Genomic DNA, 221481 nt, shown 5'->3' with positions numbered 1-221481 from the left:
AGCATTTGCTATTTACATCGTCATTAACGGTGTCAGCCAGGCAAAATTGGGAGTGACAATCTATGTCACCTAAATACAATTCAAATGAGAAGACACAAAATCCAAGTCTCATTCGAATACCCAAGATTCAAATCTGTGCATGGAGTCTTCCATTTTGGGATGCACCAAAAAGCATTTTTTATTATTTTTATGATTTACTTACTGTAACACAGTAATCCTGCTCAAAAGAAAGAAAAAAAAAGAGAAAAGAAAAGATATTTACAAGATGATCAAGGCCTTATTTGAGAAAAATAAATACACAATATTTCCATTTTATATTATGAAGAAATTACATTAAATAAATTCTAATATATTAACACAATAGCAATAGTGAAATGACATTAATACTAAAAAGAGCAGCACAATTAACAAATAAGACATACTCCCTTTAATGATGACATCACATTTCATTACTTTACATTGCCACAAACATTATCCATGATATCTGAAGTATGATTTCATCCTACTTTACACAGAGAAGCTTTCACAATGGCCTAAGATCACAGCTTAGACTCCAAATAGCTGTTGTGCAGTCAGCAATAAATTATTCATATATTAGTCCCTATTATTTTTTATAAATAAAATCAAGATAAATATGTAAAGGGGTCCAGAAGTTTGAGATCACTACAGTGAAAATGCATTAGCGTTATTTTCATATTATTAGCAGAACGTTTTAAGTTTTAGAATATTTTAAATGGATAGTTCACTGCTAAACACAAAAGAATATACTTTGAAGAATATGGTGAACCAAACAGTTAATGGTCCCTGTTGACCTCTATTATAGCCTATGGGGAAAATACTATGGAAGTCAATGGGATCCCATCAACTGTTTGGGTACTGACAATCCTCAAAATATCTTCTTTTGTGTTCATCATATAAGAAATGTATACAGGTTTGGAACAACTTAAAGGGTGAATTTATGGCAGAATTTTTATTTTGCTTTACAGCTGCATGAACACAACAAGTTTATGTAAAAGCTGATGATCATGTTCTCCAGCACAATTTGAGATTATCCAAAGAGACAAGATGCTCTTTGAATCCAGAAGTGGATCTTCCATCAGTTAAGCCCCTTTCACACAGCGATTCCGGCAAATACACAGATAATGCGACCCGGCATTTGTTCCCGGGCTGCTAGATTTGGTCCATTCACACTGCCAGCGAAATACCGTAATATGTGCGCTTTCACACACAACCCGTAACGGTCCCGGGTCGAGTTGACACGTGACATCCTGATGTGACGTATAATGGCGAGCGATCTCAGCCTCAGCGCGGATACTAAGGAGCTCTGTGGTCTCGACTTGTGTCAAGTTTGTGCACATTTCTGCTTGTTTAATTTTAGTTTCTTTTGTATACGAACACTCTGCGTTTAAAACACTGACTAGCTTTTCTGGCACTGCAGGGTTGTATTATTAAAAATACAAGCTCTAGGAGTCGCATAACTACGTACACGTTGCGGCATTAGTTTCGGCTTTTGTTCACACAGCGCTCGTCCCGGGTCGAATACCGCAATGTTACTAGGTACCCGACCCGGGTTCAATTCGGTAATCAATGCCGGGACGTGGTTGCTTTCACACAGAAGGCGACCCGGCAATGTTCCGGGAATATTGCGGGTCCGACGTGCAGTGTGAAAGGGGCTTTAGAGTTACAGGAGACTCACTTAACATTTCAATATAATTGTTATCAATATCAATGAAATCTTGAAAAATGAAAGCTGCGGTCTTTTTTTCTTCCCAATAAACCCTAAAGCTTAAAATAATTCATTGGTTTGAGTAGAGTACACTTAAACTAATAAGTTCATTCAAATCGACTTTTATGAGTATTTAGCATTTTCGTTTTCTTTTGAGTTCACAAAACCAACTAATTTAAGTAATCTGAATTGAACTTGTTTCTTTGAATTTAGACTGACTTCAATTTAACTGAAACTGAGATTTCTATTTCCCAGCTTGCTTTGCCATGACATCGAAATGGAGAGGAAATGCTCAAATTAAGTGTAATATAAATGTTTTTGTGCAAAATGAATGGTGTTAAATGTAAATAGTGCTTCACTCTTTCCCACCAAACACTGAATTTTCAATTATTTGTGAGAAAACATTTCCCTGCCAAACACAGAATTGTTCACTGTATTACGCTAGGGGGTGCTATAATGCATTTTCTGAATGAGTACAGACTCTCCAGATCAAAATACAGACAAAAAAGACGCAAAAAAAACAACAACTAAAAAACAAGTGGTCGTATGTAAGCAGATGCCTATGTAAAATAACGTGATCATCAACATTAATGTTACTAAATTAAATGTCGACCCAGAACGAGAGTATAGGACTGTGCAAGCATTAGGGGTGTTGATGGACTCAATCTACTCCATCTGTGTTTGATTATAGCCCCTAATCCCATCTGGATAGTCTTTGTGATAGCTTTTTGTTCAATATTTTTTTTTTTTTTATAAAACTTAAAATAAAATAAATGCATTAAGCTAGAATATTTTTTTAAGTCTGTTCTTTCTTTTGATATATTGCATGATCAGATATTCATACAACAAAATATTCTATTGGCTATTACATTTTTGTGAAAATGATCAAAAAACCCTGGCGGTGACTGACAACTTAAGAATACAACACTGGTGGGGAAAGAGTTCATGTTTAATATTTTGTTGTGCTAATTTAGAAGTGTGTCTGTTATGTTCGGTTGTTTGGGGGTTACAATCTTGGTGATGAGTGGAGCATGAGCTTAGTTTGAGAACAGATTTATGTTAAATATTCTATATTGATGTACACATTCAGCTATTTTTATGCAATGTTAGTGCTATCAAAGCATTGTGTCACCAATTAGCAAGTTAGCATTTACTGAATTAGCTAGTAAAAGCTAGCTAAAAGTATTTAAGTTGAGATTACATACCTACGTTAAATTTATGAATTATCTCCTTAAATGTTTAAAGTTATGAGTAAGTAAAATGTACGAGTACAAAATAAAAATCTGCCAGTTCTGCTTACTTAATTTTTCGAGTTTTGCCAACATATTCAGGTTTACAGTGTATCGTCACTTATATCCAACTAGCTTCTCGAATGAAAGAAAAAATGTAGAGCGGGACTTGATTTTGTGAATGATTACAAAAAGGCACATGAATTAAAAAAAATGTGCACAGATAAATCATTTATAATAAACATAGCAATAATACAAAAAGAATTGCTTATTGCTCATTTCCATGTGATTTCCAATGTGTCCTCAGACTTTTGAACCCTACTGTAAGTACATAGTATAGTGCAGAAGATAAATGAATGGTAGTTGTGTGAGAGCACAGGTAGAGAACAAACTAACCAACGTGAGTGGCACTAGAATTACAGTGGCGTGTCTTCAGGGCAGTGTCTCAGCCGCGAACGAACACTGGATCAACCCCCAAAAATATGTACACTTCTCTTTACTGTACTCATTGGCTATGTCTATGTTGAGTTATTTATGTCTAGAAATCCTCAAATGACAACCCACTGATGTATTGATGCACCCCAAATTTTTTTAGACTCCTTGAATAAACTTATTTTAGACACCAAACTCATCACCAAGCTTATTTAAAAAAAGAATGAAAAATAAATGTGATCAATTTCATCATCATTATTCTCTTTTGAGGACTATATAAAGCAAGTCTTATAAAAAGAAAACGGATATATCATTGTGTATTTAACTCTTCGTATTACAACCTCTCCATTGTCCTTTGCGCTAAAATACTACCATGCTTCAAAATAATGTTTTTTTCTTCATTTACATGTGATGCCATCCATCTAACCTCTGCCTATAAATATTGGTGGCATTTTATAGTTGCAGCCAGTGAAAATATATTAACAGAGCAAGAGCAAATGAACGCATGATCAGTCCGATGGCATATATTAGAATATACCCAGGACTATGTTTTTTTTCTTTGCAAAAATCAACATAAAAAGGAAACATGAGATTTTAACGTCCGATATTAACCCAAAAGCACGATAATGATAATACATAGTGCATAGTTTTATAAAGCACAGCAAACCGTGCCAGCACTGTATACAGATTTCATGTTTTTGGACGCATCTATCTGCGGTGAAAAAAAGATCATTCACTGCAGAAATATCAATATGATAAACGTACTTGCCGACGTTCTGCAGTTGAGTCGACAGACACACAGTTGATATGTCACAGGTCTGGTGCTTGTGTCTCCGTTTCTTTGATGCTAGCTACAGTAGGAGGAGGAAGGGGCAGAATAAAGATTTCCAAAATAAAAAAGAAGAGCATAAGCCACATGAAAAGCTTGAAAGTCTGCCCCGTCGCCCTAAAGGCACACTAAAGTCTGTGTGGGGCATGGGGACACCTCAAACAAAGGTTTCCGAACACCGGCTGGCTCCCCATCCCTATTTCAGAAGGATCATGCACTCCAGTGCGTTGTATGTGAATACTCTTTAATTCTCTTTGTATATATATATATATTTTTATGCGTGTAGTGGCACCCTCCGACCTGTTGGGGGCACCGTGCCACTTTCGGAGTGCTATGCCAGAGAGTAGATGGCATTAACGGGTGACGTGGCTTCTGAGCTTTCGTTTCCTTCAGTCTCCTCTTTGTCCTTTTTAACTGTGTACTGGCCAATGAAGGAGCCGTCCTCATTGAACTGGCCATCTCCTCCTTCACCATAGTCCACGAGACTGTCGTCGCTCTCTTTTACGTTCCCGTCCAGGGATGTTTGGCTGCCCTGCAATGGCTTGTTGTCTTCGTCGCTGCTGTAGGTAGAAAAAAAAAAGAGTTAAAACATAATAATGGGTGAAGGTTCGGCTGGTTTATAGGCCGGTTAGCCCCTGCGGGTACTACACCATTCGGCTGCAAAAGCATGTTTCTCTATAGACAACCATTTAAAAGTAGGCTTGTATTATGAATAAATAAAAACAAGCATCTCACAAATCCTTTCACTGTATTAGAATAAAAAAAATTCTATTACAATTTTAATACAATATTTTTGTTTTACTGTCCCGTTTGATCAATTTAATGTGTCCTTGACTCCTTGATGAATAAAAGTACATTTTTTACTGACCCCAAACGTTTATCAGTACTGTATTTCTCTCTTCTCAACACTCTAAAAAAATGCTGGGTTGTTTCAACCTATATTTTGATCAAATATGGAAAATCCTAGCCGGTGGGTAAATTTTTTTAAAATAAAAAACCCAACGGTTGGGTTTGTCCATATTTTACCAAAATTTGGGTTGAAACAACAGAATTCTTTTGAGTGCATATACACTATATTGCCAAAAGTATTGGGACAATCCTCCAAATCATTGAATTCAGCGCATACTGAAGTGTACAATGCGCAGAACTTTCTGCAGAGTCAATAGCTACAGACCCCAAACTTCATGTGGCCTTCAGATTAGCTCAAGAACGGTGTGTAGAGAGCTTCATGGAATGGGTGTCCAATGCCGTGCAGCTGCATTCAAGCATTACATCACCAAGTGCAATGAAAAGCATCTGATGCAGTGGTGTAAAGCACGCCACCACTGGACACTAGAGCAGAGGAGATGTGTTCTCTGGAGTGACGAATCACGCTTCTCTGTCTGGTAATCCGATGGATGAGTCTGGGTTTGGCAGTTGCCAGGAGAACGGTACTTGCCTGACTGCATTGTGGCAAGTGTAAAGTTTGGTGGAGGGGGATTATGGTATGGAGTTGTTTTTCAGGGGTTGGGCTTGGCCCCTTAGTTCCAGTAAAAATAACTCTTAATGATTCAGCATACCAAGATCTCAAAAATGTGCTTCAAGAAGAATGGTTAAAAATTCCCATAAACACACTCCTGAACTTTGTGGAAAGCCTTCCCATAAGAGTTGAAGCTGTTACCAGCTCCATATTAAACCTTGCGGATTAAGAATGGGATGTCTTTAAAATTCATGTTCATGTAAGGCAGGCATCCCAAAACTTTTGGCTATATTGTGTATATTATATATTTACATAAAATTCGTCCCATCATTGGCATTTACTGTGCAGTTGATTGACTCAAAAATGACAGCAGAACTGAGCAAAATAAAAATCATTGCTGTAAACACTGTAAATAATTGGGGGCTGTGAACAAGAAGTCATTGAAATTCCCTCAAGGTATTTGATGCTTTTGGCCATCTGAATAAAGAAGAAATGCAGCAAAGAATATTAAAACATTAAAATCCTATTTCCCAAATATGTGGCAACTAAATCTGACTCATTCACTTGTATGTTTGACAGCATAGCTTTTTCTTCAATGTAAAAACAGTGCTCACTTTTGAGAAACATCAAGGAGAGAAGAAAACTCTTAAGGTGAAAGAACAACAAATGTATTGCTTAAAAGCTAAAGCAAATGTATTGCTGAACTCTTAGCTCTCTGTATGATGTCATGGCTATAAATGATTTATTGCACTACATTATCACAGGTAGATCTTTTATCCCCTGCCCTGTGAGTGCCAAACACATGCAACTCTAATATATTAAAACAGACCTCTGCTAGGGGGTAATAGTGTCATGCATTAGGAGCTGGGACCTACATCAACCCAGAAGCACGAGGAAAACAGAAAACAACAAAGAAACACCTATCAGATCTTAAGAACCGTTATCTTAGCACTGAGGTCCAGCTTTCATTTCATGTAATATCCATGGACCTTGATGTAAACTGTTTTACAGATGGGCTGTTAAATCGAAATATTGTAAATAAACCGCTTTGTCCCCACACAAAACATGGTTTACAACCAGGCTCCATGATATTATTCATTTCCATGGGTCATAAAAATGCTTTTACCAACAGCATATATCCTCTCTATAAAAAAGAAACATTGATGTTTCATTTAAAAAAACAGTAATAAAATGAAATTATCAGATTACCAGATAACACAGTGTACATGCAGCATGACAACTGGAAAATAATCATTTAGTTATTTATCTTTAGATTTTAATAAGGCATTCAGGAAAACCTGCTACTCCAAGAGTGGGCAAAGAACCTTTTACATTGTACATCACTTTTGACAAAATATGTGAAAACTGTAATGACATTAGTACTGTCAAATCGATTAATCGTGACTAATCACATCTAATATAAAAGGTTATTATAATACATGTGTGTGTACTATGTATAATTATTATGTTTGTGTGTGTGAAAGAGAGAGATAAAGAGAGAGAGAGAGAGAGAGAGAGAGAGAGAGAGAGAGAGAGAGAGAGAGAGAGAGAGAGAGAGAGAGACTTTTATTTTGTATGTGATTAATCGATTTGACAGCAGTAGACATTATACAAAATTTGTCATGAATCAGGGCTTTTTTAATATTCCTGATTTTGAGTATGGATGGATGATTAAACAAATAAATAGGACTGCTAGTCAGTTAATTACATGACATGCAGATTAATCAAATTAATAACATTATTATACGCAAATATAAACTATATTTTGGCAGTAAATGCACATTTTCTGTTTTAGCTTCCATTTTAATTGCACTAAATTAACACATTAAGTTAACAGCCTTATAAATAACGTCAATAAATTCACTATTAGTGTTGGAACATTGCTATATTGCTAGGAAATCAAAATTGAAATCATGAATTATGAATCATGTTAGAATGACAGGAAAATCATGGAAGAATATGAGTAACTGTAGTAAAAAAAATGTTTGCGTCTAATGCTTTCAATCATTTATCAACACTAAAGGAGAAGGACGTGTTAATCGATTAAAATAAAAACACAAGGCAAAAAAATGCTTTAGTTCATGACCAAAGTCCAAAGGCAATGTGAAATTAGTGCAGCTCTTTCCATACCTTTCCCTTTCAAGAGACCTTCATTGGACCAACAGGATGGAAAACACCCAAGAATAAAAAATGATTAAGGGAGAAAAAGTGAGAAAAAATAATGAATAAAACAAAACATTTGTGTCATCAAAGAGGCACAAAAATAAGAGGAAAAGGAAACTGATGCAGTGAACATCATAATTATAAACAGCCCTCAGCAAATAATCTGTTGTTAGCTTTTTGTTTATTTCCTAGATGTGGCATCCCATTGAATGCAGATTACTGACAAAACCCAAAGGCTCTGATCTCCAGCAGACTCATCTCAGATTGGAGGAAATGCATTATAAATTCTGAAAGCCAAAGGGTCTCGTAGACTCAATGAACTGAAAAACCATACATTCTGCTTGCCTTGCATGCAAATTTACATTCAACCAAGTTTCCCCTGAACGAAGCAGAATCATTATCATGTTTCATGCATGTTTTGTGCATCTGACCACGGTCGCCCTGTCACTGAATGTTGTGTATTGTGCTTTCCATTTAACAGCATTTCAAGGGTGTTAAACAGTGGAGGAAGAACCTTGGTTCCCTTCTGACAAATGAATTTAACCGTGACATCATAGTACTGGCTTTTAAAATATTAACTGTACAATAAAAACCAATGAATCGTAATAACATTTTTTTTTTATAATAAAGAGACAAAATTATTTTAAGAGGGAATAAAATTCTTCCGTACTTGACCTTTTATTTTAGGCCCGATTTTAGTACATATTCCAATTCACTCTCGGAGATGAACTGCTTTTTATGAACCATTTAAATAAGTTGTAAGTGGTGCAAGGTGACGTTTACAGGATTATACCGTGTCCTAACCAGGTGAAAAAGGACAAGGCAAAAATGCTGCAAGATATGGAAGCTAGTTTCCAGTGCAGAAAAAAAGAAGTAATTGTAATAACTTTTTATTTCACGATTATGACTTTTTTTCCGTGCAATTGCGAGTTTATATTTCAGAATTCCGACATTCTTTCTCAAAATGACAAGTTTGTGAAGCAAGACTTTATAAACTCAAGTTTATCTGGCAATCCTGACTTTTGTCTCAGAATTGCAGTGGCGTCAGTTCACCAAAAGCCAAGCTATGGCAAACTTTGATGTCATCCAGTCTTACTCCCTTAAAGAGATATCCCTTAGAGGTATAGTCCCTATACTTTACACATTTTCCAGCACTTGAAAGATCAAAAGTCTGAAGTTTCAGTATATGTAGGAAAACTATCACTTGATCAAAAAAAAAAAAATGTAATTAAAAAACATTTTAAAATCTAAATCTTAAATTACCACTATAGCCAACTGAATAAAGACCAGAATCACTATAATAACAACAAAAAAAATTGTACTGAAGTATGCAAGAAAAAGTCAAAAAGTCTCATGAAAACAAAAACTTTTCTTCAAATTGTGAATTAAATTAGACAAGTAAAGTAAAGAGCGCATCGTAAAAAAATATTTAGAAAAAAAAGTTACCTGGTTGCCTTAAAATTCATAGAAATTCAAAATTTGAGTCAATACAATTAACTTTTTTTGAGATTTGACAACCTTTATTAGAATATTATTAAAAGATTTTGTAAGCATATTGGGTAATTGTGTGTTTTATTTCTGATGACGCAGTGAAACATGCCAAATAGTGCTATTTTCATTAATTTATCACATTTTTTATGTGGTTCAGATACAATACTATTTTGAGTATCTATTTATTAAAAAAATTTCCTTCATTGTATCAACTCAAATTTTTAATTTCAATAAACTCAAAATTTTAAGGCAACCAGGTCAATTACTTTTTTAAGTTAAACCAGCAATATTTTTTACAATGCTGAAGCTGTCAATTCAGTGAGTTAAAACTCTCGTTTAAATCAATCAATCTGTCAAAACTGCACGATGAATCTTTTATTTACATTGTGCTTTCGCTTTGCTTAATATAAATGAGAGGATTTGTGCATGTGCAGAACTTAGTAAACTTGCTCTAAATATAAACCCATTCAGCGCTTTGTGAGCCGAGTTAGTTGCGAGTTTATATATAACAAGTCGGATTGTATAACTCACAGTTGCAAGTTTATATCTCAAAATCCTGAGAAATAAAGTCAGGATTGCGAGATATAAACTTGAGTTAATAAATATTAAAGTCTAGTTTTATAAACTCGTAATACTGAGAATATTAGAATATTATATCTTGCAATTCAGACTTTTTTCTTAGAGTTTTGAGATACTCTCAGTTGTGAGTTATGAAGTCAGAATTGTGGGATAAAAAGTCTCAATTGCGGAAACAAGCTTCCATAGCAAGATGCCACACAATCACAGCCAATTCATACATATTTTATATTGAATATACACATTTAAAAACATCCTGCCACTTGCCACACTTAGTTGAAAAACTAAGCTGCTAGCAGCAGGATTTTAGCACTAGTTGCATCGTGTTTGGATAGGACACGGTGTGTTGACTTTCATAAAATTGCTGGATTACGTCCAAAATTGAGGGACCAAGGAGTTTAACACCTTTGAAGAGCTCATACACTGATCAGACAGCAGCTTTAGTCCCTGTTCTGCCATCCACATGTAGGCTAACCAATGACATGCTCAGGCTGAGATGATGTGCTGAAACCAAATACCTGTTCTCGTTCCTTAACAACCCAGCCGCCAATTTGAAAGAGGAGGGGGAAGAAAAGGGTTCGTCATTCACACGTTAGATGGAGAGAGAAGTTAGTACTAGAGCCGCTGCGTAAGGCTTAGCATTACTAAGCTAATCAAGTTACTGAAGATCGCTGGTCTCTGATCTCCTTAAAAAGAATTAGCTTTGAGAAAAGACAAACCATTTAATATACGTAACTAGCTGTTAATCATAAAACTGCTGAGACACATGAGTGGTTTTATTAAAAATGATATAGTCCAAACTGGAGCATGTTTTTCGATTAGTGGTTTAGAGGATTACACTGAATCAAACTAACCCATGGTACACTTCTACAGATATGTCTGTATCCAGCTTTGGTGCAGTGTTGGAGCAGCTATGTTTAGCCTGCTGAGCTAATCAAGCTTCATTTTTTGAAAAGGAGCAAACAAAAGTTAAAAAATCACTAACCAAAACAGCTAATTACAATGTTAAAGCTATTTCTATTGTTATCCAAATGAAAAATGTTAAGTTTGAAGTGTTGATGGAGTACTTTCCCAACACTGCACAAGTAGCATGACAAGAATTAGCTTATCGAGCTGGAGATATTGGTTCAGACATATAATGTGTTGCCTGGAGCCCTCTCTGACACTTCCATTTACTCTCTGTACACAGATTGTAATATTCACACCAACTTGAAATATGCAGGCTTATACAATAAAACCTTCAAAACAAAGAGAAAAATGTTTGTTTGTGAAGGTTCACACTGTCTTAAATGCCAACTGATCCAAACAAAAGCAACAAAGCGGCCATGTTGTTTTTGTTAACTAAATCTAAAACGATTGAACGAAAGTTTTCAATAATTCAAATAAAGCTGAAATAATATATACATATTAGATTTGAAAAAACTTCCCAAAAATATAACCCAATTCAAAATATTCTGTGATAGTAGGTTTATATAAATAATACTAAAGTAACAAACTAGAGTAGCGCTGGATGTTGGAGTTTGTTGGGGCAGTGTGAACTCCTCTTCAGAGTCCCACATTGATTTCTTCCTGCCATTATGGGACTGCAGGGTATTGTATTATGAGATGTGTCTGGTTTAGAGAGTAGAGGTAGAACTGTACAGGAAGGACTCATTTACAGTATGTTGGTGAGGATGGTGATAAGAAGCACACTGGAGAGTTTTTAACTCCATGGCAACCACAGTTTCCTGAGAATCTGGTGCATTGGTTTCCAGCTGCTGGTCAGTGAACTGAGACACATTACGCACTAGCAAGCTTAATTTCTGTTTAAGTAAAGCAAAAGCCTCATAAACAAATGATTGGGGGTGTTTTTTATGATTTGTTTGGTTTAAATAGTTAGTTGTTATATTTGTTTAAAAATGAGAAAGGTATGTTCCCCTCTGCAGAGTGAAATCTATGTTCAGGACCTGTAACAGGTAAAACAAAGCGATTCATCAACAGGTTCAACATTATAAATAGCAGAACCTGAATAGACGTTTATTTTTATGGTAAAAGTGATAGAACGTGAAAACTTACTGATAGTCAAATGATCCATCTTGGTCTTTATGGTCAACAGGATCTAAGGGAAGGTCTTTCTTCTCTCTCACTGATTAAAAAAAAACACAAAAACAGTAGTACATAAAAACTAACAGTAGAAAGATCATTTAAATAGTATAATTACAGTTAATTATTATTAATGTTAACCGAAATGCACTGAGTATACAAACAAACAACAACATAAATATCTGTTTCTATTATGATTTTTTGATCATCATTCAAAATAAAAATATGTACAAATAAGTACACAGTTGGCACTTCCCTTACACCTAACCCTACCCATAAACTTACCCATATCACCACAACTATCCCTAACTCTACTCGTATCCCACCTCAATATCAGCAAAGGTGCTTTGCAATACAATATGAACACAGTAAGTACATTGTACTTATTTTTTTATGTAAGTACATAGTAATTAAGGCCACCTAATATAAAGTGGGGCCAATATTTTTTTAAAATGTTTGTAATAAATAAATACCAACCAATCAACCAACCCTACATGTTTAATATATTACAATGGTTTATGGAAAGTGATCACATGTGTTGTGACATTTGCTGGATTTTACCTGGGTATTTTCCTCCACGACTCCTCTTGATGAAACAGACAATGAGCAGAATGAGAACCAATAAAGCGACGGCACACATCAGCCCAATGAACCAGCCCTGAGTAGCGATGTCTTCCTGCTCCTTGTAGGCTGTTAACAAGCAAACACACAGAGGAGGGGAGGAGAAAAAGAGATGCAGAATAAAATGTTTAAGTTTCGTAACATTACACCCATAAGCAAGAATGGCAAAAAAAAAAAAATCAACTCTCACAGATCATTTTAAACATTAGGAACTTTGTTCTCTCCCTGTATGACTTATTGAGTCAGGAGAACCGATAAACACAGTAACACCAAATAGAGATCGTAATAAATCTCACTGACTTTCAGCAACATGGTAGGAGTCAGTTGACAGCCATCCTTTATCAAAAACACATTAGCGGTGAGTGGATCTGGATTTGAATTACCTATCCTGATAATAACATCAGAGCAAAGGCACAGGGCGCTCTCTCCATAAAAAGTTATCTGATGAAAACGGAAACCCAGAGAGCCAGCATCATCGACTACTCTCCTTTATTTATATATATATATATATATATATATATATATTTATATATATATATATATATATATATATATATATATATATATATATATATATATTTAGAGAGTGATTTTAGAGTGTGGACTAGGTGTTTTTCTAACCCGATCTCTTTGATTCATACAAACAACCAAATCTCATTATGAAGGACTGCCCCTAAACCTACCCGTCACCGGGGTTTAAACAAGATCGTACGGAAAAGTATGAATGAGATTGTTAAAATGTGTACAAACTAGCCACCAATTCAACAAAACTTTAAATAGTTACAAATTGCAGTGAGATTGTGTTCATTTTCCCAGTATTTTATTGAAAGGTTTTTGGATATTAAAAAGATTGGGGTTAGTAAGATTTCCAAGGCTGCACTTATTTGATGAAAATACAGTAAAAACTGTTTTATTGTGAAGCATTATTACAATTAAAAATATCTCTTTTCTATTTTAATGTTTTAAATCATTTTATAATTTATAAAATGACATGACAAAGCTGAATATTCAGCAATCATAAAGATTCTTTAATGAATATAAAGTTCAAAAGAGCAGCGTTTATTTAAAATATTAATATTTGGTAACATTATAAATATCTTTACTGTCACTTTTGATCAATTTTATTCCTCTCTGTGGAATAAAATTATTAATTTCTAACAATTATTAATTTCTTTCTCTCTAAAAAAATAATTCTGACCCCAAACATTTGAACTATAGCATACACTTCATTGCATCTTATGTGCTTCTTAAACACTATAGAATAATATAATATAATATAATATAATATAATATAATATAATATAATATAATATAATATAATATAATATAATATAATATAATATAATATAATATAATATAAAAGGCTATTTTATAAAAATAGTGGCCTTTTTTTGTGGGGAAAATCACAGAGGGAGCAGTGAGAGGAACAAACAATAAAGCTGATGGATTATTATGAGCTCAATCTTCTATATCCGAAAAACACAGAGCAAACATCCCACCTAAAATGACATTTGCACGGCTCAAGGATCCTTATCATCATGATGATCAATATCTTATTGAGCGAGCTCTTAGAGAAAATGCTGTGAGATTTCAGCTTGCTTACACCACCTGAGGCATATCCTGCTGAAAAAATATGTTTGCTAGTGCAAGCTTTGAAAAATGATCTGCAAAGATAAACCCAAAATAACTTACCAAGCATTAACGATGTTGAGAACATTTACACGTTATTAACTTTATTGCTTACGCCGTTTGTTCCTCGGGAACTGAACCCAACCCTTCTCGTGCTCTACAAGTTACCAGTTTCATTAACCCATTGGTAATTGACAAAATACTGTTAGTTGTAGTTTTATCTACTTCAGAATGTAACATGTCGAAGGCTTTCTTCCTCCCTTGTGTCTTGGCTACCCCTCACCTCTGCCTGTCTCGAACGTGACATAGTCGCTGCTGATGGAGTGGTGCTCATGGGAGTACACCCGCAACCGATACTTGGCCCCGGCCACCAGCCCAGCCAGCTTAACAGACTGGTTGCTTACTTGTATGCTTTTCATCGACCCATTACCTTCAAGGAGAGACACAAGAGAGGTGTCCATCAAACCGAGCCCATCAAGCTGAACCAAACTGACAAACTAAGCACAAGCCTCTTCCACAAGATAGCAGGTCGTGTTTGTTAACTGAGGAAATGTGCTGCGTCCCTTCCACTCCTAAGAGAGAATGTATAGAAATAATATTTCAAGCAAAAAACTGGCAAAAAATCTTTGCTCAGCACACATGAAAGTCTGGCACTGGTGTATTAGGGGCATCATTTGCTTTAGTGACGCCCGTTAAAAGCTTTGATGTGAAGTTGCCGCTTAACATCTCACACTGGATTTACTATAATGAACTCAGGTCTAGAGTGGAGGGAGGTGCACCCTGTCTCAGTTATCCATATAGACCTCATCTCATCTCTGAGGAAGCTGAGAAGAGGAGAGACAAATCCCAATGGCATTGTCAAGAGGTGGACGTGATGTTCCAATGCGGTTCCACGATGTTCATAAGGAATCATCAGGCACTGTGTAACTCATGTTTTGCCATGAGTTTTATGCAAAACCCTGCATATCCAAAATGTGGCCATATACAACAGTCTTTGAAGCAAGCAGCCATTGGATTATACAATCTGCAGAGCAAAATTCCATTACCGTGTCTGAAAGTGCAGACCTGGAGGGGCAAGAGCTACTAGCTGGAAAGAAAATACAATTCCCATCTATTTATCTAAAACGAGAACTTTTGTTTAGTAGCTTTAGCTTTAATTTCAATGCTTGCAAAGCTGTGTGTATTCCACCAACATTCTGGTTAGGGTTTGTTCTGCATTTGATGTAAAACTGTAGAAACCGTACATACTGATTTTTGACTGGCCAACTTGCACCTATTTAACCATGAAAAGCTGCCAAAAGCAGCAAAACAGCTCTGAAACAGAATTTAGTTTAAGCTAAGCACAAGTATCTGAATTTACACTATGGATACAGTTATAACCATCCTGACTAGCAACAACGTGACAATAATTATTGTTAAGTATGCTATGGCCGATATTAAAATCCTACATGGTTTTGTCTAAATTAAATAAATAAATACATTTGAAAAGTAAAATACTATTTTAGGCATCACAGCGTTATGTCAGTATGAAAAATGTATATTTAAATTGATCACTAAAGAATAAATCGCTAAAGACGATATTCAACAGTTATTAAATTGGTGTTTTTAAAGATAAAGTTAGCATTAGATGATGATAAAAGGTAATCTAAATGTAAAAGTAGAGAATTTAGCATGCACAATTAAATATCCAATTGACCAATACCAATAAATAAGAAAAGTCTAATATCGGCCAATAAGTGATATGGTACTATTCCATCATACACCCTTATTTGTGGCCTTCCAAGGACTAATTTTTCCTTCAACTGTTCCTCTAGGTCTTAAAGGTGCTCAAACCCAAGTTATTTCCTACCTCTGCATCAGGAGCTATGTGTATTTAAATTATATTTATTCCCATATTACATGCACAAAATTGTCTGATAGCTCTTCAGTGTCACAATGTCCTGCTTTGAGATCAACAAAACATCTCATATCCACTGCTAGTTGTCTCATCAGACACCATGCCTCACACTGGCTGCATGCAGCTGCCACAATCTTGACAGGACATGGTGAGATGACGAGAAAGAGAAAGAAAGAAGAGGGATTGTTATATAAGGATATGGTGATTCAAGGGAAGTACTTTTGGAGAAAGGTCCTGATGTAATTTAACCCCATAACAATGCATATTCCATACTTATAGTATTTATAGAGTCCAAAGCTGTGATGCATTTCTTGGATGAAACCCAGATTGCTTCAGCTACATTCACACCTGCTGGGTGGTGTATTGCACCAGCACATACTTTATAACATGTTTCAAGGTTAAACATGTTACTCTGACTCTCCCCTTGAGGAGAAACATTAACCTCAATTTTTCTGAAACCTTTCCACCAAAGATAATAAACAGAGGCCTAAGGCGCATCAATCAGATATGGCAGGCTTGCTGGCATAATCATGGGATGGAGCAATGGTGGCCAATTTGAGCAATAAGCCAAGCAGCTGTGGGCAGCCAGACGACAAGTGCTGCTAGGAAGCCAATGGTCAAGGTAAGGGTGGAAGTGAACAATCACTTCTGATGAGCCAAACAGATAGCTCAAGGACGAAAAAACAAGCAAGCGAGGGAGAGAGAGAGAGAGCAAGAAAATGAGTGAGAGAGAGAGAGAGAGACTTTTGTAGAGGAATATACACTAGTTACGCATGTCTCTTTCCATGCTGTGACCGGCTTAAACATGCACAGACACAACAGAACAGTGACGTAGTATGAAGAAATCATGTTTTTTTTGCTTTACATTCACCTGCATAATGACATTTTTTTTACTGGCTCAAGAGAGTATATGCACTGATTTTTAAAACAAAAAGAAAAGAAAAATAATTATATATATATATAATTTGTATTTGTCTTGGTTTCCAGTAAAAATATCTAAAATAAAATTAAAATAAACACTTTTTTTTAATCCTTAACACAAAATACATTTGCAAAGAAAGCCAAATATAATATAAAAATATTATAAAATTTATATGATATATTTAACGATTAATTGTTCTTACCATATTGACAATTTTCAATACCCTTTTTAAAGAAAAAAATAAATACACCAATTTTTTTTTAATTTTTACTGGTAAAAAAAAAAGAGACAAAACTGCTAAAATATTTCCGCACATGCAGTACTTTTTATAATAAGAGTGGACTGCAGGGTGCTCAAAGTCACCAGTTTACTGACCAAAATTCTCTGTGGCCCAATTAGAGTCAAACAAGCAGGTCTTGGTCATCTCTTTTTAAGTCTCAGGGCGTCTCTCCCCCTCATAGATTTAGTCAAATCTCTCCCTGTTCTTAGCCACCAGTGAGAAATAGAGCTTTCTAAAGGGAACATGCATGACTGCTGATGACACAAAGCAAGAAGCAGTACTGCAGACAGACATGATATTATTCAGTAACATTGTTGGAGGACTGCAACAGTTTGGTGTTAAAACACAATTACTATGGAAAAATAACATTACAGAAATGTACAGCAGGGAGATATCATAAATGCTGAACAATTCAAATAGCATTTACAATACTTCCCTTTCAAATAATCCTGAGCTCCTGTAATGTTTATTGTGATGTTCTGTAAATTTGCAGTGAAATGAGGCCCAATTAAACATTATGAGAGGATGCTTTGGGTCACCAGTAGGCTCTGTAAAATCAAGCGTTCCCTTTATAAGCTCTCGGGAAGGTGCATCTGGCTCTTACTTTCCAGTGTGAACTCTACCACAAACTCGCTGCTGTCAACGGAGAAGTTGTGCTTCCAGCTGACGTTAGGATAGTTATTGTTAGTATCCACGGTCACATTCCAGATCTTTACATTCGGGGCTATGTAGAACAGGTAGGAGAGGAGTACACTTAAATATTTTGATATAGACACTGGTTAGGTTGCATAAACTTAATCTTAAAGACCCCATGAAACCTAAATTCGATTTTTGTATTTTTTTACTTAGCTTTGACGACATCTATGCTATTATAGCTGACAAACAGTTTAGCAGATATATACTCATTTAAAGTGTAGAGACTTTCTGGATCCTCTAGGGAAACGGATCAGCTTTGAGCAGATGTGAGGGAAGATTTTTCAGGCGCAACTTTTTACTGCACCAAGTTGAAGTACTCCCAGAAATGCTATTCCGCCATACATTATAGTTCCATTTTAATCTGCTAAGAAAAGCGCCGTGTTTTATTTTGTGTCACCATACTAGGACATTCAACTATTCGTGTAACTGTAGGTGTTTGGTCGCTTCTAACTTCTAATCTCTGTTTGGTACCATAGTAAATGAACTGGGCTTTGTGGGCTAAGCTAAATGCTATCTGATCGTCAACGTGCATCAGAGCGATTAGGTGCACACACTCAAACGTGAGAGGTATGGATCAACTCGTCTTAGTTAAGGGAATAACATAGTTTATTATGAAAAAGCGGTGGAGTATCCCTTTAATAAAAAGCCCAATGTTCCCTGCATCTGAGTTCTCGCCTCATCCCTTCACCCACATCTGACAGAAGCACATATTTGAATATTCATCTAAACATCGCTTCCAGCAGCGTGGGTGGTGTCAGAAGGTTCAAACACAGTATATCGCATCTCTCAGCCATTTCAAACTTCCTTTTACCACTGAGTATTGAATCAAAAAGTTCTTCGCCATGAGTATACAGGGCCTTTATACCAGTTATCTATATATCAGAAATTATTTCATTAATTACTCACCCTCATGTCGTTGGACACCTGTAAGACCTTCATTCATCTTCAGAACACAAATGAAGATATTTTTGTTGAAAGCTAATGACTGAGAAAGGCTTCAGAAAGGCCTCCATTGACATTCAGTTCATTCCCACTGACCCACTCACAAGACCCATAATAGGCACTAAAAAAAATTGATACAAAGTCCATCTCACTGCAGTGGCTGTACAATAATTTTACAATGCGATGGAAATAGTTATTATGCGCACAAAAATCTAAATAACAACTTTATCCACCAAGTTATTGACGTGATCTCGACGCATGCGCAAGAATATGACGCAGCTCTGCCGTTCAGATACATGACCCGGAAGAGGAGGAGTGCCGCTATCGTGTGAGTTCACGTCTGAGACCTACACGGAAGACAATAAATTGGCGGATAAAGTCATTACGCTTCGTCGAGAAATTATTTTTCGTGCATTATTGTACAGCCACTGTAATGAGATGGACTTTGTATCAATGTTTTTAGTGCCTTTCTGAAGCCTTTCTCATTTGTGTTCCGAAGATGAACGAAGTTGTTACGGGTGTCCAACGACATGAGGGTGAGTAATTAATGAAATTTTTGGGTGAACTAGCCCTTTAAGCGTATTAGCTATTAAAAATATAGTTTAAATTTACTGTAAATTACTGTCACTAAATCACACCGCAAAGAAACTTTCATGGGGTCTTTAAATCAGTTGAATACCTTAGCTAGAAAATGTTATTTGCTTATATGATATGATTTTACTAAATATCTCATAGTTCAGTGAGCAACATCATGCATTTAATTAATTCTAATGCAACTAGACTATTTGTAAAGCAAATGTCAATACTAATTCTGAGTGCTGTATGTCCGTGAGAGCACAGGACGAACATCAATCATGCCCCTGTCCTAAATGGTCTGCTAACTGAGTCAAACATACATAATAAATGTCATCTAAACAAGAGGACACACTAATTTAATCTACTTTGTCTGTACTGTGGGCTTTTCCAATGCACACTGTCATTATCAGATACCCAGCAAATTCCAATCCACTTTTTTAGTAGACATGGGCCGGACAGGAAGAAGTGTGATGGAAGCTGTTGTTGTGGTGGTAGTAGTTGTAGTAGTTGTGCTAGTTGTAGTAGTAGTTGTTGTAGTGGTAGTAGTGGTGGAAGTGGTAGTTGTAGGGTCTGGTGGGGCTGGTTCTGGGGTAAGTATTGTTGGGATTGGGTCAGTGGAGAGGGGAGGGGGAGGAGTTTCGAACATCAAGGCATCTGTAAAGTTAACAGCTGAGAGAAAGAACAGAGAGACGTTATGTGGAAGTTCCAGGGTTCAGCACAAGAGAGACAAAGAGATGCGAGAAAAGACAAACAAGAATGAGTTAATCAAATGGAATTTGCACAATTCCCTTTTTCCAAAAGCAAAACAAGTGAAAGAGAGGCTATGTTCTGAATAGAATACTTGCACACTGCTAACTGCGTATTATATATTGTGTTCTACCTGCTATAAGTATTATCTGCTGTAATTTGAACTCTTTGAAAACAAATGATTTTTTTGCACTGTAGACTTTTGTATGATAAAAGTGTTATATTCACACATACACATACATACGAGTACGTTCAAAAGTTCAGTGAGTAATTTTTTGATAAGTAGCACATTAAAAGTAACAGTAGAGATATTTATAATGCAACAATTTTTTTTTGCATTTATAAATGCTAAATGCTGTTCTTTTGAAGTTTCTATTCATCAAATAATTGTAAAATAATCAATCAGAGTTTTCACAAAAATATTAATTTAAAATTAAGTTTTTAACATAACATAACATAACATAACATAACATAACATAACATAACATAACATAACATAACATAACATAACATAACATAACATAACATAACATAACAACATAACAACATAACATAAATGTTTGTGCGCATTAAATCATCATATTAGAATTATTTTTGAAGGATCATGTGAATGAAGACTGGAGTAATGAAGCTAAAAATTTAGCTTTGCAATCACAGGAATAAAATGTATTACAGTAGAAACATATATATCACAATTGTAATATTTTTACTGAATTTTGGTGAAATAAATGAAGCCTCAGTGAGCGACACCGGAATAATTTTTCAAAAAGTTACCATCCCCAAACGTTTGAACGGTAGCGTATAGTATATGTAAGTATCATTTTTTTTGTTTTAATATTTACTAGATCTAGATAGTCCGTGCATACAGTACAAATATTGTACGTGGTATGTTATTCTGAACATAGCCAATATCACATTTTTTGTCATGGCAGACATCGAAATACCATGTTTACATATAACCAGGCATTATGTTATGCCTCAAAAAATATTTGTAACAATGCTTACGTGGTTGGTTTAGTTTATAGTACATTCTGAAATATTAGCTTGTAGTACATATACTGAAATAGTGCACTACTGAAATTGTAGTACCTATACTGAAATAACTTAGTGATATTTGTGAGCATGAATGTCAGCAAGTCTGCAAGCCGCTGAAGAATACTGCAGAGGTTGCATAAAGGGTATCTAAAAATTGATTATTGAGCACCACCAAGGGGAAATATCAGGTCATTACAGACCACTACACTAAAGCTGTGTAATACTATAGAGACAACTGCAAAAGGCTACAGTATTCTCAGACTTCTTGGCATTTTGAAACTATGAAATATAAAAATCATATCTACTGGGAGTTGACTTAAACAATAAACTTGATAGATGTGTGGAAATCAATTATAAGACAGTCATTACCATGAAAGATAGAGATTCATAATGAAAAAAATAAATATTATTGTACATCTTTGCTTATTGAAGCTTTTACCTTGGAAACAATGATGCTTTGAGTACCACTAACCGACTCCATGACAAAACGATAAAAGCATTTTTAAACTCAATCTGTACTGTGCTAGGAAGGTTAAGCCAAACAGCCTGTCAGAAAGCCCCGGAGCGCTTGGTGACATTAAGATTTGCCAGACCAAGACATGCTCATGGATGTGAATCTTTTGCACAGGGGTGTGGTTTCAGATCAACAGCCAATCAGCCAAAAATTCAGTGCACTCTTACCTGTATGTCTCCATCTGACTGACACAAATAAAAATGCTCCGTAAAAGAGAAATAAAGGGGGCACAAGCAGAAGCGGTGACGGGCATTGCAAAAGCAACGGACTAATGGTGAGCTGATTTAAATTGTCTTCTTTTTATTAATATAACTGCACAACACTCACTTTCTTTTCTGGAAGAGTTACTGGAGACACACTAGAAAACAACCCATAATTGCTTTACTGATTCACTTATTTAATATTCTGCCATTTTCACCATGGAAGGATTCACAGCCAAACATCCTCAATCCATTAATATTGTTCTATAAGCAGCTGCACCTCATCCATTTACTAACATGACTGCATGCAGGCTATTTTTCATTGTAAGCTTGCACAGCATAATTTTTGTAAAGCTTAGTCTTGCATGTTCACAGCATTAACTAGCTAGGAAAATATTGATAGATTTTACATTTTTGGGTATTCATCATAATTTTGCATCATTTGCATCCACTTTGAAAGAGCAATTGGCACAGAGGAAAGTATTAATTTACACAAATAAAACACACTGCTCCCTCTCTGACTATCTTCAACACGTCTACAAGTCTAAAACGCTTTTTTAATAAAGAAAAATCGCTAATAGTTCACTAGGTACAAAGCAATAGGTTATTGTATAATTGCGATCCTCGAATGCAATATTGTATTCAGTATTCATAACAATTTACCCTTTATTTCCACCAGAGAAAGAGCAAATTGATATTTCAGTACTATATACACAAAGTGCATGATCAATGGATCCAATTCCCTTCCCCTAACACAACGACTGTATAAAAATACTACCACTAGAGGTCTCTGTTTCCCAAACTAGAACAACAAAGTGCTTTATTCTGGCTTCTTGGCTAGAAACCAAAATGATGAGAAGAGCATGCTGGGATATGCCAAGCAAGGCATGTGGTAGGAAGTGATGTCAGGGCTAAAGTAGCAAAGTGCCATCAGGGATTAGGGGTCAATCAATAAATCACAAATTACATCAGAGCCACACATGACTTTAAACTTATTTGTGTGGCACTCAAGGCAAAAGAGCATCTTAACAAACATCACAAAGAGATAAAACTTTAATCATCTACACTGAGAGCAGATTCAGTGACTTCACAAAAGTGCAAGAGTGTAGCCCATCCCTGAAAGCACACAGTGACATGGATGAAGGCAGACGGACAATTGGATGGATCGGGACAGGCATTAATAGACAGTGCAGTTGAGCTGTGTTTTTCATCAAGGGAAATATAAGAGTTGAAGGTGAAGTGTGCAATTCCTGCACCCGAGGCACCAAGCAAAATAAAATACAATAAAATAAATCTCTTTTCAAATGAATTTCATACTCTCCTCAGTTTTACCCCAGGAAAATATCCTTATAGCTGCAGTGTGTAACTTTTTTTGCGCTGTAGCGGTTAATAAATAGAACTGCATCTGGCGGAAGAACATTGCAGCCGGAGCTACGTCTCTCTGTTTATATCTATGGTGAGTCACGCAGACTGTACTCCTCCGCAATGGTTCCTACCAGTCTGGCCTGAAATAGTCCCAATATAAACACTTATTATAAGTGTACCATAAATATTCAGGGTAAGACAAAAACAAATAGATTCATGTTGTACAACAAATTTGATGTTGTACATTCTCATTATATAATATTTGTAAATCTCGAATTTTTTAAAGAAAGATACATTTACTTGAGAAGCACAATTATGTAAGACAAAAATTTTTCACAAATTTGAGAGCATAAATGTACAATATATGATATGAAATGTATAATAAATAAATAATTTCATATATTCTCAATTAGAGCTTGTGTATATATATTAATATGGCTATATAATAATAATTATTATTATCTCTCTTGTAATATTGTGATATTGAGTATTTAGGAAAAATAATATAATCATTTTACTTTACATTACCACTCTAAAATTACAATACTAATATGGATGTCTTTCTAAATTTTCAAATGTTAAATTATTGAACTTTTATTCATACATTTGAACAGCGTGCCATGCTTCACTTTGAAACATGCATTTCATATTTATTTAACTCAATTGTATCCTTTGTGGTTTGATAATCGCACTAATCCATATCACAATTTTGGTTTTATTTCAATGAATTGTGCATCACGATTCTCATTCAAATACAATTCAATAAACTTCTGAAAAAAGTTATATCTCATGCAATTTGCTTAAGTAAATCGTGTTGATAAAATTTGATAATAAAATTCTGAAAAACAGGTCAATGATTAAGAATTCTTTTAAAATATAATCTATAGAAAAGCCTTGTAATGCTGTTTCAGGCAAGCCGCTCCAAAAACAAAAAAAAGAAAGAAAAAAGATTGCAATTCCATTTTGTGCTGACTTTTGGTCAACTTACCCACTTCACCTTTAATTTAACAAATGTATAACTTCCTAGTGTTGGTAAAATGTTTAAGAGATTATTTGTGTTTGGCTAGAAATCTCAACTGTGGCTGTGAGTTTAAGTGCTCAGCTGCACTGTCATATTTTTAAAAAGTAGATAGACAGAATTTGAGGGAAAGGCAGACAGAGGCTGAAGCAGAGACAGATTGCAGGGCAAGAGATAGACGGGCAGGCAGGCAGTCCATTCCCCCATTACCTACAACTGCAGAGTCAGTATCTGGGGTGCCTTCAGTCAACACCACAGGAAAGACAGGAGGAGAAGAGGGGAGACAGGTGAGAGCAAGTCAGAGAAGACAAAGAAGAAATCAAGCCGTTAAGAGAGAAACAGGTTGAGTTAAAGACACCACAGAGCATCAGGAAAAAATGAGACGGAAGAGTATTATTAGAAGGAAAGAGAACGACAGGGTGGAGCACAGACAAGAACACCAAATGATTCTGCTCTCAGATTCACTAACAGCTCAGTGACAGAATACAGATTACTTGCTGACCTTCATTCGCGAAATGTGGCGACTCCACGGCGTACACCTCTCCTGCGCCGACCTGCGTGCGAGCTGCCAGGTAGAACTTGAACCGCGTTAAGCGGTGAGGCAGATTCATGGAGTACTCCGTAACATTGGGTAGAAAATGCTGGAACTTCCTCTCTCCCACCTGCGTCCCATTCACTAGAGGAGAGCAAATGAAACAGAATTAACAAATGTGCTTTTTGAAAAATCATCTAGTGTAGCTCTCTAAAGGTTTTTTCACTCATTGAGGCTTTCCTCTGGTGTAAGATGAGCTCACCTGTGTGGTACTGGAGAGTGTATCCAATCAGGATACCATTTGGCTCCTGTGGCTTATCCCACTTCAGGTGAACCACATCTGTGTGCCGCTGAATCCTAAAGTACTTTGGAGCCCCTGGCTCTATGAAAGGAATTATGAAAGCCATTTGTATTGTGCTTTTTGTCTCATCGTAGGTACAGCAATGCTACACCACTAAAGCAGTGCATCGTGATTCCTACCTCCCTCCTTGGTGTAAAACTCCACAGTGTTACTTTGTGGTCCCTCATGCTCTCTATTAGCCACCACCATGTACATCTTATATTTGCTATATGGAAAAAGCTCTGTCAGGATGCCAGAGGGATGTTCGGCAGTGGTGAAGAAACCTTTATGCAACTTGGTCTTATTCACTTTCAGGCCCTTTATGAGGCTGGCCTCCCGCCAGTAGTACAACTGAGAATATAATAAAAGAGATGTGAATGAGCAATGTTAGCACATAATAATTTCAGTACAACATTTTTGTATATATATATATATATATATATATATATATATATATATATATATATATATATATATATATATATATATATATATATATATATATATATATATATACGCACACTGATCAGGCATAACATTATGACCTTATATCTAAAATCGTGTTGGTCCCCTTTTGCTGCCAAAACAGACCTGACCTGTCGGGACATGGACCCCACTTGACTCCTGAAGGTGTGCTTGGGTATATTTGCCACCAATATGTTAGCATCAGATCCTTTAAGTCCTGTAAGTTGCTAGGTGGAACCTCCATGGATCAGAATTGTTTGTTCAGCACATCCTACAGATGCTTAATGGGATTGAGATCTGGGGAATTTGGAGGCCAAGTCAACTCCTCAAACCTGTTGTGCTCCTCAAACCATTCCTTAACCCTTTTTCATTTGAGGCAGGGCGCATTATCCTGCTTAAAGGGGCCACAGCAACCAGAAAGTACCGTTTCCATGAAAGGGTGTACATGGTCTGCAACAATGCTCAGGTAGGTGGTACCGTACGTGTCAAAGGACCCAAGGTTTCCCAGCAGAATATTGCCCAAAGCATCACACTGCCTCTGCCAGCTTGCCTTCTTCCCCATAGTGCATCCTGGTGCCATGTGTTCCCCAGGTAAGTGATGCACCCGGTCATCCACAAGATGTAAAAGAAAACGTGATTCATCAGACCAGGCCACCTTCTTCTATTGCTCCATGGTCCATGTGCCCACTGTTGGTGCTTTCGGGCGTGGACAGGGGTCAGCTTGGGCACCCTGACTGGTCTGCAGCAATGCAGCACATTAAACAACAAACTGTGATGCTCCGTGTATTGTGACACCTATAAGAACCAGTGTTAACTTCTTAAGAAATTTGAGCTACAGTAGCTTGTCTGTATGATCAGACCACACAGACCAGCTTTCGCTTCCCATGTGCATCACTGTGCCTTGTGCCATGACTTTGTCACCGTTTCACCACTGTTCCTTCCATGGACCACTTTTGATAGATACTGACCACTGCAGACCGGGAACACCCCACAAGAGCTGCAGTTTTGGAGATGCTCTGACCAAGTTGTCTAGCCACCACAGTTTGGCCCTTGTCAAACTCACTCAAATCCTTATGCTTGCCCATTTTTCCTGATTTTAATATATTAACTTTGAGGACAATATATACTTAATATAATAATATATACTTGCTGCCTAATATATCCCACCCACTAACAGGTGCCGTGATGAAGCCATAATCAGTGTTATTCACTTCACCTGTCAGTGGTCATAATGTTATGCCTGAGCTGTGTACATATTCTGTATGTTTTTGTGACATGCAGATGTGTGGTTACTCACCTTGTACTCTTTAAACTCTCCGTTCACAGTGTTTGGGTCCACAGGCACCCAGTGAACATTAACTTTGGTGCTGTTGATCTTCGACACCCTGAGTTCTGTTGGTGCAGCGGACGGTTCTGATGGGAAGAATAGTATTAGTATAAAATAAACCAACAAAGATCAATATGAAGACTATCAAATGAAATATGAAATGTTAGTACTTACTGTCTTCCCCAGAATAACCGATGACTATGTTTGACTCTGAGCTGTGTCCGAAGTCATTAACGGCCTGTATTTTGATCTCATATGGGACATAGGTGTCTGTATTATGGATAATGTGTTTTGCTTTGGTTGTAGTTATGTTATTCCACTCTTCCTCTGTGTCTTTCCTCCTCCAGGAGACCACATATCGCAGATTTGGCCCATTTCTTTCTATGTTCTGAAGGGCCTGTGACGTACAAATACATTCGGTCAATGACAGTTACATCTGTCTGCTGTTTAAAAGGATTTCAATAAGCCCAGTTCATGTACCTGCCATGTGATCTCCATGTTATTCTTCTTGCTTCCCCAGCCTTTAAGACCACTTGGGATAACCTCAGGAGCTAAAACAAGTCATTATATGTTAGCGAATGTCTCAACTTATAATTCTTGACATAATATTAACCAGCTAAAACTTCTATGGTTGTATAAAAAAAGAACAAATGTAGATTTTTGAACATATCCCTATCAGGGTCATAAACTGTTACTAATCACTTACGGGCTCCACTGGTCTGATAGCGTGAGGAGGGGTGACTGGGTTGACTCTGACCCACAGCATTGATTGCAATCACTCTGAACTGGTAGTTGACAAAGGGTGACAGCTGCAGGTTAACTGAGTTTAGGTTGCCATCATATATAGATAGGTTCTGCCACTTTCCCGGCTCCCACCTGTCCTCTTCAAACTGGACGAGGAAATCTGTAGTAATGCATGGAAACAGAGCGGGAGGATTATAATATCTCTAAAAAAGTGTTTGACGGTTTAAATTCCTTCTATTAGTCATAGTCAGAGATATCAGTCCAACAAACAGTGGGAAACTCAGGTATGGGTATTTTAATGGTAGACTATTCATTTTTAAAAACAGCAATTATTTTAAAGATAAAATAAATTTACGATTCAGGTAAAACTCATATACTTAAGGCTGAGAGTCAATCTGAAAAAGAAACAAATGACTAAGTTGAATATTTTGAATCTATACACCACTAGATGGCGTCATGGTGATTACTGTTTTTTACCCCTGGTATTATGAGCAATGTTGCCAATTTTGCAACTACGAGACAGATTTACTAAACAGAGCAGATTAGCGTGAGAACTTAATTCCAAAAAAGTGTCGTGGAAAATTCTGTTTGTGATCTACTGATGATTAAAGAACACAGATGCAGCCGGATTAGGCAGAATGGAAATATGACACAATGACTTCACAAATATCCTAACTGCATTCTGTCATCTAGGGATATTTTGTGACTGTTAAAGCTGGCTTTAGCAACTTCAGTCAGTTGGCAACACTGAATATGAGCATATAATCATTCACTCATTCATTCAGAGATTCATTCAGAGTTGTTTGCAACGGAACCACACCACAACAGCACAGATTGTAAATGCTTATTTCAATAGGTCATATTTACTTGACTGATAAACACAAGAACACCATTAAAAAATAGATAGTGAAAAAAGTGAAAGAGGTGATGACAAAGTTCACTCATTTAACTTTGAATGCCTTAAAAAAAAGAACGCTCCACCGATTTTAGAATTAGGGCTTATTCAACTTTTTTTTGCATTTCTGTCTCAGTGCATGCATGCATTGTTTTAGTTTGGCAGGGTCGACACTAGCTTAGCTTAGCATAATGAATGGAAGCCTATAGTGCCAGCTAGCATGTCCCGAGTAAAAGTGATCAAAAAAAAAAAAAGAGAAAACCCCACCTAATTACTTCTTGTAGCCTGTGTATTCACAATGAGTACAAAAGAATGCAGAACGAAGCACTGCTACTTGGGCGCAGACATATCACGCCTCTCAACCTCATGTCCTCTGGCTCTTGAGCGATCGCAATGCGTTGCGTTATATCTCTACGCACAAGTAGCAGTGCATTGCCTGTGCTTCCCCATAATATAGTCCCAAGTCAATATCTGCCTAGGAAATCGACTAGCCTTAATCTGTATCGCTATTTGTAATAATTAGGTGGGGGTTTCTCTTTTTTTTTGATCACTTTTACTCAGGACATGCTAGCTGGCAACATAGGATTCCATTCATTATGCTAAGATAAGCTATAAGCGACCCTGCCAAACTAAAACAATGCATGTAGTGAGACAAAAATGTATTTGCCCACACTTCTAAATGTAGGAAAGAAGTTGAATAAACCCTATTTCTAAAAACGGTGGAGTGTTCCTTTAAAGACATGGGACTTGAACTCTGAACTTACGTGTAACAGGACTGTTGTTTTCATTCCCAGGCACCCAGGTGAGTCTGACACTACGTGCTGAAGGGTCCGAGAGCTCAAGATCCTGAGGGGGGTCAGGTCGATCTGGAAGAGAACAATATACTAGTTAACCATGTTAACTTACACAATCACTAATTATTATTAGACATTAAAAACAGATCGCTTGTTAGAGGCTTTAATTGGACATTAGAAATAACTGTCCTTGTTATTTTACCTGCAGAGGCACTACGATTTGAGGCAGAAGAGATGTCATCCTCTATGAGGTAAAGGTCAAAGATCAGAGGTCAAGGGTTAGTGTGACTATTAGTAGGTAAATATAATAAGAAACAATGGCTGCATCCAAAATTGCATCAATGCTTGAGTAGGTAATTTTTTGAATAGGTAATTACTTCATGACCTCTAAAAAAGTATGTTCTATGAATGTGTGTAGGATAAATTTAATCCGGACACACTACACTAGTCATGTTGTCAATATCACGTGACCTACACACGTTGTTTGCGTCGTGTCACCGCCGTTCACAAATCTCCTGTGAACCATTAGGTGTCCATTGTATACTATACACACTTCAGAATTCTGGTAGAAGTAGGTCTTCCGGGTACTTTTTGCCTATGCGTACTGTGAATTCGGACATACTTCTTTTGTCACACTGTTTTTTGCATACTACATAGTAAGAAAGTATGAAATTTTGGATGCTGCCAAACACTATAGCTAGGAAGGAGAAACAACAGTAGTAATCTTCAAGCAAACTTTTAAGAAAACATGCTTTATTTTCCATAACAGGAGATTTAAGTTAAGAGGGACAAATTTGTAAGTTACACAAGTAAAACAAAATGTTTAGGGAAGTTTATCCTCTGGATATGTTACATGTGACTGTTCCACATGCCCATATCTGCTTAGTATCTATTAAGCAAGTCACTGGCCATTAGCAACATGAGAAAGGTGCATAAAAGGGGACTTACATTTATTGTAAGGTGTGTGTGAAAGTGTGTGTACCTATAACTGTAAGGCGAGCTGAGGTAGAGTCCTCATCTATCTCAGTTTTGGCAGTGCATGTGTAGGTTCCTCCATCTTCAGGATAGACATTGTAAATAGTCAAGGACTCATCATCCTTTTTAAACCGGCTCCTGAAATATACGGGAATTAGATGTAATGTACCGGACATACAGACTCCACAGACCAATGTTCAATCTTAAAAGACTGAGCTTGGTCTGGTGATAGCAGACAAGAAAAATACTGTTCAGTGTTCTAATTATGATTATATTGTATAAGTGTAATGTTAAGTGACATTACATCCAGCCGAAGCTTAGAGGTTTATCATCTTTCAGCCATGTGACCGTAGCAGGAAGGGAAGAATCATGTTTAACTCGACAGTCAAAGCGAACCGTGCTCCCTCTGGGTTGTGTGACAGGCTCGGGTGCCCGCACTATTCTTGTGGGCTCTGAAATGAAGCACAACACAGGTTCACACATGGGCAGTAATGCACTGTATTTTTGATTAAAAAGTCACAGTTAGTGTGTGAATGTAGCCTGGATGCCAGCCGAACCTAGCCCCGCCCACAACATTTTTAGGACGGGCCGTTCGGTCTGGCATCGGGCATAGAGGAGTATTTATCTCCGCACAGAAACTGTTCGGACCAATGAAATCATCAGGGCGGGCTTTAGACGATGACGGATGATAAACAGTAACGTATTCATGCACGTCATCAAAGGGGCTTGGATTATATTTACTCGAATCCTAAACGGAGAGCTTGTTTGTATATGCATTTACCTTCATACTTTCTCTCAGTGATGATGATCATGTTGGGTAAGTACTCTGTGTATCAATAAATTATTTAATTTTTTTACAACACCGGCTAAGATCGTGTATTCCAGCCTGATTTCATCGCGTGTGCAGACAGGGTTGCCAAGTTTTTACAACTAAATCCGCAAACTACTAGCCCTAAACAATAGCTTCTCGGGGGGTGCTCCGGAGGAAAAATGGTGTTTGGGGGGTAAAATGTGTGTTATTTTGACAAGATTGCCTGCTAAAATTCGCACTCATGGGTCTATATATCACATAATAGTCGCTTCAACCAGTGGACATAGAAAACAACCGCGGAAAAAAACGCGGACTTGGCAACACAGTGCAGTTGAACTCTGTTGACATTTGACAATGCGCGGCTTCGTTGCTCTGATTGGTTGTAGGTCTATCCAATTGAGGTCTTTCCTGGTTGGGTTGAAACACGCCTCATAATCACAGCCCAATGGAGCAGTTTTAGACTCATATTCTGACTAGAATTGAGTATGACCACGTCAGGCTAGTGTGAATGTACAAGTCTGATTTTATAATTAATGCTTTCGGTCTCACCTTTAACCTCCAGGCGCACCTGATTCTCCATCTTGCCCAGCATGTTGCTGGCGACGCAGGTGTAGGTGCCTTGGTCTTCTGGCCGGGCTTGATTGATCTCCAAAGTACCGTTGTGGTAGAGCTTGTAATGACCACCATCCAGACCACTGCCTAGGCCATTCTTAAACCTGAACACACACACATGTATTTGATTTTTTATTTTTATTTTTAAATCAAATTTGTATTCTAATACTCTACCGTTCAAAAGTTTGTGGTCAGTAAGATTGAAAAAAGAAAAAAGAAATGAATAGTTTTATTCATCAAGGATGCATTAAAGGTGTAATATTTAGATGGCTATATTAACAGAAATGCAATATAATACACATAACTATGTTTACATATAAAGACCTTACATAATAAAGCGTTATGTTTTTATTACCTTAGAATGAGCCATTTTTATCTATATACACACCGTAGATCTCTTTACAGTCAAGTCACCATTTTGCAACGTCATGCTTCTACAGTAGCTCTAAATGGACAAACTGCTCAACAGAGCGCCAGCTACTCTCTGCTGTCTGAGACGACGACATTTTTGTCCTGTGTTGACCACTGTAGCGTATCCATGTGCTTCGAAAGGGAGGGGTGAGCAGTGGAGGGTTGCAATTAGAAAATTTAGATGCCGCTAAAATTTACACAGTGCACCTTTAATCAAAGTTAATCAAAGAACAGAAATGTAACAGAAAATGACTCACTGCTCTTGACTAAAGAACTTTTGTAGCTTTAATAAGGATTAATCTATAATTTATTAGCTGCAAACTGTTTGATAAATTCAATTTCTGTAGGCCTATACTGTTAGACAGGTAGAAAGGCCACAGGTAAATATGGCATGTATATTGGGGTTTATGTGAGGATATTTTTAGGTTCACCTTAAATTAAAAGTTTTTTTTTTAAGCATAATAAATGTAATTTTTTATTAGCTTTCAATTACACTGTAATGTTGAATGGCTAAAATTAATGTTTAAAACAGGAGGGGGAATCATCAAGACATTAGCAGCAGTGATACAGCCTTCATTCATAAAAATGTCATTAAATATTTAAAATATAATGTCTATGTTTATTCTACATTAATTTAGAGATTAACTGTGAAATTATTACATTATAAAATATATTAAAAACAAGTGTTTTTAATCAAATAAAAAATGTGGTGTGTGAATATATTGGTGTGTGAATAAGTTTACATTTTTTTTTGATGGACAGCACTAATAAAAAGTGAAACGTAAAAAGCAGGACAACCTTTTTTAACATTGAGAATATTAGGAAATGTGTATTCTCTTCACATCAGAAAATCAGCATATTAGAATGATTTATGAAGGATCATTTGACACTGAAGACTGGAGTAATGACTGCTGAAAATCCATGAAAAAAAAATTACATTTGAAAATATACAAAAATAGAAAACAGTGTGTAATAATATTTTGGTAATAAAGTGTAATAAAAATTCATAATAATACTGTTTCACTGTATTTTTGATCAAATAAATAGCCTTGGTAAGCAAGAGAAATTTCATAGACCCCAAACTTTAAACAGTAGTGTATCTGTTCAAACACTCAAGCATAAGCTCACCAGCGCAGTAAAGGGAACGGTGAGCCAAAAAAAGGGCAGTCGAGGAAGGTCCTGTTGTTTTCAATGACTTTGATCAGCTGGTTCTTTGGGCCTAGCATTCGCGGTGCCATGTCTGGGAAGAAAACAATACTAACATCTCACAATCTGTGCATTATGTCCCCTCTCTGAACATTTTGAGCGATAAACACCATTGTTTTACCCAGGATGCTGACAAAGGCATTGGCCAGTAGGTAACCGTGCTCATTGGAGGCGTTACACTGGTAAACTGCACTGCCGCCGATTTGGACCGAATGGAACATGATGGTGTCACCAAGAACTTGCTGGTTTGGGTTTGGTAGTGAACCTGTTACGCAAAGAGCAGAAAAAAGTATGTATACTTTGTGGACTATGATTCCAACTGTTAAAACAAAAATAAAGTTGACTCACTTTCAATAGGTTCCCCATTCACCAGCCATTGGATAGTTGGTTTAGGGTTCCCATTGGCACGACACACTAACCGTCCATTCTCATCAGGGGCAAGCACCAGATTAGTGGGCTTATCGAGCCAATAGGGTGCAGCTTTTAAGGGCAATAAAGAAATCATAGAAGTCAGATAAAAGAAAGAGCATGTATGTCATGAACAAGAAGCATCAGTTGCTTTTATTCTAAGGCCCACCTTTGACCTGGACTTCAACAGAATGGCGAATGCTGCCAATTTTGTTGCTGGCCATGCAGGTGTAGCCACCAGAGTCTTCTTCGGACACATTGAGGATGCGCAAAGTTTTATTGAAGTTCCCAAACTTCACTTTTTTTGCTGGCAAGTCTCCTCCTCTTTTGAACCAATTAATGGAAGGAGTTGGGCTGGGAAAGGGGAAGATGAAAAAGAACAAGACGTTAATTAATAGTAATTAAGAAGCATATTGTGTTTTTGGTAGCTGAATATGCCGTATACACCAGTGTTGTTATTGTTAACAAAAACTAAAGCTATTTAAACTTATCAGGATATGTATAAAGCTAAAATAAAATATAAATGTCAGAACCTAAAAAAACTTAAATGAAAATTATAAATGTTGCTTTGGCAACTAACTGAAATAAGTTTGAGTTGAAATCTACTTCTAAATATTAAGAAATATTATAATAGTATATAATACTAAAATAACACTGGTATACACTCACACTCCAGCTGCTATACACTCCAGAAGAAGCTGTTCTCCTCGGAGCACCATCTTGGAGCTGGACAAGCCCTTTGGAGACAGAAAGGTAGGCTGGGTTTCTGGTACATTACGTGCTGTGAAAAAAAAAAGGAGAAACCTGTTAACATTCACACATAGACACACTGGTTTGAGTTAGGAACAGCTATACACAATTATTATAAGCTATTATAGATTGATGTTAGATTCAACTTGCACATGAACAATATACTCTTTTATTAATACGTTGTTTTAATTAATCATCAGTAATGTGTTGGAAGCTATATGAGCCTGTTTCCACACCTCAAAAGAAAAAAATATAACAGTAATTATGAAATAAAGAATGTGATACTAAAGAAAGAAAGATACTAAGAATGTGAGATATACCATCGCAGTTGTGAGAAAAGGTCAGAATTAGCTTCTTTTCTTTTTTTTACTCTGAGGTGGAAACATGATTCCAATACTTCCATTTCTCACATCAATAAAATGTTACATTTACATACAGGAAATACTTTTTATGTTACTTCATAGAATTTAAGCAAAATAAGCATTATGTTTTTTTGTTATCATTATGATATATATATATATATATATATATATATATATATATATATATATATATATATATATATATATATATATATATATATATATATATGGGTGTGTGTAGGGTCAATAACTCTTATGGTCACAAAGGCTGCAATTATCTGATCAAAAATACAGTGCAAACAGTGATATTGAGCAATATTATTACTGTTTTCTATTTTAATAAATAGTTTCACATGATCTTAATAATTAAATAATTTTAATATGCTGATTTAGTGCTCAAGAAATATTTCTTATTTTCATCAATATGCTGCTTAATTTTTTGTGGAAACTGTGATAGGATTCTTTTATGAATTTAAAATACAAATATTTTGAAACTTTAATAAATGTTTTTACTGTCACTTTTGGCTTGGCTAGCTCAATTGGGGACACAAAAATTTCGATGTTAGTTATTCAACTATATATCAGAATAAAATTAATATTTCAGGTCTTAATTAATTGTATAAACTATAATACTGATCTGCCAACATTGACACTATATGATAAATTAAAATAAGCAGATATCATCACTGTTTTCTCCAGAGCGACTATACAGCTGAATCAACTTTTGTTGTAATATCGTCTTGTTTAACACAGTAAAGCAACTTTGAAACAATTGTCATTGTAAAAGCGCTATATAAATAAAGTTGACTTGACTTTTGATCAATTGATTGCATCCTTGCTGAAAAAAAGTATTCTTTTCTTTAAAAAATAAATAAATGAAATTTGTACAGACCCCAAACTTTTGAACGTTATATCTTATTTCAAAGCATCATAATAATACACTGTTGTTGATGTTACTGTTGTATCATCATTTCTGTAAAATCATTTGAAATCTTTATGCAAAAGTAACATAAGCATGAAAGAAGAATCAAGAGCTGTGACGACAGACAGATGGTTAGTTGTGGACATTAAACCCTGGTTATGTGAAGACAGACATTCTTCTCCCTGAGGAAGACTTGATGAGCATGGCAGTATTAGTCTCTATTGTAATGTATATCTAGCGGTAAGATTAGCTCTCAGCTATTTGCATTGCGAACAGTGCTCTTGAAGAGGGAGTGACAACAGCCTTTGTTGGTGACAGTAAGTGGGAGGACAACGCATGGGAGATTAGACTACGAAGCTGCCAGAAACACATGTTTCACGCAACTGTCACGTGTGTCAGCGGTGACAGCGGTGCCAGTTCTCTGTCAGTGCGACCCCACAATACCCTGGTGGAGGGAGACTATACATTTGAGACAAGAACCAAAATAGCTTTAAAAGCTTGTGTCTGTCAGTGAACCCTGGTCCTGAATCCTGACAATATCATTAAATATGGATATGGCTAAATCTCAAAAAGCCTATCAAGAACCTGTCTGGGTCAAAATTAACATCAAAATCAATAAATCAATCGAATAAACTTAGATATATTTACTTATATAATAATATTTTAATAATAAAAAATATATAGATATTGTTTCATTCATTCAAGAAACAAATATTTTAAAAACATATATAATAAAACATATTTAAATGAATATTATATATATATATATATATATATATATATATATATATATATATATATATATATATATATATATATATATATATATATATATATATATATGGCTTGTTTTTGACAGGGTTTGCGATTTCCTCATTTTCTTCATTTATTCAGTGCTGCCCCTAGGCCATATTCTTGGATACATATGTGAGGATTTGCACATGGTTATCATTGGATTAAGGTTGTTGAAATATTAATGAGCACCTCTTGCCTCTTGTCTAATCTCCTTACTTCCATATCCATATCTCCATAATGAGCAACGTGATTAGGATAATTAAAGCAATTACCAGAGACATTTGAATACTGGTCCTTCAAAATATGACTGAATAGCTGACCCCATAAACTGCTTAAACTGATGTATGAAAAAAATTGAAAGTAACCGAGTGGTAAATTCCACGGTCAATAAATATTACGTGGAGCATCTTTCTTTACATTATGTATTACATAAAAGACACTCTATCTCTATATTTCCTCTGCTGTATGTGGTTAGAAACATCAGCGCTAACTCTGTTAGTGTTCTTTTACAGAAGCACACAGACAACAGGCTAGCTGTGTGTTGAACTCACCACCATACAGATCAGTGGAGTTGAGAAAGGTGTCATTATAAGGTTCCTCTGCGAATAAAGTTGCAGTTTAATCAACATACAGACAAATACAGAGAAAAAACTGAATTGCAACTGGGAATAACAGAACAATACTGAATCAAATGCAAAATGCATAGTCCCTGAAACATATCACAGAAACTGTGATAGGAATCAATGAAGGCAATCCAAATAAAAAGCAAAAATACAACCATCACAGACAATTGTCCATTGAGATACTGCAATACTACCTCCTCGCCACTAGATGGACCACAATATTCACCTTAGACAGTGGCAACACAACATTTCAGAGTAAAAAGATAACCCCTAATCCTGATTCATCCTAAATCTCTACTTACTTGTTAGCACTTTAAGGGTGTAAGGGTTCTTCTGCTGAATGGTGTGTGTGAACTCGAAGCGAGCGTTGCAGCTGTAGTCACTGTTGGCGTCTTTAGCCAGAACATTGGAAAAGAACAAGTCACCATTCAGGCCCATTGACACCCTCTTGTCCTGTGCTATGGGCATAATGTCTGTGGAGAGAGACACATTAGAGAATTCAGACTCATTTGTTCAGCTTAATTTGATGTGCAATAGCCGACAGGCAACAGAAGAAATGATGCTCAAGATGAGCGTGAGAACCACAGGCATGATTATCTTCTTCTGGCCTGAAACATTACAAGGCTCAGCAAATGTGTCACTCAAGAGAAAGAAGCAGTGAGGAGGAGTACGAGATGAAGACAAGACGTTCTGGACTATTTAGCACTGAGCACAGATCTCTGGCCTTGTGGATTTAAGAGTGTAGTGATCACATGCAATTCTAGTAATGGATTTTATCTTATAAAGGTGATGCAAGGAATGAACATTATATCAAGACCAGATGATACTAGAGATGTTTCTCATGTATTGTATCAGTTGTATATTTATTTGTGTGCTCTTTCCCTTATTTTTACATTTAGATTACCTTGGCTGTCGTCTAATAATTACTAATAGTTAAAAATAAATACATACTATTAAATGTAATCTTTAGCAAATCTAATGAATAAATATATTTTTTTATTAATGTACATTATAATTTTGTAGCACTTAAAACAATAGAGGTTTCAGTGTTTAAAAAAACTTTTTTTTTAGACAAAATATGACATTTTATCGGTCATTGTTTATAGGTTCTCGACTTATTTGCAATGGCCAATGGTTCATCAATGGCCAATCATTTAGCTTATGCCAGTTTAATATGCAAAGAGAACATTATATGAATAAATTAATTTAGCCAAAATGTGACAATTGTGGCGCTATCAAAGCATTTCTTTGTTTGAGCCCTACATTTATGGATTACTATAATTACTATAATTCCTACATAAGATTTTATGCTTTGGCAAATCATAACTATAACAGAAAAAGATATTAAGTCATGATTATGAGGTAAAAAGTTTAAATTATGACATAAATTGAAATGTACATACATTGAAATTATGACCGAATGATTATAATTTATAACATAAAAAGTCACAATTATAACATTTCTAAAAATCTACTTTAATATCATAATTATGATTTACTATTTTATGTGGAAGAAATGGGTTTCGATATAACAGAAACACCAACGAAAAGGGAGAGTTTAAGATGATTTCATGGAAATTTGAATTAACTTCATCTATAAGATCTGTATGTTTAATTTCCTTCTCGTTTTACTGAAAAATTTCAAAAGATCCATTTTAGGGTGTGTACTAATGATGACAAACGCAGTCGAGATGTGTGACAAATGCATTGTAGCGCATGTGTCTATCTGTTTGATTCTAGGTCTATTGAAATGCTTCAGTGCCATGCTTCTGCTCTCTCAGCTTTTTGTCAGGTAGTGCAGATTCGCATACATGCACTAGCTCAGCACTAATGCAGTAACGGACACTGCTGTGCAGAGGACACAGACTGAGAGAGAGACAGAAAGTAAGAGGAAGTGAGAGGGAGGTTTGAGGAAGAGGTAAAACAGAGCGTGAAGGTGAAGACTGAATGACAAGGTGATGGAGAGGAGGGGTAAGGTTAAGCAGTAAGTGATGAGCAACACTCACAGCTGTCCATCCAGAAGGTTTCAGGAGGGGGGAGACCAGGGGGAGGGTTGCAGGGCAGGACGAGTGATGCCCCCTCGCGCACAACCACCGGCTCCAGAACCTCTTTAGGCCACAGCGGAGACTCTGAGCAATGGAGACAAGTTCACCAGATCAGGGAATATAACAATGACATCAGTCTATTAAAAAGTGGTGCATATTACTTTAAAGGGGTAAAAACGCTGTCACCCTCATGTTGTTCCAAACCTGTATGACTTGCTTTCTTTCTCCTTTTTTTAGAACACAAAAGGAGAGTTTTAGCTTTTTTCCTTACAATGAAAGGGGATGGATGTTGGCAATCTCAAAAATATTATAATAAGGCACCATCAATGTATCATAAAAGTAGTCCAAACACTTATAGGGATAACTGTGTACCGTATTAATCTCTAAATATTCTACATATTTTTCTTAACTATATACATGCATGTGTGTGTATTTATATATGCATAATACTTATACACAGTACACACACACACACACACACACACACACACATATATATTATGTACCGGTAAACAAACTTTTATTTTGGATGTGATTAATTGATTTGACAGCACTACAATATGCACAATCCTGCATACAACCTCATATATTATGTCAAGTATAATTACATAAAGTATAATGTAAACCACAACTATAGTGAAAGTCATAAGGGTTTGAAACATCTTGATGGTTATATACAAATGACAGATTTTACAATCCATTTACAGTCAGTTTGCATCATGTGCATGTGATATACAGTACATGTTGTGCTTTGACATGTTAACAAGCCCTCACTTGACACTCGAAGCAGGATTTTGTTGGAAATAGCTGTGCCAAAGTCGTTGGAGGAAAAGCACTGGTACTCTCCTTCATAATCTTCCGGTTTCCCGCTGCTCCTGATCTCCAGAGTTCCGGAACGACTCCGCATGGTCACCCGCGGGTCCTTCCCCACATTAAAGAACTTCCCATTCCGCCGCCACTGAAACCTGCACAGACCGGTCACAAACAGGAATTGAGCCAACTTGACGCTGCTTATGTAATATATCCATTGCTGGAGTTTTTAATAAGGGGGTTTACACACATCAAACCAACAACAAGAAGAACATGAATACCAAACCAAAGTTGACATGAAGTAGAAATTCACTCTATTTTCTAAATGCATGTTATTGATCTTAATTTGACCAATTCATTGGTGCATATGATTGTTACATTTTTTTTATTTATAATTTTAATTAAAAATGTCACTACTCGGTCTTCCAGAGAAAATACTTCTCATTTTGTCCACATAAACCTGCTCTTTTTACATTTGCTAGTTTGCATTTAGATCTGCATGCATCCAATTAACAACCGTTGGATAGAACCAACATTTTTTTTTTCTCGATAATCCGTTTCACTAGGATGTATGTTACAATATGAAACAAAAAAGATCTTCTGTTTCATTGGCCCTCATTTATCAATCTTGCGTAGAAACGGGTGTATATGTTGGCGTAAGATTATGCTTACACTCCTCTCACCGCCTGATTTATGAAACTGTGCGCACCTCTGCAATTCAGGTGTACGCAATACCTGCCCTTGATAAATGCGGCGGCTGAAAACGATCGTCATTAGAATAACACGCCCCTATATATTCAAGTCTCCGCCTCCCGCACGCCCTCATTTTACGCCATGGACAAACAGAAGACGGCAAAGAAACGAAACTTCTCCGACGTGGAGATCGGGCGCGCTCAATCATCTCTTTAGTCCACTAGCCAGGGCACTGATTAGGACATAAGTCAACGGGCTGACTCCCTGATCAGTGCTCTGACTACTGAACTATGATTGAGACGCGCCCATCGAGACCATCTCCAGGGAAGTGGAAAAAAACCCGAAATTGTTTTATTTGGGAGTTTAAAGAGTGGGATTAAAGGCGCTCACAAAAACAAAATATGGATCCAAATTACGAGTAGCTACTGTTAGTGTGGGGGTTGAGAAGCGCACTCCAGCAGTTTAAATAGCTGTTTGGATGATAAATTACCATCACAATGCATTATTTTACAGCACGTTTTGAAACAATTAGCATTTAATTTCGTATCACGGCACATGTATTGGGGTGTACAATAGTGATGATGATGTGATGTGGAGTACTACCATTCATTCACATTAATAATTACATGACAATTTGTAAGATTCTTCTTCTTATTATTATGATTATTATTCTTAATGACGCTTGTTATTTAGAAGAAGAATGCCGTTTTTATTGATTTTATTATTATTTAAAAGAAGAAGGCCATTTTTATTATTTTGTCAGTCTAAATTATTTTAGTCCCAGTCGGTGCGCAGCTGCTGGGCCAGGCGCGGGCCTAAAACGTAAGATAAAGCGCACAGGCTCGCGACTGGAGGAATACATATGCCTACAGATCAAACGCTTTGGTAAAGTCACACAAATCAAACATTGACGTTCATGTTGCACAAAAATAAACACTAAATGTTGTTGTTGTGGTTTTTTACAGTGGGTCATAATATAGCATATCTTTGTCAGTGCGTTTTGTGTTGTTAGGAATTGCTTTTCTGCGCATTTTCCCACTAACTCAAACGTGCGTACACCACCTCCCGAGCTGGCGTAGGATTTGAGCGTGCCGTACGCCAACGTCCATATTGATAAATCTCAAAGTCACCGTGGGTTTGGGTGTACGCAAGGTGTACGCTGGAAATTTGGTGTACGCACTTTTGATAAATGAGGGCCATTGTGACTTTGAAACCGGTAGGATTGCGTGCCTGGAGTTGACTGGGTGCCATTTACTAACCTACTGAATATTCTGTGAGCGTGAACACTAAACTGAGCGTATTATTAGACCACAATGGTTTTGCGGACCAGGCTGAGTGGAAGGTTTTGTAAAACCTAACATAACACCAAACAAAAACAGGCCATCTGAATGGCCACACTGTGTTGAGCTGGTCAGGCCTGCTTTTCACAAGCAAGCACAAGGGACCAGAGCCAGAGTGAGCGCCCCAGCATATCTGATGGCATGAGAAGGGTACGACTGGGAGGGAGAGTGGACAAAACTGGCAGCGCTACTGGGTGTCACTCTCACAAAAATGTGCTGGTCTTTGTCATACCGAGACTAATGGCCGTCAGGTTTAATTAGAGGGCGACAGAAGCGGTAGAATGAGAGAGAGAAAGACAGGGAGAAGTAAGGTGAAAATGGATGTATTTACAGTAAGAGGTTGCTGACAAACTGGAATTGTAGAAGTGGCAAGAGATGGAGACAAAAAGATAGAGAGGACGAGACGTCACAATGAGAAAAAAAAAGGTTTCATCCATTCTCACGTTGGCACTGGGTTCCCCTTGGCCTCGCATTCAATGATGATGTTATCTCTGGGGTCCACAATGTAGTCCTTTAGTGACTGCTTCACAATGGTGGGGGGCTGTTTCACTGTGGGTGGAGGGAGGGACAAAGAGAGAGAGTCTTATCTCAACAGCACTGTGGAAGAACACTCAACTCAATGTCATGTATACATATGCAAGCCTTGCATTTATTGCTGCTTACTACAGTACAAACTAAACAAACAGTTATTCTTTTTACTCTTAGTAACAAAATATAGACACAATTAGTATAGAAAAACAAAGTTTTAATGGAAAAACATCACTTATTCATCTTTCATAACACAAATTCCCTGCCGCTTTACTAAACATACAGGCTATAGGGTGTAGCAGTCAGGTTCTGAGAAGTAAAAACCATTAACTTTCTCCATAGTGGAATTCATTATTAAACAATAACTTATAAACCTTTAAAAGACAAACTCTGAGCTTTGAGGTTGTTAATGGATGGCAGGCCTATATGCTTTTGTTGAAGCCATTAGCCTGTGTTTAAAAAATTGAGTTTAACAGCAAAATTGGCCTCATGGGATAGTAAAGTGTCCATTATATGCACACTTTAGAATCTCATCATGAGAGAAAGGTCATCCGGATTTACTTTTATGAGTACTGTGAATTCTGATATTCAGCAACTACATAGCAGGGAAGTATATGATTTCGGAAGGAGCCGTGGGGTCGATTTCCCTACTCGTAAACTACTATTTGTATATACTGAACATGTATATTTTGCAATAAACGTCAAATATATTGTTTCTATAAGCATAATCAGCATTTTTAAATCGATAGTTTTAAACGTATCCATAGTTTATGTAATTCAAAATGCTTCTCAGGGTTGTAGTTATTTTGTAGCTGTTAAGTCTTGATTTTTTAAAAATACTGTTTTGCTTTTAAGCTGCACTATGTAACTTTTCCGTCAGCTAGAGGGCGACAATTTAAAACAAAGGCGTAGTTTGATGACGCCAAGTTTGAGCTCAGAATCTTGGGACATGTGGTCTTCACCTCACAGCCTGTGGAAAAGAATTAGGATAGGACTCGTGCAGAAATCATGTTGATGGATGTGGTTATTAATGTTACTGTAGTATGAAGAAGAGCAGGACATACTGTTGCAGAGCGATTGTTACGCAAACACACGTCTCGCGAGCAGCGGGACTTTTATTATGATGGGACATAGTCGCCGACGCCATTTCCGCTTTTCCGGTCATGAGTATGAGGTAACGCAGCTCTGTTTATCATATTAGATACATTTCAGTGTGTTTAAAATTATGTTATGATTTACTCTATGCGTTCGCTCAGCGGCTGCTGTGACACTTGTAATGCAAATATGACGGAATTGACAGGCGACTCCCTCAGACGTCCCGGCTTCTTGGTTAAAATAGCAATTTTCCCACAATTTACAAATTGATGGAAACATTTGGGATATTGTAATAACTCAACTGATCAAAATATATAAAACTGGCCTGGTGGTGTTTGGATATTTTACTGAAAAAATACTACAAAGTGCACCTTGTATTGTTTTGATTCACCTCGAAGCTGGCTGGTTTAGTTCATGGCTCACAGCTTTCACAATAGAATTTTTTTTTTTTTACCTTATGGGTAAAAAATACTTCCAAAACAAGTGGGCAGGCACTGTTGCACTCTATTCCATGACATTAAATTGTACCGATTAGTCTCTGTGTTCACTGTATTATACTCATTGAACGTGATACACGATTAGCCACTAGATTCCTGACTCCTTGAATTGAAAATAGCACATTATTTATGTAAATCATAACTGAATTAATGACAAGAAACATTTAGCATTTATACATATTAGGAAGATATAAATAAGAGTGAATGTGTGCATATTTTAAAGAAATATATATATAAAAAAATAAGCTTACTTTATAACTACATTAGAACTGGAACTTTAACCGTCTTTATTTTTTGAAATTCCTTTTAATCCTTTAATAATTTAATTTCTTTAAATAAACCAATAAGACCAACCCCACATAAAAAAAAAAAAAAACTTTTGACCCCCCCAAAGACATGGTTTGCTCTACTTCTAACTGGCTGAGAACTGTGAGTATTTTGGTGCGGCTAACAAACCCCTGAAGTAATACTTCCTCTCAAAAACATGGCCTGCCAAACAGACATGCTCTTGGGCTTACATTAGAATATTAATCAGCTTTAATAAATAATAGACTTTACAATTTATCGGGAGTAGCACAGTGAACTTATGGGAGCTCTCTTGAGACTGTGTTTGAGGCTCTTTTCAATAGTTTTTGTGAACTGTATTTGCTCAAACTGTAAAATGAGATTGGGCAATGTCCAACAGCAATAATTCTGTTCTTTAGATTTCTGATGAGATAAAACTCGTTGTAAGCTGTATTAAAACCGGCCGCTGATTTAATGAACAAGTTAATCCGTGTTAATGAAGCACTTACGCTCTTGCTGGATCTTTGCTGTTAGTTCCAAGGAGGGGCGGACGGAGAGAAAAACATTGATTGTGGGAATTGTTAAAAGAAGGAGGAAACATGGGACATGTTAAATAATGACTGTAGAAATGACAATAATTAAAACATTTAATACAGTTCTAAGTTTAGTAAATGACTGCTAAACTGCAAAATGAATTGCTACAGTTATTATACAAACAACACTATGTCTACTTTAGCATAGTAATAGCAAAAGAGCAACCAAACAAATGAACCTACCTGTTAATGGATCGCCAGATGAATGAAGCGGAGACAAAATTGCAAATAGACAGAGAGGGCATATTAATAAGATCACACCAAAAATACATCACTGTCACATTAGCAAATCATAATCGGTGCATTTGTCTTCCCCATATGGCAGCATATTTAATCTTCGACTGTCTTTCTTTGTCAGTCGGTTAAAGTGACAGACCCTGCGGGGGGTTCGTTCACATTCGACAATAACCACAATCACTATGATGTATGTTATCAGAAGAGTCAAGAATTGCTTTTGAAATTGTGCTTTGCGAATTAAAGGAATACGACCTTCATCCTCAGGTTATAGTACCAGAAAGCATCCATGTGGTGGAGCTTTTCATGGATAGCGACAGGTGCATCTCTGGCTCTGTGCCAGTCATCATCTGACATCAATCATAGCACATAAGCAAGGTCACTGGGGATGGGACGTCATGAGCAACATATGTGTTAGTGTGTGTGAGCGCATGTGTAAGGTCAGCTGGGAGCCGATGACAGCCCTCGTCAATAGAAATCACATTTGGGTTGGGGGGTATCAGGAGTGAAGGAACATTAGGGAAATAATGGAGAGATGCTAAAAGTCACATCTCAAGTTCAATTTATTTTTTAGAAGGGGTCTTCTAAAGAGGGTCTGACAATTATAGTTTTTTGGGGGGGAAGTACATGTCTTCAAAAGCTTTCACTTTAAAATGAAACACTGTATGACTGGTCAAGATATTCTTTTCCACACAAAGAAAGTGAATTGTGACTAAGATTTTCAATGTGAGATTTTCAGTTATTAACAACTCTTAGTTTGGTCCTCACACAAAGATATTTTACTTAATATCTTTTTAGCATAATTAGAACATAGGTGTGAGCAAGTCATATTGACTACTTGTATTATGCTTTGATGGTGAGCTTTTATTTGTCCTTTTTGGAGCTCGCTTTGCCTCTTTCATTGTCTGGAAGTCATGGGTGCAGAAGAACATGATGGTGAGTACATGATAACATTTGTTCTCTTTTGGGTAAACTAAGGCAAAGTTAAGAAGCCAAAGTTCAGTTAAATAGAGGCTTCAGTTGGCCCTCTTAGTATACATTGCTGTTCACAAGTTTTTAAATCTTTTTTGAAATAAATCAATAATTTTATTTAGCAAGGATTCCATAAATAAATTTAAAGTGACAGTAAAGACTGATACATTGTTGCAAAAAATATCAATTTCAAATAAATGCTGTTCGTTTGAATTTTTTATTTATCAAAGAATCCTGAAATGTTTAATGGTTTTAATAAATAATTATCAAAAATGGATAATAATAAGACTTTTTTCCTTAAGCAATAAATTAGCCTATTATTAGAATGTTTTTTGAAGGACTGTGTGTCACTGAAGAGAGACTGGAGTAATGATGTTGAAAATTCAACATCATTATCTGAACTGTAATCATTTCACAATATGACTGTATTTTTGATCAAATAAATGTAGAATTATTTAAGAGACTTCTTTAAAAACATTAAATACTCAAATTACCTCCAAACGTTTGAACAGTAATGTATATATATTTTAAGCATCATAAAGTACATAAATGATTAATAGGGTATTATAAACTAAATTTAATCTTAAATGTATTATATACATATAACTGCTTTGTCCCTCTATACAAACTAGGTCTGAAAACGAAGAGTCCTTTTTATGATGGTGCATGTAATATGGAGTATAAGCGTACAAATGAAGACACAACACAGTCACTAATAGCATGATCAGATGCTTGTCATTTCCCAGTAACCCTGCTGCTGCATACATTCAGAGAGGTCGAGAGGTCAGAGGGGTATTATGAAGTGTTCAGAGACAGGATCAGTGCTCCAATCTTCACAGATCAATAGAGATTCACACAGACGGGGCCAGAGCCTGTAGTGAATGCTGGAGAAAGAGGGGTGGGGGAGTGGTTGCCAAAGACGGAATGCAAGAAAAAAGCAAAATGAGAAAAAGAGAAAGGAAAGCGAACGATGGAGCCTTGGGAATACAGGCGGAGAAGGGGAGCCGGGGAGGTGCTGACAGCCCCTGGTCAGACCGAATCGCTGAATCTCTATTGTTGAGGCTGGGGAGCGCTGAGCGCCGCTGGGGTTGTCTCGCTCTGTATGAGCATTCAAATCATTTTTCATAAGAGATAAAGCCAAACCTGGACTGCTATTATTAGAAGGAAACTGAAAAAATGTAGGGGTAACACAGTAAGACAACAGAAGGCGGAGTGGATTTATTGGTTTCTTTGTTGCAGATGCAGTGTGGATATAATGGATTTTTCTCATTTATTGTGTTTTATAAATGGTATGACCGTGATATAGACAAGTGTCTCACAGGACAGTAGGAATGTGCAAAACTACACCTTTTCAGATTTGATTAGCTGACTAATCAGACTGCTAAGAAAGCACAAAACCACTGAGATCATATTATGTCCAATCAATTCTTACTGCACAGCATTGATGTCCAATGCAAAGAACTTGATCCAGAAGCAAAACCATTATATTTTAGTGTAGTGCTGTTATTTTATCTCAGAAAACATCTTAATAATATTGGTTTAGTAGGGTAACGAAAGCTTGTTTCTCTCATAAAAATATTTGGCGAAGTTGTAAATGGATGTCACGTCTATTATTTAATGCATATTTAATGCATATGCATATTTAATAAGGATGTTTTAAAACATCACCAAAACACACTTAGTACAGAGTATATAATTTATGTTGCGGGTTGAAGTGGCACAATGCGGAGTGTTAAAAATGTGTGTTTGTATATGACGGGGGATGGGACTGCATGTGATTCTCTGTCCCTATATTGTGAACATGATTTCACCAAAATGTTCCTGGATCAGCATCTTTGTTGATCCTGGAAAACATTCCAGACATCCAATAAATCAGATTTAGGTTAATGCTTCTATGTATATCAGTGTTATTCAGTGTTATCACTTTCCTCTGATTTTAGGGATAAGTTAGTGTTAGTGTTTAGGGGTGGGGTGTTAGGGGTAGCGTTATGTTTAGGGGTAGGGATAGGACAACATTTTCAGCATGAATGTTGATCCAGGATCCAATTTTTTTTAATAATTATATATACTGTATATGATAATGACTTACGGTCCAGCGGGACTTCGATTGGAGCCGCTTCCTTTGACAGCAGCAAGATTATTGACAACACTGCCAGTGCCGCCCACCGCCCCTGCGTCCACATCTCTCTCCTCCAATTGGCTGACCCGTCCCGACCCAGCTCCCTACTGATTTAGTTGCACACTTTTAGATGCGTTGTGTGATCTGTGAAAAGAAAAACTGCTTGTTAAGGAACTTCAATGAATAATCCTTTTGATGTTACTTTGACATTTAGGAGGTGCCAATGGCCTTCAGAACAAACAAATCGGCTCATAGAGGCCTATTTATTCCGATTTTTACACAGATGTGAATGTGTACTGCAGGCATGCCCTGTGTATGCGTGGAGGTTTTTCCAGCTGGCCTACATTTGCAGATGACACTAGCATTCCCTGTAGCCAATGGCACACCTACACAACACCAAACAAACCTCCAAACCAGGAAGAAAAACACTCTTGCTGTTTAGTCAGTTGCCTTGTTAGGGGCAACGAATCCAAAGATGGAGGACAGGGCTAATATACAAACCACTGAGGTCTGATAGCAGACGTTATCTCCTCTGGCTTTAGCTGTATGCTCCGGCAGCTCTTTGTCTCTGCACTAGTACATCTGTCAAATCCTGCCTTCGTAAACCTGACTTTCCTCTCCGTTCTCATTCCCTCCTTGAATAACATCATACACACAGTCTGGAGGTCAGTGACAAAGCCTTCCCTGCAGATACCATCTACTTGCAATCTTAGCGTCATTATGCAAATGAGCAGTCGTGGCCCTGTAATTCACATGCCTAAGGTGGTCTGGGTAGCAAGACCCTTTATCATATGCAAAAAAATGCTATTTCAGAAACATGATTGCTGGTTGAAGCATGCCATACACCTCACCGCCTTCTTTCTCTCTTCGCTCTACTGAACACAATGAGTCTGGAACCAAGATATTCCAGCATTCTGCTCTTGTGTTCAAAGTATGAAATGATCTAAACAGATGGAAAAATGAGAATTGGATCAAGTGCGAAAATCTTTCAACACACTGATGTGATCATTATTAAATATCTGCACACAAACCATCTGCTGCATGGGTTCAAAATACCTCATCAGGCCCCAAGGGAAGATAACACATGCCTCCGCTTCATGCCACTCAGTCAAGAAGGGCTAAAACTGATTGTACTGTAACATCACATACTGTGTAAATCAGAGCTGGGGACGCTACTATAAATGTGTAGTTTTTTTAAAATACAAGCTGCTTATAATTTTAGAGTATGAAAGCAAATTAAAGCAAAAAGTACAGACTTTAGTGGTACAGCGCAATGCTGTAGTTTTGATAGTGAAAGATTGCGAGGTAAGATGTAGCTAAACATCTGACATTAAAATGCTAAACAACTGACAGTTCGACTTTGTCAATTTCACCATTTTGAATTGCAAATACTGCATATGGGCTATAATTTACATGATTCATGTAATTCATAAGTCAATATGACCAGGCAAGAAACATTAACAGAACCTTTTTAGACATGTTAGGCAAATGATTAACATTGTGTACATATTTTAAAATCAAAATAATATTTGCAGTTTAAACTGACTACTTTACGATAAATTCTGGTTATTTTACAGTTATTTTACATTTTACAGTTTATTTTTCTTTATTCCTTGCTTGCTCTTATTATTAAATATTATAACTGGTGATGTATACAACTACACTGTAAAAAAATATTTAAAAAATAAGTTACCTGGTTGCCCTAAAATTGAGTTCATTAAAATTAAAAATTTGAGTTAATACAATGAACATTTCTGATAATCGACAAACTTTATTCAAATATTATTAAAAGATTTTTTAAGCATATTGGGTAATTGTGTGTTTTATTTGTGATGACGCAGTGAAACATGCCAAATTGAGTTATTTTCTTGATTTATCACATTTTTTATGTTGTTCAGATACAATAATATTTTGAGTTTCTATTTATTAAACTAATTTCCTTCATTATATCAACTCAAATGTTTTATTTCAATAAACTCTTTTTTTGTTTATAAAAACAATAAAACAATAAAAACAATTTTAAGGCAACCAGGTTACTTACTTTTTTAAGTTAAACCAACAATACTTTTTTACAGTGTATACAAATTATTTTTCTTTTTTTGTGGTTATTAGTTTCAAACAGAGCAGATTTTGAATTTGAAAAACAACCTCCAGGATTCAACAATCCTCCAGGTAACCATTAAACTAAATATTATATTATTTTATAGAGTTAGCCTACATTAAAAGGATAGTTCACCAAAAGAGTTTATGTTCATCTGCTTACCCCCAGGGCATCCAAGATGTAGATATCTTTGTTTTTTCAGTAGAACACAATTGAAGATGTTTAATTATAAAGCATGTCAATGGGTGTTCGGTTCTTTGGGTCACTAAAAAATAAAATAAATAATAATAGTGGTAAAATTCATGGTTATAAAAAGTCTACTTAAAATATTGGGAACAGTAGGATTTATTTAAGCAAAAAATATATAATATATTTACATCATAATGATTATTTTGTTGCGCGATGGTAATTTGGGTATCAGCATGCGCAGTTGCGCCGGAAGCTTCTTTATAAACATACAGAGTAACGTCTATTGTTATTCACAACCCATCATCAGGAGCACACAGCCCGTTGGTATGTAGCGAATTTAGAACCTTTTGAAAGTTCATCATAAGCTACGGTCTGCTGTACTTCAATTCAGGAATGTGTAAAGTTTCATACTTGTGTAATTGTCAACATTGGCTGCGTTTAGTCCGTGCTGAGAGACTTGATTCATAGTTAGGTTAGCGCGTGTACTGTTCAGTTCTCTGGGTTGCGATATGTTCGAACGCAGGATAATTCACAAATTACCAAGTGAACAAATGTAACAGACGGTTGTGTGGTAGGCAAAGGAGTTGCATCAATACAGTAAAGCATTGAGCTTCAGTGTTATAATGATTAATGCACTTTACCCGCTGACTTGTGTGATAGTTATACTCTGCGCACGAGCGCTGCGCAGATGCGATGCGCAGTAGCGCTGCGCCGCTATGCGTGATGGGAAATGTAGTTTCTGCGGTGTCTATACAGCTGTGTAGGACTGTATAGGAGATTATATTATAGTGTAATCTTATTTACAGCAGAAATAGACCTAGTTATTTTATTGTAACTACTTCATGGTTGTTTATTTTGCATTATATGTTCAATGGATATATTTGTAACACTGTTTTATTTCTTATTTCAGGTTTATGACCTGTGGTCAGTTGTATAAATAAAACAAAAATACAAGACTAATGACAAACACGAGTCGTGCCATGTGTGCTGCCTGTTGCTAGCCCATTCGGTTGGCTGAAAATTTAAAAAGATCCGAACAATGGGGTACGCAGATTGGCGCGCAGAACGTGCTTGCCCTAGAGCGGCGTCTTGACACGGCTCAGGGTAAGACGAACTGCTAACAACTCTAGGCAGTTGATGTGCCATTGCAGTTGAGGCCCCGTCCACATACCTGAAACCTCAAGCCCATTGTACGTGGCACCCCAGCCGGTGGACGAGGCATCTGTGGAGACAATCGGATGCCCGAATATCTGTTCTAGGGGCACTCCCACCCGTAGAAACACAGGGTCCGACCACGGGCTGAAGGTTTTAACTAAGACACGGAGGGATCCACTGTGCCACGCCCACCTCGGGACTCGGCCGTGTAGCCAGCGTTGAAGCGGTCTCATATGGAGCACCCTGAGCGGTGTGGCCATGGCCAGTGGCGGGACAGATGTAATTGTAACAAGGGAGCCTCCCGGCCCTCCTCCGGGGGGAGGAAGTGGTGCTGCTGCCACTTCCTGTCGAGCAGGATCCTCCATCTCTGGGTGGCCTGTCTCAGGGTCTCTAACGACGGCGCTTGCCACCTGGCTTGGCAGCAGCCTGAGCGGGCTGGACGTCCTTCACGCGGCCGGCTCCACGCCTACGCCTGCGTGGAGGCTGCTGCTGGGCTGCGGCGGGGTGGAGGCAGCAGCGGGCCGCCGGGGCAGGATGTGCTGGATGGCCTCCGTCTGATTCTGGGCCAAACTGCTGGGCAAAGCTCTCATCCGCGTCACCGAACAACCCAGCCGACGAGATAGGGGAGTCCAGGAACCGGGTCTTATCGGTTTCCCTCAGATCGGCAAGGTTGAGCCAGAGATGCTGCTCTTGGACCACCAATAGTACGGGCGGAGGTTTTCGTTGCCCATAGGGCGAGGTCCGTCGCCCTCCGGAGCTCCCGGAGGAGCTCTGGGCCAGAACTACCCTTGTGCATGTCCATGAGTGCCTGCGCTTGATGCACCTGAAGCAACGCCATGGCATGCAGGGCGGACACGGCCTGGCCACAGGACCTGTAGGCCTTCGCGGTCAGACCGGAAGAGACTCTACAGGCCCTGGACAGGAGCTTCGGGTCCCCGCACCAGCTAGAGGCGGACGTCGGACACAGTTGCATCGCGACGCCCCGCTCCACCGACGGGAGACCATCATACCCCCTGGCCTGCCCGGCGTCAAGGGTAGTGAGGGGGGAGGAGCCACCAGGTCACCCGCGGGCGCTAAACGGTGCTTTCCATGACCTAGTCAGCTTCTCATGCACCTCCGGGTAGAAAGGCACCGGGGCGGGACGCTGAGAACCAGTGTGGCCTGCCCTGAGAACCCAATCGTCCAACCTAGAAGGTTCGGGACGTGGTGGAGGGTTCCACTCAAGCCTGACCTTTTCAGCGGCCCAGAAAAGCATAGCGGTCAACTCCGGGTCCGACACGACCGTTGCCATTCTCGACCGTTGAGGGAGGCAGTACAGCTAAATCTTCATCCCCAGAGGACTGAAACTCCCCCTCAGATCCAGTGATCGAAATCTGGTCATCCGCGGGTGCCCCAAACGGCACCGTCGGCCGCACATGTGGAGGGCCAACGGGGTCATTCGGAAGCACCACCGGTTGCGGCGCTTGTGAGGGATTAGGGTCCCGCGGAGGCTCACTCGACGGGTTTGCCCTAACCGTGATCCTCAGGTCACCCCGGCCATCCATCAAAGTAAATGGCCGGGGTGGCCGGGGTAAATCGAGCTATGGGTAGGGGGACTCCACCTTCCTGTTGGTAGGCGAGTCTCGACCTAAGTGCCAAGATAGTCATGTTCCCGCAGAGAGAACATGAACTTTCCACAAACGCCGCCTCAGCATGCTCTAAGCCCAGGCACGTGATACAGCGCTTGTGACCGTCAGCGAACGACAGGGAACGACCGCATCCAGAAACGCACGGGTGGAACCCACCTGTGTAGCACTTTTTGTGAGGAAAATTTGCTGTTGAAGCACCCAGGGATCGACTGCAGCAGAATAAACAGGTTTTGTGTGCAGCCTGTTTTCTGCTCTCACCAGAAAAAGGAACACACCCACCGAACCAACTGTGTGTGGTGTGTGTGTGTGTGTAGTGCAATTTGAGATCGCGGTAGCGCTGTCTTGTGCCGTCTGGCCAACACAAAAGCAATTTCCCTCGTCACACGCTTTCTCTCTCTCTCTTGCTAGATAGAAGGCAGTCAGATGCTTCATCAACGCCATTCGGCTCCGAAGTGAATGACAACAGTGCGTGGCGATCGCTTCCGCTTTATACCCGCGGGGAGGGGTGCGATATGCAAAGCACACACGCCAATGTTCATTGGCCCATTTTCTATATCTCGAAGCTGATATGGGCTCCCAGAAGTGATCCCAATTCGTCAGTCTAAGTCCGACGCACGTCGAACGTGATTAACTGAAAGGGACCTACAAATTAAACCCTGCGGCTTGTGACGACACATTGTTGCTTAAGAAACAAAACGATTGGTTTGTGCAAGAAACCAAACAGTATTTTTTTTTTTTTTTTTTTACCTCAAATACAACACCATGTACTATAGCCGTGAGTGTGCCGAGGTCAAATGTACATGGTGTATCTCAGTGGGATACTGGATACGCGTATCGTACGCCATATCGTGTAATTTGACCTCACCCAGCAGAAGTGATGGCGTGCTCACAAGCTGTTACACATAGTGTTGTATTTGAGGTAAAAAAAAAATTATATACTGTTCAGTTTCTCACACAAACCAATCGTTCTGTGTCTTAAGACATCAATGTGTCGTCATGAGCCGCAGTGTTTAAAGCTGCTGTCCGTAACTTTTTTTGTGTTCAAGATTTACAAAAATTATATAATGAGAATGTACAACATGAATCCATTTTCCAAACTGTGTTTTTGTCTTACTCTGAATCATTATGGTAGACTTATAATAAGTATTTATACTGGGACTATTTAAGGCCAGACAGGTAGGTACGTCCCTGCGTGATTCGCCATAGACATAAGTAGCTCCGGCTAAAATGTTCTTCCGCAAGGCGCATGCAGTTCTGTTTATTAACCACCAGAGTGCAAAAAGTAATGGACTGCAACTTTAATATGAAGATGTTTGTGCATGTTTTTTTACTCTCATAGAATTACACCCTAATGACATGCCTTATATGACTGGCACAATGCAATGGTTGGAGTTAAAAATCTTCATTTATGTTCTACTGAAGAAACAAAGACACCTACATCTTGGATGCCATTGGGGGTAAGGAGATAAACATCACATTTTAATTTTTGGGTGAACTATCCCTTTATTTACAATACAAAAACATGCTTGCAATACAATGCTTGCTATAAAAATATGACAAAAAGGGATTTAGTGCAACTTAGATAAAGCAGCTTGTTACAGGAAATCTATACCTTGTATTGAAAGCCATTGAATTATAAGTACACTATTTAAAAAAAAAATGCATTTATTATTAGCATCGCTACTTTTAACTAATTATTCCACACTTACCGTATGTGAATGTGATGAGACAAAGATTGAGAGCAAACAAAAAAAATAGAAAGATGCCGTGAACTAGCCTCAAAAATGCCCTTCATCTTGACCATCATACCCATCTTTACAGTCCAGGTGGTTAGAAAGAGAGACAGTCTGAGGCCTGGAGAGAAGATGGGCTTAAGCCAGAAAGAAATCTGCCAGAGAGGTCACTGTCAGCCCAGGGACCCAAGCATTTTTTTAATTTTATTTCTTGTCCAAACTCTATTTAAAGAGCCAAAACTCTTTGGCTGCCGGGAATCCCATAAGCAGTTACAGGAACCTGCTCAATCTTTCACCACTTTGGTGTCAAGGTAAAAATGACTTGCCATAATAGGTCTGACCGTCTGACACATATGTATACACGCACATTTATATAGCATACATGCCTCCAGGATGAAGCTCTGGCAAGAGTTTTTGGCAGGCTCAGCTGTCTGAGAAACTCCCAATATGGTGAATGTCAGTGATCTAACCCAAATACAGTAAAAAGACCCAAGGAAACCAACAGCCTTGCCTGTCTCACCCCCTCAACCTACTGATGCTTTTCAGTTTATTCTAATGGAGCGAACAAGAGATATAGGCACATCTGATGAAGTGTTTTGTGCTCGGATGAGCTTTAGTATATTGAGATTACGCAGAAGCATGTGGGCTAATAGCATGTGTTAAAGACCCCTTCTGTGACCCTAGCAATGATTCGTGGCACACATCCTAGACGGGGTGGAACACGGTTCGCATCCTGCCAAATGTCAGACAAGCCATGGGTTAGACACTCACTGAGTATTGAGTCCTCCATTTAATAATTCAACTACAAGCGCTAAAGGAAAATAAAAATAACCTTGGGGAGTAAATAAAAGGATTGACCAGAACCACTGACCCTTGTTGACTCAAGCAAATCATATCAAAAAGATACAAATGGTCTACTAAAGAAAAGCTAAATGACTTCTAATAAAGCCACCCATCTTTTTATGGCTATGGAAGCCCATTTTTACCTTTTATTTAAAAAATAATGTCATTGTGACATTATCTTAATAGTTACTTCTTGTATGTGGCATGTATCAGAATTTATTTGCAGTAATGACGAATGAAATTGCTAGTTATGTAACCAATCAGGGCAATACATGCATGTATTTAAACTGGCTTGTAAGGTTGAGGGTGTCTATATTCCATCATGTATAGCGAATCTGCTATGGTACAAGTGCAGCTGGCTTTTAAAGGGAATGGGAAATAAGACTCTGATTGTTTTATTGCACGTTACGCCCAAACATACCCATTTCTTTATTAGGAGGAAAGGGACAACCCTTTTAGACCATGTGCCGGGTGCGGCGACCATTTTTCCCGTCGTTAAACTAGCAAAAGCGGATTCGCATACGCCCGTGAGTGCACTTGTGCCGTGCACTTTAGACCATGCACTTAGGTCGTTAAAATAGGGCCCTAGATATTTAACTTAACATTATTATTATTTATTTGACATTTTTTATTACTTAAATTAAAATGTCAATTTTTTCTTTGGAAACTAACTGAAATAAAATAAGTTTAAGTTAAAATAACAAAAAATATTTTTAAATACTATTAAAGCATATAAATAATGCTAAAATCTCACTAAAATGCATCAAATTTATTTTGTACTGTGCGGCATAAAAAGGCCATAAGTGGCACATTAAGGCAAACAATCTGCATGAAAACAAACACTACGAGTCTCGAAGGTATAAGCAGAGGTGGTAAAAGTACTCAAAAGTTATACTCGAGTGAAAGTATATATACCTAAATAAAAAAATACTCCAGTAAAAGTAGAAAGTCCTCCATTCAAACATCACTTGAGTAAAAGTACAAAAGTATCAGATTTAAAACGTACTCAAGTACCGAAAGTAAAAAGTAAATATTCAAATTAACTGTAAATGTCAACAAGCAGATAAAATCTTTTGGGACTGATATGCAATGCTTTAATTGAACAAATGATAAGATTAGATACTGCAATTAAGAATTTGTTAGATTTGCAATTAATAGGAGACAATGAAGCACCTTAACGCAGTATAGGGGTTAAACTTAAAATAGACATGTTCCATAACATTAGCTCCATAAAACAGATGAGGAGCAAGATACTATTAACTAATTCAAAATTAATTCAAAAGCCATAACCACAATGACATATTACGTAACAATTAGTTAATAGTCATGTGCCTCAACAAGTAAAGTCATAATATAATTTTGCCAATTGTTATGATTAATGATGAATTAAACAGACAACTGAGAGTCGGAATGCATGCTTTGAATACATGAATTTACATTATTAGTTAATGTATTATGTTATTAGGGAATTAATGATGTCATATTTAATTAATAGCAATTCATATATTACTTAATCTATTAATCATATAGAATGTTCATTAGTTGCTGATGCAGTGATCATTAATAAATGGTTTAGTTCTTCATTAGTAATACATTAACTCATGATTATCTGTGCATTAGTTAGGCATGAATTATAATAGTGCACCTGTATTGTAAAATGTTACCGATGTTTTCATAGTAAATTGTGTGCCGCAAAATAAAAAAGTTGGGGAAACACTGAGCTAACGTTAGTGTGACAAACCTGACTTGTCAGCTTTTCCAAGTCTATACCCGACTGGATCATCCATGACCGACCAGACCGGTTTGGAAATCAAGTGTAATAAATACTTAATACTTGGAGCGGGCATGGGGAAATGTATTGGAGTAAAAAGTAATCTTTGCCTTTAATATTGTAGTGGAGTAAGAGTAAAAGTAGATGCAAATAAAATATACTCAAGTAAAGTACAGATCCCCGAAAAAAATACTTAAGTAAAGTATCAAAGTATTTTTACTTGATTACTTACCACCCCTGGGTATAAGTGATACAAAAGATATGTGCTGTTTGATACAAATATAAGGAAAAGAAAATGACATATTCATAGAGAAAATTTCATAGCTACTTAGAACTATTTATGGGCCTAAATTTACTTGCCACTGTGAGGAGAAGTTCATTTTGGTCCCTGGTATGCACAGAGAAAAAGCATCGTGAAATAACAGCTAGACTGTTGTTAACTCTTAGTCTTATTTTTCAAATTAGACCTCACAATTTAATATGCTAACACCAGCTCATCAACTGCATTCTGGAATTCATTAATGCCATATAATTAAACAGCCGGTGTGCTCATATTTGCAGATGCATCCATGCATCAAGTTAGTATCCTTTCATCAACAACCACAAACAAATATATCATTTTTACTGCAGAAAAACAGAAACTTCAAATGGAGTGTTTTTACCCAAATGGCTTGAGGACTGAGGGGAGTGCGGTGAGGTGGGCTTCAGTGTGGAACTGAAACAGTGATTAACAACATAATAGTCCTGAAACCCACTTGAGCTCCATCGGAGCAGGTGAGTGGGCATAGTGTCAGACTCTTCACTCGTTAATGGTCACGGTTATCACAGCTTATTAATGCATAATGGCAACAGCACCCACTGGAAGACCTCATTCAGTGAGAAAAGTGATGCATTTTCAAACAGCTTCATGGCTGCACTAAAACTTTACCAAGATATCTAGTATTTAGAAAACGAGAATGAACACATGCACACGCATTTATTCTTTCAGCCAAATCTGACTTCTAATAGACATGTGGTGGTTGTTGCAAGTGGGTAAACAGGCCACATTCATATGTGGTTCTAAATCTAAACATATCCAATTTCTGGTCATCTGACTATTTGTATCAGATTCTCCTCTTATTTCACAAATATATGTCCATAATATTAACTGTAACTATATATTTCTTCATCTGTTTCATGTCTAAACAATGTAATGTTGAAGCAATGAGATTTCAAGAGCAGTTTACTGGCATGTTTTTACAAACATTAAAAGAAAATGCCATAAATCAGTATGCAAATGGTTGAAATCACTATTGATAAATCTAAGATGCACACATTTTAACATGATGTGAAGGGCATGAATGTAAATTAATCTTTTCCTATTAAATTACTTGTCTGTATTAGTCAAATGCAGCGTAAAAAATGGTAGGAGTGAGCATCTTGAATATTTCAAGAAGCAAGTATTATGTGAAAAATAAAAATGCCTTTAAATGTATTTGTAATACCCACATATACAGCAATATTTTTAAGAAATGTACATTGTCAAATGTACAAGTGTCTTCATTTGATGTTTGATGTCACTGTTTCTAAGGACAAACAAACAGACAATAATGTAATGTTTGATGGTGTTCATGGAGTAACTGCTTAAGAAAAATGGCTTTAAAAATCAGATCAGTGCAGGTCGCAGTTTAAAAGCACAGCTCTTACTGGCCGACGTCTGCTACAACCTCACTCCTCTAAGCCTCACTCCCATCCAGGTCAGATGCAACCGCTCCCGGTCTGAGTGGAATTTAAACCGGGGTCTCCGGCTTGGAACGCAGGCACACAAACAAGGACGCTAAACACTGCAGCCGCTAACGTGCCTCAGAGTCCTGCACGGGTCCGATTTTGTAAATCTGCACCCGCCTGTACACTGTAAGTTAATACAATGAAAATTTTTTGAGATTCCTTTTGTAAGCATATTGGGTAATTGTGTGTTTTTTATTTCTAATGACGCAGTGAAACGTGCCAAATAGTGCTATTTTCATGATTTATAAAATTTTTTTATGTGGTTCAGATACAATAATATTTTGAGTTTCGATTTATTAAACAAATGTCCTTCATTGTATCAACTAAAATTTTTATTTTCAATTAACTCAAAATTTTAAGGCAACAGGTTACTTACTTTTTTAGGTTAAACCAACAAAAACCAATATATATATTTTTTTACAGTGTATAGACCTACACATTTATTGCCAGGTCATACAAAAGTAATTACAGCACCGCGCCACGTCTTTCAAATTCGAACACATTATTTTCAATGAGTGTACGCACACCGGCAGCGGCATTCAGTGTTCAAAATCCTGCCGCGCCACAGAGTGCCATTTCACCATGTGCTACAAGATGCACACATCGTGCAGCTCTTCTATCAGAAGTGGATTCAAAACTGAGCTCGCGCGTAGGCCGATATAGAATGTGCGCGTCCGGCGCTGAGCTTTGTGTCTGGTGTGTGACCCCCTTGAAGCCTTGTGTGATTTTTGGGAAAGTGAGAGAATCCTGGGAGGGCGCGCGGCGACGCAAGTTTAAATAACCTGATATTGTTTTGAAATTATTTTATTAACTTGAAATACAGCCAAGACATATTATTGTAGATGTGTTCTTAAAAATATGCATATATTCATACGTTCGCACGTGACTGTTTTAAACCCGTGTTAGACCCGTGTTTCCCCTTTGTCTGACCCGACCAGTATCTGACACAGTTGGATGTTTTTACCCGCGGGTACTCGAACCTGTGCAGGACTCTGGCGTGCCTCTTGACACAAAGCTCTTACTGGCCTACGTCTGTTACACAAGTTTGGTCATTTTATTTTGAAATACAAACATTTTCTAAAAGTAGGCCTACATTTTGTCAATATTAATGAACTTAAAAAACAAAATCAAATTCTGATCAACTTCCAGTCTAAAAGCAGCGTAAATTACCATTAAAACAACTTGATAAATATTTGTTAAAAAATTTAAATAAAATAAAAATAAAAACCCACTTGAAAACTAAATGGCACTGTGAGGGCAAATGTCTTTGGTGCCACAGTAGGTCTGAAGGTCTAGCAGTCTGGGGTTTCATCTCTCTGTCTCTCTCTCTCTCTTCATGTCCCTAGTGTGCTGATGGTAGTACAGCCCCGGGCAGTCTTCACATCCAAACACACGCACACACATTACTCATACTCGCGTCCTATAAATACTCACATGCCCATCACAGCCAATTACCCTCAGTGGAGCCGTACCTCCCCGCCCAGAGCGCCCCACTCACTCCTCCTTGGGCCCCCTTCAGTGCTGTTCCTCACTGAGACAGATTCAGAGGATGCTGGACTAGATGCCCCCTACAGCTGTCACTTACACACACCATATGCATGTTTTAACACTTTTCAATAGACATGAAAAACATTACACTCATTTTTACCTGAGGGCATGGAGATTTGCAATACTTATGTGTCCCACAGACACGGTTGACACTGGAATATGTATTTTTATGTGATAACATATATCCATGAGCATTTACAGCAACATAACAGGGCCATCTGGCATCAAAAATAGAAGCTACTTTAAGCACAGTAAATAAACACAGTAGATGAATATTGTACTGTATTATAATAGGACTGTCTAGAATTGATTTATAACTGGTCAATCTGTTAAATTAATAAAATAAAATCAGCAATCTGCAATCAAATACTTTTTAATGGCCAATGATCAATAAATGCTATAAATATGGAGTTAACTGAGGTTCAGGAGCAGGCCACACCTCAACCAATCACCTGACTTTTCAAAACCTTCTTTTATCAGGCCAACACTTACAGTAGTTTGTCTCGTTCTCGAACCCTTCCTTACCCTTCCTCTCGAACCCTGTCAACCATCTTTACCATCCCATGTTCTCTTCACTTCCAGGTTGTATCGGGGGGTCCTAATCACTCATTTAACTGCCTACACTTAACTGAGATGATGACCCCACTCTGAGTCTCCCGGCCACCAACATCAGATGTCCGGATCAGCCTAACTACCATCCCTTTCTCCTTTCCTCTTCATCCTTTCCCTATTCATCCCTAACTTCTTCAATATATAATTCTCCAACATTCATGGTTGTAGTGGGGTCCTTGCTCGTGAATGGACCATAAAATAAAATAGCTGCAGAGCAATAAAGATAATAAGTATAAACTTACACAAAAGGGTTGGAATTTGGCCAATGTCAAGGCTGATGATGGCAGAGACTTCTAAGACCTGTGAAGACAAAAAAGGGGTTCATGATCATTTCAAAACATGCTAGTTTGTTTTCTGTTCACCTGCATTCATTTATTATTATTGCTCTCATTTTAGTTTGTACCTACATACCACTGGTTCTTAATAGAGAAAGTAAAACAGAAGCACAACTTATTGTCCAATGCCTGTAGACATTACACTTCACTTAAGTGTACCATCAAAACCTGTGGCCCTGAAGACAGCTGAGATTACAGAGTACTGGACAGGCGCTGTGTAATCTTGACCTCTGAGGCATGGGAGCTTGACCTCTGTCAAACAGAGGGACTATAAGGCCTTTCCTGACTTGACATAACATTGAGAGAGGAAGGAGAAAAAAAACGGTGAAAAAGAAACAAGCGAGTGAGAATGACGTGAATAATATAGAGCGATGGATGAAGTGCTGATAGAGAGTGAATCCTGCTGATGTCTCGTTCTCTTCTGGCACACTGCACAGACTGATCTCTACGGACATTAAAGACGCTGAGAAGGAGAACATACAGGAAATAAACACTTTGTTGATGTGAGCATGCTCAAAACATGCTAGAGATGTGTGATTTAGGTACAGCTTGTCTGTGTCCATTACATTTCCTAGTTGCACAATTCTGAGATGTCTACAATATTTTGCTTCATAATAGGGCTGGGCGATATGGCCAAAATTTCATATCCCGATATGAATCATTTGATATCCCGATAACGATATACATAACGATATAGCAACCTTTCTATTAATTCAGTTTATGAATAGTCTATACAAAATTGCAATGTGGAAATGCAGTTTGAAATGATATACAAAACAAATAAAGGTAGTATGGACTACATTTTTATTTTATTCAGAACCTTTTTTTAAAGCAAGACTGTTGGTAAAGTTAACACCTGCCTAGGGATGTTTACCGATGACCGTTTGACCGATGGCTGACCGTATCAACGTTAACCGATCAAAGTTGTCGGTTAAAATAAATAAAAAAGTGATCTCTAAATTAGGCTATTATAGACAGTGGACTAAACGCTACTACAGTTGGCCGTCTCATTCCAAAATCTTTTTGTGTGATTGAACATATCCCTCGCACTCAATTTTTCATAACTCTCCTGTTTGTACTTAATAAACCAATAAAAACATTTGGCGCGAGGTCACAGCGTTTGGGTTTGCGCGCTCACAAGGTTTGCAAAAAGTAAACACTCGAGGTTAGAGTCAGGGCAGACGACAGTATGAAGCGTGCATTTCGCTTAAGATGGGCTTACATTTGGAAATATATTACATCTTCATTTCAGTGGTAACACATAAGGTGTTGATCGTCTTTCTTTATTATTGTTAGCAGTAACGTTACCTCGAACTAAAGCGGCGTCTCTTCGGAGCTGTCATTTTCTTAAATGAGCCGCGGCAATGATTCAAATGAGCTTCTAAGGCTGGACAAACGCCTTTATTTTCAACGCGATCACCTTGTACCCAAACCATTTCGAAACTAAGGAGCCATTGTCCTCTGATTACAAACAAGCTCCTCTGCGGCGCGTTTGCGGGACTCGTGTTTCGCGCTGTGGGGGATTTTAAAAAAGTGACGTGAGTGGAAGGGAGGCTGCAGCGCGTGTGTGTGTGTGAGTGAGAGAGCGAGAGAGAGACAGAGGGAGCGCGTTTATGTATTGCATGGGCATGCCGTGGCGTGAGGTGCATCTTGACGTAAAATTCTGCCATAAACGCCTTATCGTGGCGTAAGCGATAGAGCCTTATATAAAACGATAGACATTTTCTATCGTCCAGACGATATATTTCGTCATATCGCCCAGCCCTACTTCATAACATTTGACCTAACTCCAAACACTACTGCTAACACCATGTGTGATGAATATGAATGATATGTCATATGGCTTGCTGAGAAGTACTTAATTTTTTTTTTGCATGGTAGACATTAAATGGGCAAAATAATCAGTAAACAAGTAAACTACAACCCAAAATACTCTAATAACTGCATACCAACCTGCACAAAACAGTCAGAACACCCTATAAACCCCCCACAACAACTGCATAACAACCCCCATAAGACTGTTTAAAGGTGCAGTGTGTAATATTTTTGAGGATATATTGGCAAAAATGCAATATAATATACATAACTGTATTTTCAAAGGTGTACAGTTGCATAATGAACTGTTATGTTTTTATTACCTTAGAATGAACCATTTCTACATACACCGTAGATCCCCTTACAATGAAGTCACCATTTTGCAGGGCCATGTTTCTGCAATAGCCCTAAACGGACAAACTGCTCTACAGAGCGCTAGTAACTCTCTGCTGTCTCAGAAAACGACATATTTGTCCTGTCTTTGGGCTTGTGCTTCGAAAGGGAGGGGTGAGAGGTGGGCAGTTGCAATTCGCAACCTCACCATTAGATGCTGCTAAAATGTACACAGTGAACCTTTAAAGGTTGTACCTCTGTTATACCGTTAACTAAGACGAGTTGATACATACCTCTCTCGTCTCAGTGTGTGCACTTAATCGCTGACACGCGGTGATATTCTAATAGCATTTAGCACTAAGCGCATTTCATTTACTATGGTACCAAACAGAGATCAAGTTAGAAGCGACCAAACACCTCCACATTACACGAATAGTTGAACGACCTAGTATGGTTAAACAAAATAAACGTGGCGCTTTTCTTAGCGGATTAAAATGGAAGTATAATGTATGGCGGAATAGCACTGAGAGCACTTCGACTCAACGCATTAAAAAGTCACGCCTGAAAAAATCCTCCCTCACATATCCCCCTCCCTCTCTCATTTCTGTCAAAAGGGGGCGATTAAGTGCATGCACTGAGACGAGAGAGGTATGTATCAACTCGTTTTAGGGTGCTTTCACATCTCTAGTTCCGTTCATTTGGTCCGAACCAAGGGCAAACAATTATACATTGTTGCATTTTTCAGCTTTTTTGGTTCCTTTTCACACCACACTGATTGCTTTGGTCCGAACCAGTTGAAACGATCCAAAACGTAGGCCACGACAACATCCACATCACTCATTGGTTATGGCGTATTTTCTAAACTGCTTTTTGATTGGTCAGAATTTACGTGTGGGAAAATTCTAACAGAAGAGGAAAAGCCAGCAAACTATAACACTATGGAGAGACGACTGCGCGGGCTGGTTTCATCCCTGGCCATCATCTACTACATTGTGTGTATTTACCACAGTATGCAAACAATACTTTTCTATAATGAAGCGCGGATGCGACTTGAAAACAACGTTCTAATAGCACTGAACAGCGAGCGCACATCATTTGTCACTTCAAGTGGAGGCGTGCTTTAATTATTCTTAACTCTGACATGTTCATCTTCCGAATATATTGCCAACGATCTATCAGGTAATAATGTCATGTATATAATGTCAGCACAGCTTACTACAGCAGCTGGTTTAGTCCAAAAATGATCAGTACTTTTGCAGTTGGTTCTGTTCGAGGTCGGATCACGTTCTCACCACAAACAAACCGCTCCAGAGTTCGTTTGAAAGCGTACCGAGACCACCTCTTCAAGGAGGTCTCGGTACGCTTGTTTGGTCCGCTTTTGGTGCGCACCCGAGTGCGATTGCTGCTTTCACAACTGACCAAACGAACCGCACTAAAGAGGGAAACAAACTCTAGTACGATTTAACCGAGCTAAATGAGGCAGGTGTGAAAGCACCCTTAGTTAAGGGAATAACATAGTTTAATATGAAAAAGCGGTGGAGTATCCCTTTAAGATGTAGTCACATTGTGTAGGTTTGAAAGAGAAAGAAACTAAATGTGGCCTATATACTTAAACAAACAATCCATCTTTTGAATGATTCATTGTGCTGAAAGGGACTCTCTACAGCTGGTATAGTCAGATCTGAAATGGGGAAGATAACAGTTGAACAGTTTTGTGTGACAAATGTAGACAGTTCTGACGTAAAGGACAGACATGAGGGCATGTCAAACCAAAAACAACCCACAAAAGCCAGGAGGAAGGTGGTTTGAACTTTGTTTTCACTGACAACCAGACAAGCAGTTAGTCATGCAATCATACACAGTCTCTTGCTCACACTTCACTAGACCTCTTCCCAGGAGGCAGCCGCAGCTCTTCTGTAAGGGCAGATGGGGCAGTACCCCACCAAAATATTCATCTAAAACAAAGACATCTATATAAAATGAATCAATATAATAAATTGTAAATATGTTCAGCATTCTGCAACAAATATTTTCTGGATATTCTAGACTATTTTAAGTAAGCAGTATGTATATATATATATATATATATATATATATATATATATATATATATATATATATATATATATATATATATATATATTAAAATTTAGTGCATGGCTTCGGCAGGCATGTATTATGATACCAAGCAGGGGCAGCAGGTGCCTACTAAACACTCCCCAGCTCTACAGTAACACACAATGTAAATCTATGGTGAAAAATGGATTTCAAACTGCCTCCCCTTATTTTGATGTTTCCTTAAATATACCTCGCTCCAGACCAAGATTACATCAATCTGTTTCTGTTTTGTGTAGGCCTATATTAGTCTGCATAAGGTCAGTAGCATGTATGTTCTTCCTCTGTGAAGTAGCGTAGCAAATTAAATCAAATATAAATCCTTTTAAGCTGCACTATGTAATTTTTCCATCAGCTAGAGGGCGCCTATTCAAAACAAAGGCATAGTTTGATGACGCCAAGTTTGAGCTCAGAATCTTGGGACATGTGGTCTTCACCTCACAGCCGGTGGAAAATAATCAGGATAGGATACATGTTCATGGATGCAATTATTAACGTTACTGTAGTATGAAGCACAGCAGGAAGGAGTATTGTGGGAGCTGAGCAAGGCTGCTGGAGCGTTTTTTGAGCAACACACGGCTCGCGAGCGGTGGGACTTTTATTATGACGGGACGGGACACAGTCCCAGGCGCTGTTTCCGCTTTTCCGGGCATGAGTATGAGGTAACGCAGCTCTGTTTATCATATTAGATACATTTAAGAGTGTTTAAAAGGATGTTATGACGTTACTCTGTGTGTTTGCTCAGCGGCTGCTGTGACACTTGTTGCACTGCTAAGTGTAAAGCATTTCTGCAGAATAAAACCGGAAACCGAGGGTAATGCAGATATGACGGAATTGACAGGCGACTCCCTCAGATGTCCCAGCTCCATTTTTGAAAAAAATAGCAATTTTTTCACAATTTACAAGTAGTTTGGGATATTGTAAGAACTCAACTTAACAAAATATATAACACTGGCCTTGGATATTTTACTGCAAAAATACTACATAGTGCACCTTTAATGTAAATATGCTCATGTGAATAGCATTTACATAGTTCTGTTGTGTTTGCTTTATTTTTGAGAACAGACATGAATGGAACATTTTCCTCACTGGAATTCCTCCACAACTTGTAATATTTTAAAACAACATTCAGGGGCAATGGTTGTCAGGTTTGCGTAATAATACCAGCCCAATTGCTATTCAAAACCCAATCATGCTAAGAGGAAGAGGCGGGATTTGGGTTCCAAAGTAAAAATCATTGCGCTGAATAACAGAACCTCTGCCAAAAGTGTTCTGCGGCTGTTCAGCGATTACATATAAAGGTTACAAAAATTGTTTACACTAAACAACCAGAAGCCATTACTGCCAGGAAGTCACAAAACGTTTGAAGCACACTGTTTACATGCTTATTTAGTTTTACATCTATTGTCTGTTTGTCACCTAAATATCTCATATTGTCCAGTAACATCTGCTCCTTGAGGAATACACTTCCTGTCTGACCTCTGACATCATCCATTACCGGATCTTTTTAGCCTTCACAGGTCAGAAGGTCACAGTAATACCGGCCTACACAGATGGGCAAAACAAAAATACAACGTCATAGCTTGGTTGTGGATGGTTATAGACACTTATGCTATAAGATGAAACCAAAACTTGCACTAAAGATACAAATAAATGCATTATAAATACTTCAGGGAAGGTAAGAAGGAAGGGTGCAGAGCTGTGTGGATCTCATGGTTGGCAGGAGCGATGGTTCAATGTTGCAGAATGACCTAGTTATACCAGGAGGGAGAGAATAGATGTGGGGAGGGGGTGGCAGGGAGAGGGAAGGGAGGGGATGGAGAAAAGGGGGACCATGGAGGAACAGAATGAGAAGTAGTTTGGTGAAAAAGCAAGAGGAAGTAGGAGGAGGAGGAGGGAAGGATGAAGACGGTGGAAAAAGAATGGAGTGAAAGAGGCATATCTCCAGCCCTAAGGGGAACGATAAATCAATCCAGCCTCTTCCTGATTAGAACCGAAACTCTTCCTCCTCTGCCTCTTCCTCCCACTCATTGCTGTCAATTATTACCTGATGTAAACCCAGAAATAATGTTCACCTGTGAAAAGCTGGAAAATGACACCTTTGAGAAGTTTATGCATAAACGTTATCCTGTGGTTTCATACAATCTTCCTGAGCAGAAGAGGCAAGAGCTGTCTGGATGTTTTACCGGAAACTGCCAGATGCTGACCTACTCTAGTGAAGGTGGCACAGGATCCTTGCGGCAAGGAGAAGATCTGGGTCATGATGCTCTGAAGAGCTTGTGGTGACAAATAAAAAATAAAAAAATGTAAAAAAAACAACATTTTTTGACAGCACTGGTTCAAAATGACCTGAAGGCTTAGTCGCACGAAAGTCAAAGACTTAAATACTTTTACTTACTTTAAGGATGGTTGATTTCAGTTTAGAGTAAGATATTTTTGGCAGAAATGTATATTTTTATTTAAAAAGGATGCATAAAATTGACCAAAAGTCATATAAAGACATTTATAATATTACAAAAGTTTTTTTTCTTCTAAATAAATTATGCTCTTTTGACCAATTCATCATGAAATCCTGAAAATAAATTATTGTGGTTTCCAGAACTGCTTTACTGTTTTCAACACTGATAATTGTTGAATATAATTTTTTATTGAACATAAAATCAGCATATTATAATGATATCTGAAGGATCAAGGATCAAAACTGGAGTAATGGCTGCTGAGAATATAGCTTTGCCTTCACAGGAATTACATATTAAAATATATTAACATATAAGTCAGTTATTTTAAATTGTAATGATGTTTCATTATTACTGTTTTTATTTCTGATCAGATAAATACAGCCTTGATGAAAATAGAGACTTCTTTCAAAAACATTTTTTTTTAAAAAATTATACTGACCATAAACATTTGACCAATAGTGTAAAAGTCAATATGATCAGTTTAAATGAACAGCGTAGTTGGCCTATATTGGCAGTTATTAGCTATATTAGTTGGCCTATATTGGCAGTTATTAGCTATATTAGTTGGCCTATATTGGCAGTTATTAGCTATATTAGTTGGCCTATATTGGCAGTTATTAGCTATATTAGTTGGCCTATATTGGCAGTTATTAGCTATATTAGTTGGCCTATATTGGTCAACAACGCTGTTCATTTAAATTGATAATCTGGACTTGTACACTATTTCTCAAATGTTTATGGTCAGTATGATTTTTTTTTAAAATGTTTTTGAAAGAAGTCTGAATATTTCAATGTACATTTATATCATCATAAATATAGATGATGGGTCTCTTGAAGAGAATTTGACCACACATACCTACACAAACTCATTTATTCAAATCCATCTCAAATCTAATCACCATAAGAGATCTCTATTATTAAGAGCGCTTTATATTTTCTTCACTGTGTGAGGAAATATGTCTGATGATCGCGTTCAGGGGAACCAGAAACAAGCCAAATAATTCAGACCAGGGCTTCTCAAAGAATTGCCAATTATGAAAACATGCAGTTTTTACACCATCACATGCTCTGAATTAGATATATAAAGGGAAATGCTCCATAGCTTGTTCACTGTTCATCAAATACTAACCTAGCATTGTTTTTATCTGCCTCCTTCATGTCCAAAACATGCTGTGCCACATCTGAAATATTTAAGACCCCCCTTCTTCTCCTATAACCCTTAAAGAAGACCACCCTCCTACATCCTTTCAGCACAGCTTTAGTCTATTCCCTTCTAAAGTAAAATTGGATTCTGTCTAATCTCTGTCTTCACATTCTGCTTCCTCTCATTTCCTCCTGCACTGTTTAATTCAGTATTTATCCAATCGCAAAAAGGTCACGCATTCAAGTAAATAGGCCGATGGAAAACCTTCTTTGATGTGTTGTATTGATTTTATATTTTATCTCATTTATTCTGTTTAAGTGGATTATGAAAATCTGTTTTGTTGTGTGGATGTCCTGTAACTCAATAAGATGAGATGAGTTTGTGCCTCGGGAGAGACAGCGATAGGTAGGAACGAATCCTACCAAGTACACAGCCAAACCCAGCTCTCCTGCAAAACACCGCTAAAGACCCAGTAACCATTTCTCACAAACTATGTTCCTGAGTTACTTCATTTCTTTCTTTTCTTTCTCACTTTCTTCCTGCCCCCATCTGAACACACAAACGCAACCCAATAGCTTATCATCCAAACCTGAGTTGCTGTATTGGCCAATGTTAGACGACCTGGTCGCTAAGGCTCCATAGCAACAGCATCGGGTGAGGGGTGTTTGTGTGTGTGTGTATGTGTGTGAAGTGTAAAGCTCATCCCAGAGGAGGTGTATGCTACGCCCATTACCAAGCCGTGCGTGTGCGTTAAGGGGTGGTTGTTGTTTTTTTAAAGTCAAGAAGGGAAGGTACAAAATGTCCTGCCCTTTTATTTACATTATCAGGTCTGTTAGGCACGGCGTTGTTAAATCAGACTCGAACGACAGGCTTACGCAGGCATAAAAGTGGAAAATAAAAATGAAAACGGCGTAATACGCACCTGTGTGCTGTTGCCAGGATACTAAATGATATGGGATAATTAGAGGTGCTGCAGAACATATTTCTAAATGACTTTGCTTTATAAGTATTTCTGGAACAGCTGGAACAGTGAATATACAATATATAGACACCATAAACTAGCCTTTGACACTGTATGCTGTATGTTTTATACATATAGATTGAGAGGTCACATACAGGTCAGACATGAATATTTAATACATGCTGATTCCTGTGAAGCTTATGATATGCCCTCTTCTATTGACAGCATTAGAGAAATACCTTAAAGGTCATGGATGAAAAAAAAGTATTGATGTTGTATCATAAAACTCTTTCAATCTAATATCCTCTTCCTTATATTTTTTCTATTTTTAAATATATTTTTAATCAGTAGTTTGTGTCATATTAACACAAAATAGAATAAAGAAATATTACAAAAGAAATTAAGAATAATTTTGATCACGAATCTGAATTTTTCCCCCTTAAAACAAGACAAAAAATATTTGTATCTCTGAACAGTAAGGGAAAAAAACACATTCAAAAATATAATATTAATGGTAATGTTATTTTGCTGCTCTGTTAATACAATTCCCAAGCAAATGTTATTTTAAGAACGTTTCGATATTTTTTACGGAAAAAGCACACAATGTTTTATGCAGTGAAGATGCACAGTGGTTAGGAGTGATGGGTTACAAAAATAGCTGCTGGGACTCATTTCCTGGATGGGCCCATCTGCCTGGGGTTACCTTGGTGACTAAATACATTCTGGATCTCTTAATGGTCGTAGCTGTGCCATCCCACCTCCTGGGACACGGGTCCCCCACTCCTCCCCTCGTCTTTTGCTCCTCCTCCACTTATCATAAAAAGGGATTGGTGGATAGTGTGATAGGTGTGAATATAGTCTCTAGAGACTCACGCTCGCTAGATGATAAGAAACAGCCGTTAGTATGTGTGTGCATGCATACGTGTGCGTTTGATTGAATTTGCATGTGTGTTTGAGTCTAAGTGTGACAGAAAAGGGGGGTCCGAGAGATGAGCTGCTGACAAATCCATTAATTAAACCTCAGAAATCTATCCACTGCAAAATAACAACTACAGAAACGCCCCTGGAGCTAATTTAGGAGGATGGGCTTTTCACTCTTTTGTGATTATTCTGGACACACGCTGCAATTAAAGCTCTCGTTATAGAGAAAGCCAACCAGCGAATGAGACGAAAATGGAGTATATGTCTCTCCTCATACAGACAAAGAGCAGACATGATGTTCTAACCCCATTGAGTAATATTTGTATCAATCAGGATTGGAATTAATACAAGATATAGAATTTTTTATACCTAAATAAATTGCGAGATGTGTTATTCCTTCATGCAAGAAAGTCAGCAGTGATTATAGGATGTTTGGTTTCATTTCTTTGACATGTTCATGTTCTAGATCAGGGGTTTCCAAACTTAAATTGGCTATACTTATTGTATGTATTAACCTGAAGAAAAACATTTTCAATGAAAATTGACTTGTTTAAGCAACTTTCATAATGTAGATCTATGTACGCAGCTTACAGTGAGCAAAATAAAAGGGACTAGAAAAACTCACTAGAAAGATACGAAGCAAACATACAAATCTTGAAAGTATGTATAGGGACAAACAATTAGACATGAAACCATTAGATTGTTCTGTAGACTCAGTTTTGCTTTGTCTTTTAATTCTCTGAATTTTTTTTGGGACCCCTTAGAACCTTCTAGAGGACCCCTGGGGGTCCCTGGACCCAGTTTGAAAACCACTGTTCTAGTATTCTTGGATTATGGTTAGAGGTGGATTACATTTTCACTGACAGCCCAAATTTAGCCTTGTACTTCAGGGCTGTGTTTGGACAGCTATTAAATGCACAATTGCTTGCCGGGTTTAGTCATTATCACAGGTTTTGCACTCACCAAAAGCGTGTGGACCACTGATCTCATAAAGCTGCCTCCTAAATGGCCTGTGAATACAAAACTGACTTATTTTTCGTGGCTTATTGGGCTTAAATGGTCAAATGTTATCTCAAAATCTTGCCAAGAAAAATGCAGTCAGTTTTGGAACGTAAATAATTGAGAGAAGACGCATGTTGTGAAACATATTGAATCCATGTATACATTCTTAAAGCGACAGGAGCCTAATAAACCGTCTGCTGTCTGTCATATTAATCAAAGAACAAAAGACAAGAATAACTTGTGTAACTTTAATTGTAAGCATTAATCTGTATTTATTTTTTATAATTAAAACTATCCAACTACATTTGACTATTTTAATTTCTGTACTATTTCTTACCTGAATATACAGTTAGACCCACCTGAAAAACGTAAAGCTTATTTCATTAATTTCTTTATTCTGCTGTGTTTTTTGTGGGCAATCATTTACAATTAGTTTTTTCATCAATTTTTACTAACTGATTACTTGTCTTGTTTAATCTAGTTCAATGATTTAAATAAATCCTGTGCTGTTTGTAATCTATAACAACAAAATTACCCAAATTATAAAATAATTACGAGATGATAAATTATTTGTATGGTGGTATATATGGCAGCTTTTCTTGTGGTATCGAAAATATTGAATATGAATAACAATGTATCCAAATTCCATTATCGTGAGTGAAAATGGACTGATAATAATCACAATTATTTCAAATAAACTATATATTTAACAAATGGTTAAAATGAACCAATGGTTGGAAAATCTGTGGTACAAATGCTTCAACAAAGGCTCCTTAAAGAAAGCACAGTAAAACATGACGAGCATGCTGCTAAGAAACCCAGAACGACTCTTGAAACACGTTTCACACAAAAACTCTTTGCTAATCATATTCAAACAAAGAGACAATCCCCCAAAAATACTGCTAATTAATTTGTGCTTCTCCTTGGATGATCTAAAGGGTTCATGAGCAGTTTTTCAAGCCCCTGAAGCAGAGAGAAGAGCAGCTTTGTGGGAGACCATCCCTGTCCTAAACCATTCTGATTGAACCTATTCCAAACGCCACAGGGTCAATGCAGTTGGTGCATTCAGGCACTGAAGATAATATATGCGCATGCTATTTACGGTGTTCTTAATTCTGTAGTTTATGCTAAAACCTAAAGCCTCGAGATTCATCCTTCAGTCAGATCTAAAGACACGAGCAAATCACTGTGAACTGACTTCTGATGAATCAGTATTCCATGCCAGCCTCTGTTGAACTTCATGTCTGCTTCAGCTCGTACTATTGCCCTCAGGCACTGTGATTGTGCGCATGAGGCAACAAGAGGTCATAATTCAGGTCAATGCTTTTTTAGAGACACATAAATCCTCTGAATTTATTCCTAACATTTTTGGTGGATCTGGCATGTAATACAGCCTATCCCTTACATTTACAGGAAATGCATGTGGATTATTTCTGCGTGCTAACAACGCGTTTCTGTCGTCGTCCGTCATGCGACATCCATAAAACATAATCTGACAGCTTCGAGCTACAATAATAGCTATGAACGGATCAAAAATCGAGGAAATCAGAAATATATTCAGGCTTTTGATTGTGTGGTAATACGCTAGACTTTTCCTCTAATCCCACAGCCAAGTCTCTTTAGATTAGCCTTGGTCTTCTGGTGAACTTGGCAAAACAAGAACATTTATAGCTTTTCCATGTTCCTCGGTGTGTTTTTTAATGAAACCAGGCCAACGTGTGTGATATTAAATTACATCACATTACATTACCCATTCCCTCACACACTTTCAACAGGAAAAAATTCAAGTGCAATGCTCAAGGGTATAACAACTGTTCCCCATATGGGATTTGAGCATCTGGCTCCATATTCTCTTCACAAAGCCAGTTCTTACAGTATGATCTTCCTGTATAGCTGTAAGACTAGTACATTTATTTTCAAAACTGAAGCAAAGGTCTGGAAGTGCTGACTAACAGATGAACAATGCTGTGGGTGAAAATTATGCTGCATATGATGGTAATTCTGCTGAGATTGCCACAACAGACTATGTACATTCACTCAGCACCACACAGGCGGCAGAAGCGCTTAGCTAGGGTTGACACGGACACAAGGGAAACGATTAATACTCCAGAAGAGCATCGCCAGTGTCACCAGTGCTAAATCTCTCATTATGGAAAGCAGAAGGCTTTTTAAAAGACACAGACATGGACTAATTGGAGACGTGTTGGAACAATCCATCCACGTCTGCCCCAAACTCATGATGTAAATGGCTCTTTAATTCTATAATAGTGAATTTATCCACGCTGAAAGGCCAAATAAATGATATGGAAGTACATTACTGAATTCAGACAGTGATTTTACAAAGTAATTCATCTTTTTTGTACAATCACAGTGCATTCTGGTAGAAAATCAGGTTTGATACTTGTTTGGCATGGAGACACACACACACACACACACACACACACACACACACACACACACACACACACACACACACACACACACACACACACACACTGCACACTATGCTAGTATTTCTTCTGAAAGTAGTTCTAAAGGTGTGAGTTGAGGCTGGAATGGGTATGAATGTGCTACTGTGGGAAATTTTTTAATGTTCCCTGGATGAATTGATGGGTCTTTGAGCCTTCAGTCTAAATATTTACTGTGAAAGAGTATCTCTGTGCATTATCTGTGAGCACATTAACCTCCTCCTGTTCAGCCCACACAAAAGGATGGGCTTTCCAGCCCCCCATATACAGAAACACATACATTTACACACACATCTACACAATCATTCCCTTGTATTGCATGTCCGGTTGTAAGGCTGATTCAACAGCGCTGACGATATTACACAACATCATAATGTCATTGTCACAAACCCAAGATCCATTCATCCAGAACTTCGCAGAACATGTATCTGGTTCTAGTCTAGTTTGCTAACAATGTTTGTAATAAGGTGTGACAAAAGCTGTTTTGTAAAATGACACTGGCCTATTTATTCCCATGTGTGTCGCAGAGATACACATGGCAGAACAAATCCTGACATGTCGCCATCAGCTACATGTGAACGCTTTGTATCAGCTCAACGAAAGCTGATGTTTCCTGGAAAACATCAAAGTCTGGACAGCCAAACGGCCTTTTTCTGACTGCACATGTGACTGCTGTTGTAAATATGAAACAGCTGCTTTCACCACAGCGCATACAGTATATTATAATAATGAAATGAGAATTTTGGTGGAAATGCTTTATTTTTCTGACATTAATGAGAACAGACAACATGTGAGCCATGTGACTTCTCCAAAAGAGAGGATTACTTCACCCAATTTTTTTAAATTCTGTCATTAATTACTCACTCGCATGTTGTTCCAAACCCGTAAGAACTTTGTTCATCTTCGGAACTCAAATTAAGATATTGATGAAATCGGAGAGCCCCTCCAAAGACAGCTATTTAATTATCACTTTCAAGGTCCAGAAAGGTAGTAAAGACCAAGGGGGTAATCTAGCGCTCGGAAAGCGTTCCACCCACAGGGGCTGCCATTGCTAACCAAGCCATCACCAGCTGTTAGCATCCCATTGACTCCCATTCATTTTTGAGTCACTTTGACAGTGAATAACTTTACATCTGAGACGTTTAAAGACTCCATTTGTCCATTGTTTATTTCTAAAGAAACACGACAATGCATAAAAGGCTCCGTTACCTTGTATCTTACACTATCGCCCCGCAGAAGCTGTTTTTGTAAAAATAGGCTAACTATTGCGTCATAACCAACACGACTCTGTCGCACAGTTGAGAAATTACCGTATAGACCTGAGGAGACGCTCGCAGGCAATCTTTTACTGTCTATGAGACAGTCGGGGGGACGTGGAGACAATAAGTCTGATAAAGTCAAGGGGGAAGAATGGGGAGAAGCCCATAGTGAGCCAAAAGCAACGGGAGAAAATATTTAAACAACGTGATTCAGCTTTCACTTTCCACATCTACTAGAAGACCTACAGCTGTCAGACAGGAGGCTCACGTCACATCTACGTCGTCAAGCTCAGTCTGAGCCTGCGCAGTTCGCTCAGCCATCAGGAAGTGAGTGCTCCTATACTGACATCACTTAACGCCGTAGAAAGCAATGGGATCGCTCCGTCCATTTCTTTTACTGTCTATGGTAAAGACATTGTTATAGTCTCTTTGACTAGTGTGGTTCAACCTTAATGTTATAAAGTGACGAGAATACATTTAGTGTGCAAAAAACAAAAAATAAAGGCTTTATTCAACAATTTCATCTTGTCTGTCCAAGTCTCCTATGCTGTTGACGTAGAGCAGTGCTATCGAGTTCTGCGGCAGAACGGTGGCTCACCATTGGTAAGTTTCTGCGTCAGCATGACACGCATGCTCACATGAACAGAGTAGGCCAATAGGAAGCTGCCATTCTGACATAGTGATTCGAAAGCGCTGCACTGTATTTACTACGTCAACAGCGTAGGAGTTTGGCACAGACAAAAAGAGATTGTTGAATAAAGTCGCTCTTTTATTTTGTTGAGTTTTTTTTTTGCACAAAAAGTATTCTCGTCGCTTCATAATATTAATGTTGAGCCACATGGACTATTTTAACAATGTCTTTCCTACCTTTCTGGGCCTTGAAAGTTTAAATTAAATTGCTGTCTATCGGGTCAGGGAACTCTCGGATTTCATCAAAAATATCTTCATTTGTGTTCCGAAGATGAACAACTTACGGGTTTAGAATGACATGAGGGTGAGTAATAATGACAGAAATTTCATTTTCAGGTGTAATAACTTTTTAACACTGAATCTTTTGAAATATATAAAAGTATCTGTAGGGTCTGGCAAATTTTGGCTTAACCAATCACAAGTGTTTGGAGGCAGGACTATCTGTCTGTACAATGCAGAACAAAATTAAGTGTAAATCGCTAATAAAAATATTTTTACATAAACTATGCATTGAATTGAATAAATAGAAGTGGTTTATAAAGGATTTGTATGAACATACCCTTCAATTTATATTAAATTTTTAAAAATTTAAATAACTATAACACAATAAAATGCTCCCTTTATAGTTTTAGACTTTTTAACAGTTTAAAGTACTCAACTATTAGTGCATTCAATATAGTTGAGTACTTTAAACTGTTGAAAAGTCTGAAACCAACACAGTTCATTGTGTAATCATAGAAAAGCAAGAGAAAGAGAAAGAGAAGAAATTAAGCAAATAAAATAACCAAAAAGAGAAAAGAAACACTTTCATTAGTGTGCCCTAATTGCTGTCTAATGGTCTGTGGAAATAAGTATTGTAATTAGGTCTTATAAAATGGTTGCAATCTTTCAGAACTTACACAGAGACAAAGACAGACACACAATACTGCAGAGTATCAATCTACACAGAACAAAAAATGACAGCTCATACAGTGAAATCAAGGTGTGCTTCAGGTAGTCAAGGGCAGTCGGCGTGTGTTGATATGTGCTTCAGTAAATTAGCATTTTCTTCTGAGTGTGAGCCACATGCTTCATACATGCTCAGCTAAACACATCATGCATCTGAATGACAGCTCTGGTCTAATTTTAGGGTAAAACAAAGACTCCTCTTCAGTCTGACGGGAACTAAGATGACATTTAGTGAAGTGGTAGCAGCAAGACACGCAGAAAGAAGACATTGGAGTTCAATGCATCAGAGTTCACAAAAGGTCATCGCCAGAGCCAGTGAAGTTTACGAGACCTCGATCGCGCAACATGTAGCCCAGCGCCAACTCAGAGATCAATATGTCCTCATCTGCAGCCGACCACTCATCAATAAGTGCCTGACTGATTTAGGAAATTACAAACTCATAAAACCACATGCCATGGGGTTTTCACATTATTTGACAAATAATACATTATTCAACTACAAGTGGACACCCCAATAAAAGAACACAAAGTCTCAAAGGTCCTTTATTAGAATAGGGTGCAGCCACAATGACCAACCAAAATCACAGATCAAAGGCTCACAATTATTCAGCAAGACAATAACACAGACTAGTTAAATAAGACTGCAGGAAAATGTCCTAGTTTGTCAATCTCAAAAATGCTTACTTAACATAATCTCTCTTAATTTAATCTGTTGAAAATTTATTTCATGCTTATTTAAATATTAACTTTTTTTTTTTTATAAATTAAAAGCATAACGAAACTTATAGAATAAGCCACAAGTCTAAACGTGTCAGGCCAACAAAGCCCAGCGTAATGCAGTCAGCATGTGGCATTCAATACACACATGAATGAATGAAAGAGAACAGAGACATGCAAGCAGAAACCAAAAAATGGGCAATTAGAAGCCCACAGTAGTCAGAGTCTGCTTTTGAATCCAAACAGAGACGCACCAATGAATATGTAAGCAAACAAATCCAATTTACCTTTCAGGCAAAAAGGTCTCCGTATCTGGTAGGAGTGAGCTGGCCTGTCATCTTTATTACAGTAGATTCCGCTTTCATTTGTGCCGGCTTGGTTTAAAATCCTTTGACTACAGGAGTAGGTCACTGTGGCATACAATCTGTGCTATCAAGAAGCAAAGCATGTGGGTAGTTCCTTAATGACGTGTCTTCTGGGGGCTGTTATGTCTCTGTGCATCCTTTCCTCAAGCCCTTACTAACTGTCTCTGATGTCCCTCTCTCTTTCTGCCTCCCTCACACACAGCAAACACAGATTCCCCCGTCTGTTGCCTCCTACTTTGACTTCTCCCCGCCCACCTTATGAATAATTAACCGGCATGTGGGTAGACCCCTCCCCCCTTTGAAAAAGATCCACACACGCGTGCTCACACAACAAAAAGGCATACACATGACAAGGAAAAATACAAACACATGACATATATGTAAAAACGAGACAGCCGGGTGCGCTGCCCTCCTCCCCCTCTCCGTGCGGGCCATCGCCTGCTCTCAGCTGGGGGGAATTTAGCGTTTCTCGGGCTGGGATGGAAGACTCTCCCCTCCTCCAGGGCTTTCCCTTTGAGCTTGACCTCTCCATTACGACCCGCGCCTCAATCTCGTGTACGTCTGGACCCCTTTTCACCCCCCGCCAGCCCTCATGTCACCTACTGACGAGTCAATATGATGTCAACTACATGCAAATGCTCGCTGTATATGATTATAGAAGCCTTATATGGAAAGAGATCGATAGATGCCAGTGCCAGCTGGGCAGCGAGAGCGAGAGTTTAATGATAAAGATATTTGACCCCTTGCTTCTAGTCAAAACAAACAAAAGGTTCATTTAAAAAAAATAACAATTAATTCTAACTTCATTTAAGATAAATGCTCAGCGCATGTTGACATCTATAGAGCGTGGGACATACTAGCAAGGTCAAACACTTTTATAGCAACATTATTAAGAACAATCTAATAATGTGTACACCTTCTGAGATTAATCTAGTTTAAATGAGGTGATAACAGCAATAATTGCAAGTTCGTCATGAATGTTATTCCAATCTATTGGTCTAGTGGTTTGTCATTATTGTATAAATGTGCATATTAACAAAAGTATACCAAAACGTACAATGGAACACCATTTGATGTAACAGTATGCCCTTTCTTACTATGCTTTACATAACTTTTGATCAATTTGATTATTAACTATTAATTTATTTAAATAACATCTTAGTGACCCCAAACTTTTTAATGTATACAATGGTATATAAATATGGTAATCATGCATGCAGTACCAGTTTTGTACCATTTTGTATTATCATAAAGTGCAGTCCTCTCGAATTGATGGGGGACCTGGGACAGTTATTGCCCAACATTTTTATTTACAAGATCAGGCATAACAGTTGAAGTGAATAACACTGATTATCTCTTCATGGCAACTAGTAGTGGGTGGTATATATTAGGCTGCAAGTGAACATTTTGTCCTCAAAGTTGATGTGTTAGAAGCATGAAAAATGGGCAAGCGTAAGGATTTGAGTAAATTTGACAAGGGACAAATTGTGATGACTAGATGACTGGGTCAGAGCATCTCCAAAACTGCAGCTCTTGTGGGGTGTTCCCGGTCTGCAGTGGTCAGTATCTATCAAAAGTGGTCCAAAGGAAGAAATAGTGGTGAACCGGTGACAGGGCCATAGCCAATGAGCGGCCAAGGCTCATTGATGCACATGGGAAACGAAGGCTGGCCCGTGTGGTCCAATCAAACAGACGAGCCACTGTAGCTCAAATTGCTCAAGAAGTTCATGCTGGTTCTGATAGAAAGGTGTCAGAATACACAGCGCATTACAGTTTGTTGTGTAGGGGGCTACAAAGCAGCAGACCAGTCAGGGTGCCCATGCTGACCCGTCCACCGCTGAAAGCCCCAACAGAGGGCACGTGAGCATCAGAACTGGACCACGGAGCAATGGAAGAAGGTGGCCTGCTCTGATGAATAACATTTTCTTCTACATCTCGTGGATGGCCAGGTGTATGTGTGTGTGTGTGGGGACACATGAAACCAGGATGCACTATGGAAAGAAGGCAAGGCGGCGGAAGCAGTGTGTTGCTTTGGGCAATGTTCTGCTGGGAAACCTTGGGTCCTGCCATCCATGTGAATGTTACTTTGACACGTACCATCTACCCAAGCCTTGTTGTTGACCATGTACACCCTTTCAATGGAAACAGTATTCCCTGGTGGCTGTGGCCTCTTGATTTGGCCTCCAAATTCCCCAGATCTCAATCCAGTCGAGCATCTGTGGGATGTGCTGAACAATCAAGTCTGATCCATGAAGGCCCCACCTCGTAACTTACAGGACTTAAATTATCTGCTGCTAACGTCATCAGGGGTCTAGTGGAGTCCACGCTGGTCCAAGGCTGTTTTGGCATCAAAAGTGGGACCAACACAATATTAGGTCATAATGTTATGCCTGATCGGTGTTTTTGGAATATATGAATGGAAGTTTTCAAGAAAATCTCACTTCACTCACTGTCTAAATAAAGTGGACAGATCAAAACAAATTACTGCTTACCAGACCATCTACAAGTCAAGGACTGCAGGTGATTGACAGTTTAGATTTAAGTAGGACCCTTGATCCTATGTCTCCGAGGTGGATTTGCAATTTGGAGGTATTTAGTTATGTACGGTAAGCACATTAAATGATGATAAGGGGTCTCCTCCGTGGCTGCATATCTATTAGCAGTAATTTAATAGCGAGCATGAATGCAAAGATAACAGCTCAATCCCTCATTTCAATGCAAAGCAAGATTAACTGCAGCATTTTCTCTATCCCTAGTTTACAACAATCAAGAAGTATTGAGATTAAACAGTGTTTGTTGTTGAAGTGTATTTGCTTGTGACCTCAAACATGTACAGTGCATGCACAGTGAATGGCAGAATGGGTTTCCCTTATTATAAGAAATGTTTCACATTTTTTCCTTTCCACTGACGTCAGTTGTGGGGGCTCTAGTGTTGGCAGATGCAGAACAGAGGGAGTAAGACTAAATAAAAGGTTTGTTTCAGTGCTTCATGATTGGCAAAGAAATTACAACAAGCTAAACTAAATCGCTCTGGGAAAGCAGAGATGGAGAAAACAGAACTAAAACTCCCTGACAACTTCATAATAATCATAATGAATTGAATGATTCTGATTCTGATTTTGAATCCCCATAATGATTTGATTTCTTAGTACTTTTGATGACGAAATATGAAGTAAATTAATCTGTTGACAAATGAAGAACTAATTTTAGATTTCAATACAATATATATATAGAATGAAGCAGAAATAAATCGATTACCTTGTCCTATAACTATATATCAAAATAAAATACTAAACTAACTAAATTAATTAATATATTGATTCACTCATTGATTGATTCAGTCACTCATTTGTGTCATACTGGTTGCAGTAGATGTTTCGATTCACTAAAAAGAGCAAGAGAATAAGTTATTTGTTCGAAAATAGGATGTCAGTGGTCACGCTGTATGTTTTGCTAAATTGGCCAGCAATAGCAAGTTAGCTTTAAACGCATAAGACCCCACCCTCCCTTCAGATCATCTCCAAAACCACACCTGAACACACATGAACGCATAGAGCAAACTACAGTTATGGCATGAACAGAGGATAAGCTCATTGTTGTGGTTTACAAAAATTGCCAAAGAACTAGTTTATCACCTGGGAGCATGACAGTATGAACAGCAAAAATAGTTTGATTACTTTATTTAAGATACATTTTTTTTGTTTAAATTCACATTCAGCAAATGTATACTCTAATAACAGATCTGCAGTCATTTCCAGAGATTTTAATTCAATGACTAATTCTGAGGTTAAGAACCTTGTATTCATTTGACGCTGACATTAAAGGCTATGAGCAAAGACATTCCTGCTGTGTTGCCGTGCCAAAGCATGCGGTCACAGAGGGCCCGTCTTTCAATTGCATCAGGTGTAACGCTAATTGCATTGTTTAAATATTTAAACCAGCTTGAGGGACACAAAAGGAGAGGGAAAGGGAGGGGCGGTGGGTTAAAAAGAGCAAGAGCGGGAGAGGGGGTGGAAGAAGAGAAAGAGATGACAGGAGAAGAAAGGGCAGAGGAATATGGATGTATTTGCGAAAGATAGAAAGGCTCTTGTTGTTTGTGGAACTCCAGGACAGGACATGAGAAAAACAAAGGGAAGCAACAGTGGAGCATTATGGCTGTTTGAGCAAAGCAAGGCCTCCTTTGTCTGTGTCGAGGGGAAATTAAAGATGGAATGAGACAAACTGGATGTTCCTCTGCTTTTTTGTTTTTCTCATTTCCCTGCAATCAACGGGGCGGCTCATTAGAGACTAACGAGAGGTCTGAAGAGCACACTTGGGAAGGCAGGGAGCTGCCAAGTTTATGAGAGAGGCCATGTACAAAAGCTGTCAGTAATGAGCTGAATCGGGTCCATGCGAGTCCCACTGGAGTGAATCCCACTCTGACATGTTCGGTCGTGTAAACCAGAGGCTTTTGAGCACTTGCTTGTGCGTCAAAACACCATACAACAATTTGCATAGCCAGATCAACATAATGGCAATTTTACTGGTATTCTCATTTATTCTCAGTTCATGGTAACATACGCTACCGTTTGGGTAGGTTACATTTCTGTAATGCTCACCAAGGCTAAAAATATACAGTAAAACAGTATGTAAAACAACTAACTGTAATGTGCTCCTATGCTACAACAAGGATCCTTTAGGAACATCTTTTGTCTTGTTCAAAGACAGCATGCCTAAGTAAGATGCATGCTGCACATTAGCTAATGGCACTTGGCAATGATCCTGTTCTCAGTGGTTGGTCAGGTCAACAAAGTGTTAAAGTCATCTTGATGAAGTAGTATCCAGGTGTATACTGTATGTAGATTCCCACGCCTCCCATCTGTTTATGCGATATATCACTTCCTCAGCCAACGAGAGGCATTATACATCACGAGTGAGCCAGTTTTCCCTACATCTACACCATACAAAACAAATTTGATATGTACTAACCCCATTATCTACAGTGAGATGACTTTGAATAGATGTTACCCATTCTGATTTGTACATTTAATGGCTGCTAAACATATGTATTTAAAGGGATAGTTCAGCCAAAATGAAATATGTCATTATTTACTCACCCTCATGTTGTTCTGAACCAGTACAAATGTATTTAATTTGTGAATGTTTAATGTATTTATTTGTTTCAATATAAATCAGTTTGGACAAAAACAGTTCTTCAAAATGTCATAAAGATTTAGAATGACATGAGAGTGAGTGAACTGTATTATTATTTCGGGGTGAATGATCCCTTTAATATTAATACCTAAAGCAAACCTAAAAGACCTGTAAGAAGTACAAATATGATGAAAAGTGTGTCTTAAGTTCTCTCTGATCCTGTTGATGAAGCCTGGGAGCTCTTGAGGGACAGCTGGTCTTTCGTTTATCAGGTCCATGCCTCTTCACACACATTCTGTCCTTCTCTGTCCCACCCTCCATTGATCTGAAGACCCCTCTCCACTCAACCTGCTGTGTACAGAGCCGGTCAGAGGGTCAGATTAATAGCAGTCCTTCAGAACAGCTGCTGCCGAAGGCGAAGCAGATACATCCACATTAGTCTTGCGACTCTTGAGACAGTCCTTCCTTTCTTCCATAATGCAATTCACTCTCTTCTTACATTTATTTAACAGCCACATAAAGAGCAAAAAAAATCAAAGAAAGAAAAAAGACTTTTTATAAGCCGAAACAACATAAATTTGATTTGGATCAATTATATTGATTTGCTTCCATATATCCTGAAGCTCTTCCTTTAGGCAATTTAAAGCAAAAATCTCTCCTTCAGTTCCTATGTTCCTCGTTTTAACTCATATCCAAAAATCTTTAACACAACAATACATTGGTGATATTTCACCAGAATGGTACTGGCAAACAATAGTGTAGCAAGCACAGTTCAAACAGAAGTCTCTCTATCACCTTTTGTTGGTCAGTGAATTCACATGATCAACCTGACCATTAGCGAAATCCGCATGGGGAACTCTTTCACCCTTGTGCGAAATTCGTAAATGTGCAGATTCCTATTAAAATTAATTCCCAGGTGATAATTGTGACCACATTTGAGATCTCATGAATAGGCTTGAGACATCATCAGTTATGTAACCATTAAATAGTTGAAGGGCCATAGGTTAAGCTTATGTCCCTTGTCCAGCCACAGAGCAGATGTCAGGTAGGCCACAGCCTTACACAAACACAATATCTCTAACAGCAGGGTACCTGGCTGTCTGAATTTCCCCAATAAGCCGCTGGCACAGGGGTTAGATAAAGCAGGAACACGGGCAGACACTGTAATTTAATAAAGACCCTGAACAGCAGGGCTATTAGAGGTGTAAAATGTCAGTGTTTGGATCAGAATGTTCTAGGTGATGTAGATGGTTTCTCTGAAGAGCGACTCAACAGATCACATAAAGATAGAAAGAGAGGAAAGAACTAAGGAAGCAGCTGGTAAAAAAAGGAAATGTACTCAATATAAATGATGCTACATCTACTACATCCATCTTTATGAAACAGGTCATTGATACTAAATGGGCAATGCAGTATTCCTGTCCGGGTAAAAACAATCAAATTAAATTTTTGTTTTTAGTTGAAAAGTGTCGTGCAAATGGCCTAAATAATTTCTAACACAATGCGAGCCAACCATATGCAGACATCCCTCCTCTCCTAGGTCATATTGATAGCGGCTCCATGACGCCCGCATATATATTTATTATTATATATATAATATTCCGAAAATCGAGCAAGCGAGAAAGAAAAGGTGTAATTAAGATGCGTTTTCGTTGAACCGATCACAAGTGGTCAACCAAGATGCATTACATTTGCACCACATCACGTTTCAAATGCATCTTCTGTGACCACTTGTGTTCGGATTTTATGGAGAGCCTCTTCTCTTTTTCCGTCACCCTCAACTACAATGCTTTCACTTAGATTTAGATTTAGATTTATACTTTATTGTCCTCAGGAGAGGAAATATGCTTCCACAGACTGTACCACTTTCAGCACACAAATAGGCTACTATTAAATGACTAACACATTTGTTTAGGCGTCTTACATGAATGAATATGATAAAAGGCCTATAATAAAAAATGGGGTTTTGTGCCATATCCCAGAAATTCGTTTTTTGCATGTATGATGTCTGCATATAAACATCAATGACACAATTTCTCCTGTCAGGAAAAAAATCTCAAGTGTGAGATTCCAGATCTGTGTCATCATGTAATGCAGTTTGAGAAAAGCACATGTGTATAAGCAGTCGCACATGTGACCTATAAAGCAAACTTTTGTGGGCTAGATGCATCGAGAACATATGGCTCAGGATGAAACGCACCACTGATCAGGGCTTGAGCGTTTAACTGTGTCAGTTGAAGAGTCGACCCCGGGTCTGACATCCAGTGTGTTAAGCCCTGGGGTCGCAGTTCAGTTTAGTCTCTCCAGACGTACTTTACATTCACACTGACAGAAGGCTGAATCAGAGTGAGTGTTAACAAAAAGCCCTTCCTTCCTTGTCGGTCAAACGGCGGCTGCCGCACACAGGCACGTTGACCCTTCCCCCTCGGTTCTTCAGGAGCCTCTATCAACAGGAGGTGTTGTCATTTCTTCAGTTAATTGCTGGCGGAGTCCCGATCTGCCCTCAAGAAGTCTGGATAAGGGAGGGAAAGCTGTGGTCTCCTGCCAGCGTGCGTGCGTATCCTCCAAACGTGCACACACCAATGTCTAAGAATACAATGGGGCAAAGCAGCTGGACTGCAGAACCACAAGACAGTCCTGCATACATAATTACAAAACCAAGACAAGCCATCTGTGCCATAGAGATCATAACATCTGCTTTAGATCAATAACTTGAACAGATATAGGAAGTGTTTTTTTAATCCAAAAGATATCTTACAACAATTCAAAGCTTCCTTTCTACAGTTTGACACAATGAATTAATACAATAGGCCTTGAAAATGATGTAACCTCCCAATGGGACCCAATGGACACCTGTTCTGTATGAAAACACTGATAGTGCCTTGTGACCCTCTACAGGGTCTCTAGAGGTTTGCTGAGGGTGCTTCAAAAAGACTAAATGAATGTACATGGTTTTATTCACTTGAAACAAAGTCAGCATCTAGATACAGACTATAGATACCGACTCATGGCACTAATTACAGGAAATGAACATATTGCATTATCCCTCAGACTGAGAACAGACCAAAAAAGAATAGGTCGACTTATCTTATTTAATAAAAATAAATAAAATAAAATATATAAAAGATAATCAAGGCGGCATTTATTTGTATAAGTATTTCTTATTATTATTAACATTGAAAACAGCTGTGCTGCTTAATATATCTGGGGGAAACCTTGCTAGATTTGTTTTCCCCCAGATTATACGAGGGCTATAAATGTTTTGAATAAATACATTATTATTGTCTTATTTTTTATTTCCAATTTTTTTTACTGACCCCAGTTGTAGTACACTTTGTGTGAGTGTATATATATATATATATATATATATATATATATATATATATATATATATATATATATATATATATATATGCACACATACAAATACTACTGATTAAAAGTTTGCATCTTTTTGGATCATAAACAATAACATTTATTATTTAAAGGTGCACTATGCAACTTTCTGTCTACTAGAGGGCACCTATTCTAAACAAAGGCGTAGTTTGATGGCGCCAAGTGTGAGTGCAGTATCTTGGGACATGTGGTCTTCACCTCACAGCCGGTGGAAAATAGGACTCGGGCAGAAATCACGTTCATGGATGCGGTTATTAACGTTACTGTAGTGTAAAGCAGAGCAGGACCGAGTGTTGTGGTGCTGAGCACGGCTGCTGGAGCGAATGTTATACAAACACACGGCTCACGAGTACCGGGACTTTTATTATGACGGGATGGGACACAGTCGCTGGGCACGCACACTTCCGCTTTTTCCGGTCAGGTAAAGCAGCTCTGTTTATCATGTTAGATACATTTAAGTGTGTTTAAAATGATGTTATGACGTTACTCCATGCGTTCGCTCGGTGCTGCTGTGACGTTCACACTGCTAAGAGAAAAACGCTTCTGCAGAATAAAACCGAGGGTAGCGCAGATATGACGCAATTTACTGGCGACTCGCTCAAACGTTATGCTGAAACGTCCCGGTCCTTAGTGAAAATAGCAATTTACAAATAGTTGGAAACATTTGGGATATTGTAGGTACTCAACTGAACAAAATATATAACACTGGCCTAGTGTTTTTTGGATATTTTACTGCAAAAATACTACATAGTGCACCTTTAACATTTAATAACATTTAATATTTATTTACAAACATATCCATTTATCCATACCGTTTCGAATGCCAAAAAATAAATATATATATTTTTTAATTAAATAGAAAAAAATTGCCATCACGACTGCAGTCTCATCCTCCTCAGAGCCGTGGGAAAAGACAGAGATAACAGTGTCACTGCTTACCATAAGGTTATTTTAGATGCGTCAAATTACAGACACCCCCCTCTGAGAAACACCTGCAGGCATGGTTATTATTTCTAGGGACAAAATGCTTGTGCCAAACCAAGGTTATCACATCTCAGCTAATTAGATGGAACGAATACGGAAAAAGATACCCATGAATCTTAAAATGTTACCATAACATTTTTAAACACGCATTTTAGGCTAATTTAAAGAAGCAGTAATTAAATTAGTTGTGGCTATCTGATACAACAAGAAGGTCACTGTGTTTGTGTGAGGATTAGGTGAAGCTCTGAATGTGACCTACATGTAACAGGCATGTGTCATAAGACTCCTTGTGGCAGTTTTTACTTCTAGAATCAGTGCTAGTTCACCCTATGACCAAATTTGGTTATTTACTGACCCTCATGACAATTTAAACATAGGCCTATTATTTTCTTTAAAAAAGGTGAGTTAATGTTTAATGTTGCAAATTGTTAAAATCATAAGCTAATACATATATATTGGAGTTAAAGATTGGTCATATACTCTTGCAAAGATGCTTTCAGATTCAGGTACAATGAGTTTGATGCAGAACTGGGATATAACCTACATCCCTAAAAACACAACTAATGAAAAACTACTCTGTTTGACACATAAATTTGAAAGTCTTCTGTCAACATAAATCTTTTATAGCATCCTCCGCCCCCTTGCTAGCTTGCCTACCACCTTCATCTTTGGTTATTACATCTCAGCAAGCAACCGAGTTATCGAAACTAATCTTGATTTAATGTTCTCCAATCTGAAATAAACCCTGACATTTGAAGCTAATCTGCAACAATGCATTAGGTTATAAACACAGTCACCTTCTAGGTGACTCAGCCACATGAACGCCAAAAGGCAAAACACTTCTGCATGGCATGACCTTCAAAACAGCCGTGGTGACACTGACCTTTGGGTTACGGCCCTGGAGAAAGCAAATAAACTGCATGTCGTAACCTCGCCGAGATAAAGAGCAATCTGTGTCATCTGCGAGCTATCACAATGACAAACAGATCGATTCGCATGCCTTAAAAGGAGACGCTAGTCTAATTAACAGCGATGCAAGGAGATGAGGAAGAGTGATACAATAAAGAAAAAACTGAGCCTGATGCTTGATGGACATCCCAACATTAATAAACCCTCATTTCCTGACCTTTGCTGAGATTAGCCATTAAGCAATGCTCTGGATAGGACTGTCTGAACACATTAGCCACTAGCCAATGGTGACCCAATTAAAACACCATAAATGAGGAGCTACAGCATGTAACTATGAGTCTAAACAACTTAAATGACATGACTGAATAGCCCTTATTTGGCCTGAGGTCAATATGACCTGTATTTTGTGGGGCACACAGAGCTACTGTTTCCAATGTAGAAGGAAAGCTAAAATATTTTAATAATTACCAAGACATCAATTCTGGACAAATGATTTTGACTCCATTCCTTCAGAAAACATTATTATTGAGTTGTAAAAAAATACAGCTCTTTAAATTATGAATCATGCACACACACGTCTGGTGCTTCTGCATGGGGACCTCAATTTAGGTCCCCACGGTTACACGAGTTCCAATGAGTCAGTCCCACCAGGATAGAAAAACATGAAAACACACACACACACGTCTGGTTCACTATCTTTGTGGAGACTCTTCATAGACGTAATGGTTTTTATACTGTACAAACAGTATTTTCTGTCCCCCTACACTGCCCCTGCCCCTAAACCTACCCATCACAGGAAACATTATGCATTTTTATTTTCTAAAAAAAAACTCATCCTGTATGATTTATAAGCCTTTTTGAAAAGTGGGGACTGCTGGCTGGTTCCCACAATGTAGGTTATCTCAGGTTTAACCTTATGGGGACATTTGTCCCCACAATATAATATAAACAAGGGCACACACACACTTTCATTTTTTAAAATATATTATTCTTGTAATGTCTGGTACTATTTTGACAGCAAATACTGACAATAAGCTAATCATTGTAACCCTAACTGGTCCTAACCCTAACTAGCAAATGTACTAATGAATAATTAAAGACTTGCTATTTTCATTTAGCTCATGTCAATGCACAGTTTATCAGATGGCATGTTTAAATTTGTATGGCAACAAATCCCTGGTTGATTAAAAATTTAACGCAAAAATAAACCAAAACAGGTTAAAACATGGATGTACTCATAATTATTATTGTATTTTTGTATCTTTTTTTAAAATTTCTTTGTTGTTCCATTCTGGTTCTCAATCTCAAAAGACCTGTGGGCCTGTGAATTCAAATTTCCTATAGTGCTGATTTATTTGAAGATAAGGTTTCTCATTCATCATAATCTCATTTTGACTCTTTCAAACAAAAAGCTATGTTTCTATTAAATGTACTATTAGATGTATTGGCTTTTAGAGGCCAATTTAAGAGGAGCTGTTGTCTCACTCAGAGGCTAATATCGCATTTGATACTCCTTTGTGCGACCTGCGTTCTCTCACCAATTTGTTAGCAATTTTGTGAGCGTGTGCAATTTGGCTGGTCTTTCCCTAAAAACCCCACAGCATACATCTGGCACAGAAAATCGTTCTCTCTCCCATGCATCTGCGCTGTCTCTTCATGTCACGGAGCACTGAGGTGAGGGGAGACGCAAAATGATTTGTACCAACTGACCATTTATACCTTCAAAATGGTAAAAGCAAGAAATGAATATGCAGTTCTTCTTTTACACAACAGGATTACTTGGTTGTATATTCATTTATTGTCGCTCATCTAGTCTAGACTTCATATTGTTATTTCAGAACCTGACTTGCCGCACACACACTTTCTTCATCTTCCTTATTTGCTGACATCAAAAAAATCCTTTCGCAATGGGGGAACACTCCCTTGCCGTGCTTTGTCTATGCTCCTGTCGATCACGTCACATATTTGGTGCACTCCACAAAACACACTTCGGTACAAATCTAGTCGAACCAGAAAAAACTGTCAGTCATAGATTGTTTGCTTCTATTTTTTCTATCTTACCAATCATTCCCTCCCCTTTTATGTCAATCTTATCCCCCCTCTTTATTTCTCTCTTTCTTGGCCCACTTTTTACTGAACAATGGAGACAATCGGGCGTCCCCTGAGGGCAGAGGAGGGCGAGTTTAAATATCAAAAGCCCACAATGGACACCACGCCAGACTCCAAGGAGCTCCATTCCCTGGCCCCCACTGTCCATCTGCTTATAACGGGAGAAACGAGGGAAGAAGGATAGTAGTGAGAAAGGAGACAGTGACAGACTTTCGTCTCTCGCGCCTTTCTCGCCTTTTTCTCATTGTTTCGAACAACTCAGTCGTGCTTCTCTCTGTCAGCTGTCAAATGATGACATTTGGGTGCTTCATACTGTATGTGGAAAAAATGACTTCAATGATGTTATGATGATACGACTTTTAAAATGGATTAATATGGACAGATTTCCAATTCAGATTAAAAAAAAGTTTTTCATTTGTTCACGTGTCCTTAGGTTATGCAGGTCCCATAAGTACACTTTTTAAAGTAATTAACTATTTCATAAACCTGAGAATTATTGACTCTACAAATTAAAATCTTACTATTTTTATTGTTTAATTTAGTTTTGTTACGTTTGTCTTAAAAGATCAAGCCAATTACCATGATGTTTTAAATATGTAAAAATATAGTAAGAAAAAAATTATTTTTGTATTAAAAAAATTATATTGTATTAAAAACACAAAAATATATGTATTCAAATATATATATATATATATATATATATATATATATATATATATATATATATATATATATATATATAAAAAGATTAAACTTGTAGTTTCACAACCATTAAATTGTCAAACCTGTGCATTATTCATGTTTCCTTTCTGAAGGTACACAAGCGTTCAATCGTTTTTATGGGAAGATTTTTTATTTAATTTTTGGCGGGGGTGTTGTTAATTTTGTTCAGCAAGGACACTTTTTTAAAAAACTACAGTAAAGACATTTAGTAATGTTACAAAAAATTCAATTTTAAATAAAGGTTTTCACAAAAAATATTAAGCAGCTCAACTGTTTTAACTGTCAAGCTGTTTTGTGTAATAATAACAGCACTGATAATATTAATACAAATCTTGAGCACCAAGTCAGAATATCAAAATGACTTTTGAAGGATCACATGACACTGAAGACTGAATTAGCTAGTAAAAAAAAAATATCAGCTTCGCAATCACATGAATTCATTAAATTTTAAATGCATTGGAGCGATATTTAAGGTTTTAAGTTGAAATGATATTTCATAATATTACAGTTTTAACTTTATTTTTGATCAAATAAATGCAGCCTTGGTGAGCAGAAGAGACTTCCTTTAAAAACGTATAGTACTGTAGAACACTCAAAATATCAATGTCAAAATATATTAATACATAAATTTACTGTAGCTACTAGCTTGTGATGGCACAATGCAATTGAACATTTTAACACATAATTTGCCTTTTCAGTTTAAAATCCAACAGAAATCCCCTTATCAAACTGTAAAAGGCAATGGTTTCACCGAATGACACCTCATCCACTGTGCACCCCCCACCTCTAACCCCAAACGATATAAGAGGACACAAACAGTCCTCTCTTCTCTCTCTCGAAACCTCCCTCCCCTCAAGCCCCGAGGCTCAGGTTTCCTGACAGGAATGAGCCTTCTTTTTTTTTTTTTTTACATCATCCTATTCTGTGACTGACTGTATGACACAGATACAGAAAGCACAATCTCACGGTAATTGCAGGGTGGTAGTACAAGGCCACTGACATAAATGAAGAATCATCTGTAATATCCCTGAGCTATATGTCCCAAGTGACTCGCCGTCAGTCTTAACCCATCTGAAACCACACTAATAAGTACACAGAGGCCAATTTGAAGCTGCCAGGCAGTTTTATAGTAGGCTAAATGTGGTTTTAACAACTTTAGGTGAACCTGGAATTAATAACAAAACCTCAGACCTTGACTTCCGATCCCATCACCATCTATAAAGATGCTTGTTATTGTCCATACTTCTATTAACACTAGAGAACAAGACGAGGCATGTGTCGTGTTTTCTTCATTCTTCATTGTTTTCAGCGACAGGTGTTTCCACCTGGGCAGGGAAATTCCAGGGCTTTGCGGACTGTCTGTGATCCCAAGGGATTTTCAGATCTAATGAAGACCCAATCACCCACCCATCCTTAAACAAGCTGAAATGTGAAAATGTGTCATATCAGATGACTCCATTGCTAATTTGATCAGAGGGTTATTGATTTTAGGCTAACTTAACTGATTGTAATCTGGTAAAGAACGATTTGGCCATATGGCTCTGAATTTGGCGTGCAACGTTTGTTGTTTTTGTGTTTTTTTTTATTCAAAAACATAATCAAATTCAAATATGGACTTATTTTTCACTCATACTGGCAGCAATCCTGCTTAAATATTATGTTGTTATGTGATCTGAGGTTTTGAAAACTACTACTACTACTATTTCTATTTGCTTTTCTAAAAAAAATATTTAAAGTCCCCCTGTAGTCAATAATATCCATTAAAAACCTTTTGATCACCAAAGTTTTTTCATGTGAAAAAAAAAAAATTCTTCATGCTTTAAAATAGCTTCTCCTACTCCACATCCTTGCTTTATTTAGTGTGTGTGGATTCATGTAAATGCAAATTAGCCTCCACTCACTCACACCAGCTCAGAGATCCACTCGGTCAACTTTTACTTAAGTTACTGTAGTAAACACTGCACCAAAGTATCGCTCTTTACAATGATGGACACATAACAGTAATTAATATGATTAGCCGTTCGCTTAGCTACATTATCAAACCGCTAATAATGTGAAACACCGTCTCAGTCTTGCCTTCTAAAACATCATAGAACGTCATTGGAGAAAGACATATAGTTCATCATAACTTATATTGCTAAAAATAATCCATTTTTAATTTCAACAGAAAAATATACTGGGATAACCTGGCGTCTTTTGAGACTCCCCTGCTTCCAGGCATAGTAATGATGATATGCTAAAGCCCAGCCGCATGTTGACATGATTGGATACAAGGTAGTTTGTGACGTAAGAAACACCAGCGATTTCAAACTGGGTTTTTAAGACTGTCTTTGGTTCAGTTAAAGAGGGGGTGAAATGCTGTTTCATGCATACTGAGCTTTTTACACTGTTAAAGACTTGGATTCCCATCCTAAACATAGACAAAGTTTCAAAAACTAATGTTGGACGTTTGATAGAGTATTTCTGTGTTAAAAATACTCCTTCCGGTTTCTCACAAGTTTCGGAGAGTTTTTTTCGAGTATGGATCAGCTTGACGTTAATAGAGCGGAAGGTCCTTGTATGGGCCGTACCGGCTCTTCTCCCGGTAGGGTGGGCGCGCATGTGACTAGAGCGAGAGAGGAAATGCAAGCACATAAACACTCACTCAGATGCAGATCCAGTTGTCCGTGAACACTTATGTCGGTTATCGTCCGCGCCGCGCTCCACTTCATTCCTCCACTTTGACATTAAGCGGCTTCAATGCTTCAGCACAGCATTCCGGGAAGGCAGCGCTGCATTTGAACCGATTTGAACACAGAAATTACGGGAAGCGGCACAACATCACGCTACAGTCGCGTCGCAAAGTGGATCTCCACACTCCAAGAAGTGTGTTTTTGACGGAGCGGTCCCAGCGATAAAGGTTCGGTCCTGCTTTGGAAGCAGCCGGTGAGTAAAACTGCTTCAAATGTCTGTGCTGTTGCTTATCGTCGCGTGAGTTAACATCAGTAAACGACACAATCGCGTGCTTCGTCATTCAAATGCGCGGTTACTCCATTGTTGTTCTTGTTCTATGTATTACGTTACACTAGTCTGACGTCCAAAACCGTTTTGCTTGCTACTGCTAAGGTTTAGTCGCATACAATAGTCCATAAACCAAATCATGTCCTCATAAACTGCGAGTAAAGACACAGAAATGTTGACAGGCCCCTAAATACAGTACATACCACAGAGACGGACGTCCTGCTGTTGCTGTTTCTATTTCAGCCTCCGAATTAGATTCTGGATCATATCTATTAGCTGAGATCAATAGCAAGGGTTTCTCCACGCTTGAGGACATCACCGCTTTGCGCATTCGTCATTCTTTAGCTCCACCCACACGATACACCTCCAGCCGCTCGTTTTTTTCCGGAAAGACTCGGTACAGCCTATATTTCTTTTATAAATATAATAAAACTAAAGACTTTACGGAGATATGAAGGATGCAATATGAAGGATGCAATACTACTCTATAGATACGCAAGATTGACATGAGATTGACTGAAACTGAGTTTTTCACCCCCCCTTAAGGAGAAAATACTAGTGTTGTAGACTTAGGAATTTGCAAATGGCTTGTCTAAAAGCATATAAAATTTTTAAAAAATCTAGACAACATTAAAAATAACTTATAAGAACTATTGGCTACAAGAAAGAGACATAGCAGAAACACATGTAGCGGCACCTGACTACCATTAAAACATTTTTTAACTAACCTATTGTATTAATTACCAGCCAATCAAGTACAGACAACAGATTTACGTCATTGTAAGTGCGTCTATTACAAAGGTTCACAAATACTGACTACTACTCTCAAAGTCTAGTTAATGGTTAGCTTTCTTTAACTAATGTGCACCGTCCAATCTCCAGCATTCTTTGACTTTGGGAGTTCAAACATCTGTCATTCAATGACTTTTAACAAAACAAATCCCCAAAGAGTTCAATAGTTCTTCTGCACTAAAGAGAAGAAGTCTTCTGTTAAAAGATTTCCTCCTTTCAGCCATAAACAATACTGTAAATCAAACTAGAAGCCACATGAAAGGTACATAGCCCTTTTCAACATCATATTTATTATGTACAATGCGAAACCTGTGTCAACACATGTGATTAAAAAGCCTCTCTGATGTCCATTTTGTTTGACAGCTAAAGACATCAGCATCCGACTCTATACTACTGAAAAGATTTATTTGAAATGATTCACAGTGACGATCAATGGAAGGCTTCTTTCTTTGCATTCACTATACTTCACAAATCCTCTGTTCAACAAATCTGAACTATACTTAACTCAGCTTCTATTTAATGTCTATGGGTTTGATTGCATTGTGATTCAAGATGCTGGTTATGGTTCATTGGCCGCTTCAATATTTGTAATGAATGAAGACTTTGCTGCATTGATCCTACAACTTTATGTAAAATAAGTCCACACAACCAATGTTTTTAGGGGGAAATAAATAAAAACACATGGAACTCATTTAAAAAACAGGTCAACTGCATCAATCCTGATGTCAACATATGTTACACCAAAAGGGCTGCAATCCTAATTATAATAATAATATTAATAATAATAATAACTACACTTATTAATACTAGATCAAAAGACACGAATCACGCAAAACATTCTCTCATGCACACATACATAAGAATGTCCAATGCAACGTACCGGCAAATCGCTTCGGATACAAATATCTATCATAATAATAATTATGAATACTATAAACATTATTAAACCATTTTATAATTATATAATTACATTATATACATTTTGTCCCCACAACATATAGGGTTTACCAGGATCACACACACACACACACACACACACACACACTCCATCATTAGTCTCATCACTGTCCTCCTCACCTTCCCATGCCTAATATATTAGTGGCAGTTCCTTTGGGAAAACTCTGACCCTGATGCATACGAATGAACCATTGCTTCAGAAGCCTTTGCAGGTGCAGGGCTGCTGGCTTTACAGAGCCAGTGGGCTCCCTGCGGGTGTAGGGCACCATGTGCGCCCTGCTAAAAGTCACAGAGCGAGATATAGCACAGACACACAGAGAAGTAAAAAGCCAGTGGAGGACTGTTACTGACAGTTCCCAAAGTGCCTATAATGCTTTGAAACAAGAAGAATAAAGATGCAAATATACAATGCACGGCAAAGCTTTGATGCTGTACATCAAAAACACAGTCATAAGTCACAGAGGTCATTGTTGGAAAAGCAGAGGTGAGCACTTCTATAGATCAAACAGAACATAAGAGGACGTCTGAGACAGCACTTATGAAGGTGTGGCAAATACAATATGGACAATGTCTTGCATTCAATGATTTTGTTGGATATTTACTTACTGAGCCATGATAAAATATTCGGAGTGCATTCAGACAGGAAGGGCTTTAATATGGAAACAAGAGTGAGTCATGCAGTGAGATGCATGGGCTACTTCATGTTCTCTATAATGATATTAACTGAGAATCTCTGCTGTAGCATGAAGTTGAGTTGCAGTGGTACAGAACAGGCCAGAAAATATATAACTGCCTGTCTACCAGCTGCAATGATTATTTTAAATGATTAATTCGTTTAAATTATATAATATTAAATTACACACACACACTGCTGCCATTCAAAAACAAATTGATCGGTAAGTTTTTGTTTATTGCTTATGAAGTCTATTATGTTCACCAAGGCTCCCTTTATTTTATTAAAAATACGACAGCAATTTTTTAAAAATAAATGCTGTTCTTTTGAACTTTCTATTCATCAAAGAATCCTGCAAAACATTTACACAACTGTTTTCAACATTAATAATAATCATAAATTCTTCTTGAGCAGTAAATCATCATATTACAATGATTTCTGAAGGATTGTGACACTGAAGACTGTTAGCCTAGAAATCTAGACGCACCCTAGCGGCAGCAAATCTAATCTGCCCGCGAGTGTCGTCTAGCAACTCTCAATACCCTTCTGAGCTGTATTCGCCTAACTCTTGCCGGGCAAATCACATCGTATATACAGTAGAGTCGGTGGGCGGGGCCATAATGACGATGGCCGAGTTGAGTTTGCGTGCTTCTAGTAAACACAGACACTGGCGAACGGCGGTCTTTCGAATCAGCTTTGACCGTGACTCTGGAAGACTTGGAGTTAAGCTTTTCTCTGAGAAAAGAACAAAGAACGGAACTGAAGTCATTCTTAAAAAGGGAAGATGTGTTTGGGGTTTTGCTGACCGGATACGGCGAATGTTTAATCTGTCAGCGAGCTCTGCTTCCCCTTCGTTGCTCTGGTTGGTGTAGGGCTATCCTATCGCGTGCAGAGGGAGTTTGAAAGACAGCCGTTTATCCCGCCCCTCGGACTGGGCCCTGTCAATGGTGAGTTTCCAGACCAAACATCTTGATGTGGGTCTGGCTTGTCAGGCTAGAAGACTGGAGTAATGATGCTTAAAATACAGCTTTGCATCATGAAATAAAATACATACATTTAAAGTCACTACAAAATCGAATTGTACAATTCTTATTTTTCTTACAAAATTTTGCAGCGGTATCCATGCACATCATTAGCTAGCAACACCCAACATCCCGCAATCCAATCAATTGCTGAAAATCTAAATCAAATCCTGCTCTACACTTTCCCAAAGCCATTTATCTCTGATATCCATCACAATAGTGAAGAAAAGACTATTGCAACTTCCGTTTCATGCTGACTTTAATGCACTCTAATGTGTTCAGCAAGACCTCTTTACTCATTGCAGAGAGAAAGTTATTCTTCAATTGAGATGCAGCTAGTAATCTGTCCTCCATGTTTTAGGCCAGACTGACATCCATAACTATCAACTGCCTTGACTCAGCTGAATCCAGATGAAAAGCACTTTAGGGGCTATAACAATCTTCCATTAGCGCTCCATCCAAGCACACAGACGCAAGGCCCTGGAGCCGTCTCTTAAAACATACTGCTCTAAAATACAGCCAAATGTTCTAACTGACCCCATTGTTTCACTCTTTCCCATGTTCTTGCCCCCTCTGAGGAAGAAACAGATACGGACAGAGATTGAGATTCTTTCAGCCTCTTCTTCCCATCCAGTGTACAACAGTTGAAATCGGCACCGGGCCAGACTCCACTTCCAGACGTACCTCTCTCACCCTGCCTCGCCCCCCTCTGGAGAAAGCTGCTGTTGCACAGCTAAAAATAGCACCTCTGGAAACAAAACCCTGAGAAGTAAAAGGTGAGCATCCCAGTGCAGTGTGGGAAACCTGAGAGTAGGTGAATCTGAGCTGCAGAGGAGGGGAAAGACGGGAATGCTGGAAGAAAAAATGAAATTACGTACTGTACGTCATTTCAGTCTTGACCTTGTTTCAATGCCGTCATTAAAGATGCATTGCATATTATGCAGCAGCCAGCAAGTCAATCAATCTTCCCAAATAACCCAATTAATCTTTTGTTTATTCATCTTTAATTCATATTTGAAGGCAGTTATTTACATACATTGGGGGGGTAGCTTCCGCCCATTTAAAGGTTCCTTTAAGTAGCAGAAGGTGCTGAGAGAGAATAGCAGGTTTCTCTAATGCTGTTTTAATTGCAGGCTCAGTGGGTGCATCCACAGGGTTTGAGCCACAACTAAAGTGTTGCCAAGTAAAAGGATTTCTTCAAAATTTGCCATATGGCAGAAAATACCTCTATAGGTGGTGGGGGGATGGGGGTGTGCAGGTAAAAACATGCGCTCATTTTTTGTAGGTGTTCCTCCAATTTTTATACAAAAACAGCTTAATACATCTCAAAATGTGTCATGTTGAACTATAAATAAATATCAATGCATTCAAGTTTCCTGGTGGCTAAACTGCATTACAATCAAAGCTAGCAATAAAAAACGAGTAGAATATCAGCATCTAGTGGTGTGCTGATGTCACTGCAGCTTACAGAGAATGTACATTGAACTAGCAGCAAAATTGTGTTCGATGCATTTGAGTTATATTACAAAAATTTAAATAAAGGATGCAAAAATAGCACACACATTAATTTTAATATCTACTCTGAAACTTTTATATTACATGCTGTTGCATTACATTTTGCATGTTACTTTGATTCAACCTCCATTCCTTTTTTTCCTACTATATTATGTTACCATTTAAAATGCAGGCTGTACTGTTTGCTCTGACAAATCTAAGATTTAATCTGACTCGGTTCTCAGTCTCTTTAGACATTCCTAATTAGGATAGACTAACTTTGTCAGGTTGCCAATGGTTATCATGTTTCACCCCTAACATGATCTAAGCTATTTGAAATACCTCCATGAATGATTGCAAAACAATATGGCAAAGACTGGGGAGACAAGGAGAATGGGGATGACATGCACATCTCTGGATCATTCAGAGCATGGTCCAGCTCACTGGGAATATGGCCCAGGACAGGTCACATGGCCATAGATCATCTGATGTGGGCAGCTTTGCATCTTTAATTCATGATGGGGGGGATGAGTTTGGTTAGTGGGATACTTCAGCTGATCTGAGTTTCCCCAAGCTGCAATCAAAGATTAAAAATGGAAACATTGTCCCTGCAGGCTTACACTGAGTTTTAGAGTCAAAGATCAAACAGAATTGTTTATAACTATGCAAGGAGTCCTAGATTGATACTCGGATATACCAGAATACTTGGTCATTTAGATCAAAGACAGAAAAACAGACAGACAGATGGATAGGTAGATGGACGGACGGACAGACAGACAGACAGACAGACAGACAGACAGACAGACAGACAGACAGACAGACAGGTAGATAGATAGATAGATAGATAGATAGATAGATAGATAGATAGATAGATAGATAGATAGATAGATAGATAGATAGATAGATAGATAGTGTTCGGGTAAATTTCTAAGGCATATTTACAGTTGCCAGAAATGTATTGTAAAATACATGGTTGCAACATTTTAGGTTTTGCAGATTTAACTTAAATTTACGGTAAAAAACAAACAAACAAATAAAACGTTTTTCATTATTAACTTGTATAATGCTACTCAACCAATGTTACTAATATTAGTTTGTACCATTGTAATACACTGAACCAACAAAAACAGGTGCTGATGAGAAAGTCACATGAAGAATCAAAACTCATCACAAGCTGAGAAGGTATACAATTGTGGTAACACACGACACTAAAGTAATGCAATAAACATTAATTTAACAACATAAGACATAACATAAACCCATAATGTACTGATAAGAAAGGAAAAGGCGAAAATACATTTAAAAAAAAGCGACTGTTACTTTGACGAAAATACATCAAATGAGAATCAGGTGTCATGGTGGGAGTTCTCTTGGGAATGGCAATATTAGGAAAACTACAGTTAACCAATTAACAGATTTATACAGTAGCATGTTTACACTCTTTCACTCTTCAGTTAAAAATCATAATTTATTTATAGATAAACTGACCGACAGACAGACAGACGTTCTGACGACATGTATTTAAGGCCTACAACTTTTCATCCTGCCAACAAAGCCAATACAAAACACATATATTAAACAAATATATTTTTACAAATATAAATTAAGCCTATGATGTTTATTGACGTTATCCAGACGTTATATTTTATATATCTGAATGATCTAGGTATATCAAAAGTTATTTTAACCACACAGGCCAAGCTAACATCCTAAGGGAAAGTGAATTATATTACAATGGTATATTTTACCAAAAGAAAAACGTGCCCTGAGGGTTCCCCATGCAACGAAACAGTAGCAAATGTTTGTCCTGCTCGCACAATATCCTTGAGCTAAGAAGCGCCCTGGATGGGGCGACGACACTTTCACTTTCCACAGCATCCTTGCCCAACATTCGGCCTCAAAACAACTAACCTAACCGCCTCAAAACGAAACGCCCGAGTTTATTCATCTTAATATGGCTGGTGGCTTTAAATGAAGCTGCGTTTGTATGCCGTTTCGTAAAATATAGCCGGGAACTTCATCACACAGCGGCTGTGATCATTTGCGCAGAGCAGCAGAAAGAAGACCGCATCACTCAGAGATGCGCAGAGAGGCTGAAGCACGCGGGATGCGCGAGGATTACTGAAGCAGTAACGGCCGTACTGAAGAAACACAAATCCAGTCTGCTGTTATCCCCTGTGGAACAAGGCCAGATGCTTGTAAATCATTAACCCTGACAGCGCGGTGATGACATCGCCCCTCTTACCTGTATCGTTGTCTCTTTGACCACATACAATGCAGTGTAATTCTCCCATACGCACTGTAATGCGGTAAAGGCGGGTAATATCCTCCCTTGCTCCGCTGTCTGTGCGTCCCTTTCAGCAGAGCGCGCGCTCACTTCCCACGCTCGCTCCTGTGGGCGCGCCTCCGATTCCACCCGGACAGGTGTTCCGATCATCTGCATTCGTGCTGCTGCACTACAATAACTTTATATGTAGCGTCAGTTTAATATCACGTGTTTAATGCATATATTAACAATAACAATATTGCATGTGCTTGTAAAGCACATATGTATACTAAATACAAATGTAGCATTTATTTAATAAAAAAAACTGCAGTCACGTGGTATATAGGCCTGTAGCAATTGAGCATAGCCAACAGAACTGGCCGTTTTATTTTTGTAATATTTTGACAGGATTTTTCAAACATGACTGCATTTAAACACAAATGCACCGTATTTGTTTATATTATTTCTGAAAGGAAATCTATAGGCTACTTATTGCAAATTAACTTGGCACTGACAAATTAAACAATTGTATACAGTTAAATTAATTAATAAATTAATAAATAAATATTAATACTAAGCATAAGCATACTAAGTAGCATACTAAATACTAAGCAGCACAACTGTTATCAATGTTGAAAACAGTTGTGCTTCTTAAAGCTACACTTGTGTAACTTTTTTAGTTTATTCTTAGCTAAAAAACACTTAGTTCTTTCAAAAATATATGTGCTCATTAATATATATTTACTTCTTTCAAGTAATAAAGTATTCTCATTAGTTTATAATATGCCATTAAAAATACATACGGGTGAGGAGTTCGAATGCTGGTCGCCATGTTGCCCCTCCATCTTGAAAGTACATTAGCCAAAGAGGGACATACCTGTAAATTCAAGCTTCGCCTTTCGCATTTTAACACTCGATGGCACCGTGTCGAATGTGAAGAGGGGGATTGCCATGTTAATCTTGGACTAAATCGGTTTATTTAATCTTGGACTAAATAAAATGTGTTTATTTATTTATTTATTTATTTATTTATTTATTTATTTATTTATTTATTCATTCACTCACTCATTCATTCATTCATTCATTCATTCATTCATTCATTTGTTCATTCATTCATTCATTCATTGTTAATGTTTCAAATCAGCAAACATTTCTGAAGGATTATGTAACAAGTCTGGGCCGGATGTTTAAATGCAGCTTTGCCATTGCAGCAATAAATGGCATTTTAAAATATTAACTTAGAAAACTGTTATTTTAACCTGTAATAATATTTTACAAAATTACTGATACGGCTTTTTCATCATGCAGCCTTGCATGGTGAACATAGAGACCTCTTTCAAAAACATCTCACCAAACCCAAAACATTTGAATGGTATAGTGTAGTTTAATGTTGTTTAACGAAAGAAATAAAGCACATTTAAAACACTGGATTATATAAAAAAAATCTCATGATAGGCTGTGACACACCCATTAATTATCAATGGTCTTTTGTTCCAAACACACAGTCCTCTTTGACTAAGGACTTTACATCATCCATTACAATATAGTGAAACACTGGCCCAGATCAACAACACACGTCATTGCATCTTGAAGCACCGTCGAATGGAATGGAGGGACAGTACAGGCGGGGTAATTTCACTTAGCCAGACCTTCAGACTATCGGCAGAAGGTCTGGACTCCATAGCAGCTTTTATTGGCCAAGGACCGCCCAGAGGCTTTCAGACTCAAAACAACCAATCATAGTCAATTTTGTTCTGCGTCGTGTTTAGGGCTGAGAAAATGTAACATTTATAGTTATATTAGTTATAAGAGATCCTGATGTATGAGCTTATTATCACAGTTGTAAACACAAAGGCTTTCCTCTTCCACAAGGAGGTTTGGTGTCATGGCATCCTGGTTTCCATGCGGATCGTTGAACGCGAAATACAAGTCTTTCGGACATCCTGTAGAATTTAACCAAAAAGATGATTACTTAAAAAATCCTGAAGAGTTTCCAGTTAAGTGTGCCATATGCATCAGACATTTAGCCGGTCTGTGGGTGTGAAGTAGAGTTTAGATTCTCTGCCCGAGCCCGAGATCGAACTTGACCCGTGGGTCAGGTCGGGCCGATATTTCCTGCCACTATCCTTGAGCCGGGCCAGGCCCTTGATCAAGCATTTGTTTTAGTTTTTTATTAGCCTAATTGGGTGGGCATAATAAAGCTATGCCATAGTTAGATAATACAAAGTATATAAGAACTATTGCAACTAAAAAACAAATGTGAACAAAGTTGCATAAGTCAGGATTAGCGTGTTAAACTCACAGCACATACAGTGATGAAGCACAGCATTCTGAACAGAAATGAGCTGCTCACATGATTCGTTTATTTCAAGCTTACATTCTGGCTATAGAAGTGTATAGAAGGTCTGGCTATACACTTCTCATGTCTGTGAGGCAAGTAGCCTGCTGAGTTTCAGTTTATTTATGAGAAGCGCTCCAGTTCCAACTGTAAAAAATTATTTAGAAAAAAAGTTACCTGGTTGCCTTAAAATTTTGAGTTCATTGAAATTAAATTTTTTGAGTTAATACATGAACATTTTTTTAGACTCGACAACCTTTATTAAAATATTATTAAACGATTTTGTAAGCATATTGGGTAATTGTGTGTGTTTTATTTCTGATGACGCAGTGAAACATGCCAAATTGTGCTATTTTCATGATTTATCAATTTTTTATGTGGTTCAGATACAATAATATTTTGAGTTTCTATTTATTAAACAAATTTCCTTCATTGTATCAACTCAAATTTTTAATTTCAATAAAGATTATGTTATGTTGAGAATCACTTATTTTTCCGTGGTGTTTTTCATGCATGAGATTTACATAAGAAGTAGGAGGCAATGGTGTTTGAGACTCACTGTATGTGATGTCCATGTACTGAACTCTTATTATTTCACTATGGCAAGGTTAATTCAATTTTTCATTCTAGGGCACCTTTAAGATATTTTATATTTAGTCTGAGAGCGTATCCAAGTATAAGCACACTATATTGTCCATGTCCAGAAAGGGAATAAAAACATAATCGAAGTAGTCCATATGTGACATCAGTTAGTTAATTAGAATCTCTTGAAGCATCGAAAATACATTTTGGTCCAAAAATCACAAAAACTACGACTTTTTTTTTTTTACGACTTTATTCAGCATTGTCTTCTCTTCTGGTTATACGCATGGTTTTAGTACATGGACTGGACATGGTGGTTCTAGAGACCATACTTCACTCCAGAGGAAACTTCACACCCTGAAGAGGAGAACATACAATTTGTGGTACGAGAATGACCATTCATACTTCACTCCAGAGAATCTTACCTTTAGGTGGTGAGTCTTTACAGAGGAATCCCTTGGTGACACGTTTCCTCCATGATGCTTTGAGGCTAAGGCTTGTAATCCACACAAGGGTACCAGCCTGGGATCTTATCGTTTGGCTCCCTTTGAACCTTTGGAAACAGTCTGAGTTACATTTCTGACTAAAATGGTGCTTCTTTTAGCCATTACGTCTCTGAGGAGAGTGGGAGACCAGACACTTTCAGTTTGTGGTTAGAATTTGCAGCAGGTATTGTGAAAGCATTCCTATTAAAGGTGCACTATGCAACTTTCCGTCCACTGGAGGGCGCCTATTCAAAACAAATGCGTAGTTTGATGATGCAAAGTTTGAGCATAGTATCTTGGGACATGTGGTCTTCACCTCACAGCCGGTGGAAAATAGGATTTGGGCAGAAATCACGTTCATGTATGCGGTTATTAACATTACTGTAGTGAAAAGCAGAGCAGGACCGAGTGTTGTGGAGCTGAGCACGGCTGCTGGACCGAATGTTAAAGAAATACCCGCCTTGCGAAAACTGGGACTTTTATTATGACGGGACAGGACACAATTGCCGGGCGCCTGCACTGATCCGCTCTTCCGGTGGTTATAATTATGAGGTAATGCAGCTCTGTTTATCATATTAGATACATTTAAGTGTGTTGAAAATTATGTTATGACGTTACTCCGTGCGTTCACTTGTTCACACTGATAAGAGTAAAGCGCTCTTGCCAAATAAAACCCGAAACCGAGGGTAGCGCAGATATGACGCAATTGACAGGTGACTTCCTCAAATGCTATGCTGAAATGTCCCGGTCCTTAGTGAAAATAGCAATTTTCTCACAATTTACAAATAGTTGGAAACATTTGGGATATTGTAGGTACTCAACTGTAAATGTACAAAATATATAACACCGGCCTAGTGGTTTTGGGATATTTTACTGCAAACATACTACATAATGCTAGCCTAGAAATCTAGACGCACCCTAGCGGCAGCAAATCTAATCTGCCCGCGAGTGTCGTCTAGCAACTCTCAATACCCTTCTGGGCTGTATTCCCCTAACTCTTGCCAGGCCAATCACATAGTGTATAGAGTCGGTGGGCGGGGCCATAATGACGACGGCCGAGTTGAGTTTGCGTGCTTCTAGTAAACACAGAAGCTGGCGAACGGCGATCTTTTGAATCAGCTTTGACCGCGACTCTGGAAGACTTGGAGTTAAGCTTTTCTCTGAGAAAAGAACAAAGAACGGAACTGAAGTCATTCTTAAAAAGGGAAGATGTGTTCGGAGTTTTGCTGACCGGATACGGCGAATGTTTAATCAGTCAGCGAGCTCCCCTTCACCGTCGTTGCTCCGGTTGGTTGTAGCGCTATCCTATCGCGTGCAGAGGGAGTTTGAAAGACAGCCGTTTATCCGCCCCTCGGATTGAGCCCTGTCAATGGTGAGTTTCCAGACCAAACATCTTGATGTGGGTCTGGCTTGTCAGGCTAACATAATGCACCTTTAACCCGAGAAACGGGTTATGTGCCTAAGGTGCCAGCAGACGATAAACAAGTGGACAGTCGAGGCTATTCGAATTGCTTACGAGGCTTCTGGACAACCATCACCAATAGCTGTCAGAGCTCATCAATCACGCAGAGGCGTTCCCATAGTGTCACTACTATGACGCTGACGCAGCATCTAGTTAACTCAGGGAACAATGTTCACCGTCGTAACCTGAGATGTTTCATGCAACGTTAAATGTAAAGAGTTTAAATGTAAATAAATACAGCTATATGATGAGGAGTAATTATATTTCAAAGACCATACAACTGTGGACCTTCAAAAAAAAAAAAAAAAAAAAAAAAAAAAACAGACATGCAGAAAAGTATCATTAAAAAAAGTATGCACAACACTGTGAGGAGTTTAAAGACCAATGGACAAATATACTGAAAGCTGGGAAATCGAATCTCGTATGCAGCCAGCAGTTCGTTCAAGGCTCCTCAGTTTGCAAAAGTCAATCCTGCATACTAAACCTAGAAGACAAAGGCCCGCACTGCTATTCACACATTACATACAGATTTGCCAGACTTCACTGTGATGTTCGGAATACAAAGTAAAAGCGCTCAGTACCCTGCTGTGAATGTTTTAACGTAGCTTATGCCAAGGTCACACAATGTACAGGCCAAACTTCCCTGCAGTACTGATGTGTCTGCACTGCACACGTATACTCTTGTATGTGCACATATGCTGCCTCTGGTGGTCATAAAGAACATTACAATATGACTAGACTTGACTACGTCATATATTTTGCTTAAACCACTAAAATAGTACGATGGAATGATGGTATTGGTCTAGTACAATGCTACCATGATATTGGCATAGTATAATTATTCAGTATGAAAGTACAGGCTTGTGTAAAAATTCCAAACATTTAGAATCTGAAAGCATTACTGTAGCGCAACACCACCACAGCACTTTTGGGGGGAAATACATATTTTATTTTCTCTAGTAAACTGATTATCTGTATATGTGTAGCAACAGTCACTCACCACATAATTTCCATTTAAAATAATTGGCAATTCAATTTCAAAAATAAATTTTTTTTTAGTTGAAAGTTTTAGTAAATGTGTGCAATTTTATGTAATTTTTAATATTTCTATTTTACTATTTGTTATTTTAGTTTTAGTAGCCTACTTCAACTTATTTTACTTAAATCTCTTTGAAGAATTTTTTTTTTTAAGTTTTAGTTAGCAATAACAACACCGCTAGACTGAGGCCCTGTCAGTGAAACCAGAGATTTTGGTTTGTTACAGTGTTGCGTAATTTTTTTTCCAGGCTTCTGGTTGGCCAGCATGGCTTTACAGTTAGGGTTATATTGGCACCTGTTGGTTTAGCATGTTCTTGACAGCACTTCATAGCGTATTTTTTGTGTTTTCATGTGGACCTTATTTTTTAAACGGAGAAAAAAAATAAGTAAAAAAAAAAATACCTGCGTACGTGTGGACAAGGCCTGACAAAACAAAAGGCACAAAAGGGAAGTTGTGATAGGAATTTCTCCCCTATTTGAACATGTTCTCAGAAAAAAGTTAGGACAAGACTTGATTTTGTCAATTGGGAATTGATTGTGGCTTACTATTGCTGTGATCTCATGTGGGTAACAGATTACCATGCCCTTATAGGCCAGTCAACACATAATCAGTGAAGACAAGAAACATTGCTGTAGAAAAGAGGCTATTTTGATTAAATATTACGAGGGCACATGAATTAAAAATACTGCAATATTCCATAAAAAATAAATAAAAAAGAATTTTCAATTTTGATTTCATGGTAACTTTAAGGGTATCAGCAATCTCTTGTGTTGACAAAGGGCTCTTACCACAAGATGGCGCCACAGTCTCATTTGAGAAAACACACCATTACGTTCTTGCTAAAGTAAATAGGACTTGCATTAGTCTTTGATGTTTGTATATTGTACAAGAAACTGCATTTCTGTCTGACCTTATCTATTATAAAGTGTTCACAGAATGTCATCATCTGGTTTCTAGCATTTTTTTCTGTCTCCCTTGTGTTTGGTCAGGGTTTGTCTTAGGCCAGGGGTTCTTAACTCAGGCCCTCAAGGTCCGCTTGGAATTTTGTTCCAACCCCAATCAACACCTGAGCAGAATTTCTATACATTTATAGGCAGGTGAATTTGATTAAAGTTGTTGTTAAACTGCAGTAAAAGTGGACCTCGATGGCCAGAGCTGAGAAAACCTTATAGCAGCCTATACTCTTTTCAAGGTTAATGTCAAGCTTAGGTATTTTGCTGGGCTCTTGGAGATTTAGGTTTTATATTTGTTGTGTTGTCTATCAAAGTTATGTTTGCGCTTGACTTGAGATGTTTCTTTAGGTGTTTAAGCAGATTATGTGACCGCGCTCTGTTTTTGTGTGTGTTTTACTTTGAATAATATGGATATGCCTGCACAAATAGGGACTAATGTAGTTGCTTTTCCCATTTTTGTTTATTCTTGCTTGATAAGTAGGACTAATTTTGCTGCCACATAGGCCTAGACCGGTTAAGGCTATATTTAGGATTTTATAGTGAAATGTTTTGCACCATATTGAAGGTGGTGTGTTTATATTATATAATAGAAATACAAATTTCCTAATTTTCAAGTATTGTTACAACCTGGTGGTTTTTGTTTTTGTTGAAGTTTGAACGTTCTGCTGCAGTCAGTGCTTGATGTCAGGCATCGTGGTCTGCAGTTACCCGAGTTGTCCACTAGAGTCTGCTACTGTTGCTCTCTGGCTAAATCTCCTGTCTACACATTCTCCAATGAGAACTGGGCGATGTGAGCTTTGAAGCCGAAATCCTCATTGCGAAGTCGCCAATCAAACAACCCGTTTAGACAACCCGAGAGAGCGAGGGAGGAAAGAGCGTGCGTCCCATATGGATTAACAGAAGCGCACCCGTAATTTTGGCCTGATCAATACACGATATTTTGCTACTGGACACCGGAAACAGCCGCCTCATCACGATCTATCAAAGAACAACGATTGAGCCTGATAATAAACGAGGACTATGACACAGGCGTTCAAGAGGCCATGCACAAGGTATGTGATGTGCTCTTTCCCTCACTATCACGGAGAGCGCTGCTACAAACGCTTCTTATTTATATACGACCAGCTGTTTTTGCGCAGTGGCTGTAAATGCTCCTAAATATTGGTGTTGGTATGAGCTTCTCTCGATCTTAGAACGAAACACTCTGGCGCAGCTGTAAATGTAACATTTAATGCAACATTTTGGGGCGTTTGACCGCCGCGTTTGACTCCTATTTATTGCTTGTTTCTGTTTCAAAAACGACTGGCTATCAACTTGACAAGTTTGGGCTTCGGAGATCAAATATATTTAAAAGACGTTTATTTAGTTAATTCAGTCTTTGTCATTGATAGATTAAATGGGTATTAAGTCAGAAAACGTGGTGTAGCCTAGTTGGGAAATATTATTGTTTCTAGTTTTATTATGTTATATTTTTAAGGATCTCTTTTTAATGTTGGTTTAATCATCTGTGAACTGGTGCTGTAAACAGAAAAGAGCATGATGGTGGTGAGTGTTTTTAACTATTTAGGCCTTTCTTATAAATGCATTCATTAGTATTGCATGGTTTCTTTTAAGTTATTATTATTTTTTAATTAATTAGTATTGCAGGGTTTCTTTTAAATTATATATTTTTTAATAATAAAAATCTCCATATGACATTGCTATCGTTGAAGTGTCATTCTAAATAAACTATTAAGTCAAGGTAATTTGAAAGCCCTAAAATAAATTGCATGTATTCCAATTCAGTAAATTAAAGTAAATTCATTAGAAATTACTTTTAACATTTATTCATATTTATAAGAGTATAGGCTATCATTTAATAACAAGCCTTGTTTATTAAGTTGTTTGCACTCAGATGATGAAGACTTTTTTTTTTGAACAGCTCAGGCTTCAATTTATTAAAGTCTTGACTGTATTTTACAGCAACACGTTTGCATTAATTATAGTGATTCAAGTGTTTAGATGCATAAAAGTACATGTATATGACATGGTAACCACGATTTGTTTAGTCTCTGCAAACCTGATTCAGTATTCTGCATGTTTAATCACCATGGCACCTTGGCTGAACAATAATTGCATTGTTTTTTTAGTGCTTTGTTACTAAGAGAACTTGTATTCATCTTTTATTAGGACCTCGTGTTTTCTTCCAGGTTTGTATGTCCTCTGCATGATCAAAGTCTGCATTTTTCATTTCAACATGGCAATCTGGAATTGGTCTCAGACCCAGACATTTACCTGCTTCGAGTCTATCAGCGTGCCAAATATTACACGTTGTATCTCTGAAACCACCCGCACACACAAGACCTGTTAGGTCTAAACTACGTAGAACTGTGGTGTCTGAACTCTAAAAGATGTTCTTGGCCGGGCGTCGTCTTCGCAACCGGTCAGATGTGCCATGCGTTTGGTTGAGTCACCTTCCTGTGGGATTCGCCGTTTATGAGTTTGGCCTTTCATCCTCTCTGTTTCCATTTTTCTAAAATGTGAGACTTTTGTTAACGGTTAGTTTTACTTCATTCGAAGTTTGTTTTGAATTTGCCAAATGTCAATGCTTATTTTCTTCTGACTTTCCCACCGGATGCCAAAGAGGCTGAACGTTACTTCGTTGCCTGACTATGGGCAAGCTCGCCGCCATCTGCCTGTCAGATCACAGTAGAGTCGGCTAGCCTAGAGGTCTTTGAACCAATATTAGGGTGGGAACGCCACAGGAAGAGAGGCTTATTGATGATGGAAGGCCTCAGCATACGGCACACATGCCTTGATCAGCTGGAACTGCCATAAGCGAACACCCTAGGCATGAAGGGAGCCGTGTGATATTTGTTGATGGGTGGGTGTGTTGGGGGAGGGGTGTAATGGGGGACAGGGATGACAGCGGCCTCTTTGTCTTTGGCTCTCAGAGCCGTGTGAACGTGTCTGAGTTGGCCCTGCCTCACGTGACGTGGCTGCCCTCACTCCTCCCTGTCCTTTGTTCGACCAATCTGGGAGCCACCCCTGATTGAATGGGATTATATCCCAGCAGGGGATTGATTCCGGGGGCCTGTATCTGGCTGGCCTGGGGTCCCTGCGGAACAATGCAGATCCACCCTCCTTGCCACCCCTCCTGTCTTGCTGCACCCCTCCGGCCAAAGCTCAGTCATCATGAGACTGCATAGGAAGCCCACGGGAGGCTGGAGCTTCTGGGAATGAAGCAGAACCTCAAAAAGACAGTCTAGAAGGGGATGCGTTTATATTTGTGAAGTCCATCTGTTGGTGCTTGAGAATGCTGTTTACAGCCACATCTGGTTTTTCGGAAGTGTTTTTGCACAAGTGTTTGTGCTTATCTGAGACTAACAAGGTGTCCCAAGCGAGCATGTTTTCCATGTTATTCTGAAGGTTTATCCAGGCCTTTAGTCTGTATTTCTGCGGCGTCATGTGTGGCATCAAGCCAAACTTTCTTTTACTTTCAGTGTAGACAGGCTGATCACATCACACCTGGCTTGAAATGGTGCCATGTACTGAGTCCTCTCTGTTTGCCCCGTTTAGTTCAGCAGACATTAAACAAGTGACTGAATGATTTGCTGATGGAAGGCCTAAAACGCATTGCAGTCAGGCCTCTGCTTCCTTCACTGTTGATCTGGGGGATATTCCAGAAAGCAGGTTATCTAACATACCTGGGTATGTTTAAGAGTAAGTTAGCAGATAACCTCAACTTTTAGGTTCCAAAAACAGAGCCATGGCAACTCACTCTCTGAACAATAACTTCAGGGTCAGTTTGCTTAAGAGGTGTTCAGATGCATGCCATATAATGAATATAGTTATATTAATAAGTACATTTGTTATATAGTTAGTTATATAATATACAATATTAATTCTACAGCACTATTACAAGGTAGGGCTGTGCGATATTGAAGAAATGCGGTATGCAATATCTTGTTCAATAATGCAATATTCGATATGCGATACGACATCGCTATTAGTGTGTAAAATCAATTTAAATTATATATTAAAAATATTAAAAAACTGAGAATGAAAAAAAAATTTCACTTTTTTTTTTTTTCTGGGAAAAGAAAGCAGTGCTACACCTTCTGAAAGGGATCAGCCGTGTTTTAGCAAACATTATGTCACAAATCGTTCCCGTTTCTGTGTGTGTCAGACAGTGCAAGACTTTTATTGTTTTAAAACAATTGTACTGAGACTTTTATTGTTTTTGTTTTATTGTTTTTCGCAAATTATTGCATTTAATAACTCTTTTTAATGTCAGGCAAGTCTCATAAGTAACAGTTGCGTGCCCAGTCTATTCTCTGCTCTATGCGTCGACCTAAAACATGCATATCGCGATGTGTACATTTGCGATATTTCAATGTATTGCACAGCCCTACAAAGTAATGTTTGAATGTTAATTCAATTCAAATATATTTATCTTATTGTCATCTTGCCCATGGATCTGCATTCAATGAATTAGCATCAAACAAACAATATAATCCTTATTCTCAGTGAATAAAGATTATTTATTAAACAAAAACGTCAAAAAAAGAATTGCACAACCACCAAATAGGTGGTGATGTGCACTAAGTAGGGTATGTAAATCACCATTAAACAAAAGAAGTAGAATGGTGTGCTTTTTTATTTAAATTTTTCTTGCTTTTTCTTAGCGTCTGTTTCCACGGTGAATCTTTGATTTGTCGCTCTGTCTTGTGTGTAAACCGGGAACATACTCTGAGTTGGCTGAACTTACTCCGTGACCCGTTAATCAGCATGCCTTGAGTAAGCAAGGTTTGGGTTAATCAACCGGGAGTTCAAGGTATATATGGCGGCAAGTTAACCTTGCTATCTGGAATACCGCCCGGAAAATCATTTTGTTTGTTTTGCCTTATTTATTCAGATAAATCATCCCCAGAGATGACCAGACGCACAGGTTTTTGCACTTTTACAATGTAAAATGGGGCCAAAATGTGGTGCAGTGGAAGGGTCCAGGAATTTCTGTCAAACAGATGCCTTTATGCTTCCTCTTTAGTCTTTTGTTCTGGTGCCACTCTTCTGGCGTAGGGTGTGAGAATTTCCTACAGTTGTTTGTGGGCGGAGGAACAGGCCCCCTGCCTCTGTCACATTATGAAGAAAACAACAGGTCACAAATGGTCACGCACTTAAAGGGATAGTTCACCCAAACTTTTCATAATTGTCTTCGTTTCCTCACTTTCATACCATCCCAAACCCTTACAGCTTTATTTATTTTTTGTATTATTATTATTATTGAGTCTCTTGGTAAAAAATAAAATAAAAAATGCTATCTGTGTTTAAAATTAAACGAATTTAAAGCGCCCCAATTTAAACATTCAAGCGCAAGAAAAGAAAGAACTTGAAAGCTGTGAGTAGATATTGAGTTCTCTTAAGTTTTGTGCTTGAATAGACAAATTTACACAATTTGTCTTGGTGAGGATTCTAGCAAACATATTAGGCCCTGTCTTAAGTGAATGTAAACCATTGATAAATATAATGCATGTGTATATTATCATTGCATTGGATCTGTGCATTTTGTCTTAAAGTGACAGCAGCCTTATATTCCTGCTGTCTGTGTTTTTAATGTTAATTAAACAACAAAAGACAAGGAAATAACTCTGCTCTTGACTGAATAGCTTTTGTAATTTTAGTAATGATACATTTTTATTTATTTATTTAAATACAGTGAAGATTTTAAATGCAATGTTTTACATTTGACTACTTTATTCAATATCGGTACATGAAAACTGATGTTCGATGCCTGAAAAGCACAGTTTATTTTATGGACTTGGACCCCATTGACTAGGCCTATAATAATATCCACAACAGTGAAAACACTCTTCAAATTGTCTTTTGTGTTCTGCCAAAGAAAAAGTTATACAGGTTTGGACTGACATTTGGGTGCAAAAAAAAAAAAAAATTGTTATGGGAGCTATCATTTTAAACCTTTTAGTTAAGTACCCATAGACTTTTACCCAAAGTGGTATACTTGTAACCACTTTAAGGCCTAGGATAACTCTACAATTTATTAATGTTGTCAAAATTGACCTTCCTTGCTGAACCCATTTACCATTGGGCTGAACTAGATGACCGTTATACCCGATGGCTCTGCGTCTCTATGTGCTGGCAGCTGTGTCTCGCTACATGTTGTAAGGCTGATCGAACACTAAATCCATTTTAGCGGCACTCAGCAGGTCTTCTGGTCAATTTAAATTCGAGGCTTAGCATCTGTCCAGCTGTGACTCCACAGGAACAGGCCTCTTAATATGGCACATCAGTCTCCGTGCAGGATAGAGAACGGCTTCCCCCAGTTTCAGAGGAACTGTGCTGCAGAAGAATCTGAGCTGCACTGATGATGCTGCCGAAAGAGAGAGCTCTGCTTGGGTCTAACTTTTGCTGAGCAAGCAAAGACAATAAAAGTCAGATAATCATAGCCAAATAAAAAGTCAGTCACACATGTGCACTTCTCTAAATGTTTCGCATCTGTGACTGAGCGTGTGGCACTTTGATCCATATGTGGTTCAAGAGGGTAATTAGTTAAATGTCTTTATGTAATTAATTATTTACTTTAGATATTACAAGTGACTTTATCTGTACCACATTGGCTGATTAACTCTTTACTTTTTATATTTAATATTAGTTTTAATATTATCGGATAAATCTCAAAATGAATATATTTCTCATACTGTAATGTTGTTTTTTTATTTTTTTTCATTCACATTTAAAATGATTTTTAGTTTTCGACGTTTTCATTTTATCAATTGACAAAATGGTACAGAATAATATTTAGTTTTAATATTGGTGCATCCCCAAGTGGTCTCAAATCATTGAGAAGTTTGTTATAGTGGTTGACCTATATACCACTACTAAGGCTAATATAACAGCTGATATTTGCTTTTTTTTAAAAAGCCCATTCTTTGTCTTCATTAGTTTAACATCTATATTTAACAGTTTTGTCTAATAATTAAAGAGGCCAATGCTAAAATACATTTTCATACACTGTCTGCATTTACAAGAGATGCATTTTTGTCATTTTAAAGTCTTTGAATATCTTTTGACTTGACAACCACTCAGAACATCTCAGCAACTGCACATCAGCACACTAAAAATAACGTAATGCTTTCACAACCTTATGGCAAAGCTCCGGCAACCACAACCTCCTAGCATCATAGTGGTGAGTTCTATAGACAGGCACTTTTGAGGGATATTGCTGACTATATTCCCAGCCACTTGTAATAATTGATTTTTGAGAGTCGACAGCATTTTTATGTAGTTACTAGCCTCTTTTCTGATGAATGCCAGGCCCAACATCTCTACCTGGAAGGTTGATGACTCATATTTTTATACTGGCTTCAGATGTTGCAATCTCTATGAGTGGCAAATATCAAAAGCATGCTTCTTATTTTTTCATTCTTATCTCTTAACAGACCCTAATGAACCGGTTGTGCAACTCGTAGTGCTGTCAAGCTCCTTTCTGCGTTCCTTGTGTGCACTGCAGCACCCCCTACAGGAATATGTCTGCAGCGCAGACTCAGAATGACCGGGAACAGCGCTGGGGTTGTCTGGAGTCTCTCGGCCTCAGCCAAAAGGAGCTGGTCTTGGCGGAGGCCCTGCAGATGGAGTATGACGCCCTTGCCCGCCACCGACAGGACAAGAGCCCGGCAAACACGCTACCCCCTGACACCAGCAAGTCCTCGCCCTCGAGGAGCGAGCCCTCCCTGCCTAGACGTGTTCCTAGCCCCCCTTGGAATAATTTGCAGCAAGGTGTGTCCGGATCTGACCCCATGCTCAACCAAGTTCAACCCGGAGTGTCGAACCTTTCGCGCTCCAGCGGCGAGTCTCACGGATTTAGCAAGGAGCCTCGTTACATCCTGGACGAATGGGAAAGTGACTTTGAAGGAACATCGCAATTGCTGTCAAAAGGCCTGCCGTCCCTAGATGAGCCTCCGCCGCCGGTACCGCCCAGGAATCCTATCCCTCAGAACGATTCTTTTATTGTCCATCGAAGCTCAGCTCCACGGGATGTCAACTTGTTCACTCCTGAGGTGGACCAGCCCAAGCTTACCTCTGGAGACGCACTGAACTACGACAACCTCAATGATTCCCTGAGCAAGCTAAATGGGGATTGGCTTTCACCAAATAGGAGCCGGAGAGTAAATGGGGACAAACCAGGGAAGGCAGTAGCTCGCAGTAACACCCTTCCTCCACAAATTCCTCCCCGCACCTATCTTCCGGGGCAGAAGAGCACAAGAAGCCAGCGCAGAGTATCAGTTGATCCGGTGAGCATTCATAGATTTTTTCATGATTGCCTGGAAGGCTTTTTATTATTATTATTTATTATTATTATTTTTTTATAAACATTTTATATTGAGAAATTGTGACTTTTTACTTTGAGATAAAACAATATTTATTTTTATTAAATCTCTTAACACTTTTTAGGTATCTCTGGGTTCCAGACCAAATGGCTTTGGTTACGAGCTCTTTCAGGTGTCAGAAGAGAGGGATGAAGAAGTGGCGGCCTTCTGTCATGTACTTGACTTGTGAGTTACCACGTTGTGTATTTGTCTTTCATAACCACTTTTAAAAATGATGCTTAAATATTCATTTAAAACAAGTTTATACAATAATTTGAATAATGGCGTATTATTTAGAATATTAATTCAAATTGATTTATCTAAATCCTTACTGTTTTCATCAGGCTACGATTGGCTTACCCATGCAACGACTACTCAAAAAACGCAGGCTTTGTCTGGAGCCCATGCGTGGCGCAAGATGAACTGCAGCAGGGCCTAGGGGTCAGCATAAAGGTCACCGTTTACAGTTACCACTTCAGGGAACCCCACACTTTCTCTTGTGATGGTAAGAACTTGTGTATTTACTTAGGCCACACAGTAAATTCGCTTGTCAATTCGCCTTTTAGTGCTTAATACTGTTCTTTACACGCACAGTTCAGCAATTTACGGGAGTGACAACTGCATTCTACAAACAAGTTAACACCTGTGGCTTTTGTGACATCCACCAAAATTTGTGTGTGTACAACCGAACAACTAATTTTTAATGACATACTTTAATGTGCATCAGAAATGTTTTTTTCTTCATTGTGCGGTGCAATAAATTACAGGGAAAGCAGTTACAAGCTTAGACTAACGTGCTGCTCGAAAAAACGGCAAGCAAGAAAAAGCCCCCAATAAACCAAAATAATGTTTTAGGCTGAAAATAGGATACATATAGCAACTCCTACCATCTTACTTTAAAGCAGGGGTGGGGAACTTTGCTTCAGAAGGGCCACTCTCTTGCAGAGTTTAGCTCCAACCCTAATCAAACACACCTGAAGTTAATCAAGGTCTTCAGGATTACTAAAGGCTCTGTCCCAAATGGCACATTTCATGTGCACTTTCGGTCTTGTGGACTTACAATGGCCATTGCGTGCACGTGTCCGTTAAGGCCACAAGACCGTAGGGGGTCCCATTCGTAATTTACGCTTAAAGAAGGGTGCTCGTGAGCGCCCCCTTTGCGGCTGCTATGCGCCCTCAATGCGCACTTCAGCTGAGCCCACGAGTTTGCGAGCTACGAAGAGGACTTCTACCAGGCAGTCAAAGCGGCATTACGTTGTGAAAGTGCAGACTCAGAGGAAGGCCGTGAGGGTTTACGGTGCCATTTGGGACAGGGCCAAAGTTACAGGCAAGTGAGTGTTTTTTTTCAGGGTTGGAGCTAAACTCTGCAAGAGAGTGGCCCTTCTGGATCAACATTCCACACCCCCTGCTTTAAAGCGATAGTTCACCCCAACAGATTTAATTCTGTAATTTACTCGCCCTTAAGTTGTTCCAAACTTGTATGAATTTCTTTCTTCTGCTGAAAAAAAATATAATTTGAAGAATATGGGGAAATAAACAGTTGATGGACCCATCTGACACAAATGCTATGAAACTGTTTGGTTACCAACATTCTTCAGAATATCATATTTAGTGTTCAGCAGAAGAAATATATTCATACAGGTTAAAGGGTTAGTTCACCCAAAAATGAAAATTCTGTCAATAATTACTTACCCTAATGTCGTTCGACACCCGTTCATCTTCAGAACACAAATGAAGATGTTTTTGTTGAAATCCGATGGCTCAAAGGCCTTCATTGACACCAATGACATTTCCTCTCAAGACCCATAAAGCCACTAAAGACGTCGTTACAAAGCCCATCTCACTACAGTGGTTCTTCAATAATTTTATGAAGCAACAAGAATAGTTTTTGTGAGCAAAGAAACTAAATAATGACTTGTATAGTGATGGGCTGATTTCAAAACAAAGTTTTGAACCTTTATGAATCAGTTTATAGATTCATGATTCGGATAGCGTGCCAAACTGCTGACTTTTTAACAACGTCTTTAGTGCTTTTTATGGCTCTTTATGGGAGAGGAAATGACATTGGTGTCAATGAAGGCCGGTCTGAGCCATCGTATTTCAACAAAAATATCTTAATTTGTGACATGAACGGAAGTCTTATGGGTTTCAAATGACATTAGGGTACGTAAATAATGACAGAACTTTTATTTTTGGGTGAACTAACCCTTTAAGGGTGAGCAAATGACAGTTTTTCATTTTTGGGTGAACTATCCCTTTAACTCCCTTCAAGCTTGGCTCACGAAGCAGTGGGGTTACCAATGATATACAGCTTTAACTGTAATATTTCTTTTTGATCAGAAAAGTGGACACCAAACACACGAGATGCCAGAAGACTGCTATGGTTACCGCGGTGTCAATCAATGCAGTTTCAGGAGTGAGTCGTGTTATGTACACTCATGGAACAAGAATTTTAGGGGACTCACACTCGCATTCAAAAGCGTTTGTCACTCTAGAAACCTATCGTGTCCTTGGCCTTTTTTATTTTCTAACAGTACAGATCATAATACTTTTGAATATTCTACATCAACTCTGAGCTTGGTTAAAATTGTAAATCTGTATTCTCTGTTCCACATCATGAAACTTTTGAACAGTACCACAGGATCTCGTTTGAAAGACTGGTCTAAACTCTGAATTCTCTTAATGGCATTACACTGAATGGGCGTTCTGCCAGCCATCTGTTTTGTGTACTCAATTAAGAGGCAGCTTTTCATTCACCCACTTTGGAGGAACACACACGCACGCGCGCAAGCATGCACAAACAGATAGGGCCTCATGTGGCAAGATTAGAGAGGGGCCCGAGAAATATGTCATGAACATGATTTCACTCTCCCTTATTCACGGCACTTGTTTATCTTTTGTTTTTTCCCGCTCTTTCATGATTTGCTTCACATATGCCCCTTATCATGGCTGCCTGCCAGTGTATGATGAACTGTCTGTGGTGCCATTCTCACATGGGTCTCCTTTTGTGTCATAAGCAGCTGTGAAATCTGCTAAATGTTAATGAAAACAATGCAGGTCAACTCATAATAGTTTGTAGGGTATGGAAATGTTTTATTGGGCCTGTAAAGCATAGTTTTGACGGTTGGGTAGTGATATATTTACTCCACAGTTAAAGAATCTTTCCAATAAATATCCTTTTTTTTCATATTGTACATTTAAAATCAAAGTAGATTTTAATAGGAATGCATTTTGCCATTTATACTATGTACAACAAAATTAGGAAATGCTTCCCTTGATGCTTGAGAACGCATACAACATACATACAAAATGATCTAGAACAATTTATTACATTAATACATTTAAATTAGGGCTGTACTAGAATAATCGAATATTCGTTTGGTGAGGTGGCATTCGATTTTCAGTTTTGAGATTCGAATATTCTTTTCTTTTTTTTTTCAACACGTGACTTCCGTCGTGGACTCATTCTCACTCATGCTTGAAATAATAATAAATAAATAAAAAAACACCGCAACATGCTTTCAATAAAAGCATCGTGCATTTTAAAGATTTAAATGAACAAAAAGTCAAAATAAGACAAAATAAATCCCTTATATAGAATAAAACTAATTGTAATAGATATTACATTTTGTGTCATTTTAAAAACAATTAATTTATTCTTATTCAACTGTTTATAAGCATGCTACCGTGTTCTTTATTTATTACAGTTCGTTGAAATCACTGTGTGTTACTAATTTAATTTCTGTATTGGGATTCATTTGTTTTAAAGAAAGGTTCGTTATTAATACCTTATTAAAGTTCTTGATCTCAACAGACTTTGTGTTTTGTATCACTTGTGCACTGTCCGTTTTCGGAGCATAAACCGTGTAATGCGTACCTGAAACTGTTATATTTAAAAGATTATTAAATGTTTATTAATATTTAAAGAATGTGTGCCACCTGATCATATTGCACCAAATGCAACACTGCACTCCACTGGGTCTGCCGCAACACATTTACGATGCCGAAGAGTGAAACGTGAAGTCGTGAAAGATGATAGAAATGCAAACCGACACTATTATTATATATTTAGCCCCACCCACCGACGCTTCGAATATTCAATATTGATTGCCACCTAAGCTTCGAAGCTCAAAAAATGGCATTCGAAACAGCCCTAATTTAAATTAATATTAAAATGTAGTGAATCTTAAAATATCATAACCACTTTATTGAAAATAGGGTAACACTTATTTCAGTGGTCCACTTTAGACATTCTACTACTAACTAGAAGTAACTTTGATATTATGTCAACTAACCCTCAGTAGAGTATTACTAGACGTTCTGCTTTGACTATCTACTAACACTTTTTTATTTTTATTTTATTTTGACAATCTACTGACTATAAGTAACTTTGCAGGTACAATTTATTCTACTAACACAAATGCTAAACAGTCTACTAATAACTTCAATGAGAGTTTGTTGACGTAGTTGATAAGTAACTTATAGTTGGTTAATGAAATGGTAATAGTAATTTGATTTGAATTATGAATCTTCCCTTTTGATTTGACGAGATTCTGTTATTCATAGACCTGGAAATAACCTGCAATTTAAGTTTCTAAGCCTGACTTTCAAAAGTTATGAAAATAAAATGTACTGAAAAAAGTCAGAAATGTAATATGAAAAGGAATATAGTGACCATGAACAGTCATGTGTGCTCATGCACACCATTGGACAATCCATGTGTCCTGTGTTGCTATGTCAGGTATTTCAACAGACTGAGCAATGATTAAATAAAAAAACACAAGTAAACCCTTGTCAGTTGACCACCCTCTAAAAATAATCAAATCAGTAATCAACTGACAAAAATGATTTTTTTTTTTTTTTTAACAATAATTTAATTACCAGTAGCAATACAAATTTGGAAATTGTGCCTTGTGTGCAAGTGTGGGTTGAAAGTATCTTGTTTCTGTCTTTCCATGTGCACTACTTACACTCCCTGTGGTCTCTAATTGGAATGAGTGGTCCATTCACATGAAAAAAATATTAAGAGCCTATCCTTTAGACTCATGTTCTAATAGAACTGGCCCAATTCATTATTGAGAGAGAGTGTGTGAGAGAGAGACAGGGACGTTTCTCCAAAATGTGCTTTTACTGTGACTGCAGTGCAGTACATCTGCCCAGATGGAGTGTAATTTGTGGGGTGGATTATTCTTTTTCTGGTTCATCCCTACCTCTGCCCTTTCTTTCATATTCTCCTAGTGAAGTGATGACCATTACCAAGGGAAAATTCCCATCTTGTCTGTCCACCGAATGTCTTCAGATCAGTGGTTGCTAATTTACTGCATCAGGAGCATCTGGTAGCGTTTTTGTTTTCAGGAAGGACTGCACAGACTTTTCATTAATTGATGACCGCTTATTGATCTCACTACAGGATAAACCGATACCTTTTGAGGCATACTGGGCACTTGTTCTGTTTCTTTGTGTGCTCAATCAGTCAAGCTGGCCATGTCATAAACGGATACTAACGCACTAAAAAAGCTGTAATAAAGTTAGCTAATAACTTGTATAGTAACCAACTCTTATAGATAACTACCGTATATAATTAATTTTTGCAGTCAACAACATTTATCCTGCACAAAACCAATGAAAATCTGTGTGACCGACAGTATTATATTTAAAAAGATGAATTTACAACCTAATAAAGCTATAAAAACCATACAAAAAAGTAGACCGCACAATGATAAAAATGAATCAGTGAATCATTTAACTGGATAATTGAACTGAATCACTCAAACTAAAAGATTTGTGGAAATGACTCTGAAAGTTTAGGGCCGGTAAGATTTTCTTAAAGTAGTGTACTAGAGATTATAAAGGAGCAGGCTTTAGGAAGATGAGTTTTTTCCTCAGTTCGCTTAGTTGTTATACTGATGACAATTTAGAAGTGCATTGTTTTATTAACTCAAATAAAATGTGGCATGTTACTTTAAAAGCTACACCATGCCACTGAACATTTTTACTTATTTACTCCCCAAAATTGTCGGATGGTTTTCTCATAATGCATGTAAAGTTAAGTAATGTCAGTATTGTTCTTCTCTTCTTAAAGGATCTTCAACCATAGACCTGCTGATCTATCAAACCCTCTGCTATTCCCATGATGACCTGGATATGATTGATGTGGACGACTACCTGCTGAAAATCTGTGGCCATGCAGAGTTCCTCAAAAAGTAAGAATTTACGGTTCACAAATATTGACTTGACTGAATCTCACTTCATGATGCTTTGTTTGCTGGCTATCTAAATGTATATACCGTCCATTGAGCTACATCAAAAGTTACATAAATTAGCCTTCATCTTTAGCCTGCCAAATTACCGTAAAAGGCAATTCGCAAACTTGGGATGAAAACTTGTTTGAACTAATTTGTGTTGAAATATTATCAAGTCTGTAAACAGGACGTTAACACAGGCCAGAGGCGGAACCCGCTGAAGATGAAGGCAAATACTGTACCAGGCACAGCAAGCTCCCTATTTGCAACGTTCGAAATATAGGAAGAAAAACATAAATATTGAATTGGGGTAGGGGTTTATATGAGTACATCTCTGAAAGAAACGGACTGTCTTCAGAAATGTCTTAATGCCAAATTATTTTCCTCTTACCTCCAAAGAAACCGCTGCTGTTCCATAAGTGCCACCTACTGTCATATAATGAATTTTCATTTTCATTCAGTCCATCTGCTGTTTTTGTTTTGTGCATTAATTTTACAAATCTAAAGTCAGACTAGGGGTGGGCGATATCTCGATATTTAAAATATATCGAGATATTTTTTCAGCTCGATATGGATTTGGACATATCGTATATATCGATATATTGTTTATATTTAATTCTGATTCGGCCACTTTGTTTGTTTGCCTTCTCTGTGTTGTGCTCGCGGAGCCTCGCGCGCCTCCCGCCTCTTGCTTTGTTCCCCCTCCCCTCGCGTGTCGTCTCATTGAACACGGCTGCTTCCACAACCAGGTGAGGATTAGTTATCATGTTGACAAGCGCGCACGTTGTTCAGGACTCAGTTTAGAGACCATGTTTTCCTTCTAACACAACTGCTTGCTAAAATTCATAAAGAAATATTAATGTTCATCATAGTTCAAATCGCACGTTTCACCCACAGTCAGGTGATTGACACTATTGGTGCGAGACGCGGTCGCAATCATGCCAGTTTATGATCTGTGTCTAACTGATCGCATAGTTTTCGGTTAAAATGTCAAAATGGTCGCATATCATTTGAAAACATTTAAAAAGTATTGCAATATCATTACTATTATTATTTTGTCAGCTTTATCACAGGATTATGATGAATAGGTCTATTCACGTTTTAACCAAGAGGGAAAAACGCGACATCCCGGGTGTCCTGAGACACGCGGTGCTCTTCTGTAAATTGTACTGTATCATATTATCATATAGCCTACCTTCTGACATTCATATTTCGTTCTGTAACTGGAAAAGAAGTGAAATTCAGCTCATGTGTAGCCTACATGATCTGCATGATGAGTTTGAATTTTGTCAAACTCATGACAAACATCACTGTTTGAATTTTGATACAAATTTAACAGGAAATGGTGTTATGACAAAATCAGTTTATTTATATCTCAGTCATGCCCCCATCTTTCTGCAAAATGCTTACTGTTTACTTTAACTGTAAAAAAGGGAGTCTTTGATTCATCTTTTGAAAGCATGAAATAAATGAAAAGAAGGCAATATTATTTATTTTCTTTTACAGTTAAATTATTATTATTTATGTAATCAGGGAGTTTTTTTTTTAAATGTAGCAAAAGCAATTGACTACCTCTTTGCACTTCAATTTCAAAAAAAAAAGTTTTTGTGGTATTTGGCATATTTTTTTTTTGCTGTAGTTTTTAGGGGGTTATTTTTCCTGTAAAGATATCGAGATATATATCGTATATCGAGATATATTTTTTGCTCCATATCGCCCAGCCCTAAGTCAGACCATTATGTTTTTGCTTAATTTTTGAAATTCTACAATTTAAACACAATTGCTCATGCTACATGTTTAGCATCTTTGTTTGGGTTGAGTGTAATGCTGTGGTTGCCTCTGTCTGATTTTAAATGACTACATCTATTTAAGGTCAGTTTGCCTGTCATAGAACAAATAAAACACAAATTTGCTTAAATTAGTGGTGCACCAGTCACAATATGTTTTTTTTCTCTCTTTTCTTTATGTAGGACCATGATTAGCCTGATATTCATGTCTGTCTGGCAATAATTCATAATCCAGACTTGTTGTAAATATTGTTGACATCAGGTTTTTGTGGACATCTGCATTTTTCTTCCAAGGGATTCATCCACCTCACATTGGCTCAACTTGAGTGAGCGGTCAGATTTTCTCCCTAAAGTATTGTGACTAAAAGCGATTTCCCAGCACCCCCATCCCCCCAACACACACACACACACACACACACACAGCTTGTCAGTTTGCAGTGTGTTGCTTAAACTTTACCGCCAATAGCATAATGAACTACATGTTACAAGCATTTTTATTGTACGTCCATTTGAGTTGTCGGTGGAAATGGGGTGATTCCAAAAAAAAAAGAGCTGAACTGATGATCTGCGGTTTGTGGTCTGAAATGTTTCTCGTCATATAACTTGTGGCCCTTCAATTGTGGTTTCTTAGAAAACAAGCTGTGCTTATGTCTGTGGACTGCTGTTACCACATTTGGTTTTCCAATGACACGACCACCATTTTGAGGCAGACTTAACAAATAATAACTTATACATGCTTTTCTTTTATTTCTTTTTTTTTTTTTATAAAGGCCACTTGACATTTTTGGTTGTACAGTTGGTTGCATTTCTTTTTAAAGGCCAAACAGACTGAGTTGAGACTGAGTGTGTCTATTCAACAAGAACTGCAGGTGTGATTGTGTTGAATGTTGGTTGTTTTTGCTGTGGGTGCAGCTGTGTGATAGGAAGTGTGTCTTTTCCTGATAACCATGTGCTTGTGCAGGGCCGCGAGAAGGCGGCACATTGTGTGTATGACATTAGAAAATAAAGTGCATCAGTTTCAGAACAATAACGTACTTCCCTCATAGAGGCCTTTTCTGGGTCCTCACACGTGCTTTAGTTTTTCAGTTTCTGTATGATTTCTGAGTGTTTCACTGACATTTAGAGGAACAGTTTGTGGGATCGTCATGCTAAATTTTTAGACCAAGGTTATTTTAAAGGAAAATGTACAAAAATGCCTAAAACTTCTATTTAAATGGTTTGTGCACCGTATTGCGTGACAAAAGGGTGCTATATTCCTTTTACACATTACATGTGAAATGTTGCTTGGCGTGGTTAAAAGATGATTTGCATTAATTTAATATGCATTAATTTAAATAGTGTATTAATGTATAAAATATTTCATTTTACATTATGTGCATTACTGTTCAAAAGTTTGGAGTTTTTTTTCTCGTGCCCAAACATTTAATTGAAATTGTCAAACAATTACAATATTAAAAACTTTTATATTTTTTAATGTAATTGAAGACTTTTCAGCTTTGCTGAAACAAAAATTCAGCTTAGCCAAAGGAATACAGCGTCATATGATCCTTTAGAAATCATAATAATATGCTGATTATCAACGTCCCATTTTTATCGACTCTGTAAACAGCTGTGCTGCTTTTTAATTCATTCTTGCTGAAGTATTAATTTCTTTAAAAAGTCATACTGACCCAAACTTTTGAACGGTATTGTATACAATACCAATAGATCTTAAGTTTGCTTTTGCCTCTTTTCTTTCTGCTAAGCACCGAGACTCTGGCGAGCTTTGAGTACATCCAGCAATGTCTGAAGTTTGACTGGGACATTCGACTAAATCTTATCAAACGGACTTCTGTCAGCATGGAGCTTGCACGACTGGTAAGACCCAAGCTGAAAGCAGATGGATTACATGCCCCACATGTTTTCTTGTTTAAACATTTGAAATTGCAGGAAACACCTGTAAGGAAACCTTTTAGCATCAACAAGCCTACAGTCTTTGTGTACTCAATTCTTGATAGTCTGTATAAAACATTGAATTACAGGTGTGAATGAGTGATTAACCCTTCTGAATGTTGAACATTTTAATCTTTGTACCAGGCATGTATGTTCATTATGCAATTCTTGGAGTAAACTGTATATATGCATGATATGTGACACCTAGATTTTGCACTTGCACTTAAAAATAAAGGTATAGATTTTCACAGCAATAACATTGATGATCCTTAGTGTAAAGAATATTTAAATTTTCTAAAGAACTTTTTGTTTCATGGATATTAAAGCTTCTTAATGGCTTCATAGACCCCATTAGATGCTAATGGTGTTTGAATTCTTAAATGTTTGCATTATTTAATGAATGTTGTTGACTTGACAGCTTGAGGATGATGAAACTCCATCCACCATGAACCACAATATTCTACTGCAAGAGAGGCCAATCAAACAGACTGTGACCAGGTAAGGCCACGGTTATGAGGTTTAGGCTGTCGTTTGCATGAGTGGTTTCTTCCACACTGTTTGACTTTCATTTGTGTGACAGGGAGGCACTGACTCTTCTACTGGATACCTTTCACAATGAGGCTGAGTCTTTTCTTTTATCAGAGGTAAGCTCGTTACTAACATTGCTTATCTGAAGATGGTTTGATAATGTTAAAAGGTACCCCATGCAAGTTTTTTTTTTGGTCAACTCTCAGTCCTTCGTCTAAAACTTGTTTTTGTTTTACCCCGATTCACTAGAGTAAGCCTATTATTGGTTTTCGTGGAAAGTTGTGTACATCCGTCACACGCTTGTGCATTTTTCGTCATATTCATAAATGGAGAAGTTGCTTCGGTTACTTTAAAGCGTGTATGTTGTGGGAGTGGCATAGGCTAGTTGCCACAACAATTGAAAATTCATCCGTTAAAAAAAGCCGAACTGAGTAGTCTGCTGGCAAATAACATACAACAGAGCTTGTAATAAAACAAGAATCAACATCAGCTTGGCTGAACTGGGATTTGAGATGTTTCTAAAGCTATGGGGAGATGGAATATTTATTACTTAACAGGCAAATAAGATATTGAACAGATACATTACCATATGTAGCTCTCAGAGTTCATTGTAAAGCATTATAATGAATAGTCACTTCATTATGGTTGTAGCGCTGTGTTGAATTTATTTTCAAGGAAGTATCAGGTCTATTAATGGGTATAGCTACAGTAATGTCTTCAGCTAGTCTTCTTGAGATCCTTTACATACAAACTGGATATCTCTTAAGCCTAGTAGTGAATGTTTTAAGTAGAAGAATAATCGTTTTGTATTTTTAGTTATGAGAGAGGACCATATTCATCCGCACAATCATGTTCTTCTGCAAAATACCTGCATTTTTGTTTTAAGTTACCATTTTCATTCAAGTTTGAGGGCACATGATTTTAAAAATGAATAAGTAAATAATAATGTGCCCAGAAATCATTTATAATAAATACTGCAATATGTTTAAAGTATTTTATTTTCAAAAAATTACCTTTTGAAATGCACATGCTCAATATGGTTTTTGAAATGCCATCATTCATCCTTTCTATTTGTTTCAATTTTTTCTTTTCTCACTTGCAGGTGGAGTTACCCTTGCATGTGGAGCGGTTAGTGCAGTCGGTAAAGGCCCTGTGTACTTCTCTAGCAGCTGTTGAAACACCTGACATCACCGCTGCCCTAAACCAGCTGCCAGCTTGCCCCTGCAGACTACAGCCTAAAGTGCAAAAGGTAGTATTTTTGAACACTTAGTCACTAGCATGACATGGGAAATATTTCAAAACTCTCATAAGCATATAATATACATACATCAGTTGTTTTTTTCCCCTGTCTACTTTCATTTGAGTGCTGACGCAGTGCTGCAAAATTGCTGCTGCTAGTTCCTCAAATGATTAGACCATTCTCTGCATTGCTTAAACCACTAACCTTCAAAACTGTTAGAAGTGTAATGGAAGGGTTTTTTTTGTTTGTTTTTTACAAGTTTCATTTTCTCTACAGAAATGGGTGTAGCTTCATCTGTTATACATGCTTATGTATTTCTTTCGGTTCATCTTTACAGGATGTCAGTGTTTTGGCGAAGAGAGAAAACAGAGGTACGGTTCTTCTGGTCATATCGCAGTCTTGGATCTTTTTCACACTGTCATAATATATAATCAAAACTATGGAATAAAACACTTTTGCACTTTAAAAGTATTAAAAAAATCATTCTTTATATATGTGAAATCACAAAACGATTTTTTTAAACTATCCAGTTAAAGGGGACACAGTATTTTTAACAGATGTAAAATATGTCTCTGATGCCCCAAGAGTGTGTATGCGAAGTTGTAGCTCAAATTACACCACAGATCATGGTTTAGCCTGTTAAATCATTTTTTGGGGCGAGCAAAAACCCGCTGTTTTTGTGTATGTTCCTTTAAATGCAAATGAGCTGGTGCTGCCTGTCTGTTCTTTCAAGAAGGCAGAACTTCAATAGCTCGTACAACATCAACAAAACATGTCAGAAACTAACACTGTTCAGTTCAAACTTAACTCAGACGATAATGCCTACAGAGCCAGAGAATAAATGCTGATTGGAGACAGAACAGATATAATTTAGTTTAATTCCTGTTTAAAATTATTTTGCCATTTTGCTTTTATCTACTATTAGGACAAGCATATTGTAGCAGACCCTGTCCGAATGATGGGCAACATTTTACTGATGACTTGTATGAAGTTTATTGTACATCACACACAAGATGATGCATCCATTTTCACTCCAGAAAATCAATGTAAGAGCTTAAAACACCGTACATAAAGTGTGCATTAGTCTTATCCATTAACTCTCTCACTTTCATTATCATCAACATACACCGCAAATGACAGAAAAACACTCCTTACGACTAACAGTAAACAAATATATTCAGACCACATGCCTTTTCAGGGGTGCTTAATACACTGGTAAACTTTATATCCATATAACAACTCTGATAAAGCCTTACAAAGGGCACACTCTCCCTTTCATTACTGCTGTGACCAGTGTTGCTCTGGAGACTATAAGCTGGATCACAAATAGTTGGTGCTGATCCTTCCTTGAGCTTTAACTTTTTTTTTAGCAAAACCTGCCTTGCTGTCCTTCGTTCAGACAACGTACCTGCATTGCTTACAAGATGTTGTTGTTGTTGTTGTTACAGCCGCTTGAGTGTGGATTGGCTGTAACAACAACATAACACTATGCTAATACAGAACAGTCTGTCAGTGCTGTGGGTGCAAACCATAGACTGTAAAAAAGGTGGAAACGTGCAGATTAAGGTGTGGTAATATTGTAACACTGCCTTCCTACATCAGAAGGGGGGAGAAATCAGAGCGGCTCATTTTTTTGCATGCTTGTAGAAAAATGCTTACCAAAAGGGTTGTCCTTTTTCACATTTCTGGGTTGGTAGATGCAATGGGGACCCGATTATAGCACTTGAACATGGGGAAAAAGTCCGGTTTTTATGATATGTCCCCTTTAAGATGTAGGCTTGGTCGCCTCAAGTGTGATCATACTTGATCAGTAGTATTTGCCTCTTCTTGGAGAAACATGATTGAGGATGTATCCAAGTGTTTCATGTTTGTTGGAAGAGTTTGTTTATGTAGCATCCTGCTACAGTGACGTCTGTATTCTCAGATAGGGATAAACAGGAAAGATGAGGCCTTGTGCCAGACATATTTAACTTTAACTTTTGGTGTGAATTCCTCCTGCGCCTTTATCCAACATTACATGCAAAAAGTCTAGAGAGTAGTGCAATAATTATGAATTACTCTACAGATAAGATGCTATTTTCTTTTTCCTTCACAGTGACAATTGTAGAGAAGTTGACTGCAGCCATCTTGGATCTTGTGGAGCTGTACTGTAGCACTTTCAATGCTAATTTCCACACCATGCCACACAGCAGCAGATCCACAGCCCCCATACAGGAAGCTGGCATGGTCACCAACGTCCTGTCCTTCAGTGTTTACGCAGCTCATCGCATTCCCATCATATGGGCTGCCAGGTAGTGGAACCTTTGTTTCTTGGTTTGACTAAATCAGCCTGTGAATGGAAAAAAAAACTAAGATTATACTTGCACAGAAATATTAAGCAGAGCAACTGTTTTCAAAAGATCATGCAACACTGAATATTTTACATCGCATCACAAGAATAATTTACATTTGAAAATGTGTTCAATTGGAACCCAGTTATTTAAAAATGGAGTACAAAATGCATATTTGAATCAAATAAATGCATTCTTGTTGAGCATATGAGATGTTTCCAAAATCTTAGACCCTGAACTTTTGAACCATAGAGCACACTCTAACAAAATTGGAATGTAAAAAGAATATGAAAGTGGGTTGTATTGTCGGTTTGAACGAGTTCAGATTTGCACTAGTGACGGTTCATATTTGCTTGGCAAACATCAACAGATTAGCAATCCGGAATGACAGGTTTTAATAACAGACCTTCCATGGTATCAGCTTACATGCTGCGATTTGCCCCATTTCTATCAACCAAAAACTGAAAGTAGAAAAATCTTCAAAACATTTAAGGCAAATAACATGGAAAAATAAATAATTCTTACCTTGCCTTAGTTTCAAGTTTCTTAAGCTTAATAGCATGTGTTTGTATTTGTACAGGAAGTGCTTCTTTCCCAGTAAATAGCATTCCAGATTGCATGCTGGCCATCTGTTGATCACATTCAGGGTCTCATTTGTGACTCAAATTACTTTTGCTCTAGATTAAAAGTAATTTAGAAGAAAATGTAATAAATGTATTCAATGTAAATCTAAACCTGAATGTCGCACTTTTAGATTGAATTTGAGGATTTTTGAAATTAGACCACAGGAAAAGTTGACTCTTGTGGAAACTGGCATCAGAAATGCAGCTGTACACCAGCTGTCCACATTGCTGATCCCCTTTGGTAATCCAGCAGGATTATTTGGCGTTACGGTGCACAGAGAGAACTTTTTTAAAATGGCTTTCCTCCTTTTCTCAGTCCTCTCCACCCTCTGTCCTAAACTAGAACTGTGACAAGTACTCCCACCAGCACAGGGACAGATGCTGGCCAACCCTAAATGTCACTACACCTCGCCCAGTCATTCAGTGATAAAGCAATACAGTTTTTTTCCCCTCCCCCGCACAGCACAGGAATGGTCTCTCCCACCCATTGACCTGGACTAGTGCTCTTTGTCTCCCTCTGGAACTGATGCTGACTAGATCGAGCCGTCACAAAGGAGCATGTATGGGAACTTGGTGTAAACTTTGACCTTTGGAGGCCAGGCAGAGGGCAGGCTGGGCACTAGGCACCTGTGCAGTGGTGACTGAGGGCTGACATTCCCCTGCATCCCATCTGCTTTAGGCAATTAGACTCAATCAGATGGTTCTTTTAGGGGTTATATATATATTACAGGGTATATATATATATATATATATATATATATATATATATATATATATTTCCAATTTAACACTGACCTATCTTGAAGATGGTTAAATGTAATTTAAAGGTGCCCTAGAATGATTTGAAACAATATATTAAATTGTTCTTTGATATCTAAATTGAGGGTATGTGGCTTATTTAGGGTCAAAAATTGTTCAGTTACAATTTTACAGGGTCCATTTACAACCCCTAGAAATTGGCCTAGAATATAATGCTCTGTTTTTGCCTTATTTGGAAGGGTCATGAATATTAATGCAGAGTTCTGCTCTGATTGGCTGTTTCACTGCACTGCTGCTCAATGACAGCTAACACATCTATACCATCCGTCATGGCAATGATTTTACAGTGATAGCTTCTCAACTTTGAATCACAAACTGAACTGGGTAGCGTTAGCTAGCTACAAGGCTCGAGTGAGCGATCTGTAAGCAACTAAACAGTAGGAGTTATGTGTTAATGATGAAATATAGGCAAATTTAGATTTCAATCCGTCAAAAAGGATCAACATGCGTATCTGTTGTTGTATTTTATGACAACACTGGCAGGAAATATTAACCTTTGTCATTTGACAAACTGTAATGTGAGCTACTTGGAGTTTTCAATTGTTACTTTAGCATCTTGGGTTAGATCTAGACAACACAGGGGATATTATCATAATGTTGTCTTACTAATAAACTTTTTTATTTCATCCGAAATGGGTTCGACAGTCAAGAAGTGGATAAATCACTACTTACTGCTTGCAGGAATACGGTTGAAATCTTCCCTTTCTTCAGTATCAGACGCTGAGCAAATCCTGCTATATTGCCCCAGATTAGAAAAACTCTCCGTGGTAAAATGGGCTGAGCAAATGAACAACTTTGAATTACTTTGTTGTGGTTTCCGATTGTAAATAAACATCAACCATGACTGTTGACATTGTTTATCTGTGGAAAGGCTACGAAAAGTCCTCACATCCCCTGCACAGCCTGGAACATGCCATTTGTGTCCATGAGAGCTGCCGTTTTTGCTATCCTCGAGTGACGCTTGTTTATCTGCTGAACTCCCGACGGCTCTCAGCGATTGCGTCACAGTTGGCGTTATGTTGTATGTGATGTCCATGTACTGAACTCTTGTTATTTTACTATGGCAAGGTTAATTCAATTTTTCATTCTAGGGCACCTTTAACTTTTTAGCAGACCATAACCACTGGTTTTTCCTCTGGAGAGATCCTCTGATCAGTATTAGGATTGGTAACATTAGCATTTCACTAGTGTTTTTCTTTCCTCTCTGGTATTCCATTTAGCTTGGGAATGTTTTCCTTCTATTTAAATCAGCCTCAGGAGAGTTAATTTCCCATTTAGGAGTTTCTAAGTGCTTAAATTGAAGTTGAATGATGTGGGAGAACAGTGGATAATGTTGGGATTAGGACAGAGTTGGAAAAGGTGGCAAGGTTTCCACAACCATTACTTGGAGCTTGCAAATCCAAGCATAAAAGCATGCCTGTTATGAAAGGCTTGTTTTCTAAAGCATCAAGAAGACTGCATACAGCGTTTAGAACATTCAAGATCGACTCAGGCATTTCTTCTGAAAGATGGAGATGTTCAAAAGTCACCGTAATGACAATTAGTAAAATGTTAAATGTTCATTAGTAAAATGAATGAAGACAAGAACATGCTGTCATAATTTATTCATTATCCAAATTACTTTCCAAATTTTATTTTAAAAAAAGTATTGCCATTTGCTGATCTCGCCCTCTTTCTCTCTTTCATAAACATCCACAGCTATGAAAATTTCTTCTTGTCCTGTTCTCTCACCCACGGTGGGGTGGAACTATGTGCCCCCCAGCACACCAGTAAACAGTCTGTCAGCAAATATCTCTTCCACCTGGTGGTGTGGGACCAGAGGTGAGCCTGATGATAATCCACACATGCTACACAGTCCTATGCATACATTCCCTTTGAGGTTGAAAACAAATCTGACATGTTGAAACATTAGGCAATTTAAGTTTGTTTACGAAGTACTTCACATGTAAAATTTGAAAATAGCTCCGCCAACTTAGCTTCCTGTGGCTCTTTTTGTTCTCTACCCCCTCACTGTGGAGTTTTGTTATTGTTCTTCTGGTATATTTTAGTAGACAATTGTCATTTATTTTCTCCATCCTAGTGAATATATTTAGCTACATGTATGTAGGTGTGTATGTGCTATTATATCTCCAAGTGTAGGCATTTTAGAAACAAGTAGTTTCATTTATATTCTTGTTCTTAGTTTTAAGAAAAAGCATGAGAATTTCAAATTTTATTCTTTACAAAAATATTGCCATTTCAAAAAACATGGTTATGACTGGCATTATTTAATTAAATTTATCTTTTTCAATGTAGAGTTTGCTTCCCCGTCCAGATCAACCAGTTGCCAAGGGAGTCACAGCTAACTGTGATGTTATATGCCACCCCTCTACCGCCCCCTGGAGGTGTGGAGGACAAGAGCAAGCAGAAACGCAGCATTGAAGCTCTGGGCTGGGTCACCATGCCCCTATTCAACTTTAGACAGTAAGCATAGATCAATCTATTTATTTTATTATTATTGCTGGCCGATGGTCACATTTGTGTGCTTTTGTCATTTAATGATTCTGGAGGGCATGAAAACGGGCTCTTTAAGCACTAGAGTTCTGTTGATACTCACCTCCTACATTAAGCCAGTTGTGGTGTTTAGAACAGGCCAACGTTTTCAGGTATAACGCAGTCTACAAACACCACACACACTCATTTTATTTATTTTTATTCCAGTTCTTAAGAAATTGTGTATTGGAAGTAGATAACAGCAGAGTGCTGTGTAAATACAGAAGTTAGGGGTGGGTGATGATATGGCAAAATGGTCATTAAAAAAAAGAGAGAAAATAAAATCATGATTTTTAACAGTTTTTTTATTTTGGTTTTACTGTTTTGTAATTGATTGAGCAATATAGCCAAATTAATATCCCTAAATTAAAAAATAAACTTTGAAAAAGACCATTTAGGCAAAAGTAGGGTCGTTGTTTTATTTTTGTTCTTAAAAATAACAAATGCACATTACAAATGATACAAATGGAATAAACTGTGTTTTTTCCACGGTAGGTGTATTTAACAGTAGCATTCAAGTAAAAATGTAATGCATGTAAAAATAAAACACTGTATAGATGTCACTGTATACTTTTTATATATACATACATTGATGAACATGGTGCTTAAACCGTCAAATACACAACTGTCAAGAAGACTCGAAAGATAACTTGGATTAGTACTCGCACGCTGTTTAACAGACTCTGTCTACGCGCTCAGAAAAGCACGTAAGAACGGCGTGCAAATAAAATGTTAAACCATCAAGGGTTTTTAAAATGATTTTTTTTTTTATATATATAAATGTGGTAACCTTACTTTTGCATTAACATATGACTGTACGTCACATAACATTGTACAGATGTTGGGACGGAGGTGCCAGAGAGAGAATACACTGTAGCACAAAACTACGATATTTCTTCAAAAGCAAATCGTAGAGACCTTTTTAATCGTTAGCTATCAAAAATCATGATATCGCACATCCCTACAAGAAGTAGAATTAATTTGAAGACGCATTGGACAAGGATTTCATGGTCAAATGCGCAGGAAAGTCCAACTTAAATAACTTTAAATCTAGATAATGTCATGCATGAGAATTTCCATGGTGACTCTTGACTGTAAAAAAAAAAAAAAAACTACAGCTGGGCTTATGCAAGTTATTGATGTTGGCCAATTTAAGAAGGTTCATGTGTTTGCTTAAGGATTTGTTTGCAGCCAGGGTCCATAGATTGTTACTAGCAAAAATATTTACCATTGCTTGTAAGATAAACACAAGAATGTATGTACTTTGTAGGTCAAGTATTTATATACTCCGTCTTTGTCCATATCCTGTTATTGCTTGTTTTGTGCATCTATAAGCGGATGTTAGGTGTTTTCTGCCCCTACACCCTATTTTCTCTCTTCCTCAGTGTTCTGACATGTGGGAGGAAGCTGCTGGGTCTCTGGCCTTCAACCCCCGGCAGTGGAAATGCTCGTTCCAGTACGCCCAACTTCAGCCAGCCAGACAGTGTCATCCTTCAGGTTTGTCCTTTTGCTCAATTCAGTGTGTAATCATATAACCGTTTCCTGTGTCATTACAGATAACTCTCTCACCTACATTCTCTGTACATGTTGTCATTTACTCACAAGACATTTCTCCATACAAATAGTTTTTGGTTGATCTATCCTTTATCCAGGAGGTTGCAGCGTGCCAAATAGGCCCTTATCAGACCTTAAGGATGAGGCTTCCTGTTTAAAACAAACCCACAATCTCATTTGCATCTCTTTTTTTTTTTCAAAGGTCGTTTATGCATACACTCTCTAAAGCTTACTATAGAGGACACATACATGGAAAACTTTAAGATGTTTATAATTTAACAAGCAATACATTTTTGAAGGCATGTATGCTTGGATTTATGTGGAAAGGAGTATAGTGAAGGTTAAATTCTGTGCTTGGCTCACAACTTTGGTAGTAATCAGGCCAGTGTGCTTGTGGAAATGTAGGAAGGAACTGTCCCAGTCCTTGCAAAATGTCGTAAAAGTAGGTCAGGTAGATCTGCAGAGAGAGAAAGGATGCAGACATTTTATATGCATCTAAATAGACCATTTCCTGAGCATTCAATTTTGCCTAGGGCTGACAACACACTAACTGGTTAATATCTGTGATATCTTGATGTTCTTATGCAACAACAAAATCATGACTAGTTGTGAGTATGATACTGGAGGGCATGGAAACAGGCTCTTTAAGCAATAGAGTTTTGTTGATACTCACCTCCTATAGTAAACCATTTGTGGTGATCAGAACAGGCCGACTTCTACAAGTCTAACGCGGCCTACAAACACCACAAACAAGAGCATTTTTAAGTGTATTGTGGTTCCTGAGCAGAACTGGTGCATTGAAAAGTAGATCACTGTATCTAAAGCAGAGTAAATCCAGAAGTAGAATGAATTAAGACTCATTAAACACGCATTTCATTGTCGAATTACTGAATGTAGATGGTGTCAAATTTTCATACTTTTGACTTCCATGTTTAGGAAGTTTATACTACTACATATTACTATATAATATTTGTATTTATTTATCCAAAACTTGCTTGCATAAGTTATTGGCACAGTCTAATTCTTGTGAAGGCTCACATGTTTGCAGGATCCAGCACTTTGGCAGTAATAGGGTTGTGTTGGTGGAAATGTAGGAATGAAGCAAATACTATGAACAGTAAAGTAGGCTGCATCCAAAATCTCATACTTCAACATATAGTAGGTGAAACGTGTCTAGTATGTCAATTCACAATACTTCTAAAACAGAAGGCAAAAAGTACTCATTTCTATTTCTGGTGAGATTCTGAAGTGTGCATACAATGGACACTTTACTATCCCATGAGGCCACAGGACAGGATTTGTGAATGACAGGGAAGTGGCTCAAATGACGCTGGTGAAGTGACATCTACATGAATGTAGTATGTCCACATTACATTCATAATACACATGGTCATACTATTTAGAACATCCTTTTTAATAAGTAGCTACTTTGAAACAGCAAAAATGTACTCTGCATGTGTGATTTTGGATGCAGCCATATTACTATTTAGTACCATAGAATTTAGTAACCATAGTGCTACATAGTTATTTTGGGACATGACTTAAGTCATGCTTAAGAGCATGTGGGTGTTAATTCAGTAACTTCTGAAAGATTCAGGGGTTGGGCAAGTCGTTACAATGATTCAAATAAATGTCTCCATAGTGAGTCTTTTTGACCCAACTTTTGAATGATGAATGGACAAAATGTCTATCATTATATTAAACATGGCACTGTAGCTTAAGCAGCAGAGCGGAAAACCGTCTACACATGCATACGTACTCAGACAATCATCACAAACACCCGAGACTTGTCACCCACAGACAACCTCGGCAGTTTGAGTCACCACTTCCTTCACATGCGTTAATATCCTCTTCACACATTCAGACATGACATTTCACCGGCGTAAACGGCAATTCCTGCTGGTATTGTTCTGAATCTTTGTGGTAAATCACATGTGCGCATATTTATCTCTTCACTCGGACAGGGCCTCTGTGAAATTCCCACCCTCCGCACAGGCCTCCTCCTATACAATCCCCGTTCTTCTTTCTGAAATGGGTGCCAAGTCAGCCCATAGTAGTGCCAATAGGGCTCTTTTGTGCCCAAATGGCATGGCTTTGTTTAAGGGCAGTGGGCTGTGCAGTTTAAACTGGGAGCGAAGCCTGGTCCTGTGCCTATTCAGTAGGTTCTGGCCCTCATTAAGGTGCCAGGGTTATTCAGTGCATGTGAGGTGGCAGATTTCCCTTAGACAGGCCCTGCAATCTGCCCGTTAAGCCGCCCCACAGCCAAGATGCATCTGGTGCTAATGACACATCTGGGGCTCGTTAAAACTGCCTAACATGCGCTCGCTCCCCTTAGCTTCTCTCCTTGTCCTATCCTCTGATGCTTTCTCTCGCTCATTTCCCTGACCCCATTTTTCACATTCTTTCTATTGAATTCTTTCTTCAATTCAAACTGTTCTTTAAAATTCTAAGTGGTTGTTCTAGATGTTCATGGCGAACCAATTTTAACAGGTAATTCATTATTGTAAGCTACTGCTGGAGTTTATCAGTGAGCATAACCCAAACTGCTATGCACGCTTTACACGGTATAAGAGGGAAGATGCAGACCACTTGTGGTAATAATAATGTGTGAAAGTGTTGAACTTATCATTATTTGTTCATATAATAATCAGCTAGTCTAGAAATCCAGACGCACCCTGGTGGCACCAGATCTAATTTGCAGCCAGGGCATCTAGCAACTCTCCGTTGGCTTGCAAACTTTAAAATTCAAACTTGATACACAATGTGATTGGCCTGACTAGAGTCGGTGAGCAGGCTTTACATAATGACGGCAACTGTGAACAGCAGTTTTTAGTTCTTTCCACAGATTCTCAATTGGATTCAGGTCTGGACTTTGACTTGGCCATTCTAACACCTGGATATGTTATAAATCTCCGTCCCAGTCTCAGGTCTTTTGCAGACTCCATCAGGTTTTCTTCCAGAATGGTCCTGTATTTGGCTCCATCCATCTTCCCATCAATTTTAACCATCTTCCCTGTCCCTGCTGAAGAAAAGCAGGCCCAAACCATGATGCTGCCACCACCATGTTTGACAGTGGGAATGGTGTGTTCAGGGTGATGAGCTGTGTTGCTTTTACGCCAAACATAACGTTTTGCATTGTTGCCAAAAAGTTCCATTTTGGTTTCATCTGACCAGAGCACCTTCTTCCACATGTTTGGTGTCGCTCCCAGGTGGCTTGTGGCAAACTTTAAACAACACTTTTTATGGATATCTTTAAAAAATGGCTTTCTTCTTGCCACTCTTCCATAAAGGCCAGATTTGTGCAGTATACGACTGATTGTCGTCCTATGGACAGAGTCTCCCACCTCAGCTGTAGATCACTGCAGATCATCCAGAGTGATCATGGGCCTCTTGGCTGCATCTCTGTTCAGTCTTCTCCTTGTATGAGCTGAAAGTTTAGAGGGACGGGCAGGTCTTGGTAGATTTGCAGTGGTCTGATACTCCTTCCATTTCAATATTATCACTTGCACAGTGCTCCTTGGGATGTTTAAAGCTTGGGAAATCTTTTTGTATCCAAATCCGGCTTTAAACTTCTCCACAACAGTATCTCGACCTGCCTGATGTGTTCCTTTTTCTTCATGATGCTCTCTGCGCTTTAAACGGACCTCTGAGACTAGCACAGTGCAGGTGCACTTATACGGAGACTTGATTATACACAGGTGGATTCTATTTATTATCATTGGTCTTTTAGGTCAACATTGGATCATTCAGAAATCCTCACTGAACTTCTGGAGAGAGTTTGCTGCACTGAAAGTAAAGGGCCAAATAACTTTGCACGGCCAATTTTTCAGTTTTTGATTTGTTAAAAAAGTTTGAAATATCCAATACATTTCATGATTGTGTCCCACTTGTTGTCGATTCTTCACAAAAAATTACAGTTTTGTATCTTTGTTTGAAGCCTGAAGTGTGGCAAAAGTTTGCAAAGTTCAAGGGGGCCGAATACTTTCGCAAGGCAGTGTGTATGTGTGTGTGTGTGTGTGTGTATGTGTATATATATATATATGTACACACACATATACACACACATATATGTATGTATGTATGTATGTATGTATGTATGTATGTATGTGTGTGTGTGTATATGAGACGGAGTTCAGACTGGCGCTCATGTTGTGTGTTTGCTCACATGATAACAGTAACGTCATACACACATGACGACAAGGAGGTTACCGTGGTGTGTAAAGCGAGTTACACCTCTCAATTCTGCTAGTTTTACTGAGGTGTCTTATCCCGTGTGAATTGGCCGTTAATATTACAGACGTCCTGAGGTAAAATTACTTTACCCCCACGTACCCATGTTAGTCTAATCCTGTCCGAATAGGGCTTTAGTCAGGTTACAAGGCTGATTTCATTTTTCCACAAATTAAACTCATACTTCATCCCTCACAACCTCACTTTTATTCGTGGCCTATTAAATGCGTTGTCTGCCTGAGTAGAAAATGGCTGCTCTGGGTGCTACCAAGGCGACTGCCAAATGAACTGACTTGCCTTACAGGGAAACATTTGGTGTGAAGGTCATGAAAGGATGAATGGCTTCGGTATTCATTATTGTGGTGTGTTCTGCTAATGGATGAAGGGTGATGCTGAGAGGCATATGGCAATGATTGGACTGATTTCAATCCGGACTGACGGAAGTGTGAAAACAGACCCACAGATCTCAATCCTTTAAAGCTTTTTGTTATTATTCTAATATGGTTTTCTTGATTGTCAAATCTGTTCATGTCTTTAAATGTTAACCGCATAGATTCAACAGCTAGTGATGATGGTATTTAACTTGGCAAGTTTAAGGTGAAGGCCTCAGCTGTTCATGGTGCTGTTATTGCGGCTTTCAGCACTCCTGTTAAACTGATGCCAGCCGTAACAGAATTTTAGCGTTTGCTTTGGATCATAAACCTTTCACTCTTGTCCCATCTTTTACAACCCCATTAGCTGGAAAGAAAAAAAAAAAGTTACCTGCAATAGCGGCTTGTTTTCTTTATATCCCCAACCCTTCCATGAACAACGTAACTATTAGGGCTGATTGTTGTATCCAATTTTTAAATGACTGCATTTATTTTCTGATGACACTTTATATGCAACATTTTATTTAATGTATTTAAACATTTGAAGTCTTATTGGATATTTTTGAGCTACTAATTGGCTATTAGTTTCTCTAGTTTTTAAAAATCCCTTTTAAATGTCTATACCAAATATTACCAAATTGCTGAAAAATACTGAGATTTTAGCTTTTTTTTATTGTTTTGCTCAGTCCTAATATCTATACACCGATTATCTAAAGAATACAATAAAAGAATCATATGAACAGTTTTTCCATAACTGTTTTCATTCTCCTGGGTGTTTTTACACCCTCCATTGTTAAACATTCTCATTTTCAACACAACTTTCATTGTCTCTTCAGGTGGACTTTCCCACTTCTTCTTTCGAAGTACGCTTCAGCACCCCCGCTCCTGCAGAGTTCAGTCCCCAGTACGAGTTCTCCCGCCTGGACCAGGTCAGCCAAAGGCAGCTACAGGATGTCTTGCACAAAAAGTCCCTTTTCTGGTGAGTTGGCTTAATACCTTTTTTAATACTTACCTTAACCAACACTGCATATCTCTTCCCAAAAATAGTTCACCCAAAAATGAAATTGATGTCATTAATGACTCACCCTAATGTCGTTCCACACCCGTAAGACCTTCGTTCATCATCGAAACACAATTTAAGATATTTTATATTTTAGTCCGAGAGCATAATGCAGTCAATGCCCACTTTACTGTCCATGTCCAGAAAGCTAATAAAAACATCATCAAAGTAGTCCATATGTGACATCAGTTGGTTGATTAGAGTCTCTTGAAGCATCGAAAATACATTTTGGTCCAAAAATATCAAAAACTACGATTTTATTCAGCATTGTCTTCTCCTCCATGTGCCTCCAAAAAGAATCAAACGGTTAATGAATCAGTGAATCGATTAATGATTCGGGTCGCCAATGTCACGTGATTTCAGCAGTTCGGTTGGCGTCAAACTGCTGAAATCACGTGATGTTGGCGACCCGAATCATTGATCGATTCACTGATTCAATAACCGTTTGATACCGTTTTTGATATTTTTGGACCAAAATGTATTTTCGATGCTTCAAGAGACTAATCACCCAACTGATTTCACATATGGACTACTTTGATAATGTTTTTATTAGCTTTCTGGACATGGACAGTAAAGTGGGCATTGACTGCATATGCTCTGGGACTAAAATATAAAATATCTTAAACTGTGTTCTGATGATGAACGAAGGTCTTACGGGTGTGGAACGACATTAGGGTGAGTCATTAATGACATCAATTTCATGTTTGAGGGAACTAACCCTTAAAGTGTCATTGTTAGGTTTTTTTGTGAGATTAATTTACATCTCATTTGATTATTCTAGCTCAGTCATGTAATGTTACTGCAAATAGTTTTTACACATTTAAGCTGCTTTGGATGGTAACCACAAAAGATAATGCACTGGGTTGATGTACATGTATAAAGGAAAAAAACTGCATCATCTAGCTGTAGCAGCAACCACAAATAACCAACTCATGCAAAGTTAGATTCAGCTGTCGTTAGTCATCATTCATATTTTAGTGACCCGCAGCATGAAATCACTTTTCTGCTCCTAAATGAGCATGTCGGTGTTGGAACAGAGGTTGAACAAGCTCAGAGGGATGTTGAGGAATTCAGACTCATAAGAGAAAGGATGAAGCAGTCTGTCAGATCTTTCCTCGTTTCCTTGAAAGATAAAACACAATATTTCTTATTTCCTTTTTTCCTCGGTGTCCTAGTTTGCTTTCATCTCATCCCTCCTTTCAAAGTACAGTGTGAGGAATAGTGGTGTTCACGTAAACTGGGTAAACCCAGCCTGATCTGCCAGCGATTTGATTTTGCCTGGAAAATCCGTCTGGAAACCTGTACATTCGTTTCTACTGCTCATGTTACACTTTTTCGGGAACCAGTCACAGACTGGCTTATCCACCTGGCATGCTATTGGCAGGTTATTGGCACGCCTCTTGTGGTCTGATTGGTTGAAGGACTTTTATCCAATTGTGTACAGAGTTATTCAAATAATGCTCGTTGATTACGCCTCTTGTGCAGTAGAAAATACTGAGCAGACTCCCCGGACCAATGTTCAATCTTAAATTGAGCTTGGTCTGGGGATAGCCAGACAAGTGTTCACGTGGAGTTGTAAAGTTTGGGATATGAGAACAGTAGTCTGGTGGGGGAGGAGACCAGGAAATGAGAACCTGAACACACTAAGACTGGAGAATTAAATGTTAAATATAATGCATATATATACGTTTATGTGTAAATAATTGATTCATAATGAATTTATAATATACAGTTCAAATGTTTGGCGCTCTAACGGTTAATAAACAACTTCAGGCATCTTGAGGAAGAACATTACAGCCAGAGCTGCTACTTTCTGTTTACGTCTATGGCGAGTCAGGCAGGGACTGTACTCCTGACAAAAACACGTTTTGTTGAATGGGCAGTGGACATTCTCACGATTTTTGTAAATTTTCAACATAAAAAAAAGTTACAGACAGCAGCTTTAAAGAAATGTATACTGTTGTTTATAGGTTTATGAATTTAAATTCCTATAAACAACAGTATCAAAAGTGACAGACATTTATAATGTTACAAAATAATTTAAATAAATGCTGTTATTTTGCATTCAATTCCTTTAAAGAATCCTGGGGAAAAAAAACTCTGTCAATCACTAAATCAACCAAATCTTAGATTATAGAATAATGGAATAATTAGAATAATTTCTGAATCATACTGTGACACTGAAGACTGGAGTACAGTAATGATGCTGAAAACTCAGCTTTGCCATTGCAGGAATAAATGAAATTTAAAATGATAAAAAAACCTTTTACTTTCAATTGTAATCTTTCACAACATTACAGTGTTGCTATATTTTTTATTTAAAATAAAAGCAGTCTTAATGCAGTCTTCCAGAAACATTGAAAAGTCTTACCGCTCCAAACCTTTGAATGGTAGTGTATTTAAAGAGAGAGTTCTCCCCAAAATTTTAATTGTCACTTACTCATCCCTCAATTTTTTTCCAAATCTGTATGAATTTCTTTCTACTGCTGAATATTTGGAAGTCAATGGCATCCACAAATTTTGGTTACAAATTTTGTGCTCAATGTAAGAGGAATTCCTACAGGTTTGAAACAACTTGAAGCTGACAAATGATGGCAACTATCCATTTAAATCATATTCTATAGTATCATGTAATGCATATCAAACAAACATAAAAAAATAAAAATAAACGCATTTTAAATAATCAACCTTGTGTTTTCATGGCTTCATGTCCTTTTGTCCCTCCTGCTTCCTATGTTTGAATATGAGGACATATCTGGTGCTCTGCTGGGCTTGGTGCTGTACAGTACTCACTTTGTTAGTGTCAGCTTTAGACAGCTGATGTGGAGATCCTCCCCAACTGGCCCTGTTTCTCCTCTCCTCCTCTCTCAGCTGTTTTTCCTCTCTGTCTCTGTCGCTCAGAGGCTGTGGAGCTCTGAAACATTTGCTGCAGTGTAAAACGTGGAGCAACACCAGCCTGGAAATATTCAGTCATAAATTGTCTCCAGCTCTCGATCAAAGGTTGAGCGTTTGAGCTGGGTGTAAACTCTGATCTGGCTTGTCGGCAGAGAGTTATTGTTTAAACTCTTTTTTTTTTTTTTTTTTTTTTTTTTTATGCAGTTTATCGATTCTAAAAGTTTTTGCTCCACTACTACACTACTTTTTTAAATAACATGTATGGTATAGATATGAATTATACCTCATTGTTCACTCAATTAAATTAGCAATAAATAAAAAAAATCCCAGAAACTTAAACTACCCTTTGATGTTTAGTGAGACGTAAAAAAAATTAATTAAAGTCTCTTATCCTTACCAAAGCTGCATTTATTTAATAAATCAATGTATTTGTAATTTAGTCATTTCTTTCTAAAAAAAATGTAAAGAAAGGTGGTGTACTTTGAAGAAGTGACTTGTATAGGGACCCGAATAGTATAGAAATTGTTTTTGATGGGCTCTCAGTAGGCAACCACCCAGAACCCCTTAGCAACTGCATAGTAACGTGCTAGAAAACATTCAGAACACCCTGGCAACCACTCACAACAATAGAATGCCTGAAATTGGCAAGCACAACCCACAATTTCTTCAGAAACTGCAAATCTGTGTGTCTGGTTGCCCAGTGTTTTTTGTTCCAGCAGGAACCCGTTTTATTAAATTTAGCATTAGCTCACATCCATTTGGTTGTCCTTTTTCTTGACCGATTGATTTGCAAAGGGGCCTCAGGGTTGCTTTGGGCAGCTGCAGCCAGGAATCAATACTCCTCAAGCCTCTTGTGAATTGTGGGATATGTAGTCATCTAACGACAGTCATGCTTGTGTGTGGAAGAGCGTGGGTGTGACCGTATGAAGCATTCACAACCCTTCCCCCAGTATATTGAGCTGTCTGATTACTCTGTATGGTTATGGCCCAGCAGGCACAGAGGTAATTTGATCTGGGGGTCCTGCCCTACGGCTGTCATCCCTAGAGGAACAAACCACTCCCCTACATGAATTCATAAGCCAGCAGAAAAACATGGTAGCTAAACATTGCTGATTTACATGTATAACCAATGACATCCAACAAGGGTTAAGATAAGCAGCATAAAAGACATCAAAAAAATCATTATAAAAATATTTTAAGCGCTGATGGTGTGCTGATCATTATTTGTACAGGCTATAGCTAGTAGTCCGTCCCCTCTGTGCATGTAAATGTTATTCAAAAACGGTACGGTTTACCTTGGATTAGAGCCTCTTGGATTGTTTACCTCCAGACTTAGGCCTCAGGGTTTGGTACGTCAGTGTTGAAGACATGCAGCATAAATTACCTAGAGATTGTGTGTGGTTATTTTCTGTCCTTCACTGCAGTGAGCCCACACAGACACCTTCCTGAAGATACATTACTGTCTTAATTGCTGTATTAGCAGAATCTTCATTTTGTCAAGATGGGAAGTTTGCACACATTTAAGCTTTATCGGATTGTTTAATTGTGTTTTTTGACTGGTAGCATATATATGACTGTTGCAAATCTTTTTGAGCTCTTTTTTTGTAAGAGGTTTTTTTGTTTTTGAAAAGTCTCTTATGCCCACCAAGGCTACATTTATTTGTTTTCTTACACTGTGCAAAAACACGATGACCCAATCTGATAATGATAGCATTTGTGATGGAAGGTTTTGAGGATCCCATTTTGAGGATAGGTGTAGGTGATGGCTTGCTTCCAGAATAGCACTGGATGGATGGGTGGATGGATGGATGGATGGATGGATGGATGGATGGATGGATCATGGAGGGATCATTGGAGGATCATTAAAGGATGATGTATGGACTGTTGATGGATGGATGGATCATTGATGGATCATTGATGGATGGATGGATGAATAGATGGATCATGGAATAATATATTTATTGTTAATATTATTAATATTAAGTGCTGTGCAAGTTTGTTTGCTGTTTGTGCTGACATGGAATAAAACAACAAAAAATCCTCTTTTAATGGCATTTTTATTAAAAAAGAATTGATTAGATTAATATCTCACTGTTCCGTTTATCTAGGTTGACTCCGGAGGACCGGCGTCTGTTGTGGGAGAAGCGTTATTTCTGCCATGCGGAAGCCAGTCGTCTGCCGCTGGTCCTGGCTAGCGCACCCAGCTGGGAGTGGGCATGTCTGCCTGACATCTACGCCCTGCTCCACCAGTGGGAATGCATGAACCACCTGGATGCCCTGGGCCTGCTGAACGCCACGTGAGTGTTATGGTAACCATGGCAACGGTTTGTTCTGTTGTTTAGCTGGAGGCTAAGCAGAGCTCTTGACTGTCCTTCAACGGCTGGCGGTCGGGCTGATTTGACTAGACCATGAAGAGTTGACCTTTTAGATTTTTCCAGCAGAGCACATGTGGAGCGCAGATATCTCTCGAAATTTACTGACACGATATAATTTTTTATTTTTAACACCAATAGAGCTTTTAAATCTAATCTGCTCAACCGAGAGCCACAAGGTTTGATCTACCAGCTCCAACTAGGTTGAGCAAGATGGTCCACCAGGTTAACTTTGACCTAACTGATCAGCCAGCTCTAAATGGATAATCACTACTACTGTGTATATTCTTTCTTCCAATATATGTCAGTGATGCGCGGGTCAATGTATAAACAACCCGCACCCGACCAACATTTTCAGCTAACCCGCCCGCAACTCCGACAGCAAAAAAGAAAATATTGTAACGTTACTGACCCGCTTCCTGATCCGCATTTTTTAAAAGTAGTAAATGCTCCCTGGCATAATAGCCATTAATCCAGCCTGTGGAGGAGAGAAATGTTTCAGGCCCTGACGTGCGCTTAGAGGTGCGGCGTGGAGAGGAGGCAGTTCTTGAGGTGGCCCGTCATTTTCCATTTCAGCTGTCTAGAAGCATATTATTGATGAACGCAATGCTTATGTTTCAACCTTGCTTGGAGAATTCATCAGCAGGTCAACTGAGAGAGAGCCCACTTTTGGAAAAGTGTGAAGCCCTTATAGGAGCGCAAAGTCGCAAACGGTCCTTTTTTTTAATGCTGTATGATATAGCCTGGTGTTGTGCAATAAACGTTTGATTTATTAATTTATTTCGTTTTGTTTTCTTAACAATTAAGATGCTGCATGTGTTTATCCAGTCTAATCGAAGTGTGCGTCTCTCCCCCGACTTTCCCAACAAAAATCCCGCCCTGGAATGTATACGACAAAATGAGTTTTATGTATTTTTGGATGACTCGTAACCGCGGGTACCCGCTCAGGGATCAAATCACTGATATGTCAGTCATTTATCGTAGTTATCCAGTTTATTTTATCCATGTTAATAAATGCAGGATATAGTGTTTTTTTATTTTATTTTTTATGTTTATCGTAGTTTATTGCACCATAAAAGTAGATTTTATTTGAATCAACATCCACTTTTAACCAGGTTTCCAGATCAAGAGTGCAGGCGGACGGCGGTACAGTGGATGGACTCCATCTCTGATCCTGAGCTTTTGGACTTCCTTCCTCAGTTAGTGCAGGTAACAAAGGCCTTGTCTAACACTTCCTCCTTTCATGCTGGGCCTCTATTCCCTCCTTTCCCATTGACCTTGATCTGTTTATATCCTACCTGTATTTTTTTTACATTCTTCCACATTCTTCTGTCTGTTTTGTTCCCTTACCCTGATTTATCCCTCCCCATCTAACACTTCACCATCCAGCAATCACTCCTAACACTTTCTCTGTGCAGGCGCTGAAGTACGAGTGTTATCTGGACAGTCACCTTGTGCGTTTTCTGCTTAGGAGGGCCATCGGGGATGTGCGCATTGCTCACTACCTATTCTGGTGGGTCCTGCACTCTGATTATACTTAAACCAGTCCCAAATCGGGTCATGCTGCCTCATCTATCACAATCAGTGTTAAACTGATTCTCGTGTGACGATATTTGAACCTCTGACCACCTTTAATTTTTGTGTATTCAAAGTATCAAGCATTCAAGTCATGCGCTGCACATGTAGATTGTGTATGAAATAGGCTAACAGCGCCACCTGCTGTACAGATGCAGTAATTTTCTTACTTTGAGTGGTCAAAGCCTTTATGAATATGGTTCCATTTTACCCCTAAAAGGAAAAAATTAAACTAATTTTTTAAAAATATTTATTTTAATTTCATATTTGAAGAAAATAAAGATTTTTGCAGAATGACATTTTTTTCAGAACAGTTAAGCTAAGCTTACTGCTTTTAAACAATTTGACTTTTCTAAAAAGCACTATATAATTAAAGGTGACTTGACTTTCCCTACAAGTTCTTATTGCTGTAAAGCAACATACACATTCTTCTCATTATTGTAATATTTAAAAAATAATTATTAATATATACATTTTATAAAATATTTAAACGCCGTACATTTGTTGCACTTTTTTTTTATATATATATATTTTTTTAAAGCAACATTTTTCTAATAAAGGAAAAATACTCTATTAAAGTACTGTAATGCATCAGATATTTTCATTAGCAAAATATTTTTGTAACTCACTCATTCTTAAAGTAAGAATGTCAACACAATAAAAATACTTAGGTACATCGACGGTAAATTTGCATACTCAGGACATTCAATGCTTATTCTTTTAAATAATTTCTTTAGTATTATTTTAAAAGTACACTCTACACTTGGAAATGCATGTAAATGAACCTGTCCTTGGCATTAGGTCACAATGTAAAACTGCCAAACAAAGTATTTTAAAATGCAACAAATTAAAAAATGCACGTTAAAAGGCAAAGATCTTGAAGATATCAAACAATACAAGTAAATATTGAATTTATATATTTTTTTCCATTTAAAAAAATGCTATAAAAGTTGCCCTCACTTTGCCTGATTTATTCAGAATTATAAAAAATCCTGACGGAGTTGAAGCAGTGTCATTAGCAGCTTCAACACTGAGGAGCACTTACTATTTACTGCTTACAATTGTGGATCTCACAGTAAGACACAGCCCTGAAAGTTACAGATTTTTTAGATATTTTAAACAATATTGAAGTCTCTGCGGTCACAGCCTACATGTCAACTCCATCATTGCAGTGTAATAGTTTCTGTAAATAGTTGTGGGATAAATCTTGCTTTTTTTATGTTTAAGATGGCTACAACTGAGGAAAAAAAACTAAATGGCTCCACTGTACAACACGTGTGTCAAATCCGTCAGGTTTATTGTCTGATTAAGTGCTTATAAAAAGTCGGTATAATGTGATTTTAATAATTTTTTTGCATGTGGGGGGATTCTTCTAATGCCATTTCATGATTCTTTTTACATATACTGTATATTTGGCCTCAGCTCAACTTTTGTCAACTCCATCAATATTTTGCACTACCAGGTGGAAAAAGTAATAGGTCACTATACATTACTTTGTGAAGACAGTGGCATAATACAGTTTTGAAATTATTATTTTTAGTCATCAGCTATGTTTTTGTCCTGTTTTAAGCAGGCTACACAAATCACTTTTTGGTGAATGGCTAAATCAGCCTACAATGAGAATTAGGCAATGACAACACCAAAAAAACTTGGTGAAGGACATCATGAAACATAATATTGTTTTATTATTATCTTGAAAAAACAGAAACGCAGAAGCAAAGAATACACAACAAACAATCACATCTTAATTTGACCGTGCATTGTGTCTATAGTAAGCCTACACATTGCTCAAAAACAACGCAAAACTAAAGGAATTATATAGGGGTAAATTTAACCCTCTGGCACTTATAGGTATAATTGCCCTTTTTCTTTTTTTATTCTGGTTTTATCTTAACAATTTTTAACAACGGGAATGTAAATAACACATTTTTTGTGAGCCCATGACTGGAAGCCTTGGATATTTTATTGAAAATCTTTCATGTACATTTGAAAAGCAGCAATGGGTGATTTTTACCCCATGGCGGTTCTAGTGTTAAAAGGCTGTTGGATCATTCCATTTTTTTTTTGTTTTGTATAGGTTGCTGAAAGACACACTTCAGGACTCTCAGTTTAGCGTGAGGTATCAGTATCTGCTGGCGGCTCTTCTCTGCTGCTCTGGTCGAGGTTTGAGGGAAGAGTTTGATCGGCAAGGCTGGCTGGTCAACATTCTGGCTAAAGTAGCCCAGCGGGTCAGAGATGCCTCGCCTTCATCCAGACAGGTCAGATTCACTTTTCCTCATTTACATCTGGTATTAACCTCCATTTCAAAAGGTCCAATCAGTGCCTCGTAATCTAATGAGAACAATTATGACCTACAAAATACATTTTCTAAACCGGGCTGGTGTTTAAATTTCTCATTTAGTCGATTGCTCACTATTTTTAGCTTTAAAGAACAGGTCTGTGCCAAAGACTGCTTGTTTTAACGTTCTCTGGACTGTCTGATCAGCACATTAATCATGGTGTGTCTGGTTTTCAGGCTATTCTCCGTGAGGGACTAGAAGAGGTCAAACAGTTCTTCTGTTTGAACAGCAGTTGTCGACTTCCTCTGAACCCTGGCCTGCTTGTCAAGGGTATTAACACACAGGTAATTACAGAATTGAGTTCTAATGTAATCTGTATCAAGCATTTGTAGTCATTGTATTCTTGTCAAGATGCTAAAAACAAAACCTATCTTTCACTCTCTCTTCATGTAGTCTTGCTCCTACTTCAACTCTAATGCAGTGCCCCTCAAGCTCTCATTCCAGAACCAGGATCCTCTGGGAGACAACATCAACGTCATTTTTAAGGTACCACCTTCCCACCTTCATGTCCGTGTTCGCTATGGATCAGCGATTCTACACTTTTCAGATGTTGTCTTAGGCATTTATGGTTGTGTGTTCTCACTCAGGCCGGAGATGACCTGCGGCAGGACATGTTGACGCTGCAGATCATTCGGATCATGAATAAGATCTGGATCCAGGAGGGACTTGACATGAGGATGGTCATCTTCCGCTGCTTCTCTACGGGACGGGGAAGAGGTAAGCATCCGTCCTCCAACGTCCGGCCTACTGTTTATGACCTTGTCAGTGTCAGACATTTTCTACAATATTTTCACGATCATTTGAATATACTCTAGGGTTTCTACTGATAGAAAGCCGTATGCTAATCGCTGAAGTAACCTTTTAATTGTTAGTGAAATAAAAGTAACATAATTCACATTACATAATTCACATTAAAGAGAAAAAAATAAGCTTTTAAATAATTGGCACTCATGTTGGATGTCACAGTAGATTTTGTTGATTCAAAGTAAAAATTATTATATTAAAGATTACATTCTTTTAAAATATTATACATGTTTATAAAATGTTATTTCTTTTTACACTTTTTTTTTTTTTTTTTTTTTTAAGAAAAAATTAAGTGTTTAACATGCTAGTCTAGGAATATTTTTATGCTGAATACTTAGCAGTTTATATTTTTATTAGCCTGGATGCCAGCTGAACTCAGATCCGCCCACAATATTTGAGCTCGGGCAGTTCGGTCTATAGAGGAGTATTTATGCCCAAACAGAAACTGTTCGGACCAATGAAATCATCAGGGCGGGCTTCAGACAATGATGGACAGATGATCAACAGTAACTTAATCATGCACATCATCAAAGGCGCTTGGGTTGAATTTGTTCTAATCCTAAATGGAGAACTTGTTTGTATATGCATTCACCTTCACAATGTCTCTCAGAAAGGATGATTGTGTTGGCAAGTACTCTGTGTATCATTAAATTATTATTATTTTTTACAACACCGGCAAAGATCATTTACACTCATCTTTTCTTCTTACGTTACTTATTACAGTGTGCGTACAGAAAGGGTTGGCAAGTTTTTTTGGGGGAAAAAATGGTGTTTGGGGGGTAAAATGTTATTTTGGCAAGGCTGCCTGCTAAAATTTACATCCTTGGGTCTGTATATCACATAATTGAGGTTGCTTACACCCACGGACATGGAAAACAACCCCCAGGAAAATGGCAGACTTAGCAAAACACAGTGCAGTTGAGTTCTGTTGACATTTGACAACTAAAGTTATGCATCGCTCCGTTGCTCTGATTGGTTGTAGGTCTATCCAATTGAGGTCTTTCCTGGTTTGGTTGAAATACGCCCCATAATTACAGCCCAATTCTAGTCAGTGTCTGACTACAATTGAGTATGACTAATTCAGGCTAGATTTTTATATATATTTAAATGTTTAAATAAATATACATGACCCTGGAGGTGATGTTTAATTTAAAAAAGAATGAAAAAGTGAATCCAAAATGAATCTCTGGAGCATTTTTATTTATACATTTTAATTTTTTAACTTTTTGCTTAAACCGTAATATGATTGTATAAAATGTGAATTTCTAAGTATGTGAATGGAATTAATTTTATAACTCCTAATTGTCCTTTTGTAGGCATGGTAGAGATGATTCCAAGTGCAGAAACCCTGAGGAAGATCCAGGTTGAGCATGGAGTGACTGGTTCCTTTAAGGACCGGACATTAGGAGACTGGCTGCAGAAACACAACCCGACTGAGGATGAGTATGAAAAGGTACTGTATAGTATCATTATAGTACATTTAGGACTAATTTGCTTAACCAGATGGTATGAGCAAACTGTTTTGCTGTAAAATGTCAGTCTGTATCTGCTTTAGTTGCATTGGGTTGCATCATGTTTCTTATTTTGCCTGTCGTAATAATGTGAAAAAGGGATTTGGTGATTTCAAGCCCTTGTCCCAAAGTGGTTAGATAAAATCAAATTCTGTTGGTTTGTTGCTTTTTCACAGGCGGTGGAAAACTTCATCTATTCGTGTGCTGGTTGTTGTGTGGCCACATACATTCTAGGCATCTGCGACCGACACAATGACAATATCATGCTGAAGACAAGCGGACACATGTTCCACATTGACTTTGGCAAATTCCTGGGGCATGCACAGATGTTTGGCAACATCAAACGGTAGGAACATTGAAAAAAAGAATTCCTATGCCCCACATTTTGATCTACATTGTTCTCCAAGACAACAGTAGAACTATGAGAGTTACAGCAATCTTTCACATTGCTTCCTCCCAAAGGAATTGAATAAAGTATTAAGTCCCAAAAAGCCATGGTTTTACATTGATTTTAGAACAGTTAAGGGCTGTTAGGCATGACACAAAGTGGAGGTCACAGGTGCATGTTTGTAGCGCAGTTTACAACAGCTTTGAACATGGTTCAAACAGAATCAAGGAATGGAACAATCTGTTTTATAAAAATATTTTGAGCTAAACCAGATCTGGGCTGTTGATAGTAAATGTTATCAAAGATTGTAATCATCCTGCTTTTTTACAGCGACCGGGCTCCTTTCGTGTTTACGTCTGACATGGCGTATGTCATCAATGGAGGTGACAAGCCATCCAGCCGTTTTCATGATTTTGTTGACTTGTGCTGTGAGGCCTACAATCTCATTAGGAAACACGCACATCTGTTTCTTAACCTGCTTGGCCTGGTGAGTTCCCAGATAACCCCACATACTTTCCTTAGTTTGTGAATGAATTCAATAAAACAAAATGTACAGAGTTGAGGTTAAGTAATATTCACTGGCTTGCTTTATCATTTGCCTGCTATTTGAATGCACTAACCCCTGCCCTGTGTGTTTGTGTGCAGATGCTGTCTAGTGGGATACCGGAGTTGTCTGATGTGGATGATCTGAAGTATGTCTATGATGCTCTGAGACCACATGAATCAGAAGCGGATGCCACCATGCACTTCACCAGGTGAGAACTTTGTTCCTTTTGCACTTTGAAGTCCACAATTCAATTGAATAGAAAAAGAGTTGTCCCCTTCGTGCAGTAAGCAATCTTATAGCAACCACTCAGAACACCCTAGCTATTCTGGAACATTGTCAGGCCAACTGTGACTTGGAGTGACAGATCTGACATTGGCAGATAAAGGAAATTCAAAAATCTATTTTTTTTTTATCTATTTTGTATTTATTTATTATTGGTTCTGGAGAACAAGGACTAATACAGAGTGCCACACTCTACTAGGGATGTGACAGTGAGGACATTTTTCCAGTGATCAATCGACGCATTACAACACTGTTAACAACAGTGGCTTTTAAATGGCTAATTCCAAACAAAAGTAAAGTGCATGGCTACTCAGGCATTCATAATGGTGCGGAGCAAAGCAAGTGTTTTCAGTGAATTGCTATGGAAGTTGAGTTCCCATAGGAATGAACTGAAAACACACCAGTCGACATGCGCCGTAAGCGATTGACAGTCGGCACCAATTCGGGGGAGAGTTGCTTAAATGGTGGGTTCACATAATAGGTTCAATGAAAAACACAACAACAAAACAGTACGATGACAAACTCACTTAAAAAGCCGCTTTGACAAAATGATGGTGGAAGATTGTTTCAAATTGAAATGTCAGTCAGCTCCTCACTCTGATGGATGAAATCTGACTCTGTGCTGCGACTCTCGTTCGGCTCACGCTGCATTAAGCAGAATACAGTCAGTTTTTATTTGTTGTGTCTGTTCTCAAACTGAACTAAATGATTTTATTACTAGCCTATAAAAAATCTAAATGGTGTTGGGGGGTGGTGATGATGTGGGCAAGTGGTGTAACCGGTGTTGCGCCTGAACACCAGTAACCGGCAACATTGACTATCAGAGCAAGCCTACTCTCTCTACAGAAAACTTACAAGTTTTTGCCATTGTCCTTTGAATCCAGTTCATTAAAAGGGCAAGAGTAATTATAAATAAAAAAATATATATTAAAAATCAAAATAATCCTGGAAAACGTATATCCGTTTCAACAATAATAATAAGCAGCATTTTTAAACATAAGAAATGTTTCTTGAGCATCTTCTAGCCTTCATCTATTCTTATCCCCTCTTCTAGGCTGATCGAGTCAAGTCTTGGCAGTGTGGCTACCAAACTCAATTTCTTCATCCATAACCTGGCCCAAATGAAGTTTGCATCCTCTGAGGAGCGTCCCGTTCTATCGTTTGCTCCACGCGTTTACACTCTAAAGAGTGACGGTGTCATTCGCAGCCTTTTTGTTTGCAGACACGTCAAAACCTATACTCCAAGCAAAGGCTATGTAAGTCTCCTGCTTTAAAATGCATCTAAAGTACATTTATAATAATGTATACAGAGCTTCATGTGCATGTATTTATGCCTTCATGCAGTCTTATGTTGTAAAAGTGGAGCGGGAAGGTCAACCGGGGTCGACAACTTTAGTCCAGAGGACCTTCGAGGAGTTCCATGAACTTCACAGTAAACTGCAGCTCATCTTCCCTTCATCAAAACTACCCAGGTACAATTTTAAAACCTGACAGAAATGTTATTTATTGCATGTCATGAAAGGTTTACTGAATACACATTATAAACCTTGACCTTAAGTGATTTTAAAAACTACTGACTCTAGTGGAAACGTGGTTTCTGTTATCAGTGGATATATTTAGTCTGAAATCAGCGATAAGTTTGAGGAAACCAAATGAAAGCTGGTCATTGTACAGTTCTTCTCAGTACTGCTAGCCTAGTATTAGTGTATTAAGCAATGTAATGTTTAACCATCCAATCATTATCGCAAATTGAAGCCCCTCAGGGTGGTGTACAGGACCCTGATCACCCCTTTGGGGATGTATTTAGTGGTAACATGACGTGGCAGTGGTTTTCATTCAATTTTACACTCATCACAATGTAATGTTCCTACAGCTTCCCCAGCCGCTTTGTGATTGGTCGGTCTCGAGGGGAGGCCCTGGCTGACAGAAGGAAAGAGGAGCTAAATGGATATGTGTGGCATTTGATCCATGCTGCTCATGATGTGGCAGAGGTAACCTTTGACCCACTTTCATCTGTCTTTATACTTAATAATTCTTCCTCTTATTATCCATGTACACTCAGCTTTGGGGGTGGTACGTGTTTATAAAAACTAAAACATTTGAGAGAAGCCTCCTATGCTCACCAAGGCTGCATTTATTTGATTTAAAAAATACAGTAACATTCTGAAACATTACATTTTAAAATGCTATTTATTCCTGTGACTGGTGAATTTTTAGCACCATTACTCCAATCTTCAGTGTCACATCATCCTTCAGAAATCATTTTAATATGCTGATTTGATGCTCAAAAACATTGTATATTTAAATAAAATACATCAAATGTATATTTTCCATTTATTTTTATTTACAATGAATCTTTTAGAAATTAAAAAAATGCCTTTTTAATAAATTGAATTCATCATTGCTGAACTTTTAATGATTCCAAACTTTTAAAAAAGTAGTGCAATTTAAAATGAAAGTGAACTTTTATAATGTTAAATGCATGCTTAGATCCACCAACCACCCCGCCATTATTTTATTTCCTTAATTATAGTACATAGAAATGTAGGCAGCTTGCAGTAATTAATGTAAGTGGTTTCACTTTAACTGGCACATTTCTTGGAAATCAGCCATGTTCTGTGAAACAGTCCACCCACAGGCCTATTTGGGCAAGACAGACCCTGCCAGACCGTGCAAGCTTTCACTTTTGCTATGCTGTGCTATGTTTTAGGTTGCATCTCAAGAATGCTACCAGATCACATGGCATCCATACTATTGCTGTGACTGTACTGACTGCAGTTAACGCAAACGCAGATGTAATGTTACCATCTCTTCTTTCAGTGTGATCTGATCTACACCTTCTTTCACCCTCTACCAAGAGACGAGCGGACAGGAAGTGTAGGAACTGTTGTAAATGCACTCCATAATAAACCAGCAGGTATATTCCTTTGCCTTTATTTGTCTAATACACACCCACATACACTTCTTATGAATCCCTCTACTTGCATACTTTTGTATATGATGGATTCAAAGTTCATGCAGTTCTACCCGCCATCACAGAAAGTCATCATGAGTTGGTGTGAAGGAAATGTCTATAAGGACCAATCAGCTTCCGTCATGTGATTGTGACTCTGAGTGACACACCCAGTGCTTATCCAGAGTCTTATCTTTAACTGCTAGTGTAATGTGCTTGCAATCACACAACTTCAGGCCAATGCACTGAGACTCTAAATAAGATCCAAGAAAAATAGTTTTAATTAAATTTTTCTATGGGCTATTGAGATTATTTTATTCAGTTGACGGTCTGCAAACCAAGCATTTGTATTTCTCTCTGGGTAAGGCAACCAAAATGAAATCTGACACCACTCTGACACCGGGCCTGCATCAAACACTTTGTAAACACTTCCATAGATCAAGCCCTGAGACTTTATCAAAACTAGTTAAATATTGAAAGAGTCATCATGAGTAAAGCTGCTCCATGGCAGCCATAACATCTGCCGGGTCACCTTATCTGATTTGTGATAACAGTCTCTGCTCAACAGGTTCTGGTCCTTTCAGTCTGAGCTCTGGAAATCCAATTAGTTTATTTACTTAATCCACCTTAAGTGTACCTTGCAGGCCAAATCCACACTAAATCCAGTTCCTCCTCTTCTCCAGATGTGTCCTGGGCTCCTGTGCCCGGTACAGTGGCAGGTGAAGTGAAGCTCTCGATTCTGTATAAGAGCGACAAGCTTTTCATTATGGTGATGCACATCAGAGGCTTGGTGAGTGTCTGCAATTAATCCCATGCACATACACATATTGAGTTTGACACTCACCAATTAGTTTTGGACCTTTCTTCAGCAACCCTTGCAGGAGGGAACAGATCCTGATCCATACGTCAAGTTGTACCTCCTCCCAGACCCTCAGAAAACTAGCAAAAGGAAGACCAAGGCAGCCCGGCGAACATGCAACCCCACTTACAATGAGATGGTGAGAAAACATCACTATTAGATGAGACCATAGAGTGTGACAGTTGGGTTCCTGAATTAAAAATCAATCTCCATAGGGGAAATCATTCTTTTTTAATTCTTAAAAGAATTTGAAATCCTTCTGGAACCAAGGCTGTGGAAAAAGTGTGTGGGTACTGTTACATTTTATTTTTGACTCTTCTTGAGTGAAATCCCTTTGTCTCTGTTTCAGCTGGTGTATGATAAGATCCCACGTGGCGATTTGCAGCAGAGAACCATTCACCTGCGGGTACTGAATGAGGGAGCATTCTGGGACAACACCCTGCTGGGTGAAACCATCATCCATTTGAAAGACCTCACCCCTGGTCATCGCAGGGTGGACTGGCACCAGCTTGGCACTAGAGGCTCCGACATAAACCGCTAGCGCTTGTATAAATGCCCAGAAATGAAGGATTTCACTTGTGTCTTTCGGTGTGCTTGTGTTTGTGTCTGTCTTTGCTTATGGGTCAGGAGTTGGAGATGCCCAGTTGCTCAGAAGGCTGTTTCCCCCAGTGGGGGTGTGTGTTTGTTGATTCTCCAACCCAGGAGATGCGTAGATTCGGTGATGGAGTGTCATCACTCGATACTGTTCTGGTGGGGTACCATGCACCATGTGAACCAGAAGCGGTTCTTGGTAACACTATGGGACACAAACCATTTGGTGACACAAGGATTGGCAAAAAAGAATATTTAACGATGAAATGACTTCCATGCGCCATATTTTTTGGGGGATTTCTGGAGAATTGCTGTCCATGAAAATCGTCTTGAGGATGCTATTGGAAATTTAAGTTATTTTCTTTTTAAGATGTTTCTCTATTGTGGCTCAATTTTGAGCTATGTTGTGTCTTGTGACATTAGTTATGTCTCTTTGTATCAGATTTTGCAGATTTACCTAAAATTAATAGTGTGGGCCGCTTTTGTACTGTAAAGTTGGGTAATTTCACATTGCCTGTGGCATTTACATGCTCATGAAAAAGGGATGATAAGTCTTTGGCTTGAAACCGTGGTGGAATTAACTTGCATCATATAACCACTGCAGTGAAAATGACACACTGAGTGAATGTAGATTTTTGACCTTGTAAAATAGGTGGGTGCATAAAAACAAAAACATGAATTGCAAGTACAGTATTTTGAACAACTGAGACAACCCCTGAGGAATATGGATTATTTCTTTACATAAAACCTCTATCATTTGTTTCTTTCTGAAATGGCTTTCAAAGGGATTTGACTCCGGGTCAAGAAACAATGACACCTGCGCAAGGAAATTTCTATTTGAAAAGTTGATTTGCATGCTATAAAATTTGCTACTGGATAAATTTTGCATTTGTTTGTCAAGTACATTGACCTCATATTTTTCCAAGTTTTATTGGTTATTTTTCTTTCTTTTTTTCAAAGGGGGAAGTGAAATTAAAGCTTTAGACTGTAGTTCTTTCAGTATTTCCATTCCTCTTTTTTATGTAAAACTGCATGTAAATGAAATGCTAAATATACCACAGTAGCTTTTTCCCCCTGGGAAACTTATGATTATAGATTTTGCATTCCGATTTGCTTTACTTTGCACTCAGTTTGATTTTGAGAAGAAATCTATTCTAGCTCACAGTAAGGTTGGAAGGGAAAACTAAATAATTGGACATTTTCCTTAAATTTAGTTTAACCAATTGGAATTGATTTTTAATGTGTAAAATAATAAAATGGGAAAACTATGACGTTTTTGAGCAAAATGCATTATAACAGGAATGGTTTTCAATCTTTTATTGAATTCATACATTTAAATCAATAACCTACAAGTTGAAAGTGCAACCCTGTATGTTGAGGTGCTCTAACAATCCAGTAGCCTTAAGCAAATTTAGGTATGATTATCCAGGTCAAATAGTCCCTGTTGTTCCGTAGCTTTTTCTAACCACCCAAACCAGCTCAGTTTCAGATATGAAGTGTTGAACTTTCTTTCAAATGATGAATGATTGTGTGTTTTTTGCAAGAGGGCACTACTGTGTGAGGTTTAAATAATGGGAAATAATTGTATGCCAACTCTGTACTGAGCGTTTCGGAAAATCTTTTTGTGAATGTGCAGAAAAGTTTGGGTTTAAAGGTATAGAACTTTTATAACATCTGTAACCCTTATTTTAATAACGAAAGAGAATGTGAGAAATCAATAGGGTTGTCATATGTAAATGCTGAGAATCTAATTTTGATGTGATTTATGGATTATAAATGGGCTTTATTCCATTTCTTTTCCATTTTCAGAAAAGATTTGTTTCTCTTCTAATTTCAAACCACGTTTTTTGACTTTATTTGCACTTAATAAATGCACAAGGAAACTGACTTAAATACTGTGTGTTCCTTGCCTTGGCTACCAGTTTTTCCTTGGTTGGACAACATGAACCTCTACAAAGATGGTGCAATGATCAATGTCAAATGATGAAACTTGTGTAAGTCTTGTTTTGATGCACATTCACTGATTCCATGTTGAATCTCAGTTGGGCATGACTGACCACAACAATCCGCTTTACTGAGACACCGGTGACTTTATCCCATATGCTGTTTTGTCTGTCATCACACTGAGGTAAGAATTACATCACACCAGGGTTTATCATAAAGGCTTTAATTGCCTGTCTGAACAGTCTACATTCTTCCACATTACTCATCATTCTGATACTCCAGAGAATTCTGATGACATTTCTCATTCATCCTTGTTAATGTAACAAATTAAAACATTAATTTGAGAGTAAGTTATAATGACAACTTGGGAATAAAATGCAACTCTTCATTTCATGTCAAATAGATGGGGGAAATGGAGTAGCCTACAGAACTATAAATTAGACCAGTTAGGTGTTTCTTGTTTTTGTTTTGTTTTTTGTTCCCCTAGGATTGCAGGTAATGGATGTGCAATATTTATTTAATTTAGACTGGCCTGTGTCCACATTGATATTTAAAGAAAATATGCTTCATGTAGCGTCTGCAGTCAATTCCTCATGAAATATTAGTTCTGGGCCTGAGGGATACTGCACAGGCAACAACAAAAGCCTTTACATCAAGACAATCTGTCAAATTCGTGCTGAAATTCTCACTGGACTTGGACTAGATTAGCAAAAACTACCGAGCGTCGCATTAAAGATTTAAAATACCCTGATGGATTTATGTATGCATTGCCCGTGCATTGCGTGGCATGCAATGAACATCTTATATAAGGCACGTATCAATTTACCACGTGAGACCGGAATTTTACGACGCCCCCTAAGCGCGCTAGTTCTACTGAAATTTAGAGACGCTCCCTTATAGCTTTTCTGATGAAATCTCTCTCCGCTTGCCTTTAGCTCCGCGGCTAGCGAGCAAAACGGCGACGTCAACGAGTCTGAATACCAAGTATTTCTATTTAAAACGAATTAAAAAGTGAAACTACTTTTTTGTAACTTTAAGTAGATCGCTTTGACTCGATTTTGATGTTACTGCCGTTTTTTCTCCTACAACTTACAGTATTTTCTTCCGAATACGCGGTAGCTGGGCTCGACTGAGGTGACAAGACAGACAGTTGAAGAACCGACGCTCTCCTCTACTCAACCATCAAAATGGCTTTTGTTTCATGCTTTCCTTTGGAGTATACCAGCCAATCTTACTCTTACACCAACTCGAAATGCCTTTCATTCCCTTCTGCTGTTTCTACAGTCCCTTCAAACCGAAATAATTGGTGTTCTTTTCCTCAGGACAGCACAGTTGGCGTTAACACTGCGGTCAATATGGACGCTGAAGCTATTCGCACGAGCCGGCTCGGATTCAACACAGCCTAAACGACATGGACTCTTTCATTTACCCCGGAAAATATTTATCAGTACTCATGGATGGTGTTAAGGGCTGAAAGGAATGAGAAAACGGAGCGTTTTAGTTTTTTTGTAGCTAACATTTAGCCATACATTAAATCTTGGTACTAGCTGCTTTAGCCAGCTAAGCCTTATAAGGCCATATTTAGGTTGTATTAGAAACTGTTCTGTATATTATTAAACATCCATAGACATTTAAACGTGACATTCTAAACCGGAGCACTTTTATGCAAAAGAAGTCTAAACAGTGTGTTTAACGAGCCACTTCTATAAGTAGCTTGACTAGTTTGTTCTATTTCCGTTAAGTGTATGCAAAGTTAGTTCAGTGCATTTAATATTTTTCAGAACTATGAGCACACATGGACACTTTTCTCAAGGGGACACGCGATCCGCGCGTGACAGTGACGAGCGCACTGACAGCTCGTGGATAAGCGTGTTCTCTCTGGTCTCCAGGCCTGCGTGGTCTCTCCTGCAGAGATATTTGCCGGGAAGAAGCCAAACTGCATTTGAAATGAAGTCAAGTCTAGATATTGGAAACTCTCTGACCCCTTTGAAAGTTGCATACCTCCAGTGCCAGCATGAAAATGTGGCGCATGCGTCCTCCGGAGATCCGGAGACACTTGCCTGGTTCACGCACGATTCGTTGAGCGAACTGGGAATTCAGAACCCCTCCCAGAAAGAATTCGATCTTCAAAAGCAGGCTTCGGTCGGATACCTCGGAACGGCCAGAAACCTGCTCAGCCAGGTGCTAATGAACACGCCGGAAAAAAGGCGAGGGACTGGAGAGCGCGCAAAACCAGAACGCGGATGCGATTCGTGCCCGGATACGGTGTCCCTGCGATCCACTAACTGGTGGTGGGGTGGATTTTCGGAGACCGACGACAGACCTCAAAACTTGCTGCTAAATGTAGCACAAAGCAGAAAAGAGACTGATACGAGCTGTCAGCATTGTGGAGAACATCACAGTGGCGGCTATTGTCAAAGCCGCTCGCCCGTGGCCGTTGCTATGACGACCAAACTGTGTGTGTGCTGCCATGATAGGCGATCAATGCACAACGAAAGCACTGGACCCTTGTGCTCCAAAGAGCTGACCCTCAATGCTAGCCTGCACATGTCCGAACCAGAATCCCTCCCCAACTCATACCAGCTTCCACTAGATGTTAAGCAGCAACTACTAGTTTGTAGTAGAGCCTATAATGAGGTGGCAGTTCTGACCCCTGACCAAGATAATGGCTACTCCAGCTTGGAGGAAGAACACTCAAATAGTAAACTTCACATGACGCTGCTTTCCAATGAACAGGAGGTGTTGGAAACAGCCAAAGACAACCCATCTCAGAGTAACACTACAGAGAGTGAGTTTCATAGTGAACCTGTTATTTGTGAGGAGGAAATTAAGGAAAGAGAAAAAGAGGACCCAGAGAAGACCCCCAAAACAGCTGCTGAAACCGGGCCATTTGTGGCCACGCCTCAGTGTCAAAACAAGGTCATCGCTTACATCATGGGCAGTCCTTGCAGCGGAGAATCTGAATCGGAGGATGATGACGATTGGGACAGTAATGACGATGATGGCTTTGACAGTGAAGGCTCATCCCAGTTCTCAGAGTCTGAGGACCTGGAAGACAGTGACGATGAATCTGAGGAAGACTCGGATGAAGAGGAGGCCGACTCTGAGGCCGAGAGGCTGTGGAATTCTCTGTGCCAAAGCGGGGATCCTTATAACCCGAGGAACTTCACAGCTCCAATAAGGACAGCCTCCAAGCCAAGCCCTGCGACTACAGACTCCTTGGTCTCAGAGTCTCCACCAGCGCATATGTCCTCCCAGCTTTCTCCGCCTCCTTCGTCGCCCGCGCTCTCAGAGAGCGAGTCCAGCGAAGATGCCTGTGAGATGGACGAGGAAGAGAATCAGAGACTGTGGAAGTCTTTTAGCTGCTCGGCAGACCCCTACAGCCTCCTCAACTTCCAGGCCCCCATAGAGACTCAGAAACCGCCCAAAGGGTGCCGTAAGAAGAAGGCGCACGGAATGCCACGCTACGAGAGAGAGGAGGCTGAGGAGAGGCTGGACAGTGGATTCTCTGAGATTTCCCACTTGCCATCCTCAAGCAGTGCCACGGTTGTTCAGCTGAGGAAGGTTTGTATGACACTGACCCTTAATTATTGCATTATCACATTCCAGTCTAAAAGTACTTATATAATTATCTTTATGAACATTCAGTTTGCTTACTAAGTTAGAGTTGGTGTGGCTGGATTAAGAAAGAACACCTTCCTATTATGTCTGGGATGGAAGAATGAATCAGATGGAGACGGTGACTCCATTGACTCATGCAGTTAGAGCAGTTTTACTGCAGTTTGGGGTATAGTCATGGACAGTACACATCCACTTTAAGTTTACCAATATGTTTAAAATTATTACATGTGCTAGATGATCCAGAAAGCAATTTCCTTAGGAAAGTTAATTTAAAACAGCCAACATGCCCTTTTTTAATATCTAACAGTTGTTTTAGATAAGATAAGACTTTATTGAGCTCCTGGAGGAAATTGAGGTGCTTTCTTTCAGCAGAGTAGGTAAAGAAAGTGGTAACACGTTATAATAAGGTTCAATTAGTTAACATTAGTAAATGCATAAGGTATCATAAATCTTATTTACAGCATTTATTCATTTAACTTCTAATGTATTAAATAAGACTCTTATGTTTAGCACGGCTGTGTTTAATCAAAAATATGGTAAAACCAATATTGTGATATTACAATTTAAAATAACTTTCTATTTTAATAAATTTAGAAATAAATGCATTTTATTCATGAATTTTCATCAGTATTCAGTGACACATGATCCTTCAGAAATCATTCTATTATGCTGATTTGCAGCTCAAGAAACATTTATTATTTATGTTGTAAACAGTTAAAACAAAACAAAAAACTTGAAAGTGTAGTGAATAGATATTTATTAATATATTAATATATTAATATTTTTATTAAGCAAGGACACATTAAATTAATCCAAATTTGCAAGACTAAAAGTAGACTTTTACGGTCTTAGAAAAGATTCATATTGCAAATAAATGCTGTTCTTTTGAACTTAATATTTATTAAATTATCCTAAACATTAAACAATTTATCATAGTTTCTGCAAAAAATAACTTTTCAACAATGATATTTAGAAATGTTTCATGAGCAACAAATCATCATAATAGAATGGGATCGTAGGATCATGTGACACTGAAGACTGGAGTAATGATGCAAAAAATTCAGTTTTGCATCACTGAAATAAATTTACATTTTAAATGTATTGTATAATTTGAATTGTAATAATATGTAACTATTACTGTTTATACCACAAAAATAAAATGCAGCCTAAGTGATCCATAAAAAATCACTTAGGATTTGCATTTGCATTTTTGGATGGATCAAATTTTTAGTTAAAAATGTCAACATGAATTTACAATGAACAATAATGTTTTATACATTAACCTGGAATAATAAATGTTTTATTTCTTGACACCTGATGCATTCACTAATATTTAAATATTAAAAATAAATTACTTAGTTTTGTCAAGATACAATTGAATAATTATATAAGAATAGAATAAAATAAGAATATAGTAAGAGAATACAGGATGAATTGTGCCTTTCATCTATTTGGAATAACGGTTTATTTCCTCATCAGACCAACAATAGTATACGCATTATAATAATCTTTTATTGTATACGATGAATGGTAGCAACACTTAATCTTCTTTCACGCTGTTTTTCTGCCTTATTTCCATTCTTTGACAATATGGCAACATAGGCCAGCTTGAGAAAATGATGTAAAGCCATGCAATATCATTTTTTTTTCTTCTTTTTTTCTCCCCTGCCCGTGATAATCTGATGCAATGGTTCCATTTTGCTGTCTCCAAGGAGACTGAGTTCGTGCTCTGCCCATTACTCATTATCACTTTATAGCGTGCTGCATTTCATGACTCTGTCATCACACTAGTCAGAGTCATTAGCTTTGGTCTGAGGGTGATGGCACTCCCAACTGCTTCGATGCATTAAGAGCAATCATAAACTGTTGAATTGAGATATAACGTGAGTGAGTATAAGCGGAATCTTGCGTTACTTGGCAACAGTGACGGGGCGAGTCTGAAAAGGGAGCAGAAATAAGAGCGTTGGGTGTAAATTGTAAATACATTGTCATTTTTTCCCCTTAAGTTTTTTAGTTGCTGCCGCTCATTCAGTTGCTTTCATGAATGTAGAGAATGCTCATGGATGATACAGAAGGCAGTGCATATATGTAACAACTTGTTGAACAATAGAGGAAACTTTATTATACTCACTTTTTTTGTTTATTCCTTTCACAGGTGACATTTATGGAAGAGGTCGAGGAGTTCTATGCCAGCAGCGATGAGGATCGCCATGGGCCCTGGGAGGAAATCGCCCGGGACCGCTGTCGTTTTCAGCGCCGTGTACAGGAAGTTGAAGAGACTATCAGCTACTGCCTTTCTTCAACTTTCCGCCTGGACATTTTTCAAAGACGCTACAGTACTAGCTAATCAAAAGCCTTTTTTGTTGTTTGACAGTAATTGTAAACAATAAATAAGAAATGAAATCTATATCTATAGTTTAATTCAGGGCATCAGGAGGCCCTTAAATGTTGAAAGGGCTCACAAGTCACAAATCCTAGGAACTCCATGGTTCCTGCCAGGGAAAGTCACCTCACTCGAGTCGTGCTGAAATGTTTTGTGCTGAGTGTCGTGTGGATTTTGGAAATATGCATTTTTGTTTTGGCCTTTCTTTCCCACGAGTCACACTGTCCTTTCTAGCCCTTATTAAAATAGTTTAATTTTCAGGAGAAAAACAAAGGAACTACACATCTGTTTAATCACAGGATTCCCACCCGGTACAAAAGATTAAAAGTTTCAAAATAACTATTTTTATGTACTTCAGAGATTTATCATGCCTATTGGAAAGTGATTTATTGGTTTATTTGATTTGGTTTAGTGATGCACGAACAATACACACAAGTGCACTAACTTCACCACTAGCGACACTAAATTGACGTGCATCTTTCCCATAGAACTGTATTAGTGCGAAAGTATTCTGGAGGGAAAGTGAAGTGTTAGTTTTCCAATCCCTGTTGTTTTCATCTCACAGGCCTTCTTACAAACCCTTCGTGTTGTAACCTCAAAGCCAAAGATAACGTTCTTCTGCTCTGCAAAGGATCATTTAGCCAGGCCTCAGTGTTAGATGCTACAGGGGCGCAGCAGCTGAACAATCCCCTAGAGGAATCGCACTCATTACCCACATTAAACCTAGTGGTATTTTACCAGAGCTGAGCAATGCTTATATCAGTGTCTGTTCCTGTGTTTGAGTGAAGATATATGGACGTGGGCCTTAGTGCAATGTATTTGCATGATCCTAAATGGAAAGATGTCCTTTTCCCTATCACTATTTATTGGACACGACCATTTGACTTGATCTGTGGAAATCACTGTCGTGTAACGGGGTTTTTCTCTGTGCTTTGAACTGTGGCAGCTGTGACTAACAGTAAACTCTTGACTTAAAGGTGAAATGCAGGGACAAAATGCATGGTTTTGATCTGAATTATAATATGCTTGATGTTGAAGCATAAAGGTAATTTGTTAATCAGTATAATAAGCATAAAAGCATTTTATTTTTGTAATACATTTTAGCATTTAAGCATCTGTTATGGGATTTGTGACAAAAGACTAGTCATAATTTAATTAACAATCAATAAAAAGTAATGCAGAAAAATTTACTTTGTGTACTCTTGACGGTTTCTTTCCTTTCATATCACTCAATCTTTGGTATACCTTGGCATGACCTGTCTATTTGTCAAAGAGGTGGAATACATTTTAAAAGAAAAAGTTATAAAAAAAAACTTGGTTTTACACACACACACACACAGAGGTTTACACTAGTCTCAGACAAACTAAAGTTTGAGCTGTTTTAAATGAAAACAACTTGCACTGAGATGTCAAAAAATGTCAGTGCCATTGTTTTGTCTCAAGATGCGTGTCTTTTTCTAAGGCACGTTTATAAAAGCTACATAAAATATCCTAATTGAACTAAAGCATAATCCCAGTCGGTGAAACCGGGCCCCAATGTGTGTTGGTCTGATAGCAAATGGAACTTTCCAGCTGTCTACTACTTATGTAAGCTGTTACTATTGTTCCAGTATATTGTAAGTATAGCTTACTTTCTAGAACACTTTCCCACGGACAAATCTTAAACCTAGTCCCAGACTGCAATGCATATTTGAGCCGTTTTAACTGAAAGCAACTTAACTATTTAAATGCCACTGTTTTGTCTCAGGAAGATGCACAACCCTTTCTATAGTATGTTCATAAAAGCTATTTTAATGTCCTAATAGGCCTGGTTTCACAGACAGATTAAGCCTTAGTTCAATTAGGACCTAATTGAACTAAGGCTTAATCTGTCTGTGAAACCAGGCCTATATCCCACAATGCAAAGTGCTTGACCTTCAATGCATGCTTGAACTGGAAGTTATATAACTGAAGCCATTATTTATTCCTTATTCTGATTGCCACACAGACAAATAATGTAATAAAAATAAATTTGTGCATCCATATGCGACCAAGTCTGGCACAGTACTGTTTAAAACTTGGATTGTTAATAATGCCGACGGTTTCACTGTTCTACTGTCATGTAGGCCTACTTGGCAGTATAAACCGTGCACAGTAAAGTGCTGAGGTATGCTAATATTCCAATCTCGACAATCTTTCAGCACTGAGGCCTGATCAGGATAGGCTACTCGACGGAGTAATTCATATCGTGAAGAAGCCATTTCATCCGCAAGATAAGTTATTCATAACCCTTTCGATTGTAGGCTGTATATGAAGGTCATTTTCTGTTTATCCTATGCTATTTCTTGTTCCATTTAATTTACCCTTTTATTGTTATTATTTGGTATTTCAATGAGATGTTTGACTTTTACATAGGCCTTTATTTGATACAATAAGGAAAACAGTGTAGCATTCAATTTAGAGTCTTTATTAGCTTTATGTTGGTGTATTGACAATGAGAAGTGAGAAGAGTTGTAATATAGTTTGCAAGGAGAGTGTAGAACTAGGAATGTTCAGAAACGTAGGCCTGTAGCTATATTAGTATTAAGCAATTGGTGACTGGTATTCATTCAGTCACGGTGTTTACTCTATTTGAAAAATACTGTAAACGACCGACCAATATATGTCCAAGGATGAACCAAACTAAAATGCATTTTTTCCCCCCTCATTGCCAATACGTCTTAATCTATTTAAGAACATAAAACATTAACTTGACAATAATCCAAATGTTTTATAGCAACATCTTAGCTTAAATTGATCTGTTCTATTCATCTGTTTTAGATAAATAGATTTTAAACCGGGCAGGTTCTTTGTTTTTACATTTATAGAAAAGGGATGCTGAAAGTCAATATTTACATTGTGTACCTTTGTATATATTTTCCCGGGCTATTCATTTTTCTTTGACTCTTTTAGTGACTGAATGTTTAGAGTGAAGGCCTGCTCGACAGTGCCTCTTGGGGAAATATTAGAGTTTTTTTAATGCTGCTTTTGATTATGTCTTTAATAGTCAGTAGAAGCCGCTGTGTATAAAATAATTAGAGAGCACTTTATACCGGTCGTCACTAGAGGGCGCTGTGTAAAATTTGTCCATAGAGAACACTGTTTACAGTTTATCGCTAGATGCCGCTGTAAACCAATTGTTTTAGGTCTAGAATGAGTGAGGAACGTTTTTTTCAAAAAGAACAAGATGTGACAAAGGACCACTAGTGTTTTTGTAGGAGCATTTGTTGTGATAAAGTGTTATCTTAACTACCAAGCGCCATACTTAAGTTCCAGCGCTGAATTCATACTGGAACAAGACAATTATTTGCCATTAACTTCTTTCGGGTCTGGCCTACAAGAGGCAATATACAATATATAACTGCAGTAATCTTCTGTATTCGTTGATAGGTGTGGATTTATGCGTGCCTAGTCTCCGAGATGTCTCTGCTACAATTGTGAGTTTGTAGAATGTTAGGTAGGCTATTAGATTAAATCCATCTGTAGATTTAGGAGATGAAATTTGAGAACCATCACCTGCCACTGACACTTACTGTGTTCAAGAATCAAGGCAGATAGATTTTTCTCTTATAATGTGAACATTTTCAGCAGTGATCACTTTAGTCTTTAGTGTCACATGATCCTTCAGAAATCATTCTAATGAATATTCAGAGCTCAATAATTTTTTTGGTCAATGTTATTGTCAATTAAATTATTGTTAAAGGAACTGTGTGTAAGAAATGTATTTCAGTTAATCATAAAATGGCCCTGATATGTCACTAGACCTTAAGAAATTATGTTAATTTTAAATACTTATATCACTGACAACAGTAGTCCGGCCAGGATATTGTCATTTAAAAGTTGTTGGCCTGAAGCTCCGCCCTCCAACTATCTACCAATCTTGAAGTCAGTAGTGTTTGGGCATCCGGGTTGCCAGATCTGCTCTAGTTACCACAGCTGAAGCTACAAACGTTCCTGCTGGATCCTGCAGCCTATCTGGCAACCTCGAGTCAGGGGGAAGGAGGAGAGGGGACACACTGCTCTACAGTCATTTGAAAATGATTGCAGTACCAGTTTTGGCCACAATCTTACATACACTTCCTTTAATAGTTGTGCTGCCTAATCATTTTGTAACATTATACAATAAATTACCCGTCCTTCAGATTAGATGTTAAATCGAGGTCCTGACTCTCTGTGGTCATTAAAAATCCCAGGATGTCCTTCGATAAAAGAGTAGGGGTGTAACCCCGGCATCCTGGCCAAATTTGCCCATTGGCCTCTGTCTATCATGCCATCTATATGTAAAGCGCTTTGGGTGTCCAGAAAAGCGCGATATAAATGGAATGAATTATTTTTAAATGTATTTGTCACTTTTGAATCAGTAAAATTAATGTAAAGTCTACTGCTTTAATTCACTATGGAAAACAAGTTATGTATATATAACCAAAGTTTAATGTACATAATCAGATGTACCATCATACATTTAAAAAATATGAGGTGTATCCTCCGAGGCAAGGAAGGCAGTGCCTCCTCAAAAAAAGAAAATAGGCTAATCCATATTACTAAAATAAAATAAAAAATATAATTTGACCGTATAAATCACTTGTTTTTCTGAAGTAACCTTGTCCAACAGGGACACCGGCAGGTAAAGTTAGAGTGGGAATCCACGTCTCTCTTATCTCCTTTGAGTCCACTGACTTTTAAAGGAACACGCCGACTTGTGACTTTAGCTTATTCACCGTATCCCCCAGAGTTATGCTGCGTTCCAGACAACCCGTAACCTGTGTTTTTCCAACCTTCTACCCGTGAAAGGGAACTGGAACGGCTTTTAAAGCTGTGACTTCCCACCTGTAAACTTGTACTAGATTGATGTACTCCCAGTTATGAGTTCTGACGTCATCATAGCCCGCCAAACAACAATGGCATTCCCTAAGGAGGCAGTGTTTATGGAAGTCAGACAATAAAAACCATATTGTTTATTAAAATAAGGTATTGCTCTAACATTAGTTATTCACAAATGTTATGCATTATCAGCAGCTTTTCTAGCGTTAGCTAGTTTCCAGTCCATTGAGTGCAAGATTAAATTAATACAAAATACATTTCAAAACAAACAATTAAGAAATAAAAGGTATTACAGCTTTTCTTACCTTATGTACCATTTTCTCTTCCTTTTCCCTCAAAAAAGCAAGGAGTAAGCACCTTTGGTGATAGAATAATTGTAAATGAGCATAACCCCCCTAAGGTCTGCCATGCTTTGTTTACATCTAATTTCCTCACGCTCAGGCAGTTTGGTGTGACTTTACCTGGAACGTTACAATGTCGTGAGCCGTGCTTTAAAGTTGTGACTTACGGGCTCAAATACCTGCCTAGAACGTAGCATTACATAAATCCATATCATTCTCATCTCCATGTGTGCCATAACTCTATCTGACGCACCCACCACTAGCCTAGCTTAGCGCAAAGACTGGGGTAAACTAAAAAAAGATGAGACTGGTATGTATGGACTTATCTAACTCTGGGGGATACGGTGAATAAGCTAAAGTCCCAAAAAGTTGGCATGTTCCCTTAAAAAAAACCTAAAGCTTGCGGTGGATTTGGTGGTAATAAATGGGGTAAAATCACGTGTTGAGAGGAGGCAATTTCTCTATTGCGCTATGATTTGATGTGGTTGCATACAATATAATAAGTCCTGCCCCTTGTTTTCATGGAACAAAACAAAATGGGGAAAAAAATGGATGGCAAAACAAAAACATCTCACCCACTTAAATATCACCACCAAAATCAAACTTGAAATGGCCTGAAAACATGACGACTGTGGAGGGTTTTTAGTGAGCAATCAGCTTGGGTAAAATAAAAGTGAATATGGGGGAAGATGTCCCCCTTAAGAACAATCTGCATTTACTTTTAAACTAACACATTTAGACATACATTTAGCATGTGCAGGATAATGATGCATCAGCCAATGTGTTATTATAGGAAATAAATAGAAATATTTGCTAATTTAGTTGTTATAGAACAAAATTAGGGCTTTGCAATATATCGAAATTATCGAAATATCGCAAAACATATCACAATATGCATATCGCAACTCACGCAATATCTGAATTATTTTAATAGGCTACTTCAACATTGTGAAAAGTGTAGGTTTTTATTTAAGAAAAACAATAACTTGCAGTCTCGTGCTGTCACACACACACACACACACACACACACACACGCACACGCACGCACACGCACACACACACACACACACACACACACACACACACACACACACACACACACACCCACACACACACCAAAACGCGAACAATTTGTGACATAAATGTTTGTTAAAAAACTGCTGGTCACTTTCAGAAGTTGTAGCGATGCTTTCTTTTCCCAGACAGAATCTGAAACACAAATTGTTTCATTCTCAATTTTTAAATAATTTTTAAAAATATAATTTAAATAGATTTTACACACTAATAGCAACATCGTATCGCATATCGCATTATTTAACAAGATATTGCATATCATATTTTCTTCAATATCGCACAGCCCTAAACAAAATGTAAAATTATTGAAAGAGCCCATCTCCCCTCCCTGGCTAAATGACCTTCTTATTAATATTTATATATATTTTTAAAGTGTCAACAAGTGTATATATAAATTTTAGACAATAATTCTAATATTGATAAAAGGGAACATTTGTTAACAATCCATATGCAGAGGTGTGTGTGTGTGTGTGTGTGTGTGTGTGTGTGTGTGTGTGTGTGTGTGTGTGTGTGTGTGTGTGTGTTTCACGTATTCCCTTAATATGGACACAATTTTATTTGGTCCCCATGAGTAAAGCAGCTTATAAATCATACTAAATTATGTTTTTTAAATATGTCTATGGAAAGTCCCCATAAAACAGAAACCGGATGTGTGTGTGTGTGTAGGTGTGCTTAAATCTCAGTTTATAAGGGGTTAATCCACAGCTCTAAACCGGAAACACGAGTGCCATTGGTGGGCTTCTTGCCTGGGGCTTGGCTATGAGAGATTACAGTTTCATTCCCCCCTTTTTTTAATTAAACGGAAAATAGAAGCAGCTGTGATAGTGTCACCCACCGCTCTCCACTGTACCCATCAACATAATGGCCCCCTATTTATCTCTCCCTCTTGCTCCTTCCCTTCCTTCATTTGCCAACCAGCGATGATTGACAGCTCCGAGCAGGTCATGTGACACTTAAATACCCAGGGATTTCCAGCGAGCATGCTCCACAATGCCCCTCCTCCCCTCCTGCCTCAGTTTCTCCGGTACGCTTGTCACTCCCTCCTTTATCCATCCTTTCCTGAAAAGGGGATGCTGTTATTGTAGCATCTCGCCGTGACTGCTGCACCAGCTAGTCTTGTTGCTTTGCATCAAAAAGGACGACTTTTCTTTTCTTTACTTACATCTGAGTCATTATTTTGAATTTTTTAAATATAATTATTATTATATTTTATGTTATTTTGTGGACGTATCAAGAATATCCAAATTCTGTCAAGGAGCTGAAAGCAGTTTTCTGGTAAGCGCTGATATTTGTGCATGTGAGATTTTTTTTTGTACATTTTATTCAAGAAATGACTCGATGTTAGGTCTGTTTTGACGTAACATTTGTTTACCCAACAGCCCACTGTTTTTTTGAGCATGTTCACACACTTATGATTAATTCATGTAAGTTAAGTGAATATTTTATAGCTCTGAACGCTTGAATGTGAATGGTACATCCTGTCCAAAAGGCTGAATGTTTTGATCTGGTTGGTCCTCGTCGTTTTTGGGGTGTTGTCCGTGATTACAGATGCTTGGGTCTCGCCAGATGGGTTTGGAGCCTGTGCTTTCCCCCCTAGAGTGCCGCCACCTGTCTGTCTTTCATCCTCTTTCGTTCTCTTTTGCCTCTTTCCATCTCGTTCTGTCAATGCAGGGTTTGTTCCAATCAAGTGCCGTCCAGCATGCAGAGTGTCCCGACAAATCTGAGAGGGCGAGCTTTGCCAAACCAGAGCTGCACTTAGATTGAGAGGATAAACTCAATTGACTTCAACAGGCATCCTGTTTAGTGCCTGGTTGTGTAATGGATTTCTCTCGGCCGGGTTGATTCGGATAAACACGACCCGTCTTTAAAGGAAATACATTTTCATATGAAGCACTAATCAAATATAAAGTGGTGTTGGTGCTTAGAACCATTTGACTCCAAGTTTTCTTGGCTTAAATACATTTATAGAGAGTTGCAGGGCTTTTCGTGAGCGAGCGTGTGTGTATGTTTGTTTGGAAAAGGGATGAATGCGGTGCTTTTGCCCCTAAAAAAGACGCATCTGTTCTGGGAGCACACTAGCTCTCTGTCCCAGTGTATCTGTTTGTGTTGCCACTCTCGCTCTGTTCTGTTTATCTGCCGTGTGATTGGTTTGTGCAAAGGAAATGCACTTTTGTCTCTGTTTCTCATTGGTTGGTGAATGTAGGAGCCATGCTGATTGCTGGTAACGCTGGTTGTGGTTTGTGCGAAACCTGCGCTGTCAAAAAAAAGGAGGGAAATGTGTGTTTGTCTCTCGTCACAGTCTCTTGCATGCATCAGCTTCACTCTCTGATGCAGTGCTGATACTCTGAAACCCAGAGCGAATACTGAGTAGTGATGGAATGCGGTACTTCTAGAACAGGCTGGAGAACCTTGGGGCATCTTAAAGGGATAGTTCACTCAAAAATAAAGATTAGGTCATCATTTATTTTCTACTTTCTCTTATGCTGTTACAAACTTATGGCTTTTATTTGTTCTGTGGAAAACAAAAGAAGATATTTGGAAGAATGTGCAGGTGGCTCTTTTTCATATAATAAAAGTGAATAAGGACTTGGCTGTAAAGATCCAAAAATACACTATAAATTTAGACCATATGTCCTGTATGATATCCAAGTGTTCAAAAGCCATTTGATAGCTTTTTGATAGCTTACACAAATAGTCTGAGTCATATTTATTTAAAAATGGTGGCTGTTCTTATAATAATGCTGTTCTTTTGCAATGTTATATTCATCAAAGAATCCTAAAAAAAAAAAAAAAAAAACACTTTCAACATTGATACAAATCATAAATGTTTCCTGAGCAGTAAGTCATCATATTAGAATGATTTCTGAAGGATCATGTGACACAGGCTTTCCATCACAGGAATAAATTACATTTAAAAATATATTCAAATAGAAAACAGTTATTTTATTATAAAAAATATTTCACAATATTCAATATTACAGCTTTTTTTTGTATTTCTAATAACATAAATCCAGCCTGCAGAAGAGATTTCTTTAAAAACATTAAAAAAAGTACATATATATATATATATATATATATATATATATATATATATATATATATATATATATATATATATATATATATATATATATATAGTACCTTTATATATATATAAAGCCTATATATAATATAATGAACAAAATGAAAAATATAACACTTTTGTTTTTGCCCCCATTTTTCATGAGTTAAACTCAAAGATTTAAGACTTTTTCTATGTACAAATAAGGTCTATTTCTCTCAAATATTGTTCACAAATATGTCTAAATCTGTGTTAGTGAGCAATTCTTTGCCGAGAAAATCCATCCATCTTAGGTGTGGCATATCAAGATGCTGATTAGATAGCATGATTATTGCACAGGTGTTCCTTAGGCTGGCCCCAATAAAAAAAAAGTGTGTGTGTGTGTGTGTGTGTGTATATATATATATATATATATATATATATATATATATATATATATATATATATATATATATATATATATATATATATATATATATATATATATATAGAAGAACACCTTCCATATTTAGCTCACTAAAATGTTTTGTGAACACAGCCTAAATGAACAAGTGGGGCATGTTTAGAACTTTGTGAAATGAGTTCTAGGGATTCCATTATAAATAGCTTTTGGCTCGATTGTTCTGCCATTTAACACTGTGTCAAATCAAAGTATTTGCAGCATAGCACTGAACTACATACACTGGCTGATAGATGATTTATCGTTTGAAATCAACTAGCACTGTTACTGCAGACCTGCTTAGATGTTGATTCAGTGTTTATTGGGGTGGTGTTACCTTTCAGCACATGCTTTAGCGAATGTAATTAGGCATGGAAAAGTGCACAGCACTTAGCTAGATAACCTCCATCAATGTCCTTCAGAGTGGATTACTGAGGCAGACGGAGAAAGAGGGGTGTAGGAGGAGAGGTGATGTGCTGGAGAGCATTAAGAGTTAATCTGCTCACTCATCACCTTTTATTAAGGGGTTTTCCTCTCCCAAAAGGCAATCCATTAAATATACAGTAGGCCCAATAGATATTTGAACACTTGAACCACACTTAAAGATGTCTGAATGTCTTTGCATTAGATAAATAAATATTGATCCAACTCCGTGTTCACTGTAAAAAATCCAACTTGCAAATTGTTGACTCAGTTTCAGATTTTAAGTTGAGTGGACAAATTTTTGACCACAATGTTGAGTTTACTTATAAGGACGATTTCACTGCAAGTTTACTAATATGTCGTCCACTGAACACAAACAAGTAAGTTGAGAAAACGTAATGTTTTAATTTATTCATAACTTCCCGTCATCGCGCATGCGCAGAATGTCAGCGCTGTATCTTGCACGGGGTTTCCTCCTTCAACCACGCTTTGGAAGGGACTGGATTTCATCTGGTTGAGGTAAGTTTTCTTTAAGCTTTATGAATAATTTAAGCTACATATATGGCACACCTTGTTTGTTAAATGTTAAAAGACTAAACTCATACTAAAGCATGTGGTGATTAGTTATCTTGTTTGTTATATGTTATGTTCGGTGATCCTGTTAGCAATCTGTTAACATTTGAAGGTATATATCAACATATACAGTCAGAGTATGGCTGGATGGACTATATTTTAATGGAGACTATATAAAATGTAGGCCTATTTTGCTAGAGATTGTACACGTAGCACAGTAACGTCTATTTAAAGCTTCACTTTGTAATAAACTTTTTTTATGTTCAAAATTGACGAAATAGATACAATGAGCAAGTACTTTATGAATCCATTTTTTAAACCGTGTTTTTGTCTTATTTTGAATCATTACGCTACACCTATAATACATGTTTATTTTGGGACTATTTTAGCTCAGTCGGCGTCGATGCGGAGTAGCACAATACTTTCGGCGTGACTCGTCCTCATAGACATAAACAGAGAGAAGTAGCTCCGACTACAATGTTCTTCCGCAAGACGCATGCACACCGTTTTGTTTTGATTAACGCGGGCCAAAAGTTACAGCTTCAACGTTATTGACAACTTAGACAAGTGTGAGGAAACATGCTTGAACGAGAAAAGAATAAGAAGGACGTGCATGATGTTAAAAATGTTAAAGACAGCATGTAAGTGCTAATCTTTTGTGTTTATTGCAATTTGATAGTGAAACATATACCCAATTTTGTCAAAAAGCTCACAGTGGGTAGCATTACCTTAAACACAGTAGGTTGTGTCTTAATTGAACATAAATAATTTAGTGAATCCAAGATGTTTTAGAAGGATGTATTTGATATGTGCTTTAGCTCTTAAAGTGAAAGCAATCTAAGTACCTGCCGTCTTGTGTATATATTGTTACTCAAACAACAAGACAACATCACTTAATGCTCTTTTGTATCTTTATAAATACATTTATATTTAATTAATACAGTGAAGACTATGCATTGGGTTGTAATATCTTTTTATTATTCCATTTCTGTAATGCTACATGATAAATTAACATACTGTAACTGCTTTTGCGTTTGTTTTTGTATTTGTCCTGTTTAGAAAAGAAAGAAAAAAGCACCAACATCAAACATCAGTGATGCATTGACAAAAATCTGGCAGATGTGCAAAAAATGTGACCTTTTGAAAGATCAGGTGAGTTTATTATTTTTAGATCTAAATGAAGTGTACACTTAATTTTTACTGTTTTAACAAAGTTTTTTTTCAGGGTCTGTGCTGAGTATTACAGGAGAGCACCTTTTCCCTTCGTTGGATGAACACACATCTAGTTGTACAGAGAATGGAGATGAGATGAAGTTCTTACAACTTGAACATCAGGTAATTGTTTAGCATGTGATATATGTTTGATTAAAGGTTGAATGGTGTCATCGCTCTGTCAAGCTAAGTCCCATGCCTCTCTTTGGATATAACTTGGATATAACTTGTTCCATATTTGTTTTTTCTGTCTTTCAGTCACATACACTCTATTGTACTTGCTCAAAGAAAGGCCACAACTTTCAGAGGGACCTTTGTTTATGAGAGAAAATTTTGGAAACATCCTGAAGACTTGCCTGGTAAGATGATGTGTGTCATCATCAGCATATACACTCATGCCTGAAATACTTCACCTGTTCACCTGTTTATCAGGTCCTTTTAGGTATACAAACTTATCATTTGCTCTCAGTCAGCCAAAAGGCAGAGTAAAGAGACGAAAGCAGGGTACAAAGTCATGGTAAAAAATACTAAATTGAAAAATCATATTTGAATCTTTCTCAGTGATCAGTTTGATTTCATCTGAGAGCACAAATTCAACAAGTTGTTGTTGAATCAGCATTGTAATTACATCAATGCTGAAATGGCTTCTAACAGCACAGGTTCAGGTGTGGCAGTGTTTGGGCTTGGGAAATATATTATGTTTATCAGTTTTAGTTCAATGGCTGAATTTGAACAAGCTTAAAAGGTTAGTTCAAATAAAAATGAAAATTAGCCCATGGTTTGTTCACCCTGAAGTCATTCTAGGAGTATAGGACATTCTTCATATACGCAGAGTTAAATAAAAAATATCATGGCTCTTCAAATCTTTATAATGGCATTGAATGGTGGTTTCTGTTTTGAAGTCCATAAAAGTGCATCTATCCATCATAAAAGTGTATCATTCATTCATTCATTCAAGCGAAGTAGCGTGTTTGTGTAAGAAAAATATCCATACTTAAAACTGTATAGACTAAAATATCTAGCTTCCAACGGTATGCAAGTCAACATGCGCTTGTGTGTGGGGCAGTTATATGATGGATAGAATAGCTGATGGATGGGTAGGTAAAAATGCGCTTTTTAATATATAACTCTGATATAACTCTGACACAAAGAAAGTTATATACACCTAGGATGGCTTGAGGGTGATTAAATCATGGTCTAATTTTCATTTTTGTGAGGAACTAACCCTTTATAATCAGGGCCACCTTTACTTTTCAAATAAAGTTACATGAGCATGTTTAGGAACACACTGAACACACTGTGGTCCACTGGAAAATCCCTAATTTTATGCTTATTTCTATTGCAGGACATAGAGCCAGGATAAAGGGAGAAGATGAGGATCTTAACCATCTTTGAAAATGATGCCACCATCCACTCAAACCCAAATATAAGGTGCCTCTCTGTAGTACTAAGAGCAGATTGGACCAGGTAATGTGCAATACCTTTGCTGCAATTGTTACTAAATATTTTTTTCAAAAGTGTTTAATGTTCTTGACCCCCAGTGCTCAGCAAGAGTCTGGTCCTTAAAAAAATTGCTGCAGTCTTTATGGATAATCATAAGGTTGAGCATTTATTTATTTATTTCAATTTGTACTCTAATTTAGTGCATAATCTTTTTTTGTTTATAAATATTGGAAGAGTGGAGTAGAAGTTCATCACCTTCTAATGTACCTATTGGAGACAGAAAATGCTGTTTTGCAGAATTGTCAATAAAAAATTTCTGTAATGATGGCAATGTATTTTGTATTGTGTTGTATTTTCAGTGTGGTTTGTTCTGGCTGCATTTGGATTCTTAATGTGGTGGGTACACAAGTATCTGGGTTAGATATTTGAAGAAAGTTGAACCAACTTACAAAAAGTACAACGTTGAGTTAACTTAAAAAAATAAAGCAACCAGCTGCAAAGCATTTTTGAGTTTACTGAACTCCAAGACCTCTGAAGTGTGCTAACTTGTTTCTTTGAGTTGGACTGGTAAGTTGAAAAAGTTGAACCAACTTTTTGGTGTCAAAGTTGAACCAACTTACAAAAAGTACAAAGTTGAGTTAACTTAAAAAAATAAAGCAACCAGCTGCAAAGCATTTTTGAGTTTACTGAACTTCAAGACCTCTGAAGTTGGGCTAACTTGTTTCTTTGAGTTGGACTGGTAGTTAGATGGACTTACTGAGTAAAGTATAATTAACTTAATCAAATAAGTTTAGTGAACTTTCAAAAATGATTTGGCATAACTTCAACCACTGAAGTTGAGTAAACTCAAAAATGCTTTGCAGCTGGTTGCTTTATTTTTTTAAGTTAACTCAACTTTTTTTTTTTTACAGTGTTGTTATTATACTAAAACTATTAAAAATCAAAATATAAGTTGAATTATAAAAGTTAATAGTAATCTAAATTAAAATTATTTTAAATAATGCTGAAAATAAGTTTGTCAAAGTACTAAAATTACAAAACTGACATTAAAACAAAGAGATATATTAAAAATGAAAAAAACGGACTAAAGCACATAATAAAATGACCAATATAAAAACATGAAAATATAAGCTAATTCAAAATATTAATACTGTATACTATAATAGTATGTAAATAACACTGATCCAACTGGCATTTATTTTAAACAACTATAATACAAACCCTTTTTCAAAATAAATATATTTTTTCATGTTTATTCATGCATAGAAATAAGTACTTATGCATATTTTATGAACGCGGTGGACATTTGAGAATGGTGGCTTATAGACGAGACAGATTGCCTCTGTCTTCGGCCCGTTTAGCACAGGGGACCAGGTGGCCTGCCAAAAGATGTGCCAAACTCGCAACAGATCGCGCTCAACTGGATTTTAACCCTTTTAACTGCCGTTGCTGTCTACTCCACACCAATAGGAAAGGACTGCCACCCTCCAAGGGTGTTAATCCCTATTTGGATCATGCGGTGGTTGTTTCACCTACCTTGGATGGTTTGGCCTTTTACCGGACCAACCTTGACCAATCAGTCAGTCGGGTTGAACATAAACTTGATTGACCACCAGTGTAACCCTGAGGTTTACAGAAGTATGGTAGTTAGGGCTGGGATAGACGATTATTTTTTAAACGATTAATCTAGTGATTATTTTTTCGATGCATCGATTATCTAATAGAAAATAGCAATTTATACATAAAACAAATTCCTTAACATTGCAATATATGTTTATTGCTCTTAAAATTCCAAAGTAAAAAACTATACTGGTCTTCAACCAAGAACCACCTGGCAGATCTTATCCCAGTCAGATCTTCACAGATCTAAAATGTCTCTCTATTCCCATATCCTCCACAGTATGGGTGTCAGTCCTTTTGCAACAGTGTGTAAACAATTTCATTACAGTTTTTACTTTATTATATATACCTGTAATGCACACTGATTATAAAAGTGATGTGCACTAACTGACGCTGTAGTGATTTATAAAAGTTTGTATTATTATTATTATTATTATGAATATTTAAAAATATAAACAATTTTAAAAATATACACAACATTTATGCATAATTGATCTTGTATAGAAATATAACAAATATAATATAAACATGCCTGTGTGTGTGTATTTATATATACATAATAATTATACACAGTACGCACATGTATTTTATAAACACAAACTTTTATTTTGGATACAATTAATCGTGATTAGGGCCGGGACTTTAACGCGTTAATTAAGATTAATTAACTACGGGACTTTAACGCGTTAATTAATTACGCAAAAAAAAAAAAAAATTAATCGCACTTATTTTTGCCCCGCGGAACGTTTTTCAATGAATGAGTTTTGACGGACCGATTATACTGGAACACCAACTAGCGCTCATGAGTCACGACAACAACCATGAAAACAACAAACCATAGTGAACATGAACGAAGAAGCTGATGAGACCGCTTTGCTTGGCCCCGTGGATGGGAAATTTAGTTTTAAAAAACAAAATGATGGAAGCGTCGACAAGAGCATGGTTGTGTGCAAGCTATACAACAGGGGTATCCAAAGTCGGTCCTGGAGGGCCACTGACGTCCTGCAGAGTTTAGCTCCAGCTTGCTAAAGTTTCTAGTATGCCTAATAAGACCTTAATGAGCTGGTACAGGTGTGTTTAATTGGGGTTAGAGCTAAACTCAGCAGAACAGTGGCCCTCCAGGAGCAGGATTGGACACCCCTGCTATACAACAAGGAATTAGCGTATCACCGCAGCACATCGAGCCTCAAATATCACAAATATGCTTTTGCTACACTTAATGGCAAACATTGCACTGGTCTGCTGGACTGAAATAAATAAACAATATTTTGTTGATTAAGCTTATGTATTCAGTCATTATTCAAAGGTATACTAAAAATACATGTGAAAAATTACTTCTCATTGTTCTCAGGTAAAATATTTATATGCGATTAAAATGCGATTAATTTCGATTAATTAATTACAAAGCCTCTAATTAATTAGATTAATTTTTTTAATCGAGTCCCGGCCCTAATCGTGATTAATCGATAACCCAGCACCAAAAATATAAATAATTATATATTGGATTTTAAGGACATGATATGAAGGGTTTTATTTTTTATACACTCCTGAACAAAATCTTATTACCAGGGGATTCATTGCAAGTTTTACACATTTCGCACTTGAGGATCATAACCGTAAGTGCTGATTCAAAATGCCAAAAGAACCAAATACAAAAAATAGAGAAAAGGCAATTTATTGAAAGCTGCATTTAAACTCAAACAGGTCGTTCATCAGCTGATCAAACGTTTAAGACCATAGCCATAAAAAGGTCAAATCTGCACAAAAATATGGCTTTCATGGCATTGACTTTCAAGCAGTCATACTGTCAAGATCTCCTGATGGCAAAGGCAAAAAGTATTTCTCTCTTTGAACGTGGTAGGATTGTTGAGCTGCACAAGCAAGGCCTTTCGCAACGCGTCATCGCTGCTGAGGTTGGACGCAGTCATTTTACCTTTCTTAAAAAATCCTGAGAGTTATGGGACAAAAAAGTCAAGTGGTTGACCAAAAAAGATTTCACCTGCACTGAGCCACAGGATCCGACGGGTTGTCCGTGAAGACACAGGTCGATCCTCAACCCAAATTAAGACCCTTACTGATGCTGACTGCAGCCCAATAACCATAAGACGTCATCTGCTAGAGAAGGGCTTCAAGAACAAAAAACGTCTTCAAAGGCCACGTCTCCTCCCACGACACAAACTTGCCCGTTTAGAATTTGCAGGGGAGCACCAAACATGCATGGGACATTGAAAAGTGGAAGAAAGTTTTTATTCTCTGACGAGAAAAAATGTAACCTGGAAAGTCCTGATGGCTTCCAACGTTACTGGCATGACAAGGAGATCCCAGCTGAGATGTTTTCTACGCGGCACAGTGGAGGACGCTCCATCATGATCTGGGGTGCTTTTTCCTTCAATGGGAAAATGGAGCTTCAGGTTGTGCAGGGGCGTCAAACGGCGACTGGCTATGTGGATCTGTTGCAGCGGGCATCCCTCTTGACCGAGGGCCCTTGTCTGTGCGGTAATGACTGGGTCTTTCAACAGGACAACGCTGCAATTCACAAAGCCCGCCTGACGAAGGACTTCTTCCAGGAGAATAACGTTGCTCTTTTGGGCCATCCTGCGTGTTCCACTGATCTAATTCTCATTGAGAACATTTGGGGATGGATGGCAAGGGAAGTTTACAAAAATGGACGTCAATTCCAGACCGTGGATGCCCTTCGTGAAGCCATCTTCACCACATGGAGCAACGTTCCCACCAGCCTCCTTGAAAAAGTCGCATCAAGCATGCCGAAACAAGTTTTTGAAGTGATCAACAAGAATGGTGGGGCTACTCACTACTGAGTCCTTTTTTGACACTTTTAGTACTGTGCATTTACTTTTGGGCTATGGTAATAAACTTTTGATCAGCTGATGAACGGCCTGTTTGAGTTTAAATGCAGTTTTCAATAAATTGCCTACTCTCTATTTTTTGTCTCTTGCTCTTTGTTTCTTCTTTTGGCATTTTGAAGCAGCACTTACAACCCGGTTATGATCCACAAGTGCAAAATGTGTAAAACTTGCAATGAATCACCTGGTCTTAAGATTTTGTTCAGGAGTGTATATTACACTGCCTTTACTTTGCAGTAAAGAGCAATGGTAATGCAAAAAGTCTCTTATGCTCACTAAAGCTGCATTTACTTAAAAAAAGAAAGTAAAAACAGTAATAACATTGTGAAATATTATTACAATTTAAAATGACTTTTTTCTATTTGAATGTATTTAAAATTGTAATTTATTACAGTGATGTCGGCTGAATTTTCAGCAGTCTTCAGTGTCACGTGACCCATCAGAATTGTTAAATATTTTAATATTTTTTAATTTTAATATTCTGATTTGGTGCAGAAACATTTCTTATCAATATTGAGAACAGTTGTGTAATATTTTTGTGAAAACCATTATACATTTTTAAAGGTTTTTATTTTTGATAAATAAAAATCTTAAAGGGACAGTTCACCCAAAAATGAAAATTGTCATCGTTTACTCCCCCTCAAGTTGTTCCAAACCTGTATGAGTTTCTTTGTTCTGCTAAACACAAAAGAAGATATTTTGAAGAATGTTTGTAACAAAGTAGATATAACAACCATTGACTTCCTTAGTATCCCCCCCCCCCCCCCCTACTATGGCATCTGCTTGGTTACAAACAAACTTCAAAATATCTTCTTTTGTGTTCAGCAGAACAAAGCAACTCATACAGGTTTGGAACAACTTGAGGGTGAGTAAATGATGACACAATTTTCACTTTTGGGTGAACTATCCCTTTAAAAGATCAGCGTTTATTATATTATATTAGCCAAATATATTATATTATAGCCTATTATATTAATTACATTTGTCTATTTGTGCTTTTTTCTGGCCTCTGCTATGTTTAGCTTGCTCCTTATACACTGCTATCTGTAGTGAATAGTGAATGAGTGAGCTATTCAGCACAGCATGAGCTTTGTAAAAACATTATTTGTAACAAAAACAGATGTGCAATAGAACAGATGACACTTTTGTTTATCACTTTTGTTTTGTGACATCACAAAGGCTTTTATAAGGCTCTGCAATGAAACTATGAAGTTCATTGTGTTATTTTTCAACACCCACACAGCATAGATGCATGAATATGATTTTGAAAACAATTTAAGTGACAGCCACATCTATTCCTAGCTCCTATTACTACATAGTAACAGGAATATTTTTTTTAACATAAAATCCCATGTTGTTAAACCTCTAAAATTCAGCTTTTATGTAATGAGGTTAAACCCATAGGTATTAAATTTACAGCTTTAATACGTACTGTATGAGCAAAGAAGATGGAAATGCCCAGATAATTAGGCCTAATGTAACAGTATAGCAACGTTAATGTAATGCTCATCTCTAAAGGATCCCAGGTCCTTTTTTGGCACTCAGTGAGTGATCAATTGGACGAGTCCAAGCTCTGCAGACAGTATTATCAGTCAAACGGGATATAGACCCATTAGGATTTAAATAGTATTACAAATCCTCCTTCCTCTGTAGATTGGTTGAGCATTGTGGGACTAAACCAGACTCCGAGACGCTCTCCCTCTTCTCCCTCGGTGCTAATTAAAAAGCTCTTTAGTCTTGATTCTTACCTAGGTGATGACACACCATAGTATTTCCCCATAATGCAGTTGTGTCACAATACACCTACTTTCTAATGAGTTTGAACACACGTAAGAGTGCATTTACATAATCAGCTGGAAGTCTCTTATCTGTTTTGAAGTCTCTTGTGTTATGACGGAAGTATTGCAGCTCGACTTTACTGAGATGTCGCATCTCACTCCGTCAGCTCATTATTGCTGCGTCTCTGAGGCCTGCGGTAACGTTGTTCACACGTTTCTGGAACATCATATTCTTTTACTGCTGAAGTTCAGTGACCCCAAAACATTAATGCAAACTTAATTGGACAGGCTGGCATTTGCAAGTTCAGCGACGTGTTTGGAGGGTCAGTAACTAGAAAATCAGGTCTCCTTTGAAGAATCTCAGCAACCTCTGAAGCCTCAGCAACCTCTGAAAATATTATTTTTTCCTGGTAGAAATTTGCTCAAACTGTAACAGAAGATCAAACGAAAGATTCATTTTATGGACAACAGGGTATTCGTGAGAAGTTACACAAGGAGAAAACCATGAAACTATGTGTGTGTAATATATATATTTTTTATGTATTTGTGTATTAGTAATACATCATTACACCCTACTGGTATTTAGCCGCTTAACAGCATACATTTGCCTACACTGGATGGGATTGTTGCGTCACTTCAAAAGTAAATAAAACCAATTATAATTCCTGATTCTGTCTACAGTTAATGCAGTATACAGATGCTTGTTAAGTTTCTGACATAATCCAGGACAAAAAATAAAGACAAGTGGAAGAGTAAAAAAAACGTTCGTTTTGGCGCATCCAGTTCAAATATCTGTTTAGCCTCATGTTCATTCTTGTGTGTTATGCAGCACGTTTGAACTTCTGCAAGATCCACTGAGGTTTATTCTCGTGTAACGCAGCATGTTTGAGCTTCCTTAAGACCAACTGAGGTTTATTCTCGTGTTACGCAGCACGTTTGAGCTTCCTCAAGACCAACTGAGGTTTATTCTCATGTTACGCAGCACGTTTGAGCTTCCTCAAGACCAACTGAGGTTTATTCTCGTGTTACGCAGCACGTTTGAGCTTCCTCAAGACCAACTGAGGTTTATTCTCGTGTTACGCAGCACGTTTGAGCTTCCTCAAGACCAACTGAGGTTTATTCTCGTGTTACGCAGCACGTTTGAGCTTCCTCAAGACCAACTGAGGTTTATTCTCGTGTTACGCAGCACGTTTGAGCTTCCTCAAGACCAAATGAGGTTTATTCTCGTGTTACGCAGCACGTTTGAGCTTCCTCAAGACCAACTGAGGTTTGTTCTAGTGTTACGCAGCATGTTTGAGCTTCCTCAAGATCCACTGAGGTTTATTCTCGTGTTACGAAGCACGTTTGAGCTTCCTCAAGACCAACTGAGGTTTGTTCTAGTGTTACGCAGCATGTTTGAGCTTCCTCAAGATCCACTGAGGTTTATTCTTGTGTTACGCAGCATGTTTGAGCTTCCTCAAGAACTACTGAGGTTTATTCTCGTGTAACGCAGCATGTTTGAGCTTCCTCAAGAACTACTGAGGTTTATTCTCGTGTTACGCAGCACGTTTGAGCTTCCTCAAGACCAACTGAGGTTCATTCTTGTGTGTTACGCAGCACGTTTGAACTTCTGCAAGACCCACTGAGGTTTATTCTCGTGTTACGCAGCACGTTTGAGCTTCCTCAAGACCAACTGAGGTTTATTCTCATGTTACGCAGCACGTTTGAGCTTCCTCAAGACCAACTGAGGTTTATTCTCGTGTTACGCAGCACGTTTGAGCTTCCTCAAGACCAACTGAGGTTTATTCTCGTGTTACGCAGCACGTTTGAGCTTCCTCAAGACCAAATGAGGTTTATTCTCGTGTTACACAGCTCGTTTGAGCTTCCTTAAGACCAACTGAGGTTTGTTCTAGTGTTACGCAGCATGTTTGAGCTTCCTCAAGAACTACTGAGGTTTATTCTCGTGTAACGCAGCATGTTTGAGCTTCCTCAAGAACTACTGAGGTTTATTCTCGTGTTACGCAGCATGTTTGAGCTTCCTCAAGACCAACTGAGGTTCATTCTTGTGTGTTACGCAGCACGTTTGAACTTCTGCAAGACCCACTGAGGTTTATTCTCGTGTTACGCAGCACGTTTGAGCTTCCTCAAGACCAACTGAGGTTTATTCTCGTGTTACGCAGCACGTTTGAGCTTCCTCAAGACCAACTGAGGTTTATTCTCGTGTTACGCAGCACGTTTGAGCTTCCTCAAGACCAACTGAGGTTTATTCTCGTGTTACGCAGCACGTTTGAGCTTCCTCAAGACCAACTGAGGTTTATTCTCGTGTTACGGAGCACGTTTGAGCTTCCTCAAGACCAACTGAGGTTTATTCTCGTGTTACGCAGCACGTTTGAGCTTCCTCAAGACCAACTGAGGTTTGTTCTAGTGTTACGCAGCATGTTTGAGCTTCCTCAAGATCCACTGAGGTTTATTCTCGTGTTACGCAGCACGTTTGAGCTTCCTCAAGACCAACTGAGGTTTGTTCTAGTGTTACGCAGCATGTTTGAGCTTCCTCAAGATCCACTGAGGTTTATTCTCGTGTTACGCAGCACGTTTGAGCTTCCTCAAGACCAACTAAGGTTTGTTCTCGTGTTACGCAGCATGTTTGAGCTTCCTCAAGAACTACTGAGGTTTATTCTCGTGTTACACAGCATGTTTGAGCTTCCTCAAGAACTACTGAGGTTTATTCTCGTGTTACGCAGCATGTTTGAGCTTCCTCAAGACCAACTGAGGTTCATTCTTGTGTGTTACGCAGCACGTTTGAACTTCTGCAAGACCCACTGAGGTTTATTCTCGTGTTACGCAGCACGTTTGAGCTTCCTCAAGACCAACTGAGGTTTATTCTCGTGTTACGCAGCACGTTTGAGCTTCCTTAAGACCCACTGAGGGTTATTCTCGTGTTACGCAGCACGTTTGAGCTTCCTCAAGACCCACTGAGGTTTATTCTCGTGTTACGCAGCACGTTTGAGCTTCCTCAAGACCCACTGAGGTTTATTCTCGTGTTACGCAGCACGTTTGAGCTTCCTCAAGACCCACTGAGGTTTATTCTCGTGTTACGCAGCATGTTTGAGCTTCCTCAAGACCAACTGAGGTTTATTCTCGTGTTACGCAGCATGTTTGAGCTTCCTCAAGACCCACTGAGGTTTATTCTCGTGTTACGCAGCACGTTTGAGCTTCCTCAAGACCAACTGAGGTTTATTCTCGTGTTACGCAGCATGTTTAAGCTTCTGCAAGACCTACTGAGGTTTATTCTTGTGTTACGCAGCACGTTTGAGCTTCCTCAAGACCTACTGAGGTTTATTCTCGTGTTACGCAGCATGTTTGAGCTTCCTCAAGACCCACTGAGGTTTATTCTCGTGTTACACAACACGTTTGAGCTTTCTCAAAATCCACTGAAGTTTATTCTGGTGTTACACAGCACGTATGAGCTTCCTCAAGACCATCTGAGGTTTATTCTCGTGTTATGCAGTACGTTTGAGCTTCATGAAGAACCACTGAGGTTTATTCTCGTGTTACACAGCACGTTTGAGCTTCATCAAGACCCACTGAGGTTTATTCTGGTGTTACGCAGCACGTTTGAGCTTCCTCAAGAACAACTGAGGTTTATTCTCGTGTTACGCAGTACGTTTGAGCTTCATGAAGAACCACTGAGGTTTATTCTCATGTTACACAGCACGTTCTAGCTTCCTCTAGAAACACTGAGGTTTATTCTTGTGTTGCGCAGCACGTTTGAGCTTCCTCAAGAACCACTGAGGTTTATTCTTGTGTTACGCAGCACGTTTGAGCTTCCTCAAGAACCACTGAGGTTTATTCTCGTGTTACGCAGCATTTTGAGCTTCCTCAAGACCCACTGACCCATGAACGAGTGTCCACCCATCGGCATCTGTTATTCACACAGAACAGCAGAACATGCAGTAGTACTATTTATATAGTATTTTGCAGTTTAATATTCAGATACACTAGTATATAATTGGCTACAGTCTGGAGATTATAGACTAACTATAATAATAACTATAAACTAGTTAGATTAACACGGAAGCGACTGAAAGCAGCAGCAGGTACCGGATATACTCGGGAGTTGGTACTACCAGTACTAGAGAAAAGCTGGTATTGTCACATTTTTCAATTTTTTAATATTTCAGTACCGAGTCGGTACTGAAGTAACAGTAATTGTGACATCCCTAGCTACACGTTTGAGCTTTCTCAAGAACCAGTGAGGTTCATTCTCGTGTTACGTAGCACACTTGAGCTTCCTTAAGAGGTTTGTTCTTGCATATCAAGCAAGTTCGGCTGAGCTTCTGTTTGTGTTCGCTGATACTTTTACAAACCTAAATGCAAACTTTTTATCATATAAAGCAATCTTGTCTTTTCAGAAAATTAGTTGTAAACCGCTCAATTCATGTGAATTAATTTTACGATCTTTATGAACTTTTTAAGTCATAACATTTTTCAATTGCGCAGCTTTCAACAGAGGCACAGAAAGCTCTCAGATTTCATCACAAAGATCTTCATTTGTATTCTGAAGATGAACTAAAGTCTTACGGGTTTGGGATGACATGAGGCTGAGTAATTAATGACTGAAATTTCAGCTTTGGGTGAACTAAGCCTTTAAAGGAGCCGTCCTTTAAAAATGGATCTTTTCAGACAGAGGGTCAGAATGAGGGTTGAAAATAACAGGCCTTGTTAATTTGTTAAATGTGTAATAAGAGCCTGATTTTGGGTGTTGAGGTCTTCAGGTCAGCCTAAAGGCTCACATTTGTAATTAGTGCTGAATAGTAGGAGGAATCTCCTGATCTGTTCTGTGGTTTCATGCTTTTCAGATGTACAGGATCATGTAATTCTGTCCGCTAACTGCATGGTAAATTGGTGGTCCTCTTCAGGTTCCGATAGTCCTTACCATATGTTACAGGAAGCCTGCTTTATTCCTCACTTACCTTCTGTGTCTGATTTAGTTTGTTAAGTAACTTCCAAAAAAGTGTTCAAGAATACCAAAACAGAAAGTCCAGGCCTGGTTGGCCTAAAACCAATGAGATGTGTACTGACCCAGTGGACCATTTTAAACCCATGTTATTACTGAGATTATTGTTTTATCAGCTGTAGTGAGGTGAATAAAAATATACATAAATGTATCTCTCATTTCTTTTATCAGGTCATGGTAGAGTGACCCGATTTGTGGACACCGTACTATTTCCTGCTTTCATTAAAGTGAGCATAGAGAGAGTTTAATCTCATTGTTTAATCCTTCCTTGGAACATTTCCTCTGAATTGTTTCTTGCAAAACCTGGACAGAAAGCTTAAGGAGGCCAAACCTTAGACTAATTGCAATGACTGTCTTGCTTTTGCTGGCATGCACCTTTTTGAAGTGTGCTTCTTGAAAGCAGATTTGGTCTTGGTTAAAATGGACTTACAAATAAATTGATGCGTTGTCTTCTAAATAGCAGCCTCATTGTGTCATCCAGTAGTAATAAATAAATAAAATTTGTCTTTGCAATGTCAAGGCAAATGTATACACATGGATGCCTGAATAAAGAAATAAAATTGTATGATGCCATCACTAGGCCTATGGTTACATTTTGAATGCACAATGGAACATTTTCCAGCTCTAATCTTAAATTTGAAAAAGCATTGTACAAAGCAGATGTTCAGATGAACTATCAAAATCTACTATTAAAACATATCATATTCACTTATATTATTTATATTTAAAATGTAAAGATTAATACAAATAATAATTGTAAATGAAATAAAGATATTCTTTAGTAACGGGTCATCACCAGTATAAAGTTATACGTGCCAAAAATAGACGCTTGAGAACTTCAGTTAGGGGTCTGAATGTAGGGGTCAAGCATTTTATTAATTTCATAATTTTATTTTATTATTTTTATCTGTTTTATTTTTTATTAAATGCAGAAATATTTAGGGTTATGTACATCAAATCCCGTTAACTATTACCAAAAAGTGTTACCCGTTATCAATTGGCTGCACTGTAATTAGCCAGAACAGATATAAACAGTGATGTTCAACTGATTTAAGAGCAAAATCAGGTAATATGATCATGAGTTTACACTACACTTAGCTCAAGTTTTAAAAGTTGACAGTGACTGTACAGTGAACTGGTTGTCTTTTGTCAAACACAATTGTGGGGTCCTTTCACAGATAAAACACAAAGCCTCCCCAATCCTTTTCATATCATTTAATCCTAATCCGTATGATCTACACAGAAACAAATCACCTCATGGGACCATGTCTCGGGGAATTATAGTAGGACATCAAGAAAAACCTCAAATGGCAGCATTGGCCTCTATAGCACCCTTCAAAGCTCTGTGAGTCTACTAATTGTTGAAACACAGCTGGGTTCTGGACTGCATGTGCATTGCCCGTCATTCGCTCCACATTTTTCATTGACTCGCATTTAGACTGCCATAAGCCAAAATGATGTCTTTTTTTCTCACAGTCTCTTTCTCAATCCTGTGTTGTTTTTCTTCATTCATCCAGCCGCCCACAATCTCGAGAAGGATTTCTGTTGAATGGATGAGAGATTCAACACATTCGTTGTGAGTCATCATGCTTTTTAAAAGTCTCTCTCAAGCATTCAGTTTATTGAGAAATTACACAGCTAGTGCATTTTGGGAAAATACAACAGCCAATACCCAATGAGTTTGGTATTTCGTTAGCATGTTGCTACACTAAAGGCACAATACCCTAAGCATCAAAAAATAAATATACACTTAACTATTTTTATTGATGCTTGTCAGTATCAATTTATTTATAAGCACTATTGCATTGCATTGTCTTAGTCATTTACAATAATTCACATAGAGGTAAAATCACAAATGTTTATGTTGTACTGACCAATATGGTTGTCATCATGGAATAGTGACAGCTACCGTAATGCAAACGTCCAATTTTCATTTCTTAATTTTTTCTGTTGATTTCTTTAACTGTTAAACTTTTTAATGAGGGAAATATTTTAAAATTAAAGGGTATTAATAAATGAGATCCCAACAGGGCTTTTAAATTGAAGTTTGGAGTGTAAAAAGGCAGTTGAATAGCATGAGAAGGTTGTCAAATGACATAATAGTATTTGTCAGACAGTTGAAGCATGTAAAGGTGTGGTCTCCTTCTGTTAACTTAACTCGTGCTTTAAGACACAAGACAAAAGGCAAATATTCTTGTTTTCCAGAACTCCTTTGATTATTCACAGATAAGGCATTAGACAGGTGTGTAAGTGCATTGCATGGAAAATGGAACAATCAAGACGTAAACCTTTCAGAGGATGCACCTTTGATGCATATATATTATGACTGGTAGTCTTGTAGGACATGAACTGACTGATAACTTGCTGACTCAACACACTAATGCCGATAGCTAACACTTCTCTAACCCCCAATGATTTGAACATTTCACAAATGTAGCCACAGGCATCCAGCCTCCTGATATTCTGATTTTCGCTTCAACGATTCCTTTTAACCACAGACTTTAAGTATACAAGGTAAGAAACTTCCTGTTACTGGTAAAAGTTTCATTGTCAGCATGATATATTTGAATGATCAATGATTAACAAAGGATAATGATCACGTTAAATGTATTTACGCAAAGTGGATTTTGTTTCTAATTCATAAAGGTGACAAATGTTAAAATGCAGTTTTGTTTTTGTTGAAAACCTGAAAACTTTTGCTTAGTGGCTTTCTTCCAAATATAGTTTTTCTGGACGAAGGCGTAAAGCATTTCATTTAGGCTACTGAAGTGCAGGCTACAACATGCTTGTGAAGCGGTTTTAATCTGAAAGCTGTAACATTGGTTTATCCAGCCATGTGTCTCATTTACATGCTTTGGAAATGATAGGCATGTCCCAAAGCTGCTCATTTGAAAAGCAGAACTGTTGGCCTTACCAGATAGTCAGCATAATATCCTCTTGGGGGTGTGATTTACTGTGAAATATGACTGGCAGTCTGTGTCAGCAGAGAATGATGGGATGTGGGTTTATGTTGCTCTACCGATTGAGCTGGAGACGGTTAATCCGCTCGTTCCAATAAATGATGCGCACAGGCAGCTGGATGAGTTTTAATAATGTCGCGGGAACAGGAAGAATCTGTGAGTTACAAGATGCTGGAGTCTAAACTGCACTAAAATCTGGTATAGTTGTAGTAGAGTACACGTAGAGTTGGACTGTCTGCACATGTCCTGTAGTACACTGTAAAAAAAAATGTTGGTTTAATTAAAAAAAGTAAGTAATCCGGTTGCAGTAAAATTTAGATTTTTGAAATTAAAGGTGCCCTAAAATGAGTTGAAACAATGTTTTAAATTGTTCTCTGATATCTAAATAGAGGGTGTAACGGGGTTCTTAGCTGGGAAGGAAGGAGGCGGGAACCGGCGAACGTTCAACAACTTTATTTTCAAAATAAATAAACAAAACGAAAGTAAACTGCTGGCAGCCCCTCACGGATGACTGCCCACACACACACACAATAAAACGCGCGCAGCCCCTCACGGACGACTGCCTGCACTCACAAAACAAAACGTAAACAAAACATAACATAAAATTCAGGCCTGGTCCTCTCTCGTCTGCTCTGTTTTTGCCTTATTTGGAAGGGTAATGAATATTAATATAGAGTTCTGCTCTGATTGGCTGTTTCACTGCACTGCTGCTCAATGACAGCTAACACATCTATACCATCCGTCATGGCACTGATTTTACAATGATAGCTTCTCAACTTTCAATCACGAACTGAACTGCATAGTGCGTAAATATGTTGTTTACAGTAACGTTACAGTTTGACAGTAGAGTACTGATTTAAAAGTCGATTTATTTAGCCAAACAAAGTAATGTAGAAGCCACTCAAAATAGTCAGTGTCATGTTTACTATTCACCCACTGCAAAATAATCATACTTCAGTTCTCAAAAAATTATATTTATTTAACAAATTGATTAGATGCCTTGTCAAATGACTATCGTTTCAACTTAGATGGTGACGTTAGCTACAATGATCGACTGAGTTATGTGTTAATGATAAAATATAGGCTAATTTAGATTTCAATCCATCAAAAGGGATCGACATATGTATCTATTGTTGTATTTTATGACAACACTGGCAGGAAATATTAACCTTTGTCATTTGACAAACTGTTATGTGAGCTACTTGGAGTTTTCAATTGTTACTTTAGCATCTTGCGTTAGATCTAGACAACACAGGGGATATTATTATAATGTTGTCTTACTAATAAACTTTTTAATTTAATGCGTTACTTTGTTGTGGTTTCCGATTGTAAATAAACATCAACCATGACGGTTGACATTGTTTATCTGTGGGAAGGCTATAAAAAGTCCTCACATCCCCTGCACAGCATGGAACATGCCATTAGTGACACTTATTTATTTGCTGAACTCCCGACGGCTGTGCACTGCGAAGTTCCGCCTGAAAATGAACATGGGCTGACATGCAAATGTTGGGGGCGTACATATTAAGGATCTCAGCGATTGCGTCACAGTTGGCGTTATGTCGAGAATCGCCTGTTTTTCCGTGGTGTTTTTCACAAACAAGATTTATATATGAAGTCAAGGCAGTTGTGTTTGAGACTCACTGTATGTGTTGTCCATGTACTGAACTCTTGTTATTTAACTATGGCAAGGTTAATTACATTTTTCATTCTAGGGCACCTTTAAAAATTTGAGTTGATACAATGAAGGAAATTGGAAACTCAATAGAAATAATAAGAAATAAATAGAAACTCAAAATATTATTGTATCTAAACCACATTAAAAAAAAGTGATAAATCATGAAAATAGCTAAATAGCTAAACAAAGTTTCACTGCGTCTTCACAAATAAAACGCACACAATTTTTTTAATACTATTTGAATAAAGGTTGTCAATTCTAAAAAAAAATTAATTGTCAATCTAAAATTCCTAACATGCTTCCTGTTACTGCTTGTATTATCATATGATTAGATTACATTTGTAGCCTTGTCTTTATTTCTAAATAAATAAAAAAAGGCATTTTTATCTTATTTTGTTTGTATTATTTTAAATTAGTTTATTAAATTTAAATAAATAAATACTTTAATTTATATAGGTTAAATTTCTAGGCACAAATAATTGTATTTTTTATCTTATTTTATTGTTTTAAATTACATTAAATTAAATAAATCATCTTATTTTATTATTTTAATTTATGTATTTATTTATATATATATATTTTTCTTTTATTTATTTGTATTTAATAATTATATATATTTTTAATGCGATTTAATTTAAATGGGTTCAATTCACAAATATAGCCAAAAAAATAAGTAAATATGTTCATTTTATATTAAAATTTTATCTTATTTTATTATTTTAATTCAAATTAAATTAAATAGTTTGATCCGATTATTTTAATTCATTTTAATAGATTTTTTTTTAATTAAATAATTTAATGTTTTGTTGCGTTTTGTTTTTATTTTTTAGCTAGTAGATCATATAGATGGGTTCAATTCCTCGGCACAAATAATAGCAAAAAAAAAAAAAATGACACCAAGAGTTTTAATTTACTTATGTTTGCTATTTTATTTTATCTTATTTCATTTTATGTTCGCCAAGGTCATCTGTTCAGTTACCAGCAAAAATGCCTACCTTAAATTCACTGTAATTAATTTAGCATTAAAATGAGTGCATATCATTTCCTCACTGCCACTTGCATGATGAAGCAATTGCGCCAACTGCTAGGTATCCAAGTCTTTTAGCAATTGCATGAAAATAACAATTTTGCAATTATACCTTGTTCCAAAATAATGAACATGTACCCATTAATGTGAATGAAGCATCCTTTCTTTGTCCTCTCTGTCTCTTCCTTGTGTGTTCCGTTGATAAGTGGGTGGGGCAAAGAGAGTTGGGAGGGGCTGTCATTAGAGGGCAGCACCAATAACATCGGCTAAAACATAATTGACTTGAATAGGAGCTCCTACCCTTCCTCCACTTCCACACAAAGACCCATGCTGTGATTGCCTCCTTTTGTTAAGCTCTCTTTTCTCTGGCAGCCTCCTTGCCACGTGCCAAGTGTTTTCGTCACGGCAGATGTCTGACACAATCTGCTCTAATCTCCGCCATGCTTCCTTGACGTGACTAGCATGTAGTGACTTTGCGATGGTTTTGAGTTTGATGTGCACAGAAGGGAAGATTATGTATTTGCTTAATTTCATTTAAATCTAAAGACTAATGATTGAGCTAATGACCTGAAAAGATGGAGTCTGTTTAATTAAAAGCGACAGGCAGATAACACATCTCTAAATGGATCTTTCCGTAACGTTAAGATACTGCTCACAGCAAGGACAAGGGCAAGTGTAGTCAATAGACAGGGTGTGTATTCGCTACGGTCCTAACTAATGAATTTAGAAACCCTCTTTGATAAGGGCCAGCATGAGGTCTAATCATCAAAGAGCCCTAAAAACACGCTGGCTAATTAGATTAGCTTTTTTATCCTGCATAACAGTTGCCTGTCTTTACCGAGGAAACTGAAAGCAAGAAAAAGCTTCAGTTTTATTTTTACACCCTGCTCAACTTTAGGTTGTAGAAAAGCTGATGCTGCGTGAATGTTTCTTTTCCTCAAGGCTTTAGGAGAGGTTTGGTCCTGCATGCTGAGAGGCCTGCTGAGTTAATGCTAAACAATGGATATAGAGCAGGATGAACTATTGGATTGTATCAGATTTGTGTTTAAGATTGTGAAATTTTGGTCCTTGCTTCAGAATTCCCACCTTTTCTGTCAGACACTGTCCTTCGTGGCTGTTCATCCTCACTGTGGGACTGTTATATAACTGTGACTCTCTGACTGATGATTCAGTAGATTTGGTCTCTGGTTATCTTTCCCAGAGGGATTTAGCCAGTGACAGTATCTAAAGCTATAGACTCAGGCTGTGTTTATACTGCTGTGTGGCATTCTACCATACTACTATTTCAGCAGTTTGTAGAATGTACACTCACCTAAAGGGCTATTAGGAACACCATACTAAAACTGTTTGACCCCTTTCGCCTTCAGAACTGCCTTAATTCTGCATGGCATTGATTCAACAAAGTGCTGAAAGTATTCTTTAGAAATGTTGGCCCATATTGATAGGATACCATCTTGCAGTTGATGGAGATTTGTGGGATGCACATTCAGGGCACGAAGCTCCCGTTTCACCACTTCCCAAAGATGCTCTATTGGGTTGAGATCTTGTGACTGTTCGAGCTTTGTGACATGTTGCATTATCCTGCTGGAAGTAGCCATCAGAGGATGGGTACATGGTCAGAAACAATGCTCAAGTAGGCCGGGGCATTTAAACGATGCCCAATTGGCACTATGGGGCCTAAAGTGTGCCAAGAAAACATCCCCCACACCATTACACCACCACCACCAGCCTGCACAGTGGTAACAAGGCATGATGGATGCATGTTCTCATTCTGCTTATGCCAAATTCTGACTCTAACGAATCATGTTCTCTCCACAAACGAACCGCTCCAGGGTTTGTTTGACAGCGTACCAAGACCCCCTCTTCAAGGAGGTCTCGGTACGCTTGTTTGGTCTGCTTTTGGTGCGCACCCGAGTGCGATTGCTGCTTTTATACCTGACCAAACTTACCGCACTAAAGAGGTAAATGAACTCTAGAACGATTCAACCAAACTAAACGAGGCAGGTGTGAAAGCACCCTCAGACCGGCCCATCTGGCACCAACAACCATGCCATGCTCAAAATTGCTTAAATCACCTTCCTTTCCTATTCTGACATTCAGTTTGGAGTTCAGGAGATTGTCTTAACTAGGAAAACACCCCTAAATGGCTGATTAGATAATTGCATTAATGAGAAATTGAACAAGTGTTCCTAATAATCCTTTAGGTGAGTGTATATTCTGCAGTGTGTGAATTTTCTGTATGCATACTGTATATTTTCCAAAATGCACAGTGTGGTCTCGCCGGTCTCGACCACATTTGGACTCCGTCTTGCCTCGGTCTCGGACTTAAAGGACTCAGGATTTTATCTCAAGACCAGAATTTGATACCATTGATACCACTAAATTGCTGGTGCAATGTCTGATTTAACATCATTAATGTGATTTGATGAAACTTCTTAAAATGCAATCAATAACTTCTTTGTAATGTTTTCTTTTGTTACTGTGCTCCCGGGTTCAAAAGCAATGCAGCATTGTCTCATAAATGCCTGATTGCAAATTATGTTAATTTATACAAGTGTTCAGTAAACAAGAAGTTAATATAAGGACACATTTTAATTAACTATTAAAAGTCCAAGATGAGAAATTAGTTTTTTGGGGGGCAAATAACGAATAGTTGCCATAAAAGTCCATTATGTGGAGAAAAATCCTGGAATATTTTCTTCAAAAAACTTGAAGTGAGGTAAAGTGAGTGAAAAGAGCAAAATAGTTGTTAAATGCATGCACACTGAAAACACTGAATTTAATATCATATTGAGATTACAGTGCAGCATGATAATTTTATTGTTGCTTACAGCAAGAAACATAGCATAATACCTTAAGAACTATATACTGTGCGATATGCAGTAAGCAATAGTACTTCATTTTCTTCAGCACAGCCTCTGAGAATCCTGACCTTGTAAATACTTTTAAAAAAAAATTAAATGGCTGCAAAGCCTCTTTCTCTTCAGATCTGCCTATAATGAGCCAGTCTTAAGCCTTTTTTCAGTCAACACTCCAAGTTTGAGAAGCAGTCTGTAGCAGCCCAAGGAGGATTTAGATGGACTTGAGTGGAAAAGAGGACAAGCGTCTTGATGTATTACTGCTGGCCTACTTTTGATAGTTCTTTAATTGCTCCAGGAAAATCTGGCCTTACTGTCATCTGTTATTTAATAGAAGTGTTCTGCACTGTGGAGAGGTTTAGAGGTCTTTTAAACAAAGAAAATAAATGCATGAAAAGTATGCTGAGTCATGCCCACTTGTGTCTATATGTTACTGTATATGGAAAGGGAGATGATAATTGTTGCGTGTCATTGGGAGGATTCTGGGAAATGGAGTTCTCGAGGAGGATGAGGGTATGTGCGCTCATCATGGAGGGTAGCCAACACAGTATGGGAGAGGATGATGAACAAGAGTCATCCTCACTGTTTCACAGCCCAGAGCGGATTGAGAGAGAGGGAGGGAGAGAAAGGGGAACAGCGAGGCAGCGCTAAGTATAGAACTGGAACCACTGGAGCTTCATTCCATTGGGCATAACCACAACCAAACAGCCTCCCATGATGACATCCTCTAGGGGAAAGGATGGGTCAAGGGCTAAAGCCGGGTGCATACTATATGATTTAATGCACAATTTTGCTGTGTGAGACAAATTTCAGGACCCATAAGAGATTTATTTTGCCGTTTAGGGCAAGGGTTTTCAAACTGGGGATCATAGTCCCCCAGGGGGCCGCAAAGGGTACTGGGGGATTTAAAATCTACGGTTTACTTTAGTTTTTAAGCCCTTTTTTTTTACTTAATTAAAAGGTATTTAACATTTTTCTATGATAATATAAAAGACAATTATATTTTTTTATAATTTTGAAAAAAAAAGTACTGTACTTTATATTTTTCACAAATTATATTTACATGAAAATACCTGCTGCAATATTTTAAAAAGGAGGTTAGTAGAAGATTATAATATTTGGGGGTCCTTATTGAAGGTGCCCTAGAATGAGAAATTGAATTAACCTTGTCATAGTGAAATAATGAGAGTTCAGTACATGGACATCACATACTGTGAGTCTCAAACACCATTGCCTCCTCCTTCTTATGTAAATCTCATGCATGAAAAACACCACGGAAAAACAGGCAAATGTCAACATAACGGCAACTGTGATCATTAATATGTACGCCTCCAACATTTGCATGTCAGCCCATGTTTATTGTCAGGCGGAACTGCGCAGTGGAATCATTGGGAGTTCTAGTGACTCGAAGATAGCGAAAACTGCAGCTAATGGACACAAATGTCATGTTCTAGGCTGTGCAGTGGACGTGAGGACTTTTCATACCCTTCCCACAGATAAAAAATGTAAACTGTCATGGTTGATGTTTATTATAATCGGATACCACAACAATTTAATCGAAAATTGAATTCAAAATCGGTCATTTGCTCGGCCCATTTCACCGCGGACAGGTTTTCTAACCTGGGACAAAGTCTAAAACTGAAGAAAGGGACAATTCCAACTATATTCCTGCAAGCAGTAAGTAGTGATTTATCCACTTGACTGTTTAAACAATTTCTGATTAAATTGAAAGAGACAGCATTGTCTAGATAACTAATATGTCTAGTGTGTCTAATGAAAACGGTTAATATTATTTTGTATTACAAAATACAACCATAGATAAGTATGTCATACTACGTTAGTTTAGTTGCTTACAGATCGTTCACTCGATCCTTCTAGCTAACGTCACCTTCTCCACCAAGTTAAAACGATAGTCATTTAAAAAGGCTTCTATTAATTTTGTACAAAATATATATTTCTATTTTTGAGAACTGAAGTATGATGTTTTTGCATGCTTGTATTTCAGAGTACATCACAGTCACTGCGTAGCCTACATTGTGACTAACGTTATATAAACATACAATATCGTTGACGAAAAAAACGAACTAAAAGCACTGGTTTTGGTTTTCTCGGGGGAAAAAGAGGAGCGTTCAAGTGTTCGTGCTTGCGTTTGGCAGATTTCAGTAATTAAATCCCCCAATCAGAGCTTTTCTGTGAAAAGAACACGTATACTATATCGTGTTTTACCTAAACATGTGCAATCTATCAACCATATTCACGCAATCTCTCTCTCTCTCGTGCGCGCGGATGATCTGAAAACGCCAATAAACAAGTAGGCTGCATTTTAGATCCATTTGAGATGTTTTACTTAGTGTCATTCAGTCGGTCTGTGTTCTGTCAGGACTCACGAGCCGCTTCGCTGAAATGCTGTTTCATGCATACTGAGCTTTTTACACTGTTAAAGACTTGGATTCCAATCCTAAACATAGACAAAGTTTCAAAAACTAATGTTGGACATTTGATGAAGTATTTCTGTGTCAAAAATACTCCTTCCGGTTTCTCACAAGTTTCGGAGAGTTTTTTCCAAGTACGAGTTCGATTGACGTCAACGGGTCGGAATGTCCTTGTATGGGCCGTACGGGCTCTTCTCCCGGTAGGGTGCGCGTGTGTGACTAGAGTGAGAGAGAAAATGCACGCCCATAAACACTGCTCTCAAGCTGCAGATCCACTCGTCCGTGCAACACTTCTGTCGCGCCGCGCTCCACTTTATTCCTATGGGTGACATCAAACGACTTAAACGCGCCCGAACAGCATTCCGGGAAGGCAGCGCTGCATTTGAACCGATTTGAACGCAGAAATTACGGGAAGCTTTTCAAAATCACGCTTCAATCGTGTCGCAAAAGTGACGGTCACTGCTGTCAGGGCTTCACGAAATCAACAGTTACCAAAGAAGTGTGTTTTTGACAGAGCGGTCCCAGCGATAAAGGTTCGGTGCTGCTTTGGAAGCAGCCGGTGAGTAAAACTGCTTCAAATGTCTCTGTTGTTGGCTATCGTCGCATAGGTAAACATCAGTAAACAACATGATCGTGTATAACGTTAGTTAATTTATAAATGGAGCATGCGATGTATGGTGTGTGTTTAAATAAATTTGTTTAGCTGACCACTATAGGTGTCATTTTGTTTATTGTAAAACCACCCCAACATAAACCTAGGGGATGTTCACACAAAGCGTGCTTTTTCCTTCAAATCCACTACTCCATTGTTTTTTTTATACACTATCTGACGTGCAAAACCGTTTTGCTTGCTACTGCTAAGGTTTAGTCACATACAATAGTCCATAAACCAAATCATGTCATCATAAACCAAGAGTAAACAAACGCAAATGTTGACAGGCCACTAAATACAGTACATACCACAGAGACGGATGTCCTGCTTTTGCTGCTTCTCCTGTTCAATTTATTTCAGCCTCCGGATCTGATTCTGGATCATATATGTATTAGTTGAATCTGAATGATAGCCATGGTTTATTATGGCAACGTTTTCTTTTCCACGCATGACGATGTCAGCTTTCAGACTCCCTCAATGCAAGCTGCACACTCTCGTGATTTTTTTTAGCTCCGCCCACACGATACGCCTCCAGCCGCTCGTTTTTTTCTGGAAAAGCTCGGTACAGCCTATATTTCTTTTATAAATATAATAAAACTAAAGACTTTTCGGAGATATGAAGGATGCAATACTAATCTATAGGTTCTCAAGATTGACATGAGATTGACTGAAACGGAGTGCCCCCCCCCCTTTAAATAAGCCACACGAAGGAACAATCGTAAAAGAAACAAAAAAATCACAGTCTGTATCCGTCTAACTAGATTTAACCAGACTATCCAAATGTCTGAGGCGGCAATGAACTGAAGAACCATTTCAAGAGCTAATTTGCTTAATCGTTCTTTGCTTTGGCCTCCAGATGCATTTGTCCTCATTTTAACAGTTGTTTACTTCTTCTGTGGCTTATATGACGTCCATTGCTAATATGGCTCCCAGGTTAGGTATTATGTTTTTGTAAAAATCTGCCACTAATAGTGAAATCAGCAATGAGCTATCTGTACTGACTGCTGGATATGCATTTTTCAGTTTACTCCCCCCCGTTTACCATTTTTATATGTTAGTTTTTTTCTGTCCTCTCAGAGATCTCTTGCCCTTGATGTTGCCCTCATCCCTGCGGCCAGAAGTAGTCATGGCAGTGACGGACATTGATGGTCAGCTTTATTAGCATGCAGTTAGCCCATGTCCTGCAGCCCATGTCCTTCTCCCTTACAAACTCATCTCTCTCATGCGCTGAATGGTCTCTGCTCATCTGTCCTGATTTACCACAGCTCTGCTGATAGGGCATGGGAAAAGAGCCTGCTCTCATGTCTTCAGAGCCATTAAAGTCAGTGGATGGCTCCCTAATATGGACACATTTCCAACATAATGTCACCACCTCCATATTTTCCCAACAAAACCACTTTCTTATCTAGATCAACATTTTATTTTTAAATATGATTGTTTGGTACACTGTAAAAAATTATTTAAAAAATAAGTTACCTGGTTGCCTTCAAATTTCGAGTCGATTTAAATAAAAAATCTATACAATGAATGTGTGTGTGTGTGATTGCACAGTGAAACATGCCAAACTGTGCTATTTTCATGATTTATCACGTTTTTAATGTCATTCAGATACAATAATATTTTGAGTTTCTATTTATTAAACCAATTTCCTTCATTGCATCAACTCACATTTTTCATTTCAATAAACTCACATTTTTAAGGCAACCAGGTTACTTACTTTTTTAAGTTAACAATATTTCTTTACAGTGTAGATATAGCTTTTGTCTTATTTTTTAAACAAAGCCTAGTATGATGTACTAGGTGATGTAGAGTAGCATGTCAAATGTGCCCCTATTTGGGTGCGAGCAAAAACACACAATTTTTGTGTGTCCCTTTAAGTGCAAATGAGATACTGCTCCCTGCCCCTTTTCCAAAAATGGGCAGATTCTTTAAACATGCTTTGGAGTCTCCATCAACAACAAAACAGGCAAATCTCACTCAGCCAAAATGTCAGAAATAACCAGTTGTGGAGTTCAGCCTTAAGGGTCCTGCACACTGTGCGATTTTTCAAAATCCTTTGCGAATGTCCCTTGTCAGACTGTACGAACATGATCGCCATGTCACACTGTAAGATCTCAGTTGACATTAATGTCAGACTGCACGATAGTGAAGGCGCGCTAAAAACGGACGCGCGCAAGAAAACTCACCCGGAGTTTTATATCATCAATGAATGACGCGTTCGGTGACAGTGAGCTGCATTACACGCGGGGCTGAAATGCTGGCTACAAGGAAATATCTAGCACTCGTTTTGGTCATAGTTTGTCTTGAAAAACTGAGATATTTGACTGTCGTCGTAGGAGAAGTCACACTGCAGGATTGTGTGCCAAATCTTCTGACACTGCCAGAATTTCGTCTGAGGTAAAATTTGATCGCAGCGCTCATTAATCGGCTGCCGGTGAACATGTCAAACTAACGACCAAAGACGTCAGATTTTAGCCTAGGATCAGAGGAATCTTTTAGGATTTGCTAAATTTGTCCCAGACGGCCAAATCGTGGCCACAATCGCACAGTGTGCACCCGGCTTTACATGTTTGAATCAGAGTCGGACACAGATGGAGAGACTCAGAAAGAGGTGGAAAATTTTGACTGCACCTCAATGTTTCTGAATGGTTAGTGGATACATTTATATGTAATGTTAGTTGTTTGTGGAGTTATGTTAATTCAACTCATCGACTAGCATGGACCGTCATATTAAATGGATAGTTCACCCAAAAATGAAAATTCTCTCATTAATTACTTACCCTAATGTCGTTCGACACCAGTAAGACCTCCGTTCATCTTCGAAACACAAATGAAGATATTTTTGATAAAATTCGATGACTCAGACAGGCCTTCATTGACACCAATGTAATTTCCTCTCTCAAGACCCATAAAAGGCACTAAAGACGTCGTTAAAAAGTTTATCTCACTACAGTGGTTCTACAATCATTTTATGAATGCGAAAATAAAAGACTTGTATATAGTTATGGCCGATTTTAAAACAGCTTCCCGAAGTTTCGAAGCATTATGAATCAGCGTATAAATTCATGAACATCATTGAGTTTGTTTGATAAAGATGTTTACAAGACCCCGTGATCGAGAGAGTTATTCTGGTTGCCACTTTCAAAACAATCCCTCCCAATGTGAACTGAGAGGGGAGCTGAAGCTCATTAAATATGCAAATCCTCTCCGATCCTAGCCGTGGGCGTTTACTTCCAAGTCTCCATTGCCCATCAAAACCCAGCGTTCAGGAGACAGCCTCAAAACCAGTGTAGAGCCTACTACTTATTAGTTAGGATGTTTTTGAATGGAAAAAGAACACGAATGTCATTAATTGACATCAGACAACAGTAAAAAAACATAGCCAGTTCATGACACCTTTATGTTTCCCATAAAATAAATCTGCTAATCAGACTACAGTGGGCATTTCATTTAAAAATATATTTAGATTATTTTAAAACATTATGGGCTATACACCTTTTCAAAAAGTTATGCAAAATGTTATTTTGAATGTCTGAAAAATGTTTCTTGAGTACCATCTCATTAGACTGGAGTAATGGCTACATAAAGTTCAGTTTTGCCATCACATGAATGCATTAGATTTTAATATATATACAATATAAATAAGTATTGCAACTTTTAGCAATTGTAACGATGAGTCAACAGAGTGGGGATGCAAATGCAATTTTATTTAATACAACAGTCCACAATCGAAGTCTAGAGTTCAGGCAAGATCACAATCCATGTAGGCAGTCCAAACAAACAAACAAAGAAAAAACAAACAAACACAACACAACAAGGCAGGTAACGTAGGCAAAAGAGCAGTCCAGAAACAGGCAGGTGATCGAAAACCAAGAGACATGAAACCATGACAGAACGCTCAGAATTGAATTGATTACACTTTACAAGACTTCGCAGTGAATGGCAGAGTGAACATGGTTTATATAGACTGAGGCTAATGGCACACAGGTGTAAACAATAATGGCTGATGTGTCAGGGCAAAGGATTATGGGTAATGAAGTCCAGAGTGGGGATAAATATTGAGGTAGGGAGCCCTCTGGTGGCGATCAGAGGGAGCCCCCAGAGGCCTTATTTGTGACAGCAATACTTCAGTTTTCATATTATTATTTTTTATCAAATACATGCAGCTTTGGTGAACATAAAGATAATTCTTTCTTTCATATAAAATAAAATAAAATTCAACACCAAACTTTTGAACGGTATTAAACAATTATTGCAGGGAAAAATAAATACCTTAATTAAAAATTAATTGTTTTAATTTCAGCTGCATTCGAGAAAAAAGAAGAGAGAAATAGAGGCAGTAATATTCATTCTGTGTCTTTGAAGAGTTTTGTGTCTGTCAGGTCAAGCCATTTTGATTGATTTTAAACTTTTAAACTTTTCCATGTTGCAATGTTGATCATGGCCATGTACAGCATGTTCCCTGCATGGCCTGGTTAATGATCGCTGGACGATCCAAAAGGTCAGTTTGCTAACCTCTCTGCATCACGTGTGCTGTAAGTGACAAGATCTGGACACTGTCTAAACTTTATGGGTCATAATACTGTCAAAGCGTAGGACACCGTAATCCCTCTTGCTGTTTTTTCTCTGACTGGAGACACGTGGTTGTTCCATGTTAAGTTCTACACCCTTGTAAGGGCGCTATATGTCAACACTCTGCGGTACGGTTGACCTGGTCGTCATCTGTGGGAGAAAGAGATCTTTCTTGTGTTTTTTTGTTCTGTTAAACCAGGTAAAACCAGATGAGAGAGATAGAATTAGAGGAGTGGCAGCTGGGGGAACGTGCAACCTCCGCAGAGCCGCGAAGATCCGGTAACAATAGACTTGTTTAACTTGAACAAAGAAGTTGTCATGGTATTTTCCCACAATTCTCTCAAGCAGAACACGCTGATTTAGTTACAGAGTAATACCATACACAGATGTGTTGTGTAGGTGAAGCTTTATCTGAACTGTATTCAGAGCTGCAATATCCTTTTTACACAAAAAAGAGCAAAAGCCAAAAGCCCAGTTTATTGCAACAGAGAAATGGATGAGAGGTTTTCGTGGTAGCTTCAGATATTGTGCCATTTGCCACAGTGTTTTGAAAAACTGCTTCATTAAATATGAAGAAGCGTTACGGCACTCCCAGCAGGCCTGCAGTAGCTCGTCTTGTATGTTGGCCATTAGAGCCACTTTCCTGCAAACACGGTTACTCTACAGTAGTGGGTCTGACAACACTTAACCTCCGACCTTGCCGAAAACCGTAACGTTAAACACGAGCAGAAGCGTGGAGAGGGCCGGGAAGTCTTGTGGGAGTGTGTGATTATAGGGAAATATAAAGGCTCAGAGAACTCCAGTAATTACTCTCAGGCGCACTGGCACATGTGCCGATTTTTAAGAGATAATTTCTGTGGTTTTTGGAAAAACAAACAGGAAGGCTACTGATAAACTTATCTAAGATTTTGTAATATAAAAATAAAAAAAAGTTATTGAGAAAAGATAAAAAAATAGAAGCACCTTAATGCATGAAGGTTAGTTGCACCAACCTTACTTTGTTTAACCAGTTTTAATTTGGTCATTCACAAAAAGCAAAATGTCTTATTCAGCTAATAAATTCTTGCTAATTTCTTGTTCAGAAAAGGTTCAAACAGCAAACCATTAATATGCATTTAATTCAAAGCTCAGACAACTCAGTTAGGCTAGTTATGAAAACATTCGGCAGAACTGTTGGAATAAAATGTATTTTTATTTATTTTATATTCTGTATATTCATTTCTATACCGAATTTACTTATCGGAAACACACCACACGCGTGTGTATAGTACTATTTTATATAGATTAGAAATATTAAAAAAATATAGGTTACATGCATGCGTGTGTACTTATATATAGTGTATTTACACTGTTTATATAATAAAAACAATATATAAGGTGTATAATTATTAATTATAAACAATACATATTTTGGATGTGAATAATCCCCAATTAATCGTTTGACACACACACACACACACACACACACACACACACACACACACACACACACACACACACACACACACACAAACAGTTTGGGTGTTTCTGCACAGGGCCTTGTATGACATCACAAATATGTTTTATGTACTCAATACATGTCTTTGTGTGCATGCACGGGCACGTGAGAAACAATAAAAATCATGCTGGGGCAGCGAGAAGATGAAGATGAAAAGTGTGCAGTGAAATCACCACCTATATCCCATATCCCATCACCATGCCTCTCAGGGGGCCGCTGTCTTTAGTACTGTTGTTAGCCTTCCCCAAATGCTCAGTCAGACCGGCCACAGTGCACCTGACCTCAGCCCTTTCCCTTTATTAGAAAATGTTGCCATGGCTTCTCCTCTATGGAAGAATCATACTATTAATGAAAAACGCTGCATTTCAGTGTGCAAGTGTTAAAAGAAGGAAGTCGGCTGGCAGGTTATATTTTTACGTACGGCCCTGCTGGATGTACAATTCTCCTATTCATTTTCTTTATTGAATCTGGATTGGAGGGGGAAAATGGCTGTTCTTGCGCACCAGGAAGGGATTTACTTCGAGGTTGATGAGTGGAGGAGAGAGAAAGGAGAGGGGGGAATGATTGTCTGAGGGCCACCGGTGGTTTCAGGTTTCGCCGTCTTTACCCTGGAGCTTTTGATTCTTTGCTCTCCTTTCTCTCTCGCTCACCCTCTCCTTTTCTTTCTCTTCGCCACCCCCCTCTTCAGACCACACCACCACACTTCAGGAGCACAGTAACAGGGAGAAGAGAGGGAGGCAGTGAGGGAAGCGCATTGCAAGGACTTAACCGAGACAATTCTCAGACACTAAAACTCTCAGCAAGGTAAGATCACCTCTTTCTTTTGGGGAATCTCAAGTTGGGTGGGAAAAGAGAAGGAAAGCCCTCCTTTCTACATCCAAACCGCTGGTTTCTGTTCTGTCATTTCTCTGTTGCTAGCTCCAGAACAGATGTAGAGTAATCAATGGATGCATGTGAGTTTGTGTGTGTGTGTGTTCGATATGTGATACAAGGTGTCTAGACAGAGAAGGGGTTTTTGATACATTGTCCAAAGACTAGAAGAGGCTAGATGAAATGTTTCCCGTCTTACAGATAGCATATCTTACAGATGTAGGGTAAATATGAAAGATGTTGGAAGATCTGAATGGATTAGATCGTGTAAATGCAAACACGTAATGGATAATATTCTAGAAGTTATCAAAAGATACCAGTATTTCACACCAACATACCAGTAATTATATATACAATTCTATGCAAGTTAAGATTTTGAATTGCCATTTATTTTTGTTTTCATTTGAATTTTAGTTACATTTTTAGCATTTGTTTTAAATGTGCTTTTGTAAAATATATTTTAGTTGTGAGATCTAATGTTTGCATTTATTACATTTCTGCTTTATTTCAAATAACAAAACATGTGTTAGTTTTATTTAACAATAATATCCCTCCAACATACACGGGTAGATGAACTGAGCAATTTATGATTCATCATGTTAGCTTAAAGGCAAGAAAAATACAGCAAAGGAGCATGCACACATGCTAAGACAGATGTTGTCTGAGGTCATCCAGATGCCCAGGTGTATAGCATTCAACAGGAATATGCCATCATCCCCTCAAACCAAGCAAAAACAGATAATTATAGACGTGGATCATTCCTGAAGGGTGTTTCACCATCACCTGCTACTTGATTTACTCTTTCAGGACAGAGCACCTGTTTAGCGCCTGCTGTATTTGCCGAAACGGGAAAACCGAACTGATTTGAAGACTGCAGAAGGGTTGATGCTGCTGTAGGCTGTTGATATACATCCCTCCATTCTGAGCTTAAACCTCTGATTATCATAAGCCACGAGGCAGCTTAAAAATGTAAATGGGAGACCATAAACTCTTGGGCTTAATTTTAGCGCGTTTAAAAGCTGGAGCTTAGTGGCACGCGGTGGAACTGCGGTGCTGGTGCGAATTTCAGACTTGCTAATTTCTACGCTATATTTGGATTTCAGGGGAAATGCAAAGATGCTCATTTGTGATGGGCAGGCTGCCATCATCCGGAGAAAAGACTTAGATTAAACATTAAGAAGAACTGTGCTAAAAGTTGTGATACTTTCCACAAACGAGTTATAATGCCTAATTTTTGCATCCGTATTCAATGGGAAGCTAAACAACAGCATAAATTTCCAAGATCCACCCTTGCTGTAATTGTATGTTAATATATGATCTTTTTAGCATTGTTGCTATGGCAGAAGTCAGTTGGCAGAAGTTGGTTTGGCAGTGGCAGTCGTCAGATTGGCCGTTCTCTGGACCGGGCTGGCGTCCCTCGACGTGACTAGCACAGGGTGAATAGTTGCCTCGGTGTCTGGATGGACAGACTTGGCACTGGCTGACGGATCAGGAGAGGTGAACAAAAAGCTTGAAGATGACAGACGGGAGAGGGGAAGAATACCCCACTTGTGTCCTGTGTCTAAGGAGCTCTTCAGTGTTCACTGTGATGTTTATCAGCGTTTGTGCAGAGATAAAAGCTCATTTGGACATACCTTTCCCCAAAATACCCTTGCAGCACAATGTCTGAGGATAGTTTCTAAATTTTAAGAAAAGTCTTTACCACTTTCCCCATATTGGGTGAATATATGGTGGTAAGGACTTTTGTTTTTGAAAAAACAAACAAACAAATATATATAAAATATTTGAATTTAAAAAAATATATATATTTTTTTTACTGTCAAAGAAATTGCTAATAAACTGTCAATCAAGACAGTTTAAGCATATCAAGGTGGCATGAAAATGTCTTAGCATATCAAAGGAACATGGACATTTAACTGTCTTTGATCAATTGTAAGCTTACTAGATAATTACTGCATTAATGCAAAAAACAAATTTTGAAATTAAAATTAAAATTCATTATGGTAATGAGAATTTAAGTGGAAATATATCCTAAAAATAATATAAAAATGCAGTTTATTTAAGAATGCTTTTTAACGGTCCCATGGCATGGATTGTTTTATTATTTTATAATGTTTCCTGAGGTGTACTTATATTGTTAGTATGGCTTTTACATCAAAAAATGTCATAATTTAGAAATAAATGCATTTTTTCTATACTGATATAAACCCTCTGGCTTGAATGCTCTATTTCAAGAGGCGTGTCTGCTGTGAGACTTCAGTGAAAACACCCACTGTTGTGATTGGCTGACATCTTTGCATTTGAAATGAGATTACGTGTGGAGGGGGCGTGGTTTAGTCAGGCTCGAGCAGCTGCAGCACTCACTGTCACTGCCAGTCTAGAGAGACAGATAGACGGAGCTGGGGGAAGATTGCTGAGAAAGTGTTATTGTACTGAGTTGTTGAGAGCGCGAGTTGATTTTGTTTGTATCTGAGAGCGACACAACACATGTCACAACATCAACATGAATACAGTAAGAGTTTCTGTTGAGCATAACGGCGTCATTCAAACGGCAGTATGCACTTCAGATATACGTGTGATTGACCTATCCGAACATTATAAAGAGTGTTCTTTGATCACTCTCTGTTTAATCATTTAAATAACAGATTTGTTTCATGCTACTAACAGAGACAACGTGAAGTTGATGGTTTTAGTCACTGGCTTGATTCACTAATGCATTACGCTTAGGGCATCAAGACGGCCAGCGGCGGGACTGAGAGTATTAAACGATTTCGAAAAAAAATGTCTTGTGAACTTGAATGATTAGCTACACATCAGAACTCACTGATCCCAGATCAGGCATTAATGAACACTGTTACTCACTGTTTGTGGCGGTGCTGTCGAATCCATATGGTAAAGTCTGTGCTGACATCGAGACTGATAAACTGAAGCCATTCTCTACTAATTCTCTGGGCGGGCAAAGCAGAGGAAGGGGAGGAAACCTTTCCTGGTATGACGTCATGACAGGAGAATTCAAGATCAGCTCATCTGAGCTCTCATTTTCTCAAAGGCAGAGAAAGACAGCCAGAACTCGGTTTACATCGCTCAACATTTCTAGCCTCTTGGGGACAATATTCAGGCTAGGGGAACTCATATCAATGTTGAAAAACCTCATAAAATTAAAATTTCATGTCATGGGACCTACCTTTAAACAAACCTACACAAATTAAAATATGTATTATTTCCCCAACATAATACAATAAAATAATAAATATAATAAAATAATACAATACATTATTTTTATAATAATAATAATAATAATAATAATAATAATAATAATAATAACAACAACAACAGTGGTAATATTATTATTAATAATAATAATAATTAGCATTGTATTATTATAATATTATTTATTTTGAGGTGAAGTATATTAGTATATTTATTATTTTAAACATTTTTATTATTATAAAACATTCATTCAACTGTTGTTTGAAAAATTAAGGAGCATGTTGTTAAAAATTATACCATTTATTTTTTTCATGGAAAAATACCATAGCATTTTTTAAAATACTATGTGAATGCCACAGTAGATGAATGAAAACATGCAGTACCATGCAGTACATTTAAATTATCATCACTTGTTCAATGTACCACCACAGTATTTGTTTGCAAGGGCTATGAGTCATAAAGATTCCAGACAGAGATCCTTAAAAAAAGCCAGGACCAAATAACAAGGCAAAAGTCTTTTGTTCAACAAAGAACACAGTCCCGATAAAGTGCTGACACTGTTGAGATGAAACGACAACTTGTATTGTCTGTTCTTGATTTACTGTGCATGGCCATCTGGGGTCCTAATTAGCAACAGCGTTATTAGCAATAGCCATTTCCCATAGCATATCCCCCCCGAACACACACACACACACACAGCGTAAATTACAGCCTTCAGTATCTTTGCGCTGTCTGCACAAGTCACTTCCTCCCACCTCTGTCTCTGGAGCATCATTTAGATGGCTAATATGAAAGAGAGAGAGCAGAAGACGAGGTGGGGCACAGGAAGTCATATCAGACAGGGATTCAGGAGAGCGGGTTGACTTATGGTGCTTTAGTGATATGGTTCCTTTGTTCTGTGAACCGCTTTGGCCAATTTAATTGCTCTTTGAGTGGTCCTGCATTCGCTCTCTGCTGGGCTGCTCTTCTGGCATGGAGATATTTTTGGCTGGTGTCCAGCGGGGGAGCTGTTATGACCATTATGCTACACAGAGAGTTGCTATAAATGAATGCTAGGTCATAGTTCATTATCATTGACTGTAATTTTTTTTGTAGGTTTTACAAATTGAACTTAAATTTTAGGGGGGTGAAGCCTCATTAACTGAAAATGCTAATACCAACGTACTGAAGTACTAAAATGTGTTTTGTACCTTTTAAAATATACTGAAAACCACCATAATAACACGGGTAGGAAAAAAATTTGGAACTAAAGGAGATCTTTTTGTGAAATCCGAAAGCTTTCTGACCCTCCATTGACAGCCTATGAACTACCTCTTCCAAGCCCCAGAAAGGTAGTAAAGTCATCCTTAAAGGGATGGTTCACTTTAAAATGAAAATTCTGTCATCCTTTACTCACCCTCAAGTTGTTTCAAACCTGTATGAATTTCTTTCTTCAGCTGAAAACAAGGGAAGATATTTTGAAGAATGTCATAACCAAACAGTTAAAGGGTTACTTCACCGATTAGCATATGGCTTTGTATCAGTAGAAACCCTGGAGTATATTCAAATGATCATGCTCCCCCTCTCTTATATCCCCCTGAGACGAGAGATTTATGCATTTTATTTCTGGAAAAATTCCTCTCGTGACGCAAATTGACGATATTTGCGTCATCTTTGGAATGTTTGCCCAGAGGCTAAAGACTACAGCCAGCAGAGGGAGCCATTTCCGCATGTTTTCAACTCGCGCATGGGGAATGGGAGATCACACTTAGCACAGCTCAGCTACAGGGATTAATTTAAACAGATGCTGAGCAATGTAAGTGTTTTAACTTCTCAAATTAATTTCTATGAAAGTTAAGATTCCAAAGGCATGAACTGAACTCGCGTTGTGAATGTATGCCACGAATGTGGTCGCGATTACCTCAGCTCTCATCACGAGAGCTCATCAGCTCATTTATGACGTTAAATGTAATCTGACTCCTAATCTGAGTTAGTGCTGTGATACTCACGCGGCAACTCGATCGTTATATTGAACACACACGTTCAGTATTTAATTGTACTTTCTGAACTCAGTCACTGTAATCCAGTAGCAGTGTCATTGGGAATGGCCTCACAGGGCAGCGAAGCATTCTGGGAATTGTAGTCTTTCATCCCCATGAGACAAAAATACATTTTCTGTCTTTTCTCCGTCAAAGCACCAAATTCAAAAATAATTTCACATTTCTACTACATTAATGACCCAGTTTAAATACAGATTCATCTTCCCAGCGCTGAAGTACCCCTTTAACTGGAGCCATTGACTTCCATAGTATTTCTTTTTCTTACTATGGAAGTCAATGGCTCCAGTTAACTGTTTGGTTACTGACATTCTTCAAAATATCTTCCCTTGTGTTCAGCTGAAGAAAGAAATTCATCAGCCTTTAATTTACATTAACATACATAACTCATAACAACTGGGAATGTCAAGTTTTTCCACAGTTAATTATAAGATGACATTCTTTTTCACTTTTGCTGAAAATTGAACCTTTTTTTACCTTTAGATTTATCATAGTTTTTACTTATAGGGTCACTTCAGTGATTTAGCATCTGTATATCATAATACGGCATTAGCTGTTCATAAGCATAAGCAGTCGTATGCTCTCGTTGTACTTTGGTGTCATACGGCGATCGGTCTGCACGGCACCGATGCATCTCGAACAAGCCAATGGTGAGTGTTGCGTTACTATTAATGTACATGGCATTACGATCCTACATCGGCATGAAAACACAACGAATCCAAAACATTCGTGAAGCCTGCCTTGATTTGTATAAACGAACATTACAATCGAGCAGCTATTAGCTCGATTAACTGCTATTTCAAAAATGTTACCACTTACCACTTCTTACTTATGCACTTTTTCTGTTTCGGAGTTGGTGCTCAGGGTGCGGAAAGACAAGGAACCGATTTGAAACTAGGCTCTGGCTCCAAACCAGCACCAGCACTACCTTGGTGAAAAAAAGGGTAATAGAGAAGCTACGGGTGCTGACACAGGACAAAAGTGTTGTCGTCGGAGAGAGCAGAGAGTAGCTAGTAGCTCTCAAAAAAGAAGTTTGTCCGTTTTAGGCTACTATAGAAACATGATGGCGCAAAATGCCGATTTCATTGGAAGGGGACACGCAGTGTGGCTCATTTTAAAGAAATAAAATCTTTATACACTACTGAAAACCTAATTATTAAAATGATATTGCATTTATGTCAATATACAATCCTTATAAATACTACAACTCACTGTTAACAACTTTTTTTACAGTGTTTTACCATTGGTGAATCCGAATATACAAACTTCCCTACTACAAAGTAGGCAGATATGTCCAAATTCTTAGAATTCATGTCACAGTAGGCAAAAAAGTATCCAGATGACAAATACAACTGTATACGGTTTTCTTTTCTCCATTACTGAAAGTCAGATTTTAGCGTTTCAGGCCAACTTGATGATGTATGATCGCCCAGTGATTTGGAGCTGATAATTTCCGCTGATCTGCAGTCAGCTCTTTAATTAGAGTTTTACAGTAAGGTTAGTTATGGAACATGGTCTTAAATCAGAAAACAAAGAAGACAAGTTCCTGTAGGAATATCGTTGTGTTGCTTGTAGAGACCTGCTCATCACACCCCTAGTATTTCACCTCAGGCAAGAGGAGGAACAGGACAGAGTTAAATACCTCTCTGATGAGTGCACCTTTGTCTAAACACAGTCGGATGTCATCAGGAGAGAGGTGTTGACATCTTTTTTAAATTGCACACGAGACTCATACAAGCCCCTAATACACACAGACAAACATACGCTTTCCAAAACAAACCTACACCCCGAGATGGAACCTCATCCATCTTGGACGTGACGGTTTGTAATCATATTCCAGTCCATGGAGAAATCCTTTTAATCATTTCTTATGAACTGCTACTAACCTGACCTGGTCACTGTGAAGGTTTCTGGATTAAAAGTTAGAGAGAGCTCATTATTTCAACTTTTTTTTATCTCACCACATGTTGTTACAGAATTGTTGCCAAGGAATGGTTTTCCCTCATGAAAACAGACTGTAATTAATGTGATCTCTATTTATCAAGAGAGACAGTGAGTTATTCTTGCGATATGGCCACAGGGTGTCGATGTTAAGCATAATGAGCAACTGTGTGTGTTCATAGAGTTAGGAATGCTTTTAAAACTTGGTGAATCATTTTATTTTTGAAATATTTAAGATACATATTCATTTTATTTATATAAAAAATATTTTCATATTTTAGGTACTATTCCATGAACTTTGAGGTAAAATAATTAATCGTAATGTGAATTATTTAGTGCATTTTAACCATAAACTGTAAAAAATATGGACGTAGTGTCCGTGACGTCACCCATAGGATTCCTTTGAGCCGTTCTGAAACGTAAAGTAGAGATGAGCTGGCCGTTGCCATCTTGGCAACATGTCGTCATGCCCGGATAACAGAAAATGGGCAAATCGGTGGGATTTGGGCGGACCTTATGTGACGAAATGACTAACAGACAGCGGATAAATGGATATCCACCTGTCAATCAAAGTAACCATGCCATTAATTGTGCAGAACTTTAAGGTTTTATATAATGTAAACGAATGAGTTATAAAAAAATTCACCCCCTCACAGTTGTCATGGAGGGCAAAATGAGCCGTATAGACCAAAACCACAATTTGTACCAGGCTGTAAACATGTTTTTTTTCTGCTGTAAAGTCGGGCATTTTAACATGGGGCTCAATGAGATTCTGCTCCCTTCTGGAGCCTGTCTAGTGGCCAGTCGAGGAATTGCAGTTTAAATTACTTCCGTTATGGCTTCAAGAGAGACCGTGGGAGGTTGCCGCTTGATTTTAACGCAAGCTCGCACCTCACTAGGGATTCCAAAATTAGCACCACCATCGACAAGATAAAAGGTTTAGTTTTCTTTGCCCAGTAGGGTTAGTCCACTCAGGGTGTGACTTACAGCCACAAATAACCTAAATTCCTCATTCATGGAACCTGCCAGTACCTGTTCCATCTTAGTTTACCTGATAATGGGTCTTTCTGTGGCCTGTTTCATCCCTCAATCCCATCAAAGTGCGGTCCAATAAACTCTGTAATGGCTAATGAGAAACAATCTTGTCACAAATGATGTTATTAGACCGTTCTTGTTTTCTGTTTGTCGACAACAGTAACTGAGAAAGAGCAGGTGTTTTTTGTACCTTATGGTTTCTAAAGAGATGCTTGTGGTTGTGTTGGTTTACATATTAGCGGTAAATTACGAGTTAATAGTCTTCAATGAAAACAAAAGATTGCGCTGCTGGAATGTTTTAATTGGCCCAAGAAGGGGGAGATTTGTGGGTCTTACGAGACATTGGACCCCAGGCAATGAATCAAGCTGCTGTGTGGTCGGACAAATAGAGATAAATAACATTCCCCAACGGACCTCGCCCGAGCCTGCGTGTGCCTCAGATTATCTCATGTGTTAAAAGGGCTCAACGTGTGTGCGATTGTTTGTGTGTCCGTGAGTAGGTTCGTAAGGTTGGCCATCTGTGTTGGCTCACTCTTGATAAAGGCACTGGATTTTATGCCCAAGAGCCATACCAGGTTGAATTCTAGCCTGACCTTGTCTAGTGCTGAAGTTCAAAGACCGAATTTAGACTCCTCCTTCTGAGACATCACAGACCACATCGATTCAGAGAAACCTCCCCCCTGCTGTACTCAAATATTTGCCTCTGGTTGTACAGTTTCAATTGTACACTAGAGCCATGTCAAGTCCTTTGTATTTGATCCTGTCCAGCTACTTTTCGTCCTTATGAACAGATTGTATGTTGACTGTGTGTGCGCACATTTGCATGTGGTTATGCTTATGTAACCAGAGCAAACAAAGTGTCCTCACACTGTTGCTCTGTCCCTCGGTTGGTTTCCCTCGTACCACACACACACACACACACACACACACACACACACACACACACACACACACACACACACACACACACACACACACACACACACACACACACACACACACACACACACACACACACACACACACACTGTCCATTTCCAATATAAATGTGTGTTTGTGCAAGGCTAGAGAGCTGGCACTAACTCCATGGTGACCAGGGAAGCATAAATAAGCCACCTGTCTAAAAGCTCTGCAGGGTTGGTGACAGAGCGCACGCTCATAAGCCAGTCTGTGTGGACTCTCACAAGTAGATATTTGGAGAAAAAGACAGTTCACTAAAAAAAGAAAGTTCTGTCATTATTTACCCACCCTCATGTTGTTCCAAACCCATATTACTCTATTTGTAATGTGGAACACAAAAGGACATATTTATAAAGGCTGTGCTGGTTGCTCCTTTGCACATGATTATAATAAATGTGGGCGTGAAGCTTTTTAAGATCTTAAAATGATGTAAAATTGCCCATATATGACATATGAGTGTCTAAAGCCATCCAAAAGGTGACAAACTGAACTATTTTTTTTAAAATTGTAAATCGTCATCCATCCTCCATCTGTTAATATGTGAGATTGGGTTATTTTTATGCTCTGATGTCATATGGAAGTCGTACAATTCATATGGACAAT

General features: G+C 38.0%; 3 protein-coding genes and 2 long non-coding RNA genes across 25 annotated transcripts; 3 read left to right on the top strand and 2 right to left on the bottom strand.

Moving 5' to 3' along the window:
- Window positions 1-1719: 1719 nt before the first annotated feature.
- Window positions 1720-103084, bottom strand: nfasca (neurofascin homolog (chicken) a). 19 transcript variants are annotated; one of them, XM_067431431.1, is made up of 35 exons: window positions 102929-103084; window positions 62202-62259; window positions 48583-48756; window positions 45204-45221; window positions 42733-42838; window positions 40221-40411; window positions 39408-39530; window positions 37704-37874; window positions 37330-37377; window positions 34619-34730; window positions 34119-34303; window positions 33890-34021; window positions 33663-33806; window positions 33464-33575; window positions 31862-32028; window positions 30806-30953; window positions 30509-30639; window positions 29729-29770; window positions 29497-29598; window positions 27800-27997; window positions 27574-27644; window positions 27268-27490; window positions 27064-27179; window positions 25442-25652; window positions 25224-25343; window positions 24932-25105; window positions 24640-24669; window positions 19965-20219; window positions 17941-18060; window positions 14521-14667; window positions 12549-12677; window positions 11961-12030; window positions 10424-10435; window positions 7806-7823; window positions 1720-4776 (listed from the first exon to the last, which is right to left on the bottom strand). In XM_067431431.1, exons 3-35 carry the CDS (start codon window positions 48674-48676, stop codon window positions 4548-4550), a joined length of 4149 nt encoding a protein of 1382 aa, XP_067287532.1. In that variant the 5' UTR covers window positions 48677-48756; window positions 62202-62259; window positions 102929-103084; the 3' UTR covers window positions 1720-4547. The 19 variants fall into 19 exon arrangements, with proteins under 19 accessions (XP_067287532.1, XP_067287531.1, XP_067287535.1 ...); XM_067431430.1 differs by lacking the exon at window positions 102929-103084 and adding an exon at window positions 79414-79686; XM_067431434.1 differs by lacking the exons at window positions 29729-29770; window positions 102929-103084 and adding an exon at window positions 79414-79686.
- Window positions 103085-106116: 3032 nt separating this feature from the next.
- LOC137058892 (uncharacterized) lies at window positions 106117-108490 on the bottom strand. The gene is made up of 3 exons (XR_010900878.1): window positions 108398-108490; window positions 106295-106422; window positions 106117-106226 (listed from the first exon to the last, which is right to left on the bottom strand). It is a non-coding gene; the product is annotated as an uncharacterized lncRNA (long non-coding RNA).
- A 1982-nt stretch (window positions 108491-110472) lies between these two features.
- pik3c2b (phosphatidylinositol-4-phosphate 3-kinase, catalytic subunit type 2 beta) lies at window positions 110473-161423 on the top strand. Of its 3 annotated transcripts, none has more exons than XM_067432386.1 (33): window positions 110473-110860; window positions 117248-118099; window positions 118260-118360; window positions 118519-118679; window positions 124257-124377; window positions 127949-128060; window positions 128554-128633; window positions 128716-128779; window positions 129766-129912; window positions 130241-130274; window positions 131999-132194; window positions 135374-135496; window positions 135971-136138; window positions 137593-137704; window positions 143199-143341; window positions 148426-148614; window positions 149805-149898; window positions 150108-150202; window positions 152342-152522; window positions 152780-152887; window positions 152997-153089; window positions 153191-153320; window positions 154724-154860; window positions 155095-155264; window positions 155637-155793; window positions 155952-156061; window positions 157190-157391; window positions 157480-157607; window positions 158009-158126; window positions 158956-159052; window positions 159772-159878; window positions 159958-160086; window positions 160297-161423. In XM_067432386.1, exons 2-33 carry the CDS (start codon window positions 117335-117337, stop codon window positions 160486-160488), a joined length of 4764 nt encoding a protein of 1587 aa, XP_067288487.1. In that variant the 5' UTR covers window positions 110473-110860; window positions 117248-117334; the 3' UTR covers window positions 160489-161423. The 3 variants fall into 3 exon arrangements, with proteins under 3 accessions (XP_067288487.1, XP_067288489.1, XP_067288488.1); XM_067432388.1 differs by lacking the exon at window positions 110473-110860 and adding an exon at window positions 110959-110978; XM_067432387.1 differs by lacking the exon at window positions 110473-110860 and adding an exon at window positions 111200-111353.
- Window positions 161424-162998: 1575 nt separating this feature from the next.
- On the top strand, window positions 162999-169676 carry LOC137057877 (protein phosphatase 1 regulatory subunit 15B). The gene is made up of 2 exons (XM_067430976.1): window positions 162999-166046; window positions 168259-169676. Exons 1-2 carry the CDS (start codon window positions 164268-164270, stop codon window positions 168448-168450), a joined length of 1971 nt encoding a protein of 656 aa, XP_067287077.1. The 5' UTR covers window positions 162999-164267; the 3' UTR covers window positions 168451-169676.
- A 9233-nt stretch (window positions 169677-178909) lies between these two features.
- LOC137058427 (uncharacterized) lies at window positions 178910-182106 on the top strand. Its single transcript, XR_010900686.1, has 5 exons — window positions 178910-179182; window positions 180296-180388; window positions 180462-180571; window positions 180707-180807; window positions 181794-182106. It is a non-coding gene; the product is annotated as an uncharacterized lncRNA (long non-coding RNA).
- Window positions 182107-221481: the final 39375 nt, after the last annotated feature.

Source organism: Pseudorasbora parva, chromosome 22 (assembly GCF_024679245.1).
Source record: "Pseudorasbora parva isolate DD20220531a chromosome 22, ASM2467924v1, whole genome shotgun sequence".
NCBI classification, from domain to species: Eukaryota; Metazoa; Chordata; class Actinopteri; order Cypriniformes; family Gobionidae; genus Pseudorasbora; species Pseudorasbora parva.
This window is presented reverse-complemented; position numbering and strand designations above follow the sequence as displayed.

Bases quoted from the DNA above. Each gene is read 5' to 3' on its own strand.
- nfasca (XM_067431431.1), bottom strand. From the start codon at position 48,676: ATGTGGACGCAGGGGCGGTGGGCGGCACTGGCAGTGTTGTCAATAATC. The intron at 27,491-27,573 runs GTACATGAACTG...TGTACGTCACAG, and splicing joins ACATGGAGATCACATGGCAG to GCCCTTCAGAACATAGAAAG. The intron at 27,180-27,267 runs GTAAGTACTAAC...TCTTCCCATCAG, and splicing joins CGGTTATTCTGGGGAAGACA to AACCGTCCGCTGCACCAACA.
- pik3c2b (XM_067432386.1), top strand. From the start codon at position 117,335: ATGTCTGCAGCGCAGACTCAGAATGACCGGGAACAGCGCTGGGGTTGT. The intron at 118,361-118,518 runs GTGAGTTACCAC...TGTTTTCATCAG, and splicing joins TTCTGTCATGTACTTGACTT to GCTACGATTGGCTTACCCAT. The intron at 152,523-152,779 runs GTCAGATTCACT...TCTGGTTTTCAG, and splicing joins CCTCGCCTTCATCCAGACAG to GCTATTCTCCGTGAGGGACT.
- LOC137057877 (XM_067430976.1), top strand. From the start codon at position 164,268: ATGAGCACACATGGACACTTTTCTCAAGGGGACACGCGATCCGCGCGT. The intron at 166,047-168,258 runs GTTTGTATGACA...TTCCTTTCACAG, and splicing joins CGGTTGTTCAGCTGAGGAAG to GTGACATTTATGGAAGAGGT.